The sequence below is a fragment of the Ambystoma mexicanum genome, chromosome 2q (genome assembly GCF_040938575.1).
Source record: "Ambystoma mexicanum isolate Mex_15411 chromosome 2q, UKY_AmexF1_1, whole genome shotgun sequence".
NCBI classification, from domain to species: domain Eukaryota; kingdom Metazoa; phylum Chordata; class Amphibia; order Caudata; family Ambystomatidae; genus Ambystoma; species Ambystoma mexicanum.
In genome coordinates this window covers 262886960-263175317 of record NC_090924.1, presented here as the reverse complement: position 1 = coordinate 263175317, position 288358 = coordinate 262886960, and the positions used below count along the sequence as shown (strand labels likewise).

Genomic DNA, 288358 nt, shown 5'->3' with positions numbered 1-288358 from the left:
AGAAGGCAATGAATTGCGGAGTATACATTCTGATCTTGTTGAGTTATCGGTGTGTAATAAAACAATTTAAAATAAAATAAATATTAGTGAGAGTGTAATACATATTATATGTATTATTATTCCAACTAGGACTACCGCCCTTCTTGAGAATAGAGTCTGCTAAGTGGTGTATATTTTCCATGACCTTTAGCTGGATAAGACATAAGTGTAAGGGATGGTATACACTCAGTGATGCCTGGTAAGATGATCATATTGATAAGGACCATCAGAGGGGTCCGAAGGGCCACAATCAGGAGTTGGTGGGTTGCCATTGTGGGATAGTCCTATCTAATTTTAGTGCTTGCAGTTTGGAAGTGAGGAGAATCTGGTGGTAATCACTAGGATACAGAGCACTGGAGGTGTGTCCCTCTACTCCTAATCAGTGATTGTGTAAAGCTATCTTATAAGTGCCCTGCCTACCGGAGATGGTTCTGCTCAAGTTTCAGAGAGGCAGGGAGGCTGTTCCAGAGGGAGGCACCAGCCAAAGAGAGAGGTCTGCCCCCAACTCGTTGCTTGGAAAAGCCACTGACCCTGAAGGAGTTGGGGGTGGAGGAGCGAAGAGCTTGAGTAGGAAGATACTTACAAAGGGAAAGCTGGAGATATGTTGTTCACAGGCCCCAGAAGGCCTTGTGGACAGACAATGCAAAGGGCCTTGTACTTGATCATTGCTGTCACTGGGAGCCAATGGGGAGATGGGAGATGTCAGTGCTGGAGAGATAGAATCCCTGAGCTTGAGGAAAAGGAAACATCTTGCAGTCCTGTTCTGGATGAGTTGCAGAGGACAGAGAGTAGAGGTGGGCAGATCTAAAAAGAGGCTGTTACATTAGTCAAGCCTAGAGAGAATCAGAGCTCTAGAGACAGTGAGCTTCTGGGGGAAGGAGAGGAAAGGAAGAATACCTCTGATGAGGTGCAGTTGGTAGTTCGAATTCTTAGAGAAGTTGGAATTATGTGTGGAGTCAGAGATAATCCAAAGTTTCTTAGCTTCACAGGTGGGAGCAGGAAGAGAGTGAAGGGAGGCCGGCCAGAGAGTGGCAGGTGTGCCCATGAGGAGGATCTCCATGAGGAGGATCTCCATCTTACTGACATTCAGGCAGAGATCATTGGTTGCACACCACTCCAGGATTGCATATAGGCAATCTGGAATGAGAGGCAGAAGTGGAGGACGAGGGGAGCCTGAAAGCGAGCTGGGTGACCACCGCATAGCACTGGAAGTTGGAGCAGAAACTAGAAATGTGGTGGGTGAGATGTGCCAGTTATTGGTTGAACAACCAGGGAGAAAGGTTAGACCCTTGGGGAACACCGCAGGTGGAGAGATAGAAGAGAGGAAGGACCCGAGTTGGGCCTGGGTTACTAGCTAAACCACTCGCGCTGACACCTCTGCCTGGCGCTGCCCCTCCCCACCGTCCCATTCTTCCAATTCTCCCTTGTAACCTCAGAGGTTATTACCACTACCGTCCTTCACCTCAAACCATCCAATTGAAAAGTCAATGAATGTGCTGCTCATATAGTTAAACTCTGTACAGTTACCCTAGGACCTGCAGTAGCCAACTTTGTCAAGGCCTCCTTTACCTCTAACAATTCCCCTACCTGCCTCAAAAGAGCTTAGATCTCACCCCTCACCCAAAATCCATCTCTTGAGCCCACCTTCACCACTCACTAAAGTACTTTTCCTCCTTAAAACTCTTGACCGCATCGCCTACTCCCATATACAAACCTACCTAGAACTGCACCACCTTCTTGTCTCGAATACAAACAGTGTTTAGACACAAACATAGTGCTGAAACAACACTCTTGAACATCAAAATCTAACTAGACAGTGTCCACAGCCCTGGAAATAAAGCCATTTTACTCCTGAATGATCTATCAGCAGCGTACAACCTCGTTGAGCATGGCATCCTCAGCCAAAACCTCCACACAAACTTCCACATCTCCAACCATGCCACCCAATAGACTAGGTAATTCCTGAGTGATCGCACTTTCAGGGTCATCATAGTCAATATCACTGCTGATCCTATTACAGTTCCTTCCAGCATCCCCCAAGGCTCCTGCATCTCCCCTGCTCTTTACAACTCCTACACCAAGTCTTTGTTTGATCAACTTGATGCACTGGGAATTCCATAAACCAACTTTGCTGATGATACGCAATTCCTACTCCCCTTACCGTGCTGGTAAAACCGGCAGGCTACCGCCAAACTTGTGAAAAAATCCGGCACCCGGCAATAAAGAATTACCGGGTAATTCCGACATTGCCAGATCCAGTAATTCCGACATTGCCGTGTTTGCCGGTGCCTTTCAGTTCCCATTCCCATTTCAGCCCCATAGAGCTCAATGGGAATGGGGATGTTGGATGCACTGGCACCGTTTGTAATGGTGCCGGTGCATCCAACATGCTGCACTCGTGGGTGCCGATCTGCATGTCAGGTCAGACCTGTCAAGCTGACAGGCATCCGCGAGCACAGCTCAGTGTATGGCAGACCGGGAACTACGGTACCGGCATGCTTACCCGTACCATAGTTCCCAGACCGCCATACTTATTATGAGGCCCACTGTCTATTTTTTAGGTGAACCATTTCTGGATTAGGTCTGCTTTTTCATCTAGGTCGGTTCCGTTCGGATTTATGGTTGATGGTTTTGAGGATTCCAGTTGTTCTTTTAAGTTACTTCTTTGGATAGTATTCCAATTTCTTTTCCAGATCGCAGGAGCTTCTGGGGCTGTTTGGGTGCTTTAGCTGGTAGTTGGATAAAGAACGGTATGATGAGGTACTCCTTCCATAGTGTTTGTATTAGTGGTGCAGTTGAGATCAGTTTTCTGTTGTTGAAGATTGTGTCAAGAGTTTGTCCTGCTGTGCTTGTCACTCCTTTAACCATCTGGCCTAGTTTCATTGTCTTGAACTGCTTGATTAGTGATTTTTGTGAGTTTGCATTCTCTTCTTCAAACCATATGTTGAAGTCCCTGAAATGTATCAAGTAATCGTGTGCAATGGCTTCTATGAAGGTGTCTATGAAGGTTACATTGTAGGTCAATGATCTATAGATGAGTATGAATGTGAGGTTTGTTTTTTAGTTTTCTGTCAGGTGAAGGCTGAGGAATGCGCAGTTTCTGATATTCAGCGGGTCATCTGTTTTTCTGTTCAAGTGTTCTTTGTAGGCTATTGCAAGTCTTCGACCTCTTTTTCCTTTTTAGTATACCTGTGTGCATTTGTAGTTGTCTGGTAGACAGCTATGTAGCGCAACTTTGTAGTTGTCATAAAACCAGGTTTCTATGATGAATAATATGTCTATTCCACCTTCGTAGAGTAGATCATAGATCTCTGTAGCCTGTTTGTACATTGATCTTGGGTTGATTAGATTGCAGTATATTTTTTAACCGTGCTTTGTTTTTTGTTCTTGGTTTCGTCTTATGGTCGTCTTAATGTCGAGTTTCCTTGTTACTCTTAGGATGTGAGATGTGTTCAGTAGGGTCTGTTCCACCATTGAGTAGATCGGCAAGGTTTCGTATTGGGTCCCTCATCTTCTGTATCTAGTTGCTGCTGCTGTTGGTGCCCTAGGGTTTTGGTGATATTTGGAGTGAGGGTGTTGTTTTCTCTCTTGTTCCTTCTGGATGTTTCTGGTCTTTTCCTGTGCAGCACTGGTGTCTTGCTGGAGTGTCTAGCATCATTGGTCATTGTGAATTGTTCTGGTGGGTGGTCCGTCGCAAGGTATGGTGTTAGGTATAAAGATGTTTCCCTTTTTTTGAGTTTGTTCAATTTTCTGTCCTGCTTATGGTTATGTGTTCCGTTGTCGTGGTTGTTGTTGTTGGCTTGGTGACATGTGTGGTTCCATTTGATTTATTATTTCTCCTAGTTTTCTCTTGCATCGTCCCGTTCTGTGTCATGGCATAAAATGGTCCTTTTGTGTCTTCTAGTTTAATGAGTTTGCGTTATTGTGTTTGGGTCACAGGGTCTCATAGCTAGCAGATTGGGATGAAAGGGGATGTTAAGGCAGAGGTCGATGGTGCATCCCGGGTGCACGCCTTAGGTGTCCTTATCCTTTAGGCTGTCTATGTAAAGTCTACACTCTTTGGGATATTGGTATGCTGTCAATTTGTGGTGGCCTTTCTGCTTACCGCTATTCCTATATACCCCCAGATTCTGGGTATTGTGTGGGTGGTGGAGCCACTAAGGTTGAAGTCCCTTACTATGCAGAGTCTTAGTTCTGCTGTTGTTTCACTGGGAGCACGGCTGCAATGCTAAAGAGCAGCTCGGGCTGGATTCAGCAGAGGCGGTGGAGCAACCAGAGCTGGGAGCACAGTGCTGGATGGAGGTGAGGATGTCTAGATTCCTGGATAGAGGGAAGAACACCTAAATTTCAAATACAACACCAAATGCAAAACACTTAGATTCAAGATTACTGAATAGAGGGAAACATGCCTAAATTTCAAAAACAACAGTAAATGCAAAACACCTAGATTTGAGGGAAAATGCCTGGATTGAGGGAAAATGCCTACATTTCAAACACAACAGCAAATGCAAAACACTTAGATTCGACATTCCAGGTTCGAGGCAAAAATGCCTAAATTTCAAACATAACAGCAAATGCAAAACATCTAGATTCAAGATCCCTGGATAGAGTGAAAAAAACTAAATTTCAAACACAACAGCAAATGCAAAACACTTATATTTGAGGTTCCTGGATAGGGGAAAAATCTACATTTCATACAACCGCAAAAGCAAAACACCTAGATTTGAGATCCCTGGATAGAGGGAAAAATGCTTACATTTAAAACACAACAGCAAATGCAAAACACCTAGATTTGAGATTCCTGCTGGATAGAGGGAAACAAGCCTACATTACAAACACAAATGCAGATGCAAAACACCTAGATTCAAAATTCCTGGATAAGGGGAAAACCCCCTAAATTTCAAACACAACAGAAAATGCAAAACACCTAGATTTGCGATTCCTGCATAGAGGCCTAAATGCCATATATGGCTAACCAAGACAATTGGCCCAGATGCCAGATATGGCTAGCTAACACAAATAGCCTAAATGCCAGATATGGCTATCTAACACAATTGGCCTAAATGCCAGATATGGCTACTAACAAAATGTGTATTAAATGCCAGAAATGGCTAACTAACACATTTGGGCCTAAATGCCAGATATGGCTAAATAACATACTTGGCGTAAATGTCAGATATGCCTAACACAATTGGCCTAGATGCCAGGTCGGGCTAACTAACACTATTGGCTGAGATGCCAGGTATGGCTAACTAACACAATTGGCCTAAATGCCATTGGACCGTTGGAAACCTCTAGACTGGATAACAAATATGTTCTAATAATCCATGTTTACGCTACCAGATACCCCTTAGCAATCCCTATGCAGAACAATACCACCCAGCAGATTTTAAAACACCTATTACCATATTTTTCCAGGGTTGGTTTACCTAAGGAAATTCTCACCGATCAATGATCCAATATTGTGAGCAAACTCATGGATGAAGTCAAGGAATTGCTCCATGTCGCCACCTTAAGAACCTCTTTTTACCATCCCCAAACAGATGGATTGGTAGAAAGATTCAATAAAACACTCAAAATTATCCTAAGAAAGTTGGTAAATAAGGATGGGATGGAACCACATGATCTCCTGGGCCCTATTTGCAGTAAGAAAAATCCCTCAGGCATCCACTGGATTCTTTCCTTTTGAACTACTTTATGGTAGAGAACCTATAGATGTCCTAGATATGCTCTGGGAGACGTGGGAAGAAACAGAAGAGGCACCCATTCCCCTTTCACAAACAGCCACCACATTTGCGAGAGCATATGGAACTTGTTCGAGATCTAGTCTATACTCATATGAAAAAAGCCCAAGTACAACAGAAGTCCACCTACGACAGAAAGGTAAACTTAAGATCATTTTCAATAGGACAAAAGGTCTTAGTCCTTTTACCCCCACCAGAAAACAAACTCCTCTCAAAGTGGCATGGGCCATATGAAATATTAGAATGAACAGGAACCTGTACCTATAAGGTAGCCCAACCTGATGGAAACCAAAGACCCATTTCTACCAGGTAAATCTCTTAAAAGAGTGGAAGGAAAATCCTTCTGCCGCCAATGCCACAATACTATCTTGAGGGGACACAACGTGGCTGTACTTGAAGACAGCGTATTCTAAATCCCACCCACCCTACCTCCTTTCCCTCTACTGCCACCCACCCAACCTCCACTCTCTCAACACCCTACCCACCCACCCTACCTCCATTCTGCCACCAACCTACTGTACTTCCACTCTCTCTACCCCCACTGTACCTCCACTCTCTACCCCAATTACCAACCTAACCTAACCCACTCTCTCTAAGCCCACCAACCCCACCCCCACTCTCTCTACATACCCCCACTCTTTTTACCCCAACCACCATATGTCCCCTATCTTCCTCCACCCACCCTAGCCCCACTCTCTCTATCCCCTACCCACCCTACCCTCACTCTCTCTACCCCACCTAAACAATCCCCACTCCCGATAACCCCCACCCACCCATGATAACCCCTATTTCTCAACCCCACCCACTCTACCTCCACTCTCTCTCCCCCTACCCACCCTACTGCCAATCTCTCTACCCCCACCCACCCTCCCTCCACTCTCTCTACCCACACCAACCCACCCTACCTCCACTCTTTCTACCTCCCGCCTCTTGCCCCCCTGCACTCTCCATACCCCCACAGTGTCTACCCACCCAACCTCAACTATCTCTACCCTACCCACCCTACCTCCACTTTCTCTACCTCCACCCATTCACGCTACCCCCACTCTACCGATACCCACCCACCCTACCCTTCTCTCTACATTTACCCACCCTACCCCCACTCCCTGTACCACCACCAGCCCACCCTACCCCCACTATCTCTACACCCATCCACCATACCACCAGAGTCTTTACCCACACCCACCCTTCCTCCACTCTCTCTACCCCAATCCACCCACCCTACCTCAACTCTCTCTACCCCTGCCCACCCTACCTCCACTCTCTCTACTGAGACCAACCCTCCCTACAGCCACTCTCTCTACCTCTACCCATCCACCCTACCCCCACACTTCTCTACCCCATCCACCCTCCCTTCACTCTCTACCCCCCACCCAAACTCTACTCCCTCTACCCCCACCCACCATACCTCCATTCTGCCATCCACCCACCCTACTTTCACTGTCTCTACCTCCACTGTACCCCCACTCTCTATCAACACCCACATTATCCCCACTCCCTACCCCCACCAACCCACCCTACTCTCATTCTCTCTTTCACCAAACACCTACTCTACCCTCACCCACCCAACCTACCCCACTCTCCCTACCCCACCCACCCTCCCCCCACTCTCTACATACCCCCACTCTCTCTATCCCAACCACCATACTTCTACTATCTGCCTTCACCCACCCTACCACCAGGAGATCTACCCTGATCCACCCTACCTTCCTTCACTCTCTCTACTCCTACCCACCCTACCTTACCTCCATTCTCTCTTCCTGCAACCCACATACCCTATTTTCACTCTCTCTACCCCTGTCCACCTACCACCACTCACTTTACCATCACCCACCCATGCCTACTCTCTCTAATCCCAATTGCCCACCATAACTCCACACTCTCTACCTCCACACCACCATACCTCCACTCTCTCTACCCCATCCACCCACCCTACGCCCACTCTCTCTACACCCACCAACCCTACTCCCACTCTATATACCTCCACCAACCTTACCCTACCCCCACTATCTCTACTCCCACCCATGCAACTGCCACCCACCTCAACCCCCACTCTCTCTACCATGCCCACACTACCCCCACTGTCTTCACACCAACCCATCCTACCCTCTCTACCCCACCAATCCTACCCGCACTCTCTCTACCCACCCAACCTACCCTCACTCTCTCTACCCCACCTAAACAATCTCCACACCCACTCTCTCTACCATGCCTACCCTATGCCCACTGTCTTCACCCCCACACACCCATCTGACCCTCCCTACCCCCACCCAGCCTACCCCCACTCATTCTACCCACCCACCCTACCCATACCCTCTCTACCCCACATAAACAATCCCCACTCCCTCCACCCCCACCCACACTACCCCAATGCCTCTACACCATCCACTCTCTCTACTCCTACCCACCGTACCGCCACTCTCTCTACCCCCACCCACCCCACCTCCACTCTCTCTACCCATAACCACCCACCCTTCCTCCACTCTTTCTACCTCTACCCACCCAACCTCCACTCTCTCTACCCCTGTCCACCACCACCACTCTCTTTACTCTCACTCACCCACGCCCCACTCTCTCTACCCCAATCACCAACCCTATCTCTACTCTTTCTAGCCCACCCACCCTACCCCCACTTTCTCTACCCCATCCACTCACAATACTTCCACACTCTACCTCACCCACCCTAACCACACTTTCTCTACATCTATCCACCCTACCCCTTCTCCCTCTACCACCACCAAACCACCCTACCCCACTCTCTCTACACCCACCTGCCCTACCACCAGACTCTTTACCCCCACCAACCCTCTCCACATTATATACTCTGACCCACCCACCCTACCTCCACTCTCTCTACTGAACCTCCAATCTATCTACCCCTACCCACTCACACTACCTCCATTCTGCCACCCACCCATCCACCCTACTTAAACTCTCTCTACCTCCACCGTACCTCCACCCTCTACTCCCAGCCACCCTTCCCCCACTCTCTACCCCATCCACCCTACCTCGACTTTCTACCAACACCCACCTTACCCACACTCTCTACCCCCACCAACCCAACCTAACCCGCTCTCTCTACCCCACTGACCATACCCCCACTCTCTCTACATAACCGCACTCTTTCTACCCCAACCACCATACTTCCACTATCTGCCTCCACACACCCTACCTTCACTCTCTCTCTCCCATCCACCCTACCCTCACTCTCTCTCTCCCACCCACCCTACCCTCACTCTCTCTACCCCACCTAAACAATCCCCACGCCCTCCAAACCCACCCACCCACTCTACCCCAAATTGCTATACCCCACCCACTCTACCTCTATTGTTTCTACCACTACCAACCCTACCACCGCTCTCTCTACCCACACCAACCCACCCTACCTCCACTCTTTCTACCTCCGCCCACCCGCCCCACCTTCACTCTCTCTACCCCCACCCACCCACTCTACCCCAACAATGGCTACCTCCAACTAACCTCAGCTCTATCTACCCCTGCCCCATTCTCTTTGCCCTCACCAACCCACACCCCAATCTCTCTACCCCCAATTACCAACCTTACCCCCACTCGTTCTACCACACCCACCCTACCTCCAATCTCTCTACCTCCACTCACTCACCCTACTCCCACTCTTACCCCACACACCCACCCTACCGCCACTCTCTCTACACCTAACCACCCTAACCCCACTTTCTCTAAACCAACCCACTCACCTCCCCTACCACCAGACTCTTTACCCACACAAACCCTCTCTCCACTCTCTCTACCCCAATCCATGCACCCTGCCTCCACTCTCTCTACCCCCACCCTCCCACCCTACCTTCACTCGCTCTACCTCTGCCCATCTACCCTGCCCCACTCTTCTCTACCCCAACTCACCCAGCCAAACTCTACTCTCTCTACTCCCACCCACCCTACCTCAATTCTGACACTCACCCACCCTACTTCGACTCTCTCTACCTCCACCACATCCCCACTCTCTACCAACACCCACTTTATCCCAACTCCCTACCCCCAAAAACTCACCCTACACTCATTCTCTCTTTCACCAAATACCCACACTAACCTCACCCTCCCAATCTACCTCATTCTCTCTACCCCACCCTACCTCGACTCTCTCTACATACCTCACTCCCTCTACCCCAAACACCATAATTCCACTATCTGCCTCCACCTACCCTAACCCCACTATCTCTCACCACCCATCCATACTACTTCACTCTTTCTCTCTCACCCATCCACCCTAACCCCATTCTCTCTTCCTCTGCCCATCTTACCCCCACTGTCTGTACCTCCACCCACTCTACCCTCTCTACCCCACCCTATCTCCCCACCTCTCTCTGCCCCCACCCACCCAACTCTCTCTATTGCCCATTCGCCCACTATACCCTCTCTCTACCCCCTCTCATCCTTCCTCTCACACTCTCGCTTTCTTCTTACCCTCTCACTCTCAACCTTTCACACACATATTTACTCTCTCTCATCATCCATGGCACCCACTCTCTATCCTTTCCTCCCTTTCTGTATTCTCCCTCCTTCTCATTCTCTTGCACACCCGCACCCCTTATTGCATCCGCCTGTGAAACATTGTACTCTCCTCCCTGCAACCTGATGCCTGTGGATAAAAAAATGCAAAGAGCCGTAGTGAACACCAAGATTATCGGCTTTGCCGGTGTTTGTTTTCATGTTGTGTCTTTTCCTAGCATGTGAGGCTGTAACAAATATAAAATGGCAGTGACTGGTATATGAATGCAATGCTTCTGGCATATGATGGTTCTGCTTGGTGTGCCTCCAGTATATCATGACTACACCCATTGCATATTGGTACAGTATAGTAGTTGAAATCTAAAAAACATTGTGTCTGTTTTACTATTTAATCATACAATTATTGTCTTTTTTATTGTACATGTGCAATGTAACTTCCTGTGATGCCACCATTGCAAAATGACATATGGCATCACTTCCTGCAATGTTGTCAAGGTCAAAGGCCATGCATTGTCGCTTCCTGTGATGTCTTTGGTTACATGATATCACTTTCGATACCCCTAGAATTTTGGTAAATTGACATCCCTGAAGAGGTGAACCGAAATCCGGGCCATGGCACTGGGGGAGGGGGAGCGTCATGGGTGGGCTGTTAGTGGGGCCATGGTGCGAGCTGTCTTCATGCGCATATTTTGATTTCCGCCCAGGTCCTGTAGTTTTCTGCACTTCTGAGGAATACACTGGCCCTCATTCCAAGCTGGGTGGTAAGGGATACCAGGCACCGGTAAGGAGACCGGTGCTGGTAATCCCTTACGGCCCTAGTACAAGGTCCCTTAGCCTGTCCCTCCTTTAACGCCAGGTCTGACCTGGCGTTATGGCCAGGACCCGTTAAGGGACCAGGGCGCAAATAACGGGCTTGACATACGCGAGCCCGTTATTTGCACCCTCCCCATTCCCATTGAGCCCTATGGAGGCTCAAATGGGAATGGGGAATTGCATTTTCAATGTTAACTTCCCAGACCCGCAAAGGTCGGACTACACCGGTAAGTCCCCATTGAACTAGACCGGTGCCGGACCCGTTATTGGTGGCAGTCATGGCGCAAATAGCACCATGACTACCACCAACCTCGGAATGAGGCCCACTGTATGGTAGGGGTTATGGTTTCTCCACAATTTTCCCACACCAACGCGACTTCCTTACGGAACTGATATAAGGTCGCAGACATAAGAAGTTGTACCCCGAACTAACCCCACATAATGGACTTTATATACACTGTATGAGCTTGCACTCCTCAAATTAGGCACAGGCACCCGTACTGTGGGAATCGGTCACGTGCAAGTTGCATCCTTTTTCCTAATGCACGAGGACACTGAACATGCCCACGTTAATGCACGTGTGCCAGTCCCACTCGTTTTCCAATTTAGAGAACGAGGTTAAACAGGTTGCCAGCCTATCCAAGATGTAAGATGAGCTCTGCCCATTCCTGCTTCTAGGAGGTTAGATGTCTTTATATATGGCATCACTTTCCCTCAGCATCTGACGAACACGTCATGGAAACTTTTCACCGGCTCAGAGCAATCGTGGACATTTCGCCAGTTGCAAAAAAAGGCATTAAAATGAAACCCATCTATCCCACTGCATGCATAGCACATCATCGCACGCGCGGCTTCCTTTATTCTTAAAATCTCTGCGAGGCCCTCGGTTTTTGCGTCACGTGCTGCAGAAGCGTGCCGAGCACACACATGGAAAAGCACACCGTACAGTGCTTACAGTGCTGAATTCCAAGGCGGAGGGCCATTAGTCTAGACTCTAATTCCTCTTTCAGATCAAAGCCCACCCAAGAAGTTGCGGAGCCTCGGGCTATTTTCCTCCGACTTCCCTACTTGTCAGTGGTCCTCCACAGCCTCTGCCTTGTCCCCTTTGAACGCAGCTCTCTCCCTGCAGCCACGGAAATACAATTTATGTCTGCTATTACCCTGCACTGTAGATCACATCAATGCAATGTGTGTGTGATTTGCAGGAATGTTTGCCCCATCTTTCCCTGTGGGGTCGAAAATGCTCAGTTTAGCACACGATGAGACCTCGCCATCCAAAACTTTGTTTCGAGAACTATAAGCTTTGCAGTCAGATTTCCTATTGCCCTTTGTCGTCGTCGGTGTACCACTGTACGTGTGCAAAGGCGAATGAATTATTATTCAAGCGCCCCCCCCCCGCCCCGCCCGCCTTGCCCGCAGCGGGCCACCCACTGAGTCTCCGAAACGCTACTGGCTGCGCGCGCCCCAGAGTTCGAAGGTTCATAGAGAGAACTAAGCAATGTAATCAGTTATTAGCTACGCAGTTCATAACTGGATTGGAGGGGGTGGAGGGGGGGGGCAAAATACCCCAACAGAGCGGCTGCCTGACAGTCAGAAATCGGAAAGGCGGCAAGAGAGAGGGGGAGCACTTGCAGAGGGGGAGAGAGTACTGGGAGATTGGGTTTTGAACTCCACACCCCTTCACTCCTCTCAGAAAGCGCGCCACGCAGAGGAGGACAGCAGGCGGCCAGGCGCAGCAGGGCGGCGGGGGAGCCCCAGAGATGTTTGACAACACGCAGTATCCGTACAACTGCTTTAATTATGATGGAGAGGATTATCCGACCTGCAGCTCTGACGAGGAGAAGAAATTCACGCGGCCAGCCTACAGGTGAGGGGTACCGACCTTGCCATCAAGCTGGGATGGCTGTATCATATGGCACATGGGTCGTTTAGACTTTTGCAGTAACACAAGACCTCCACTGTCAGAGCAGGGCAGGAAAGAAGCAAACAGTTTCACTGTCACCAGCAGCAATGGGCTAAACTCGGGGATGGTGTTTTTGATGACGTTTTGTAAATGGTATTAATGCAAGGATGTGAACGATTCTGGAGATATTCACACAGTACATGCGAAACCACTTGGTACAGCGACAAAGGAAGTTGCATGTTTGACTATGTACTGCATGTGTATGTTATTGTTTAAATAACACTACACATTGAATGTTGTAATTAATGATTGTGTTTTATCAAAGCCCCGAGCATGCTGAATATTCTTGAAACCACATAGTGGCATTTAAGAGATAGCATGCCTTTCCTCTATTTACTCAGTCAATATATAAGAATTGAGACAGTGGGTGAGTATTTGCTTCTGGCGCGCTAGACGAAGTGATGATCATGTCAAAGTTCTACGTGACCTACATTGCTGTGGTGTGATGCGTGCGAATGCAAATGCGTAGATTACAGAGGAAAGTGACAGTGAAATTGTCATAAAGAGTTCGAATTTTCGGCTGTTTAGTTTTGACGATGACTGAAGACTTGCGGCAAGGTCTATTGACTTATCTTCGTCGACACGGCTTTTTGTAGAGGAAACCCCAGAAGCGAGGTCCGGGTCCGAAGTGCTGTGACGCATTCGTCATTTGGTCGTAGGTTCCCGACCCTGCAACCCTCTAATTTCGCTTGCATGTTATTTGCAGTTACATCGCCCTGATTGCAATGGCCATCCAACAAAGTCCCGCGAACAAAGTGACTCTGTCAGCCATTTATGACTTCATCATGAAAACGTTTCCGTACTACAGATCCAACCAACGGGCCTGGCAGAACTCCATCAGGCACAACCTGTCGCTGAATAGCTGCTTTATAAAGGTGAGTTTGCGATGCGCCGGCATGGCCGGAAGTGCGCGTGGCGTGTCCTGCCGACTGTTATCAGGGCTTCTCATTTCCTCGACTATGTTTTTTCTGTATAATACATGTGTACCGTTGGGCGCTATGTGGCGCGCACCTTTAGAAATCCATCCTCACAATGCACATGGTTACAGTACGACTTCTCTTGCATTACATTGCTTTCGAATTGCCCATTCTCGCACTGTCCATAGATCATTCACACGCTCAGGTTGTCAGTCTAGATCACACGACCAATACAGGTGCAGCAGGGGTGGAAGTGGAAAAAAAAGGAACTAGTGGTACTCTGGCTGCATCCATCAAGGAGGGAGTGGGATGGTCCAACCAACAGATGCCCTGGGGCGGGGTTTGGCAGGATCACAAACTTTGGCTCAAATAGTTGGATTTGAAGGCCTACTGTAATAATGTCTTATAGAGTTACTTACAAAAACACAAATTGCTTAATGAAGGCACATGACAGCATGAAAATCCTTATAGCAACACGTTGAGCCAAAAGAATATACTTGTGGCTTTAATTTTCACATCCTGAATGGTAAACATTAAGTCCCAGAATGCAAGATAATTCCAACCTGAAAAATCGAGTTAACCCCACAGTACTTTCAGTGATTTAAGACATGAAATAAAAGAAGTTGCGTAATAAATGATAGATATGCAGATCCGTTGTCACAAACGTCCAGCACGTTCTCATTCATGATGTTGAAAACATTTGATTAGTGACGTAAAGCGACTTTAGTGTTTTGCATATTGAGACAGTAGACATCATGGATATAAACAAATCATTAAATGGGCGCTATGTGTTGCTTACTTTAACTATCACAGATTTGCAAGGTAATGATAATGACAATGGTATTTTATTTATATCGCACTCGTACACAAGTGTTTCAGAGGCCAGATTACAGAAACACAGAGTATTACAAGTAGGCAAAAGTTGCCCTATTTTTGAAAGCACTGGGACACACTAGAAAACTATTACACCACGACAAGTGCAGCTTGGAATGGTTTAAGCACGAGGGCAAGAATTGCCATAGTGCAATAACGATACATTTTCAATTCGTTTTTTTCACCAGGGCAATGTTGACCCTAGTGATAGTCCCATTCCCTATTAGCGTTTGGGCACACTTTGTCCTGTTGCAATAATGCATGAAAATGTGTCTTTTTTGCCCAAAGGCAATTTCTGCATGGGTGCATATACCATCCCATGAAGCAGCTGTCATGGTTTAATAGTTTTCTAACATGTCCCATTGTTTTTAAAAATAGGCCAAACTTTGCCCTAGTGCTAATACCGTGCAACTTTGCAATTGCACCAGTGCAACGTTTCTGTAATCTGGCCCCAGGTGTTCGGTGAGCTCTTTGAGTTGGACATGTTCCATCATGCATATGAAAGGCTCTGCCACTGACACAAAGAAATGCTTATGCAACCTGCGCACCTTAGTGGACTTGAGAGCCACCGGGCCTGTGTGTGGGTCTGCCTGGTTGTGACTTGGGAAACGGGCAGTGCTTGAATGTCCGGCCTGAGCCGATTCTATATTTGTCTCAGGAGAAAGAAAAAGCGTCAAGGACATGTTCTTGAGCCTTTAAACTAAAGGTGCTGCTCTGCAAAAATTAAAATAACTAGTGGTACAGCGTACTAATGATTTATACTACATTTCCATCTCTGATGGACGGTACAGTAAGGGGGCTTGAGGACGGGTTAGAAATGTGGAAACAAGTTAACGCTTTCTGGTTAATTAGTCTAGGCACAAGGCCCATGCCACGTGTTAGGGTGCTTTACACATGTAGACAAGGGGCCCAGGGTCCTGGAAAGATGGCAAATGAATCGGAAAGAAAGCTGCTGAAATGTAAACATGTTTTCAAGGCTTTGAAAACGGGTCGCGGAAGGAGACCTGTGCAATCACTTTCACGAATATCTGCTGACATCAGGTGTTTCTATGAGTGTTAGGACGCTTTTGTTGATTAGGTGTAATGCGGGCGATGACATTATGCCCTGAGGGTTTGAAGCACAATGTACTGCCCGTATTCACAGGGCGTTTTCCAATGGGGTTTTGCCATTATAAAACGCTTCTGTGAATTAGGCCCATAGTTGGAGCAGTGTGTGGCAACTGCAAAGTCTGACTATCCCCTAGAAAAGTGGCAGTATAAGTGAATGTATGTGTCTGTGGTTTTGACTTTTGGGAGTCACCTGTGCACTTGTATAATTTTGTCAGGAATTTCTCGCATCCTCAGCCATTCTATATCCGGAAACTGAAGTGAGGGGTTGAGCCAGTGAGTCAGCCATGGAGCCACTCCTCCTGTCTATCAGTCTGTAGCATCAGTAATGTAGCTGTCACTTCGAAGCCTACTGCTTCTTGGCACTGAGTGCTTTCAAACTATACAAATGTTCAAGCTGCCGGTTTGACATTTCACATGCTGCCCATGATGCCACTCACAGGGAAAGCCATTCTCTAATATTGATATCCTAAGGCCCTGTCTGATTGTTTCAAATATTTTCTGCAGTTTCTACTGCCTTTTTACATGTGGGGCTTTAGCTCTTGCATGCTGCTGCTTAACAATGGCTAATTATATTGGTAGTGATATGTATGTCTAGAGGCGGGTCTGTGGCTCAGTGGACTAATGCATCTGCTACAGGAACCTGTGTTTGACCTCATGGTCACAGGTTCAAATCCCGGCAGGTCCACTCAGCCCTTCATACTTATGATGTCCCACTCAGCCTTTCATCCTTCCGAGGTGGATAAAATGAGTAACATTAAGTTGGGCAACAATAAACATCTGTTATTAGTGCCAAGATGCCCCTTAGGGGGTGAACGTGCACTTTACAAATACACCTGTTATGTTATATCCTAAGTAGAAAGCCACTTGTTTTCCCTGCAGGCACATTTGATCCAATTTCTGAATCAGGGTGGGCCCAAGAAGCCACTGACTAGTTGGTCCCCCATAGGATATATATGTCTGGGAAAAAAAGGGCTATCATTTATTTTAATTAGAATTTATTTGATAATTTCCATATAAAAAAAAAACAACTGGGTTTTACTCTTCACCACGTTCACAAGCACAGTCTATCACAAAAACAGAACTGGGTCCAGTAGGAACCACCTTTAACTGGTATACTAGCGTGTGACCCCGGATTCTCCCTCTTGATGACATCACTCACTGGATGTGGCATTCGAGCAATGAGCCAGGTAAACAAACCGACTGAAAGCCTCCACGCAAGCAATATTTCAATAGTTTGGAAGCACTAAACGCCTACCCTCTCACGTGCACACGCTTTGAGATAATTTAGCGTGCAGCTGAAGCGCACAGTGGGGCTGATTCGTGGAATTTTTTGCACGGTTCAAAGTGACGTTGCACTGCTGAAAAGTGTCTTTGCACTGCCGACACAAACCCTGATTCATGAAACTGCGCAAAGTGTATTTTGGCACTGCAAAGTCATTTTGTAATGCCAAAATACCTATGGACTGCCTTTGCACAGATCGTGCACTGCAAAAATTCACTTTGCACAGTTCCATTGATCAGGGTTTGTGTCAGCAGTGCTAATCCACTTGGAACTGTGCACACAATCCATGAATCGGGCCCTGTGTGTTTATGAGTGCAATTTCTGCCGCTGTGTCAGCATTTTATGTCTACAGGTAAGTTAGAGCTATAGAATGGGGTTGATAAGCGTTTCCACATTAAGCAGCACATTAAGGACCCAACTTTCACTAATGTGTGCCGAGTTTGCATATTTTCTCGCAAAGTAGGGCCCAGAGCACTTTACCTACAAGATGTATAATGAAATAAAAGCCGATCTGAGTTTCGCATTTTGTGTGTTTACAACATTGTTGCCCTTAAATGAAGACAGATGTTGGGTTGTAGCAGCTGTATTACATACACACACTGAACTGCTTTTAAATGAATGCAGGTTCCCAGAACAGAAGGAAATGAGAAGGGCAAAGGAAACTTCTGGACCTTCGCGTCGGGCTGCGAGTCCATGCTGGACCTCTTTGAGAACGGGAATTACCGGAGACGGCGCAGGAGGAGGAATGTTAAGAGAAGCCAGAAAGTCCCTACGCCCAGTAGAAGGGATGGGCCACTGTCTCCTGCCTTCTCATCCGTGGACGCTTGCTTACACGGCGCCTCTTCTGAGGAAAACCAATCAGTGGCAGTACCGAGGCAGCTGGGCACCAGGGACTACTTTCCAAGACAAATCACCAACGGACAGATGCAAAAACAGCCCGGCCTTGGAAAAACAGACTCCGAAATTAAATTTAGCATTGATTACATCCTCTCCGCTCCAGACCCTTCACCTGTACTGAGGGCCCATTATACCATTCCAGATAACAGATACGATCTACTTGAGCAACAGCAGGGGAATCTCCACTTTTGGACAATGTGATTTCACTTCCGGGTTACACCTGAGCTCTTACTCCATTCTGTGGGAGGGAAAATCATTCACTCTGCCTGCAGTCATGGCACCCGATGTAGCTGTGATTTATGCTAACATTAATATATATCCATATCAAAGTGTATGAGTGTCTCACAATGCAGGGTTTTTAATTCTGTCTTTTTTCTTCTTCTTCATCTTGTTTCTGTCAGACATACAATGGAATGCGCTCTGAAGGGATTCCCAGTAGCATAGCATCCACTCCTGCGGTGTAGAGGGACCTTCACTATGCAGCCCCTTCCCTCCTTGGTTCAAGGCCTTTGTTTGCCACTGTTTTGCAGGAATTTACCACGTTTTGCCAGGGAACAGTCAGAGAGGTGGGACACCATTTTGTTTTATGCCACTTGTGAGCCCTGTATGCAGTCTCTTCACAGTACTTGTAAGCACATATCCCTATTTGAGAAGTTATGAATTTATAAAGCAGCAGAAAAAACTAAAATGGTGAATGATGCATCAGGACCATGCTTATGTTTGAGATAATTCATGGAATTTAGAAATAAAGATCAAATATAACCGAGACACAACAGAGGTCTTTATATAGGGGGTGAATCCAGAGAGTTCAGGTAGCGGCCGCTCCATCTAAGTCCCTTTCTCTATAGTTGCCAAACCAAAATTCGTAACGGAAAGGCACCTTCACTCCAAGCTTAGCCAATAGTCATGAAAATGAAAGTTTGACACTGTGTTAGACTGGTTTAAAAAACGCACAAAATCTAAGTCCACAAATCAATAGTTGTGCGCAGTTATTTTCTGAGTTCCTTACCGATTGGTTAAGTAGAATATACAGCTAAATGCTTCTGGCCCTTTAATTGCTCCAAGCGATGTTCATTGTAAAGATGGTCTCATGGTCACTTGAAAACAATGCCCAGTGCATTCCTTTAAAATCTCCCCAAGACCAGGGTCTATCGCGTGGGCAGCGAAGGAAGACCAACTTTCATAAACTGAGCTCAGGCTGGATTTTGCATTACGGCCCTTATTTGCAATGTTCTGCCATCAAACACTCAATGGGCCAGATCACATTAACACCACATGTTACAATCGTACATAGAATACATGTTTCCTATGGCTGAGCACCATTCCAGATCACACAAATGTTTGCCTGTTCGGAATGTTAGGAAGCGCTAATGTTGACTATGAAAAACGAAGATTTCCAGTCTTAAAACAGCTTAGGCGCTCTCCAATGTATGCTGTGTTTTGTAAAATGTAAGCTGCCAACTGAGAGAGTGCCCTGAGACTGGTCAGGACTTGGAACAGTTTAGAAAAAATGAAAGTCTCAAGTTGCGCTAGAACCTGAATAATTCAGTAGTAGTCTAAATGATAAGCACACAAATAGTTGAATGCATCAGTTAAGTTCACTGATAATTCAAATGTATCCAAGGGTGATGGTCTGCTTACTTAGAATAACATACGTATATTCAAATGCATGACACACGTGTTTCCCCGCCTGCAGTGTCAAGCGGTTCTTCAGGAGGTACAGTTCTTGATGTCACATGATAAGTTCTTTGCTTATTCAACTCAATTGGTGAAATTCAAATAAACAAAGTGTATTGAGAACAAAATGTCATATGGATGAAAAAAACGGATGTTATAATGTTGCATTCATAGAAATTGCCCCAATTATAAGGATTTGGTGCTTACCGAATTCGAGATGGTGCGATTGCATCCTCTTATTTAGTGGACGTTATTGCAGCACCGTTATTGTAAAGTAGTGGATATGGTTAGTACGGTCCAAACAAGATAAGTTTTAGTCTTAGCTATTAGATGGCACAACATTGCCACCTATCAGCTGAGAGTATTTCATTAACGTACACTAAGAGAGAAATGGCATGTGAGCAGGGTCACAAAGCTTGTAGGTGTTATTTGGTTATTTACCTACCCATTGACTTCCCATGGCTATGCTAAACCCTATCACCTGACCAATCTTCTTCCTGCCCCACCACCCAAAACATATCCTCATTGGATCTCTTGAAGCTAACTTTTTGAAGCCTGAGCATCAAACTTTTTTCTGTAAGGGCCAGATTAATAGAAAATGTGCAAAGACCTTGCAAAGTATTGTGCGTGTAAAACAGCTTTGCGTGTACAAGCGTGCAAAAGTTGTATTGCGCACTCTGCATATTAATGGGATTATAACCTCAAAGTAACCTGAGGCTCAAGTTGCACCTGGAAGGCCCAAGACACGCCCCCTGCAAACCAAAACAAGCTACATATACCACCCTTTGCGCATACATAATCCCCACCATCAGGCATCCCGTTGATACTGCAGGCTGTCATCCCGCAACCAAGGCAGCACCCCGGGGAGACTGCATACAAACCCCTGTAATCCAAAACTGCACCCCAATGATCTGCATTCCATTTCACTTAACTCATGGAGGGGCTGTAAAATCCGCGTACGCACCCCCATAATTCAAGGCTTCACCCCGCTTATTTGCATACAATCACCCCTATCTCCAAGGGGTACCTCAAATATGTGCCATCACCTTCAAAATGCTATGTAAACCGTACCTTTGTATATAGGATCCTATGCACAAAATGCTCTGCACCTCCTATCATGTGGTGGTGAGTCCACAAGGTTTGTGTGTATCTTTTCCCGACGTAAAGTTGCGCATTGGATTACATGAATTTGGTTAAGTCTGTGCTTGACTGAGTGTGCGATATCACTGCGTGGCCCGCACCTCAACACACCATCATTATTCCTTGTTCTTCCTCATTCTGTGGGGATAATGAGGAATATGCATGTTCCACCCCCTATTTATTTCTTTGCGTATGCCCATCCAACACTTTGTGTGGACTGTCGCGCACAGTGCGCAACAGCATGTAAAGTCATGATGGATCCACACAAAGTCCCAGAAATACATGCAATGTCTGATCTATGAATCGCTGAAAGGCGTTTTGCGTGCTTAATGGTGCGCAACGTCTCTTTTCAGTGCACAAAGAATTCTATGAATCAGGCCCTAATTGTCTGCTAGTATTTCTTAAGAGCAGTCTTCTGAGAGTTGGTGACTTAATTGAAGCTATAAATGCACTACTGGTGTAATAATAATGTCTTAACCAGGTCTGCCTTCAACCACCTGATTTATAAGTGTTTATAGATGGAAAATTCAGAGTGGTACATTTAATCATGACCAAGATACCGAAAAACACTGAATTATTGTTTTTTTAATTTGGGGGGTTCTCCATCAAAGCCCCCAATTGTTTATCCTTTTAGCACCAGCCCAACCCCACCATACCCATTTTAACCCTTTACCCCACTACTCTATACATATGTATTTAATATTTATGGTATTATGGTTTTTCGTGAAATGTACCACTCTGAAATGTTTTCGGTAAATTGACTGGGTACCTTTATAAGCACTAAGCTTGTACTTCGTTAATGTTCTGCTAAAAATAATCATTGGCTAATCCTCCCTCCCTCCCTCTCTCCCTCCCTCCCTCCCTCCCTCCCTCCCTCCCTCCCTCCCTCCCTCCCTCCTTCCTTCCTTCCTTCCTTCCTTCCTTCCTTCCTTCCTTCCTTCCTTCCTTCCTTCCTTCCTTCCTTCCTTCCTTCCTTCCTTCCTTCCTTCCTTCCTTCCTTCCTTCCTTCCTTCCTTCCTTCCTTCCTTCCTTCCTTCCTTCCTTCCTTCCTTCCTTCCTTCCTTCCTTCCTTCCTTCCTTCCTTCCTTCCTTCCTTCCTTCCTTCCTTCCTTCCTTCCTTCCTTCCTTCCTTCCTTCCTTCCTTCCTTCCTTCCTTCCTTCCTTCCTTCCCTCCTTCCTTTCCTCTGCCACCTGTGACTCAAATGCAGGTTGGCTGGAGGCGTGTATGCGTAACATGCATTACCAACAACTCTGGCATTGGAATCTGGTGATAGCAGGAATATTTAAAAACATGAAAAGTAAATCTGTGCAAAAGAAGAGCAGTGAAACATGGTATGTGCTATGATGTAAATGTTTCATCACCTCCAGTTCATAGGGCCATGCTAGAAACAAAATGTATGATGCGACGCAATATGTATATGCATTGATAGTACTGGCGTATGGCCAATTCAACAAGATTTAAAGATGCAAAATCACATACACTTTGAAATCAGACAGATGTGGGCCTCTGAGGAAAGAGAACACTTGTATGTGTCACTGAAAAGTTTAAGTCAAGCCTCTGTTCCCAGTCAACACAATGATCACTGCATTGAATTGTAAAACCTTGCAGTAAAAGGTTCTTCTGACTATTGCATTTTAGGAAAGCAGTGAAGGCCTGTATGGATCACGCTTATTATCAGCACCTTTCAGGCTTCACCTGCCCTGCAGTCTGCAGGAGTCCTGGTGGCACTAGCTGCAATACAATAGCCAACAACCCTTAACTAGTGCTCGGCATAATGAGATTAAGGTTAATCTGAAAAATTAAGCATAATTTTATTTGCTGCACTTGAAAGCTAGAATTGGGAAGTTTAAAACATGTTTCCGGATCAACGTTTTAAAAAGCTATATAATGTATCTTAAAGTCCTTAATTTAAAATAACTGTAAACCTGTACATGGTTTCTCCCAAAACACGCACCCTCATGAATAGTTATCAAGTTAACTACATGAATGCCTAGATTATGTATGGTGATGTTATGCTATGTTAAAGGTTCTTATACCGCGCACTGTCACCACCAGCGTGGTCCCTTGGTCCTCTGGCAGATCTGTAAGGCAAGAGAGTAGGACTGAGCGGGAGAGAGAGCAACGGAGCTTTGATGTACTGTTGGCAGCTTCAGTTCGGTTTACACCATCCCCATTGCCCTGGTCGTATTCCTCATCCCAGTACTCACAACTGCAAGCAGTGGCTAAACCTCAATTGTGTGGAAGGGGCGGAGAGGGTGACCAGGGGGAATGAAACATTTAAGTTAAGTGACGTAAGTGACGGAACTATTTGTTAAATTCTCGTGCAGAAGGCTCTTAATGTGTTCAGAATTCCACCTGGTTGATGCCGTCCAAGTAAAATAAATTGATCACTATGATGAAAATGAATTACAATTCAAGCGTGGCTACATACAATGTTTATACAATATGTTTCTCCTCGTATCTTTTTAAGTTATTTTACTGTTTTATTTAAGGCTATATTATATATTTTTGTATTTTATGTTTGGTAAGGAGACAATGTCGCTAGCACTTTTAAATATTGCTAAAGTGCATGTTGTAAATTCTTTCTGTCGCACAGTCATGCCATGCCATCTTTGTACAATAACAATTGAAAGAGATTAAAAGGACTACCTTTTGCTACAAAGTACAATCTGTTTTTTTATGTCATTTTCGACCCTGCTGTTCATTGGATTATTTATTTATTTGTAATTTTTCTTTGCTTATCCAAAATGGAACCTGAGGGTTTCTTCATTTTACTATGGATGCACTTCAGCCTTGCCTCTGTGTTTCAAAGGAACATGAACAAGATGTTACGGGGCGGGGGAGTCGAGAATTCCATGTGCTTTCAGACTGACATCCTAGTTTGCGGTATCTCAAGGGAAGAACTTGGGAAGGTGATTGAGAATGTCCTCAAAATTCTGCAGGAGAACGGCATGACCTTGAAGAAGGAAAAGTGCAGACTGTTCCAGAAGGAAGTGAAGGCTCTCAGTCGTGTCATCTCATGTCAAATCCTTTTCCAAGCTAGCTATCATGGAAAGGGAAGGCTCCAGCATGACCCCAGCCAAGCAAAAACCACCCCTCTTATTCACTGCACCTACCCTGCATCCTAGCTCAGTGGCCACAAAACCCTAATAATATAAACAATGGACAGTGCCCATGGCTCTGATCAATGGCCAGTCTCCAAATCCATTGGGCATAGGCTTGGCCATGGCACATTCCCCAATAAGCAAATCAGAGTACACATTTACCTTTGCTGCGGGCCAGGCCCACTACCCAGACACCAAATGTATAACACTAGTTTTTCTACTTACATTCTTACACTTTCGAAAAATAAAACACAAGACATATTTCCCAAGACATGCTTTCAAGTCCTTGCTAATGCTCATCGCGCAAGTTTGTTGTAATCTAGTCCACCACTTCAGGCTGTAACCGCAAGCAGAATATGTTTTCCCATTCAAACCTACTGCTTTGGCCATGCCATATACCCCAATAAGCAAATTACAGTACGCATTTCGCCTTGCTGACGGCCAGGCCCATTGCAAAGACACCAATGTTATATCACTGTGTTGTGTACTTACATTTTACACTATTGAAAAAAATTAAACACAGGGCATATTTGCAAAACCATGCTTTGAAGTTTTTGCTGACCGTCCTTGTGCATATTTGCTGCAATCCCATCCAGCACTTTAACCTGTACCCATGAACAGAATTTTCCCCCCATTCAAACTTATACCAATTTCAAACTTTACCAGATAGCCGGTCCCTGGTGACCATGCCCACTTTAACCCATTGCTGGTTCCCTGTGGTCATGGCCAGTAGCCAGATTATCCGGGTCATGACCTGGACAATCTGGCCACTGCCCATGGCCACAGGCTATACCTCAGTCACCAAGGGATATCACTATGTTTTGTACCTACATCATGACACTACAAAAAATAATAAAACACAGACACATTTGCAAAGCCATGCTTTCAGGTCCTTGCCATTGCTCCTTACATGAGTGTGCTACAAATCCAGCCATTTTTTATTTTTTCAAAAGTGACAAAATCTACATACATACGCTAGTCATGTACCTTAGCCCCTACTTGCCAAAATCCATTCAGACTTAGCACAAACATTCAAGGTTGGGTCTATATTCTTTCTGAAAACGTTTTTCTACATCTGTCAAATGGCAACAAAGTTATAAGCCATCTAAAAATGTTGATGCCCCACCTCTAATTTTTTCCCCTCTTGACAAAATCCCACCAAACATTGCAAAAGTACTCATTTCTAGGTCTACAATCATTTTGCGCAAACCTTTGTGCAGTTTCACCAAATGGCGCCATATTTAAAAGCCTTTAAAATATTTTGGGACCCCCCTCTAATTTTGTTCACTCTTCACAAAACTGCACCACATTTTGCTGAACCATTCAAAGTCAGGTCTATAATTTGATGCAGTTTCATTGAGTGACACCGAAGTTATAAACCATCCAAAAAGTTCTTTTCACTAACCCTGTAATGCACAAATAAGCATTCATGTCCCTAAACATCTCAGATGTTCGTGAACAGCACGGGACTGTCCTGGATATCTGGACTGTTCACGGACATCAGAGATGGAAAGCCACCCATTTCTGGGGCTTTTTAAGGCCATATCCCAACCCATCCTCATCTCCCCTCACCTCTCCAGAAAATGTTCTATCACTTGACAAGTGCAATGTTGTGTCTTTTAATGTTTTTACCACAATGTTCCGGACTACGGGTGCATTCTGCGAATCCAACATGGCGGTCGTTTCCAACAATCTGCGAATCCAACATGGCGGTCGTCTCGTGCTTTTCACCATCCAATCTGCAGGCGTGTCCAATGTCCGCGGACCTCACGTTGTCCTCTAGACCAATCAAATGCCCGTCCGCGGGTGAAACAGTGAAGTGAGCCCACGGACCGAACTCAGATATCACTCATTTTTTTAAACCTACTTTTTGGCCATTTTAATAAAAACGACTGGACGGATTTATGCTAAGTTTACAAAAACACACTTTCAGGACCAAACAAGCTCTCCTGACGCAAATTTGGTGAAAATCCATCCAGCGGTTTGGTCTGTAGGCATGAGCAGCATTTTTATTTCATTGCATCTATGGGAAAAAACACACATTTTGGGAACCCCCTATAACTTTGCCATACAGGTGGTGCAAAGTTATGAGCTGCCCAAAAAGTTCCCTTCCTATGGGTTGAGCAACTTAACCATAACTACAGGGCCGCTACCGCAGACCCTTTAATATGTCAATCAGCATAGCTATATAGCTACATCATCGAAAACCTAATTTTTCTGCAGTCCTGCCAGACTAAATTTGGACCAAGGAATGTCTGACCTGACCTGTGTACCAAGTTGCAATCTCGGCAAAGTAGTTTAAGAATAGTACAAACCAGAAACGTGCTGCACTATATTTGGAGCGCATCAGCTGAAAGCATCAAGGTGCTGACTTGTGCGCAACTCTCCAAAACATACAATAATAAAAAGCTACTGCTAAATTACCAAACTGTTCCATTTTATATGTAACGGTTTGTATTAAATTACCTGATCATTGTACACCTGTGGTGTCAAGAATGGCACTGGGAACGACCAGTAATGATATTAATTTGCGCAGCTAGAATGCAACCAGAATGCAACAGCTGCTGAACATGAGCAGAACACCATTGCAGCGCTCCTTGGAAGAACGGCCCATTGCAAGCTCACACCTGATGCTGATGAACATGAGTGTAGGCCTCGCGTTTATTTCATTCACCAAAATCATAGTGATAGCAGAATTGACAGGGCATCACTTTTGATCTCACAGTAACATTACTGGAAGTGATATCACGGAAGCTGGACACCCAATGAAGTCTAGTTGTACAACTCAAAGATAGCAATGAATCCAAATGGCTGCCAGCAATATAACAATGGGCAGCCCTATACACGCGCACGCGCATTCTTCAGATGCAAACACATTATTATCTGTCCCCGGTTGGTAAAATGGAAAGTCTAACCACAGTCTCATTTTCTTGAGAATTCACCTCCTTTAAAGTTCAACCGTCTTGGCTTATGACATAGTTCTGAGGTTTTGCTTGAAACAATGAACAACAGAGTGTTGTTATTATTTGCTGAATTTCAGCATAGCGTCTACTTCCTAATGTAGTTTAACTATCTGGGGCAGATTTTTAGCCTCCAGACAACCTCTTGTTTAAGAAAAACATGTCAGGAATAGTCTTCTTAGGATTTAACATAGCTACAAGGGAACATGTATTGCGTGTGCAAAGTAGATGCACTGTTATTGTATGGCTTCCCTCCCTGGGGACCCCGGCAAAGGATGTGGGGGTCCTGCTGGAGATCACCATTTGAAGCATTGAGACTTCTACTGTTGAAACACTTGGCTGCACATAGATAGGCATAGGGGTTACCCGCTATAACGCCCACAGAGTTACAGTGAGGTTTGACCAAAGTCCTGCTATTTCACTCCAGCCCAAGCTATTGCACTGTTGCCAATTATTTTACCAATCAGCAGCTTGAGCACTTCTTTCTGCTTTTCTTATGTTAATGTATGTTTCTGCACTACGCTGCCATTGTCTATACTCACTCAGGGGGATCTGAAGGAGAGGAAGAGTTGCCGGGTTAGTTTAGTGGGAAGAGGGGGAACATGAGATTTATGTTGCATTGATGGAGGCAGAAGACGAATACCTGGGCTGTGTATGTTGGCCTGTTTCTATGTTTTATGGTTCAAGAGCAGAGAGGCATGTGTACCTGTAGGGGAGCCTTGTGTGCCCCTTTGTGCTATAGTACATTAGCAGAGCTGTGGTATGGAAGTTGATTGTAACTGTGTAGTGTTCTGTTGTTTTAGGTATTTTGGAAGGACTGTTGATTTCCATGTGCCGGCAGCCCAGTGGGGGATTACCAAATAGGCAAAGTAGGCACCGGCGTATGCGCCCCACTCCTTTTAGGGGACCGCAACAACAGATCAAAATAATATTGATTTGAACTTAAAAGAAAATTACAATCAAGCTTTCTTAATTTGTTTCCAACAGATAGAAAAAAACTAATCAATTCAAAGAAGCAAACGATAAAGTTTACATTAAAGACTCTGTAGACTATAGAGAAAATACTGTATTATTGTAATGTACACATTAACAACTTAAAGTACATGAACCAGAGACATCAGATTCACATAGCAGTTTGTCTCTAAAAAGCTCATGTTCTGGCATCTGTGTGTTTGTAAAAAAATCTATGCAAACTACTTCTGTGTAATGTACAGTAATGATGGTCATCTCAAACTTGCGGCCAATGTGCACACTACTTAGTTCGATGCTATCCCATTAGAGTGTGCAGTGCGCAGTCACGCACAAGAAACCTCCAGAAACAAAGCTTTCTGTCAGTGAGTGTGTCACGAGTTCCTGCTGACTCAAACACTAGTAGAAACTTCACTGTCTAATTTCTGCCGTAACAGAACACATCTATCTTGTTATGACACTTTTACCCATTTTTGGCTGAGACTTAAGAATTCTTTCATTTTCTTCAACAAAGCGTATATATTGTTTGTCGTCACTCTTTTGAAGACCCAGAATGTCGGCCCCCGAAAAGAAGAGGTACCAAAGCGGTGCAGAACATTAAAAACGTATTAGGAGATCATTTGTGAGGAGAGCCCCGAAATTTTGATTGCCTAGGGGCCTCTACAAGGTTTAATACAGCACTGGGTCAGCCTAGTTAGTATTCATAGTTTGTTGAAGCTTGGAATTTGAGTATTTTATTGCAGGGGGCAGTCAGTGGATACCTCGATTCCCAAGTTGTTTAAGGGCCCAGAAAATCTTAAAGACGTGTATATCAATATATAAGATGGCATGTTTAATTGGACAAAGGGGCTATATCAGTATCTGAAGATTACCGTGATAACTCCAGTTAATTGGGGAAACTCAGCTTCCTATCAAGATCCCCGCAAGGAAGCTATTGGCATATTAATATCATGATGGGACTAGAGAAAATGATGAAACCACCAATCCTATAGATGTATATGACATGTAAAGGCCAGTGGGGTTGTGAGCAGTATTGACTTTAGATGCCTAACCCGCCCTCCTGTGTTCCTGAAATTCAGAATTGTTTTGACTCCTAAGGAGGTCAGCATTGGAGAGAATTACACAATCCCTACCTAGAACTTGTGCGGTAGGTGATCAGGTACAGTGATTGACGTTCTACTCCAGGTGCTATACCTCTGCCCCTTCATGAGCAGCTCTGAAACCAGTGCCTGCTTCCAGTATCGAAAAAGCCTGGACCTTATCCCGACATGAAGCTGAGGATGTGCTTATGGCTTCTGCAGCCAGCATAGACTGGTTATCGAAGGTAAAGGCCCTGTTGCCTTAGCACTGATTTCTGCCATGTGTCTTGTCTGTTTAATCTCTGTTGTAAAGGCGCAGTTTATTTTGGTATGGAAGCACTGCACACATTTGAGATTCTGTGTGACCCAATTGCAAATGCTTGTGAAGTATTTTTAAAATATGCAATGCACATGCGCCTGTCTTCATATTACATACATTGTAATGTTTTAGTCACAAAACAACATTGTCATTGCTGATGAACTTAAGACAACGATAATGTCGTTGATGAGTAACAGTACATGAACGGAGCTTCCCCTTCTGTAGTTCCTCCTACATGTAACAAGTAGCATAACATACACGTGAGAGGATTTATGCATGTATATGAACATATACCTCTTCTTTCTAATTTCTTCAGACTGAATGAGCCTGCCACTGATATGCATCTCAGTTCTGCAACATAATTGAGGCGTTCAGGGCACGCTAACAATCTGCTGTGGGTTGCAGAGATGAGAGGGGTTTGCATGCTAGTGTGAGTGAGGTAGGCAGGGTCCGTCACCAACTTCTCGATCAACATAAAGGACGATTTCTTTCAAATAAAATACTTCTCCCAGCAATGAGATAAGCATCAGAGTTTCCCTACTCTCTGGAGCAGCCAGTAGGGATAACTGAGCCAGAGTTTTCCCTAATTAGGGGTAATTTTACCCCTTTTATCTTCTGCCCCTGTTGATCTTTCCATCTTTAAGATATATTTTTAGGCTGGGGTTACTTAGTCTTTTCACCTCAGCAACGCTTGGCTCCTCCCATAAACAAGTACCGTTGATTGCTCACCAAAAGCGCGCCCTGTATGTTCCTTAATATAGAAAGTACAGAAGTGTATCAAGTACATGCAAGTGTTTTATGGGTTACAATGCATACTGTAAGTGGTGCATTCTGTCACTGTAGTGTGTTCCACTTTTGCTCCGTAAAGGGATTATGCTTTACATAAAACCGCCCTGAATGTTCCTAATTCCTCTTGCATATATTTTGCAATTTTCCTGACTGTAGAGATTTGAATGGTGTCTGTTAATGATGTTACTCATGTTACTCATAGGAGTGGGACACAATGGGCCTCATAACGACCCTGGCGGTAGAGTGATAACAACGCCGGTAGTGCTACCGGTGCCGTTATCACTCTACCGCCACATTACGAGTTCTGCTCGCGGGGCTGCTCTTCAAGCCTGGTCAGACCAGAAGTGCAGAGCGGCACCCGCTAGCAGAACATGTCCCGTTACGAACGGGACCATTGTTACCATCCTCCCCATTCCCGGCTCAAATGGGAATGGGGACGTACCGTGTCCGTGTCCCGCGAATGGGAATTATCGGGCGCGCAAAGGTCGGAATGGCCTGGTTATTCCCATTTTGCTGGACCCAAACCCGAATTTGCGGGTATCCATGCTGGTAAAAACGGCATGGCTACCTCGAAACTCGTAATGTGGCCCAATGTATTTCCTCTCCCCGCAACGTGATTCTCAATAGGCCTCCCCCACTGCCCAACAGGCTTGACCTGTCCCACGTCTTTGATACAATAGTTTGGGGGTTACGGTGTCTGGTTTCCTAAGAACCATAGCCGCATGTGGGCCAATGCTTCGAGGCTCATTCATGAAATTGATTCAAGAGTGTGTGAGGTGGTGGCTCCTCCCTTCACCCAGCAATGGAAGGTGGATGGGCCTGATGAAGCGAAGTAGTGGTGTGGAGGATGGAAGCAGAGTGGCGGATGGGGGGCAGAGAAGCATTAGCCTGAATACGTGAGGCTCTCTTTTCATGAAACGAGTGTCCGATCCTTTTACTGAACCAAAAGCCACTTTGAATATTATCAGTGAACTGACAGACCATAAGGTGTAACTTTCTCACTGCTTTGATTTTTGCATTACTTTATTTGTATGTTCACATAAATTCGTAAGATGGACATTTTTGCATGTACATTTGGGGCCCCATTCATGGAATTATTTTTGCAGGAAATAGGGAACTTGCATGCCAAACTGCGTGTAAAATCCTATTGATCGATTCATGGAATCGAATACGTTGGATTTTCCTGGGACATGCATGGATTTCGCGTTGGCCCGGGACGCACCTGCGAGCGACCAAGTGCCTTGAGTGAGACAACATGCAGACCATGGGCATGGCTTGCGCAGAGGGATGGGAAGGGGACGGAACACAGAAAATGGGGGAGAACGTGCAAAAAATTGGGCATTATGAGGGATGGGCTACAGGCACTCCATCACACACCCACTATTGCGCAGAAGGATATGTATTCATGGATCCAACCATGCAACCTCTCTACAGGTTAATGGCCACGAAAAGCCCTCCGGAAGGCAGGCGTACAGACACGTGGGCATAGGATTTACAGCAAAGAGGTAAGATCGGGTGTCAGATTTAGTGGTGTGCATATGCAGCTGGGGTTCCGATCTAATTTAGGGGTGCACGTATACAGTGTAGCGGGGTGCAGGAATGGTTTTGGGGTTTCACACACAGATTTTCAAAGTTTTACTCAAGTTACGATAAATGGTATGCATGTTGTCGGGGTGCCGCTAACAGTTACAGGGACCCCATGCAGGTTCCGCGAGATGCAGGTCTGCTTGCAGGGGACCCCACGCACTGTTTTGAGGGTGCATGTATTTGGGCCTGGGGAGCCCGCAAACGTAACTAGCTATATGTTGCTGTTTTTGCTTTGCGTGTGGGCATGCCAGGAGCATTCCGGCCACGACTTGCGTATATGGATGCTTTGCGCAAACAATTCCATGAATATGCTGAGTGCGCAGAAAACCTTCTGCACTCAGGCTTGTGCATTGTTGTTCTCAGCATGCATCCTTTGTGGGATTAATGCACACCTTTCCTTGTGCAGAGCCCCATTTAATTTCATGGTATATGTTCCACTTTTGCACACCCTCATAAACTGGCTCGCCACCTGTTCTCATCTTTGTTCTATTACATTTGCAACCACCATGCAAATGCCTCCGCCATATGTAAACGTGTTATTCTAAGTCATTTCTGGTCGAAAATGACATCTCTACTGTTCAAGTCAATACAAAATACAAATACATTTCGAGCCCAATGCACAGGCAAACATTACGGGCCTGGTTTTCAAAAGTGTTTTACAATGGTGCAATCCCATTGAAAAACACTTTGTAAATCAGCCCGATGTCTTATTAACTACCACCTGCTCTTTGGAACTGCCACACAAAGACCGTCAGTTGTATTCCAAACCTGTAAGAATACACCTTCCTTTCTGCAAGCATGATCTTTGGGCCCTCTTAATGTAGCCACATGCTCCCAAGCTATCAGAAAACCCTCCTTTCCGATTATAAATCATCATTTCATATGGCTGTGGCAGTTACACCTTCATTTCCGTCCTCATAACTTCTGCCTACTCCATTTTCTTCCACAGACGAAGGTCTGGGTACCCTGTGAGGGAGAACAATTTGCCAACCTCCATACAAGCATAGAGGATCTGATACTATTAAGATGGTGATGTGGCATGGTATAAGGTCCTTGTAACATAACCTACCATAACCCCCATTGGATGTGAAAATATTGTTAGCGCACTGATCTTCTGTTGAGGTGGTTTTTGTAGAACCCTCTGAAAAGGGCTGGACAAACAACAAATCTAAGGGTAGGGCAAAGATTACCTCAATAAATGAAGCCGACCTGCTCTTAAGGTAGGTAGGGAGGCAGAGAAGTGACACTTAATTCAAAAGAATTAAAGTATTGTGGCTCAATTAGTCCACACACCTATTTATAGAAAGTACACCACACTGGGATAATGAAAATAATGCACCTTTATTCATTTACACATACCTCTATCAGTTGAATAAGTACTGCAAGTAAACAAACCACACAGTAAAAATACCTAGTGTAGTTATGTAAATAGTAAATTGTCATTAGTGACACAACCCAATCCTACACTATACAGTAGGCCCACAATTTAATGATGGGCACAGTATTTCTGCAGACAAGGGGTAGGAAAAGAAGGGAATCAGGCACTAGATCACACAATTATAATAGTCAATCAGGATCCCAATTGCCAGCGCTAAGAAAGTCACAATATTTCTCGACCTCTTAGACATATTATTTGAAAAATACTAATGTAAACCTTGCAGTCAAGGTAGAGCCTCGAGGGAGGAACACATTTCTAAAACACAGCCACAGGCCACCAAAAGGCAGGATAAAGTTAGTCTACTTTGGGGGACATTTCACTTTGGGGGGAAGAATATAAACATCGTGCCTCATCACGAGGTTGCCCGTATCCTGCTGGTATTACTGCCAGGATACTGGCAACTTGTAACACTGTTACCGGCACCCGGTCTGGTGGAATTACCGCTGGATTATGAGTGCTCGTAAGTGATGTTAAATGCCATTCCCTGGAGTCTGATAGGACTGCATGGGGGATTTACTGGTTTTACCAACACTGGTATTAACGGTTCCAGTAATACTTACTATGTTTGCTGGTAGAGTGGCAGAATTACCTCCAGCTTGAAGCTGGAGTCAAATCCGGTAACCCCAATGGCAACCCTGTAGTTTGCCAGAGTGGTAACGTGCTGTAAATGAAATTACTGGCACGTTATTACCACATCGGCACAGTTGTAATTAGGCCCATGTCTCTAGTCCTAGCATAGAGTAATCAGACCCAATCTTAGAAGTGGACCACATGAATTTAAAAACGGTTGTAAAATCGTAGGTGAAAGCTAAAATTCTAGTTTTTGGTATAAAACTCACTGGACCCAAACTGGATTAATGAAAAATGGGCAGGGGCAGGAAAGTACCCCAAAATCCATGTAATAAGAGTTCCCAGTTAGTAAATGTTACAATGGAAATAAATAGAACGAAATCAGTAGGCAGCCCATGTATATGGTGACCATGGCAGTAAGTCTCAATTTTGCCAGACAGGTGCAGATTTGACAGCAGACCACCTGAGGGGATGATGCTGGAGACCCATAGAGCTCAGATATGAGTTTGGGAACTAGAAACCCTGAGAGGAGATGCAGCACAGCAAGAATCTGCCTCAATGGTGTCAAGGGTTTTGACCCATGTTGAATCAATAGACTGGGTAGATGTGGGGATGAGCTGTCGCCGCCCATTATTCTATCCCAGAACAAACTAAATCAATAGACTGGGTGGATGTGGGGATGAGCTATCGCCGCCCACATTCACGCCAGAATAGGAGAATTGCGCAGTTGGCACAAGACCACTCTCAATATACAACCTTCTTGTGGGGGGTTCCACATCACCACTCTACTTTAAGGATGCCATCAAAACAATGTTAAGCAAGGGTCCTATACTATCAAGCAAAAGACCCCTCTATTGAAATGCAGTAATTCAAAACAACTCAAAAATGGATGCAGTACTGACAAATTCCCCAAGGTGGCGCTAGCGGTCTAAACTCTGACAGGGAAACTGTATTTAGGAGTTGCAAGAGGGGCAGGGACTTCAAAGCTTGTGGGTTAATTGAAAATCTAGCCACCTGCTGTTCCCAGAGGCCAAGAGGCTGGGAAACCTTAACACCTCAGAGATTCCCACACTAGGAGGCAGGGTATCACATGAACCTGTTGATTGATTGAGGAGAGACTTCCAGGCAGCCTGCTGGAGCCCACACAAAAGGCTCTTTCTGTTGAATGGGGTATGTTAATTTTGAGTGTTTCCTGTCAACAGCCCTCTGCCAGCAAGGAGAGACATGTGATCACTGACCCACCCAGACTCCTGGAGGCGGACCCAAACACTTTGGGGAGTTGAATTGCAACAAATATATATTTTATAGAAACAGTGATAATTTATTGTAACCAAATGACAGGAATGTACAACTTTGAGAGTCTTAGTTTGAAAAATGCCCTCACGATTTGAGTCCAAACTCCAATTTGTACCATGCTCTGGGGCAAAACCCCGCTAATTATGATTATTGTAGATAATGTGTTTAAGCTAGAGACATGGAAAGTTACTGGGATATATGTGGAAGCGAAATGTACCTTTGTATAATTTTTGATGAAAAACCAATGTTGCAAAACCCACTAAAATCAAAAATAAGTTGCCATTTTTGAATGCAAGCTCCTAGAAACGCCAGAGTCGGGACAGGGGCTATCTTTAGTAATATATGATGTGTGTATGTGATGTAAAACAACTGTGTACCTGGGAAATATGTATTTGGATCAGGAATAGATTTGTGTGCACATTGACCAGGGGAGTGTCATTTCTGCAGGTCATAAAAATGACATCACTCTGACACACTATCCCTTCCCAAATCAGGGACCAAAGAATCTATTGACCTATCAAATCAAGAGTGGGGCAGACGTAGGGATGCTAGCTTCTCCACCCACTTTTTTAAACACATAAAAAGAGACTGCTGGGACAGGTAGGGACATTCTATTCCATTTGCTGCGGAGCATGCTGACCGACGACTTCACATCCAGAGATCCAGACTTCAAATCCATCAATCTCCAGAACCTGTAGCAGAAATTAACTCCAGAATTTGTAGCAGAGAGGCCTGAATCCACCAGCTGAATCCTCTTCAGCAGGCCTCAAAACCAACCAAACTATTCAACAGCCGGGCAAGCTGTTTGAATTTTTGCCAAGAATTTTTGCAAGAACCTGTAGCAGTATCCAGAAAGCAGTGCTGTATCCGGAACCCGAGAGAACCACAAACCAGACCGCTGTGAGCAGATCCGGTGCTTGACAGACCCAGAGAGCAGAGCTGACCCAGATAGCCGGGACTTCAGAACCACCCGCCGGAAGTCCCGTCCAACCTGACCAGACCGTGACGAGGCCTATTTTCAAATTGATATTGTGAGTACCTAGCAGAACTGTGCAGAACCAATCTCTTAGTTAAAATAATCTAATCCAAACTATTTTAACCTAAGTAGAACAGCCTCCTAGAAATCGTGTCATCTGTCATTTGTAAAGCTGCACAACTGTCATCTGTCATTTTTAAAGCTGCAAGCTGTCACCTGTCATTTTGAGTTTTTACTTTAAATCCGAAAATCTACCTTTATTAAATCGTCTGTATCTCTTGAACCGTTTGGGCTAGGAACGAATCTAGGCTTTCCAACGAACCTAGAACCGACTTCCTACTCCCTATACTTTTTCTGTGATCGCGAGACACGCACCCGCGAAATTTACCGCGATTTGCGATTTGGCCCGATTTCTTCATCTGTAGAAATCAGCAGCTTTTTGCTTATCTTTGCTAAAATTCGTTTGCAATCTACTAATCATTCATAGAGTATTGTTAAAGTGAGCCTGAACTAATATAAAGTAGCCATCACCTACCATGAACCTCTAGAGGGAATTAAAAGCAATTTTAGCACCTTTTCACTTCATTGCCATCACATTTAAAAGCATTTTGGGCATGTGTTTCAAACCTGTTTTCCTCTAAGCTTGCTGTGGAGGAACTGCATTTTGTATTGCATTTTGTTGGGATTCTTGAAGACTGTGTGCTCTCCTTCCATTTCTTACATTGCATAGGGGGGGAGTGAATTGTCAAGGAAAAGTGATTACATTGCCTTTTGTTGAAGCCATATCAAGTTATTTTCTGTACTGCATTTCATTCATCATTGCGTTGTCCTTGAAGCCATAAAAGCACCCTCAGCTACCTCATCCTCTATACTACTCCTAAGTAATCAAGTGTACCACTGTAACATTACCCATTGTGGATCCACATCATATGTCTCAGTATACTATCAGATATTAATTTATTATAAAAGTGTGATATATATATATATATATATATATATATATATATATATATATATATATATATTGTTTAATTTTTCAAATAAACCTTTTAATTTGCAAAACAAACCTACTTCTTGGCTCAGTGGGGTCAGGGGGGTGTTATACAAGGGTTGTCATCCAGAGTACTGAACTGAATATAAAAATACATCAATAAGGTTTTTCCTCAGCATCCCAGACTAGGCATTGACTTAGCTGTAGTGTTGATTGAATATCGCTTACAATGGAAACAATGGGCAAAGGGGATAATGCCTGCCATAAAAAAGCTTCGACCAGAGGCCACAGGGACCCCTGTGTGTAAGTATGAAGAGAAACCGACCAACCAAAAGATCAGACGCATATGCACATGATTATGGTTCCTAGAAAATCAGTTTAGTAAGTTCTGAACAACCGGGTGACTACACATTCTCTTTTCAGGTGTAAGTTGCAGGTTGCAAGAACCCAACGGCCAGGGACTTGCAACCCCGGACCAAAAAATACCTGGATGACAGAAAAGAAGAACAGGTTCCCTTCCTATGGGATGAAGTAGAGTTTCAATCCTGAACCAAAAGCAGTAGGAGAAAAGCAATACAAGGGCGGCAGAACCCAGCAAAGCTGTTTCTAATGGCTCAGCGTGCAAAGAATGGCAGGAGGATGTAGGAGACCCAGGGAGGATGACCAGCAGCAACACATCCCAACCACACATAAGCTCCCAGTACGGGTCCAGCCAGTCAATGGGTCCAGCCAGTATGGTCTGTTCTGGCCCTAAAACTGCAGCAATGGCAGCGCGATGGCAGGAATCATCCAACATGTAAATAAGTAACTTGTATTTCAAGAAAATGTGATAAGAACTGAGTCTACTAATTGCACCCACATGCATACAGGGGAAGGATTAAGCCATGCCACTGATCACACTTGGGGGCTAAAAACAAAGGTTTAAGTGGATAGCAAATCTGGTTGTCCCCCAAAATTTCCCATTCACCCTAAGCCATATCCATAGGATGTAATATGACTTGTCCACAGTCAAGAACTGGTCTATACCAGTCCAAACCATTATAGAGGGTGCATGGCTGGAAACACAAAGAACCGATGTGTGCACAATGGCCATTCTTAGGCCAGGCCTATGATTTCCCTAAACAAAGGAAGCCACTAGAACAAAATGGTTGAGAGTAGGACTTCAAACATACATTGTTACCCCACTGACTACCAAAATGGTAAATTGGGCACCAATGTGGTAAATCGGATTCTACCCCTGGTGAAGCCAGACCTACATTACAGCTGCTATCACCCTACACCCTAAAACCAACGTAAAGTGATATAATAATCCAACGGTTAAAAAGGGGTACTTAAGAAGCCACTTCATTGACACTTGTAAGCAGAAACTATTGCATTAGAGTATGGCAAGAAGGGAGATGGCATTGAGGAGTGGCATACAGCCTGTGGTTATTGTTTAGACTTTCATCAACCCATTGATAAATATCCCTGGCCATGCTAATCTGTTTGGCCATTCCAACCCACTGCCTGCCTCTTCCTGCTCAACACATATCCTACTGGGGTCTCTTTGAGCTTGTTCTATCAGGTAGTAACATCACATTTTCAAATGTTGGCATGCCAGTGCTATTCCTGAGCAGTATGCTGAGAGTTAATGGCTGAGTAACAGCTGTAAATGTGCCACGGGTGTAATAGAACTATGTTATCCAGATGTGCCTTCAACTGGTTGTTTTATATCTGTTCCATGCACCATCGTCCTGTTAAAAACAAGCATTGGCAAAGCCAGCAGTTTTGGTTAGTGAAAAGGTTTTAGACATTGTCCATGCACTGCTGTCATATGCTCAGGTAAACACATAATTTCCAGGTGTTGCTATCTTATGACCAGGTTGTACCATTAACGCAGTGCCTGTAACATGTCCTTCCCATGCCTACAAAAAAAAGCCAACACTGTTGGCTTTGCAATGCTTGATTGCAGATCATTTTAATCCAAAATACATGTTTCTCCTTAGTGCTTGGTTGGGCTAAAAAAAGGATCAGTGCATCACATACATCACACTAAGAAGTGCCCACTCTCTGTGCCAATTCTGAATCTTGGCATCAGACGTTTTCCATCTGGATCTGAGAGGTTACTGGCTGAATACATGTGTGAACTCAATTACACAACACGCTTCATTGTCAGAGAATTCATTTGGATTGTCCCTGTCGTGGCAGGAACATTTCTGTTAACAAATAGTGAGCTTCACTTTCTGGAATGCTCAGTCCAGCCTTGATGGGGAGAATTGACTGTACAGCATTCCTATACTCCTCATTTAATCAACCTTCTCCGACTTCACAGTTGATGTCAGTGTCGCATGTGAGCAGTAAACAGGCATTTATATGCGCAGTACATTTAGCCTTTGTGTAGCCATTGCATAGCCGTGTTTAATTGCAGTCTTACGCCCACACATGGCACACACCGGCATCAGTGCACTGTCAGTTTAAAAACTCTTCGGAGTTTGCCTGGTAAAGCACGCATAAATCATTTATGCCTTGCCCATCTCCTGCTGTTTAACAGTGGAAGATGACAGACGTATGCATGCTCTCACTCTGCATGACATGCACCCATGCTCTCCCACACCTTAAGGCGCACACAATCACAGCATTACCAGCTGCGTATACACTCTTTCGCGGTGCTTCCTTTCATTGAGGACGTTGAATACCACAAGCAATATTTGGAGTGTAGTACTTAGTCCAGTCGATCCCCGCAGGTTTCCCCATACACATTATGACAGAGGAAGACGGACAACTTGCAAGTGGCAAAGTGAGACATTGAAAATGGGAGCCGTTGGAAGGGCCAGTGGTAGCCGGCGTGGGGCAGAGGCCATGGCGTGCCTTGGTATGCCCTGTCATGACTTCCCCTGCCCTATTGGGCTAAACTGATGAATGTCAGACTATACCACACCCTGTCACGTCAAGCTATGTCAAAGCAAAAACTCAGGCCATGAATTTTTCATCAATGGGACAGGGCCTCTCCTCCACCATCAAACTATCATCTCGCAGTTATTCCAACCAAAGCACATCTCAACCTTACCCGGGTGACAATAAAATATGATCAGACATGCACCTTGCAAAAGAAGCGAATATGAACAACTCGTTCACCACACTGTAACCGCAGAATTCACATGCTGACATCCGGTACGCGATATCATACCATATTCTTCTAATCTGTTGTGCTATTCTGGTCCAGTTGCAAATAACATATGTGGCACACTGCTGCGATTCTGCAATGTCCTGATGCAAGCTACAATGCAACAATCGAGTGTGTCAACGCCACAATTCAGGTTAAAACACCACCCGCGCCACCACAAGTTTACTGTGAGCCCACTGAAACCCGCCTTCACACGTATTTGTGACAATGGAAGTCCTTGTGGATCCTGGCGACTATATTTGACTCCACAGGAATTCAGACAGTCCCAAGCACATCACCTCATCAAATCCCCACTGGAAAATGAATGGAACTGGGGGGCGTTCCCTCACCAACTCTCAGACACAGACCTTAATTGGTCACCACAGCTCAAGAAATCATCACCACACAAAAACATAGTCAGCAGCGTGCACCTGTGAACATGCCAGAGTTGCCCCCATGCAATCCCATGTAATATAGCGAATTACTGTGCAGAATCTAAAAACGGTGTCCAGTATGTGCATGGGGGGGGGTCTCATTCCATTGGAAAAAGAGGCTCTTAATCCCAAAGGGTCCCTGCTACTAAACCACGTGCTCCATTCAATTGAAGGGAAAAGAAAATAGCAAAGTACAAAACCCAGGCAAATGACGTGTTATCCCATTCGACAAGCACCATCGAATTGTGTGTGCGTTTATGAGAAATTATTTTGCGTTCATAAAATCAAGCATTCAAGCTGAAGGGTTAACATATTTTAATATGGTTTTTTTTATAGTAATGGTAATGTTTTTGTGAAAAATTATTCTGGAAAAATAAGTCGACCTGAGTGAAATTTGGCGTGACATTGGCGTGCAAATGCAATACCTTTATATGTGAGACGGGGAAGCCGTGGGGCTGCAGTTGGACACTTTAAGGTCACCCACGGCCTTTCCTTCTTTTGAGGTTGATCAAACCAAAGGGTGGTCATGTAAAGTTGATCTTAACATAGTTTCCTATAATGTGGCACTCCGCTCCACACAAAAGGTTGCACACCTGCTCCGCAAAATGATCACTAAATTAGTATGATATTGCATTACATTGCTTAAAAAGCACTTAGGCGTCGTCCCGCCCCCCTCACCCTCCCAAAAGTGGCCTGCTACCTTTAAATCAAGGGTGTGAGTGTTAACATTTGTTTTGCAAAGGACATCAATCACGCCGCGGACCCGTAAGAGGACATGTTTCAATTTACCCGCGGTATTAAATTCCGTCGGCGCCAAAAAAAAAGGTTTCCAGCACTTACAGTGAATGGCATTTAATATAGAACAACATAACAGGGGTGAGGGCTATGCGTGACCTTATTCAAATGCCGCCGCCATTGCATAGTCGTTGTGAATGCAATTATAATTAAATGCTCTCTGCCTCTCTTGCAAATCCTCTGATCGATCATTGATATGAACATTAATATCATATTACCCCTGAGCAAATGTCTACCTTGCAAGTGTTATGGATCACGAGGTTTCCATTAAGAAAGTTGCCAGGCACCGCTCTGCCCTAGACGTGGATGCATTTACCTAAATTGCCTTTTCCCCACCACAAAACAAAAAGTACTGTAGGTTGGGTCATTGAATGTGCGTTTTTATTTTATCATTAGTATTATTATTATTATTAATATTATTATTATTATTATTATTATTATTGTTAACTGAAGCCCGTTAATCATGTGCAGGCGATGGTGTATTCTGTTTCACTAATGACAGCATGGAGTGTAAGTTATGCATGCATGCAATGTGCCATTATTTGTGCTGTGTGATCTTTTAAGTCATGATATTCACCATTTATATAGCGCACACTGCAAACTGAATTGATTCGTGACACTGATAATCAGTGCTGTAACCCAACTCCATGGCACTTAAACTACCGGCCCCAGATTTTAACTAGGTGCAAGTTGCATTTGGGGTGCAGATTGGTGGCTGTACAGGGAGTAGGAATAGTGGGGTTAGGTGCAATTTGGATGTGGCGGGCACGGATTTGTCACACTACTGGGATGGTGAATGATTGGAATAAGTGCAAGTGATGGTGATTACTTGTGAGTAATCATCCTGCAGTATTGGATTATTTTTGTTGCATCTGTTGACACGGTTCACATTGGTCGCCTAACAGTCTATTACAGTGGGTCCTTGGTTTGCACTGGGGGCGTGTTGTGGGCGTGTCTGATGCAAACCTGTTTTCTTTGCACTATAGGTCCCTGCTTGCACTTTTTTTTCTGTAAATCACCTCCTTGTGCATTGCATATGTGCCACGAAATCTGAATTGATTCTTGAGACTGATAATCAGTGCTGTAACCCAACTCCACGGCACCTAAACTACTGGTCCCAGATTTTAACCTATGACTGTAGTCTGCACCCAGTAAATGCTTATCACACAAAGGCCCTGATTTACAGAAGGTTTTGCGCAGTGAAAATGCACTTTTTGCGCCACGCAAAAATATATTCCTCCGATTTACAGATCTGACTTTGCGCTGGTCCCTGGGACATTGCGCAAAGTTGGCTCACATTGCACGAGGTGTGAGGGAATGACCAGTGCAAAGTAGAAGAAGGGGGCAGAATATGCACACGTCCTCATTAAAGTAGGGAAATGAGGGATAACATAGGCGTGGGATGGAGACAATTTGCAAATATACAAACATGCCCCATGAAGTGCAAACAGACTCGTATTTACAGATTCAATTGTGCATTTGTGCAGACTGTAAAGGACTCAGATTTTACAGCCACCCGTGACCAGCTGAAAAGTAGGACTGCGCCATGCAATCCTAAATTAATAAAATGCCAAGCAATCCTAAATTAAAAAAAACTACGATGCAATTGTAGAGAAAAGTTGCGAGGGTACCCATGCCTGCATTGCTCACATATATACTTCTTCATGGAAGGAGGAGGAGGAGGAGAAGGAGAAGGAGGGTCAGAATCGACCATACACGCACAACAATATTGGGCATGTTTGATGAGGAAGGATAGGGCACATACCGCTTCCCCAAGCCATCCTTGAATTGGTCAGTAAGTGGGAGAATTACCTGCTGTCCCCAACCATGTGCTCACAGCCACTACCTCCCGTGGTGAAAGCCTTAACTGCCCTTCACTTCCCGGGACTAGCACATTCCAACTGACCACAGCCATTGTTGGGAGTATTTCACAGCCGAAACAATCATGCTGCCTCAAACACGTCCTAAGCTGCATCATAGCATGTGTGCACTGCCACATAGATATGACATGCAATGTGCAGCCAAGGCAAAGAGAAGCAAAACAAATCTATGCAGTTACCCAGCTCCCACGGGTACTTGGGGAAATTGATTGCACACATGGTACACTACAGCCCCCACAAACCACAGAACATATATATCGGAACTGAAATAAATTGGCATTCTCTGAACATGCAGGCCATATGTGATGCTTAGCGTCACATCATGCATGTGAGCACACATGGTGTCCAGCCAAAGGATCTAAAACAAAAGGATCGAATGCCTTTTTTTCGACACCAAAAGGACAGGGAAAAAAAACGGTTGAATGCTGTTTTAATTATTTATTTATATATATTTTTAGTTTGGTATGCATAAAAACATTTTTTTAAAAAGAAAACAGGGGGTTGGGGGAACCCCCCCCCAAAAAAAAAAAATCAACCCTTTTTTCGGTCATTTTGGCTTCACAAAAAAAGGGCATTCGATCCTTTTTTTAAAAAATCCTTTCACCTGTAACCAACACAAACTACCCTGGATGCACCAATGATAGCTACATAATACTCCATTCCCCCATCCACCAGGCACTGGCATTTGGACCATTCAGCAACACATGGCTCATTAAGCTTCTAATACACAGTTTTGCTAGTGTGTTGAGCAGCCAGGCTTATCTTAAGAGGGGAAATGTGTGCTGCAGTGGAGTTACGCAAAGATTCACAGTTAAAGGTATTCCAATAAACTCTTACACTCAAGGTTTTTTGCATAAAAAATTAATAATGTATTTATCAGTCAGTTATAAAGCCTTCTTCAGAAGGGAGAAATAGAACAGTAACACACAAATATACTTCAATCCTGTACACTCTGAGTTTCTGAATCAGACAATGACCTTTTGGGATGGCCCACAGACAGAACCTACACCCACAGGTGACTTCAGTAACAAGGGTGCTGGGGACATTAATACCTTACTGTTGGCATTCAGAACACTCTTTAAAAAGTAAGTAAAAGGCAAAGGTTATTAGAACACAAGAATTGACAAATATTCATAAGCAGGGCAAACACTTTCAGATTGCACTTAGAAGAGTCATTCAATTCAATAGGCTAAGCCAAAGTCAATAGGCCAAAGTCTTTGTATAGGATGCAGCACAAGTTCTTAAGAGTCTTTGATGAAAATAGGGACCACATGTAGGGCCACATGTAGGGCCACATGCTGATTAGGCTTGTGAGTTGCAGAAGTTACAAGCACTTCCACAATAAGAGGTACATTCTCTTAGGCTAGTTTTACAGTACCTTAGTAAAGAAGAAAAAGATGCAGCTGAAGACTTCTGTTCCTGTACAGCTCTGCAGATCTCACTGTTCCTGGGCCTCAGTCATGGGGACAAGAGGGAGGACGTCGGGGGACTCCTGCACTGTACTGGCACTGTCAAAGCTGGCAACCGGCAAACTTTACTTTCAGTGGCTGTTTCGCATTTCAGCTCCTTGCAGTACAGCCAATAGCATAAGCGCGTTTCCTGGCTGTCTAATTGGACCTTTCTCACATCTGAGGTCCCACACGCAACTCAGGGTGGTCAGGCTTGGTCAGTCTTGCTTCGTGGGAGTCTGGAGGATCTTCCAAAAACTTTAGGCCAGCTTACAAGCAACGCACACAATCTGGTGTCCCTCTCCCTGGCTCTACGGTTTCCTGCAGCAACTCTGAGGAAATTCAACCCGCTCCGAGATGGGTGTCCAGGTGGCTTACTTGGGAGTTGATTGGTCCCACCAACTCAAAGGAAGAAGTCGTCCTTGGAGAGCTTCTCTGTCGATGCAAACTTAGCAATTCGGACCTGCAGCAGGGCTTCACCGGGCAAACCAACGGTCCAGGAGTTGCAGCAGCTGTCCTCTTCTTCGGTTCCTTCGCCCAGTGGTCGACTCTGCCTTCCAAGCCAAGAGACCTGCCTTTTATTCAGTTCTCTCCCATTCATTCCAACCTAGCTGCCACTCACCCAGCAGGGTGGCTGTCCTTGCCGGACAGTCAGCCAACCAATCATCACAGAATGCATTTGGGTCTCCCAGGAGACTAAGCACAGGGAGTTTCGGCACCTCCCTCTCTTCCTGCCTACCCCAGACACGCTTCAGCCAGAGGCATGTTTCACTCCTGAAGCCCGGCAAAGGCGAATGAACAAAGAGACCAAACCTGGTTTGGCACACAGAGAAACACTCGCGAACGACCTTTCAACAAAAAAATGGCAAAAAAAGAAGACCAGGGACCATTTTAACAAAGGAGGCTGAGCGCCATTTTGAAAAACATGTCTCTCGCAATTTATCGTTACCAGAGCTGTGAACAGTTAGCGGTCGGGGTGAATCATGGTCGTTCAAAACCACTGCCACCAGCCATTCTGAGAGGAAAGGGTAACATATAAGATATTACATGAACATTTAGGCACAGGGGAAACTAAGTAACCCCTCCAGCACTCCATTGTAAGATAGGGTGTGCTGGGTCTAGCAAGTACAATGCTAAGTAGAGTCAATTTCACGTTACTGCTCTGGGAAACAGTAGTTTAACCCAGAGAAGGTATTTAAACCTTGGGAAACCTGAATGTCTTCCCTGTGTCCCTGCACTAAAGGTGCTTTGTGACACAATTGTAAAAGATGATACCTATGGAGCTTGTTAGACTCCATAACCAAAAAGAAACATACACAGAAAACCCAATGAATTGAAAAGTTCAAAGTCCCAAAAGTTTAGCAAAAGAGCTGGAGGGCTCTAAGGTGGGAGGAATTGGCACATTTTTGAGAATTCTCCCTAACACAAACCACTATAGAATCACATACCATAACAATATTTGATGATCGTCATTTACAGGGGATAGTGCTTACCCGCTATCACCATTCCTCATGACTCTTATACAAAATCCTACCACACAAGCGGAGGCCCACTGCAATGCAGCCCACATTTCCACCAGAGGCATATTTGAGCGCACATTTGGATTCCTGACATCATGGTTCCGCTGCCTGGACCATTCAGGCGGAATACTCTTGTATGCACCAGCTGTGTCATGAAAAATCATATTGGCATGTTGCATCTTGCATAATATAGCCATATATCATGGCATACCAATAGGGGTTCATGAGGGGTTGTGATCGCATCCCCCCCTGATTGGCTCCTTCAGGTGCCCTTCTGGACTACCTGAGGGCTGCTCTCCCCGCTCGCCTCTTTGTGCTGAGCTTTGGGGCTGAGAGCAGCTGGCCGTGCAGCCCAGTGCAGGAGTGACTCTCTGCCAGCCCATCCAGGGCCCCGAGTGAGTAAAATTGTTTAATTTGTTAAATTTCTTTTTTCCAGCGCTCCGAGCACGTGGTGTTTTTTTCCTCCTCCCCCTCCCCTTGCATCCTCTTCCTGGTGCCCTACCCATCCCGCCTCCCTGACCGCCGACCCCCCTCTCTGATTGGCTCCTTCAGGTGTCCCTTCTGGACTGCCCGATGGCTGCTCTCCCGCTCGCCTCTTTGTGCTGAGCTTTGGGGCTGAGAGCAGCTCGCCGGGCAGCCCAGTGCAGGAGTGACTCCCTGCCAGCCCATCCAGGGCCCTGAGTGAGTAAAATTGTTTAATTTGTTAAATCTCTTTTTTCCATACTCCGAGCACGTGGTGTGTTTTCCTCCTCCCCATCCCCTTGCATCCTCTTCCTGGTGTCCTCCCCATCCCGCCTCCCTGCCCGCCCACCTCCCCCCATATACTGTTCCACCTGGGCAGCCTCCTGCCCGGCAGCCCCCCACGGCTAAGGGCCCCTTAGGCAAAGGGCGACTCCCCCGGCTGCGGCTCCTGTTGGTGTCTGCAGGTGTCCCCAGGGGACGCCAGGCACCGTTCTGACGCACCTTCTTGTCAGCTCCACCAGCTCCCCGGCCCACCCCACCCACACTTGTTCACTTTTATTCTTGGTTGGTGTCCACAATCCACTGTGTTCTGATATGTTGTAAACTAGGGCTTTTTTTCCCCCCTCGCAGGATTCTCAAACTGAGGTGGCTTCCCTAGTGGGTACCAAATACGCATTACTTTGTTACTGTGCTCTGATATGTGGTAAACTAGGGCTTTTTCCCCCCTCGCAGGATTCTCAAACTTAGGTGGCCTCTCCCCTGGGTACCAATTACGCATTACTGTGCTACTGTGTTCTGATATGTGGTAAACTAGGGCTTTTTTCCCCCCTCGCAGGATTCTCAAACTTAGGCGGCCTCTCCACTGGATACCAAATACGCATTACTGTGTTACTGTGTTCTGATATGTGGTAAACTCGGGCTTGCCGCTCACTCCCTTTCCGCTTGCTCTCGTCTCCCCCCCCTCCTATTCCATGGTGCTCTCTATCTCGCCTATCTTCTCAACCTGCTTCTCCATTGACTATCCTGCTCTCCTCACTAAATCTGGCAGGAAAAAGTTAAAAAAGGACAGCCTGGTCTCCAACCCAGGCCTCCCTATCGCTGACACCTACACCAGTGCATCCTCTGAGGAAACTCTCACTGACATCCTCTTTTTCGTGCCTTCGCCGGACCTATGGACCCTTCATATGGTCTCTGTGCTCTCTCCTTTCTCCTCTTCTCCCATTAATGGTGGCACCTGTTGGGATGTCCTCTTGGCCTCCTTCCACTCCTCTAAGGCCATTATTAATGTCTACGCTAATGGGACCGTCTTGGTCCAAGGCCTTCAGGCCAACCTTCACCTCTTTGATAGACGCGCCTCATCAACTTCCTTTCCTCTCCTGCTGTCCACCTTCCTCTGTCCTCGGCTACCCTGCCTCCACCCTCCCTCCCTGCCCCCTTTTGTGCTCCTTCACCTCCCCAGGGTGTACCTCTGATCTGTACCCCTCCCCGGAAATCCTTCAAGGCTGGCAATCTTCTCCACATTGCCACTCTTAACTCTCGCTCTGCCGTCAAACATTCCTCTGACATTTGTCGCCTTCTTGAGGAACTGGACCTTGACGTCCTCGGTCTCACCGAGACATGGTTCACAGCCAGGTCTGTCACCAGCTTTGACACTCTCCTACCTGATGGCTAAAACATCCTCTCCGTGCCCAGGCCCAACCGTGCTGGGGGGGGGATGTGGCCCTTATCTTCACTGAGTGAATTCCTGCCACTGTCACTCCTACGCAGACCTACTCCTCTTTTGAATGCCTTGTCTGCCGACTCTCTCTCTCTCCTAGCCAGTCCCTTACCGTGGCTACTATCTATCGACCACCTGATCAAATTTCCTCCTTCCTCTCTGAGTGGGCGGACCTCTCCTCCTCACTCCTGCCCTCAACCACTCAACTCCTCTTTCTTGGTGAATTCAACATCCACCTGGATGCAACCGGTCCCCCCTCTGTACTCTTTTGCGACCTCTGCGACGCTCTCTCACTCTCTATTCTCCCGTCTGGCCTGACTCATTCTGCAGGGCACACTCTTGATGCTCTGATCTCTTCTGACCTTCCCCTCTCTGTCCCTCTCTCCACTCCTCTCTCCTGGAGTGATCACTTTCTCCTATCCTCCCACCTCACCTTCCCTACCCCACAGGCAAAGCCACCCTCATCACTGCCACCCTCCTTCTTGGTCATCCGACCCATGAAGCGTGTGTCAGTTGAGGCTTTCGCTGCCACCTCCTCACCCCCCACCCCCTTCGGCTGACTCCCACCCTGACACAGCCCTCTTCACGCTTCACTCCGCTATATCTGATACTCTTCATATCCTTGTCCCTGTCATGAGAATCCACCTGAAGCCCAATGCCAAATGTAACTCCTGGTATGACTCGGATCTCGTCACCCTTAAACGCAAGTGCAGGGTGGCAGAGAGGAAATGGGGTGCTTCATGTGCATCCTCTGACAAACTAGCCTGCCGCCTACTCCAAAGGCAATACCAGCTCTCCGTTCTCACCAAGAAGAGAGCCCTTATCCAAGCCCGCATCTCTGCGGCATCTAATAATTCGGCCGAACTCTTTAAAATCTGCAAGGAGCTGGCCAACCCTGCTGCAGTCTCTACCGCTCCTGTCGCCTCCCAGGCCCTCTGCACGGCACTGGCCTCTCACTTCATTTCAAAAACTCAGGACATCCTGTCCTCACTCTCCTCCTATCACCTCCCCCCTCTATTCCCTGCTCTTCCTCTGGCCCTTCTGCAGCCACCCCTCCTCCCTCCTTCTCTACCTTTCCCCTTTTTTCTGCTGACGAGGTTTCGAGACAAGTCCAATCTATGAAAGTCTCGTCAAACAGGTCCACCCATGCTCCTCCAAAACCCTCAAGGACCACATCGACTCCTTGGCTCCTGCCCTGGCTGACTTCTGCAATCACTCCTTTGCCTCTGGAGTCTTCCCATCCCCCCTCAAGCACTCTCTTGTGCACCCCCTTCTTAAGAAACCCTCCTCCGACTCCTCCTGCCCGGCTAACTATTGCCCAATCTCTATCACTCCCTTCCTGGGCAAGCACCGGCAGAAACTGGCCATCTCCCAGCTTAATCTCCATGCTGAATCTGTTGGTAGTCTTCACGACCATCAGTCTGGCTTCAGAGCCACCAGAAGCATGGAAACTGCGCTCCTGAACAACCGTGAGGACCTGCTCTCGAACCTTGACTCAAACACTCCTTGTGTTCTCATTTTGCTTGATCTCTCCTCTACCTTTGATACTGTCAACCATACCATCCTGCTCAACCGTCTCCGTGATAACATCACTGGTCAGGCTCTGGCGTGGCTGTCCTCTTTCCTCTCCAATATACGCTCCCAGGTCCAAATGGGGTCCTTCCTCTATGACATCTGTTTCTCTACCTTTGGTGTCCCCCAGGGATCTAACCTCTCTCCCTCGCTGTTCAACCAGTACTTGGCACTTCTTGCCCACCGCATCGCCGCTCTCCGCCCCAATTTTCAGTGCTATGCGGATGATACCCAGCTCATTTTCAGGCTACCCTCGGCCTCCTCCTCTCCTTCCCTCATCTCTGACTGTCTTTCTGCTATCCAGGAATGGTGTGCCGCCAATGACCTCTGCCTTAATGCCAGTAAGACTGAGATTCTACTCATTGGCACACCCACTCTCTCCTTCCCTGTAGCTCTCTGGCCGGCCTCTCTTGGCCCTCTTCCTGCTCCTACCTGCAAGGCTAAAAATCTTCGGGTCATCTTCGACTCCACACTCTCTTTCTCTCATCACATATCTGACGCCTCTAAGAAGTCACACTACCAACTTCACCTCCTCAGAGGTATCCTTCATTTCCTCTCCTTCCCCCAGAAGCTCACAGTCTCTAGAGCCCTGGTTCTCTCGAAGCTGGACTACTGTAACAGCCTCTATCTGAATCTGCCTGCCTCTACTCTCTGCCCTTTGCAACTCATCCAGAACAGGACTGCAGGACTTGTCCTTGGCCTCAAGCCCAGGGACCGTCTCTCTCCAGGACTGAAATCGCTACACTGGCTCCCAGTGGCTGTGAGGATTAAGTTCAAAACCCTCTGCACTGTTCACAAGGCCTTCTGGGGCCTCGGGCCAAAATACCTTCAACTCTCTCTTCCCAAATATCTTCCTTCTCGAGCTCTTCGCTCATCCACCTCCAACTCCCTCAGGGTCAGCCGCTTCTCCAAGCAAAGAGTTGGGGGTAGATCTCTCTCCGCAGCAGGGGCCTCCCTCTGGAACAGCCTTCCTGCCTCCCTGAAACTTGAGGAGAACCATCTCCGGTTCCGGAAGCACCTCAAAACCTTCCTCTTTGCCTCCGCTTTCTCTCCCCCTCCCCCCTGTTAATATTACTGAAACTGCACTGAATCTGCAACGGGGCCACTTACCTATCCCGGTCTGCGGCCCTGCCACTCTCCCCTGCACTGCCTCCCTGGCAACCCCTGCACTGTGGGACTGTCTCTGTGTGCCCACAGCCCCTCCTCCCAGCACTTGTCTGCGCTTATCCTGCACTTGCCACCAGCTGGCCCTTATTATTTATCTTGTTCTACTAAACCTGTACTGCACTTCTCCTCTGCCTTTCCCCCTTGCACTTTTCCCTTCTCCTCCACCCTGCACTTGCGCGATCTGAATGACACCTGGACTAGTAGGATCGTTCTCTGTCTCCCCTTGTCCCCCCCCGCCTCGTCGCGCCTTGAAACACTTGTGTATATGCGCGTTATAAATGCCTTATCATATCATCATATCATATCATATCCACAGGCAGTACCCATACCATTAGCAGGCAAAGGGTGAGGGGCCAGCACATACGCAATCAGCTTGTCCAGACATACGTCACATGAATAACATCCAGTGTGAAAGTTACATCGTAGCCACATCCATGATGGCCTTCGATGATGAAACATGGCAAGTACAGTTGTGCCATAAACAACAACCTGAGAATGGCAGTCCAGGTTGAACATGTGATCAGTGCCTCATTCTCAAAAAACACACATATCCTCCATCTACATCCTTCATATGAAAACCTGAAAACATGGGTAGAGTCCTTAATATTACATATTGCATTCCCCAAGTCACTTACCCAAGCATGCAAATACAGATAAAAGGGTCACGTGGCTACACAGATAAACCAATAAAGTAAAATGGACAAACAAACATGGACAAAATAAGAGCATGGCACACCATTCTGTATTGAGCCACATCCATTACCTGTTACTGACGCATCCCAATATGTACTTTGTAATTGACTGTCTCCCTGATAATAAGCACGTACCATTTATATGCCACTTAAAGCGGACCCCTTACCGTGGTGGAGGGGCCACAGGGTTGGGTGGGGCGAGAGGTGCCAGGTCAGAGGGAGAACTGGCGTCTGCAGGCAGTAGCCGACCAAGACTGGCTGGGGGCTGCATGAAGGCCGCTCCAGCACAACAATGCATGCACAGCGGGTGGCCTGGTGGGGGTGGCCCAGCTCCCCATCATACTGGATAGCCTGAGGGTTCATCAGCAGGGTAACATGAGTCTGCTGCCCAAGGACCATGGCTCTGGGCTCGCGCCATGGTACTTTTCCCTCCAGTGAGGGCTGTGGCACCTGAGAACGAGAGCTGGAGTAGGGGTGAGCTGCCGCCCACAAGGCTGGGTTCTTTTGGGTTCTTGTGGGGGGCAGATGCAGGACATCAACGCCTGCCTTGTGGAGCCCTTTCCAGGACCCAGGTCCCTCCATGACTGCCTTCACCATGCCTGTGCATCCAGCTGCCGGACGTCATTGGGATTCACATTCTACTGTGGTCCTTTGGTACCATTTGGTGGATTCCAGAACCCAGGTCCCGCATGACCCACAGATTCCAGCCTCAATTCAGCCTCGCTCTTGACTCAGGGCCATTGGGCAACGCATGCACTAAGGGCACCCAGGCCACCTCAGGGGTGGTTGGCTTGCTGCCTTCCTGGTGCACATCTACAGGCGCAGGGGTGATGTCCAACAGCTGCATCACACATGCGCTATCTTAGGTGGACACTTCCCATCAATTGTAAAGGTGACAGGTCAGAGACAAATGTATGTGCCAGCCATATGTCCTATGTTTCAATTTGAGGGGGATGCTTGGGTCCGTAGTCAAGAGGTTTTGGGGTGCTCCTTGTGGGTGCTTGCACTTTGTGGGGAATGTGTTGGTGTGTGTTGTAAATTGGTGCCTGTACAGGTAGTAGGAATAGTGGACATGGGCGCAATTTGCATTTGGGGGTGCAGATTGGTGACTGTACAGGAAGTAGGAATAGTGGGTGTAGGTGCAATTTGCATTTGGGGGGCAGATTGGTGGCTGTGCAGGGAGTAGGCATAGTGGGCATAGGTGCAATTTGCATTTGGGGTGCAGATGGGTGGCTTTACAGGGAGTAGGAATAGTGGGTGTAGGTGCAATTTGCATTTGGGGTGCAGATTGGTGGCTGTACAGGGAGTAGGAATAGTAGACGTAGGTGCAATTTGCATTTGGCAGGTGTGGATTTGTAACACTACTGGGGTGTTGAATAGTTGGAATAAGTCCAACTGATGGTGATTACTTGTGAGTAATTATCCTGCAGTATTGGATTATTTTTGCTGCATCTATTGACAGAGTTCACATTGAGGGCAAAAGTCTATTTCAGTGGGCCCTTGGGTTGCACTGGGATGTGTTGTGGGCGTGTGTGGTGTAAACCTGTTTTCTTTGCACTGTAGGTCCCTGCTTGCACTTATTTCCATAAATTGTCTCCTCGCGCATTTCATTTGCACCATGCAATCTTAGCGCACGCGCAAACACTTTTGTACACACTTAGCACTTTTTTCTGTAAATCAGGCCCAAAGAGCCATCTTTACAAACATTTTGAGCTAGGCAATCCAGCTTTATGTCAGAAAGTGCATATTGCGAGTTGCAAGAAGTCTAATTGCAATTTACAAATTGCACTTTGCGCTGGTCCTTCCCATTTTGCGGCCTGTCAGAGAACATTGCACTCCTGAGTGTTATTGCCATATTACCGCAGATGTAGGACCAGCACAAAATCAGAGAAGGGGTAAAAATATGCAAGAAGCCTCATCATTCTGGGAAAATGGGGAATAACGGGTTTGGACAGGGAGGCATTGGGCAAACTCAGAAACACACCCATCAAAGTGTGAAACAATCCAAATTCACAAAACATATAGTACACTCATGCAAAAATCCAAGGCCCTGAAATGTACCGCCAACCTGAGCAGGTGCACGCCATTAGAAATTGAGGAAGGGGAGGCCCAGGATATTCCAAATACGCACCTCATTTTTGGGATGATAGATTCAGAGGTTTATGCACATACCAATTTCCCCCACATGTCATTCTTGTCAGGGAGTGCGAGGATGGCGTAGCATCACACACCACCTGTTCACATGGACTACCTCTGTATGTAAAAGTACTATCTGACCTTCACTTCCTGGCCACAGGGTAATTACAATGGGCAATTGTAGGAGCCATATCGCAGCCCACACAATCCAGGTCAGCAACAGGTTTTGTGTTCTATCATAGCATGGCTGCACAGCCACATAGACATGTCCCACACTGTGAAGGCAAGGCAAAGAATGGACTAGGAGTTCTATGCTGTCCCAGAGTTCCCACAGATACTGACTGCATGCATGTCACCATGCAACCCCAGGATAGACAGAGCACATATACACAAATAGGAGAATTGGCATTCCATCCTATGTAGGTCATCTGTGACACAAATGAGCACATAATGCCTGTGAATGCCAATTTCCATGGATGCATGCATGACAGCTACATCATATACCATTCCTGTATATGCCAGGCCCTGGATACTGGAACCTTCAGCAATATGTGGCTCCTTGGTGAATATCACCCATCACACACATTCAACCACACACACAACCACATGCAAAACATGCACATACCACAGGAGCCAACTGGAACTATGGGCCCGATTCATGTAATTTCTTGCACGGTTCAAAGTGACTTTGCTCTGTGAACAGAAACCCTGATTCATGGAACAATGCAAAGGGTATTTGCGCAGTGAAAAATCAGTGCAAAGTCATTGTGTAGTGCAAAAATGACTATGTATTGACTTTGTTCTGCAAAAAAACACGTTGCACATTTCCATGAATCAGGGTTTGTGTCAGCAGTGCAAAATCACTTTTTTGCAGTGCAAAGTCACTTTGAATTGTGCAGAACATTCTATGAATCCGGCCCTATATGTACCATTTACCTACTTGCAGTGGACAGTGCCGACCCACTATCACCATTCCTCCTGACACCCATCAGGGATCCAGCTAACTGAGTCTGGGCCTGCTACAATGCAGCACACATTGCCACTAGCTGCTTAGTGGAGCACAAATTCAGAGTGCTTAAGTCACGATCCACTGCCTTGACCACTTAGGTAGGGTATGGCGATGTACACCACCAGTGGTATGTAAAATCATACTGACATGTTGCGGTCTGCATACAATTGCTACACACCGTGGTATACCTGTGTAGGACCAGGAGGGGCTGCGCCGCAATTCACTGGCCCCATCCATACCCCTAGTAGCAGGGAAAACAGTACAGGGAGAGGCTATCAGCAACAATATGGCACACGCCTTTTTTGCAAAAGCCACACCGTTTGTTGTGTACACCTTACAAACCCCCATCCTTGACAAGCTTCAATGATGAATGAGGGCAAGTCCTGTCTGCCCAAACATAACACCCTAAAAATGCCTGTCTCTGAGCAGCAAGGAGCTTGTGCACTATAAAAGAAAGAAGACACCGTAAGACCATCTCCCTCAATGTGCTTCAAACATACATAAACACACACAGGGTACCCATAACACATTCCTCACATCATAACTAGCCACAACTACATCTGTACTACATGAAGTGCCATCATCACTTGCACATGTGCCATACTGTAAAGCCTGACTTGCCAATCCTACATATACACTATTGCCAGATGCTCATCCTCAGACATCATTCCAACTCCTGTAAAGTAAGCATCCCTGCTCCTTACTCTCTTTTCTCAGGTGGATAGCAGTCAATTGGTGAGGTGTTACTTTTAATATGGATTTCTAAACTCTGACCCAGTGGGAGGCCACCCTAGTTTAATGGAACAGGGGAAACTTCTGGACAAGCCAGACCTATCACAGTAGCTTGGTGGTGATCACGACTGAAGGGGTCATTCCGAGTTTGGAGGCAGCCATGGTGCTATCAGCACCATGGCTGCCTCCAAACCCGGGTCCGGGTCCGGTGTCTCTGAATGGGGATTTACCGGGTCATTCCAACCTTGGAGGACCCGGTAAGTCCCCATTCAGAAACCCATTCCCCATTCCCATTTGAGCCCCCATAGGTCCCTTAACGGATCCCGCTAAGAAAGGCTGGCCAGAACAGCTGTTCCTGGTGGGACCCGCTAAGGGACCTCGGAATAGGGCGGTAAGGGGTTACCGGCACCAGCATCCTTACCGGTGCTGGTAACCCCTTACCTCCCAACTCGGAATGACCCCCTCAGTCTCAGGAGGGGTGAGAGTGATCAGAAGCCCACAATGAGCACACATAACGAGCCACAGATTACTCTTAGACAGGTGTATATCAAAAATACATGTACATTTGTTATAGGCCTTGTAATCAAAGACAAATAACCACAGTACATATCCACAAAATGTAACATAAGGGGTTTTAACACAATTATTGCATTTGGCAATCTTCAGAATCCAAACCTTAACTTAAGCAGTCCAACTCTACGAAGTGGGGAGCCTTGTGCTCAAAAGTATTGCAGTGCGTTGAACCTGTAGGTCCTTTTAAGTGAGATAGCGCTTTAATGGATGGATGGGGATGCAGAATTTACTTTTACACCAATAATAAGACTGACTCAGGAAGTTGGCAAAACAAAAGACATCAACAAATGTCTCACTGCATAATCTCTCTTGAGAGATCTCAAAGCATTTCATAAAAAATACATTTATATAGTAAAAACTCATCATCATTGACGTCATACTATGTGGCAAACTAAGAACACCTAAGTGAGATTGTGGTAGGTCCATGGGGAACATCTAGTTATATTTTCTATGGGGGGATAGGATTGTGATTGGGTCTCTATAGTTAGGTTAATCACCGTGCCCAACCCTAGTGCAAGTCATCTTCATTGTCATAAAATACATGACGTTTCTTTGGCTCTGAAACTATAGGGCTCTTTGCTACGTGGCCCTCTACAATTGGTTGGCACGCTTGTACCCTTCTGGAATATTCCACTCACTAGCAGCATGCAAGCTGGTACCCCAGGTGCTTGGTGGGTGGACTTGACAATGCCTCCCAACCCAATTAGCCCATCATCCATCATCACTTATGCTGTCTGCCATTCGAATTGTCTTTGAACTCAGCCTTGCAAAGTATTACTGCTCCTGTGAATATGTGAAAAGAGAAAAATAATATGAGACCGGGAAACCCAAAGGAAACACACCAAATACTGGTTACAAAGGAACATACAAAGTACTTTATTTTAAGGTCAAGCAATGGCAAAGTCAATGACGAAACGGTTAGCTATCGGCCCTCAGTACAACACAACGAACTTCAACAGAGTTCAATGTATTCAGTGAGAGACTGTACATTGGGACATTCAGGCTTTTATACATTTCTCCAGCCTGTTGTCCAACCCCTTCGCGGTTTAACCATTCCATGAATGTATTACTGGTCTAGGGTCTCTGCCAGGTCAACTCTAATTTATTCATCAGTATGTGCATAGATCAGTTCCGTTGATACAGGTAATCCATTTACATGCAGGTCAACAGAAGGACAAGGTCTCAGTTCATGACCCTAACAAGTGGCCTGTAGGCAAGTTATACATTAGCTGTACGGAGGTCATGTTGACCAGATTCTGTTCGGAATGGCATCGTCCACCATTTTGATGTACAGGGTGACTTTTACACAGCAAGAGAACCTAAAATGGCGGTTTGATTCAAGATGGCGGCCTACATCAATTTCTAAGGTCAAGACCTTGCCGTAGAGAGTTATTCGCGTACAGTTTTAAGCAACTTGGCGTAGGTCAATATACATACAATCGTTACAATAGGAGGCATAATTTAATATCCAGTTTGACAAATAGAAGGGAGTGTGAGCATGCTCTTATCTTCAAGTCTTACTGTAGCTTGCCCAAAGTCTATTTCCATTCAGACCATGTGACAGGGTACCGTGTTTGAGCTCCTTTCTTCGCATTTAATACTATTAAATGAATAAACTTTCCACTCATGGAATCTTCACCTTCGCACCTTAACAGGTGCTCATCATACTTATTGCATCCTTTGTATATTTCCACGATAGATAACCTCTTCTCGGCTGCTCTAACCCTTGACACTGGGCCAGACAGTCTTCTCTATTCTTCCATGACCGTCTGCTGTTTTTTGTGCCACACTTTCAGCCCTTCCATTCATGGGGTCCTAGTTTGCCAAAACACATCAGGTCATTCTCACAATGTGGAACATCTAGATTCTATATAATGGCGGCATCGCCTGCAGTCTATCCACTACGTATAGCCAGCCTTCATGACTACTTAATCTACTTGTGTTGCAGCATCTGTGCAATTATAAAACAGCATGCATTTTCTTCAGTGCTCTTCGCACATGTGATCTTCATTCAGCACATAAAAGGTCACTCGATCTTTTACTTTGTCATCAGATTCTATACAATACATTCATCTTCTCTCTTGGCATCTCTTCTTGGAGCATCATCTTTGCATCATGTGACGTCACCAATCTTCACTTTCATTCATCTTGACACGACTTCAGGGATCTCTCTTAAGGGACTGTCAGCTCTCCGAGGACACATGAAGAAAGGTTTTCTCAATGGATACCTTGACTCAAAGGCATTTTGTGTTATGGGCATCATTACTGGTATTGTGCTTGTCACAATTTCCGGTTCGCAACATATAGGCAAAATAAGGGCGGGACTTCTGGTAGAGGCATTTGGCTTCTCCTCTTCACTCCCCCCTCTGGTTGATTAATCGATCATTGTCCCATCAGTTCCCACATCTAGAAATCCTCTTCTGCAAAAATGCTTCTTTGGAGTCCATATCTTCATTAAACCTTTCAGAGATCCTGGTGATTTGACATGGTCATCAACATTCCAGGTCATGTGGCTACATTGTCCATTCGGGCTGCAGTAGATCCATCTTCCCACATACTTCTTGTGGCTTCTCGGATACAGGAACTGTGTTCCATCAGGTGCTAGACTGCTTGTTTCTATATATTTTCTGATTTCTTCATCTGTCAACTCCTTGGGTCCAAACCCAGACTCAACATCGATCATGATCTCCATTCCTGCTGCTTTCTTTGCGGTCGTCTTACACTGTGTGATTATTATTCTGATCACACAGAATCCAAACATGATCATTATCCATAGTGCTCCAAGGAACTTGAAGATATTCACCATCCATTGTGGAACCCATGAGAAGATCGATGCAAACCAGCTGTCATCTGAAATATCTTTCACTTCATCTTGATGTGCAAGTTCGTTAGCAATGCTATGGCCTCTGTCAAGGTCCCATTCTCGTCATTGTGAGAAGGTATGAATGTGTAACATGATTCCCTGACTTTGGCACAAACACCTCCATCCATCGCTGTAATCATGTCCAGGACATATCTATTCTGGAGAGTCATCAGTCTTATGGCTCTCAACTCTTCCTTGATAGTGTTGAATCCCTTTATAGTAGTATTGATCGTCTGCAGGAGCCCCCAGTGAGTAATATGCAGCCACTTAGCATTCGCCATCGTCTGGATCCCTGGCATGAAACTAGTGACGAATACTGCTGACGTTTGACTGAACAACCTGTGTTCATATGGAATAGCATCAAATGCTTCTATCGATTTAGCTGAAAAGCAATTCTCCCTCTTTGTCCGATTGAGAAACTCAAGTGATCTCCTCTTCCTCAGATGGGCATCTGCTTTTGGAAACTCTCCAATGTTCAGGTCACTCTTTGGAATCACTAATGCTGGAAAATGAATGAGTACTATGGAACACAGCCCTCACCAATCCTTGGGCAACTTTGTATAAGCTCTGGATTCACAGGCCCAGTAGTGTTCCATTATCACTACTGTGCCATACTTCTTGTCTGGTAAATCAAAAATTCAGCCATACTGCTGATTCCTCCCAACCTTTCTTGTGCCATTGTTTCGGTAACACAGCCCTGCACTAGCTAGAGACACTATCTGCAACGGTCCTCCTTTATCATCAAACCATGTCAGCAACTTTGCAATCTTCGGCCAATGATGTTTGCACTCATTCTCTGCAGTATCTACGACTGGCTCGTAATATCCTGTTAGTTATAAATCTTTATATATGGTCAGGCCTTCAGCCCATCATTCTGGAGTCAAAACTCTTCCCTTGATTTGCATCTGACCTCTTTCCTTGCATCTTCGTATTTCTTCATGGTTCTTTCGTTGAAAATTTAGCATTTTGTTTTCTTCTCTTCTGATTCCTGCTCCATTCAATCCATGTTGTTCATATCGTGTCACATGATTCCCTGCCTCTGATTTCTCTCTTGTCTTTAAGTATTGCACATAGTTCTCTTCTCTTGGAGATGTTTTCTCAGTCACTCATACCAAGGATATTGTTCAACCCTGTAACTGTCCTCTTGCCTGGCAGAGTGCAAGGTGTCTTAGGCAATGAACTTTCTGGACTGCTACTTCTATAGCTATGAATATCTTTGAAGTCCCCATGGCATAAGATATGAGAGCACAGACATAGCAACTCCCTTTAGACGTTCTCTCTCCCACCTTGTTCATGTGTTGAAACCACATTTTATTCCCCAAATATGCTGTAATGTCTAAATAATTATTTAATTCATAATCATCTTGCCTTGTGCTTCTCTTGTGTATCCTTTTCATAAAGTGAATGCTTGCATAATACTCAAGAAGTATATCAGTAATGGTCCTTCCTGCAGGGGGAATCATAGGAACACTTGTCAAAGAAATAGGTAACCTCACATAAGCTACTGGTGTGGGGAAAATCATAAATGGTAACAGAGAATTCTGCATGAGTAACTGAAGAGGGGAGAATCAAGGGGACTTTTACTTGGAGCAAAAGAATCAAGAAAACAACGATAAATGATGAGCATGCATATATTATACACCAATACATTAGCCTCCACCATTTACGACACTCTGAACGTTGTTGGGCTTGCTCACTTTCAAACACTGTACCATTCTCAACTTTACTCATTGTGCCTGTATACCGCTTTAAGGAAGGAAACAACCTTTTTAACAGGCAACTCTGTTAGATGGTCAGGTAACTGCAGGATCTGTTCAACTACCACCGCAAGCAGCCTTCTGAATCCAGGGCCATTTGCTAGGATCGTGCAGAAAAATGTGTATAAGAACATTGCGCCCAACAAGAGCAGGATAAGCTTGGAGAAAAAAAACGAAAAGAGCGAGTACGAGCTTATGGATGTCGACATCAGATAAGACCATTGATTCATCCAAACAGAAACTCAGTGATAAATGAGTCTGGAAACTGTTCTCGTTTACAGTCGTCAAATTCAAACTCTACGTTTGGCATATTTATACTATGTCAACACTTTCTAAAGTCCAATTCAAAAGATTCCTGTGACTCAAGAATTGAGTTTGCACTCCTGCTATAATATCTATAAAGAGTGTCCCATGTGAGCCACAGTCCAAATGCACATTTGCATTTATTTAATCAGCAACCATTGTGTCCTTTTTCCTCATCATCGATCGAGTCTGCACGTGATGAACTTCTTCTTGTCTTGCTTCTGAATCGATAGACGGGGGTGCTGCGGCCTTGCCAGTATAGGGTTTGAGGTCGTTGAGATGTATCCATGTGCGTCTCCCCTGGACATTTACTGCTGATGGAGTAACATTCTCCACGATGTACGGTCCAGAAAATCGAGGTTCATGCCACTTTCTGGTAAAATTCCGAATTAAGACTGTCACCAGAAAAAGTCGAGGTACAGGTAGTAGTTGCGTAGTTCCAGTTGCTGAATGGTCTTCATCTGTGTTCTGAGACTGATCCCCCTGGTGCTTGAGTTGGTCTGAAATGACAGAGATACTAGCGGTCATACATGTCAAATAAGCATGTAATTCATTTCCTAACATTTCAACACTCTTCTGGGCATCACTCCTGCTCCTCCATGGAAAAGACAAGGGCATTCTCATTCAAAGGTGAAATTGTCCTTACACTTGTAGTCCTAATTGCATGTAGTGTTCCCAAAGGGTACTGCATGTGATTCTGCCTAACAATGCCAGGCAGCATTTACTCACTTTCTAGACCCATTAGTTGGCCACAACCATCCTATACATGTCTTTCAGACCCACTAGCCAGGGCCTTCAGCCCTGGCCAGAGAGCATGGCCTTCGGCCGTGTCTACTGTATATTTTAAAACACTACTGGGCCATGTCCACCATACCTGTTTCCCCAATATATTTCTTTTGGACCTACTAGATGGCCACAACCTTATGTCAAAATATACGTCCCTGGGACGTGGCGTACCTGAATTTGCAGGAGATGTTTGTTGAGGAGATGCCAGGCTGTCGGTTGGTTGGTAGTCCGAAGAAAGATGACGTCAAAAGTCAGCCTCACTCCTGCCCTAATGGCACAGGGCTGAAGGGGAACCAACTCCTGACGCCACAAATGAGGCACTTCCCTGGATCTTAATGTGGCGCCAGAACAGTGCAAGCACTGACAGGGAAGGCCATTCCAACGGTGGTACTGGGCTGGTAGATGTCAGGTCCAGCAGTAGGAACCAGGAAGAAGGATGAGGATGCAGGCAACTTGCTAGACAGGGCCCCAAGCCAAGGGCAAACAGCAGGCAGGATCAGGCAGAGGAACTGGAGGGGGACCCCAAGGCAGGGCCGCTAGGAGGTAGGAGCCGACAGGGAGCAGGACCCAAGGCAAGGAGGGGGCACAAGGAGCAGAACAGGACCTGGGAAGGAAGGAATCGGGAGCGGGACAGAACCAGGGCAGGTGCAACAGGAGCAGGGAACAACCCCTAACAAGACACGAGGGGAAGGCAGGACAGGGGCCCTACCCAACAGGGCAGGGGAAAAGCAGAGTACTGAGCTGGTCAGGACTCACACAGAGCGATGCGGCGGGTCAGGAACCAAACCACGTTGAGACACGACCGCATAATAAGGAAGTCCCCGCCAGAACGAGGCCAGACACGCAACGCCTCCTCGCGCGTGCCCACAGTGCCCTCATGCGCAGAGTTCCGGAGTCGGCGAGATACGCACGCACGAGGCGGTGCCCTGTGCAGCTGTGAACCCCCCCAGCGGTAATGGGGGAATAATCTCCAGGGTCGTCCAAGACCAAGGGGACCACTCAAGGACTGCCTGCAGGTAGGTGGCGGTGTCCTAACACTATGCCCCCTTCCAGAAAGACCAGGAGCCCCAGGCTTCCAGGGATGGTGAAGAAAGAATTTGCGACCAGACGGGGGGCATGCACATTACTCCGGGGTTCCCAAGTCCGATCAGAGGCAGGATAGCCCTTCCAATCCACCAAAAACTGGAGCACTCCCCGTCGGACACACGAATCACAAATCTCCTGAACCTCAAACTCCAGTGTGCCCTCCACATCAATAGTGGAGGGACAAGAGCCAGAACAACCATAGGGATCAGGTAGGTAAAGCTTCAGCAAAGAAACATGGAAAACGGGATGGACCCGCCAGGAGGATGGCAACTGTAACTGAAATGCCACATACGAGATCCGCTTCAAAATCCTGAAAGGCCCAAAGTAGCAAAGAGCAGGTTTAGTGGGCAAGTTACGGACCGGTAAGTTTTTGGAGGAAAGCCATACCTGATCCCCCACCTGGAAAGCAGGTTAAAGGCTCCGCCGCCTGTCTGCCTGATCCTTCATGCGTTTGCGAGCCTCAGCAAGGACATTCGTAGCCAAGGCATGGAATTCCTGGATCTTGGTCACAAGCAAATCAGCCGAAGGCACGGCACTGGGCTGGACCGGACAAAGTGGCAAAAGCTTGGGATGTAATCCGAAAGTACATTGATAGGGACTCATTCCGGTAGCTGAATGTACCGCGTTGTTGTAAGCCACCTCGGCTAGATCTAGATGAGCAGACCAATTGGTTTGGGTGGCGTTGGCGTAACAGCGCAGGTACTGCTCCAACATTTGGTTTGTACACTCAGTCTGGCCATTAGTCTGTGGGTGGTATCCAGAACAAAGGGCCCGCCGTACATCAAGGTGGCTGCATAGTTGACTCCAGAAAGATGAAATATACTGTGATCCATGATCGGTAAGTATTTTCTCAGGTGTCGTAAATCTCCCCCCGTCTCACCTGTGATCAGGATCTCCCTTGTTCGGCCGCAGGACTCTTCCTGTGGATGGTTCAGGTCTTGAATAGGTCAACATGTCTTGGGATCCTTGTTGGAAGTCAAGTAACTTCTCTTGAGCACCGTGGACCAGCTCTGGACGTTCGAACATGGTCTTGAGTTCCGCGATGAAGCCTTCATAATCATCCAGGAGAGCATCCCCTGAATTGAGTAAAGGAGTGGCCCATGTAAGGGCATTACCGGAAAGATGCGATATTATGAAGCCCACCTTAGCCCTAGGAGTTGAGAAATAGTAGGGCTTGAAGGTAAAATGTACCAAACAAGAATCTAAGAATCCACGTAAGGTCTTTGTTGAACCGTCATATTTAATCAACCACTCCTCCCAATAATACGATGTCCTTGTTCGCGGAGTCACGTGACAAGACAAGCTGTCTTAGCGCCGCATTCTCGGCTTTTAAATTCTGCATCTCTGTGGAAAGTTCTTGCATTCCACGCATCAGGTCCTGAATAGCATTCTCCATGGTAGAATCCGTATTGATCGTTTGGCGTCTCAAATTGTTGTAAATCTCCCCCGTCTCACCTGTGATCTGGATCTCCCTTGTTCGGCCGCAGGACTCTTCCTGTGGATGGTTCGGGTCTTGAATAGGCTCGCCCGAGCCTCGTCAGGTTGCAGGACGCGTTCAGAGTTCCGGGAAGTTCGTGGTTCCAGGGTATCCAGGATTAGCGATGAACGAGTAAGTAGGGGGGGAAAACCAGCAACAGGATAAAAGGCAAGGAAGGAAGTAAGAGGATCAAAGGAAATCAATGTAGAGAGTAAGCACACGTCGGGTCACTACCGAAGATAGCGTTGAGACACGCGGACCCGCAGGGGCGTGACCAATTTATAGTACGTGCCACGACGTGAAAGCTAGTGCGTAGCGCGGAGCTTGGTACGGCCATGTTGGGAGGAACAAGGAGTACAAGCCCTTCGTGACAATGACCATGACGTCCAGAAGGAAAATTTCGCCGGGTCATGACATCAGGAAGCCCATGCAAACGATAGATTTCGTGAAAAAATGCTTGTGCCATCTGAACCGCAGTAGGGATCCTGGAAAAGGTGATGAAATGGGCCATCTTGGTGAAACAGTCAATGACAACCATGATACAAGTGTTGTTTTCAGACAGAGGGAGATCTACAATGAAGTCAGTAGCAATGGTATGCCAAGGATAGGGTGGCGTTTCTATGGGTTTCAGAAGTCCCAAAGGTCTCTTTCGTGGTGTCTTCGCCTGAGCACAAACAGGACAGCTCTCCACATAATGCTTGGTCTGGCTAGCCCACCCTGGCCACCAGAATTGTCTTGCTATCAGTTCTTGGGTGGATCGAATGCCTCGATGTCCTCCAATCTTGGAATCATGGAATCCCTGTAAGATAGCAGACCGTAGTGGAGCAGTGGGAATATACAATCTGTTATCGTAGTAAAGCATCCCATCCTTTTCTCTGATAACAAGTAGTTCCATCAATGTTATCCGTTCAGGGCTGGCCAAGGTGTCTTGAGCAACAGAATGCAGAAAAGGTGAGACGTACAGCAGAAAATGCTTTGAGGCGAGAAGAGACTGGTCTAGATGGCCTTGTTCAATGTTGTCTTCGAGAGAGCGGGAAAGTGCATCCGCTTTCAGATTCTGAGAGCTGGGAATGTAAGTAATGGTTAAATCGTAATGTGAAAAGAAGAAGGCCCATCTTGCCTGGCGGGAGGTCCGACACTGCAAGGAACGGAGATACTGCAGGTTGCGGTGATCAGTACAAACCTCTACTGGATACTTTTCACCCAATAAATGGTGTCGCCATTCTTCAAATGCTGTCTTTATGGCCAGGAGCTCCTTCTCGATGACTGCATAGTTGCGCTCGCTGGAATTCAACTTGCAGGAGTAGTACGCCACGGGGAATTCCATCCCTGACCCTTGGTCCCTTTGTAGTAGCACATATCCTACGGCAAGGTTGGACGCGTCAGCCTCCACAATGAATGGTTTTTGTTAATCTGGGTGATTCAAGATAGAAGAAGTGCTGAAAGCTTCCTTAAGTCTCCTGAATGCCGCCGTGGCCTCAGACTCCGATACAAATGGCACCTTGCTGCTTGTTAAACGTGTCAAAAGGGGTGGATAACTGGGAAAATCGAGGAATGAATAGTCGATAAAAATTAATGAATCACAAGAAATGTTGCAAGGACTTCACGTCGTGAGGCAGACTCCACTGAAGAATAGCTCATACTTTAGCAGGATCCATCTGAATGCCGGAACAGCTAATTACGTAACCGAGAAACTCAATACTGTCCTGATGAAAAAGGCATTTCTCGGCCTTGGCATAAAGATGGTGTCAAGAATGGCACTCTGTCAAGAGTGGCACAGGGTACCCAGGTAGGTTTTGGGTGGCTGTGCTGAAGTAAGGTATCAGATAAGCACACACAGCAGGAAGTTCTACAAGAAAGAACAGTAGGAAACTGTAGCTGTGAGCCAAAAGGGGGAAAAGATACAAAGGTACAAACAAACTGGATTCCCTCTTGGGGTGTATGCTGAAATGGGAAAGACTGTTCCACAAACCTTAGGAAACTCCAGCCTTCTGCACAGATTGCTATAACAGAAGCCCACGCTATATGTTCATGGCTGGGAACAACAGCAGTGGGTGTCTGTAACACTGAAAACGGGAAAAGGGAAGGGGCAGAGGTTTCCTGCCGGAAACCAACAGGCAAGCTCTGTACAAAGGGATTACATAAGACACATGAGAAGACAAGAACAGATATATCCAGCGAAAAGGAAGTCAATGAGCAATATAGCAAAAGGAAATGAAGGAAAGGCAGTTAGACTGAAGTAGATAACCTAAGGTGGAGTACAGAGGACTCAAGGAAGAGAACAAGAGAGCAGCAGTCAGGAAAACAGAAGGGCTGCAAAGTAGGAAGCAGGTCTGCAGTCAAGAGTGGCACTAGGTGCAGGCAAACTGTAGTGGACTGCGAAGGACAGTAGTAGGTTGCAAGGCAGGGAGTCCAGAAGAACGGGACAGAAAGAGATTAGTAGTAGGCGACAGACAGAGAGCCCAAAAGAATAGGGCCGTGAGGTAGGGAGCCCAGAGGAGCAGGGCCGTAGGTAGCTAAATGTAAAACAGGCTGTAAGGCAGAGGAGTGTAGCAAGCCGCAAGGCAGGGAACCCAGAGGACAAGGGCTGTAGGCAGCGGAGGGAGACAGGCTGCAAGGAAGGAGCCCAGAGGACAAGGGCTGTAGGCAGCGGAGGGACCAGGCTGCAAGGTAGGGAGCCCAGAGGAGAAGGACTTGGAGACAGCAGAGGGTAGCAAGCTGCAAGGTAGGGAGCCCAGAGGACAAGGGCTGTAGGCAGCCGGAGTAAGGCAGGCTGTAGGCAGGGAGCCCAGAGGACAAGAACTGTAGGCAGCCGGAGTGAGGCAGGCTGCAGGGCAGGGAGCCCAGAGGACAAGGACCGTAGGCAGCTGGAGTGAGGCAGGCTGCAGGGCAGGGAGCCCAGAGGACAAGGACTGTAGGCAGCCGGAGTGAGGCAGGCTGCAGGGCAGGTAGCCCAGAGGACAAGGACCGTAGGCAGCCGGAGTGAGGCAGGCTGCAGGGCAGGGAGCCCAGAGGACAAGGACCGTAGGCAGCCGGAGTGAGGCAGGCTGCAGGGCAGGGAGCCCAGAGGACAAGGGCTGTAGGTAGAAGGCAGCGGAGCGAGATCGGCTGCAACACAGGGAGCCCGGAAAGGGCACTGGATCAAAACAGGATAATGCAGCAACAGGAACAGCATACAAAGTAGCTGGTCAAGGCAAACAGGAGTGGGGAGATCTCAAGATGCAAGACACTGTGCTCCTGCAGGCAGCTGCTTATATACAGCCCTGCCGTGTTCTGAGGCAGGCTAATTGACAACAGCACCTGGAGCAGCACACCTGAAGACAATCTGCCTCCTCCCTCTCTGGTCCTGAGCAAGTGGAAGCAGCACTGGCCGCTAGGGCTTCTGGGGATTGTGGTCCCAATAACGATGAATGAGAATAGCCAGGAATTGAGGACTGCAGCCAGGTGCATTATGGTAAATGTAGTTAATTGAATAAAATAAGAAAGAACCAAAGTTGAGCAAATGGAAATAAAAGACCAAGGCGTGAAAAGGAGTTGTTCAAGGAGTATTAGGAGGATAAATGAGTACCAAGTAGTCCATGATGGTTGCCAATGCGTGCGCCAGCGGCGCGGGCATGACAGATGGTTTGAGGACAGTCGACTGAGAACTTCTTTCACATGGGAGACATGGTCCTTCAGACAGGAAGAAAACACCAAAATGTCATTGAGGTAAACCCAGACGGAGATTCCGATCAAGTCTGAGAATATCCCATCCATGAACCGCTGGAAGATGGCTGGGGCATTACACAGGCCAAATGGCATTACCCGATATTCGTAATGCCCTGATGGTGTTTTAAAAGCCGTTTTCCATTCGTCTCCAGGTTTAATCTGTACCAAATGATAGGCCCCACGGAGATCCAACTTGGAGAAGTTACGTGCTGTACACAGAGATTCTATTATGTCTCGGATCAAGGGAAGGGGTACCTGTCCTTCCGTGTGATGTCGTTCAGCTGTCTGTAGTCCACACAGGGACTCAAAGAACCTTCTTTTTTTTTAACAAAAAACAGCGGGAATCCTGCTGGGGACTTGGAAGGAGTATGTATCCCTTGCGCAGACATTCCTCCAGGTATTCATGAAGTGTCACTCTCTCGTTGGGAGTCAAAGAATACACCTTTCCGTGCGGGATGACCATGTCAGGTAACAACTCGATGGAACAATCACAAGACCTATGGGGAGGTAATGGTATGGTATGTCCCCGGTATGGTATGTCCCCGGGTTCTGAAAACACGTCTTGAAACGCAGCATATTCCGACGGAACTGATTCCAGCAAGCAGACCCTGGGTGTTCTATCTCTTTCAATGCTCATTGTAGCTGTCAAGGGCTTTGGAACAGCCCTGGCTATATAGCAATTTCGAACACAATGAGGGGAATTGAAAGTCAGGGTTCGTGTTCCCCAATCAATCTTGGGATTATGCTGCAATAACCAGGGTAGCCCAAGGACGATGGGATACGCAGGGGATTTGATCACATCCAGAGATACGATTTCCTGATGTCCATCGATTTGGAGCTGCAAAGGCCCAGAGTGTTGGGTCCAGAAGCCAACGGAGTTCCATCGATTACTTCCACCAATGACAGCAAAATCAAGATCCAAATAATTTCCAGAGGCTCCACAATCCAAGAGACCGAACGTATCCACTGACTTGTTCTGCCAAGATACTTCAAGTTTCAATACCATCAAGACCACGGGCTGCATGGGTTGTAGGATTGCCTCAGAACCAGGAAGGACAGTTGCAGATGAAAGGCCCGTCGTAACCTTCGCAATACATGACAGGCCCTTCAGTTTTCCGACTTTCTCAAGGGTCGCAGGGGACAGGTCCCTAAAAAGTGACCTGCAGCTCCACAATACAAACACAATCGTAGATCCCTCTGGCGCTTCTTCTCAGCTTCAGTCAATGGCCCTCTTACTGCACCCAAAGGCATAGGTTCTGGACCGGTTTCAGTGGTACCTGGTACTCCTACGGGTATCGGCGGAGGTCTTGGGAAGGTTCTTTCAGACCATCGTCTTTCACCCTTACGTTCTGCCAATCGATGGTCAATCCGAAGCACCTGGTCTTGGAGGGCCTGTAAGGTGTCAGGTTCCGGTATATGTAGTAGCTCATCCTTATACTCTTCTCTCAATCCTCGCCAGAATAGAGTCTTCTGGGTTATTTCTGGCCATAATGAATCAGTGGCTATCTGGCGAAAACGGCTAATATAGGAAATTATGTCGCTTGAGCCTTGTCTTAAATCCACCAACTGGTTCTGTGCTGTGGCCGCTAGGTTAGGAGACTGGAAAACCTCCAAGAAGGCCTTTTCAAATGCACCGAAATCACAAAGAATGGGACTGTTAGCCGCAACCAAATGTGTTACCCATGCCAGGGCGTTTCCGGTCAGGTTTCCCAGGATGTAACCAATCTTAGCCTTGTCTTGACTAAATTGTGAGGATCGGTACATGAAATGGATCTTACAGTGATTGCAGAATTCAGCCACGCGTCTGGGATCACCATCAAACTTCAGTGGTACAGTATGGGCCATGGCAACCTCTGCCTGAGGAGTAGTACTGGCTCTGTGAATGACCATCTGTCACAAGTTCACATTCTCTTGGCGTAGAGAAGTTATCTCCAATCTCAAGGCCCTCATTTCTTCTTGGAGTTCCTTTGTGTCGTCCATCTCGGATTCGGAAAAAGTGGTAAGGCATCTCAATCTGTCAAAATGTAGGTCTCTGGGACGTGGCATACCTGAATTTCCAGGAGATGTTCGTTGAGGAGATGCCAGGTTGTCGGTTGGTTGGTAGTCTGAAGAAAGATGACGCCAAAAGTCAGCCCCACTCCCACCCTAATGGCACAGGGCTGAAGGGGAACCAACTCCTGACACCACAAATGAGGCACTTCCCTGGATCTTAATGTGGCGCCAGAACAGTGCAAGCACTGACAGGGAAGGCCGTTCCAACAGTGGTACTGGGCTGGTAGATGTCAGGTCCAGCAGTAGGTACCAGGAAGAAGGACGAGGATGCAGGCCACTTGCTAGACAGGGCCCCAAGCCAAGGGCAAACACCAGACAGGATCAGGCAGAGGAACTGGAGGGGGGCCCCAAGGCAGGGCCATTAGGAGGTAGGAGCAGACAGGGAGCAGGTCCCAAGGCAAGGAGGGGGCACAAAGAGCAGAACAGGACCTGGGAAGGAAGGAATTGGGAGCGGGGCAGAACCAGGACAGGAGCAACAGGAGCAGGGAACAACCCCTAACAAGACAGGAGGGGAAGGCAGGACAGGGACCCGAACCAACAGGGCAGGGGAAAAGCAGAGTACTGAGCTGGTCAGGACTCACACGGAGCGATGTGGCGGGTCGGGAACCAAACCTGCGTTGAGACACGACTAGTTCCCGACCCAACCGAATAATAAGGAAGTCCCCGCCAGAACGAGGCCAGACACGCAACGCCTCCTCGCGCGCGCCCACGGTGCGAAAGCGAGGCTTGCAACGCAAGCTCTGCGCCGCCGCCTGACTGCGCATGCGCAGAGTTCCGGAGTCGGCGAGATGCACCCATGCGAGGCGGTGCCACATGCAGCCGTGAACCCCCCCAGCGGTAACGGCGGTATAATCTCCAGGGTCGTCCAAGACCAGAGGGACCCCTCAAGGACTGCCTGCAGGTAGGTGGCGGTGTCCTAACACCTTACATGTCTGAAGAACCCACTAGCCAGGGCCAAAACACAAAGCGTTCGGCAGTGCCCACTGTATATTTTAAAACAATACCGGACCACTTGCCATGGCCTTCAAACCTCATTGCCAGTAAAACATGAAATGTTGCAGTAAGGAACCATTCTCTTGTTTCAAAGAACAAATGCCAACAACCACCTTGTAATATATGCAAATGCTACAATAAAAAAACATTTACGTACTGACTGCATAAGTGCTCCCTGGTTGCCCAAATGAAAACGCACATCATAATGGCCTTGCCACTCGGTCGAGTCCTGGCTACCTAAAGCCCTCCAAAGGGAATCTAAGAGATAGCAACCCAACGATCAAAATCTAAAGAGCGGCGTCAACGACAAAGAAGCAACACACAGGCACATTTTCCGTATAGGCTCATGGAACACCAGAGGCCATACTCATTTGACAGCACAAGGACCTATAAAATTAGCAGACTACGATCTACTGTGCCTCCAAGAAACGTGGTTAACACAAGCACCAATATTGGATGGCTACGAAATAGCGTTCTCACCAGCAAAAAAAGGACCGAGGGGACGGCCATCTTCGGGGCTTCTGATAGCCTGCAGACAGGGAAGTGGCTGCACTTTGGAAAAAACTTTGATCAGTAACCCTTCTTTGCTATTGGTCAAGGCCATATGGCTAGAGGGTATCAAGAAAGGAGACAAAGGTGAGCCACCAGTAATTATAATTGCAAACACCTATTGGAACCCGGCGACCCTCACTGATTTAGAGTACCTGGAAATGCTGGAAAGTGCAATTGACGAAGCCATATGTGTCCATTTGGCACCATACCTTTTGATTTGTGGTGACCTCAACGCCACGTGCATACAAGCTTCAAACAAGCTAGCACCCCACGATTCCAAGAGCGCAACAGCTAAAAGAGGTACGGCTTGGCTCAAATTGATGAAATCTAGAGAAATGCACAATATAGACAGTGTGTTCCCAAATCCCTCTCGCTTACCAACCTGGAAAAGAGAGTCTACAAGGGACACAATAGATTACATTTTCATATCCACAACCTTGCTATCAGTTGTGACGGCATTTGAAGTAATCGAAACAGCAGCTAGTGACCACAATCTCCTCTGTGCAACGTGGCCCAGAAAAAGGACGGTAAAATCTACGGGGGAATTACCATTATGTATCAACAATCAGCACACAAGACTGAAGCTATCAGCAGCAGCGATCTGTGACCTTAGGTCAAAGTACAACACCCAGTCAGAACTTACCTCTGAAAAACAGATCGACTATTTTCCATTGCTACTCATATACAGCCACAAAACCGGAAATAAGGATCCCAAAAGATCACATGTTCATAGGTATGACCTAAAATTGGCAACTAAAAAGAGGGAAATGCAAAAATTGAAACGACATGCCAGTAAACTAGGTACACAACTCGCAATTAAGGTAGCGAATGAAGGTCAACGGGAATATAAAACCTGGGTTCATAACCATCGTTTGACCATATACCAACAAGACGCTGAGAACATCATAACTGCAATAACAGGTAACAATACCCGATTGTTTTGGTCTCTCTTAAAAACGGCGTCTTCTCCATCTGAGCCAGCGTTTATTTCAAACATCGGAGAAGGGACATGGGTGAACTTCTTCCAAACGCTTTTTGAGAAACACGGCCAAGACCAGCTAAAGAGACCATTTCAATAGCGTGGAGACCTCTAAATGACAAAAAAGAAATAACAAGACAAATAAAGAAATTGAAAAATTCTAGAGCTCCGGGTCCAGACGGCGTAACCAACATAGACCTTAAAGCCTTTCCTTTAAAGCCTTTCCTGCGGAGTGGGCAAGTCTCTTGAGTGATATTTTTAAGAGATGTGCAACACTACATTCTATCCCACCCTCATGGAAATCCTCAATTGTGGTACCTGTCTACAAAAAAGGGAACAAAGCCGACCCGGCAAATTACAGGCCAATAGCTTTATTGGACTGTATTGGAAAAGTCTTTGGCTCCTTGCTCTTGGAGGAATTTAACTTATGGGCAAAATCAGCTCCGTGCAGCGATTACCTTCAAACGGGCTTTAAAAAAAACCTGGGGACTTCGGCAAACATTCTGTTACTGAGTGCCCTAAAGAGCAAAGTCTTAGAAGGGGGCCCAAGGCTGTTTGTCATTTTCATTGATCTTACACAGGCTTTTGATCGTGTTGACCGAATTCTTCTGTGGGAAAAACTGGAAGCCTGGGCATGTCCACAAGATATTCTGGACCCAATTAAGGCGCTATACACAGATACCACCATGAAAGTGAAGCTAACTCCACAAGGTCTCCTTTCTAAAGCTATTCCAATGGCCAGAGGAGTTAAGCAGGGGTGTTCATTGGCGCCTGCGCTCTTCCTGGCTTTCTTGGGTGATTTACAAGAAGTAAACTTGTCGACTCGATGCTTTCCGCCCAAAATAGGAAGCGCCCATATAAATAGACTGCTATACACTGATGATCTAATCTTAATGGATCACACTCCAATTGGATTGCAGCGGCAGCTGAACAGCCTGGAGGAATACATGAGGATAAACAATTTGGAGATAAACGAAAAGAAAACTAAATTCATGATTATCTCAATTAGCTCCAAAGAATCGGAAAAGATATCACTGCACCTGACGAAAGAACCAATTGAAAAGGTGCCAGAATTTAGATATCTGGGAGTGATCTTGGACAGCTCGAAAAAAGAAAATGCAATGCAGATGCACTTAAAACTGAAGGTAAAGAAACTGATTGGGCAAGGCAAAGCCATTAACAGGAAATATGGGTGCTTTTCGTTGCTGCCTGTGCTGCAGTTTTACAAAAAAAGGTTGTTCCATTATTAACTTACCGGGCAGTTGCAATGCCAACTCTTCCAACTACATTTTGGCTGAAACTTGAAGCACAATTCTGGAGATCAATACTAGCCCTGCCGGACTCCAACTCTATGGCAGTGATAAGACAGGAACTAAGTTTACTATCTCTGGAAGGCACAGTAAAAATCAATTCCTTGATGCTATTTCGCAAATGCAGAATGGCAGAAGATCAGTCAATTTACAACTTGATACTAAGAGAAATTAAAAGTGGAACCAACAAAATGTTAAAGGTCTGGTGTACCCGGAATTGCGAATATCTAGCATCAGTGGAATGCGACGAAGAAACTCTGTTCGTAAATCCAACAAAAATCCAGAAGAAATTGAAAGAACTGGACTGGATTAAAACCAAAGAATTAGCATCGCAAAATAAACTAATCCAGCACTTGCCACTAAATACAAGGAGGTTAAACGAAGTGCAGCCTTACATTAAGAAATTTCCATCAAAACCAGCGAGAGACCTGATTATGAGAGCGAGATTGAACCTCTTACAAACTAATGAAATTCTATTCATTAGAGGCTTATCATTGAAAAAAGAATGTCGCTTTTGTACTGATCAATCAGCAACAGAATCAATTTGTCACCTGATCCTTGAATGTCCCACTACCAGAGGTTTAAGATCATCATATCTTCCGGACATCCTAAGCGAGTTTGCTTTAAGCGACCAAGAAAATTGTTGGGCTAAGTTAATAGAGGGGGAGGGAACACGATGGCAACTGGCAACCTTTGACATCGTAAAATATGTTATCTCTGCTCTACTACCACAAAACCCCCCTTGTCAGACACCTAGCAACTGAAAGAACTTTTTTGTTTAAAGAATCCGTGAGAAAGAGAATCTGTTTCTCAACATGATCCCTTTGTAAAAAATCTTAATGATTAAACACATAAAAAATAAAATAAAAAAAAGATTAATTCCACAGAAGCAAATGTCCAGTCTGCCTACTCCATTGTGCTACAAGCCCCCAAATCCTGCTCAAGTAATAACATTCAGCATGTTGGCTTTGCCCAAAAATAGTAGTATGACGTGTAAGAAAACATTCATGTCCCAATGACCCTTGCATGGGCCCCAGTTATGCATGCACACATACATACCCATTCTCCCACAAGCCACTCATCCAGTAGTGGTTGGTGAAATTTTAATTAGAGGGGCAGAAACATTTCCTGCAAATATGCCAAAACAATAGCGAGGGAGCCCGAACAAATCCAAGGGGGTTTTGGGTGGTTTACTCACTCCTACATGCTCCCACCTCCCCCCAAGAAAACATTTTGAATAATGGTTTTAAAAGGGGCATTAAACCTTCTTAGAAAAATTGACGAAAAAGCCAGACACTTTTCAATTCTTTTTTCAGGGTAACTCTAATCCATAAATCCAATAGATGCAACTCACCAACAGTGCACAGTGCTCAGGAGCATTTCTCAATGCATTTTCATGATGCATTTAGCCACAATGCATTGTATGACAGTATAGAAACATTTTCACGCTAGCTGTGTCCATGCATGTGCAAAATTGCTGCACCAATATAGGTCTGTATTCCCACATAAGAACATACTCATATTTGCTTTGCCCATAATGCCAGCAATGATAATACAATAAATCATGTCCAAGCTGGCTCTGCAAATATATGGCAGTATCCCCATGTAAGGACATACTCCTGTTGGCTTTGCAATTACAAATGCCATACCACAATGAGAAAACATGCCCAAAATGTTGCACCTAAATGCCAGTCTAGCAACATAATAACACTTATCATGTTTACTTTATAATAGATGTTCATAAAGAAATGCCATGCCACAGTAAAAAATAGATAAAATGGCTGCACCAAGATACCAGTCTAGCCAAGTAATAATACGCCATGCTTGCTTAAGTATATATTTGCAAAACAAAATACTATGTCAAGTAAGAATTGGCTAGATTGACTGAACCCACATGCCAGTCTACACAGATAATAATAACACTTATCAGGCTTGCTTTATTATAAATGCTCATAAGAATTGTCATGCCACAGTACGAAATGGCTATACTGGAAACACCAGAATGCCATAACATGCTTGCTTTATCATGGATGGATGCCCATTAAAAAAATGTTCTAATAGCGCCTCCCTGCATCTCTCCCCACAGCAGGTAAAATCAGCTCCTTGTCTCTGGCCTTGCAAAAACATATGTGTACACTCATTCACACTCCATTCACTCATACACGTGCATCCAGCCACCCAACCATCATACACTCACTCACACATTACATAATACATAACACACCTTTGAATGCACACATACACACACACATACATCAAACATGCAGCATGCATGTGCACCACACACTTACAACATTTCTTTTTCTTACCTGCTGTGGACCCAAATTTGTCTTCCCCAAGGAAGTCCTCTGCTCTGCTGCGGCACCTAATTCCAGCCTCCACCACTCAGACAGGAGCCAGGAAGCAGGGAGAGCTTTCTGAATCCTGTCATGCACTGTGGGGCAGGAGCGCAGGATGCTGCAACTGACACTTACTTTTTGAAGTCAGAGTGCATTGTGCTCCGACTTCACAAGGAAATAATTCCATTTCTTTCTGAAGTCAAAGCGCATGCACTCCGACTTGACAAAGAAATAAAATTATGTATTTCTGAAGTCGGAACACATGCACTCTTACTTCACAAAGAAATTAAATAATTTGCTTCTGAAGTCGAAGCACTTGCACTCCAACTTCACAAATAAATGAAATAATTTCTTTGTGAAGTCTGAGTGCATGCGCTCCGACTTCAGAAATGCATTACATTATTCCTTTGCGAAGACAGAGCACTTGAACTCGGACTTCACAAAGAAATAAAATCATGTATTTCTGAAGTCAGAGTGCATGCACTTTGACTTCACTAAGAAATCAAACGATTTCATTGTGAACTTGGAGTGTGTTCACTTCGACTTCACAAAGAAATCACTTGACTTCAGAAAGAAATCCTTTACAAACTGAATCTAAATAGGTTACAGGTCCTACAAAATAACTCATTGAGAGCAGCACTGAACCTTCCTAGATCCAGCCACATTTCAACTATCAGAAGGGATGCGAACTGGCTGTCAGTTCGCAAGAGATTTACTCTTCGCGCCCTCGCAATCACACACAAATGCCTTTCAAACATAGCTCCCAAATATTTGGCAGATAAATTCAGCAAGCACCAACCATCTCGCCCCACCAGATCTGCCCTTTCCCATTGCCGCTCAGTGCCTAGATTCAATCTAAAAACTGCGGAAGGAGCCAGCTTCCCAGTCCAAGCAGCCAAGTGCTGGAACTCCTTACCTCTCTCCTACAGACTAGAACCATCCTTCCCGACTTTCAAATCTGGAATAAAAAGCTGGCTTAGCAACAAGCCTATCTGATGAGGTTTTTGCCTTCTGTCTCTATTCTGCTGTCCCTTAGACGTCCATCCTATGTTTTCCTAACTCGCCTGCGCTTATTTGCAAATGTTTGTCATCAGACCTAACTGTAACCATTGGTCTTCCTGTCATTTTTTTCTATATATGTAACACCCAAGTTTTCCAGCGCCCAGTTACCTCAGGGTTGGGAGCGTGATACAAATAATAAACAAATCCAATACTTCAGAAGTCAGACTGCATACACACTGACTTCAGAAAGAAACTATTTCTTTCTGAACCTTGTCAGGGGTCCTTCACACAGTGGGGGCATTGGGGGGTATCGTTATGCCAGTTTAAGAATGCCTTTATGGCCTTCCCTTTGTTGGCCCTGCCCATCTGTCAGGATGTTAGCGATTGAGCATTCCTGTGACTGCCTACTGCCTTAGGTCAGGCAACCAGTGAGGATGATCTGGGGATCCCCTATACGCTTTCTCCAGGCAAGCATCCCACTATTTTGTGGTAAGACCTGCCCCCTTTGACTACCTCAGTGTGTTCCCAGAGCAAGACTGGGGACTCTGTCACAGTATGAAGAACGCTTAGGGATAATTAGAATTTGGGCATATTTTTAGGTGGATTACCACCACTGGTAATTACCATTACTGGTGATGGTATTCCTAAAATTAACCTCAGTTATAGAATTACCAGTGGTAATAATGGCGCATTTCCTGGAATACCAATTTTGCTATTGCGAAAAACCCATTTGAACATCTTTTTTTAAAGTTTTTTTAAATTTCTTTATATCTATTTCCTCACTCGATGTGTACATACTGGCTGTGTGCAGTATACATTCATGTACACTGCATGGGATAAATGGAAACAAAGCAGGTACCAGAGATGCTCATTTTGACACCACCTACCCAATACGCATGGCAAAATGTGTTTCTTGTATTGAAGATTTCTTGAGCTTCTCTTCTGTACAGGGAAAAACCTTTTTAAAGCGTCCGCAAATTATGAACAATTGTTATCTCCACACGTGGGTAGAAGGTGAAAATTGGCCAATTTTGGAATTGCCATTTCACCCTGGAAAACGATGTCAATCGCTGCTGGCAGTATTCTGTTGAAACATCACCAGAAGTACATAATAACCAAGCACGCAGACTGGCGTATGTTGAGAATGACAGTATTTTGTAAATTGTAACTATTTTAGTCGTTTCTCAAAGTTTGTGATGAGGCCCTCTGTGGCAGGAGAGGAATACAGCCCTTTCTGTGGTTATCTTCTCCTTTCCTTTTCTAAAATGTACTTGCACTGATACGATCCGCAATTGCCTTAAATATGGCGTTGACTGTTTAAGGGGAATCCAGTTTAACAAGATGACAAAATGCGGTTGCAATTTCTTATACATGTATATTTCTGACACCATGCATGCAGTGTTCCAGTCTGATTGTTTTTACTGAATGTGTTGATGGAAAAAAGATTTGCTGCATTATTTCATTATACATGTGGCGTGCTTTTGTATTTGTTATTCTAAATGTTTTCACCAGATCCTGCATGACATTGTGTATGATTTTCATTGTTTGTGTTTCAGTCTGTTTGCAAAAGTGTTTGTAATATGCTATGTCACATAATGTATAGTAATTTACTAGAATACCACTGCATCTGACGGGCAGATACATGCATTCTTGAATTTGCAGTTCCATTTTACTCACAAAATACAAAGGCATATGTACAGTGTGGCATATTACTGCATATTATGTAAGTATTTGCACAAACTATTTACTAGTCATGCATTTATATAAAATATCGGCACTATGTTTTGTGATATTGTCATCCTCTCCTCTAGGAGGTATATGCTATTCCAGTCTCTTTGATTTATTTAGGACTCTGAGTCTGAAAGTTGAGTGTAGGACTCCAGCAGTCTTAATGCCTTCTTCGGCCCTCTTATGACGTAGGGCATGTGTACGACTCCAATGTCGGTAATTGCTACCTCGGCCCTCACAGAAATCAGCTAGGTGTAATATTCGAGCAGACAGACACGCTTTATCCGCCCTTTTAGGATACAGGATAGGTTTGTCTGTAGTATATCTGTATCTGGTTAATCATTCATTGATGATTTGTGTGGTTCAGTCTGTGAATACACTCAGGCTCCTTTCAGTTATTGTGGAAAATCAAGCCATGCTTCAGCACACATTCAATCAACTCGGCCAGTGCAAATTCCTCCTCCGACAAGGCAAATGGTGTCCTGTATCACACCTGATAGCCGTATAACTAATGCACGATTACAAACACACTCCAAACAATGTTTCCCAGCAACTCTCCTTTCTAGAGTGGTAAAGTTCAGCATCTTTTGAAAAAAACCTGGATCTAGAAATGTTAGATCGTTTTTAACCCTTTCAATTTTATGAAAATGCTTTCTGCACTATGTAGCTTTTCACTTGGGTACTTATTTGTCTTCTAATCCTTTGCTTAGAAACTATCAACCTGGCTTCTGTTCAGGCTGTGGCATCAGGTCAACAACCCTTACATTGGATACCATGTTCTCCCATTGCTGGGTTAGGGGTGTTTGTCTGCTTATCGGCCTTGATCTCTCTGCAGCTTTTGCCACAATTGACCCTATGACACTCGTAAACATCTTGAGTATGCGCATGGGGTGGTGGAACGTGCTCTGCAATGTCTATCGTTCTACCCGTCAGGGTGATCGCAGTTCCTTCAGGTGTGCGATTCCAGACCAACCTCGGTTTCGGTTAAATGTGGAACACCCTAGTGGTCAATATGATCACCCATGTTATTCTTCATTTACATGGAACTACAGCGAGATATGCTTGAATACTCAGGCATCGCTACCACCAGTAGGCTGATGACACTCAATTATATTGAAGCGTGTCCCTGTGTTAGACATTCACTGCCTGGGAGATTACCAGGGTGTCAAAGTAGAAAAATGTCCATGCAGTCCTTAAAACTAAATTCTCACAAAACTGAGTTCATGTTATTGTCTTCAGCATCTGATTCCCCTTCCTTGGTGCACTTTTGGTTGGCATACTAATCTTTTACTTGGATGTCCCCTGCTCTTTTGATTATTCTCATGAGTTCACTTTAGATTCCTCTCTAAATGTGTACCTCCACATATCCAAATTGCTGCAGGATTGTTTCTTTCTCAAATTGTTACTACAATGAATCACAACATTGCTGCCTAATGGGGACTCGGTGGGTAGCATTGCCTTTGGGTTTTACTTACTTTCCTTTTAAAAATGACTTTGGACTTGAGTGGTCTGGTTAACATTAAACATGATTATGCCAGATCTCTAAATAGAAAAAGGAGAAGTGCTGTATTATCCCTTGCTCATACAGCAAAATGGTGCAAACATCAGCGCTCTGGCTCCGGTCCTCTCTGTGGTACAAAGAGGGAAATTGTCAAAAATGTTTATCTCCTGTTGTAAAAGAAATTAAGACATTTGGATACTTTCTAGTTCGAAGGTGACAAATGGCTTCATGCTAGTTGTGCTTTTCTTCAAAAACCAGGAAAGGTTGAACCAGTAAAATCCAGGCACCTACCTTCTGACCTGAGAGGCAGAACCAGATAAATGACACAGATGTTGCCACAAACTGAGCATTCCTTTGAACAACATGGAGGAAAAATGTACCCAAAGCCCAAGGATTCAGTGTGACCAACTTTAAATTGACAGCAAAGATACTGAAAGCCCCTTTCCTAAAAATAAACTTTCATCTGAAAAATTGTACATTACCCTTCACTCTGGGTTTCCGCTTTCTGGCCTTCTGGGGATTATCCTCTCTGCCTCCCTGTCTGTGGCAAACCAAGTCGCAGTGGTCCGCCAGGCAGGCCACTATCAACTTAAGGTCCTGAAGAAGGTTCTCCTATGATCCTTGAACCTCTCCGCCCTCCGCTGGTTGCGGCTTTGGTCTTGTCTCGCCTAGACTACTGCAACTCACTGTATTTAGCCCAACCGAACGGCCTTATATGGCAGTTGCAGCGTCTACAAAACTTGGCAGCTCGGATGGCAACTGGCACCCCTTATCGAGACCATATTACCCTGGTGCTACGCTCGCTCCATTGGCTACCAGTTAGCCAGTGCACCAGATTTAAAGCCTTGTGCATAGTTCACCATGCTCTCCACTTTCAAGGCGCCAAATTCTTTCAATCTAAATTCTCTTGATATCAACCTGGGCCCCCTCTGCGCTCTTCTACTGCAGACCTTCTTACTGTACCCATGTTCCGACGCACAAGGATAGGGGGCCGTGCCTTTTCCATAGTTGCGCCAACCAATGGAACGGGTTACCACTTCCGATTAGGAAACTATCAAATCATCTGGCTTTTAGAAAGCGCTCAAAACTGCGCTCTTCTAGGCATGTGTTTTTTCTGACCTTGACACCTGGTTTGAACATGGTCTCCCTCTTCAGCGCCATGATACCTTCGGGTGACCGCGCACTTACGAAATTAACTTAACTTAACATAACATTACTACACTGTAACACTACACTTTAATGAACTCAACAAATAGGAAATGTCGAGTCTGTGCAAAGCAGCATTGTTTCTAATTTGTAAAACACAATTCCCTGCAAATAGTACAGAGCAGAGTGTGAAAAGGCAAAGTAACTGGTGCCAGTTCTCACATTATTACCAGGAAGAAATTGCCAAGCTTTTAAAGAGAGTGTAATACATTAACCTGTAATTTCATAAACCAAAACAAATGAACCATCATATTGTATAAGGCAAGCCAATTTGCAATTCATGTTATTTAGAAAATGTAAATAATGTTACATTTACACGTGATGCATTCATAAATGCAAATAGAAGCCTGTAGTAAATACAATAAATTGTATAGTAGTATGTGAGACTTTAAAATAGAGAATGCATTACTGTTTAAATATACATGGCCAAATTGGTGTAGATTTCGCAATGATAATTTTGCTTATACTTCCCGGGAACCTAACAACAAGCTTATTTCTGTTTAGCCCTTTATACATTGTTGATTGGACTAGGGTGGAACTCCGAGGAGATTAGCTTGTTCATCAGGAGAAAACAGTACATTTGTTTGGAAAATATGCAATCTGCTTCTACAGAATGAAACCAAAAACAACATTGTGATCATTTATATTGATAAATGTGAAAATGTGTGAGTTGCTGGGTTTGTGGCAAAGCATTGTTCCTTATACTGTTCCACACCGTGTCTCCAATCTACACCAAATTTTGCACAGTTACTTGTTAGGACCCTTTGGACATTACTGGTTAGATGACATTTAGACACCCCACCTCTTTCCCCGGATTTCAGAAAAAAGTCAAAATTTGTTTGTGGGTTTGTGGCTTGGCGAAGCGTTGTTCCTAGTACAATTCCAGATCATATCACCAGCCTGCACCAAATTGTGCATTGTTACCTGTCAGGACCCTGCGGACATTATTGGCTACATGACATGTGGACACCCCAAATTTTCCCTGGATTTCAGCACAAGTCAAAATGTGTTTGTGGCTGTGTAGCGAATCGTTGTTCCTTATACAATTCCACACGGTTTCATCAATCTGCACCAAAACTTACATAGTGACTTGTTATGACCCTCCAGACATTACTGAACACATGACATTTGGACACCCTACCCCTTTCTATGGATCACAGCAACACTCTTCTTTTTTTGTGGATTTGTGGCTTGTGAAGCATGGATCCTCATATAGCTCTACACCGGTTCACAAATCTGCACCACATTTTGCATAGTTAACTGTTAGGACCCTCTGGACATTACTGGCTGCATGACATGTGGACACCCAACCCCTTTCCCTGGATGTCAGCACAAGTCAAAATGTGTTTGTGGGTTTGTGGCTTGGTGAAGCATTCTTCCTTATACAATTCCACATTGTTTCCCAAATTTCCGCTTAATGTTGCATAGTTACCTGTTAGAAGCCTATGGACATGACTGGCTATATAACATTTGTGCACCCCACACCTTTCCCCAGATTTCAGCACCTTCACACATGAGACGGTTGCCTGAAATCGGCAAAAACACCAATATGGTCGAAGAAGGACCGGCCCTCAACTCTAGAATGCATGATTTCTGGGACATTTGCACTGCAATGAACTCCGATGAACTGCACCACGCCAAGGTGAGGCAACAGGTGGGGAGAGTGCACAGTAGGTCCCAGTATGCAGCAACACATCAACTTTGGCCTCCCCCCAATGTCTGCTCCGGGTTAAGTCAGCCGGACACACACGCCCATTCTCAGTGCAGTTTACTTCAGAGTGCAAGGGATGTCAAGTGACAAGCGAATCGGAACAGCGACTTACAGGATCACTGATTTCCAACAATTGATGAGAGTGTTGTCATGCCTGTCCAAAGAACCTGTTCAGAGAACGGGTACGCTTTGCTAGTTATTAATAGAATCACTAATATTAATAATGTTATCATATTTCATTGCACATACATGTATTTGTGAGGATTGTGGGAATCCAGAATTCCATAGTTCATTGCTTTGTCATGTGACTACAATGATATATGAGATGAAGTATGATTATGATTCTGTGCCCAGAGTGTACAGTTCCATCTAGTCATACGTGTAGGAATATAATACAATTATATAAATTAAGTGGTGTATTTTCTGAGAGCGTGAGCCTATTAAGCAATTCAATGGGATGACTCCACCAATCATAAAGTGCTTTGTCACAATGACATAAACCCTCATTATGAGTTTGCCGGTCACCCTTCTGTACTACCAACGGGTTACTGGTAAACATGCCTTACCGCTACCAGTGCCCAGATATTATGGGTGCCGGCCACGGTGGAAAGCTCCCATTCCAGGGAGTCCCATAGGGCTCCATGAGAGGCGAACTACTGAATCACTGGCACCCTTGTTAGCAGTGCAGGTGATTCAGTCATTCCTCTGCCGGTAGGGCCCTGAAATCACAGCAGGTCAGGCCTGCCGGTAGTTCACTATCCATTTGCAGAATCAGACTGAGCCGGTGCGGTAAAAATGCCAGAGAGGTAGTACCAGTATTTATTCTAGCATTTCTACTGGACCGGCTTATCCGTAATGAGGCCCATAGTGTTGAAAAATTACACCTTCTATGAGCAGAAATACTACAGAGCATTTTTTCTCCAGTGAGTAAATTGCCCAGAAAAGATTGCTTACATTTCCACTTACGTACAAACAGATCCACTCTGTGCAATTTTCATCATTTTCACTCCACTGTGCCAACAAGAAGTGTAAAGTGATGCTGAGTAAACGATTTAAGCATTGCAGGCATAATTTACCATGATTTCCTATGGAACCTGCATGCTTTGTGCTGGTGCAAAATACAGTCACATTCCATAGGAAATCATTGGTTTCAGGCCAGCAATAAAATCCCATGCTGGTGTAAAACCAAGTTGTTTTTGAAGGGAGAGGGTAAAAGGGTGGCGGAAACGTAACTCCCATTCTGCCCCCACCTTCCAATTACAAAAACGGTGAAAATTCCCAGAGCATGAATGGAAGTGTTAAGAGCGGCATAACACCATTAAACCTGCTTTAGCTCCTCCATATGTGCTCCAAGGGACTCGAAAATGAGCCCCACAGGGAATTGGAAAGAAATTCAAGGAATGTGTAAGCTACAGAAATGGGAATCCCTGTTCCAAACAGATGAGAGCTGAACTTGGGTAATACCTGGAGGTGAAGGAGCCTCATCAATGAGGAATCGAGAAGGAAAATTTATCCGATGCAGACCTGGTTTCCTGGAGGGAGAAATATACCAGAAGGTGCCTCGCTGGCTGTGGTAATCACATGGAAACTCTTCTCGGTCTTTGCTGGCTCTGTACCTTAAAATGTATTTCAAAATGAAATATGAAAATTCCCCAATGTATTTAAAAAATATGCGATGTCCATATAGTTCTCAGCTAATTCCCAGTAATGGGTGAACAAATAGGCATTGCCACTAGCGGAAGGAGGGGGTGCTCATTCGAAATAGAATGCTTTAATATTTTAGTTTGAAATGCAGAATTGCTTTCTCAGTGTAGTCAAAGCCAAGTGAAATCTGATTAATTGTACAACATATATCATTTTCATTTGCAAAAAACAAAGACAATGCGTAAAAGGCTTGTGTGAGATCTCATTTGAATAATAACACATTGCATTTGTTTGCCTGTGTATGTTCTGTGTGTACAGTGTGGTATAAACCTTATTTCCCAGCATGGAAAGCACCCATTGTGCAAATTATAGCCACATAAACTGAACCCCGACTGTTTTTCACATGTGTAGTCAATCCTGGAACATGAACTGATGTGCATGCTTCATAGCCTGACAGAGCATTTATAAGTCAATGCCTGTGGAAGCCATTGATATTTCAAAAACAGATTGTGATGACTGGGAGTTTAGCACTTCCATTTTCACAGAAAAGATGCACTTTCAAGTGAACAGTAAAATTTCACCAATGAGCTTATGCTGAAGTATAATGCACCCAAATCATTCAGGGGTATGTAAGGGCATAGTTTATCTTCTTTCAGAAAGTCAGATTCTTGGGTAGATCAAAGAAGAGATAAACCAACTTTGTGTGCATGCTAAATGGATTGCACAGGTCACCTGCACCAGTATTTTATTTCATCATCATATTGGCTGGAAACCAACCACACTACCCTGCACATGGAACGTATTGCTTTTGGGAAATATATAGAAAATCCATCTTTCTGAATGCTATTTCTCTGATATCAGTAATAGTTTATGACATTGGAAAAAATAAGTACTTTGTGATATAATTTGAACATGTGCAGTGGAAGTATAACCTATACTGGTAGATAAGTGGTGTGCAAGGAAAGGTGAATTGTATTGGATTATTTAAAAACAGATATTTAGAAATATTTAGAAATATAATTAATGTATTCATTGGATGAAAGGAGAGTGTGTTGTGTTTTTTATGGTTAAACGTAGAATTTGAGTAGCAGCAACAGAGGCATCCCACAATGTGGAGGCTGGCCTAATATTTAGAGCCATACATTGTCATCATGCGTGCCCTGCAGGACTGTTGCCATCATACTGATTGTGCACTGTCTGTATAGGGAGTTAAGGGAAATGTAGATAGGATCGGTGGGGATGCTAGTCTTCTGACTAATCTTGTAAGTGGTGTGAGAATCCTGATGATATTCTCCCACCTACTCCCCCAGGTTCTTCCATTCAGGTGGCCAGGGTAGTGCCATCCCCTTTGGATCCTGACACTATGGGTGGACAAGTGAGGGAGGATCACCTGTGTGGAGGGTCACAAGGTATTGGGAAGAGAATACCCGAGGGCAGACATGGTATTCCACCTCTCCCCATTTGCCATCAGAAACCCCATCCTCAGCTTTCATGGGATATTTGCAATCCCATTCCATCTCCTACTCCCCATTTCCGACAAATACTGGGAAGAAGAAGAGGCAACCAAGAGTAGCGAGGATTATCTGCACAAATCACCATGAGAAGCAAATGGATGACTGCCACCTACTACCATTATGTTGTCCCATTAATAGGGTCAGGCAGGGTCAGGCACTGACTACTCACACCTGACTCCACTTGACTCTTGTTTTAAGTATAAAAGGTGTGGTTTTGCACAATCAAGAGAGCAAGCTCTGCATCCGGAATGAGGCCGAGAGGCTAAGGAGCTGGGAGGTGAAGGGAGAGCAGCCTGAATGATCCAGAGGAGAGCTGTGTGTTGAGAGGCTGGCTGGGTGCTTGTGAGGTGCTGCAGCGTGGCTAAGGAGCTGTGTCTCCAGGGAGCTGGATTGAGTCAGCGCATGCCCTGCTGGCAGCTTGTGGAGAAGTGTTCATTCCCTTGGGATATGTGCCAATACTAAGAGGATCTGAGGGGCAGGTGGTGAGACCCTGAGCTCGATCAGATATGCCGGAGAGGACCGATAACCAGTGCACTGCTTCCCGGTGAGTTTGAAGCCTGAAAGAGAGAGAAGCGGGAAGGGAGAAGAAAGAGTTTGCAAGCGGCAAGAAGCGGAAAGCAAGAAAGATAACGGAAAGTGAATGGAAAGTGAGAGAAAGGCAACGAGAGAGTGGAAAGGAAGACAAGGATTTGAAAGTAGATAAGTAGGGTGCGTGTGACCCATAAGTAAAGGAAAGGTGCCAGTGGACCAGCGAGTGAAAAAAGTGTGTAAAAGAAACATAATTGAAAATGACAAGTGCAAGGTACACAAAAGCAAAAAGTGAATGTGCAAGAGGCACAGTGAAGAGAACGTGAACCCAAAGGAAGGTGCCAGGGGCACGGCAAGGCGAGAGAAGAGAAAGGCAAAGAAAGTGCAAGTGTGCACAGCAAAGTGGAAGATAACAAAGGGGTGCAGGAAGCACCAGTAAGCAGAAAGGATAGAAGAAAAGCAAGTACAGGAAATACAGAGAGGAGACAAGGATCAGAGTGGCCACACTTAGGAGGAGCAAAGAACCTAGCATTATCGAAGTCTCTGATATTACCCAATGAGAAGGTTGTGTGTGAAAGGAACTGTAAATAAGAGTAAGGCACATTTTGACAAGTTCAATTTTGTGATTGGAACTGAACTTGTGTTTGGAACTGAAGGGGCCTGAGCTTGCGGAAGGGACCCCTAAGAGGCCTAACAAAGGTTAACCCTTATTTGGTGAAACAAGGAGATATAAGCTTGGGGAAGGGAACCCTGAGAAGCCTGTAAGAAACTGTGCTATATTCTTGTTTTGTCTGAAATGCAGAAGGATTGAATCTTGGGGAAAGGAATCCCCAGGAACTAAAGACTTTGGGAGTTGTTGGAACAGAGTGTAAGATCTTTGTGGAGAAGAGCTAATGACCAAGCCACATCTGTCGAGAAGACCACCTGAAACCATCCTTGGTATATATTTATTTTTTTAATCACTATTTTTTCTTTAAAGAGACTTCCTTTGACATTTTCTCAAAGAGTGAAGGCAAGCATAGGTTAAGACACAGACGTATTTTGGTTTTGGACTTTTAGACATTGATGGCCCTTAGAAACATCAGTTGAGGGAACCATCCCTTTAGAGTTGGGGCCAGTTTGGTATTACACCAACCCCAGCATTATAATAAAGAAAGGATTTGAAATGATAACACTTGAGTCTGTGTCTCTCTTGATACCATGCCTGTCTCACAATCGCCAAATGAGCAGGATCCAGAGCCTACAATGATGTTTGTTATTTGCTTTCCTTTATTAATTATTAATAGCAGTGTACTGAATACTACATTAACTATTTTCCGAATATATCTAAACATTGTTAAATTATCCATTCAAAGTTGAATATGAAGTAGAATAGTTGCTTTTTATTACAGAACCTTATATAAACAAATAAATGCACTTGCATTTCTTAAATGACTATTTTCTTTAGCACATTACATTTATTTAAAAACCTGTAAGCAAGAAATGCATGCATCATCAGGAAAAACAAGAACATGGTACAATCTTTCCTACACAGAGAGACCAATCTCATGCCTCGCATCTTCTCCCTCCCTCCTCACTTGCCTCATAATATTAGCAACCTTGACCTCAGTATATCTCACAAGGGTCCTCAATATGAGTTTGGCAGTAATTCTACAGTAAATCTACCAAAATACCACCAAACCCGGTTACCATATCAACACTCCTTCCCATGGGATTGTCACAGGATTAGAAGTTGTGGTGGGGTGAAATTAATCCCCATTTCGGAGTCCATAGGACTCCATGAGGATGTCGACAGAATTACTATGAGTGACATTTTCACCAATTTTCTACCTTAAAATGGCCGATTTACCTCTAGCATGATGTTGCAGAGAAATCTGTCACTTTGCGGTAAGGATGCAAATTAAGTGTTGCAAGAGGATTGCACCTACCAGTTACAGGGGTGATGGGGCAGGGGCTTCCTAGAGGGGGGGCACCATTGACAGATGCAACATGTAAAATGTGCACCATATGCGCAGGTGCAGCCTGAGAAGTCTGTGGGGAAGAGTGTGGGATAGTGATCTGGGGCAGGGGCAAAGGGTAGAATTGGTAGTAAAGTATAATATGAACCACACAACAGCCATCTTGGGACAAATGCCACAGGTGAGTAAACCACTTAGGTTTTTTCACACTGACAGGCCCTGTGTTTTGGGCAGACATGAATTTCTTGAGAGCTCAGCTACAGCAGTGTGCTGGAGAAATATATCAAGCTGACCTTTACCAGGAGACCATAGTCACAGGGAAATGAGTTGAGCCGATACTTTCGAGGTAGGCATGCCAGGCACCTGTGCACTTGAAGGAAAAGAAAGAGGTCCAACTAATAAATACAGGCAAATAAGAGTAAATTCACAGTAGGGTAAGCAGTTTCAAAGAGTCCCTTGGCAGATGGGTCTGGGAAAGGGACTGGAGGTGAGGGGGAGAGCCGGGAAGAGACCAATAAGTGAGTAAGGTTTGGTGTCCCTAGGGTGCAACAGTGTTTTGTGTCCTTGACAATGACAGCAGGGCACCTCACTGAGCAGATCCCGTGTGAATATCTTTCCATTGCTAAGCTTAGGGTGTCTTGTATGTCTCATGAAAACTGGCCACTATTAGGATAATAAAATTGCAGTGCTAAGCACAACTTCATAATGTGATGAACGCCATTTTGGATGGTATAGAAAGGTTCATGATGTCAGGATGATTGGTGTTGGACAGAGAGGGTCAAGATGGACTTCTCCAATCATGAGGGATAACGTATAGTTAGTAAACTGGGACTGACGTAGTCCCGCCAATAAGCTTCGTAGGACGGTCTAACATTTTTTGCAAAGTTTGTCTATGCTAATATAGAGAGAACATATCAAATGTTTAGGCACAGTAGGTAGCGCTGAAGGCTCCCTTCATTCAGGTCTGATCCAATGTTCTGGTTGAATTGTTCTCTTCCAGCTGCATCTGCGCCTGTAATAAAACCATGTTACTTCTTGCCTGGCATGTGCTCCTTTTTGCATTACTTTGGTGTTCCCGCTTTACCTGCTATTGGAGGACTCTTGATACATTTTGGTGGCCAGCGAGATTCTCAGTTCCTTCAGTCAGCTGAGGGTATTCCGACCACCTTCCAAGGGTTAGTGGGGGGGGGGATTGTTGACATGCAGACGCAACCGAGCGAAGAGTTCCCTCAGACACCGAGATCATGAAGGTCTGCCTGGTCCCGAGCGCAGCCCATGCTCAGGTGGAGGGGTGAGCCACATGGAAAGTTCAGTGCCGGGAGTTCTTGAGGATCTCTAGGACACAGGAGTGTACCCTCGCATGAACACGCAGCACTGTGTTTGCATGCCCATGAAGGTGGCAGATTCTCTTTTAAGGTGTTTGGGGCGCATCCTACATGGGGGAGGACAATCGGCCGTAGTATTCGTAGAGTTTATTTCCACCCCTCCTATGGGGAATTGGTGTGTGGCAGGCATGTCTGCGTTAGAGCAGAAGGGTACGTAGAAGGGGGAAGACCATATTAGATGTGAGTTGCGCGTAGTGCAGGTGACTGTATAGTTGCGTCATCTTTGGTGATGGGGTGTTTATGATTTATTGAGGTGTTGAAGTAGGACATGAGATAGGGTAGTAAATGTCAAGTATGTCCATTAGTTTGACATTTGATGTTTTGTTTCTTTTGTCAGGGTCGGAGTATTTGGTGGTTTATGTGGAGTACGCTGAGGTGGAAGGATCAACGACAGAGATAATATGTATATAGTTATGCTTGGCTTGGTAGTGGCAGATGGGGGGCTGAAGGAGGAGGCATGGCCAGGCATTTGCATATTAACAGAGGGAAGCTAATAAGCAGGTGGGCCTGTGGAGAGGGCCAGTATTATACTAACACAGAATGAGTTGGCGGACCTGAGGAGAAGGCCGGTGAGTGTGACTGGTTTGAGTGGCCGGGCCTGTGGAGAGGTCCAGTGGATGTGAATAGGGAGTGAGCTGAAGGAGGGGTACTTATGGATGTGTGAGGTGAAGTGCGGAGTATGTGAAAATAGGAGAGTGAGAAGTGGGGATTTGGGGGGACGTGTGTAGGGTATAAGGGTACATTTTAAATTTGGGAAAGGGTTAAATTAAAGAAGGGGGTTGAGCTCCAGACGTAAGTATAGTAGGGTTGTAGGAAGGAAATGGTTCTTAGGATGGACGCACCCTTAGATCATCTATGTAATAAATTGCCTCAATATCATGATAAAATATTAAAATACCACATTCAGTAGGTTTGGAACAGTGCAGGACAGTTTTTTCATCATTGGGTCAGAGAGGGCAGGACAGTGACATAACAGGACCGCCTAGTGTTCTGCCCCCACCCCACATGCTGTATCCAACATCAAAGCCTGCCACAGGGTACACCAACCCACGACACATGTACCCAAATAGGGGGGACTCAGATAATGGGAAAAAGAATAGCAAGGAGGGCGGGGCTGGGGAACCAAAGGAAAAGGGTGACAGAAAGTACCTGATACACATAGAAACAAAAGATGCAGCAACAGTTGTTCGCCATGTTGAAAGAGGCAGAGAGGGGTATAGAAAAGGTGGTATCGAAGAAGGAGAAGGAACAGTGGCTGCTGGGGTGGAGATCAGGGAAGATAAAGTTAACATTGGATAATGAGGAGTCTGACAAGGGGGGGAAGTGGGTATGGCTGATGAAGACTTTGAAGTCTCAGAAGAGGAGGTAGAGGAGGAGGTAGAAATAAGCACAGCATTGAGATTCCCTGGGCAGCTGAAAAGGAGAAAGAGAGGGGACAAAAGCAAAGGAAAAACAGGGATGGGGAAACAGGCAGAAACTAGCGGACAAGCCACTGCCATAGTAAAGCAAAGATAGGTATGGCAAAGGTCACGGGAAGGGGGCTTGACCCCAGGCCCCAATCAACAAAAATGCCCCTGCTACAGAAGGGAATGAGGAATGTGCACTATCTGCTGTGGCAGATGATGGACAGAGGTCATTTGATGTACAGCTTTCCCTCCCTTATTGCAGGGGCGAGCAAATGGATATACACTCTCAAAAAAGAAACATCAGAGGTCAGCCTGTTTATGGCAATAATAGGGGAGCAAGGGGACAAAATATGGGAACAAGAGAGAAACAACAGGGTTATGCTGTGTACCAATATACACAATGTAGCACTCTTTAATAACTGCCACACCCATGTGTGGAAGGTGCTATGAAGCATGTACTCCGATACCTCCAAACTGGGGGCCATGATGGCCTGAAAGATGAAGCCAGATGAGGATCCTGCAGAATATATACAACAAATACAGGAGCTTTGGATGCTAGAGACACTGAAATCATGAGATGAGCACATACCCATTTTTTATCCAATGCTGGTCCAAAGACTTCCCCCAGACATGCAGACCTTGCTAGATAAGGCAGTGTGGGTAGAAGCAAAGGGGTTGCCATAGATACAATCAACTATAGTACATTATTGCAAAAGAAAGCAAGAAAGGGAGAGGGAATCTGCAGATAATGCAATGAAGGCAGAGAATAGGCTAACACAAAAGAAGCTAGCAAAGCTCTCCATGGAAGGGGTGGTGGCCTGGGGGTTTCCAGTAGGGAGTTGGCCACAGCAAGGAGGGTATGTACTGCCACAGTATACCCTATACCCCACAGTGGGGGGTCCGGCAGCCCAGGCTTTAATCACTAGGGGTGTCTTATCAGCCAATGGGATACTAACCACAAGGGAGAGGATAAGCACAGAGGGACTGGGGGGCAGATATAGAGGAACAGGGTCTAACTTCTTTGGGCCATGTTTTCTATGTGGCCAACAAGGCTATTTCGGGTGGAAAGTACACTACATTCCCAAGGGACTACAGCTAGGGAGCCAACAGACACAGCGCAGGCCCCACCACTGCAGCAGATGTTACCTACCAATCCGCAGCCCCAGCAAACACCTACATAAACACATCCACAAGGGGACAGGACCCTGCTGGACCAGAACGTGGTACCCCACTATACAGGGGTAACAGTTGTGTGGGTGAATCATTTCCCATTCCTGCAGAATATTACATCCCAACAGGAGTGCCCACAGAAGATGTGGGTGTGTGTCCAGTCCTTGCAGTAACTGAAAACTCTGAAGAGGGACCCGAGGTATCAGTGAAGAAAGGACAGAAAGTTTTCTCCTTCTTAATATGGGGGGCCAGCAAATCTTGCAAAAAGGAGGGTGGGTTCCCACTGTCAAACAAAGTCATGGACACACAGGGCTTCTATGGGGCTATTGTCATGGTTCCAGTTACACAGAATGTACCCCTAATGATAGGCACACATCACCTTGTAGCTCCCCTACTGTACTGTATTCAAAAGATACTCCTATAAATGTATTGGGGAGGGAGTTTTTGGGCAAGCTATATACAAACTAAATGTAACCATTTCGTGCACAGATAAGTGTATCTTGTGCTCAACTCATGGCTGATATCCAGTGAGGGTGGCAGCCATCATACAGGCCTACTATCCCTACAGCACCTTACGAGGGCAACCCATGCACCCCAATGTGTTCCTATATATGGCACCTTGAAACAACTTTTGTTTCAAATATCCAATAAAATGAAATAAATAAATATATGTCTTCCAAATAGTATTGGGCTGGGTGCGAGGGATAAAACGAAAGACATTCCGACTATCCACAGAATTTCTGTTCAGGCCCTCGTGGAACAAGGACATTGCCCCAGGTACATGAAAACTGACATATCTAGAAGGGGTGAGTACACAAAAAGTCATGGTGCTATTATGTGTAACAGATGAGGATGACCTAGAATGGCGTACAGTACTTAGTATTGACCCCCACATAGACATTGACCGACTTGACTGATGTACAGCTTTTTGCAGATGGGGAAGAGGAAAAGGAGGGAGGAGTTCTATTCCAATTGTATATCCCATACAAGTGATAAAAAGGCTGGTTCTGAACTGCCACAGATAGTGAAAAAGCAGGCTAGCTACAATCACCAGGATTTGAAGAGGGTTCCAGAAAATGTATGGACAAAGGGGTCCCACGATGTAGGAGTGCTCAAAGGAGCCGGGGCTGTCAGCATAAAACTTAAAGAAGGGGCACTGCTGCAGTGGGTAAAACAGTATCCCCCTTTCTGTAAAGCACATGAGGGCATTTATGACACACTCCTCACATTATGGCAACAGGTTATAATGCAAATATGAACATCCCCATGTAACCCAGGCATATATTCAATATAGAAGGCAAAGAAAAAGGGCCTGGAGATTCATACAATGGGCTTCATTACGACCCAGGCGGAGGACCATGGTGCTATTAGCACCATGGTCCATGCCGGTGTCCGCCATAGCGGAATGGGGAATTACCCATTCCGAGGTTGGTGGGGCGGTAATTCCCCATGCTGCCATGGCCCTTCTCCATTCACATTTTTGCCCCATAGGGCTCAATGGGAATGAGGAAGGCGCTAATAACGTACCGCAAATTGCGGTACCGTTATTAGCACCAAAGTCCCTTTGCGGGTGCCTACTTTAACAGCTGTAAAAACCAGCCGTTAAGGTCGGGTCCCGCAAAGGGACCTCGTAATTAGGTGTTAAGTGTTTAATGGTGCCGCACCCTTTTATGGCGCCGTTAAACACTTAGCGCCTGGGACGTAATGAGGCCCAATATCTCCACCCCCTAAAGAATGTGGTAGAGGTTGAGTTTCCAGTTGTGCCTAGCCCATCGACAACATTGTGCAACATTCCAGCACACGTGAAATATTTCACAGTGATTGATCTCAAGAACGATTTCTTTTCCATCTCATTACATCCTGACTACTGGTATCTCACTGCATTCACATATTGAGGAGCCCGATTTGAACACACAAGGTTACCACAGGGGTACTGCGCACAGCGTGTTCAACAGAGTGATCGAGATGGACCTGACCAATTTACAGGTACCTAGTACAGTGACACAGAACCTCAATGACCTCCTGGTGTGCAGTGTTACAGAAGAACAGTGCAGGACAGATTCCGTCTTCTTTTGACCCTGCTAGCAGATAAGGGGGTACAAGGTAGACAAGAAGAAGTTACAGTATTTCCAGGAAGAGTTGGTGTACCTAGGATAGATCATATCTACTGAAGGGCGAAGGATAATGCCAGAGAGAGTGCAAGCAATGCACAGGACCCCACACAGTAAAATAAATGCAACAGTTCCTAGGACTCTGCAACTACCGTAGGGCATGGGTGTTTGATTATTCAACCTTCACAAAGCCCTTCCTTCAAGCACTCAAATAAACCCAAAAGGTTAAGGGTCATATTAAATGGACTTCAGAGATGAGTGAAAATGTTGCTGAACTCAAAGAGGCCCAGGCACACGCCCAAGTGTTCACAACCCCCAACTATAAAGAGAAGTTCTATTTGTTCTCACATTCTGGCAAAACAGTGATGATGGCTGTCCTCACCCAGAAAAAGCCACAGCGGCACAAGCCCCTGGCGTATTACAGCAGTCTGTTTGACCCAGTGATGCCGGGTCACTTTCCCTACAAAGAAGCCCTTGCGGCAGCAGTGTTTGCCATAGGCAAGACAGCAATGATAATAATAGGGTGCCCCATTGTTTTATACATGGAGGACACTCTTTACAATGCTCAATAATTCAAAATCCATACTAACTACTTAAAGGGGCTCAGGATACAAGGTGATACTGACAAATCCATCAATTGAGGTTGTTAGGTGTCATGTTGTGACTCCAGCAGAATTCATAGAACAGCCTGCTGTGCCGGGAGAATGTGTTCACGTCTACGCATCATAAATGGACTGAATGGAAGGGATCCCCCCAGGTGAAAATGGAAGTGCTTGAAGGGGGAAACATGGTCTTTGTTGACAGTTCATCAATGATAGATTCCAGCACGGGATGGAGGCCAATGGGTGCCACAGTGGTGGGCCACAAAGGGGGGAACATTGTTCATTTTCTCGCAGGTGTGATTGCTGGCTTATTATTCAGCACAGGTGGCAGAATTAGTGGCCCTAATACGGGCATTAGACATTTCAGAGGGGCACGTGGTCATCATCTTTTCAGACTCTGCTTGTGTTACCTCCACAGTGCATTCAGGGTTGCCCTCATGGTGAAGGAGTTCAGAAGGAGTGATGGGTCCCTGGTCCGGCATGCAGAGCTGCTGGCACAGCTAATTGAGATGCTGACGATCCCAGTGAAGGTGGCAAATAATAAAGTGTGCCACCCACACAGGTGGCCAGGACTTTATTTCCCAGGGAAACAATATGGCTGACAGAGCAGCCAAAGAAGCTGCCTACCTGCCCAAATGCACTAGCAAGTCATATCCAGGTACAACATAGAAAGTATCTATGATAGCGCAGGGGGAGCAGAGGTCCAGGTGACCCAAGAGCGCTGACATTACAGAGCCCTTCAATGCAGTACACATAGTTCAGATGATTGAACTGCAGGGAGAAGCACCACAGGGAAAAAAAGGAGCTATGGCTACAGAGGGGGTGTTCTCTCCCTCCCACTGACCTGGTGTGGAGACAGAATAGCACAGGGAACCCAGTAATGCCCAAAAATTCATTATTGTGGCATTATAGCAGCTTCTTCACCCAGCCCACATGTCAAAAGAACATATGGCTGCAGAAATAAGTGACAGGTGGTTTGTGCCCCAACTTTATAAATTAGTGGTTGAATTCACAGGGAATTGCATAACATGTCAAAGATTTTTACTGGGCACATATTGAAGACTATCAGCGTAACACTGCCACGACTGCAAGGCCCCTTCTGGCATTTGCATATTCACTATGTGGAAATTCAAGATATGTGTGACTCTTATAGGTACATGCGTGCTGTTGCTTGTCCTTTTTCATGTTGGCTTGAGGCAGGACCCTGTACCCAAAACGATGCAAAAATCAGTTCCAGAGTTCTGGTATGGCAAGTATTTCCAAAGTGGGGCATATGTGATGAATTGAGATCAGACAATGGGCAACACTTTGCCAATGATATCTTCAAGGAGGTTACAGCCCTGCTGGGCATAAGGCACCATCTATGCTCAGTGCACCGCCTACAAACCAAAAGACTAGAAGAGAGAGTAAATGGCTTGCTTGTGCTAGCAAAATTGATAGCGCACTTGGCAAAAATTGTCTCATTGCTTACCACTTGCTCTTTTCACATTACGCAACTCACTTGCAGTGAACTCCACACAAAATTGTTACTGGCAGGAGAATGCATGCACCTCTCACTCCTGCAGGTACAATTTCAGATGCGAACAGCTTGGCCTAGATCCTCAGTGAACAATTCCACACATGCTTGATAGAATTTACCAATGCGGTTATGTATATATCTCACCAGGTATGCTCACGTCCAAACTGGTCGGCCACGAAGATAGCCCACAGATAAGCAAAGAGAAGAGGGTCTCTCACCAGCTGGACCGCTCTACCCAGGTGACAGAATCTACATCAGGAATTTTGTACACAAGTGGAAAGAACCACGTTTTATTGGGCCTCACACAGTCATCTATGCAACAGCAACTGCAGCAAAGGTGACTAGCAGAAATCCATGGATCCACATCACTGACATCTGTCAGGACAACAGCACCAACTCCCTCATAAAAGAAGAGAGGAGCACAATTTTATGGAAATTATCTGTCAACTTGTATTTACTATTTTCTCTGCAACTAGGTTTTACAGGCGGTCCATGGAAGAGGGGGGGCGATTTGCCTCGCAGTAGTGTTAGTAACAGTAGACAGCAGAGGAATAATGTACTATGGTTTGTTCTGGCCTTTATCTGTGTTCTTCTATCCCTCTCTTTCCTCTGGTTTTTGCTATATGAAGGGGCAGGCAGTACGACCAAAGACAATGATAAATACATGAGAGAAAAAAAGACGTGTATTCAATGCAGATGTATTTGATGATGCAATTGGGGGCAGGCAGGACACAGCATCTGGCAATGTATGGTATGATGATATGTGACGTGTGGGGCGAGAGAGGGCTAATGAAACTTGTTATGTGCGCTCTCTCATCCCACACAAAACAGGGGCACCCAAGCTTTTTATACCTCAGGAACTGACAGCAGAGGAGGAGGGGCACATAATGCAATTGTTGTTATGTAAAAATGTGAGACCTCTTGCATGGCACGCAGTGTCCTTTCACTGGATAAATGAAGGTGAAAATGTATATGCAGACAACTATATACAGCTAGGGAGAATTGCCACAAAAAAGGAAACAAAGCACATAATACTAGAATATACAACAGACGGTGCAAGCAGAGGAGAGCAACTGTTCACAGCACACGTAAGAGTGCAATGCAAGTATTCATCAGGGCATGATATCCCATGGTGGCACACAAATCCATTAATGAGGATACAGGGGTCGGTTTTCCACGTAGGGAAATGAAATGGGAGGGGGGAATGTGCATGCCTTGACATGGTAAGATTAGAGACATCAACTGGTCCTCATAAATCCTCTTACATGATTTTCCTTATGTTTCAGGTCCATGGGGTCAACATATCTCAGGGGCCAATGCTGGCTGCACAAGGGTGATGAGTATCCAGGCACTGCAGTGTGGAAGAGCGGCTGTGATGGATTGCTGGTGGGCGTGCAGGGCTCACGCATATGCCCAGCTGCCTTCAGCAGTGTAGGAAATACAGCAATAATTCTGCTACCACACAAAAAAGAGTTGGCAATGGAAATACAACCAGTTTTTCTGCACCACTGAACTTGTAATGAGGCCCAAAGGCTCCTCTGCTCACTTACTGCTTAAAACCAGATGAATGCTAACTAAACCTGTTTCTAGAGGAGTACCAAAGGGCTTAGGCATTGACAGGAGCATGATGCTCTGCCTGAAATGTGATTGAATGTGGGGTTAATTCTGGACAATGGGTGTGCTCATGTCAGCCCAATTTCATAAACAGATTCAGTTAATGGATAGCTGCAGTATCTGGTTAATTCAGGATAAAACCCTGCCTAATAGAAATGTACAGTTTGAAAAAGTGTTATGAGCCAGAAAGATTGCACTTATCCAAATACATTAGAAATTATTTAATTCATCAGTTAGTACATCAAGTCCACAGGTTATTGTGCATGTACAATTGCTCACATTACTATTGGATAGTGAGATATAATACAGTTGAAAATGATTTGATCTTTCGCTTATGCAGATCACTTAATTAAGATTAATGAAGACCTGATAACTGACACATTGATTACTCCATTGAAGAGTAGCATTGGCTTCTTATGATTTGATATGAAATTTGAGATAATTGAAAAAGAAAAGGAAATTTGAAGCCCATTGTTTGCCTTGACAAAACCTGGTCAGGTCGAAACATGTGTCGGCAAGGGCAATTTTGTATTTGCTTTGGAGAATTTATGCAGAATTTATGAAAATTCCGCTTTTTGTATATTGTTTAGATTCAGCCCCTGGGCTATCCTCCCTAAACTGATGAATTAAATAATTTCTAAATTATTTGGATGTGTGAAATCTTTCTAGCTTATAATCATTTTTCAAACCACACAATCTGTAAGGACCCCCAACCTCTGGCATGAATAGATCACCACCTCATCCTTCTTGAGGTTAACATTAATCATGTAGTACCCAAAAAGTACCCCATGTCACCAGCCTTTCCTACCAGAAACAAACGCAACATTACTGCTGAAGCCCTATTAGCCCTGGCCCTACACACCCTCAACGCCCTCCCAGCCAATACTGATTTAAACCTACTGATTGACACCTTCAATGACTACATGGCCAAGGTGATGGATACCATTGCCCCTCTGAAATTACGCAAAGATAAACCAAGAGCTCATCTGAACTCGTGGTACACCCCCGAACTCAAGTTACTCAGAAAAAAGAAAGCTAAGGCACAACTCACATGGAAAACCAACCCCTCTGTGGAAAATAAATAAAATCTTAAGAATATATCTTCTCTATATAAAAGTGAGATAATTCGCACCAAAAAAGATGCATACAACGTCAGGATTGATCAGGCAGGGTCCTCCACTAAAGAATTATTTAAAATTCTAAAAGAACTAGAAAATCCCAATCCACCTACAGACTCCTGCTTGAAAGACAAACCTTGGTGCACCAGCATCCAAAATGCCCTTAACAACAAAATCACAGGACTCCAAACTAAAATTGAGGACAAACGCCAACATCTCTACAACAACAAGTCGACCACCAACCCTGGCTCACCAACGCCAATCGATACCAAATCGGGCTTCACATTTTCACATTCAAGAAAGTAACTACGGTAGAAGTTCAAAAAATCATCACCACCTTAAAACTCTCAAACTGCAAAGGGGACAGCTGTCCCACCCAGATCATAAAAGACGCAGCTAGAGATCTATCCCCTTTCATCACTAAACTTATTAACCTATCATTCATCAATAACTCAGTCCCCAGCAACCTAAAACAATCATGGGTACTCCCACTCCTGAAAAAACTATCTCTAGACCCAGCCATACCCACCAACTACAGACCCATCACCACAGTCCCATTCCTATTAAAAATCCGGGACAGTGTCGCCTACATCAAAATTCAGGAATATCTGGAATCCAACCAACTACTAGGAATACGTCAATCTGGCTTCAGACCTCAACATGGAACAAAAACTGCCCTTGTTGATCTCAAAAGTCAGATTGATTAAATCAAAGACAAAGGCAATGTCGCGATCCTACTTCTCTTAGACTTCTCAGCGGCCTTCAACCTGGTCGACCACAAAATCCTCTGTAGCCATCTAGCAACCGCAGCTCACTTCTCCTCCTCTGCCATCACATGGATACAATCCTTTCTGGCAAACAGAACCATGCAGGTTTTTTCAACAACAGCCGCAGCAGACCCCATTCCCATCTCATGTGGGGTCCCACAAGGCTCCTGTGTCTCCCCCACTTTGTATAACATATTTACAAAGCACTATTTGACCAACTGGACCATCTGGGTGTCACCTACACAAATTACGCAGATGGCACCCAGATACTCCTCACATCATAGGCAACTACCATGCAGACGTCACCCGGATCAATGAAATATTCTCTATCATTCAGGCATGGATGTCCTCTCATGGCCTCTGCCTGAATGATGAGAAGACGGAGCTCCTCCTTGTCGGCTCTCCCAGTAACCAGCCTAAACTTAATCCTAACTACAACAACATCATTATTGATGGTCACACCATCCCTATTGCCAAAAGCGTGTAAACTCTCGGCTTTTACCTTGATGCCAACTCCAACCTCACCAAACAAACCAACATGATCGCCTCAGCCTCCGCCTACACAGGCAAGCTTATCAGGGCCAGTAGACCCTTCCCATCATCCAACAGCTGACTCACTCTTGCTAGAGCCCTCATACAGTCCAAACTGGACTATTGCAATAGCCTGTACCTAGGTGCTAACCAACCTATAATTAACAAATTACAGGTACTTCAAAATAATGCACTACATGTAGCACTTAACATCCGCAGGCGAGAGCACATCTCCACTGCTAGGAAATCGTGCAAATGACTCTCCATACGACAAAAAATTGATTTGAAAACCATTTGCCTCACATACAAGGCTTTAAACCACCTAGCCCCACCATATCTAACTAATAAATTTACCATGAAACCCACCACCAGATCCTCCAACACTTTATGCTTGACAGTGCCCCCAGATTCTCCTTAAAAAGGGGTGGAGGGGCTAGCTTCACAGTAATTGCCTCCCAACTCTGGAACACCTTACCACTCAACATTAAAACTATTGAGTACTTCCAGATCTTCAGGAAACATGTTATCGGTTGGCTCCTGAACAAAGAGTAGCACCACAGATATGAGGCAACACCTCCTCTGCTCAAATATGTCTGTATACTCTGCAAACTGCTGTATTTGAAACTGTAGCACCACCCAGATATGTGCGTACACCTCCACTGCTTAACTATGTCTGTATATTCTGTAAATGGCTGTATATTGAAATTGTATATATCACAATATGTAACCGTCGTCTTTAAGCGCCCTTCTACCTCTGGGTTTGGAGCGCTAAACAATAAATAAAACAAACAAACAAACAAACAAACAATAACATGTGATGGACACTGCCACTGCAGTACCAGCCTTCTTGCTAAGAAGTATTTGCTTTTCCCATTGTCTCTTACGCCTCTTCCCATGTGTTCTACCCCACTCTGAACTCTGTCTCACAAAATCAGCCATCTGAAGTACTCTTGCACATGGCACATTATAAAGCCCCAGAAAATAAATAACCAGTTCATGCTGCCCAGTAAACAATGCATGATAATGCATGAGTGATGCATTGTAATCAAGGAATGGAACAAGGGGGCTGACCCACCAATCAGTGAAGGAAGATAAATGGTCAACTGGGCGGTTTGACAAGTGAGTGAGCCAAAATGAAATTTGAATCTGGTGAGGTGGCCACTAATCAGGAAAGGGTGACTTGCGAATATTGTAGGATGGGTCAGTGAATGAGTCAAGGTGATAAGAGAATGATCCAGTGTGATACCTGAATGGGTACTGCTTAGTAGGTGAGTTGTCCAGTGAATGAGGCAGCAGGATGAACATCAACTGTGGTAGTGAGCAGGGAATGATGTGGTGGTTTTCTTGAGTCCTTACTTTCAAAGTTATGTTTTTTACAGCTTAGCTATGTTGCTAAAATGTGCTACTATTACTTTTCTATTGATTTTTGCTTTATTTAGGACACACAGCCCATTGAAAATTCACAAAAATATACAAAGTGAGCTGAACACATTAAATACATCAACCAATATGAATCACATACCCTTACACAGTATTCTAGTTTTGGGCGAGGGTTTTCATGGGTATTTCCATGAAGTAGCAAAATGCATAAAAGTGATCTTACGACAGATCGCGCCCAGAAGAGGAGAGGTAGCAGCAACATTGGCGATCATTAAACAGAATTTCCCTCCACTCCAATTCTTTCTGGGTGATATAATCCACATACGCACTTTGTCCATCGCTGGGACCAGCAAAGGTTCAAGGGACCCTTCATTGTGGTCTTTGCCACATATTTCACAGTTAAGGTAAAGGAGTTGCAGTACTGGGTACACCTATCTGACGTTCAAAAGGCACCCAGTACAGCTCCACCTTCTCATGAAGCATAGTTCCTTTTTGATTTACTATTGAGCATCAGATTCCCCTTCCACATGGTAACACATGGTTACCCATTAAAATAAAAGTGCATCAGTGACCACACACCCTTTTTTATATTAAAGTTTATTGCAGTACCTTCTTTTTATAATAATGGATTTGTGATTGTTTGCATGGATGTCTGCCTTTTCTCTCCCTCTACAGGTGCAACACCGCAGACGTTGTTTGGATGCATGTGTAGCTTCCAAACACGGCCAAACAATTCAGACTAAGGAAAATCAATTAGCACATGAGAAAGTAAAGGTGTGCGGCAGCAGAAGCGGGGGAGCGCAGTTTGGAGCTGGTCATATGGTATGTTTTCATTTGAAAATATGGAGTAAGCGACAAAAGTATCTTTAAGGTAGTTGTAGATACTTAGGTATGCCCAGTGATAGGCACATGTGACATTGTGTACTATTAGTGAAATAAAATATGACGATGTTGGAGACACAGGGCTGGGGTGCAGGAAATACTGAAGCACCACCATATTAGAAGTGCAGTGTAGCATTTTGTATTCCCTGGTGGAAGTGTAGAAGGACACATCCATGGGAGACAGGTTAGAGGTCTGGATCTGCCAACATGCTCAGTTTAGATTTAGGGCACTAGCTCCCCCCTGGGCAATGGCCATCCTATTTGAACTACCAGGCGGATGGAAAATAGAGTACATAAATTCATCAGAATTGGGCTGATTAATGTGGTCCTCGAGAAAGCAAGGCGATGCACTGCAGGCGGGAAACTGACAAGGGAGTAGTGAGGAGCAGAACATCCCTTGATTGGTGATACAAAGAGCAAGAGGGGATACCAACAAATCTAGTCCAGAGCTGGGGAGGCTTTGCAGGGCACATGCTTGTCCGGTATCAAGAGGAGCGCACTGTTATTTCCAAGGGCCAATTTGACCCCAGAGTTGTCCACTGAGATCATGCAAATAGCCAGGTGCACACCACGTGACTAGGCCGACATGGGTGGGTAAGATCCAAGGTAACTCACCAATCTAGTACCTAGGCACCAAAGTGACGGAATTGGGGGACCATGTGTTAGAGAGTAGGTGTATATTAGAATTTAGCCAATTGGTCAAGAAACTATAGGGTCTGGTAGTATGTATATAGGTGGTAGACAATGAGGGTGGGGATAACACTGCATATTGTTCACATCATGAGTGACAAGTCCTTTCCTTAAAAGCCATGCACCAGCTTTGAACTAACAGAGAGCTCCATGTCTGTATGGTGCTACAGGACCTCTTGATACTTTTTTCCTTTTTGTATGCAAAATAAATCTTGTTTTCCTTGCAGAGTGTTTTTATTGTCTGGTTGTCTGGATGTCTTGCCTTACAACAATTGTGTGATATATATGTTATGTTGGATATGCTGTTTTTTATTTGCTGGTTGTATACTGTTATTATGTGATTATTTTATATGGTGGAAACATAAAAAAGGGTGACAAAGGGGATTATTAAATGTTTTTGAGAATGAAACACACTTGATGATAACGCAAATTAGGAGTGAAAGTGAGGAGGAGATAAAATTCAATCAGTATAAGGGTGTTATATTTGACACCATGGCCAATGTGCAACATCCTGAATCGGATAACATGTGGTATAATCACATGCGCGATGTGGGGTGGGAGAGGTCAAATGAGAGCTTTTATGTATTCTCTTTGAAAACTCAAGCAACAGGTGCACCCAAGTTGTTTGTACCACAAGAAATGCTGCATCTTATAGCCTTTTCCAAGGGCGCACTGTCCATGAGGTCATCATAGACAGACGTTGAAGAATGTGCCAAGAAAAAAAGAAAAGAGCAGGCGCGGTGCCAGTCTTTTTCCAACAATAGGTGGGTGGCAGGAGCAGTGAGATGTGCAGTGGTAGGCTTACTGGGGTTTACTAAAGACGTGATGGCATGTGCTAATAATAACTGTGGCAAAATATGGGTTGACTGGGTGCTGAATCTGACATGTATTGAACTAAATGAAACACCAATCAAAGTACAAAGGCCAGCAGAGTACTCATAGGAATGAAGAACAGCCATTGCAATACAATTCTATTCATCCCTAACTGAGGGCACAGCAGTGTTGATGAACGTGTACTGGGTGTGTGGACAATTTGCATATTTTCACCTCCCACCATCATGGAGGGGCATATGCTTGCTGACCACCTTACACTCTGTGGTTCTAGTAGTTGCTAACTCTCATCTATCAGTTATAAATGTGCGGGCTACAGAACCAACTAAGCTGCCAATCGTTAAGTGTGTTTGTCGCTTACTAAAAGGTCATCGTCAGAAGAGATCTCATTATCTGTCCAAAGGCTCCTCTGAGAAGATAAAAGAAATTCTGGATCAATAAACGTTGTTCACCTATACAGATGGCAGCCGTCACAAAATGGCTGCAACTGAACAGATGGGAGATGCTCCAGATGGTGAAACAGACTGAGCAGGGCCTCTACTCAATAAAGAGTGAGGTGAGAGCCATTAGACTTATGACCATCCAGAACAGATATGTGCTGTACCTGCTCACAGCTATAGAGGGATGGGGAGGGGGGGCATGTACAAGAAAATTAGACTGCCCTGCTGCACATACATAACCCCAAACAATGCTGACAAATGGTTGCTGCCCCATGCGAAAGGGGCCCTTCACAATTTGAGGATTGCTATGGAGAAAGAAGCTGGAGTGAATGCAGATGACTGGTTTGATACTATGTTTCTTTATGGGCCCATCTTGGTTGGAAAGAGTAATACAAATGCTGGTTCATAGAGTAATATTTTTGTTAGTAATTTCTTGTTTCTGTGAAATGATCCTGAGATGCTGCACGAAGACACTGCGGAAGAGTGACACGATGATGATTTCAATAAGATAAATTAAAACTCCTCCTATCACAAAACACAAGTATACCCAGACTAATAGGTGGGATGAGGATTTAAGGCCAAGAATGGTAAAAATAGAGTGTCCTTTGGAACCCCCAGGGACATTGATCACACCTCCACCAGATCCAGAGATATATATTGAATGCTGGGTCGATTTAGCAGGAGATGGAGGGTGCAGTTTCATGACTGGCATCCCAGAAGAATTCACCAAAGGGGGAGAGGTTTTCTTCATGTGTTTAAAGCATAGGTAACCAAGGATCATGAATATAGACGGAAGGAAGAAGGGTTCATTAATGGAGTAAAGGGGGTGGATTGTTGGGATGCACATACAGCTTCCCAGCCATGCAAAGAGATTCAGGTTGAGGAAAACATATTAGAGAAAAACATTTCGGAAGCAGAGTGAAGGTTATGCCGTGGATATCACATACATTGTATTAGTTAGGTCTGACACATATTAGATACCAACTTATAGCAACACTGAAAGAGCAATAGATGTATTAATGTTTCAATTGCAGAGGATATAGATAGGGCATTATAATAGGCCCAGTGTTTATTTCATGTATTATATTGACATAGGATAGCGTGAGGTGCGGGAAGGATGGAAATAAGTGGAACATGGAGTAAGCAAGAAAGTATGGTAACAGCAAGGTCAGTCAGTTAATTAGACCAAAGTCATGCCATTTTACATGTTAAGGCATAGTACACGATGAACAGAAAATAACCCAAGCCTTCCCCTTTCCTGTTCCCCAGGAGGGAAGCCAAGGTCAGAGGTACCCATGATACCCAATTGTATCCAGCTGTGGGGCCTGAATGTGTTGGGAACAGAATGCTAGTTGACAGAAGAGCAAAAGGGGAAGCACCCTTTGAAGTACATATTTATGAGAATATGGGATGAGGCTATGCGATGCCAATGAGCCAGGCAAAGATACAAAACACTATTGCCCTCACCCCGTGATAGACACCCATATGAATTGCACCAGGACACACACCTTAAGCAAACAAATTCTCAAAATTCAGATTCAAAAGTGGTGCCTGGGCACCTGGTGTAGGGAGGAGATAAGGGGGAGCCGTGCCTGGAACGTCTTGTGCTTCGGACAGGAGGGGCTGAGGTAATGACAATACATTTAGTACAAGATCAGGGGTGCAGCTCATATGCGTCATGGCATCTGAGTAAATGAGGAAGCCTATTGTCTAATCAAAAGCAGGGCTGGCCTCGCCAAGGTTCTTTCATCGTGTCTAGAACAGGAGGGTGGACATCACATGATGGTACCAGATTCACGAGCTTGTGGATAAGAACTCCCCAATCACCATTTTGGGTTTGCAATGGTGATGTATGGGTCTACGTGTCTAGGGGAATGGGAGTAGTGGAGATTTGGCCAATCGGTCAAGGGACTATACAGGGGATTGGTATGTTCTATAGGTGTTAGCCATTGAGGGTGATGGGAGTATGTTGTACTCATTAATATGGGTAGTATTGTTCCATTTACGGTTTACCGCCATAAAATGTGTAACGTCCTGAGATAAGATGAGCTCTGTGTCAGTTTAGTTCTACAGAACCATCCAAGATCATTTTTGCATGTAATAAACTTTGTTTTCCTTGCAAAGGGGTGCAATGAACATTTTGACTACAATACTTTCATAATGTATCCTTTTTACCCGCATGTATTGTCTGCTCTGAGGAAGAAAACCTGAGGAGAGCAGAGAATAAGATCAAAGGTTTCATCAAGTAATGAAAAACAGCATTGTCTGAGACCCGCATTTCCATGTAAGCAATTGTGGTCATATCAATGCATTAGTGTAAACAATGGTGTCCTAAAATAATCTATGTATTTGAAAGAGAAGAGAGACAAGTATTGACAACACGCTTTCACTAATACAGTAAGCACATTTATAAGAGCCCTGTGCTTGTGGTTTCTAAATTTCACAGGAAAGTAATGCAGTTTAACCATTTACTGGAATAGGCAAGCCTGAAAGTTACATTTTAAAGCAATATCAGCAACGAAGATTTAGGATTACATAAAAAATATTCTGCAGAAACACAATTTGACTGCTACCAAACAAAGAACCATGTTCTCGCCATTTAAGTTTGTCAAGTTAACTGCGTGTCTGTACTAGTTCTTAACTGGTGGTGTGCTTGATTGAAGCTGCTTTCAAAATGCATGTTCTTCCACATAAAAGAAATGCTATTCATACGCTTCCAGATATTTTTTTACTGTAAATGCCATGTGTGACTGGTTTTATACCCCAATATTATTTCTAATAATTTGACAGGGAAAATGTAAATAATTTCGGATTACTTTGTGAACAGTTTTTGTCAACATGTTATTATTTTCTCTAATAAAAAAGGTTGCATTTTTAAAATAGGCCTGTTCTTTTGGAGCTCTGATCATCATAGTTCATATCCCTACTATTAACTAATCTTTTATTTAATTAGTACATTTTCAAGTGTTTTACTAGAATGCAAATTGAGTGTTCTACTTGTCCTCAGTGTTTTGTGCCTTGTGTTCATAGTGGTGGAGGAAGTAGAAACAGAAGGTGGGTAGGCACACAGTTTGATCAGCAGCAAGTAACTGGCAGAACTTTTGGCAATAAGGATTTCCGCTCCGGATTAGAGACCAGCATCCTGCTCAGCAGGCTACTCAATGCAATAGAACCAGGACCTATTAAAAGTCAACCGGCTTCCCACTCCAATAGCAGACTTGCGGGCATTGGCAAGAGCAAAGTGGCTTGCTAAGTGACTGCTGTTACTGCTGTGCTACTCTGTCCAGGACTACAAAGGAACACATGTGAATTATCATGGAACATACACTATTGGGCTCCTCCCCCTTCCCAGAAGGCTGATAAATAGTGACAGGTGCACGCATTAGCACGCACACATTGGCAAGAGTGAAGTGGCTTGCTAAGTGGCTGCTGTTACTGCTAAGCTATGCTGTCCAGGACTACAAAGGAACACGTGTGCATTATCTTGGAACATATACTATTGGGCTCTTCCCCCTTCCCAGAAGGCTGATAAATAGTAACAGGTGTGCGCATTAGTGCGCGCGCATTGGCAAGCGCAAAGTGGCTTGCTAAGTGGCTGTTGTTCGCTGTTCATCGTGCGTGGGGCGTGACAGCGTGCAGCGCCGCTTCTAAGGTATAAGATTCAATATACTGTGCTTAGACTCTTAAACTGAATAATTAAGCCTTTTATCCCCCTTTGGCCTGTCCCTTAGTGTTACTTTTAATTTATAACTATTGCCCCTGGTTTTTGCACTACATTTTAATTTCTGAAATTGTTCACGTGCCCACTCATTGATTCACAAGCTAATCACTTGATTCCCTCTCCATATGGCCATTCAGGGTGCTTCAGAACGCTGTAGCATAAAACTCCCTGCCTCACTCGAGATTGTTGCTGTGGTTGGGTTTTCTCCCGTTATACAAACTAAATAGTCTGCAGTCTGCCATCTAACTTATGTGAGATGTGCCTGTACTGGCTATAGAGGATTGTAGAAGGTCAAAAACAAAACCTTTTTCTCTACGCTCGATTGCCAGCTTTTTTCTATCCTTCCCGGTAATTATAAACCGATTAGTGTGACCTTTTTCTTTAAGTTTGTTTGATAATTTGGTTCTGTTCTCTTTCTTTCTCGTTACACAAATTTAAATAGCCTGCCATTTAATTCCGTCTGTGATTGGCACGTACTGGTGACTGACGAGCGCTGTTGGCCTAAAACAATCTTTTTCTTTTACGCTTGACTGCCAATTTAGCTCTGACTTTCAGGGTATTTATAGATTGACCAGTGTCAATATGTATTGATTGATTGACACTGGTGCCCATGGGTACTGTTTAACAATGTGTATTCTGTGTGCCGGTCTGATACCTTTTCTTCCTTATTCTCTCTACTTTATTTGACTGTATGTAAGGAACCCCCTAATATGTGCCCAAAGCTACGTTTGCAAAATGTTAAAAGAAAGAAAAAGATAAGAGGTACACCACCACATAATATCTATGGCCCCATTAATATCTGTCATAGGGAAAAGTGGGGAATTGGGGCAGAGATTTATCTAATAACCAAAAAAATATGCTGGAACAGCCTAAAATCTACAGCTGTCTGACTATGCCTCAAAAGAAAGAGATGGTCAAATGTGTAATAATGGAGGAACTTGGTAATGATAGCCAAATGTTGGCTGAAAGGAGAGATGGAGGCACTGATTGAAGAAAATACTGTTATGCCAAATAGCAGCTCCATGGTGGATGAAAACTCCCTTCCAAACTTATGTCATGACTTTAGGAGGCATTCTTTGGGCATTACAGATGCCCAAAGGACAATACTGATTGAAAGAACTAATGAGCAAATGCTAAATATGGAATATATTCTAGCCTCTAATTTATCCATAACCCCAGACTTGGAAAAATGGGTACAGGAGGATTCCTCCATTGAAAGCGAGAACTACTCATGGAATTACCTTAAAGGACCAAATGAAGACATGATGAACACTGTAAATAAACTGCAAGCAATTACAACAACTTTGGACATTATTGTGGGCATTTGCGACAGTCTTATGCAAGAACAACAGAATTTAAAAGATCTAGTGATACTTCTCACAGAGAAATCATTAGAAAAAAAGGGAAAACCTGAAGTAGGAATGTTAGAAGAAGTGCCCCTAATGGAGGAACATGTGGGTGATTTGATTGAACTATGTATGGCCCTGGTAGAAGATGATTGTGAAACTGGAAAGGAAATAGATATGAATGAAACGGAAATGAATGTGGTACAATCCATAAATGAAGTTGCTGCTGATCTAAATAAACACCCAGAGGGTGAAATAGGCAGTAAATATGGGAACAGAAGACACACTCAACGTTAATGTAACAACAAGCAAAGGGGCTAAGAAAATTGTAAAAAAGGTAAGAACAATTCAACTAAGAAAAATAGTGAGTGATTGGCTGAGACAAATAACACGGATGTTGTATGTGTTACGGAATGAAACAAATTTGAATTGAAGGTAGATAGGAAGGAATGAGAATAGAGTATTGAGGTAAGAGAAGAGGCAGGTAAAGGCTCAAAGAAAAATGATAAGTTGTTTGATAAATGACTAACTGGAAAAGAGGTTGTTGTAAACGTGGGCACCCTGGCAGAGCCATTGTTGGAAAATTTGAAAAAAGAGAGCCTAACGGGTAGCAATGTGAGATTCTTAAATCTTCCTATAAATAATGCTGTAGGTTTGTTGACAAAAAAAGAACAGGACAAATACATAGGTGAAATTGTCCATGTGTAATATGAAGAAAAAGTATTTAGAGCTGGGACCTAGTGAAGTGGATACGTGTGAATGTAAGATCTTGAACCCTGGAAAGTATATTAAGATCATTGAAACAAATACATCTAATGATAGTCCTTCCCTAAATCGATCCCAGATTTTGGATCGCTTACATTTCACATCACAACTGCACAGCATAACAGCTTCTGAGATTGAAATGGTGATATTGCCAGAATATGGTAGTTGGGAAAATTGGGCAATCATTACATGTGTAACACCTGTTATAGTAGAACTAATTGGGAGGACATTCAGAGAGTATATGGGACAAAGGCTTCCAAATTGTAATATGCACAAACATGGTGGAAAGTGTAGTCATAAATGAAAAGGTGAGAGGGCATAGATTCGACTTAGACAGGAGCAAATATGTAAAGGGGAGTAGTGAGATCTGGACACCTGAGAGGGAATAATTTGCATGAAATTGAAAAACGGTGACCTGTAGTGAACCAGTAATTATTGTCTGGAACACTAGAGGGTCCAGGTCCTTTTGAATAAAGATGCGATGAGCATTATAGAGAATTGTGACATATTTGCCTTCCCAGAAACCTGTGTTAGTGGAAATATTTTCATTGATGGATTTAACATAATGGTAAAACCTGCTTTGAGCAATCGAGTTGGATGTCCAGCAGGAGGACTTTGTAGTGTAGCAAAAGACCTGGTAACAATTAAAATGTATGCTCAATTTGACTGCTCACCCCATATACAATGTGCAACCGTTAGAAACCTTGGTGTTTTGGAGGAATTATTATTGATAAATGTTTACTCACACCCTGGGGAGCACATATGGAAGCTGTGTTAAAAGATATAGGAGATATTAATGAAATTGGGAAGGAATGGTTAAAAACTCTAATGGTTTGCCACAAATAACCAAAGGTTTAAAGTGGGTCAATACGTTCTGGAATTGGGGTCTATCTTACCTAAATTCAAATAATGTAGGAGGCAGATATGTTACATGGTCTAATTGAAATGTGGGGTATTGACTTGATTACCTATTTGTTAGCTATGGTATACATGAACAGGTGGAACACTTTACTCACATTAATACACCTTTAAATGACCATGTAGTACCAAATGACCATGCAGTACCAACATTTAAGCCATATCCATCTTTGGAAAAAAGGGAAACTATGAAGATACATAGCTCGAATAGTGGTAATAGGATATTTTTGAAAGAAAAGAACTGGATGGTGAGGAAATTGTATCTACAGGGTTAGGAGTTGTGAGTGATATGCTTGGAATGATACAAACAACTAAAAGCAGAGTGTGCGGTACTCAACACATTGGGAAAAAACATTTAAATGCATATGATTCCATGAGACAATCCAGGAAAAAAACACTACTGATGAAATAAAGAAAATTAAGCAGGAGGTTGAGACAGATTTGAATGTAAAAATTAAAAAAAAATAGCCTTTATACGCATGAGATACAAGAATTGGCTTAGGGGACATAAACATGACATCAAAAATGCAAACTGGAGGAAAATGTTTGTACTTTGTAAAACAAATGACTCAAAGTATTCTGGTATCTGTTCAGTCAATATATTATAGAAAATGATAATAAAAAAAAAAGGGAAACTATGAATATCCATAGCTCGACTAGTGGTAATAGGATATTTTTGAATGAAAAGAACTGGATGGTGAGGAAATTAGATCTACAGGGTTATGAGTTGTGAGTGATATGCATGGAATGATACAAACAACTAAAAGCAGAGTGTGCGGTACTCAACACATTGGGAAAAAACATTTAAATGCATATGATTCCATGAGACAATCCAGGAAAAAAACACTACTGATGAAATAAAGAAAATTAAGCAGGAGGTTGAGACAGATTTGAATGTAAAAATTAAAGAAAAATAGCCTTTATACGCGTGAGATACAAGAATTGGCTTAGGGGACATAAACATGACATCAAAAATGCAAACTGGAGGAAAATGTTTGTACTTTGTAAAACAAATGACTCAAAGAATTCTGGTATCTGTTCAGTCAATTTATTATAGAAAATGATAATAAAGATGTGAATGTGATCCCAGAGATTGAATGGTGAGAACATGTGGGACATTGTCACGACACGTCCGTCCTGGAAACTGTGGAATCGATGGAGGAAACACTAACGGAACTATACACTACGGTCTAGTGTCCGGACTGCCGTGCCACGCCCCCTGAGGTTCAACGTTATCTACGCACCGAACAGCTACGCCGATGCGTTGCAACCCTCAGTCTCCGCTTCGGGGTAACACGCTGAAGTTCCTTCCTTCGCGCTCCGTGTGAGTATTTCTCTGCCCTCCAGCTGTTTCCCCCGCTGGGGCTCTGTCTCCCGCATTTCTCCGCCTTACCTTGCTTGCTTACCTTGTTTGCCTTCCGTTCCCGCTCTATGCTTCTCTTCTCTGGTCCAGCTCTCGTTTCTCGCTTTCCTTCGTGTACGAATCCTGCTTCCACTCAGCTGCATTCACTCACCTTCCGCCTTGTTGTGCCTGGATTTTGCTTCGCTTCGCTTTGTTTGGTTCTTGAACGAGTCTATTGGGAATCACGTTCTACGCTCTCCTGCATTCCATCCCGCAGCAGTTTACCATCACGCCAGGGTTTTTTCCGGCATACGCCTTTTTCCCTGGGATTGGGGGCGGACTCCCTGAGGGTCCCACTGCCGAGCAAATCTGCGAACTGGCAAGGTGGCCTCCAGACGAGTTCGTCCCAAAACCTACAAAGAGAGAGAAGAGGGAGCTTGGAGAAACAGAAGGACGATACCTACTGAGAGCTCATCTGAGGAACAAGAATCAGGTGAGAAGGAAGAGAGGGAGGATCCTGGTATTAACCTTAACAAAGAACCCCCTAAATCTGAGAGATTGCAACGCCCAAGGATGGCCAGTTTGGAGCAATATCAGGAACTAGTCAATGCTATTCAGGGGATTACAGCCGAACTGCAGGCAGTAAGGGTCGATAATAATGCATTAAAAGCGGATAATGCTGCTCTACGCCTACAAGTTACACAAAGGGAGGAGGTACGAGATGACCTTCCTCCTATGCCCTTGCCCTGTGGCAAGTACGAAGGAAATCCCAATGGAATGAAAGAATTTCTTGATGCCTGTCGAGTTTACTTTACCTTTCGCCCTTGGATGTTTGTATCTGACAGAGCCAAGGTCGGTTTTCTTATCTCCAATCTAGGAGGCAATGCCCTTGCTTGGGCAACTCCGTTGGTGACTAACGTCGACCCAATTCTAGCTGATTATGGAGCCTTTGTTCAACAGTTCCACACAAGATTCGAAAGACCTGAAGTACTATTCTCCTCATATGAGAACCTAGTGGATATAAAACAGGGGTCTCAAGACGTACAGACGTACTTGTCAACCTTTCAAAGAATCGCAGCAGAAACGGGATGGCCAGATTCTGCCAAACAGACCCTCTTCAGACGGGGTTTACTAGATGAACTTAAAGATGAACTCTCGAGGGTCGCTAGACCAGAGACCTTCCAGGAACTGGTTACTCTGGCTCTTCAGATAGAGTACCGCATGGCCGAGAGACGCACGGAGAGACGAAGATACAAGTCTGGAATAACACCCTCCTCTTCCTTCTCCTTTGTTCCTACAATACCTGAAAGGACCGCGCGACAAACAGAAGAACCCATGCAGGTCGGAACTGCACGAGGGCCTCTAACTGTAATAGAAAAAAAAAGACGTAAAGACTTGAACTTATGTATGTATTGTGGTTCTGAGAAACACCTACTGCGAGATTGTCCGCATGTACCTCCCAGGAGATCGGGAAACGAAAGACCCCGACCCTGAACAGGGACAAGGAAGGGGTTCAAACAGCAGATCCCTGTATTACTAATACACCCCAAGTACCAAATGCCTTACATCAGTTGATGGTTTTACCTGTGGTTCTAGATTGGAAAGGAGGACACTCTGTAGAATGTCTGGCCATGTTGGATTGTGGAGCGTCCGAGAACTTCATGGACGATCAATGGGCTCTAGATCATGCTATCCCCAGAAGAACGAAACCTATCCCAATCCCTGTAGAAGGGGTGGATGGTACCCCTTTGTCCTCGGGCCTTATCAGGCAGGAGACTCAAGAACTGGGAGTAAAGATGAAATTTCATCAGGAAAGGATGATGTTCGATCTCATAAGAGCAGCGCACTTTCCTATAATCCTAGGCATCCCATGGTTAAGAAGGCATAATCCTGGCATTGACTGGACAGCCAATGTAGTGGAATTCCGCTCTGAACAATGTCTTCGATCCTGCCTATCCAATAAGGAACAATTATGTCCTCAAGTGTCTACTCTCTCTGTAAGAAGTATCAACACCATTCCAAGACACTATCTAGAGTATGCTGATGTGTTTGCAGACGTTCAACCCAGACCTTTACCACCAAGTCGCAATGAGGATTGTAAGATCAATCTGGTACCGGATGCTGTAGTTCCTTTCGGACGTATGTTTCCATTGTCTCTGCCTGAAAGGGAAGCTCTAAGAGATTATTTGGACACCAATATTCAAAATGGTCTTATACAAGAATCCACCTCGTCAGCCGGAGCATCTTTATTTTTTATCCCCAAGAAAGGCACCAAGGAGCTCCGACCTTGTATTGACTATAGGGGTCTTAATAGCTTGACCATTCGGGATCGGTACCCCATGCCCTTGATCAAAGATATAATGGAAGCAGTGCAAGGAGCCAAGTGGTTCACCAAGTTAGACCTAAGAGGAGCATATCATCTCTTGAGGGTACAAAAGGAGACGAATGGAAGACCGCTTTCCGGACTCTCTTGGGTCATTACGAGTACAAAGTAATGCCTTTTGGGTTGGTGAATGCTCCAGCTCAATTCCAGAGATTTATGGATAAGGTTTTCTGTGATCTATTGTTCAATACAGTAGTGGTCTATCTGGATGACATATTGGTATTTTCATCAACCCTTACACAACATCGTCAGCAGGTATCAGAGGTATTTCGAAGGCTCAGTATTCATCATCTGCTAGTCAAACCAGAAAAATGTTTGTTTGAGGCTGTTACAGTCCCTTATCTGGGATTTATCCTGTCAGAAGGAAGGGTAGAAATGGATCCCAACAAGACCTCAGCCATCCAATACTGGCCCACTCCAAACTCTGTAAAGTGAAAAGAATTACTCTGTAGTAGAAAAGGAACTGTTGGCCATCAGACAGGCATGTGAAGAATGGAGACACCTTTTACAAGGAGCGAACTTCCCGTTCCAAGTACGAACTGATCACCGAAATCTTAGTGTACTCAAGAGTATGGAATGTCGAAATTCCCGCCATGCCAGGTGGGCATACTTCTTCGCTCAATATGATTTCGAACTAACCTACTTACCAGGAAAGGAGAATCACCTAGCGGATGCCCTCTCCCGAGGTTTTGGGGAAGAATCGGGTTCATACTCCGATCACGAACAGTTACTTCAAGGGAAGAAATTCATAGGAACAGTCAACACCTTTTTACAACAAGTGTTTGAGGCACAAACAAGATCCATAGTCACACGTTTTTCATCCTTAACCAAGAAGGGTGAATACTTGTTTAAAGACGACCAGCTGTTCTTACCAAATACCGGTCTACAGTCTCAAGCACTAGCCTGGTGTCACGATCTACCCACGGCAGGACATAAGGGCCGAGCAGCCACATTACACCTACTAAAGAGAAACTTCTGGTGGCCGACAATGGTCAAGGATGTCTATGCCTATGTATCTTCTTGTCCCACGTGTGCTCAAGGTAAATACAGCACGGCCAAACCACTGGGCCTTCTCCAACAGGATACATTACCTGCGGGTCCCTGGCAGCATATATCCATGGATTTTATCGTGGACTTACCTCCTTCAGAAGGATTCACAGCCATCATGGTTGTAGTAGACTCATTTAGTAAACTAGCTCATTTTTCCTCCCTCCAGGGTACTCCATCTGCTACTTAGACTGCAGAAGTATTTCTGAAAGACGTAGTCAAACTACATGGTCTACCACATACAATAGTCTTGGATCAAGGGACTCAGTTTACCTCGAAATTTTGGTCCTCATTGTGTAAACAATTACAGATCCAAAGGGCATTGTCTTCCGGATTCCATCCCGAGAGCAATGGACAAACCGAACGACTAAACGCTACCCTGGAACAATACCTCAGATGTTACTGCAACCAGACACAGGATAACTGGAGCCAACTTCTATCCATAGCCGAGTTCTCCTATAATTATACAGCACATTCAGCGATTGGTATGAGCCCTTTCAAATGTACTTATGGATACGAACCTCGACATATCCCACAGTCAGTGATTCCAACCACTAACATACCTACTGTAGACCAATTGTTAAATACTCTCAAACAAACCCCCTCGAGAGCTCAGGAAACATTAACAGCTAGCCGTCAATCCTATAAGAAATGGGCCGACAGAAAGCGACGAGCAAATCCGATCTGGAAGCCTGGAGATAAGGTTTGGTTATCCACAAAATACTTACCAAGGCGTATACGTCCAGGAAAATTCACTCCAAGGTCTATTGGCCCATACATCATTGAACAGCAGATCAATCCAGTAGCTTTTCGACTTAAGCTACCCCCTTTCTTACGAAGGATCCATCCAGTATTTCACGTGTCCCTTCTCAAGGCTTACAAAAAAGATCCATATCTAAGACCGATCAAGAAATGCATCCCAAACTTAGAAGAAAACCCCGAATATGAAGTTTCCCAAATCTTGGACTCTCGTTACAGACACGGGGTTCTCCAGTATCTCATACTTTGGAAGGGATACCCTTGGACCGAAAGGTCCTGGGAACCTGCAAGAAACCTCAGTGCACCCCGACTACTACGTCTCTTCCATAGAAACCATCCGGGGAAACCCGGAGGAGTCCAGAGGAGAAGAGGTTATACTGTCACGACGCGTCCGTCCTGGAAACTGTGGAATCGATGGAGGAAACACTAACGGAACTATACACTACGGTCTAGTGTCCGGACTGCCGTGCCACCCCCCCTGAGGTTCAACGTTATCTACGCACCGAACAGCTACGCCGATGCGTTGCAACCCTCAGTCTCCGCTTCGGGTTAACACGCTGAAGTTCCTTCCTTCGCGCTCCGTGTGAGTATTTCTCTGCCCTCCAGCTGTTTCCCCGGCTGGGGCTCTGTCTCCCGCATTTCTCCGCCTTACCTTGCTTGCTTACCTTGTTTGCCTTCCGTCCCCGCTCTATGCTTCTCTTCTCTGGTCCAGCTCTCGTTTCTCGCTTTCCTTCGTGTACGAATCCTGCTTCCACTCAGCTGCATTCACTCACCTTCCGCCTTGTTGTGCCTGGATTTTGCTTCGCTTCGCTTTGTTTGGTTCTTGAACGAGTCTATTGGGAATCACGTTCTACGCTCTCCTGCATTCCATCCCGCAGCAGTTTACCATCACGCCAGGGTTTTTTCCGGCATACGCCTTTTTCCCTGGGATTGGGGGCGGACTCCTTGAGGGTCCCACTGCCGAGCAAATCTGCGAACTGGCAAGGTGGCCTCCAGACGAGTTCGTCCCAAAACCTACAAAGAGAGAGAAGAGGGAGCTTGGAGAAACAGAAGGACGATACCTACTGAGAGCTCATCTGAGGAACAAGAATCAGGTGAGAAGGAAGAGAGGGAGGATCCTGGTATTAACCTTAACAAAGAACCCCCTAAATCTGAGAGACATCTATACTACATTGAATATAGACAATGCAGGATAAACATTACATTGTGGTAATGTAACAAAGTAGAATTTCCCTTTGACATTAGGAATATCCTGAGAATTATTAAAAAAATGAACAACTCTAGAGTCCCGGGGCCAGATCGGCCCGCTAATGTTGTAATTAAAAGGAACCCGATGAAATGGGCTATTTTGCTAATTAAGTTCTTTCCAACATTTGGCATACAGGGACTATTCCGGTGAGCTGGCATAAGACGATTCTAGTCCCTATAATTAGAAAAGGAAAAAGAAAATGCTGTAAAAATTACAGATGCTGGCAATTGGAATTACCAGCTGCAAAATCTCTTGTACTTTGCTGCTGGAAATTTTAAATAAATGGATTAATGAAAAAGATTTACTCTCGCCTTAACAAACTGGTTTCAGGCAAGGACATAGTACTTTAGATAATAGATAACCATATTATTATTGAAGTAAATTGAAAGAATGGGACCAGTTTGTATGTTTGCTTTATCAATTATTCTAGAGCATTGGACTGTGTACATAGGGACAGACTGTGGGCGAAAATGTCTAAGTGGAGAGTCTGCCCTATAGTATTGCATTTCCTTAGGGCAATGTATACAGATACAATGGTAACCATATGCCTTGATAAGGGAGCAGTAATGTCCTCCCCCCGGAAAGACTAATATAGGACTAAAACAAGGATGTGTTACACCTCTGGTACTTTACAATCGTTATGTAGCAGATATGGGTGATGCCCTGAAAGTGGTCAATAACTATAAACACTGGTTGGATTGCAGAGATTGTTGAATGTTTTGTATATATTTGCAAATGATAATGAACTCTGCATTACTGCTAACAAGACACAAATCATGGTGTTTGGTGGCAAGGGGGCTAGGAACAAGTGGACTCGTTTTAAATGGAAGATTGACACTACTATATTAGAAGTGGCTCATTATTATCCATATTTTGGAGTTCCTATTATGAATAATCCCCCAAAACATTTTATACTAATACAATTGAAACAAAGGTAATTAGAAAATGGAATGTTATCAGGAGATATATGGCACACAAAGGGGGCCATTTAGTGGAAGGCTTTATTGAAATGTATAAGAGTAGCATTGTACCTGTAGCATTGTACGCCCTAGAAATTCTAGATCTCAAATATGTCACTTGCATTGATATGTTGGAAGGCAAACTCTGGAAACCTGTGCTCAGACTACCAAATGAGCACCCATAGAAGCTATGAGGTGTGAATTAGGACTCACCTCTCTTGTGACACTATGGAAGATACGTTTTAGAAAACTTTACCTAAGGAGTATGCAATCTGAAAACAACCAACATAGGGCCTCATTACACGGTAGGCGCTAAGGGATTACCTGCACCGGTAAGGGCACCGGTGCCGGCAATCCCTTAGCGCCCTACTACGAGGTCCCTCAGAGGGTCCCATCATTAACGCCTGGTCTGACCAGATGTTCAGGACGGGACGCGCTAAGGGACTTTAGAGCTAATAACGGTACCGCAAATTGTGGTACCATTATTAGCTCCTTCCCCATTCCCATTGAGCCCTATGGGGGCTCGAATGTGAATGGGGAATGGTATTTGGCATGTGGACTTACCGGGTCCTCCAGGGTCGGAATGACCTGGTAAGTCCCCATACCGCCTACCGGGACCCGGTATGTGGTAAGGGAGTAGCCATGCCGCTAATAGCGGCATGGTTACCTCCTACTGTGTAATGAGGCCCATAGTCTCTTCAGTATGATGGCTATAAACATGGAGAGGGGTAGGGAATACCATAGCCCAATGGAAAGCCTAAGGAAAATTGCTAGTTGTTTCCTGAATGAAATTGGATTTGCATATAAGACCATGAAGTCCGTGATATAGTCAAACATATAAAAATCAAAGCGGCAGAATGGGATGCCGCTAAGAACTTGGCTACCCTGGGTACCAAGAAACGTTATGTCCAATATATCATGCAGGGACTCCTGATATCTAAACCTAGAAATTATTTACTAATAATTAACAATCCAGACTTTTCTAGTTTTGTAATTCTACGCTTTAATATCCTGCTATGCTATGAATATGTGGGGGCTTGGATATCAGTTCCATATGAGGAAAGATTGTGTAGAATTTGCAAACAAAATGTTGTAACCGTAAGGCACCTTTTAACTGAGTGTAACCAACTACAGGAAAATTACTGTAAAATATATAAGGAATTGGTATGTGATATTAGGATGGTAGCCACATACCAGTTTTGGTCAGCAATATATATGGCAGAAGCATTGCTTTATCTGGGAGCCGCTTATTATGTATGGAAACAAGCAATTCTATGCTTGAAATAATGAGGTGAACATTGATTGCAGTGTAACACTTCATTTTAGTAAACTTGTATATATTGTTTTACTGTAGATCATTTTGAATTGATTACCTGTGTGTACGTGTCAGATAATGATATTAGTGGTTATATGAATAGATCGATGTTAATTGCTATGCAAGGTAGTGTATTGCGATTGTATGCATGTAAGGTGAAAGTAAGGTGAGGAATAAAAGAAATAGGGTGGGAATGTAGATGAGTTTGTTTGGATGTATGGAAGTATGGAAAGTAAGGAAGTAAGGTATATATCAATGTTTTAAATGTAATAATATGCACTGACATGTAATGTAACTATATGTGATCAACTAATCTGTATACAAATCTCATTTTATAAAGCGTTTAAAGTTTTAATTAACCAATTGCACTATAAACTAATTTAAAAAAAGAAACAGAATAAAAAATAAAATAAAACAAAGAGCAGGAAAGGGGGTTACAATTATAATAAAGGAAAGAAAAAGAACGACAAATCCTCTTGGTAACACATTTACAAAACCATTAATTAAACGTATGACAGGGAAACCAAAGCAACGGTATTGATCATATAGATAGTCTTATAATTGACGAAAGAAACATCATTGTAAATGCTAGATCATCTTTGGCTAAGGGTTAAGTTGAAACCGAAATGGGTGGCATTTCTGATCCGGACTTGAGTGTAAAAGAAGTTGTTATTCTGGTGAGCATTAAAGGCAATGCTGCATTCAACGAATTAGTGAGTGATAAAGTGGTCAGTCGGGTAACTACCTGGTTACAGATTGCTAATGCAGCCTTTCAAAATCGTCTAATTTCAAAATGGTGGTGGATCCTCCAACGGATACATCAATAAGATATGCAATCCTGGGACAACTGAAACCTAGGAAAAGCATACACAATATGATTAAAAAAAAACAGATAACTGTTTGGAGACTTGCTTACTTGAGAAGTTGTAATATTTGTATTCCGATCAAAAGTGCTAACATGACAGGAAATTATTATTTTCTTTCCATTTGATCTGAATATGTGTGTGTATGTATATACACCGAAGGAACTTTAGTTAAAAGAGTTGAGTTAAAACAGTTCACTGCACCAGATCCTGTTGAAATTCAGTGAAAAGACATCTGCTGTATTTAAGGGCATGGCCAAACGGCACAAAGCTCTTGAAATGTGTTAAAATTTGGCAAGTGTTGGGAGATAAGGCACCTTAACTCGGAGCTCCAATTGCACATCCCTCAATGTCCCTGGTGCCATCACAGATTAATATATATTTATGTGAAAACTAAAACAATAAAGGATCAGTCACAAGACAGTAATTACAAAGGCAATGACACACACACAGTTAAATGAGTAAGGACTTTGGAGTAATTGAGTAAGGAGTAAGAGACGAAAACATACATTCAACCAATGATACAAAGGCCATGGTTCAATAAACGGAAGAGTTACTTCATATGATTTAAATCACAGTCTTTCGTATTGTAGCAGAGTCTTTGTGGATGATCCAATCGTCTCAACTTGTATAGTATAGAATAGCTGACACAATAGCCAGAAAAAATACCAATTGGATTTGATGCAAAAAGCCCAGTGTGCTGCGTCTTCCTCAGGGTATCATATCACTACAGGAAAAATAAACATGACCATATATAACACCTGGCTTGTAATAGGTAATTGATTACAAAATAATCCATTATAAACGTGTAAATTCATCCTCACTTAAGTAGCGGAAGGAAATGATGCCACACCTGGAACATATGCCAGCATACGTCATCGGAATCAATGCTCCAGGGCACTATGGTGGGGTCCGCACGGGGTTCACTGCGTTTATGTAGAAGGCAATTAAATAGTAGAAACCGTATGAGCACAGACTACGCTCTGAATTTCACGTGGGGACGGCACCACCACTGCTCTATGAGCCAAACAGAGCTTAATGCGTTTATTGCGCAACATACACGTCAACAATGGTTATGCCTCTAACTCAAGTTCATGAACATGGGAAAGGGACGTTATTTCTGTCTGAAAAAAATATGTATAGTGTATCACACAGCAGCCCTCTTAGATTGGAGGACAGTGCAAATGAAGAATATACATTGTATTCTCATGAAAAAGATTGCCATTCCTCTAATTGTATGTCTAAAAAATCCAAACACTTGTCAGGCGCTCCAAAAAAGAAATTTCTTTTGCAGTTTCTGTTATATTCACAGTTTAGAGGCATCCATTCCCCAGCTTATTAAACATTCATAGCTGCCCTCAACACGTGTTTCCCCACTTGTCATCAGTGGTTCATCAGGAGGGGAAGTGGAGTTAATCTTTACAATTGTTATTTGAGAATGATCCTCATTGTTAGATTTGGTCACATTGACATATGGTTGTTTAAAGTAGATTTCTTCTTTCAACATACATTTCAATTGTTGATTTCCTCAAAGAGTTTATTTGTATATATAGAATCGTGTGAGATGCTGATCTTGTAGACAGTTCCTGGATTTCTCCTTATTCTTCCTGCATCTGCTGGGATTCCGGTGGATGCTGCTTCCGCTGGTTGCTTGATTGAGGAACCATTCCTCTAATTGGTTTAAGCCATGACAGATTAAATCACTTATGACATTGTTGATTATATCATTGATGACAAGACGAGAACCAAGAGAACATAGAACACCGTCGTGGGCTGTTACCACATTGCCTGTGAAATGTCTATGCCTCAGGCCATGTCTGTTTATAAATATTGGTAGACAAACTGCATCATCTGCCTAGAAAGGACCATAGACATTATTCTCATAATGAATCTGACATCTAGCGCACTTGCTAAAGGAATTCCGACAGGCAACAATGAAAATATATAGGCTAACCAGGGACGTCATTTCGCCAAAATGCCAGGGGCAGTGGAAGTGACATCACACAATCTTTGACTTCTGATGACATCACAGTAAGTGATGTAATTTGACTCTGCCCCCAAGTGACATCACTGGAAGTGATGGCTCACCACCCCTCACCCCTTTACAAAAAATGAAGTGGCATTACATAGCATTGTTCCAGTACACTAAGAAAAATAAGTTTACAATATCACTTTAACATGATATACATTTCATACAAGAATGGATCACCATATGTAGCCTTAATATCAGCGTGTACAGCGGCAACAACCATAAGGCAATAAAGCACTGTCAACCGGCCTGTGACAAACTGTTTCTGCTGGAACAGAAAATAGTGTATGAACAACGAATATAGTGAGAAACACTGAGATCAATGAATACCCAGAACAAAAAAGTTTTAAAAAGCTTTTACAACCTGTAAACTCAGATTCGGCCCAAAGAGAATACAGAAGTTAATGCCAGAGTAGGATGCCCGGTTTCACCAGGCTTTATCATCTGCTGACAGCAAACCGCCAACCAAGTCTCCCGCAACTCGCGGAAGTCTGTAACAAAAAGAGGCTGTGTCTCCAACAAAAAAAGTCTGGGGGGTATCTTCCTGGTGTCCAAGCAAATCGCAGTTTTTCTTGGGATAAGTTGAACGACTTCCCCAATGAAACACTAATATCTTCTAGAAAAAAGTTTCTTAATGATTTTGCCATATAAAATGGTGGGGGTGACTGCTACTTTAATCTCGGAAACGGGCAAGGAGAAATTCTAATGTGGTTAGATGGCGTAGAATATAGAAATTGCAAGGGCCACGTCTCACTGCGTGTGCCAATGTGTGTTTCTGCCCAGTGGTATTGCGCACCTTAGTGCATCCATGAAAATATGCTCCATTACATTTAGAAAATAGTTACATAGCCCTGTTTTTTTTTCTTTTCAATACATTCTGGGAATGAAACTGTGTTTAGACTGGTGAAATCCCAAACTATCAGTCAAAACATGTGACTGGACTAACATCTTCTGACTGGAATGTAGCAAGTATGTCGACCATTCAGTGAGGTGGCGTTAGCAACAAGGTGACGGCATGCTCTAATACATAGTGCACATAGTGTACTGTGGAGCACATGTTGTACAATGTCTGTGAGCTTGAAACAGCAGAAAACAGACAATTTTTTTTACAACAAGGCTATAATACGTGCCATATGCAGCAATCAAGGCTGGACTTACTATGCCAGAGGGAAGCTGTTTAAAGAAGAGTGCCTTTCATAAATACATGGGTGGACAACATTCCATGCTAGTAGTCATGGTGCAATTTTAGTTGCAACAGGCCTTTTGGCTACACAATGGCTGTTCTTTCATACAAATCACTTGGACTCCCGATTTCTATTTTGCTATACTTGGCGCAGTGAAACTGGGACTTGTTTGTGTTGCATTTGTACTTATCATCATTGACAGACTCAGATGTAGTATGGAGATGGTTTATGCTGCATTATGCTGTCACAGTTTATTACACGACACACGCAAACCAGTTAACTCCTTCCCCTGCAAAGAAAGTAGTGCACAATAAAATGCTTTTTATTTTTTTAGTATACTACAGATTTTTTTTGAGTAGGCCTCCAACCCATCTTGCACCCAACCTCCACAAACACCCTGTGTCACAATGGACTAGGAACCAGGCCGGTGTGTATCAATAATATATTTATTAATGTATTATTTGATGTCAAAGGAAAATCAACCAATTTCAACAGCCACCAGTGTCTTTTTCTGCTTGCTTGAACATTGCCCTGTTCGAAATATCAGCCAGGAGAGAGAGCGGAAAGCAGAATTCCAAAGGAGCCTTCCAGTCGGAGCACGCTGCGTACGAAGCAAGCAGCCGAGAAAACAAACAGAGCAGCCTGGTGCAGGCGGCGTTCCATTCACCCCTTTCAAGTAAGTGAGCCCCTATGCTGGGTTGTGCGGCAATAGGCAGCAAGCCGATCGCTCCACAGAATAAGTAAACATTACCTTTGGAAGCAAGCCAACACGGAGCAACGTGCCAGACACAGTGCGCGTGTTTTACAAAATGCATTTTAAAAGAGACAATGTTTGAAACACGTACTTTAACAGATGGTACGAACGTGGGGGTTTGTCTGTATAAAGCAAAACCGAGTGGCATTTTTCAAACCACAGTACAAACCTGTTTTTATAAAGTATAGAAATAAAGTCAATTCAAGTAGTGCAGTGCCAGGCATTTCTTTAGATATAAACAGAGAACGGGGGAAAAGAGGTACAAATCCTCCCAGCAGGGAACCAGTTGGACACGCTCTGCCAGAGCAAAGGAAAGTTTTTAAACAGATTTAAAACTAAGAACCACGCACAGATATTTTTGCTTTAAATATGGCGGCCAGTCAGCAAGCATTGTGTATTATACCAAAAGGTTGGGTCGCCAAGCCTTTTAATCAAAATACAGGTCTCCCCTTAAAGTTTGTTCTATAGCTTGCAAAATAAAATATTACAGGTCACTTCCAGCAGACAGTTACCCAGATATGGGCAACACTCAAATCTCAGCAAAAACACCTGCACATACATGAAAAACAGCCACCAGATTTCATTTTATAAAGACAATAACTAAAAAGTCTGTTTCTTTCCACAAACAGGCAGATGGCTCCCAAACGAAAAACGCAGGGACCTGCAAGCTCACGACCAAAGCCCAAATCACCTCATCTACTCACAGCAATCGAGCTAGCTGAACACTACGGTTGGGGCTGGGTCAGGGAAAACCTATATGGCCTACCAAAGGAAGGGATGCACATGCCGTCAGGGGTGAGGGACAGCCCACCACCTACAAAGAAGAGGAAGTCAGCGAAGGAGCAGGCAAAGGAAATAAAAGTAGTATTTTGTCAAAACTATGCGATTACATGAGGGACACGCAGCAAATGATGCTAGAAATTAGAGACAAACAACAACTCTCCACAGGTGCAAAAGACACAAGACACAACATTCCCCTGGAACCCACAATTATTACAACCCCCCCGCCCACAACAACACCAATAACAGTAGACCCTGTAACACCGGCAACAATTCCGCCCCCCACAACTACTACTACCCCGGCAGCAGCAGCCACAAGCCCAAGCAGGCCTACAACAGCAACAACTACACCTGACCTGGTTGGTGCACTGAAAGCATGGGAAACCCCCAATGTTAGCACACCAGAACAAACAGAGGCAAACAAAAACGGCAGTGCCGAAATAGTGATGATTAGCAGTGCTCAACTGGACCAAAAGTTGAAATAATTCCACACAGAAATTCTGAATAGATACAAAAGATGTTTAGCATGGAACATAGACACTACAATTAAAGAGGCCATATGGGAAAAATAATTCATCAAAATCTTTTCACTGATAGAAGCCCAACGAAAGGAGAGAGATGCCTTTAGGTACCCCAAGAAGATAGAGGAAAAGGCGATAGCTAGGAATACCCAGGTAGGACAGAACTGGCACAACTGGCTGAAATCATTTGCCATTTAGCAACCATATACTTAGAAAAAACTCCCGATGAAGTGCCAGGTTATGAGCCTACATGGATAAAGTCAGAGAAGTAAACATTGCCCAAAAAGGCAGAATCTGGTTAGCATACAACATCAGATTCAGACAGAGTATGTCAGAGAGGCCAGCCATAGAATGGGATGAGGTGCAGAATAACCTTTACATACCTTGCTGAAGATTGGGAGACAAATTTAAACTCATATTACACATGGATGTTGGAAATGCTAGTGGAACAAGCTACCCGAGAAAAGAAAAGAGCGGCAGAGCAAATAGAGTTAATCAAAAAAGAAATCACGGAAGCCAAAGCACTTGAAGTAACAAAGGAAAAAAACTACATCAAGATGTATGAAATACTCAAAGAATACCAAGATGACATCAAGCTGCGCAAACTGTGGACATTTTTCAGAGATGAGAGAGATTACAATGAGGACAGAGTTTATATGTTCCAGGAAAAATACAACAAATTTACCCAACCAGTATCTAGAAAAAGTACACCTAATATATCAACTGCTAGCTCGGATGCAGAAGAAGAAGCAGAAGGGGACACAGTAGCAACAGAAGAGGGTAATAGAACAGGTCATAGTTTACTCAACCAGATAAGAAGATACAGGAAGGGCAATAGAACCCAAATGCAAAAAAAAGTCAGTTTTCAGTTGACAAATCCACCAGACAAGAAACAACCTTTACTCGGAGAAGAGGAAGGAGGGGGTCAGGTCGACTCAGGCAACCCAGACGCCTTAGAGGATTACCGCAGATTGACAAGAGCGGCAGTATAAACTAGGAGGATGACAACAAGCTACCTTTAGATGTCCACACCGGAGGAGACAAAGATGAATCTCACCCATATGTGTGTGCAGGCACACCATCAATCTTTTAACAAATATAAAGAGATGGGAGGCACAATTTTAACAAAAATATCTCATATATTTATTTTGTTCAACTCGGTCATAAAACAGACCATTTGGTCACATTTGCAAATCTCAACAACATATAAAAAGATCAAAATAAAAAGAGACAATTAGTCAACAATTTTAGTCTTGGCATTCATTCACATGATACTTTGTATTATAGGTGATGTTAGTAGCACATGAGTGACTTTAGATTAGCTCATTTATGTTTGCTTTGATTCAAAGCCCCCAGTTCAGTTGTGTCGACATGAGTAAATCCGTTTCCAGCCTCAGCGATTATTTGACAAACCGACTTTTCCTTGTTCTTAAACTGGTTAGTCGTGTATGTGAGGATTTCCTCAGGACACATTAACCCTCTGAGAAGAGGATCAAGAATAGCACAAGTTGTGTTGTGGATTGTCTCACAGTATCTATAAAAACAGAGATATATGTGTCAATGTACACCCAAACAAAAGGACCTGATCTTTTCATTTTTGTTGAAATTATTTCACTGCATACAAACGTGGTTAAGATCATTTGTTACTCCATTCAGTCTAATTAGGTGGGCATCATGCTATTTATTTGATGTGATTTCGCTATCTCGATAGTACAGCACTAGTTAATTTCTACAAAAACAGAACGTCTCATTTTTTTAATTCTGCATAAAGAGACTACCACTTGACCCATTGTTGTGGGCACCTTTTGTTTTGTTGCTAGATTGAATTTTTCTATATATATATAAACCATAATTTTATATATAGGCTGCATGCAATTTAACAGATATACAGGCAAGTGCCACATACCTATTATGGCTCTTTATTGGTCATAGGAATAGTCGCTACTTAGCGCGGCATCTCTTGAATGAGCCATTATTTTCAGACCATGTCACTTCTTGAGTGTGACTGCAATAGGAAGACATATCACTTATTCCGGTATAATTAAAGAATGGACATTTATTACGAACCAGAATTACATTGGAAATATATTATGGAACCAACCTGGTGCAGCGGCTGATCTCCAGGCAGGACGCAGACTACGACTTTTGTGTGGTCTCCAAAAACCAATTGTAGAGTGACACCAGAGCCTAATGGGCGACACAAGAAAAAACACATGTGGGGCCGTGTTTAGTATCGGAGCTTTTTAGCCAAACAAAGGGGTGGACGCTCTTACGCGTGGCGATACACTTACTTGGTGGTGCAGCAACACTTCAGAGTGATTCGTGTCCGTACATTCACGCCGTGCACAATGGAACTCCAATTACGTGTGCGGTCAGTGTTGTTAGACTGTCCGGTCTTCGTTACACGAACGCTTACGTTTGTAAATGCGGTCATGTGACCCAGCCGAGGACGGACTCTATTCGTCAGTAAGGCACCAGCTGTGTAGCTACATGGCTGCCATCTTGGAATGGACAGGGTGCTGCAATTAGGCATGCGGTCGGCAGTGTTAGACTACTCGGTCTTAGTTACACAAACGCACTCGTTTGTAAATGTGGTCATGTGACCCAACCTATGATGGGATATATTCGTCAGTGAGGCGCCGGCTGTGTATCTACACAGCTGCCATCATGAAATGGACACAGTGCTTACAAAAAAGCCTGTATATTATGCTTAAAGAACCTGGGCTCTATTATTGAAAATCGATTATGGTGGAAATAGACGGCTGGGATAATTAAAAAATGAAAAACAATAATAAATACAATGAACCAACCGTCGGGGTCATTTTGGGGAGAAACAGAAGATGGAAGTCTCCTAATATGGGCAGCATAGAATCTGTTCTGCTCGCCCCAGTATAATTGTGGTGGTCAATTATTTGCGGAAGAATAGACCCCATTCGATATATAAATTGAGACCATGTTTAACTGAGTCCAAATCATATATCCACCATTGTTCAAGTCTTCGCAATTTTAAATCACGGTCACCGCCGCGAGGATGGTTATCAATCTTTTGTAATATACACCAAAAGATATCATCATGTGAATGTTTTGCCTTTTTGTAATGGTCAACCAATGGTTTATCAGGCGTATTGTTTTTAATACAACAGCGGTGTTCACCAATACGGGTCCGTACTGGTTGTTTCGTCTTCCCAATGTATACTAGCCCACATGGGCATATGATACAGTACACCACCTATTTGGTGGCATAGTAAATGTATCAAGCCTCCATGTTTTGCCTTTCAGATCAATAGTGTTATGACCTGGTTCCCACAGGGGCATCGATCGGACCCGGACAGCTGCGGTCTCCACCAACGTGATGCATAGTGCCGAGATGACTGTCTGGACTGGCCCGCCTAATCTCGCCTGCTTGACCCGTAGAAGTATTCTCCTGCAAGTGGAGAAAGGGATTTAGCCACCCGTGGATTTTAGTGATGGCCCCCTCCCACTGTTCTCGTTCCACCCACTTGTCAGCTCCGATATCCCCTTTTAGTAACCTCACCGTATGTTTTTAAATGATGAGCTCTCCATCCTGCGTGGCATGCAGGGGCACGTAGATACCAGTTACTTCACTGGTTTGAAGGTACTCAAGGAGTTCCGGAGGAATATTGACTCCGGGGTTTATAAAGTTCAAAGAGTTCAATATGTCTGATGTTCACTCTTGTTCCAATCCCTTGTTGAATTGCAGCTGGTCCAAAAGAATATTGCCTGGAGGCAGCTGATGGCGTTCAGGAAAGAGTCTGTATTACCCAACACTGTCCGGTAAAAGTTGCATGAGTTTAACTTGTTGTTTTCTCTCCCTTTATAGGTGCGGCATATGAAGATGAGGCGTATTAAAGGGTAATGCCTCCGGTGGTAATCAGGTAAGCCTATGGTGGTAAGAGATTGTATTTGTCGGCTCTCTTGGCTCACCTTGTTATTTCTTTTGTTTTCCCCCAGGTGCTGGAGTTCGACGAAGAAAATGATGGAGGCAGCGCCGAGTCCAAAGATGCTGTGGACTGGGGAGTATGACGTGGCGCTGCTGCTGGCGATGCGACACATGCTGGAATAATGTCCTTTCCAGGCTCGGAGACGTGCTGGATCCGGAATCAGGTAAGGAATTAAAATAATGTCCGTGATCTAACCTTTTCTCCTTCTTTCCCCTTTTTCTAGGAGCTCCGGATTCGAGGCGGGCGTGGCAGAAGACTGTATGCTGACTTGCAGGCATGGTGAGCGTTACGCTGCAGGATGCAGAATAACGCGAATCGTGTGCTGCTGTTCGGGTGTGGTTTAAATAGCCTCCAAAGTAGTTCCAGGTAAGAAGTTCCCCAGAACCACACCCGAGTAAAAAATAGTCCCTGTAATAAAATAGTCCCATCCAGGCCTCACGCTGGCTTGGATTCATTTGCAGCATGGTCTGCATGAGGTAAGTAATGTCTATGAGTCTGGTGCCTATGGCGCCAGGACTGGTTTCTAAGATGAGCCTGGCACCTAAGGTGCCAGGACTGAACCCAAACAGCCCCCAGCCAGGGCTGCTGGGGCTTTAACAAGTATCTTGATGCCTGCTCCCGGGGCTGAATGACTCGATCCGGATGCCCGGGGGGAGGCATCATGACAAATAGTTTTCAAATTACTCGTGTATTTACACATACTGCATTTCTCACATTTAAAATGTCCTGTTACTGGTGATAAATTCCACAATGTGGATTGGGCATTATCAGTTGATTTTGGCAATGGATAGGTGTGGACAAGTTTGTCTCCGATGTTAGTGAGGCGCTTAAATGCAAAACGGGGAGGAGGGATGTTGAAATCTTCAGTAGTAATCATTTTCCAATTAGCCAAAATTGTTTTTCTGAGACCGTTGCTAATCGGTGTAAAGGAAGACACACAGGTCATTTTGTCTAATGTAGTTTTGCTTTGTTTAGATAGTCAGCCCTAGAGATATTGGCGGCCTTTTTGTATGCTCTTCTAATGATATATGGTGGATATCCTCTTTCTTTTAGATTTGCTTTAAGGGTCTGACTATGATTTTTAAAGTCAGCTTTGTCAGAACAATTGCGCCTAATGTAGAGGAATTGGCCAAAGGGTAAGTTTTCCCTTAATGACTGCGGATGGTAACTGTGGAATTGTAGTAGCGTATTTTTTTGAGTAGGCTTCTTATAGAGGCTGGTTCCAATCTTATTGTCAGGCATACAGTGAATCAGTAGGTCTAGGAAAGCGATACTACTGGGATCAGAATCACGTGTAAATTTGATTGACTCTTCTCTTGTATTAAGCCACAAGGTGAACGCCTCAAGCTCTTCCTTTGAGCCACGCCAGACCATGAAGATGTCATCTATGTACCGATACCAGGCCTTGATGTTTTCCTGCTATGGGTTGTTATCGGCATAGATGTTGGTAATTTCAAAATCATCCATGTACAGGTTCGCCAGGTCGGGGGCAAAAGTCGCCCCCACACTGGTGCCATGTAGCTGTTGGAAAAAGACACCATTCCATATGAAAAAATTCCTATTTAGTGCTAGGTGGATGCACTCAGCGAGAAATGCTGACGGAGGGTTTTTGTCCTCACGTGTTTCCAAAAGATTGACCATCACCTTTACGCATTTAGTTTGCGGTATGTTGGTATAGAGGGATGTCACATCTAATGTAACCAACACGTCCTGTTGTTCCACTGTCATTTCATTTAGAATTTTTATCATGGAGGTAGAGTCCTGTACAAATGATTTCATTTTGTTGACAAAAGGCCTAAGAAATACATCTACATACACCAGGCTTATTATCTCCTCCAGGATCTCGGTGGTTGGATCAGATGGTATTCGTTTATACACTGATTTGTCCAAGAGCTGTTTTTCCACTTCTAATTTACATAAATTAGAGTCCCACAACACAATCCCTCCCCCTTTATCGGCTGGTTTTATGACAAAAAGGGGATTGTTTTCGAGGTTTTTCAGAGCTGTTCGTTCTGATTTCGACAGATTGTCTTTGTACCGATGTTTGTGTTCACACAGGTGTCTCATCTCTCGAAGAATTTTATTCTCGAAAGCGAGAATTTCGGGTGATACCATTGATTGTAGTGGTATAATGTATACAAATATGTTATATATATATATATATATAGAAAAATTCAAGGAGGAAAAGTCGGTTTGTCAAATAATCGCTGAGGCTGGAAACGGATTTACTCATGTCGACACAACTGGACTGGGGTCTTTGAATCAAAGCAAACATAAATGAGCTAATCTAAAGTCACTCATGTGCTACTAACATCACCTATAATACAAAATATCATATGAATGAATGCCAAAACTAAAATTGTTGACTAATTGTCTCTTTTTATTTTGATCATTTTATATGTTGTTGAGATTTGCAAATGTGACCAAATGGTCTGTTTTATGACTGAGTTGAACAAAATAAATATATGAGATATTTTTGTAAAAAGATTGATGGTGTGCCTGCACACACATATGGTTTCAGATTCATCTTTGTCTCCTCCGGTGTGGAGATCTAAAGGTAGCTTGTTGTCATCCTCCTAGTTTATACTCTCTGTATTCAGTCCTCTGCCAACAAGCCCCAATTTACAAAAAAAAGAGGACACATGTTGAAGCAGTTTGCTCACTGTTTCTCTGTCAAGAGCGGGAGCCAGTGACGCAGCCAAGAAGACCAAATGAATAACCTAGTGATGAACTTGTCTGACATTAAATTTACGGAAGATCAAATCAGTCTCCTTAACAAAGGCATATCATTAACACCAACATCATATCTGGAACCTACACAAGTGCATATAGATCTCTTTAAATTTGTCAGGAAACTGAAACTTAAAATATTCTTCGCAACACAAGTTGGCAAACATAAAAAATACCCAGATCCAGTCACCACAAGTGAAGTCACTATTGAAGAACTAGGGAATATACACCTTCTCAGATCATTATAAGAACCAAATAATTTTCCCATTCATCAAACACTGCAAGAACTGGAAATCTTACCTACACGCATAACACAAAAGCAACTCAAACCCAAATCTAAGTTTTTACCAAAATTACCACAGGAAAATATGCTTGATGCAATTTACAAATCAGTCACGCGGGACCTATATAAGATTCATGACAAACAAGGGAAAATGCCCAAACAAGGTGCACGTAACAACCTCACACCACAAAAAAATATGCCCTAGAAATGTTGGAGACAAATAAAGATCTGGTCATAAAAGAAGCTGATAAGGGCAGGAACATAATAGTGATGAACAGGCAAGATTACATCAGAATGGCACAACAACATTTGAACACACCTAAATGCTATGAGGTGTTAACAACCAATCCAAAGACGGAAATTGTAAAGCACCGGCAGGGCCTCATCACAGATGATGAACAAAGTTTTCTATTTGTTTCCAAACCAACATTACCAACTATCTACTTTCTTCTGAAAGTACATAAACTATTCATCGAAATCCCAGAAGGGAGACCCATTCTCAGTGGCATTGGCTGGGCCACTGAGCCCCTATCAGAATACATTGACAACATATTGAGACCAAAGGTGCATAAAGTACAAGCATACCTCAAGGACACGACCACAGCCACACACATTGTAGACAGTATTCAGTGTCTACCAACATACTACCTTGCAACATGGGATGTTAAGGCTTTATACACATCCATCGGACATGATCTTGCACTGGAAGCAATAGACTATACATTCAAGGATGAATCAGTATCCCATTTTCCCTTTGTCTGCATGCTTAAGGAAATGCTTATGGCAACATTGGAAAACAGCATCTTCATATTTGAAAATCAATTCTTTAAGCAAAAAAGAGGCGTCACAATGGGTGTTAAATACGCTCCAGCATTGGACAATTTGGTCATGGGCATGTATGAAGATCTTTTAGTCTACACCACAGACGCATATACACAAAGCGTCATAAAATGGACACAGTAAATTGACGAGATCTTTTTCATATGGAATGGCACATTAAGGGAATTGGAAACCTTCAGGCATAAAATCAATGACAACAAATTGGGCATTGAATTTACGGGAAACAGCAGTAACACTGTGATTAACTTTCTTGATCTGACAATTTATGTATCAGGAGACCAACTTAAAACCAAAACCTATCGCAAAGAGACTGAAGTCAATTCCACACTGTTCGCCACCAGTTGCCACTATGAACCGGTAATTAGAAGTATTCCAAAAGGGGAGTTTATAAGAGCCAGGAGAAATTGTGAAGAACAAACACACTTTAATGAAGAATGTGAAATTCTATCCACCAGATTTAAAGCCAGAGGGTACTCCAACAAAAAGCATCCAAACAGCTCGGAACAAAGCGCAACAGACACCAAGAATACAAACTCTAACACAACAGGACAAACCAAAATATGACAACAAGGTTCAATTCATTACTACGTACTGTGCTGATAATCGTCTAATCAAGAAAAGTCTTAAAAGAAATTGCTACTTACTCAAGCTAGATCCCCATATAGGAGACTTCATTAATGACCATCCGTCCATAATATACAGACAAGCCAGAACACTTAGAACAAGTGTAAGCCCATCTCTATTACCAGAAGGCAAAAAAGAAACATCCAAGACTTGGCTTCAAGAATCCAAGCCAGGTTTCAGGAAGTGTGGCACCTCTTCTCTGTGCAAACATGCGACAACCAGCACAGACATCTTCAAAGATTCGAATGGGATTCAAATCAGGATACGAGAACAAATCAATTGTCGGACAAAATTTGTGATATATATACCCAATCATATGCTCCTGCAACAAGATTTATATCGGCAGCACGATCCGAGAGCTATGCTTCAGGATTAGAGAGCACTTATCAGCAATCGGTAGCCAAGACAGGAACTTGCCATTAGCGGACCATTGGCAGCACCTACATCAGATGAACGATAAACAAAAAATTACATTTATTGGCCTTAAAAGAGTCACCCTCGGGCAGAGAGGAGGAAATCAAGAACTGCTACTATGCCAAGAAGAGGCAAAACTTATCAGTCGCTTCAGATGCGTGGAAGCTTACTTAAACACGGACAACGAAATGGCATACTTTTTTTGACACCTACAAAACCACAAAGATCCCCAACAGGAAGTACAGTTTATCAGTGAACAGATGTCAGTAGAAACAACATTTAAGATTCATGCAAAAGGTTGATCTCTTACAATAAATCTCCAACCACCACTATGCACAACTGCGTCTTGTGAAACATGTGTGCACTAACAATGACTTCTGCAAAAACTGCATGCAATGGATAAGAGATTCGGACCATTTTACCTACTGAGAATTGTGATGTATGCTAATAAAACTAATTATTCTAATCAGTTCACAGCACCACCACATGCCAATACTAACCGTTTCAGATTGGGATAACACAACCCCATGTGATCCATACAACCATGCTCACAGGAGAGAGGGATCTCCTTGGGAACTTTAAGACTACATTCCCCATAAGACATCGGGATTAGTGGTTGGGCACAAACACGAACCAGCCTCCAACCGCACTTTGAGGGGCATTCACAATCTCCTAGAACCAATCAATATGACATGGACACATGCAAGGGTACACCATATGGGTGTCACGTAATCAAGGCACATCGTAAAAACAAAAAGATTGTTTCTAGAATACGACATTGGACAAGCTTGCACATATACTTTCTTTTTTCGTTTGCAGCCTTTAACATATTACTGCATCAACCTTAGCTCCCCATCCTTTTTTCATTATATACCCAGTCATTTTGCTTTAATTTAAGAATGAATAAACAATAAGAACTATTTTGTCTAGAATTGCAAACCACGTTGGTATTACACAGGACTGCACATAGCACAAAATTGGATTGCTCAAAACATGGCCGACAGGTTTTTCCGGAGCATGGAAACCAAGGTAGGACTACCGGGTTCCCATGGTAATGCTGGAACACAACAAAACACAGGGGACCAACGTCCATCTCTGTGAACGACACGGGATCCGAGAAAGATACTACATTCAGGTGAGCCCTAGTGGGCAATGTAAGCCCACCTATGACTTCTACCAATAGATGAGGGTCCGTCCTGCACACGGGAACATACGTAAATCCACTACTCAGCAGTGGTAATGACATGAATTTTTAGAGCGGCATGCCTAAGATTCCACATGAAGCTGGATTTTAAGATTATTCTAAATGCGCGTTATCTGTCACCGCACATCCGTTATCCTCACTTGAGAATGTGCAAGATAAGCTTAACACCGGCCAGAAGTCAGCCCCACAATTTGAAATAATGATACCAATTTAGCACCAGTATATTCATACCAGCACTCATTCAACAACCAGATAAGGGAATAGACCCACCGGCTTTTACCAAATCATTCTGAATGTCACAAACCTAGTGGAAGGGCAATGTTTCTAACCGACTGAATTCAGCAAAATATTTCACTCAGTCCTTTTTCCAATTTGTTTTGTTTTAGACGGGATTTAGCCCGGTACTACTTCAAACCCTCAGCTATCACGAATATATGAACTACAGCAAAGGGTAAGGACACACACGCTTATACCCATCTACCACAAGTATAGCAGCATTTTAACAACACTAATGATTCCATGTTCATTTTCTATTTTGCTCTCTTTTCTCAATACCTAACTCACCTCCCTGACTCCCCATCCTCAATCTCGGTCTGTTTTCACTTCCTGGACATTGTTTTTGACTTTACTGTGATACCATATTTTTGCATGCTTTTGAATTTTCCCCATATGTGTTGGTCATATGTATCAATATTATGCCACCTCTGTTTTCAGCATGGATTTCTGTTATTATTATTGATTTACCTTCAAACCACATGTTCTCATTTTTTCTCTTTTGTTGCCATTTTGAACATATGATGTTAATATAACGGTCTGTTTTATATTTGCTTTCAACTTTTACATTTATTTTTATCTGGGTATCAACCATTTATGTACATTTATGATTTGGTTATTTTTCTTGATCACTTCAGATACAAAAATATGTCCTGATTTGAAAAAGGCATTTATAATGTCGAAACACGTGTTATCACAAGGGGCCATAAATAAAAATTCACTAACAAAAACACAAATCAGTACTCTGGAACCTTTCTTCTACTATCGCACAGTAACAAGGTGTGTGCAAAACATACTTTTACCTATACAAACGGAGTAGGGGAACTCTTTGGGGGTCCTTACAACTTTGGAGGTAGCTATGGTGCTATTAGCGCCATGGCTGCCTCCAAAGTCGTGTCCGGGTCCGAGTAGTCGAAATGGGGACTTACCGGGTCATTCCAACCTTGGAGGACCCAGTAAGTCCCTATTCTGAAAACCATGTCCCATTCCCATTCGAGCCCCCATAGGGCTCAATGGGAACGGGGAAGGAGCTAATAACAGGCCCGCAAATAGCAAATTAGCTCCCTGGTCCCTTAGCAGCTCCCGCTAAGGGCGGCTGGTAAAACCAGCCGGCCTTAGTGGGACCCGCTAAAGGACATCGGAATGCGGTGGTAGGGGGTTAACGGCACCGGCATCCTTACCGTTGCCGTTAACCCTTTACCGCCAGCCTCATAATGATGCCCTTTGTCTCCGTGTTCTTGACGCACCAATGCAACATCCTTAGAATTGCAAATTAAAATACCGGTCGCGGAGGTCAGACAGTGATATTTCTGAAAAGTTCCCCATGTTCTAGACCTTTACATATTAAACGCTGAGCTTCCATCTGAGGAAGAAGTTACGCAAACAACAGCCAAACCCAATAAAAATTCTCAAGGCACCAGAGGTGCTGACAATGAGAAAAATAAGAAAGGGGAGTAGCCCTTTTGGAAAAACCAGCCCTGGGCAGCTAAGTCCTCTGCATACGGACAGAACAAAAATCACCACGCTCCCAAAGCCAATATTCCATGCAGGAACTTTGCAAAAAACCTATGCACCTGGGGCAAAGACTGTTGGTATAAACACATCTGTACAAACTGCAATGGCGACCACCCGGCAAGCAATTGCACCAGATTACCAGCCAAAAATACGAAAGATTAGCAACAATTTTGTCCAGCCAACACCAGAATACCGCCCTAAACCACACCCAAGTAGAAACAGCATGGACCAACCGCTGTTGGTACCAGGCAGAACCCCCGACAACTTCAGCAATGCACTGTTGAGCTACCCAGACAGCAAAACCAGCACAGCAATCCAACAAGGTTTTAAAACAGGTTTCATCATACCTTTCAAAGGAACAGGGTCCCGCAATATCCCAAAAAACTTGAAATCCACCAGGGACAACCCAGAAGTGGTAAAAAACAAACTAGAGAAAGAACTAAGCCTGGGCAGGATCGCAGGTCCCTGGGATTCCATGCCATTTTTAGACTACCTAGTATCACCACTAGGCTTGGTTCCCAAAAAGGAACTAGGGAAAATTAGGTTAATTCATCATCTATCCTTCCCGAAAGGCCAATCACTTAATGGCAGCATCCCACACACTGAATCTGCTGTTTCCTACACCCATTTCCAAAAAGCAGTAAGACTTATACAGGAATGTGGCACGAATGCACTGATGGCCAAACTAGACATTGAATCTGCTTTCAGACTCTTACCAGTCCACCCAGAATCACAGCAATGGCTAGGGTTTACCTTTGAAAACAAATTTTACGTTGACAGATGCCTTCCAATGGGATGTGCAGTTTCCTGTGCATTATTCGAACAGTTCAGCACATTTTTTAAATGGGCATTTCAAAAACAACAACCAGGAGTCAAAGTAGTACACTTCTCGATGATTTCATGGTGATGGGACCTGTGGAGTCAGGAGAGTGCAAAAGGGCCCTGGCAGAACTAGAATGGATGACCGCACAATGGGGCATCCCCCTGGCCACAGAGAAGACAACCAAACCATCTACCAACTTAGTCTTTTTGGGGATTGAAATAGATTCAGTTAAGGGCCTTTGCAGAATCCCAGAAGCAAAGATAACAGAACTCCTGAAGAAAATACAAAACTTAAGCACCAAAAACAAGGGCACAGTAAAAGAATTGCAGTCACTGGTAGGTAGCCTGAACTTTGCGGCCAGAGTCATCCTGCAAGGGAAGGTATTCTCCAGGAACTTAGAGTTTAAAAGCAAAGTATGCACCAAACCCCACCTCCACATCCGGCTGGGTAAAGAAGTAAAAGAGGATCTGAAAGTTTGGGGGAATTTCCTCAGAAATTTCAACGGGATAACACTTTGGGGCACGCCATTGAATACACAGGCCAAAAGGGTCCTCTTCACAGATGTGGCTGGGAGCAAAGGTTATGGAGCCATTCTAGACACAGAGTGGGTGGCTGGGCAGTGGCCCAAGTCATGGCAAACAGCGGGTTGGTTAAAAAACATAACACTTTTTGAAATGTTCCCCATCTGGCTAACATTACGCATCTGGCGCAGGCAGCTCGCTAACACAGAACTCTTGATTTGGTGTGACAATATGGCTGTGGTGGGCATCATAAACAGAAGAACAACCAAATGCCATTTAGTGCTAAATGTCCTAAGAGCCATTACTGCAGTCACACTGCAAGAAAACATTGTAGTAAAAGCCAAACACATCACTGGAATGGATAATAACATTGCAGATGCCTTATCTCGCTTTCAGTGGACAAGATTCCGGGAGATAGCACCTCATTCCCAAGAAAGTATGACGTTAATACCAGCAGACTGCTGGGAAATTATGGGGATCTACAAGAAAATACATCAACGCCAACGCCAGAGAGCCAAGGCCGGGATGTACAACAAGAACCAGGCACCTCAAAAATGGGTGCCAACACCATGTGGCCCACAGAGATCATGAACCCTGGCATGGTGTTCCTTGCAGAGATGGCAGAGAAAGTACTGGCAAACACCACCACAGCTCAGTACAGTAAGTGCCTACAAAAAGTCTTTAGAGCAACAGAGTTAAACCACGTTGAATTAATAACAATAAAAGATATAGAGATATTTTTAAAATGGGCCCACAAGATTGGTTTAAAGAGGGACTGAGCAAGAAGACACCTAGTAGCAATATCCTATTACTCCAAACTGTGGGGGGAGGGGGACACAGATCCCACCCAAAGTGCTATGATCTCCTACGCCATGAAGTGCTGGGGCAAACTAAAGGGACCTCAAGTAGACTCCCGCCGCCCACTTGATTTTTACAAATTAATAAGGATAACAAGCCAGCTGGACTGCATATGCTGCTGCCCATATGCTGCCGCCCATATGAAACCTGTTTATTTAAAAACACATTTTTTTCTGGCTTACTTCGGAGCTTTCCGAATAGGAGAGCTCATCGCATCAAGCACCAAAGCCAACAATGGTCTAGGTATCATGGAAACCAGGGTCAGACTGGACAGTGTCAGTATAGACATACAAAAGTCCAAAACAGGGTCCAAGAGAACCATCAACATTTTCTGCATCGACGATGCAACAAACTGCCCGGTGTGCATTGTCAATCTTTATTACGCACAAAGACCCAACGTAGGGGGGAGGTTCCTAATCCACAGGGATGCCTCGGCAAAGCAGGGTGGTATCCCAAGGAATTCGGCACCCACTCTTTCAGAATTGGGGCTGCAACTTCAGCCTGGCAGGGGGGGCTCGGCCCCCAGCAAGCAAAAAACATAGGGGGCTGGAAGTCAGACTGTTACAGAAGATATATCAGACCAGAACTAATATAGATCCCCCCCTTTTCTTTTTCCACCCACCAGAAACAACAGACGGGTGGAGGGCCCCACTCCAATCAGCATGGATAATCAGACACTCTTTTGTTTTCAGGACAGAGCGATGGGCAGATGAAACCAACGAGGGCCTGCCATTTAGGAACACTATTGCATCCTGGTGGGGATACAGAGTCCTCCTCTGGGCAGACATACACGACAAGCTAGCAGAACTGGTCTCATACAGGGATCCGCCGGAATTCCTGATCATACACCTAGGGGGCAACAACCTGGTGTCCACAGGAAGACGAAGCCTACTCGAAGAAATGTGCACCTCACTAGCAGGTATCTCACACAATTGGAGGGATACGGAGATCTATTATTCAGCCATTCTGCATAGAAGAAAATGGCAGTGGACCAGCTGTTATAAATCAGTGGATATTACCAGAAGGAAACTGAACAGAGGGATAGAATATTTCTGCACAGTCAGAGGACTGGGGTTCATAAAACACCTGGCCATCACACTAGGAGACCCCGACCTTTTCCTCAAGGACGGCACACATCTATCAGGACATGGCATGGAGCATTTCATCCGGGAAATTTCCACCACCCTAGCCAGCAGGGGCTGCAAATAACCTACTTTTGGGGGGAACACAGACAGCCGATCACCTGCCCGTGTGTGGCGGCACGGGCCAGAGGGGGTTACCTCCGGACCCGGTGCCCAAAATTATGATACCATAAGGATATGCGATTATTGTTATTGTTTCCATAACCATATCTATAACAATAAAATCCTACAGCCTTTTCTTGCCACCTGTGTGGTCCACCTTACTGCACGGGGAGGGTAGGGTTGGTTTATTGTTACTGCATGCATATGGGTCCAGCAGTTATGGGCAAGGCTGCAGGACCTCCCAAAGCGAGGCAGGGTAACTACAGGTACCATCCAGCAAGCCTAGAGAGGGACAGCTTCCTCCCCCATGCCTGACCCTCTCCTCATCTCAGTCAGAGTCTCCCCCACTACAAAGACAGGGAAGGGTGAGGTGTGAGCAATCACCTCACCCTTCCACAAAACAACAGGGTGCTAAACACCCAGAGGAAACCACTAGTCAGGCAGGAAGAATACAATGCCTGCCCCCCCAGTGGCCAGAAAGTCAGCTACAACTGGCCAGGGGGTTGGGCTTCAGCCCCCACAGCCACACTTCAAAGACCCAGGGCTACCCCCTGGGTCTTATAAAAAAAGAGCTGCACAGCTCTCACAAAATACAAACTGTTTGTCGACCCTGAACGGGGACCCAAACAGTCAGGAAGTTCACTGTTAACTCGGTTTCTTCCATCTCTTTCTTCTTTTCCCAAAGCCCTCCTACCCTAGAAAAGACAGGAGAAGAACAAAAGAAGAGAAAAACAGGACACTGTACGGTGACCACAACAAGTCATAGGACAAGAACGTGGCACAGGCCTGGGGGGGTTACTACAGGACCCGGTGCACAAAAGTATGATACCATAAGGATATGCGATTATTGTTATTGTTTCCATAATCATATCTGTAACAATAAAATCCTACAGCCTTTTATTACCAACACTTGTAAACCTGTGTGGTCCACCTTACTGTATGGGGAGGATAGGGTCAGTTTATTGTTACTGCATGCATACGGGTCCAGCAGTTACTGCCTTGCAATGGGGCCGGGAGACAGTCCACCCACTTGGAAAACAAGCATGTCACAGTTAACATGTACTTGTTTCCTCTAGAGGAGCAAATCATGGGCCCGATGAAATCTACTTGCAAATCTGACCAAAGCAGTATCATTCCCCTTTTCTGTAGGGGAGCTCTGTGTGTGATGGAACTTGGCTGAAATTGCGCGCACACAAGACACCACATCAATAATTGATTTAGGTCCTGACCCATGTGTGGCCAGTATGCAACCTCCCTCAAGATTTCCTAAGTTGTATGAAACCCCCGATGACCGGCTCTGGCCGCGTCATGGACATTACTTAGGAACGAGGTCGCTACCACCCACTGATCACATACAGAGATGGATCTCCGTACCAACAAACCGTCTTGGATTCGGAACATTTTGGAAGACTTCATCAACACCTGGAGATTCTCTTTCCCGATGTAATCAGATTTTGTCAGAGGAAAATTCACAGGGTCTTCAATGTGTTGATAAAATTTCCCAATAATCAGATCCCCTTTTTGTGCCGTAATCAAATCAGCATCTGGGGTTTCCTTACTACAGTGGGCAGCGGAGAGTTCATTTTGGGCAAGTGTTTGGGACCTGGTGGCGGCAGCAACCTGGATTTCCCACAACAGGGACTCGATCTCTAGGAGATCCCCCGGGATGGCTCCGGTTTTGGCCCAACTGGTCAGCCAAGAAATTTCCAGTTTTGTCTAGTCCCTATATTATGGTGTGACCCTTGATCTTTTTCAAGTAAATGGTCATCTCCTTAGAGGTGACCAGGTCATCAATGGCTTGATTTCCCATTCTTGAGTGGTTTGTTGTTTGCACACAGCATGTCCCAGTTTTTCCAATTAATCAGGTGCTCCACGAACCCATTCCGGACATAATCTGAATCAGTGATTATGACCAGTTCGTGGAGCTGGTGTTGCATGGCAGTGAGGATGGTTTGATGTACCACCATCGACTCGGCCATCTGACTACTTCGGGGACCGATCTTTTACCCAGCAGAGAGCTCAGGGACAACATTCACCCAGGCATTCCCAATGCCAGCCACCAGTTCCTTTTCCAATTAATCAGGTGCTCCACGAACCCATTGCGGACATAATCTGAATCAGTGATTATGACCAGTTCGTGGAGCTGGTGTTGCATGGCAATGAGGATGGCTTGATGTACCGCCATCAACACGGCCACCTGACTACTTCGGGGACCGATCTTGTACCCAGCAGAGGGCTCCGGGACATCATTCACCGAGGCATTCCCAATGCCAGCCACCAGTCATTTTCCCGGTTGTTGTCAATATGGTAGGAACACCTGTTCACGTAAATGGTGGTTATGCCTTGGTGTGTGTCTTCCTCATAGACTTTGTGCGGGGAAGTAAAGTACACTTCTATTTTTTCTTTGGTTGGTAGACTTTCGTCCTCAATACAGTTTTCTTGAGCACAATCATTTAAGTCAGCCAAACCTTGCACGAGGGGACTCTTCTTGTTTTGGCAATATCTGACCTCCACAGGAAAATCATGCATAGACAGAATCCAGGAAGTCATTATAGAATTATTTATGTTTCCTGTCCGGATTCGGTCACTTTGAAGGCATTGCAAGTGCTGGTGAGGAGTCTCTACAATGATGCCCCCGCCTGAATGAACGGGCGGTAATTCTTCAATGCCCACACTGTTACCAGGAGTGCCTTTTCACAATCATTGAACTTTTCCAGCACAGAGGACAAAGTCTTACTCGCATACGAGATGACTTTGTTGACCTTGTTGTGCTTCTGGTATAATACTGGTGTTAAGCATGTATTCGAGAACCCCGTCTCCAAGAAGAACTCCTTGTTTTTGATGGTGTAAGCAAAACAATGCGCTCGTGAAAGGCTTCTCTTGAGTTGGTTCACTGCCTCGGATTGTTCTGGACCCCATTCCCACTTGACACTGGCATTCAGTAAATGAACCAAGGGACTTGTTACCTCTGTGTTTTCCTCTATGAACTTCCTACTATAATTAGTAAGTACAAGAATGCTTCGTAGTTCACGCAGAGTCGTAGGGTCCTTTAATTTAAGTAAGGCTTCCACCTTTTTTGTCTGTGGATCGAGAACCTCAGGGGTGATTTCACGCCCTAGAAAGCTCACGCGGGTCTTACACCACTGCACTTTCTGGAAGGATAGTTTCGCTCCGGCTTCCTTCAACTGAGTCAGAACATAGCGTATTTCAGCTATGTGTTCCTCCACAGTTGAACTTTTTATTAGAACATCATCTACATAGCCAACATTTGACGTAAGTCGGGCATGGCCTTGTGCAGAAAGATGTTACATTAGTTGCATCGTTTATATATCCAAAGGGGGTTCAGGTCCACGTGTATTGCTGCCCCCAGAAGGTAAAGGCTAGCTTGTATTGGTCTTCCCTACTCACAGGGACTGTCCAGTAACCATTGGTCAGGTCAATGGCGGTATACACCTTTGACCCTTAGATCTGGGCCTGTCCCTGATCGATGTAGGGAAGAGGCCATTGGGACATGAAGACCTGTTTGTTTAGCTCCCTAAGGTCTGCACAACAGTCTCCATTGGCCATTGGGTTTTAGTATCCTCAGTACCGGGTTATTAAAGTTACTGAGGACTGGACGAATTATCCCACAGGTTTCTAAGTTCTTTATTATCTCAGTGAGTGACTCCATAGACGCAAGGGGCAACAGGTATTGCTTCATGAATATGGGAGCCATCCCAGGGTCCGTTGGCATGGAGGTTGAATGTATCTCGGTGTGACCACAGTCGTACAAGTCCATGGCAATAATCTCTTGAAAATCCCAAAAAATATGTTTTAGGTTCTGCTTTTGCTCCTCGATCTCACAGGCATCAGCGAGGCTGATTGATTCTTCAACCGTCTGCCTGAAGCCTGGAAAGACCTCAGGTTTTGCAATTTCTGCTGTATCCACCAGTTGCATGGAGAGATCCCTTGTTATGGTGTTGGCCTGGACAGGAGGTTTCAAGGAGAGGAGGCAGTCACTGTTGACTTGAAATACCACCTAATTCTTCCTGATTTCGTAGGTTTCCTCTGCCCTCCCATAAGGCAAGGAAGAGAATGTCACTGCCTAAGTAAAATGCAGAGGGGACATCTCTCACAACCCAACAATTATGATCTATGCTTTTGTCACCAATGGACATTTTTAGCATGCACCTGCGAGGCAGGAAATGTTTGGATTTGGGAGTTTCCAGGCCCATTTCCCACTTATCAATCAACTGAAATGTGGAAATGGCCTAATCTTTTGGGAGTTTCCTGAATAATGCTCCGCTGATTAAGCTTTTTTGATTATTTAGGCATACTCTGGTGAGAACTTGCCCCCCCATTATTTACCTGAATGGAGAGAAACAGCTGTTCTCACTTTTTCTGGTTATCAGCCAAGCAGCTCTGAGCTGGTTTTTCATCATCTTTTGTCAGGGGATTTGGTTTATTGATTGCTATAGAATTTCAGGGTGTTTCCTTCCACTGTGGAATGCCACGTGAAACTGGGAGGAAGGTTGATTTTCAAAAATGGAGAAGGGTTCCCATTACCTGTTTGTTCTCCTACAGAGATTAATTACAGTGATGTCAAAACTTGATTGTTCCTAAAGTGTAATTCGATTTTTTTGTCAGACCGCTGTACAATCATGTGGCGTGTGCTATTTAGACTTTGCTAGTTTGTGCTTTGTTTTAGGGTAATTGAATGGTAAGTCTGTGTCCAGAGGACCTTGTTCACACAGTCGATCAGGGGTAACAACCTCCAGAGGAGGTTATTCCCCAGGAGAATTTGGTGACTTTCCCCCTTCCTAAATTAATTTGGTCAAATGGCTTTTTGGACAGAAGGGTGGCTTGGGAACCAGTATCCACCAGCGTTGAAATTGCACCATGGCCCTGTACCTTGATGGAGGCATAAAATGTGCCTTCTCTTTCCTCAAGGGGGCAAAGGGAATGTGCATTTTGGGCAAATCTCTGTCTTTGGCTGGGGCCTCCCTCTGCAACAACCTCCCTGCCACTCTAAAACTTGAGGTGAACCATCTCCGGTTCCGGAAGCACCTCAAAACCTTCCTCTTTGCTTCTGCCTTCCCCTCCCCTCTCCCCTGTTGATTCTACTCTCCCTCAGCACCATGCACCTGGCCACCCTCTGTCCTCTGGGCCCAGGTACCTGCTCATCTTGCCACCCTCACGCACTGCCTCTGGGCCTCCCCCCCTGCACTGGGGTCTGTATCTGTACCCATACAGCCCTCCCCTTTTCTTCCTGCACTTTCAGACCTACACGGCCTGCTGCCACAAACCCAGCACTTGCCACTTGCTGGCTGCACTCCCATTGTTTGTTGCCTTTTTATTTATTATTTTATTATTATTTTAGTTATTTTTTCCTTCTTGCTCTGCACTCTCCTTTTGTTCCCCCTTCCATGCACTCCCCCTTCTCCCTCTACCCTGCACTTGCACATTCTCAAAGTCACTGGGCTTAGTAAGATTGTTGTTTTTGTTCTCCCCTGTTCCCTTTCCCTGCCTCGTTGCGCTCTGAAACACTTGTGTATGAGCGCGATAGAATTAAATATCAATCAATCAATCAAAATCTGGCAGTTAATTTCTTTATTTTGAACTCGGACACAGTGTTATCTCAGTCAGTTTTCTGTGTTGGAGTCTGTGAAACTGTAAAAAAATATTGGCACCCAGATATTTATGGGATTTGGGAATCCCTGTTTTCCACTGATTCGTTGATGTTCCACTTTTCCTGGTGACAGTCACTTGAACTGGTTTGGAAGGAAAATCCCTCATTGATCGCAGAGTCATCTGGGTGACATGTTTGTTGAGGTTCAGGAGTGGTGGTTCTTGGTCGGTCGCAACACTTACCCAGTGTGAGTTAGGGTCTTTTGGGTCGCATTTCTCCTTGGGAGGAATCCCCCATCCCTGAATGATTTTCTTCACTGAATCCTCCAAGGATTCATTCCCTTCAAATTAGAGGATGCAGACTTCCTCCACGAAATTGATTTTTTTGGTCCCTTGATTTCTTCTACTTACCCTCTGTTCCCTAGGTTGCGGCCTTTCGGGGGTAGGAGATTTGTGTTCAGGTTCAGAGGTTTCTAGGGGGGTTTTACGGGTGACAAAGGGAGTTTCCTCTAGGGCTTTACATCTCCCCCCACCCCCCGGGCTGCCTCCTCTGAAACCTGTTGGTTGTCCGGGTTTTCACCCCGTCATTGCTCCGGGCTACCAGACCCTGTGTTTGAGCTGTTTTGGCCAGCCATGTTCATTTGAGAGCCCTGCTGAGCCCTCAACATGCGACCCAGGTCTTGGGTCAGACTTTGGAGCTGGCGCTCCAGTTGAGACATCCTTTCGGGTTGGTATGGGGGTCTAGAGTCATGCCTTTGCTACGCTCGGGAACCGTAACTGCCCCATCTCCCGGAGTAACTCGGATACTGAGGGTTTCCCTGGTAGCCCTCCATCCTTGTTCTCCCTTCTCTCTGATTTGGGGGTCTACAGTTCTGAAAGTAGGGAGAGAGAGGAGGATTGTTCTGAAGGTTGGGGTTTGGAGGGTACCTGAGGAAGAAACCTAAATTGGAAGGTGGAAAATGACTTCCCTCCTGAGGGAAGTGTTTTGGTAAATTTGGAGGGATGTTAGGGGGGAAGTTTTCCAGGGCCATACTTACCTGATTGGACCCCCACCCTTGTGTCAGGTGAGTCCATACATACCCCAAGATGGGTCTGTTACCCGTGTACCTCGCCTAATGTAGGTGGTAGAGTCAGGTGATGTATTTGTTGGATACCCTGCCTGGCTACCACCCACTTGGGATTGATCATAGGGTCTCCTCTGCCTCTCATTTGGCTTATTAGAGGAGGAGTGTTTTAGGCCCCCCATTTCTCTGTCCAAAATGGGGGTTTTCTTCACCTCTGTGACCTTGGCAGCAGTGGGGGTGTTGGATGGTTTGCGATTTTTGGGGTTGTTTTTGTTTTCAACAAGCTTTTGGACCTCATAGATCTGGGCAGTCTGTTCTGTTATCCAATCCAGTGTCATTTGCTCCTGGAAATCCCTAACCAGTTGGGTCATGATATACTTAGGGAGGGCATGGAAATATTTATTAATAAACTCCCTACTATTTGTGTGCACCCATCTAGAGCTCTGGGCAAATCCCGCTTCAGTTACTGCACAAACTCCGTAGGTGCCTGATCCTCTATGCACTGCAGGTTGCAGGCTGCCTTGCGAGTCTCCTGAGGGTTCCTGTGCACAGAGAAGTGTTTCAAAATGGCTACCTTGTAAGTAAACCATCTTGAATAATTTTGATCCTCCAGCCCAGCAAAGAAGCTGGAGTATTTAGGGGAGAATGTCCACTTGACAAACTCGATGAAATTATGGTCATTCTTTATGCCAAATGACATAATCACCCGGTCATACAGCTTCAGATGCTCCCAGGCTGATTATTTGCCATTTTTGTGGTAGGGAGTCATGAAGCTTCTGATGGCTTTTATTTTCCGGATTGGGCTTTTATAAGAGTTCTCTTTTGTTTGGCAGCCTTAATTTTTTGCTGTTCCTGAGTCCATTCACCCTTAGACTCATAGCTGCTACTATTTGTGGTCCACTCCCTGTCCTCTAAACACTCCCTATTTCTTTGAGACTGGGAGTCCCTTCAAGAATGACAGGGTCTAGTGTTTTCTCCCCTGCTGTATTGTGGGCTCTCTGGGTCACTTCCCTTGGGTTCCCCTTTCGCATTGGGAGTACTCATCTTGCTCCTCCCTTCTTCGGGTTGTGGTGGAGAACTCCCCCCACCTCCCTGAATGGGTGGAGGTTTTCAAGATGCTCTTTGACGGCCTGAACTGTGATTCTTCTTTATCTGCAAAGTGGACCAGATGCATCCTTTGTAACCTCTGTTTCTGCCATCTAACTCCCTGATCTTCTCATCACAGGAGTCCTCCTGGTCAGATGTATTTGCCAAGATATGTTTAAACATAATTAACGATGCACATCCATCAATATATGCCTGCGACAGGCCTTCCGGCCCAGTTATACTAGGCCTAATTGAGTCCAGCTACCTCATGTGTCCCGCTTCTTGTGAACTGGTAGACATGAAATGTGCAGCGCTTTGCACAAATAATGTGGTGAGTTGGCTTGAGGCCCCTGGTAAAGAGGGCATCGTACCGTGGTCCGGGGTTGTCCTTTCATACCCCTAACTGTTCGGGGGTTTCTCAAGGCCTGATTGAGTTTCGACATCTCCTTCTTCAATCTCTCTGCTTCATCATTCTCAGGCCCTATCTCTTAATGGTAGATAGAAGCCTGTGCTTTGAGCTCTGCTACATTTAGTAGCTTCTATAATCTTTGTTTGTGCCACTACTTGGCCATGGAGTCCCTTGTTTTCCTCACAAAAGGACTAATTTTGTTTCAGTGAATCTTGTATTATCTGGAAATACTCAGACCTCTTCTTTTGCAGGAGACTAATCTCCTTACTCTGTGTTGTTTGCTCTTAATCCCATTCTACTTGCCTTATGTGTCCTATTAATTGTTCATTTTCTACCCTCATGTGAGTCAGTTCCTGAAAACATGACTCACTTTTCTCCAGGTTTGACTTTAACTGACACACTTCCTGGCACAGGGCATCTTTTTCCTGACACAGTATGCTTTTTCGTAGGGCTCCTGGTCAAATTACACTTGGGGATGGACCTCCTTTATGATCCATTGGTCATTCTCCTCTTTCAATTGCTTAATCTGATTTTGAAATGTACATATGTCCTCTAAGCAGGCTCTATTGTATCCCACTTGTTGGTTCAATTTCAGTTGACTCTCAGGTTCTCAACTCCTTCTTGACACTCCTCTCTCAGTGCAGAAAAAAAAATGAGACTCTCGCTCTAAATTCATTTGTTGCTGTGCCGCTAACTCATCATTCAGTTGCTGAATAATGTCTCCAAATTTTAACTCAGAATTCTGTCTCTGTAGCACTTTCTTCTCTACCTGCCTTATCTCTGTGCTTGTTCCAATAACTCAGATTTATTTTTCACAGAGGCTACACTCACCTGGTATCTTTCTTCCATGATCATCATATGGAAGTACATATATGCAGTGAGCTGGACCATTTTAATTTGCTCATCGGTGTTGGTAGGCGTTATATAAAAATCTGTCAAGGGTGGATGTAACAGGCAACTATCCTGCCACACATCCATATTTATAAAGGTCACCTGTTGCATCATTCTAGATTGCCATGCTTCATGTTCCTGTTCGGCCCATTCACCTTTAATGAACAATTTCGATAATGTTATTTTCTACGATGCGCATTGTAAAATGTGTTCTGCACCTGACAGATCCTCTATGCCAGGGCAAAATCTCAACCCTGCTCCTGCCTAGTTTGTATTCACCATCTTTTATTTAGACACATAGCCATGACACCCAGTGTACAGGTTTGGCTGGCGCCTTCACAATGTAACCAGCTTTCTATCCACTAAATGTAACGTTCCTTCAATGGGCTAGTCTGCTATGCTACAATGTCACAGTAAAAACACTTCCTCAATCCCGGACGAGCCCCCATTGTATCATGGTTTATTACATAGAACATGCAAGCCAGGGAAATCCATCCTCTGTAATGAATCTGGAGCACAATAAAACATTTTTTAATTTTTTAGGATTCTTTTTGAGTAGGCCGCCAACCCATTTCGCACCCAACCTCCACAAACACCCCATGTCACAATGGACTAGGAATCAGGCTGGTGTGTATCAATAAGATATTTATTAATTTATTAATTGATGTCAAAGGAACATCAACCAATTAGAACAGCCACCAATGTTGTGGCAACCCAAGATGCAATAATCTCTACAAAGCAACCAGGTTAAGATATACAGTCACAGTTGCTTGCTTTCTTTTTAATGGCAGAACAGAAAAATAACAAATTACCACACAATGATAGCACTAGAGTTAATCACTCCCCCTGCAACACTCAACCCCCCAAACATCAATTGGACTAGATTCCTTTGAATAGAAAGCAGTGGCAGGGAGTAAGAATACAGGGAGGAAATCGGTTTTGGTGTGGTACCCACAGAAACAAGATGGGGAGCCAGCAAATCAAGGGGAAATCCGTTTTTGTGTGCTTATGTTTATAAAGACAGGCCGGGCTTTTAGGGAATAGTAATCAGCACAGAAGGAGAACATTGATTTTTAGAATATACAACACATGGGCAATGGAAAGGGAATGCAAATGAAAAATCGTTCTGACCACACAATAGGGAAAGAAGAAAAGAAACAGAAAATCGTTTTTTTGGGATGTTAAGCTTAATTTCAATGGAAAAAAAATGCAAATGGAATTTGTCTTTTTACTCAGGCTACAAACGACATGTAGGCTCCTGGAAAGGGGTTAGCTCACAACAGGGAAATCGGTTTTGGGTTAGGATAGCAAATGCAAATGCAAAAAGGAATTACAGTGGCAAAGGGAAATTTGTTTATCTGGGTGCAATTTAAACACAGGGACAAATTAGTTTCCCAGATCACAATGGGATTAATTCTTTTGGGCAACACTTTATATATAACTATGACAATTAACAAAAACACTGGGAAAACGATGGCTGGTTTTGAATTCCACCAATCCCAATCCCGTGAAATTCAATGGGAGAATTAATTGATTAATTTTCAAAAATACTAAGGATTTACACACACAAATAAGGGGTTTTTCAATGAGGATATGCTAACATACACAGGCAAACAAGATATTTTTCTATGGTGAGATGACTGAACTACACGGGAAAACAAAGGATTCTTAAATGGGGAGATGACTAAAACGCACTGGCAATTGGGGTTTTCAATGGGGAATTTTCAATGGCGAAAAATTTGATGCAATGCTACAAGAATGAAGCGCTTATGCAATTTAGGGCTGGGATTTTTGCTACTTACATAGCAAGCCTTTGTTTACGGTTCAGGAAAGCCAGCTGCATCTCAGGATATTCTGGAAAGATAGGGCAGGGGTCTGGTCACTCCACTCTCAAAGATGGGAATTTTCAGCAGCCTTCTCTCCGTCCTCCTGTCTTTCTCCTTTTTTGGTCTCCCCGGTTTTTGTGTGTGAGTCCCCTGTCCTAGTGCAGTCCCCCTTATATAGCAGAAATGACATCACCAATTTTACAATCTACGGGAAGTACTCTGCAATAATCCCTGCCAATACGATTAGACTGTTACCCTCTCTCTCTCCGCCCCAGTCAGGATTGGTTTAGGGGTTTGTCATCACCCTTGTTCTCCTTTCAACTTTTTGGCAAAAACTAGTTATATGTCACAACTTCATACTAAAGCACAGTAGCAACTGCCATAATAAATATATTTTCTGTTTTAGCTGATCATTGGGAATTAGATAAGCCGACCGCCAAATGTGTACGATGTAGCATGGCCATGTGTCACATTTTTGTTGTTTCCTTAAAATGCACAACACTTCAGCTATTAAGCATATTCATTATTGCATTTTACACCTTTTCACCAACTCTCATATTTGTAACATTTTAAGATCAGCTAGAAACCTCATATAACTGGCTATTACAGTTCCCAGAGTCACGGGTAGATGCATTTTTTATCCCCAAAACCGCCTGGAAATAACATGAAAAATGGTATAAATATTAAATCAATCCACAGTATGGTTGCTGCGCAAAATGCCTAAATGAACATAGTCTTTTTTCATCCTGCACAGCCATCTGTCCCCCTGGGCCAGCCTGTGACCAGAAGTTTTTATGAGTCTCTTTGTAGTTATTGTGTGCTCTTTGAAGTGGGTGCAACAAGGACTTACACCTTTTAGTCATGCTTGAACCAAGGATGGCTTTCTCTTGAAGTCCCTGCTTTCCTAGTCAGCAGATCTGGAGCATCCTGAATTTTGACGCCTTTAGCAGCACCAAATTGTATTGCGGGGTAATTAGATGGGAGATGTGACATTCGGCTGGAAGTGGAGTTTTCCCTTGTGAAGTTTTGCCCTCAGCCAGAAACAGGTTGTTCCTAAAGACTAAGTGTCTCTTCAAATGTCACTGGAGCTTTGTGGGTGAAACATAATATACATAGCTTTTGTCAAACCACACATCATGTTTTGCTTTCCATACATTTTTCTGTGAGCTTTCATTGTTTAAAAATCCTGTTTTCCATGTCACGGGATTATTTGATCCCTCCTTCTTTTGTGGATTAGATTAAACTGCTGCTTGTCCATTGATAATGACAGGTAGGCCCCTTAGTGCATGGCTCTTTAACTTTACATGAAAAGCGAAAGCAAAAGCCAGGCTGTTTTTGTTGCAGTGTTTAAATGCCTGTAATTCATGTGAAAAGCAAAGCAAAAGCAAGGCTGTTTTTGTTGCAGTGTTTAAATGTCTGCATATTCATGTAAAAGGAACTTCTGGTTGGGGCCTTTAAATGCACCCCACAATGCAGGCCATGCATTCGGGGGTTGGGGGGGCTTTGTCTAGGAAGTTGATGGCTGAAAAAGGCTCAATACAATTTATTGGAAAATGTAGTACAATTCATCTGCAATACAAAAAACATTAAAAGGGAGTAAATAAACAAAGAGGGAAAGTAAGCAGTCTTTCCAATATTATATAAGCATTCTTTGATACTGTATTTAGTGGTCGAAGTGAGCGGGAACGGTCAGGAGTGGTGTTTCAATACTTTTATGTTTTACTTTTAACATCTTGACTATATTTTGCAACCATTATCACGATTTGGGAACTGTTCTTTATGAAGTTAAAACACAATTCTCCACTTTACCACCGGATGTCAGTTACAGCTAAACTGAAATCTATTTCAACTCAATTGGCTATCAAACAGCATGACTGCGAACCTTGAAAAATGTGTTGCACATTGCTCCTTTCCATCCTACTATGCCCCCTCCTCCCTCTGAGTCACAGTTCCCCTACTCTTTTTGCAGACTTCTATCACTGGCTGTATTACATACATATTAATTTGTCCATAGTTTGGAAATAACATATAACTTTATAAGTCGATAATGCTAGTAAGTAGATGATGCTGCAGTAATATAAAGTAACATTGCCAGTAAGTTAAGACCAACAAACTGAATTTGTAGACTCACCCTTTAATCAAATCTCATGGATGAAAACACAAGCTAATTGATGTTGTATTTGGTTTACACTTTGTGGGATTGTCTGAAAGATTTAATAACCGTTGAGTGTTCCCGAACAGTAGACTAGAAATGTTTCCAAATCATAATGGAGAAAAAGCTTCTTGCTAACCAACTAATGTCATTTTAAATGTTTAGTTGAAAACTAAGGTGCTCATATTGGTAAATCATTTCATGATGTTCATGTTATTCAGATGAACTAGTAAAGTACTATATTTTAGTAAACACAATCAAAGTTATGATGGGTTTGGAAAATGCATGAAAAACCCTTCTACTTGAAATGTGAGTAGGCCACTTGAGCTGTCACAATGCACCCCGGGGGCCATACCTGGAAGGTAACTGCCAGTTCAGCACCTCTCAGCAGTCCATTGTGGGTATGCAAATTATCTCAGAAGCTCCATTTCTGCTGCCATTTGAGAAATGTGTATGTCTTATAGACCAGAGCTATTGTATGCATAGGCTTATTAACCTAAGACAGACAGGTCTCGAAGATACAGAAAACTACCTACGTGTTTCACCATTAGGGTGGTGCAGTCCCAACATCCTTTTGATTTGAGCATTTTTATCAAATACCATCAACGTTATGGTCAGTTTTAAATATGTATGAAAGAAAATCTAACAGAAATATTAGAGTAGAATAGACCTTATCAATTAACACACACACATGCCACAGTTTCACTCAGTATGACATTAGCTACAGCTTTAACAAATGTCCAGGCAATATTATTAAAGGGCATGTAACCAATAATCACTGATGAGACCATCCTAGGTCCTTGCAAAGAAGAGATTAACTTGACTTCGCTCTCACTTTCATTGTAATTTGTTCAATGATGAGCATTTGCAGTACCTGGTAATTCAGAGGATTTTTCTGCTGGTGTGATAGCGAAATGTTGTCATTCTGGCTCCTTATGCATCTTAAAAGTTCCCTGAGCTCTCTCTTCGTAAATGTGTTTGGTTACAAGTACATAGTATGATGTAGATGACATATTGTACTACAGCAACTGATGTCTTGTTTGGGTTCTGTCCGTCTGTTTGGAATTACTTTGAATGTTTTTACTTTGTTCATTGCACAGGTGCGCATTGAACACATACCACAAATCTTAAACCCAGTGTGATCCTGTGTTAACCAATGGTGGACGTGTTCTTTGAAGGAAGCCATGACACTAATCATTTGTTTGCTTTAGTGAAAAGGGCCTATGCAATTTTTCAAATCAAGGTCCACATTTAAAATGTGTAAGGTTTTTTGTAAAGTTTTTTGAAATCTTAGACCCTTTAGGTGCCTCACCGATCAGTTTCCTTTTGGGTGTAGGAAGTTCTGTACAATTTATTTTGTTACTCATTGCACTGGCATTTCTGATACATTGGTTGTATGTCCTCTAGTCATGAATCTGTGGTTGATATTAGAAATGTCCTTACAATAATTATCGGTTTCGCTATAATTTCTTTTGTCCCTGATACCTTCTCCCATGGGAAATATTTTGACTGTGCTCTTTCATGGACTGCTGTTAGCATATAAAATGGAGTTAACCTCTGTAGGTTTACGATGAGTGCTACTTTGTATGTTCACATCTTTAACTGTTTAGTTCTGGGAACCACCAGGATGATTACTCAAGGCAACCTGTGTTACCCCGGGGTAGTGGGCAATGGGCCTGGGGTGGTATTAGGGGATCCCCTTGTCCCTCTTTCTGGGGCCCCATTGCATGGCAGGTGACATCCACAATAGCGTCACCAATTAATTTAGACCATCAACCCTAGATACCACCCCCCCCCCACTTCACTTGAAGTGTTTGCGCTGGTTCACATGGAGCCCTATGGCTTCAGCCATAAAAAGCCATGGCTTTTTTGTGTTTTAGCTTTGAGAAGCATTTCACTGAAATGTTTCTCAAAGCTATAGCTACAGTAGCTTCTGTTTGAAAATGTCAATAATCACACATGAGAGAAGAAAACATGTATCCTGAGAGTACACCTTTCAACACCGTTGGTACCTGAATCGCACAGACACTTTGTACCTCGTTCGTGAGCTCCCAGTCCCATATGAGAAACCACACACATTGTGAAGCTTGATTGTTTCTCAGACCGTGAAACCCCCATTTTGGATACAAACTATTAATTCCACTGTGCAGTGTTAAAGGGTACAGAAATACCATGCTCACCTTTGCAATGGACTTCAACAAATACCCCCAGGCTACTGGCTGCAGCCAGTTTAAAAAAAATGTTTTTAAAAAAAATGTTTTGGCCAGGGCTAGCAAGGGAGACAGCAGGGGTTACATCTGAGACAGCAGGGGCTGCAGCTGTAACCCCTCACAAACCACAAATGACGTCCCTGAAGCTAACATGATCCATCATGTAACAGTGAAGTAACAAAACAGCAACAGGAAAGTCTGGCCTATTTCACAGTTTAGGTGTTCTTTATTCATTTTCTTTCTTTTGCTGATGGTTACATACATATTTGGCTAGACTTTAATATATACTGTGATTTGCAATATGTACATTTTTAGAATTTCCTATACGCTGCTTGGAAAATTAGGGGTCGCTGCAGTTTATACTTATTTTCTTTGTTAAATTGTTTACTTTCTTAAAGGTTTACATATTTCCTATAAATTATCTTTTTCTCTTTATTGTAATCTGCTTTCATGTGCTCCACTGATGCTCGCTAACGTGCAGTCTTTCCCATCTTTGGCAAACTGCCAAAATGTAGCAAAGGCCCAGCACACTAGAGACAGCATCTACATGTACAGATGGCTGCCTTGAATGCAGGCTTGTATAAAACTAGAGCGGGGTGATTGGGGTTGTCAACCTCACACCACAAATAATGATTTGGGAACTATTCACTTTTTGTTGGGAACTACCGTTGGATGCATTTCGTAAGTATACCCGTATTTCATATGAAAAGCATCCACATTGAACTTCATTATATACTTTAGATGTATGCTGAGCTGCGCTGCTGACTGTGCGCTTGATGAGGATTTATGTGCGTGTTGATGCTAATATGTGATTCATAACACAAGATTACCTGTCACAGAAATTCAAATACTACAACTGATGACTCCTGCAGGGAACCCCCCCCTTTTAGAAATTCCCCCCCAAAATAATGCACTGATTGTTGTTATCTCACAGATAGCCAGAGCCTGCATTGCCGGAGGTCCCTGTGTACCATCTGAGGGGTCTGCCTACCAAAGGGTGTTCCTTGGGCCTACAACCCACAGGACTCTGTCTGCAAACGTGGAAGTATTTTGGAGGACTATGATTGGCTCCCAAAGGGACATTTGAAACACTGCTCCCTTATTCCGTTTTTTTTAGGGACTGCAGGCTGAGTGTCTGCAGGTAAGGGCCAGAAGCAGAAAAGGACAGCTCCCTTTTTGGGCCTGTTGGGGCCAGAAAGGGCCTAAGGCCAGAACCACGTCTCAAGCCAGGATTATACAAAGCTCACCCTTTATCACACTCCTTCTTTCACGCATAAGATATCTTCCACCTGTTGAATATCTTTTAACCACAGTGCTTCTGTTACCTTACTCAACTAAGGAACATTGCTGTTTTGGGCCTGTTAACGTTCTACACATAGCCCCTTTCCATCTCAATTCAGACGTATACCTGCTCCTTCTCATCCATCTGCCCTTTTCGCTATGATCAAACACATACTTTCTCTCTCTCTCGGATTGCACACTTTCTTCATTGTTTTCACTTTCCCATTTCTTCTACCCTGCATCATGCATCTTGACTTTGCTCTATTCCCCATTCTACTCACACTTCTCCTTTCCTCATAACTTTCAACCTCAACTTGGTGTACCTTCATCCTTTCCCCCTGCACCCCTCAACCTATCCGCTCACACATTCACACCTTCCCATCCCTGTACCTGGTCTTGGATTGCATCAGAAATTCAGACTCTCCAGGACCTTGGGTTTTGCAAACTTGTTTTTTCCTGGATCACCTCCTACCTGAAGGGTTGGCCCTTTATAATCTCCAGGATCACACAAAACTCTAACCCTACTCCTCTCCCTATCAACATACCCCAGGTATCAGTCCTTAGATCTCTGCTCTTCACCATCTCTGCACATGCCCTAGGACCACGTATGTTATCCTTTGGCTTTCACTAGCACCATTTATTCTGAAAACACTCAAATGTTTTTTTTTTTCATTCACCTCCTTCACCCCATCCCTCTCAGAATTGATTAGAAACTGTCTCACTGCAACTCTCATGCTGAACTCTTCAAAAATGGAAGTCATCTTTCTCCTGGCTGGCTTCCAATGCCATCCCTTCTCTCCCATCTTCTATCTTGTCCGTGCCTGAACTCCTTGCACCTTCACCTAAATCTCGAAATCTTGGGGTTCTCTTTAAAGCAACATACAACTGTAACAATTCATCACTAGCACTGCCCCTGCCGACTGGATTATCCTCATCAAAATCCAGAAAATATGTCTTTTTCTTACTAACTGCTCTACGAAACTCTAATCGCCACTCTCATGCTCTGCAAACTTGACTCGCGCTCAAGCCTACTCCTTGACCTTCCCGTCCATTCCTTTATCCCACTAGACATTGCTCAACTTTGCTAGCTGCACTCTTTACAATCTATCCCGATCCTCCCCTATTTCTACCTACTGTCAACATGCTGGTTTGCTCTCCATGCACAACAACTCTCTTTTCACTCTCCTTCTCATAAACTGCACATCTATTAATATTTTTCTCCTTAGTACTTTTGTGATTGTATGTTAGCTTACTCACCATCGTGTTCCCTCTAATTCTCCTCTGCACTAAAAATCGACAACCCCCCCACAACGCACCCCCTCACTCTATTTCTCCTATTGCTTTGCTATTTCTCCATAATTGCTTCGCTCGACTGGTTCCCACAGCCCATAACAATCAAAGCCAGCCCAAATGTGGATCCCTTAAAAAAAACTCAACTTAAACTTAATTTACTTGGTTAAGAGTGTGCTCCCTTTGCTTTCTCCCCATCGTCCCTACCTGACCCCACCACTGCCTCCGGGGATGCTTAATTGTGTAATTTTGGATGTTGAAATAGTACTCCTCTTCCGTTTAAAGCACTTGCCCCCTTAGGTTAATGTTGCCTTTTGTACGTCTTCTCATATCATGTTTTGCAGTTTGTTTTGTGTTGCCCCTTTCATATTTCCCACTTTTTTTAGACCCTCATAAACTGGCTCATCACTTGTTCAAATCGTTGTGCCACTTTACAGGCACCGTTTAATGGAATACCTCCACCATCTGTAAACATCTTATTGTATGTCATTTCTGTTCAAATTTGACATCCTTGGTCTTCAAATAAATACATAAGTAGATACTTCTAAAGCAGCTACGTTTATCTACCAGCAAAATGCATGCATCTATTACAACAGATCCAAAAGAATGCATAACTTTTTATTGTTGGCATTAAATGCTTAGACTAAAGTACTGCAACTGTTCTAACTTTTCGTTAACTGTCAATAAAGCAAGTTGTTCAATGGCAGAATTCCTCTATAAAAAAAAAAAAAACAAGCCGCAAGCCGACCAGTTGCCTAGTGTCAGCCTCGCAACACTGGCTGGACACCAGCCAGCCATTGGAAATTCCCTTGCTTCCCTGCTCAGATGGATTCTCAATATTGTGGAGTTCCAATAACTGCTAAACACGTACACACTCCAATCCATTTATGAAGAGGGCATGGTGGCCATCAACATCCGCTTGACTATGCAAAGCATTGCAAAGTACCCATCGAGAAATATTCCTGTTATGTTGATTTCTGAACTTTCACCTTCCTTATCATCTTTCATCTGTGTTAAATACACGGTCATCCATTCAAAAAAGTCCCAAAACAATTCATTTCAATCTAGCTCTGGCTCTGGTCCCTCTATTCAAAGAAATGATTGTGTATATACCTTTGCATATTCCTTGTACATCTTGGGCAGGACATCCAAGATGACTTCAGTTGTGAGGCCAATCTGTGCCATTGCAGTCTCTCTGGTCACCCGCCAACTGAAAAAAAGACTGGCTTGAGCAAAAAAGGAAAAATAATATGAATCTTCCTGTTTTCTCCCCTTCTTGTCTGCAGGCATGATTTCTTGATAAAATCATGAAGTCGTTGTTCTGAAGAATCTGATAAATATCAGTATAGAAGGCACTATCTACCTGGACCCTCTCAATACTTACCACGGCTTCTGTCTTGTTGCCCCTTTCGGAGAGCAGGTACACTCCTGACTCAACAATGTCTCCAGACAAAATGTCTCTGCAGTCTGTGGGTGCACTGCTCATTCATCACCAGAAGGACATGATATGATATGATATGGCATTTATAATGCGCCTGTACACAAGTGTTTCAAGACGCGACGAGGCAAGCGAGGGGGAACAGAGGGAAGACAGACAACGATCTTACTAGGCCAGGTGTCATTCGGTTTGCAGAAGTGCAAGGGAAGGGGGGGGGGAGTGCAGTACATGGGAATAATAAATAACAAGATAAATAAAAGAGCGGCCAGCTGGTGGCAGTGCAGGGTGAGTGCAGACATAAGTGCTGGTGGGGGGACTGTATGGATACAGAAAACAGTCCCCAGGTGCAGGGGTTGCCAGGAAGGACGTGCAGGCGTACAAGTGGCAGGGCTAGGGCTCGAGAGCAGATGGGTGACCAGGTAACCTGTGCAGTCTCAGTATCAGCCAAGAATTCAGCAGGGGAGAGGGGGAGAGAAAGCAGAAGCAAAGAGGAAGGTTTTTAGGTGCTTCCAGAACTGGAGATGGTTCTCTTCGAGTTTCGGGGAGGCAAGGAGGCTGTTCCAGAGAGAGGTCCCAGCCGAAGAAAGAGATCTGCCACCAACTCGTTGCTTGGAGAAGTAACTGACCATGAGGGAGTTGGAGGCGGATGAGCGAAGAGCTCGAGAAGAAAGATATTTAGGAAGAGAGAGTTGAAGGTACTGAGGTCCCAGGCCCCACAAGGCCTTGTGGACGATGGAAAGGGTTTTGAACTTAATCCTTGCAGTCACTGGGAGCCAGTGCAGAGATTTCAGTTCTGGAGAGATACGATCCCTGGGCCCAGTTCTGTTCTGGATGAGTTGCAGAGGGCGTAGAGGAAATGAAAAAGTAATCAATAAAGGATTTGTAGTTTGCTCTAGTCCATGTATATGTAAGGTCGTCCAAAGCAAAGTAAGGGGTTTGTATATCCCATTCGAGGAAGAAGGAATTCCATATAGTCCCAAACTTTTTGGAAGTTATTGAGTGCTTATCCCTAATTGCTTTATTGTGAACACCTGTTTCATAGCAATAACAATTAAAGTCACCACCTACGATAATTCTTGCCGAAGGGTGTAAGATCATGCCCTTTTCTAGTACATTGTTCATTTCCTCAATGATGGTCCCAATAGGAATGGACAATTTGTTCCAATAAATACAAACCAACAGGAGTATCATAGAAGGATCCAAATCATCTTTTATAATAATAGCAAGTATGGAGTCAGAGCTACTAATCCTCTCAATAGAACACTGAAAGGCAGAGTTGACAAGTATGGCCAAGCCGCCTGAAGGGCGACCCTCGGTACCTCGCCTTGCAACCTGAATATATGCTGAGTATCCGTCTATCGAAAAAGAGGATTGATTCATGGTTTCTTGAATAAAGATCAAGTCAGGTCGATTAAACTGATTTAGGCAATACCATTTTTTAAAGTTGTTTATACCACAAGAGTTCCACGAGATAATGTGGAGTCGGAATAGGCTAAGAGTCTTTCATCACCTTTTGTTGGTTTGGTTGCAAAGCGTTAATTGGATCCCTACATGACATCTCCTTTAAAGCAGACATGAATGACATAAACTGTTTCATTGTGTTGGCATCAATACTTGCAGAGGTACTCTGGTTCGCACTATCTGTAATGCTTTCAGCTATCAGAGGAATAGTTTCTAGGTAGCTTTTTGCCTCCTCAAATGATGAAAAGAATGATACAGTTAAGCTAATAGATGCTAAGTCATCAGAGTGATCCCATAGCATCTTCATAATGAATGGAGACATAAATTTACAAATCATTCTGTTGTTATTATTACCAGCCAATTTCACCCAGTCTATGTCGTCAGATCTAACAATTCGCAAGGCAGGAATGTCCTGAAAAACAGTCATCATGAAGGTGCGATTCAAGCGAGCCTTACCGAAGCGAGCTTCATCGCTTTCCCAACCCATAATTATAGCAGATTTTAGATCATTGTAATTATGATTGGTTAGTGATTCATGATTATCCATTGTGGATTTAAGATTAGTCAAATTAGGACACTCGTTGGCTTGTGAGCGTTGAGGACTCAGAGTTGGTAGCTTGGGGCTAGTTTTTTTTCGCTCTGAGTTCGTTGTTTCACAAATAGTTAATTGATTGCTGATTTCATCAACTTTATCTGAGGTTTTTTCTTCAGACTCGCTTGAGCACACTCCCTCCAGGTTTTTAGGTTGAGTTTCAATTGGATAATTAGGACAAATGGTTGTTTTGTTTTCCCTTTGTCCATTGGCTTTACCCAAAATCACTTTCGCAGTTTTTTTGATTTTCAACATTGGATAGTAATTGGAGAGGGCAGATTGAACTCGGTGTGGAGCCTCTACAATTGAGTTGGGTACCATATCAAGATCAATTGTACCCCCTTCCTTCTTTGTCCATTACCTTTTTTACCCTAGATCGTGATTTTTTAGATCCTTGACAGGATGGTTCTGTTAGCAAATCCTCTTTTTCATTAGTTTTATTGTTTTTTGGTAAAGGGTTATGAGGTACTTTGAGGGTTGAGGCAGTCGAATAAGACTCCGAAAGATTCAACAAGGCCTTAGATTACTCACTCAACTGATTCAGATCAATGATGTTATCTCCCCCTGAGAGGTTACAAATGTCTTTAATATGTGAATTGTGATTATCGTTTTTATCGCGTAGTTGATTCTTAGTTTTTTTTTCCTGTTTCCCTTTTTGAAGTTTAATTAATAGATTTCTCTTTTGCGCACGAGCCAAGGCCCTTCTTTGTTTTTTAGTAAGGGCAATAGAAGGAGCTTTATTAGACAACTCTTCAGTATCAAATATTTCTTTTATTTCCTGAGGAATAAGGTCCACTCCACTTAAGTCAATAAGATCAGTTAGGACTGAAGGACTATCTGGAGGAGCCCTTTCCTCTACACAAGGAGTCGACAGAGATTCTTTGTTGACTGAATTGGAGAGTGTGGCAAGATTATCTGCCATTTCCCTTACAAGATTTGTCAGAACAGCGAGGTTGGACTCATTGGAGTTTTCCAAGTTCACTGCTTCTGGGTTCACAGCCTTTCTGATTTCTGGTTTGGGAAATGGTCCTTCTGACACTACCTCGGAGAACAATTTAGTTTGAGTACCTATGTTTTGAGCATGAGGCGTCAAATCTTTTTTGTTTAAGATGGAAGAAAACATGTGACAGGCAAATAACATGCCCTCCGTTTTGCTAAGAGTACTCATGAGGTCAGACATTTGCATCTGTAGAATTTTTATTTCCTCATGAGTCTGCTCATGACCTTTGTCAAGTAAATTAAGAATTCGGGTCATGACCGGAAAAGATTCGAAAGAGTGTTGCATTTCGACATTCCATTTTTCTTGTTCAGTGGTAGGGCAGTTTGTCTGTGGATGAGTTTCACAATGGATAGACTCATTAGGATCATAGCTAGGTGCTTTGTTTCCTTCACGACTAGAAGGAAGTTGGCTAGTATAGATCAGTGGTTTTTCCAATATGGGGGAACTGCTTGTCATCAAAGAGGGCCCTACTGTATTATTAGTTCTCTGAGTGTTGGCCCCCCCTAAAGTACGGGCTTCTTCTGTGCACTAAAATATGAAGGTACAGAATATGTATATGGTTGGGGATTATTAAATAAAAACACATTTTCAATCCCGTACTTGCTTTTATTCACTGGGGTTGAGGGTTCATTAGATAGACAAATCTGTTTACCCAGTTCTGTCTCAATTGCCGGAGCAAGTATGGAGAAATCAGCAGTACGGGGATCAAATTGCTCAATTCCCATTATTTTTTTATTTCTTCTCTGTCTAGACTCTGATCTGAGTCAGCGTCGACATTTTCCCAATCCTTTGAGGAGATTTTATTGACTTCTTTTACTGACAAAAATACTGAAGCAGTTTTAGAAGCTATAATTTTTCCTACCAGGTTGGTTAGAGGGGGCTCGCAATCAATGTGCACCGACCCTTTTTTATACAAGATTTGTTCTTCAGAGTCCTCGAGGGTTGTAACGGCAGGGACATCTTAATTAGATTTCTGCAAATCATCACAATGAGCGTCCTCTGTCGTCGATTTTGTGGACAGAGAGGCTGATTTCTTGGGTCCCTGTAAATTTTTTGATTCCTGTTTTTTGTTATACTCAAAAGAAGCGGGTGCGAGAATAACTTTATTTTCAACGTTGCTCTCTAAACTTAGAGCCACTTTTATATTTTCAGAGAGCGAAGAGCTGCTATGAATGGAGTCAAGAGGGAGTTTAGATTCTATGTTCTTCTCTTGATCAGACCAATTTAAGGGCTTTTCAGAAGATGGTTTAGCCTCAATAGAATCCACCTCTATTTTTTTAGAATTTATTAGGCTTTCTTTCTTTTTTACACTACGGAGTCCCTCTGCCATGATCGAGGCAAATGTGGATGTAATAGGCAACTTATGGGGCAAAAGGCAGTGCAAACAAACTAGAGTAGCTCCTAAATCACTCTTCAAACAAGATTTAACGCACTGTAATGCAAAGGCATAATAAGTCTCCCTGCCACCAAGCCACCTTACCGCCTAACAGCCCAACAGCCACACTTCGCAGGCACTTACGGATGCGCACGCCGGATGCGCGGGTCCGAGTGCTAATAAGGAAGTGGCTTGTGGGCGGACAGAGAGGCGGGTTCGGGGGGCGTGGCTAGAAGGGAGAAGAGAAGAAAGCAACGTCAGTAAGTGGCACGAAGCACAGAAACCCACGGGGAAACCCGCGGTCACTTCGATAATAAGGCAGAGAGTTCAACAGTAAATACCCTCTGGGCAAGTCCAATAAAGTCCAATGGCAAGCGCGTTGCGTGCAAAACTTGAAGCAAATGCTTCCTCTTGCCAACGGCGACAGCACTGAAGGCAACAATTCCAGCAGGGTAGCGGAGAGCAGAACAGCGTAGACAGCCCAACAGCCACACTTAGCAGGTACTTCCGGATGCGCGCGCCGGATGCCCGGGTCCGAGTGCTAATAAGGAAGTGGCTTGTGGGCTTGTGGGCGGACAGAGAGGCGGGTTCGGGGGGCGTGGCCTCTGGGCAAGTCCAATAAAGTCCAATGGCAAGCGCGTTGCGCGCGAAACTTGAAGCGAATGCCTCCTCTTGCCGACGGCGACAGCACTGAAGGCAACAATTCCAGCAGGGCAGCGGAGAGCAGAACAGCGCAGACAGCCCAACAGCCACACTTCGCAGGCACTTCCGGATGCGCACAGAGGGCGTACAGTAGAAGCAGGCAGATTTAGAAAGAGGCTGTTGCAATAGTCCAGCCTAGAGAGAACCAGAGCTCTGGAGACAGTGAGCTTATGGGGGAAGGAGAGGAAAGGAAGAATACCTCTGAGGAGGTGCAGCTGGTAGTGTGGCTTCTTAGAGACATCAGAGATGTGAGGAGAGAAAGAAAGTGTGGAGTCGAAGATGACCACAATGTTTTAGCCTTGCAGGTGGGAGCAGAAAGAGGGCCAAGAGAGGCCGGCTAGAGAGCTACAGGAAAGGAGGGAGTGGGTGTGCCGACAAGGAGAATCTCAGTCTTACTGGCATTAAGGCAGAGGTGACACATCATCCTGGTTGGGTGAGTGGTCCATCACAAGACTAAAGGGTACCCAGACACTCTAGCCACGAGGCATCTTTTTACAAATATGTTCTTTTATCAGGTCCATCAGTTCAATTCAAATGAATCAACACTTCATATACTAGAATGTGCCATGATGTTAAATGAAAAACTGGACTGTAAAGAATTCTCCATGTATTATGCGCTGTCTACCTGAACATCCTAAACATCGAAGGGGAAAGTAAATGAAAAATCACACATCCAACCAAAAAAGTCCATCACCCAGGTTTCACTGATTCTCTGCAAAGTCTCCCACCTATCCAAGGTTAAAGATGGTCCACCAGCCTCCTCTACGAATAGTTAGGGATTTCATCATGCTTCAAAACATGTTTCAAACTGATGCTCACTCAGTCAACCGGTTGAGATCCTCTCTGGACTGCCTAGCAGGACACCCTCATAAAGTAAGGAAAGCACCTGTTCAAAAGAGGTAAGCAGAAGAAATTGGGAGTTGTTTTGGGTGACTCAGCAGTTTTATGGATGCCCTGGATGAGTAGGCTGGGATGACTTTGAACATGTTTTCAATTTATGTAGAGAATTTGGGGTTGAGGAATGTGACTCGAGACCAATTGAATATCCAAAATTACTTAACTGCCCTATTCCCTTTTAAGAGTAATCCTGTACCAGAAAAAATGTTCAGTTTATTGAAGTAGCCTGCAAATGAGCTGTGTTGCGTTAGAAGACAGGCACATTCTGTGTTATATCATGCAGTGCAGAGCATGGAGTGTTTTAAGTCAGCTGAGGCTCATTGCTGTGTCCCGCTACTAGATAGCAGGCTCACCCCTCAATAATCATGCAGACCTCACTACCTCACTGTGGTTTATGATGTACAAACGTGCAACTACCAGGTAGAATCATTGGTGTCTGACAGGTGTCAGTTCCTTGCTGAAAGGCGAAAGGAGAAGAGATGCATGCCAACCCTTGCAGAGCTGCCACACACTAGCGTAACCAGTGCATCACTTGAATGAACACTGCACTGACAGAAATCTGGAGAAAACACTCTACATGGATCCGTGGCAGAAGGTAATGGTGCGACGGTGATAGCCGACTCAAGTGTGCTGGAGAAGAGGACCCCATTCCCAAGTGCATTAAACAAAGAAATCAACCCCACCCCATAAACTCCAGAGGCCTTCACTACCTATCTATACTCCCAGCACAATCAACACTTTTACGGCAGGCATGATGGCTGCCATTTTAGCCTAGTGTAGATATTTTGCAGTTCACATGGATCAAATGCATGTCATTCATGAATTTGATCCATTCATGCATGCATGGACTTCAGATGCATGTCAAGTTACTTCATTGGTAGGTGAACCGAAGGGGCACATTGTGTTTCCCAGGGAAGGACAAAGACTGATATGTTTGGGATATTTCTTCTCTGTGAAAGATAGTGAGCTAAAGACTCTGGGTAAGTCTCTCGTAACCAGGACTAATGTCTGGCAGAGAGACTCCCAGGACACCCCTTGTCAATTTGCATATTTAAGTAACTTTGAGTCTCACCCTAAATTACTAGGGGAATCCAGGCGTGGACCCCTTGCTCACTATTCTTAGAGAGGCACAGCTCCTCCCTACTGATGAGGTCCAACCAGACCGAAACACGTGTCTGGGGATGCTGTTGGTACTCTTGTTCAGAGGAGAATTGCCTAGCATTTCGGCGCTGGACTGCCCCAGGGCAGGACAAAGACTGATATGTTTGGGATATTTCTTCTCTGCGAAAGATAGTGAGCTAAAAGACTCTGGGTAAGTCTCTCGTAACCAGGACTAATGTCTGGCAGAGAGACTTCCAGGACACCCCTTGTCAATTTGCATATTTAAGTAACTTTGAGTCTCACCCTAAGTTACTAGGGGAATCCAGATGTGGACCCCTTGCTCACTATTCTTAGCGAGGCACAGCTCCTCCCTACTGATGAGGTCCAACCAGACCGGAAAACGTGTCTGGGTATGCTGTTGGTACTCTTGTTCAGAGGAGAATTGCCTAGCATTTTGGTGCTGGACTGCCCCAGGGCAGGACAAAGACTGATATGTTTGGGATATTTCTTCTCTGTGAAAGATAGTGAGCTAAAGACTCTGGGTATGTCTCTCATAACCAGGACTAATGTCTGGCAGAGAGACTCCCAGGACACCCCTTGTCAATTTGCTTATTTAGGTAAATTTGAGTCTCACCCTAAGTTACTAGGGGAATCCAGATGTGGACCCCTTGCTCACTTTTCTTAGAGAGGCACAGCTCCACCCTACTGATGAGGTCCAACCAGACCGAAACATGTGTCTAGGGATGCTGTTGGTACTCTTGTTCAGATGAGAATTGCCTAGCATTTCAGTGCTGGACTGCCCCAGGGCAGGACAAAGACTGATATGTTTGGGATATTTCTTCTCTGTGAAAGATAGTGAGCTCAAGACTCTGGGTAAGTCTCTCGTAAACCAGGACTAATGTCTGGCAGAGAGACTCCCAGGACACCCCTTGTCAATTTGCATATTTAAGTAACTTTGAGTCTCACCCTAAGTTACTAGGGGAATCCAGACATGGACCCCTTGTTCACTATTCTTAGAGAGGCACAGCTCCTCCCTACTGATGAGGTCCAACCAGACCAAAACACGTGTCTGGGGATGCTGTTGGTACTCTTGTTCAGAGGAGAATTGCCTAGCATTTCGGTGCTGGACTGCCCCAGGGCAGGACAAAGACTGATATGTTTGGGATATTTCTTCTCTGTGAAAGATAGTGAGCTATAGACTCTGGTTAAGTCTGTCGCAGAGAGACTCCCAGGACACCCCTTGTCAATTTGCATATTTAAGTAACTTTGAGTCTCACCCTAAGTTACTAGGGGAATCCAGACGTGGACCCCTTCCTCACTATTCCTAGAGAGGCACAGCTCCTCGTTACTGATGAGGGCCAACCAGACCGTGTCTGGGGATGCTGTTGGTACTCTTGTTCAGAGGAGAATTGTCTAGCATTTCGGTGCTGGACTGCCCCAGGGCAGGACAAAGACTGATATGTTTGGGATATTTCTTCTCTGTGAAAAATAGTGAGCTAAAGACTCTGGGTAAGTCTCTCGTAACCAGGACTAATGTCTGGCAGATAGACTCCCAGGACACTCCTTGTCAATTTGCATATTTAAGTAACTTTGAGTCTCACCCTAAGTTACTAGGAGAATCCAGACGTGGACCCCTTGCTCACTATTCTTAGAGAGGCACAGCTCCTCCCTACTGATGAGGTCCAACCAGACCGAAACACGTGTCTGGGGATGCTGTTGGTACTCTTGTTCAGATGAGAATTGCCCAGCATTTCGGTGCTGGACTGCCCCAGGGCAGGACAAAGACTGATATGTTTGGGATATTTCTTCTCTGTGAAAGATAGTGAGCTCAAGACTCTGGGTAAGTCTCTCGTAACCAGGACTAATGTCTGGCAGAGAGACTCCCAGGACACCCCTTGTCAATTTGCATTTTTAAGTAACTTTGAGTCTCACCCTAAGTTACTAGGAGAATCCAGACGTGGACCCCTTGCTCACTATTCTTAGAGAGGCACAGCTCCTCCCTACTGATGAGGTCCAACCAGACCGAAACACGTGTCTGGGGATGCTGTTGGTACTCTTGTTCAGATGAGAATTGCCCAGCATTTCGGTGCTGGACTGCCCCAGGGCAGGACAAAGACTGATATGTTTGGGATATTTCTTCTCTGTGAAAGATAGTGAGCTCAAGACTCTGGGTAAGTCTCTCTTAACCAGGACTAATGCCTGGCAGAGAGACTCCCAGGACACCCCTTGTCAATTTGCATATTTAAGTAACTTTGAGTCTCACCCTAAGTTACTAGGGGAATCCACAAATGGACCCCTTGCTCACTATTGTTAGAGAGGCACAGCTCCTCACTACTGATGAGGTCCAACCAGACCAAAACACGTGTCTGGGGATGCTGTTGGTACTCTTGTTCAGATGAGAATTGCCCAGCATTTCGGTGCTGGACTGCCCCAGGGCAGGACAAAGACTGATATGTTTGGGATATTTCTTCTCTGTGAAAGATAGTGAGCTAAAGACTCTGGGTAGACTCCCAGGACACCCCTTGTCAATTTGCATATTTAAGTAACTTTGAGTCTCACCCTAAGTTACTAGGGGAATCCAGATGTGGACCCCTTGCTCACTATTCCTAGAGAGGCACAGCTCCTCCCTACTGATATGGTCCAACCAGACCGAAACACGTGTCTGGGGATGCTGTTGGTACTCTTGTTCAGATGAGAATTGCCCTGCATTTCGGTGCTGGACTGCCCCAGGGCAGGACAAAGACTGATATGTTTGGGATATTTCTTCTCTGTGAAAAATAGTGAGCTAAAGACTCTGGGTAAGTCTCTCGTAACCAGGACTAATGTCTGGCAGATAGACTCCCAGGACACTCCTTGTAAATTTGCATATTTAAGTAACTTTGAGTCTCACCCTAAGTTACTAGGGGAATCCATACGTGGACCCCTTGCTCACTATTCTTAGAGAGGCACAGCTCCTCCCTACTGATGAGGTCCAACCAGAACGAAACACGTGTCTGGGGATGCTGTTGGTACTCTTGTTCAGATGAGAATTGCCTAGCATTACGGTGCTGGACTGCCCCAGGGTAGGACAAAGACTGATATGTTTGGGATATTTCTTCTCTGTGAAAGATAGTGAGCTCAAGACTCTGGGTAAGTCTCTCGTAACCAGGACTAATGTCTGGCAGAGAGACTCCCAGGACACCCCTTGTCAATTTGCATATTTAAGTAACTTTGAGTCTCACCCTAAGTTACTAGGGGAATCCAGACGTGGACCCCTTGCTCACTATTCCTACAGAGGCACAGCTCCTCCCTACTGATATGGTCCAACCAGACCGACACACGTGTCTGTGGTTGCTGTTGGTACTCTTGTTCAGAGGAGAATTGCCTAGCATTTCCGTGCTGGACTGCCCCAGGGCAGGACAAAGACTTATATGTTTGGGATATTTCTTCTCTGTGAAAGATAGTGAGCTCAAGACTCTGGGTAAGTCTCTCTTAACCAGGACTAATGTCTGGCAGAGAGACTCCCAGGACACCCCTTGTCAATTTGCATATTTAAGTAACTTTGAGTCTCACCCTAAGTTACTAGGAGAATCCAGACGTGGACCCCTTGCTCACTATTCTTAGAGAGGCACAGCTCCTCCCTACTGATGAGGTCCAACCAGACCGAAACACGTGTCTGGGGATGCTGTTGGTACTCTTGTTCAGAGGAGCATTGCCTAGCATTTTGGTGCTGGACTGCCCCAGGGCAGGACAAAGATTGATATGTTTTGGATATTTCTTCTCTGTGAAAGATCGTGAGCTAAAGACTCAGGGTAAGTCTCTCTTAACCAGGACTAATGTCTGGCAGAGAGACTCCCAGGACACCCCTTGTCAATTTGCATACTTAAGTAACTTTGAGTCTCACCCTAAGTTATTGGGGGAATCCAGATGTGGACCCCTTGCTCACTATTCTTAGAGAGGCACAGCATATTTAAGTAACTTTGAGTCTCACCCTAAGTTACTAGGGGAATCCAGACATGGACCCCTTGCTCACTATTCTTAGAGAGGCACAGCTCCTCACTACTGATGAGGTCCAACCAGACCAAAACACGTGTTTGGGGATGCTGTTGGTACTCTTGTTCAGATGAGAATTGCCCAGCATTTCGGTGCTGGACTGCCCCAGGGCAGGACAAAGACTGATATGTTTGGGATATTTCTTCTCTGTGAGAGATAGTGAGCTAAAGACTCTGGGTAAGTGTGTAACCAGGACTAATGTGTGGCAGAGAGACTCCCAGGACACCCCTTGTCAATTTGCATATTTAAGTAACTTTGAGTCTCACCCTAAGTTACTAGGGGAATCCAGACATGGACCCCTTGCTCACTATTCTTAGAGAGGCACAGCTCCTCCCTACTGATATGGTCCAACCAGACCGACACACGTGTCTGTGGTTGCTGTTGGTACTCTTGTTCAGAGGAGAATTGCCTAGCATTTCCGTGCTGGACTGCCCCAGGGCAGGACAAAGACTTATATGTTTGGGATATTTCTTCTCTGTGAAAGATAGTGAGCTCAAGACTCTGGGTAAGTCTCTCGTAACCAGGACTAATGTCTGGCAGAGAGACTCCCAGGACACCCCTTGTCAATTTGCATATTTAAGTAACTTTGAGTCTCACCCTAAGTTACTAGGAGAATCCAGACGTGGACCCCTTGCTCACTATTCTTAGAGAGGCACAGCTCCTCCCTACTGATGAGGTCCAACCAGACCGAAACACGTGTCTGGGGATGCTGTTGGTACTCTTGTTCAGAGGAGAATTGCCTAGCATTTTGGTGCTGGACTGCCCCAGGGCAGGACAAAGACTGATATGTTTGGGATATTTCTTCTCTGTGAAAGATAGTGAGCTAAAGACTCTGGGTAAGTCTGTCGTAACCAGGACTAATGTGTGGCAGAGAGACTCCCAGGACACCCCTTGTCAGTTTGCATATTTAAGTAACTTTGAGTCTCACCCTAAGTTACTAGGAGAATCCAGACGTGGACCCCTTGCTCACTATTCCTAGAGAGGCACAGCTCCTCCCTACTGATATGGTCCAACCAGACCGACGCACGTGTCTGGGGTTGCTGTTGGTACTCTTGTTCAGTGGAGAATTGCCTAGCATTTCCGTGCTGGACTGCCCCAGGGCATGACAAAGACTGATATGTTTGGGATATTTCTTCTCTGTGAAAAATAGTGAGCTAAAGACTCTGGGTAAGTCTCTCGTAACCAGGACTAATGTCTGTCAGAGAGACTCCCAGGACACTCCTTGTCAATTTGCATATTTAAGTAACTTTGAGTCTCACCCTAAGTTACTAGGAGAATCCAGACGTGGACCCCTTGCTCACTATTCTTAGAGAGGCACAGCTCCTCCCTACTGATGAGGTCCAACCAGACTGAAACACGTGTCTGGGGATGCTGTTGGTACTCTTGTTCAGATGAGAATTGCCCGGCATTTCGGTGCTGGACTGCCCCAGGGCAGGACAAAGACTGATATGTTTGGGAAATTTCTTCTCTGTGAAAGATAGTGAGCTCAAGACTCTGGGTAAGTCTCTCGTAACCAGGACTAATGCCTTGCAGAGAGACTCCCAGGACACCCCTTGTCAATTTGCATATTTAAGTAACTTTGAGTCTCACCCTAAGTTACTAGGGGAATCCAGACATGGACCCCTTGCTCACTATTCTTAGAGAGGCACAGCTCCTCACTACTGATGAGGTCCAACCAGACCAAAACACGTGTCTGGGGATGCTGTTGGTACTCTTGTTCAGATGAGAATTGCGCAGCATTTCGGTGCTGGACTGCCCCAGGGCAGGACAAAGACTGATATGTTTGAGATATTTCTTCTCTGTGAAAGATAGTGAGCTAAAGACACTTTGTATGTCTCTTGTAACCAGGACTAATGTCTGGCAGAGAGACTCCCAGGACACCCCTTGTCAATTTGCATATTTAAGGAACTTTGAGTCTCACCCTAAGTTACTAGGGGAATCCAGACGTGGACCCCTTGCTCACTATTCCTACAGAGGCACAGCTCCTCCCTACTGATATGGTCCAACCAGACCGACACACGTGTCTGTGGTTGCTGTTGGTACTCTTGTTCAGAGGAGAATTGCCTAGCATTTCCGTGCTGGACTGCCCCAGGGCAGGACAAAGACTTATATGTTTGGGATATTTCTTCTCTGTGAAAGATAGTGAGCTCAAGACTCTGGGTAAGTCTCTCTTAACCAGGACTAATGTCTGGCAGAGAGACTCCCAGGACACCCCTTGTCAATTTGCATATTTAAGTAACTTTGAGTCTCACCCTAAGTTACTAGGAGAATCCAGACGTGGACCCCTTGCTCACTATTCTTAGAGAGGCACAGCTCCTCCCTACTGATGAGGTCCAACCAGACCGAAACACGTGTCTGGGGATGCTGTTGGTACTCTTGTTCAGAGGAGCATTGCCTAGCATTTTGGTGCTGGACTGCCCCAGGGCAGGACAAAGATTGATATGTTTTGGATATTTCTTCTCTGTGAAAGATCGTGAGCTAAAGACTCAGGGTAAGTCTCTCTTAACCAGGACTAATGTCTGGCAGAGAGACTCCCAGGACACCCCTTGTCAATTTGCATACTTAAGTAACTTTGAGTCTCACCCTAAGTTATTGGGGGAATCCAGATGTGGACCCCTTGCTCACTATTCTTAGAGAGGCACAGCATATTTAAGTAACTTTGAGTCTCACCCTAAGTTACTAGGAGAATCCAGACGTGGACCCCTTGCTCACTATTCTTAGAGAGGCACAGCTCCTCCCTACTGATGAGGTCCAACCAGACCGAAACACGTGTCTGGGGATGCTGTTGGTACTCTTGTTCAGATGAGAATTGCCCAGCATTTCGGTGCTGGACTGCCCCAGGGCAGGACAAAGACTGATATGTTTGGGATATTTCTTCTCTGTGAAAGATAGTGAGCTCAAGACTCTGGGTAAGTCTCTCTTAACCAGGACTAATGCCTGGCAGAGAGACTCCCAGGACACCCCTTGTCAATTTGCATATTTAAGTAACTTTGAGTCTCACCCTAAGTTACTAGGGGAATTCACAAATGGACCCCTTGCTCACTATTGTTAGAGAGGCACAGCTCCTCACTACTGATGAGGTCCAACCAGACCAAAACACGTGTCTGGGGATGCTGTTGGTACTCTTGTTCAGATGAGAATTGCCCAGCATTTCGGTGCTGGACTGCCCCAGGGCAGGACAAAGACTGATATGTTTGGGATATTTCTTCTCTGTGAAAGATAGTGAGCTAAAGACTCTGGGTAGACTCCCAGGACACCCCTTGTCAATTTGCATATTTAAGTAACTTTGAGTCTCACCCTAAGTTACTAGGGGAATCCAGATGTGGACCCCTTGCTCACTATTCCTAGAGAGGCACAGCTCCTCCCTACTGATATGGTCCAACCAGACCGAAACACGTGTCTGGGGATGCTGTTGGTACTCTTGTTCAGATGAGAATTGCCCTGCATTTCGGTGCTGGACTGCCCCAGGGCAGGACAAAGACTGATATGTTTGGGATATTTCTTCTCTGTGAAAAATAGTGAGCTAAAGACTCTGGGTAAGTCTCTCGTAACCAGGACTAATGTCTGGCAGATAGACTCCCAGGACACTCCTTGTCAATTTGCATATTTAAGTAACTTTGAGTCTCACCCTAAGTTACTAGGGGAATCCATACGTGGACCCCTTGCTCACTATTCTTAGAGAGGCACAGCTCCTCCCTACTGATGAGGTCCAACCAGAACGAAACACGTGTCTGGGGATGCTGTTGGTACTCTTGTTCAGATGAGAATTGCCTAGCATTACGGTGCTGGACTGCCCCAGGGTAGGACAAAGACTGATATGTTTGGGATATTTCTTCTCTGTGAAAGATAGTGAGCTCAAGACTCTGGGTAAGTCTCTCGTAACCAGGACTAATGTCTGGCAGAGAGACTCCCAGGACACCCCTTGTCAATTTGCATATTTAAGTAACTTTGAGTCTCACCCTAAGTTACTAGGGGAATCCAGACGTGGACCCCTTGCTCACTATTCCTACAGAGGCACAGCTCCTCCCTACTGATATGGTCCAACCAGACCGACACACGTGTCTGTGGTTGCTGTTGGTACTCTTGTTCAGAGGAGAATTGCCTAGCATTTCCGTGCTGGACTGCCCCAGGGCAGGACAAAGACTTATATGTTTGGGATATTTCTTCTCTGTGAAAGATAGTGAGCTCAAGACTCTGGGTAAGTCTCTCTTAACCAGGACTAATGTCTGGCAGAGAGACTCCCAGGACACCCCTTGTCAATTTGCATACTTAAGTAACTTTGAGTCTCACCCTAAGTTATTGGGGGAATCCAGATGTGGACCCCTTGCTCACTATTCTTAGAGAGGCACAGCATATTTAAGTAACTTTGAGTCTCACCCTAAGTTACTAGGGGAATCCAGACATGGACCCCTTGCTCACTATTCTTAGAGAGGCACAGCTCCTCACTACTGATGAGGTCCAACCAGACCAAAACACGTGTTTGGGGATGCTGTTGGTACTCTTGTTCAGATGAGAATTGCCCAGCATTTCGGTGCTGGACTGCCCCAGGGCAGGACAAAGACTGATATGTTTGGGATATTTCTTCTCTGTGAGAGATAGTGAGCTAAAGACTCTGGGTAAGTCTGTAACCAGGACTAATGTGTGGCAGAGAGACTCCCAGGACACCCCTTGTCAATTTGCATATTTAAGTAACTTTGAGTCTCACCCTAAGTTACTAGGGGAATCCAGACATGGACCCCTTGCTCACTATTCTTAGAGAGGCACAGCTCCTCCCTACTGATATGGTCCAACCAGACCGACACACGTGTCTGTGGTTGCTGTTGGTACTCTTGTTCAGAGGAGAATTGCCTAGCATTTCCGTGCTGGACTGCCCCAGGGCAGGACAAAGACTTATATGTTTGGGATATTTCTTCTCTGTGAAAGATAGTGAGCTCAAGACTCTGGGTAAGTCTCTCGTAACCAGGACTAATGTCTGGCAGAGAGACTCCCAGGACACCCCTTGTCAATTTGCATATTTAAGTAACTTTGAGTCTCACCCTAAGTTACTAGGAGAATCCAGACGTGGACCCCTTGCTCACTATTCTTAGAGAGGCACAGCTCCTCCCTACTGATGAGGTCCAACCAGACCGAAACACGTGTCTGGGGATGCTGTTGGTACTCTTGTTCAGAGGAGAATTGCCTAGCATTTTGGTGCTGGACTGCCCCAGGGCAGGACAAAGACTGATATGTTTGGGATATTTCTTCTCTGTGAAAGATAGTGAGCTAAAGACTCTGGGTAAGTCTGTCGTAACCAGGACTAATGTGTGGCAGAGAGACTCCCAGGACACCCCTTGTCAGTTTGCATATTTAAGTAACTTTGAGTCTCACCCTAAGTTACTAGGAGAATCCAGACGTGGACCCCTTGCTCACTATTCCTAGAGAGGCACAGCTCCTCCCTACTGATATGGTCCAACCAGACCGACGCACGTGTCTGGGGTTGCTGTTGGTACTCTTGTTCAGTGGAGAATTGCCTAGCATTTCCGTGCTGGACTGCCCCAGGGCATGACAAAGACTGATATGTTTGGGATATTTCTTCTCTGTGAAAAATAGTGAGCTAAAGACTCTGGGTAAGTCTCTCGTAACCAGGACTAATGTCTGTCAGAGAGACTCCCAGGACACTCCTTGTCAATTTGCATATTTAAGTAACTTTGAGTCTCACCCTAAGTTACTAGGAGAATCCAGACGTGGACCCCTTGCTCACTATTCTTAGAGAGGCACAGCTCCTCCCTACTGATGAGGTCCAACCAGACTGAAACACGTGTCTGGGGATGCTGTTGGTACTCTTGTTCAGATGAGAATTGCCCGGCATTTCGGTGCTGGACTGCCCCAGTGCAGGACAAAGACTGATATGTTTGGGAAATTTCTTCTCTGTGAAAGATAGTGAGCTCAAGACTCTGGGTAAGTCTCTCGTAACCAGGACTAATGCCTTGCAGAGAGACTCCCAGGACACCCCTTGTCAATTTGCATATTTAAGTAACTTTGAGTCTCACCCTAAGTTACTAGGGGAATCCAGACATGGACCCCTTGCTCACTATTCTTAGAGAGGCACAGCTCCTCACTACTGATGAGGTCCAACCAGACCAAAACACGTGTCTGGGGATGCTGTTGGTACTCTTGTTCAGATGAGAATTGCGCAGCATTTCGGTGCTGGACTGCCCCAGGGCAGGACAAAGACTGATATGTTTGAGATATTTCTTCTCTGGGAAAGATAGTGAGCTAAAGACACTTTGTATGTCTCTTGTAACCAGGACTAATGTCTGGCAGAGAGACTCCCAGGACACCCCTTGTCAATTTGCATATTTAAGGAACTTTGAGTCTCACCCTAAGTTACTAGGGGAATCCAGACGTGGACCCCTTGCTCACTATTCCTACAGAGGCACAGCTCCTCCCTACTGATATGGTCCAACCAGACCGACACACGTGTCTGTGGTTGCTGTTGGTACTCTTGTTCAGAGGAGAATTGCCTAGCATTTCCGTGCTGGACTGCCCCAGGGCAGGACAAAGACTTATATGTTTGGGATATTTCTTCTCTGTGAAAGATAGTGAGCTCAAGACTCTGGGTAAGTCTCTCTTAACCAGGACTAATGTCTGGCAGAGAGACTCCCAGGACACCCCTTGTCAATTTGCATATTTAAGTAACTTTGAGTCTCACCCTAAGTTACTAGGAGAATCCAGACGTGGACCCCTTGCTCACTATTCTTAGAGAGGCACAGCTCCTCCCTACTGATGAGGTCCAACCAGACCGAAACACGTGTCTGGGGATGCTGTTGGTACTCTTGTTCAGAGGAGCATTGCCTAGCATTTTGGTGCTGGACTGCCCCAGGGCAGGACAAAGATTGATATGTTTTGGATATTTCTTCTCTGTGAAAGATCGTGAGCTAAAGACTCAGGGTAAGTCTCTCTTAACCAGGACTAATGTCTGGCAGAGAGACTCCCAGGACACCCCTTGTCAATTTGCATACTTAAGTAACTTTGAGTCTCACCCTAAGTTATTGGGGGAATCCAGATGTGGACCCCTTGCTCACTATTCTTAGAGAGGCACAGCATATTTAAGTAACTTTGAGTCTCACCCTAAGTTACTAGGGGAATCCAGACGTGGACCCCTTGCTCACTATTCTTAGAGAGGCACAGCTCCTCACTACTGATGAGGTCCAACCAGACCAAAACACGTGTTTGGGGATGCTGTTGGTACTCTTGTTCAGATGAGAATTGCCCAGCATTTCGGTGCTGGACTGCCCCAGGGCAGGACAAAGACTGATATGTTTGTGATATTTCTTCTCTGTGAGAGATAGTGAGCTAAAGACTCTGGGTAAGTCTGTAACCAGGACTAATGTGTGGCAGAGAGACTCCCAGGACACCCCTTGTCAATTTGCATATTTAGGTAACTTTGAGTCTCACCCTAAGTTACTAGGGGAATCCAGACATGGACCCCTTGCTCACTATTCTTAGAGAGGCACAGCTCCTCCCTACTGATATAGTCCAACCAGACTGACACACGTGTCTGTGGTTGCTGTTGGTACTCTTGTTCAGAGGAGAATTGCCTAGCATTTCCGTGCTGGACTGCCCTAGGGCAGGACAAAGACTTATATGTTTGGGATATTTCTTCTCTGTGAAAGATAGTGAGCTCAAGACTCTGGGTAAGTCTCTCGTAACCAGGACTAATGTCTGGCAGAGAGACTCCCAGGACACCCCTTGTCAATTTGCATATTTAAGTAACTTTGAGTCTCACCCTAAGTTACTAGGAGAATCCAGACGTGGACCCCTTGCTCACTATTCTTAGAGAGGCACAGCTCCTCCCTACTGATGAGGTCCAACCAGACCGAAACACGTGTCTGGGGATGCTGTTGGTACTCTTGTTCAGAGGAGAATTGCCTAGCATTTTGGTGCTGGACTGCCCCAGGGCAGGACAAAGACTGATATGTTTGGGATATTTCTTCTCTGTGAAAGATAGTGAGCTAAAGACTCTGGGTAAGTCTGTCGTAACCAGGACTAATGTGTGGCAGAGAGACTCCCAGGACACCCCTTGTCAGTTTGCATATTTAAGTAACTTTGAGTCTCACCCTAAGTTACTAGGAGAATCCAGACGTGGACCCCTTGCTCACTATTCCTAGAGAGGCACAGCTCCTCCCTACTGATATGGTCCAACCAGACCGACGCACGTGTCTGGGGTTGCTGTTGGTACTCTTGTTCAGTGGAGAATTGCCTAGCATTTCCGTGCTGGACTGCCCCAGGGCATGACAAAGACTGATATGTTTTGGATATTTCTTCTCTGTGAAAGATCGTGAGCTAAAGACTCAGGGTAAGACTCTCTTAACCAGGACTAATGTCTGTCAGAGAGACTCCCAGGACACCCCTTGTCAATTTGCATATTTGAGTAACTTTGAGTCTCACCCTAAGTTACTAGGGGAATCCAGACGTGGACCCCTTGCTCACTATTCTTAGAGAGGCACAGCTCCTCCCTACTGATGAGGTCCAACCAGACCGAAACACATGTCTGGGGATGCTGTTGGTACTCTTGTTCAGAGGAGAATTGCCTAGCATTTCGGTGCTGGACTGCCCCAGGGCAGGACAAAGACTGATATGTTTGGGATATTTCTTCTCTGTGAAAGATAGTGAGCTAAAGACACTTTGTACGTCTCTTGTAACCAGGACTAATGTCTGGCAGAGAGACTCCCAGGACACCCCTTGTCAATTTGCATATTTAAGGAACTTTGAGTCTCACCCTAAGTTACTAGGGGAATCCAGACGTGGACCCCTTGCTCACTTTTCTTAGAGAGGCACAGCTCCTCCCTACTGATGAGGTCCAACCAGACCGAAACACGTGTCTGTGGATGCTGTTCGTACTCTTGTTCAGAGAAGAATTGCCTAGCATTTCGGTGCTGGACTGCCCCAGGGCAGGACAAAGACTGGGATATTTCTTCTCTGTGAAAGATAGTGAGCTAAAGACTCTGGGTAAGTCTCTCGTAACCAGGACTAATGTCTGGCAGAGAGACTCCCAGGACACCCCTTGTCAATATTCATGAATCTGATCCATTCATGCATGCATGGACTTCAGATGCATGTCAAGTTACTTCACTGGTAGGTGAACCGAAGGGGCACATTGTGTTTCCCTTTGCATTGTGATACGTGCTAATACTGTGTTCCAAACAGGATTCATTGCTATATTTAACTCTGATATTGAAGTGCATAAGCAATGTATCTGTTATCTGATATCGGGATACTTTAAAAAAAACAAATACTATTAAAATGTAGGCTCCTCTCATTAAAAGTTAACAAGACAACCATTCCACGGATACAACTACTCATGCCTCAATTCCACTAATTCCAACGGATCCATCAGATCCATCAGTGCTGGCTCCATTAGAAAATATGGCTCTAACCATCACAATAGACGTCGTGGATAAAAGGCTTGCTTATACACAAGTAGATATCAAATGCATGAAAGATGCATAGCAGTTGCATTCGGGTATACAGAGGAATGCAGAAGAAAGAATCTGCATATCAGAAGATACAGTAGATGGTCTAGAACACTGACAAGATACCGTAGTGTGTAACACTGATATTGAAGACTGAAACTGCAACAATAATATGAACTTGTTTGTGGTTCCCAAGAATATTAAGAGGACACATGTATTCACCTGTACTGAAATCTGACCCCCAAAACCTTTTTATTTGACTTTTGACTGACAAAGTCAAAATACATTTGAAATACAAAGGGCACTCACGATCAAACTCCTTAATACCGCCAAACAATATGTACTGGGAATTTATGTTGGAACGATTCTACAACATGCCAAAAAGAAATATTTGCTTTTGATTTGAAGGGGAAAACATCTCCATCTTTCTGACTGTGTATTAGGCAATTTCACAATTTTGTTAGATATCATATACCTGACTTTCACTTGCTGGAAAATGAACCAGGGCTGAATAAATGTTCTGTAGATAGTAAACATCTACAGCACATTATTAAAAGGTAGGAATACTCTGTCCCCTCATGAGAATGTCTGTGGGCCTTGACCAAGGCATATGTCCCAGGTGCTCTGATAAAAGAAGCATTTAGGTCGAAAGCGTGATATTGATTAAATACTATGCTTGGAGTAGAAAGGAAGCAATCTCACATCACACTAGCTTGCATTCGCCATACAGTAATAATGTTTACTACAATTAACAAGGGTGAAATAGGAGTTAAAAAACAGTAATCACCCATCGAGTGAATGTCTTCTACTTACAAGCAAGGATAACAAATAAATAAACACAACTCTGAGACTCTTAGGATACTACTGAGGCAGAAAGAAGCATTCAGAGTGAGCCCTTGCTTGTTGCAAGAAGGCAAATCTCCCATCTTCTGCCAGTAGGCAACGCAAATATGTTTCCACCGATGGCTCTTAGCATTTTCAGATCTACCAACGGGTTTTAATTTTCACAAATGCCTTTTTAAATTCTCTTAAATTTCCTAAACTCTCCACAGATGACAATGAATCCCTTTGCAATCTAATTAAAATGCCTGACAGGAGTTTTAACATGCTAGCAAGGATATTGCTAATCAGGACATTGCCAACCAAAGTTAACAGAAATTCGAAATGTAATGTTCCATAGCCAGGTCCAGACTAAACAAGATCATAGAATTTCAGACCAATCTTGCTATTAAATGTGGATATATAGATTTTTGTAAAAGGTCTAGCCACTAGACTACAGTCATTACTCCCAACAATACACCACATCTCACACGGGGATATGTTTCAGGCAGAGCTGCCAATTATAATTTTAGGGAATGGCTCACATTATGTGGATTGAGAAAGAGACAGATCCTTTCTTTCTGGACCTGTCTATAGATGCAGAGTCGAGCAGGGTTATTTGTTTCGAGTCACATCAAGATTTGGCTTTCGTGAAACCTTCATTGATAAGATTGAATACAGCTTTCACAGTGAGGATTGTATGTAATGGACGGAAATCAGATATCTACAGGAATGAGGCAATGCAGTCTGTTGTTTCACTAATTGTATTCTAACCGTATTCTAAAGTAAACAGAAACAGTGCTGCAATAACTATGTGCAAAAGAAAAAATAATTACATAACGCACCAATTATCGCTTACAAATCCTGAGAATCTATTAAAAATTATGATCCAAACCGTTGAAGCGTATTCGTGCTTTTCAGTCATTTAATTTGCTGAAATATGAGACACTCCAAATTTCCCAGAAAGAAAACTAGGGGCGTTCGATGGGTGCAACATGGCATGAAATATTTAGGTGTTAAATCGATATAAGATATCCATAGAATTATATTTGATAATGTGCAACTATAATGGTAGAGTATACAATTAGACATGGTGAGGTGGAATAAATAAATGTGTCACTCTCTGGGATGCACCAAAATAGTAAACAAGATAATTGCCCTCAGAGGAAATTACTTCTTCAATGTCCTCCCTCTTTTTCATTTCTAGTTGAAACACTTGTGTATAGGTGCGTTACAAATGCCATATCATATCATATCATACAGTATATAATATCAAGGAATTTGGAAGGTCAACATGCCCAGAAAAAGCATGCAAAAGCTTTACACCATCACCCAAACAGCTGGTCTTAATTTGCCTAATTTAGAATTTTGGGAATTATTTTTTTCTGAATATTTCACCAATATTCATTTATTTATAATTAGGAGGAACAATGTTCTTTTGATCACAAAAAAACTGACAATAGATAAGAGATCAGATTGGACCGGAAGCTGTGAGCAGTGAGTTTCTTACAATGGGGCGAGTTTAAGGGGCATTCTGACCAGGTTGTGGAGGGGAGTAAATGGAACAGTCACCGGGGACAATACTTAAGTGGACATACATAGAATATGGACAACCGACATCGGACATTTTAAAGTGCAGGTAGGTGGTACGGCCAGCTGTGCTCTGGATGTGACCATGATGGGTAAAGTGCTCAAGTGGAGGCAGAGGAAGTGAGAGACAGAGGCAGGTTAGAGGCCAGTGTCACATGTTAGCTAGCAGAGGTAGGTTAAGAGGGTAACTCAGAGGCGAGGAGGGAGGCTTTTAGTTTGGTTTGGAACAAATCGATTTGGACTGTTTCTCGGATGTCCGGGGTAAGAGAATTCCATGCGAGTTATATTGTCTTTCCTTTCATGTGTCTTCATGTTTAGTAATGACTCCCAAATATGATGTAGAACTTATTTTGGTTGTTAATAAATATGTCCTGCACAGCCCAAGAAGAGAAAGATCACTGATGTGCAACATCTCACCAGGGACTAATGGTATCCCAATTGTAACCAGCAATATTAACATTTGGATAAAAGCACTTACTCATTTATCATTCACCTCCACAAATAAGCACCTTTGGGACAACTGCAAGCTAGAATTGGATGGACAGGCATTCCTTCCTATGGAGTCATTAGGCTACGATGGGTGTTAACTGTATATTGATGTGTGCCAAAAGGACTTTTTATTTTAAGGAGATAAAGGATCACTTCCAATTATCACACAATTACCTTTGGCAATACCTACAATTAAAGTGCTGTTTAGAAAAAGTGTTAAACATGATGCAACCAAAGAGGGTTTTGTTCCGTTTTAGCTAATTTACTTCTTCATGGGGCAGTGCACGATTGGGGGGAGGGGCGGAGGGGTAAGATCAGCATTTAATATTGCTCCTAGAGGTGCCATGTATCAGCATTCTATATCAGCAAAAATTCAGACCCGATGGCAACCACATCCGGACAGTAATTTTATAGTCGATCAAAGCTTCGAAATAGGATGTATTCTTACCAAAGGCATTGGAAAGCATGTTTAAAATTCAATGAACATAAGTCTTTTATTGGGTGCCTATGACGATACAGAAAGCAGGAATGTCAGGTTATAGTGTTAGAGACAACGTACATCAAAGCAGCTGTTTCAAGAGTTTCGTTTTGATTCATAAAATTGTATCTTTATGTATCCAAACTGCATGCCTTATTGTCGGACACAAGGATTCAGACTACACCTCGGGCAGCCCATTTTAAGGGCATAGTATACTTATTAGATATGGTGGCTCTACGCGACACGTGCTATGCCCAAATTATGTATTCTGTGCAATTGTTGAAAATCCACAATACCCAAGTCACAAGACTGGCATACTGAAATGTCCAGGCTAAGTTGAATTCACGACTTGTACTTCCTGCAAGCCGCAGAGATGACATTCATAGACATGTGGACTGACTTTCTTACCCATACTGGTTTACAAGAGTTGTCCTTTTTTGGTTTTGGACAAATACTTAATCGTTTCTGTTTGTACGCATGCTAAATACGCATGGGATGTATACAGCACAAACCTTGCTACAGCAATGCTACAGAGCCCTGTATATAGGTTACACATCCAGGGGGTTATATAATAGGGGTGCAGGGGTAGGAGGATGAAGTGGGACAGATAGAGGTGGGGTGGGGGCTCCGGAGATGAAGTACTAGGCATTAAGGGAGCAATTGCAACTGGCATGATGCTCTTTAAAGAGTAGTCTTCATGTACTTCCTGAAGTGGATGGATGGTGCCAGTATTCCCTGACTTTTTTGTAACTTGTTAAAGGGATATTCTGCTTAGGCCTGTTTCCAGTTTTCTTACCCGCTTCCAGTTGTTTCAAACCTGGCAATGTATGGGTGTCTTGTACTGCACTTGAAGGGGTATCCGGTGCAGCTCCTCGAGCGTGGGGGATATGTGGCTGCGTTTCCAAGGCGCCATCTCTGGCTACTGCAAGTAGGGCATTGCAATCATCCAAATGCGAGACGACAAGTAATTGAACAATGTTGTCTAATTTCAATGAACTGAACCTTTGTTTTCACCTTCCCTTTGATCCTGCATTATTCTGTAACCCTACAATGTGAGCACACGCGATACCTTTATGCCCTGCTCTTGCTTAGTTCCTTTTCAATGCTATAGCCTTATTTCCCTTTTTGCTTCTTTGTTTTTAATAACTCACACGTGACAGATTGTTGCTTTTCATTCCCAATCTCAATGCGCTTCCCTGCACAAGGAACCATCTAATGCTGAACATTTTGGTTTAACTCATTTCATGGATAATTGGAACCGCGTTCTTTAATGATTGAATATAAATTACGGTTGAGGGAACAATTTCCTTATTGATACTTTCTCTATGGAGTCCTTTGAAGACAAGTCGCCTACACATACTGAGAAATAGAAGCAAAGATGGCGATATCCTGCAATATTAGATTCTTAACTTGTTACAAGGAATAGAATTTGTAACAGTTTAGTAAATTGAATGCTTAGAGCAGCGGTCATGTATTGCAGGACTTTAACATGTAATTATTGGTATCTTTATAGTTCAATGAAAAGTTTGCAAACTAAACAATAAAGATATGGGGGTGCTATTGAAGAGGTGGGCGTGCTGTTTGTAAAGCCCTGTTTGGAAAGGGCTGCCTGTGGCCGGCACTTTCTTCGCTTTACAAAACGGTGACTTTTGAAAAATGTTGAAAATGTTTTCTAAGTGCCACGAATCCCTCCGACCTACCCAGAATTCCATATTACCGACAGTGCACGCGCGTTTGCTCGCAAGCTGTGTGTGTAGCCCTGTTTGGAAAGGGTTGTCTGTGACTGGCACTCTCTTCGCTTTACAAAACAGTGACCTTTGGGCACCGAGAAGTGCCCAGGAAGTGCCTGTTTGCCTGGGGAGAGTCTGCCGTGCCTGTGAACTTCGTATTTCTTGGACTTTAATGGACTGATCAAACTTGTTTTCCTTAGTTGCCAAGGAGACAAGCCCCGCCCACCAACCCGGAAACGTCAAATAGGCACTGCCGCACGCACTGAGAAGTGCCCAGAAAGTGCCTGTTTGCCTGGGGAGAGTCTGCCATGCCTGTGATCTACGTATTTCTTGGACTTTAATGGATTGATCAAACTTGTTTTCCTTAGTTGCCAAGGAGACAAGCCCCGCCGACCAACCCGGAAACGTCAAATAGGCACTGTCACACGCACCGAGAAGTGCCCAGGAAGTGCCTGTTTGCCTGGGGAGAGTCTGCCGTGCCTGTGATCTTCGTATTTCTTGGACTTTAATGGACTGATCAAGCTTGTTTTCCTTAGTTGCCAAGGGTGAGGCAATCAGTACTTGAATATATATATATATAAATACATATTACCCCTAAGTGTATACTAGTACCCTAAATATTCACATTTATCTCCTTTAGAGACAAGACCCGCCCACCAACCTGGAAACGTCAAATAGGCACTGCCGCGCGCACCAGCGCGCGCGCACCGAGAAGTGCCCAGTAAGTGCCTGTTTGCCTGGGGAGAGTCTGCCATGCCTGTGATCTTCGTATTTCTTGGACTTTAATGGACTGATCAAACTTGTTTTCCTTATTTGCCAAGGGTGAGGCAATCAGTACTTGAATATATATATATATATATATATATATATATATATATATATATATATATACATATACCCCCTAAGTGTATACTAGTACCCTAAATATTCACATGTATCTCCTTTAGAGACAAGCCCCGCCCACCAACCCGGAAACGTCAAATAGGCACTGCTGCACGCACCAGCGCGCACACGCACCGAGAAGTGCCCAGGAAGTGCCTGATTGCCTGTTAGCCTGGTGCCGGGGGTGCGGGAGGCGTTATTATCATTTATTTATTTAATTATTTTTCTTTTCTCCTTCATCCATTTTCATTACTGTGCACTCTGGCGCGCATGACCATTAGTTAGCGCTCCAAAAGGGTCTGTCTTTACGTCATATTTTTTTTCTATTTTTGTTTCTTTCTTCGTTGTGAACTTTTGCCGTTTGAGCTACCTGTTGAGCCACTTGTTGTCTTGTGACACCTAATGGGAGTCGGGAGTGAGGAATAAATTCTGACTTGCTACTAGACAATCGTTTGCACTTGTGGCATGGTGTTTATATTTTGTGTGTGTGGAAAGATTTGTACTCATTGGACCTTTTTGGCTCGCTCTGAAATTATCTTACTTTTCCCCTTACGCAATTTAGGATTTGTTTGAGCCACTATTGCCCTTTATTGTTCCCGAGTGGGAGTAGGGAGTGGGGTAACTATCCCCTGAATCCCAGACTGTGTATGCTGTGCATTTGTAGCACAATTGTGTCTATTCCCGCGCGCGTGGATGGAATTTAATTATTTGAACTATGTTCACTGTTATTGCAAATCTGCATGAAAAGAACTGTTGATATTTGTGGCACTTACTTGACACGAGAAATTTTGGGTTGATTGTTCCATTATGGGGGGTGGACTGCTAACTTGTCTTCCCCAAGCTCTTGTTGGGATAACCCATCAATTGGAGACTATATTCACCCATTGTGCACAACACCACTACGGGTGTTGGAGTGGTTAATTTGTAACACCCTCTATCTCGCAAGAAATATAAATATTGAACTATTCGGTAAAAGTATCGCGGCCGATACAGGGTTGAATCCCCTCTATTTAAGACATAACATTTGTAAGAATAAGTTAACAACTAAACAGACAAGGGACTAACTATCCTGTATCTAAAGTTTGATTGTGCTGCCACACCCGTAGTATGGTAGGAACCCTACGAAGTGGGACAATACCTACGCCGTGTGGGGGACATATAAAAAAATTGGGAAAAAGAAAAACTCCAATTGCGAGTGGAACCTTCGTATATCCAAACTACAAAAATCCCCACGTTGCTAATTTGTCACCAGGGAAAATGAATATAGAAGACCTAAAGGAACAAGCGGGGGAAGGGGAAGTTAGTAAATGGGATTTAAGTGGTATTGAATTCCCCCCACTCTCGAATCTTGTAGGACTCCACACAGTGGACCCCAGCGAACATGCTAAGGCTCCAGACTGCCCAGAGGAACCCAAGCAAAAAAGCTTTTTAAGCGTACAGGATATACCAATAAGGCCTTCAACCTTAAATTTGGACGATACTCTGCCCCCTACTCCCCAACTAGACATGACCCTTCTGGCCCCTGTGGTGTCTGCGAAGTTGGATAGAAGGGTCAGGCTTTCCATCAGACCCTCAACTTCGGCAAGGGCAAGGGGGGGAGGCCTTGACAATGTGCACCTCCATACACCTATGGTAGGAAGAATGGGGGAGAACTTGTCAGTACCAATATTGCGACCCGACACTTACTCTACGGGGGAAGTGAGGGGCATGTTCGGTAGTTTGACCAGGGGGGACCAAAAGCCAAGCACCCACGAATGTTCAAGTCCTACTACACCTGCATCTAGTGAGAATCACAAGTGTGAGGAACAGTCCTCCAATCACCTAGAAAATGATTTAAACATGGATGAGATTGCACCCTTTCTTGTACTTACCAGGATTTTAAATCTTCTGGACAAGGGACATGAAAGAACTCACGGGGAGTTACAGGAATTGAGATTCATGGTGGAGGAATTTTCAGAAAAATTAAGAATTAAGTATGTTGGAAGGCTTTGTGCACGCCCTGAATCTCTTCGCCTTAGCACATTCTGGAAAGGAACCCACACCGAGATCTAATGTGGGCTCCCAAACCATAGATGTGGATAAAGAGTGTAAGAGTTTAGAAATAGTCAGGAGCTCCGTCCCCTGGGAAAAAAAAGAATCGTCTCTTACCGCTTCTGCACCCAATAAAATCAACATTGAGCAGGTGAACAAGTCTGAAGAGGTGAAGGAATTAATGAGATTGATACTAATTAATTCTAAAAAGATAAAATCTGTGGAAAATCTGCAGGCTAGGGGGCAAGATGTCAGTGATCTTAAAGAAACAAACGTCTTAGAACAGAGCATTAGAAATAAACCTGACAGCCCCTGCGGCATTACTATAGGTAATCGAGGAGGAGACCGCTCTGAAACAGCGAGCGAAGTCCCCGCTGAATTCAGAGTCAATTCAGGTAGAGGAACGCCCCTTTGTCTATGTAATCTCTCGTAGAGAAAAGAAAATGAGAGCAAGGTTCCTCAAAAAAAGAGCAAAGAGTGAGGGGGGGGGGTCAACCACTACAAATAAAAAAATCACAAACCAACCAGCTACTAAAATAAAGAACTCAAATACAAACATCAAAGATATTTGTAGCTTATCGGGGGAAGAAGGAATTCTTGATTTTACACAACTGGAGGAAGAAAGTAAGCTAGCCCTAGAGGTTACAGCAACTTCTGGCCTCCAGGATGAAGGGAGGGAGGGAGACCATCTCAACACTTCAGAAACTGAAATGTATGCGCAGAGGAATGAATATGATGAAGCCTCAAATATCCTTTCAAACGCCATGAGACACAAGGGGAAAACGTCAACGGGCAAACAAAAAAATCAGAAAATAAAAACTAATAAAAAGAAAAAATCAGATCAAAGAAAACAGAATGACAGTAGATCCGGAGTAAACAAAGATGCGCGGAGCATCCAACAGTTCTTTACCACTAAAATTAAGGAAAAGTTCCTCACTGAGAGTGAGGAAAAGGAAAAAGAAAAAGAGGTCCCCCACACTGCTCTAAAGGAGACTGATACAATCCTTTCCTCTGACCGGAATGAGGGGATGGGAACGCTGGGAGAAAATGGCAATCTGGAAGCACATTCTGATGAACCTATTATGGTCCCTAGTGAAGACATAAAAAAATTGGTTCAGGAAGCACTACTTAAATTGCTTCAACACCCGAATAAGTTTGGTACACCTCTCCCTCAACTCATGCCACAAATGGAGGGTAATCCTGGGGAGGTAGAACAGAGGAGGGATATCCCGAATCAAAAGATCAGGGAGGTAGAACTGAGGAGGGATTCCCCGAACAAGTTGCCTGAGGTTAGTGATGATACGTCACAGCCACGACTAAAGGGTTCAGCTTCGAAAGTTGGGCTGATTAACCCGGCCTCCACCATAATACAGGGGGGTGACTCCACAAAAAACGTGGCTAACAACACCAAAGCTTGTGAGGACACTCATGGGGGGGGACCTCTCCGCTCTTAGTTAAGGAATTTGAAGAGAGGATAAGAGAAAAATTTGAGTTGTGGAACCAAGAGAAGGTCAGAGAACATGCTAGAGAGGTTCAACAAGGGCAGGAGGCCTTGCTTGAAACCCGAGGAGGAGATGGGAGGGACAGGGACTGGGAATCTCAGAAGCAATGTAATTGGGAAGAACAGAACACTAGACACCAAAATGTTTGGGCGGAGGTTAGGAGAGATTTGAGGGAACCGAAATATACAGAAGATCCTAGTGTCATGTTGAACTTTGTACTAACTATGGGAGACCCCCCGTCATTACATTGAGGGAGGATTCTCTCTTTGTTTAACGAAATTCCCCGCCTGCCCTTAATCTCCTCGGGAGATATAAAGCTCATTGATTACATTCATCCCACCAGATACGACTGCGTAAGGTTCGTATTTGACTCGAGAGCAACATATGAACTTGTGTTAACTGAAGGTGTGGCTCTGCAAAGATTTGGCTATGACATCGTGAATTTCAGTCAGGGCACGGGACCACATCAAGGAGGGGAACGTACAGTGCAATACTCAGAGATACATGGTAACACTTCTACACAGGGAGGACGTAATACCACCCCTGAGAAAATATTAAATGAAGTTGCTGAACTTAGATCACTGGCAGAATCTTTGAAGGAATCTTTAGTCAAGATCCAAGGTCTGAAAAGTTCTACTTAGACTACTACTAAGTATCAATTTTTATCATGGAATTCGAGGGGGTCGCGGGCACTACTGCACTCGGCCAAGACGTGTGTAGAACTCTTTAAATACTGCTTTTTATGCATCCAAGGAACATTGGCTATTAATGCAATATCTCTAGATGGATTCACTATCTTTCAGGAACCAGCCATAAAACAAGCCATGGGGAGACCAGCGGGGGGTGTGCTTATCGCCGTTAAGAATAATATTGACTTTAGCATCATAAAGAACTTTCATTTAAATAACGGCTGTATTGCAGTCCTTATAAAGGTGGCTTGGAAATGTACCTGGAGTCACCTTCTAATCATAAATATATATTGGCAACCAGACCGAGATTTAAAGACCTACACTGATTCTATTGACCTAATTATTCAGGAATGCCTGGAGTTGGATAACGATATGTATGTTATCATGTGTGGAGATTTTAATTCAGACATTTGCATTGAAGAAGAGTGGTACAAAGGAAAGGTGGGCTGGTCGAGAAATTTACGGGGGGATACCCGAAAACTTTCCCAGGAAGTCCAATGGGCGCAATTTATTGGGAGTTGAGGACTCCAATGCGTAAATAACATAATGGAGGAGACAGCAGACCCCGTTACTTGATGAAATGGAAAGTGGAGTTCCACCATAGATTATATTTGTGTTTGTACTAAGACCTTCTCTCTCATTTATGAGTTCAATCTGATTGATTCTCTGGAAAGTGACCACAAAATGTTGAGCATGAGTATAGAGATACCGACAAATGTGGTTGAGAAATATACTTACGTTATTCCAGTATCACTAAACACCCAAAAGAATAGAATTGCGTGGCATAAATCTAATGTTGATAAAGTGAACATGATGTTTCAGTAAGATTTCGATTGTAGTGTCTTCATCTATAAAAAAATGCTATACACCCACAATTCTTTTACGGACTATATTGAATCTGTGGTCACATCTAAATTGGGGAAAAAAAACAAAAAATCTCATCTGAGTAGACGAGATCCCCATAAGCATGTCTTTTCGGATGAGGTGAAGACACTTAAGAAGGAGCGTAACCGTGAAATACGTGGCTTTCTAAGCCGTCACAAACACTCCAAAACAGTGATAGATCAGGGTGATTACAATCAATTGAAAAATAAGTGGAAGACGAAAGCCAGATGTTTGCGAGCTTAATTATATCAGGCTGACGCAGCAGACATGTTGGTATCCCTCGGTGATGTAAACACCCGTAGATTTTGGACTTTGATCAACAAATGTGGGTCTGCGCAAACTAAAATACAAACAGTATGTTTAAATTCTGATAAATGGGAAGGACATTTTGGTAATATGTATTCATCCACTGTCAGAGCATGTTGTCTTCCGTCCTATATTGCAAATACTGCTTGGAACATCTCAATTGTGGTTAAGGTTATTGAAGATAAAATTATTAAGTGCTCCTCCTCTAGGGCTCCTGGCCCGAATCTGCTCTGTAACAGCGTCTTGAAAGGTAATGCGAACTTATGGGCAAAAATGCTATTCCTTTTATTTAAAGACATGCTTCACACGCAAATCATTCCGACTAGTTGGAGAATGTCGTACATTGTACCAATACATAAAAAAGGGGATAGGGCATCCCCAGTAAGCTATAGACCTATCGCCCTCTTGGATGTTGACTCTTAGATTTTCGCTAGTATGGTTTTGGAGCACATTTGGACCTGGATCACTAAATTTAATATTCTGTCACCTTACCAGTTTGGCTTCAGAAAAAATGTAGGCACTGACGCAGGAGGTCTTGTAATTAACATTCTACAAAATTCTGCATGGTCCACAGGAAATTTACCAATTTATATTGCATCCATTGATTTAACTGCTGCATTTGATCTTGTGGACAGGTCAATCCTATGGGCAAAATTGGACCTTCTGGGGATGCCTCCTCCATTACTATCAATCCTGTATCATATGCATCAAGACTCCAAACTGAGGGTGTGACCTAATGTTGAGGGCAACTTATCCCAGGAAATTAAGATCTCGAATGGCCTATGGCAAGGTTGTATTTATGCCCCAACCTTATTTAATCTGTATTTTTCCGATATGGGAGAAAGCTTTAAAAATCTTAACATTTATTCTCCAAAGATTGAAGGCAGCAAATTAGTATGGATTGCCCACGCAGACGATGTGGCCTTCAATAATTACATCCTGGTGAATGCCCTCAAAATTAACTACTCCAAGACGATGATAGTATGTCTAGCCGGTAAGAAACAACACAAAAGCTTTACTTGGTTCCTAAACCACGAAAAACTTCCTATAAGTAAGGCCTTACGGTACTTAGGATACCCGGTCTTTGGAGATAAAAAAAGCCAACTTTAGATCTTACCTGGATGCAAAGACTGTAACCTTGATTGCCCAAGTTTGTAAAATAGACCTGAAATATGGTAAATTCTCCTTTTTACCCTGTCTTCGCCTCTACAAAAGCAGAATTGTAGCCCAGCTCTGTTATGGATTGGAACTTGCCCTTCTTGGTGTAGAGGAGAGGTGGCAATATACGAATCCAGGATACTCAGAGCAATGGTTAAATGCCTGCCCAAATGTGTACCATTAATGGCAATCCGTTATGAGCTGGGTCTGCACTCGTTGAGGAGTAGCCTCGAATGGCGCAGACTAAAGGTCTCATTACACGGTAGGCGGTAACGATGGCGCTATTAGCACCATGGTTGCCGACGGTATTTTACTGTGTCCGCCTTGGTGGATGGCGGAATTACCGCCCTACTCCAAGGTGAGTGGGGGCGGTAATTCCCCATTTACCAAAGCACTTCCCCATTCTCATTTTTGCCCCCATAGGACATAATGGGAATGGGGAAGGTGCTAATTAGGGTACCGCAAATTGCGGTACCGTAATTAGCTCCAAGGTCCCTTTGCGGCACCCTACTTTAACGGCTGGTAAAACCAGCCGTTAAAGTCGGGTCCCGCAAAGGGAACTCGTAGTAAGGTGGTAAGGGTTTACTGGTACCGGTGCCCTTACCGGTACCGGTAAACCCTTACCGCCTAACGTGTAATGAGGCCCTAAGTCTCTATCGGAAGCTGTTAACTAGCCACGAATCAACACTATATGACATCATGGGGAAGGGTATTAGGAGCGGTGCTCCCGCATCAAAATATCTGAACGTTATGATACAGGAAGCTAATGATGTATTGGACCAATTGGGGATATAAGAAACCCAATGAAAGGAAAATTAATACTGCTACATGTGGATTGGATAAAACAAAAAGTGTCTAAACTTAAAGACACTTCCGGCCCCCGCACACCTTACAAGCTGAAATAAATCAGTCAAATTTCATAACATTTGCACTTTTATATATAGAAAGAATTGTCAATTTAGAACATAGGTAACGAAATATCTTCATAAAAGTACAGAAAAAAGGTATCAATCATGTGGATTGGAACCTCACGGTGGCGGAGGTACAGAAGACCTTCCTATACCATCAACTCATAAACGTTTACAAAAAGATGGGGGAGCGGCATCATACCTAATTAAATTCACAAATAGGGAATGGAGACATGAATTTATGAGATTCCGCTTTAATGTGTTGGCAACTGGCGAAATATTGGATATCCGAAATGGTATGACTAGGGGCCATTCGCATTGTAGGTTTTGCAAACAAAAGGAATACTGTGAGGCATTGCAGCACTTGTTGACCATATGTGACGGCGTAAGGAAAGAACGCATTAGTTATTTCAGTAACTATGTACCAAATACTGACTGCGTGGACCTTGACCTTTTGTGGCGGGATATGCTTGATGGTAAAAGAGTCAATCTCCAGATTGCAGTAGTGAGATTCCTTAAAGTATGCTGCGGCCTATGAAATTAATCTGTTGGGGGAATTGGCTGATAGTAAGCTGGGCCAGCGCCCCCAAATTCTAAATAACACAACCTAAAAAAATAATGAAAATGTAAAAAATAATGGGGGCATATACTATAACAGGAAGTATAATGACTCGAGATCTATTTGTTACGGTGACAGCAACCCTTTGGCGACCTGAGTAAATCTGTGCTACTCACTTTTCAGTCTGCCTTTTAGTTTATGCAATGTGAAAATGAAGGGGACACCCATAATTGACTAACTAATTGTTTCTAATAATTAACTGGTCCTAAAAATTGGCTATATGCAATGAGTTTTGAAGTCTGGAGGTTGATGTTTTCTCATGTAAATTTGTGTATTACTAGGAAAATTAGACTGTTTTATTCTTTTAGGATGTAATATTGTAGGATTTTAACTTGTTAAGGCAGAACATTCCTTGGTCATATTTTAAGTGTGGGTTTATTGTGACTTTTCTCTAAAATGATTGTTTCCTATTTATGAAAACTGAAAATTGTATTTTTGCTAAAAGTTATTTTGTAACTATAAATAAAAATAAATAAAAAAAAAAAAAACACATTTTGAAAAAAATGTCTAAATCCAAGTAATCCCTCCCACCTACCCAGAATTCTATATTACCCACAGTGCGTGCGCTGTTTGTGAAGCCCTGTTTGGAAAAGGCTGTCTGTGGCTGGCACTCTCTTTGCTTTACAAAACGTATGCCCAGGAGAAACAGCAAGATTTGAACTTTAAAATTGGCTCAAGGAACGTTGCACTGATACTGTGTTTGTTTGTTTTCCCTGTTTTCAGGTGACTTTTGAAACATTTTGAATTTTTTTTCTAAGTGCCACTAATCCCTCCAACCTACTCAGAATTCCATATTACCCACAGTGCACGTGCTTTTGCGCATGCACTGTTTGTGCATCCCTCTTTGGAAAGAGCTGTCTGTGGCTGTCATGGGCGGTATAGGCAGTGAGTAAACACAAAAAGTTATCTTGGTATTTTGCCATAATAGAGTTTTTTGTGCTTTCATCCATAGATCAATTCACCCATCATTTGTATACTAGTGCACATTGATAATTAACTTTACTACTTGTGACTCGGCAACTCACGTTGCTTTCTACATTGGGATCTAAAGAGAGCGGTGCAAGTCCAACGTTAACGTGTACGCATTGTTATCCAATCTACCACCTTTTTTTCTCTTCCCATTGACTTTGTGTTATAATCAAGATAGTTAGACCCGTAAAACAAGCGAGGGCGAGTTCAAATGTGTGCTTGAGCACTCATGTATAACACGCGGTCAAAGTTTATGTATTGAAACATCATTTTAAATTAGAACAGATGTAAAATAAGCTGGAGTTAGTAGACACTATGGGCCTCTTTAAGACTTTGGAGGTAGCCATGGTGCTATTTGCACCATCGCTGCCTCCAAAATCGTGCCTGTGTTTCCTGAATGGGCAAATACTGGGCCATTCTGACATCGGAGGGCACGGTATTTCCTCCTTCAGGGAACCTGGGCCCAGTCCTTCCCCATTCCCATTCGAGGCCCATTAGGGCTCAATGGGAATGGGGAGGGAGCTAACAACGGGCCCGTTAATTATGGGCCCGTTGTAAGCTCCCTGGTCCCCTCGTGAGACCCGCTATGGACGTCTGGAAAAACCAGACGTCCAGAGCGGGTCCCGCGAGGGGACCTTGTAATAGTGCGGAGTGGATTTAATGGCGCTGGCACCATTACCGGCGCCGTTAAATCCATTCCGCACTAGTCGTAATGAGGCCCATGTCTTCAAACCAGTTCTCATTGAAATCTGGCATGCCGGTATACAATCATGTCAATGATTTCACACACTCAAACACGCCCATTCAAAAGAAATTTCCTAATTCAATGACCGACAAAAAAACCTCTTTAAAAACATGCAACCACACTATATCGATAGGGAATGACATACGTACATACTGCAATCAAGGCGGAACTTGCGTCCGGCTAATAAATGATAAGAATTCTGAGCACACTACTGCAAGCAGTCTCAATGCAAGAATTAACGATTAAATTGTCGCTCTGAAAGATACTGCCCTTGAAGCTACCAGTTCAGTAGGCGTAGGGACTGGCCTCTCGGACGTAATGGAAGCAGAATCCATGTGTTGAGACTCTGAACCTCTTATGGTGGGGGTGACTGGGGTGGGTCTCAATGTGAGAAATGCTGAACCATACACTACTGCTGCTCAGCAGGAGCTAAGAAAAGCTTATCATGCCTTAAAAATAACACACCAAGTTGATGATGAAGCACTAGATTTCATGAATCAACTCATGTACTGATCCGGAAGAAAAAATACAGGTGACCTATTGCAACTGAATGAATTATCACCAATCAAGGAATTAATACACACAGTATCATCCATGTTACCGGAATTTGATAATGGTATGCAAATTATACCACGTAAAAATACAATCTTGCAATCGCCTGACTCATTTGAGTGCTCAATTCATCATGTGTCCTCCCACTCGTTATCATTTATTCCTCCAACTCCGCGGGCGGTAAATCATAATGTAGAGTTAACCGAGACAAATCCACCATACAAAAATCTAAATGATTCTTTGTGCCTGTCTACAGACCCAATCGCTGTGAATAACACTCTCACAGCAATGAATACAGCCTTGTGGACCCTAGCAAAACTATATGAGGCAATGGACCAGAAGTTAAATTATCAGACAAATCTTCTTACACAATTAGTGAATTGCAAAGATAATATTGGTCATGGTGACAACAACAACACAGCAATTTAGTCATATGAAATCTTTAGACATTGTGTACCAGCAAATGTAAGCACTCAAACTGATTTAGAAGTTGAGGAGGCTAGGGTACAACGTACTTGTTTGTCTGTAGGGAAATCTGGGATTCCACCTATCAACCAGGGTTAAAAGGCTCTAAATTCAATACAATCTCTACTGAGTAAAGAACAAGAGAATCCAACTCTAAATGTGTCCAAGGCTTCAAATGATGTTGGTCGTCTGGGATCTGGAAAAACATCTTATCCTTTTATAAGAAAAACAAATGAGCCGAATCACATGCCATTGTCACATACATTTAACATATTTCCGAATTTAAAATCTGGAACAGAAGACAAGAAAAAAATATTTGATTCAAAAAGTTTTAAAAGAAGAAAACTGACAGCAGCCCAAAGAATGGCGAAAGTGAAATCAAGAACTAGGTGGTTTATAAAAATTGTAAACTCCCTGCGTAAAAAATTAAATGCTAAAAAATCACAGAATCTTGTGGAACATAATGACCCAAAAGTGCAGCAGGCCAATTCCTCTCCTATAGTGCTGCCTGTTATCATGAATTACAAACCGTTAGATGATTTAGTTGCCGCATCACTGCAGCTTAATACATTTAACATAACTCTCAGCAAACGTTGATCACGTCTCAGGAAAAAACAAGAGAGCTTGAGAAAACACCATCCCTGATACCAACAGTAGCTATGGGCCTAACAACTGTTCAAATAAGAGAGGAAATAAATAAGTCAGTTGATTGGTTATATCAAATAATCAAGAAGAATCGCAAAACTGAATGAATCCAATCAGAAGTGACCTGGTAGTCCCCTCTTATCAACCCACATTACTTGGTCCTAGATCGCTAACTGCTGTAAACAAAGACCCAGCGTAATTAAACTCACGCATTAATCAGAGTCTACCATCAAAAAAAGTTCCTCCTGCGTGGAATATAGTAAGCAAGGACAAGTTGGCATCTGGTAAATAGCCAAACCAATGTACTTTCACTGTTTTATCATTGAATGTCGTGACCATCCATTTGCCAAATTCGATCTGAATCGCTTGAGAATATTGAATATATGCAGGGGAATTCGCAATTTAAAAAATCTCAATTCAGCTGATATTGAAGAGTTGGAATTCCTAGATGACTTTGATCTCACAAGGGCACACATTTTTATTCTATCCGGTGTGATATCTAATATCATCTGGGGAGAAAGGTCATCCCTATATGAAATTGGCTTTAACATAGTTCAAGATCACTGCCAATTGAACATGGGTGAGGAGCCAGGAGCCCCAAAAAAATAATTTGCGAATTTATGGAGTGGACTGACACAAAAACTCACAGGCTAAGTCCATCCATTATTGCCTGTCTAATGTTCAGCAACAAGCATAACAATCCTTAACACCTGCGACCATAAAACTAATCTCCTAGAACACGCGAGGGTTTAGTCATTTTATCAATTCATATGAAAGTGACTTAGATAAATATGACTTCATTATATTACAGGAGATATGGTTGATAGATATACCTATATGGGATGGATTTCACGTATTAACAACCCCAGTCCTAACACAAAATAGAGGACGTCCTAGGGTTGGCTTAATCATAGACACTAAAAATTCCAGGAATTTTCAATGTTTATCCATGCAAATCACCCATCCCTTACATACAAGTGTTAAGACTGGAAAAGGACATTTACACAATGATTACAGTAAATGTCCACTGGGGCAGAGTCCAATTGTCAACCGATGTCTTCTTCAGTCATATCAAAATGATAATATAGGGCTGGAACGAAACATAAACTTTGTAATGATTGTAGGAAACTTAAATTTACATCTAACAACTAAGATGGGTGGGCAGAGAAAAAGAGAAGAAGATGGAGCATATTGATGGAAAAGAGACAATACGTGATGCTCAATGGTGCCATTGAGTGTGACATCCCGGCCCAACATACATGGTGAAGAGGACCCTTAAAGGCCACGATTGATTATATCTATGCCAATTGTGACTTTATAGTGATAGTAAACACTCTACTTGTAAATACAAGTGAAATGAGTGACCATAGTCAAATGTGTCTAACTTGGACATGGAATTTATTAAATGGCACTAAAATTAAAAGCTTCACTCAGAGGGCTTTTTGTCGCTTATGGTTGTAGAGGAGGTCCCGAAATGGCCTGCACCCCTTCCCCTCGTTTCGAGGTACCAGGAGCATACTCGCCAAGGTATGTGATGTATGAGGAGCAAATGAACAAACAAAGACTCTGCCCAGTATACATCAGAAGATCCTTACTTGTTGAAGTGCCCATAACCAGACAACCCTGGGCAGCACGGTACCCTATCAGACAGCCGTACCAGCCGCTGATACGAAACAAAGAGTACCTACAGACGGTCCATGAAGAGACCCAAAGAGCCTTAATGCAAGGCCAGTGGAAATGACTCAAGGGCCTGAACAGACTCATGAATGAACAAAAGCAGCTATCGAAGATAGCACGCCATTGCGAGTAGCTACGAAAATAAATGTAATGGACACAGAGAAGAGACGATGTTAAAACGCGAGGAAACGTTGCTACGAGACAAGATGGGAGCAACCGACCTATGAGATGTGTATAAATAGGCTTGGAATGCAAGAGGAAAAAGAAACGATACTGCTTGCAATGCTTAGTAGAAGATTCGAGCGGCAAGCGCCAACCATATATCTACCTTAATAAGGCACATTATACAAGTGCGACTTCATTTTGTAAAAGCAGAAATGTACCCAGGCTGCCAGAGGCCTGACAGGCCAGGTTTCGTAACCCAGCCAAAGGCAAGAGAAGGAGCGGATTCGAAACTCAACAAAGAGCGGCTCATGCCTAGGAAATCGAGGTCAACCAGAGAAAGGTAGGAGAGCGTCAGCTAACAAGACTCAAACTTCAGAGCATACCAGCCTGCCCCCCCGAAGGTAAAGGTAAGGGGGGGCCCATGCAGGTGGTGAGGCTGAAACAGAATTAAATGCACTAAAAGCTAGAAACTGAAGCAGATTCATGGTGAACTAACAGGTGACCAGCCAGGCGCGAAGAAGTACCACCGCCTGATGTCATCCAGGACCCGAGGATAACTTATCCTGATAAGAGGCTACAGTTTCGAGGCCATACCCAGCCAACTAATTGACACATAGCCCTTGCCATAACATACTGATTGATGGAAGGGAGGCAGGGTGAAACTCGGGACACCAGGCACACGGGTGTCCATTCTGCATGCCGCTAATTAAAATGGGGATTTATGTCTAGGGGTGTAACCTGCCCAGTCACAATGGACCAAGTTATCTGGAGTCCTATAGATAGTACAACCAATAAGACGTCGTACTTGTAGTGACGTCAACCACGTGTGGTGTAGTGGGATGGGCGTAGATGCCCACCCGATAAGAGTTATCCAATCCGCATGCCCTATTATCATATACAGATATAGAACCTACACTTAAGTTACCTTTCCTAACCAATTATATTGCATGTCGAGTTTTTGTAGAGTTAGACGTCAATGATGATGAATATTACCTATAAGAATTACTGTTCAACTGAAGTTCAAGGAAGTCGGAGCGAGAGAGGTGATCGCAATGCTGCTGATTTCCAGTTGTTTCTCTGTTTGATGTACTTGTCATTAAACGGACTTCCCTTTGCCAACTTCCTTGAGTCACGTTGGAGTAAATGAATCCTGCACCCCCTGTCCTCACATGATGCAGCTATCTTGTCTTACAAGTTCTAGAGGGTGACCGCTGACCTATGGGCCCGTCAGTGAATTCCTTTCCTCTTGAACACTTAGTAGCTTGAGGATGGTTTCAGCCATTAATTATTGATTATATAATACTAAGACACCTTAGACCGACGGCACGAAGTAACTCCAGGCCTTCAGCAATATCACGAGTCCTTTTGCCATTCAGGCTGAGTAGACTGAGAAGCTCCCCATGGACGATGATAGAGTAAGTCCATAAAAATCTGCAGTGGGTCTGAAGGAACCCGCCTTTCCAAGCATAACCCTTCTCATTCCCACGGGCAGCCAATCAGACAAAAAACCTTAAAAGGCTGGAAGCGGTAGGGGCGGTGATCCGAAGTTCCAGAGAGGAAAAGATGCGATCGGTGAGTGAAACAACAAACTCGTTACTTTGGCAAATGTCGTGTAGGCATTAGAGCCAGTAAGGGAAAGGTAACAGTGGGTGGCCGAGAAAAAATTAAATAGTCAGAAGTAGAGACTCTATATATATATATATAGGGGTTAATGACTCGAGCATAAGAGATAAAGAGTGGATACCGGGGGGACACCTGAGAGAAAAACAAGGGGTACCGGGGGGACACCCTAGAGAAAAACAAGGGGTCACCTGAGATAAAAACAAAGGATTACCAGGGAGCACCTGAGATAAAAACATAAGGATTCGCCTAATTCATGCGCTTTAATACAGCAGTCAGAAGAAACATGAACTCAAAGCCCATATAATAAGGGACACATAGACTACAGTGACGTTTAAAGACGCATCAAAGGAGTTTGTTTAAACTCCATGATGGGGTATTAATTAGAAGGCAGGTATATGTATGACCAGCTGGTGTCTGTCTAGTCTGTCAAGTGTCTGTCACATGTGTTTTGTTGTACGTCGAATGTAAAATAATTGTATTATTGATTGTGTGAAATGAAATTTGGTTTTACGCGATTCTGTAACTGAGAGGGAATCGTCAATGAATTGATGGTTTTGAGTTAATTGATAGTAACATTTTGGTGGGAAAAGCTTGGATCAGAGCTGGCATATTTGGTGCTTGCTCATACTATTGGAAGGATAAAATACTGTATAAACATTGTTGGTGGCGGAATCAAAAATGGAGGAGGTCACCCCACTTGCGCATCTGTGCAGGAAACTATCTAGGCATGCACCAAAACTCAAGAAGTATAGCACAGATTGGGTTAAGGGTACCGCCCACAAAATGTTCATGCATTGGCCACAGAATGGGTCCCTTTCTAAGGCTGTTTTACAGCATATGACAACCTTCCTACATGCCACATATACAGGCAAGAAGCTAGAGAAACGTCTTGCTTTTCTAGAATTGTGGAAGATGTTTGAAGAAATGAAGGTGGAAGAACCACCCACAGACTGGATACTAAATGTATGTACGGAGGGGGGTGAGACGCCTACTGCGCCACCAGCCCTGCCTGAGCTAGTCATTGAAGGGAGCAAAACAGAGGGGCTTTACCCACTAAGAGAACTTACGGCAGCCACGGGGTATAGCAACCCCGCATATGAGTCACCTATTTACAGTAGTGACGATAATAAGGGAAAGGAACAGGAAACAAAATCGACTCTGTGGGCTGAAGGGACAAAGAGAGATGCGAAGATGAAGGAAAAGATTGGGTGCAGAGTTGTGCACCTCCAGATAAGGAGAAAGAGGGATATAAACGTAAAGGAAATGAAGGTAGAGTTGATGAGATAGCATTTGCGAAAGACGAATGGATGGGAGGTCAGATATTACTGAAGTTGGATGGAAAAGGAAGTGATGATTTGAGGCCAAGGGAGAGGTCTGAAGAGATGCAAAGGAGATAGAGAGAGAAAGAGATGGAAGTAAGGGGTGAAAGGACAAGAAAGAAAGATAGGCTAAGGCGAGAACAACTATATCGCGAAGAGCAAGAGAAACAGCTCGATCGCAGACAAGAGGTAGCCTACGACCGGTACAGACAGACTAAGCAAAGGATGGAAGAAGAACAATGGGTACGTGAGAAGAGAGCGAAAGGACGAGAAGAGGAGGAAATTAGAAGGGCAAAGGAACGTAGAAACGAAAGAATGCGGAAGTAGATAAGGCTAGAGAAGAAGAAAGGAAGCGCAAGGAAGTAAATGAGGAAATGGAACGTAAGCGCAGACAGAGGGCACGGGATCTTGAATATCTGGAGCGGGAAGTTAAAAAACCCAATCCTGTTGTAGAATGGGAAGACATAGAAGAATTCTTTCTTGCACACGACTCGGTGCAAGGTATAAGTGGGACAAATATTGAAGATGACTTCGACACCAGAAGCATCGGGGAAACGATTGATAAAATATACGATGAGATGAGGCTAGAGCAGATATCCGATGGGGGAAGGGAAGATCAGCGCCTAGAGAGCACTCAGCTATATGACACTGAGGATGTCACCCAAGGTAGTGGGAGCAGGGGACTGTCAATAGACAGACTGGATATCAGGCAGAATAAAGAGGATGCAAGGAGATGCGTAGACTGGGATCATTCAGAAACTGACTCCAATGGGGAAACGGAGGACGAGGCACATGAAGAAGGGAGACGGTGCAAAAACAGTGCCCAGGGGACCGAGGGGTACGATGGTCAGACACTAGCGGGTCCACAAGTAGGGCACTGAAGTCTGCCGCGCAGTCCGGCCGACAAGAAGGAACACCCCACGGTCAGAGGGGGGAGGCAGCACCTACCTATACAGACTAAGGGCATTGCCAGGAAGACGGCGAGGTGGGAATGCCACCCCAGCGGTAGACAGAGGAGCTATGAGGAAGGAAAGGGAAGACTGTGCATTCCAATTCCCGTTGCTAGAAAAGGGGGGAGCAAGACCACAATATATTCCATGGCCACACATGGACCGAGAGAACCTTAAAAATAAGCTTCCAATGCTGACATCGGGAGCCGTAAAGTGGATACATGAGTTAGATAAAATGATTGGGGGTGTCACCTTAGCTGTGGGGGACATTAAGGGCCTCCTAATTGCCATACTTGGTGAAAGAGCACATGATGTATGGAAACGGTCAGGCTATCCTAGGGTAACCCTAACTAACACCTCCCATGATGGAGTGATATTTAATAACTGTAGGGCAGCAGTGTGGAAAGCGCTTTGAACGCTATATCCAGACACTTCTGATTGTTACTACGTCACTTATCTGGGACAGGGGGCGCGCCTGTCGGACCCGGCGCCCCCCATCCTGGTGGTTCTATCCCCGATTCCGGCTGGGAGGACCGCGGTCTTTTGCGGCACTCGCCGCTTCCGGGTTTTCCGTGCAGCGGGACTCGCGCATATGCGGAGGGCCTTGTTTCTCCCTCCGCGCATGCGCTGTCCACAGAGTGCTTGGGAAGCCGTAGCTTGCTTCCCAAGCCTCGTTTTGGGCACGGCGGCACCCGGGGACAGCACGGCTTCCGTTCCAAGCCTCCCGGGTGCTGCCGGCCCTATTTAAGGGCCAGTATCCTGAGTTTTCACCGCGTCTCAATGCGGTTGTTTTTTGGATCGCGTCCTCGCCCCTCGTTGCTTCTGCAGCCGCACCTTGCCTGCCTTCCTGACTTATGGCTCCTCCCTGGTCCTCTGTGCTGGTTCCTGTGGGGGGTTTCCCTTCTCCTCTTTTCCTAGTTGGTTCTCTCTGGGTTCCCCTAGTTTCTTCTTGGGTTCCCCTTCAGGCAGGCTGGGTGCCCTACCTGCCCAGTCCTCTCAGCCTTTGCTTCTGTCCCTGTGCTGCCCTCTGCCTTCTGCCATTCCTGGAGTCTACTCTGCATCCTGCTCAGAACCTTCTACCAGGAATTTGCATTCTGCCAGCTGCCATTCCTGGAACTGTCACTGCATTCTGCTCAGGACATTCAGCCCAAGCCTCAGCCTTTTGTCTGCTACCATTTCCAAGAGTCATAGCTGCACTTAATTGTGGACAACCTTCTCAAGCTTCAGCCTTTCTGCAGTTGCCATTTCTGGGAGTCATTGCTGTTATATCCTGTTTTGGACAGTCATCTTTGTATCCAGACCTGCCTTCCCTGACAGTGCTTGCACTGTCCCGACGCCACGAAAATCAGGGAAGTGCGCTTCCGTGAGGCTTGTGCCAGATTCTCGAGTCACACTTTCAGCATTTTTCATTCGGACAGCCTGGCGACCTCACCACGATCAACATCGGGAAGTTCAGGTATTCAGCGCCCTCGAGACGCTTTCCTTAACACTGATATGGCGGCTATAATGACTCGGAAAATGAAAGAGTCAGAGGATCCGTTGATCTATATCCAGAATTTTCAAGAAGCGTGGCTGCTCGAAACACATGAGTCTTGGACGAAATCTATCCCTGTATTCTACCACATATTATGCCTGGGGTTGCCTGAACCGGTGCAGAAGCAGCTGAAAAAATTGGAAGGAGTAGAAGCAAAACCATGGGCCGAAAAACAGTTGACAATTGCACATTACTGTAGACTGCTGCAAGAAAAGAATTGGAAAAAGGAAGCAACCCGTAAGGGTGAGGAGGCAAAGCTGGTGCAAAAGAAACTCTAAAAGTATGCTCTCGAGGGAGCTATGCTGATGAGCTCAGCTGAGCGAAGCGCACAGCAAGCGACTAACCCATCGCAGAACAATCAGGGTAACACAGGATTTTACCAGAGGGGAATGAGTTTTGGAGGAAGAGGATGGTAGAGTAATCAGGGAGGGTTTCGAGGTAACCAGGGAGGCTTTCAGAATAATCAAAATGGCTTTCAGAACGCGCAGATTGGCGGTCTAGCTATGCCGGATTGACAGATGGCCCGACCACCGCCAGTGTGTTGGCTGTGTGGAATGACAGGACATGTGGCGCGTGTGTGCAGAAGCCAAGGCATGTGGCAAAATAGCCAAGGGATGGGGGCAGACATGGTGAATCAGCCTGCCGTCCCGCAGCAGGGCACTGCACAAAATTACACAGTGCAGCAGCATGTGCCAGGCCTGCAGCAAGGTGCACAGCATTTGGTTCAACCCCCGCACATGGGGAACGTACCGCAAGGACAATCCCAGCAGGCACCACAGCAAATGTCACTGGGCACTAGCTCTGGAGGGGGAGTCAACCCTGGGGCTTGGAGAAATCAACAAGTGTACAGTGGGGCGAATGTATATATGAAATAGGACAGCTCACGGGGGACTCTGTCTATCTTATCAGTGACACCAGACCCTAATAGGGAACCTAGGGTGAATGTCGTCATAGGGGTAAAAAATATTCCTTCTTAGTTGACATGGTGCGACGCGCTTGTGCATACGAGAAGGCAAGTTTTCCTTGTCCGGCGAGGCCATAGATACTCAGAGTTTCACGGGAGCTCACAATAGAGTTCCCTTTACAGATGCACTCCCAGTCTCTGTGGGAGAGTGCAAAATGAATGTACCATTATTATACTCACGTCAGACACCAGTAAACATCCTGGGTTGGGACTTAATGACTAATTTGAATATGACAATCTCGTTTACCGAGAACGGTATAGTGTGCTCCACTCCAGGAATGCATTATTCAAATGTGTGCAAAATGATCAGAGCATACTCCGGACGTATAGCCATGAGAGCTATACCATTAGAGCCAGAAGTCTTTGCATATGGGGTGCGAGTGCTCATGGCAGGATTGCCAGGCCTCACAGATAGAACTATGAGGACACCTGATAAGTTTTTATTCAGACCTAGAATACCTATGAACGAAGAGGAGGGACAAGTATTTCCCTTAATGATACAATCTGCCGCAGTGTGAGGGAAAGTGGTATTGGTAGAAGGATATGATGATGAAGGCAGTCACTGGTGTACTATTATCACCATCGAAGAAGGGTATCGAGTGACTGACGTCACTGACGATGATCTGTTCGAAGAACACCCTGATCTGGAAGAGACGAGGGTGGAAGTAAGTCTGACATTTTGGGTCAAAATGATCAAACGCGAGGTGCCACAGAGAATGATGTTGGCGCTGATACGTCCAGAATACTTTGATGAAAACATGGCCCAAGTGCCTGCCGCGGCAGGGACTACAGGGCCCTATGACATAGGCCTCCTGAAGGGAGCAGGTGAAGTAGAAAATTAAACTGAAACCAGGAGCAATTTTACCACGAGCGCAACAATATCTCATGTCCAGAGAGGCAGATGAGGGGATTGCGAAGACAATTTCCACTATGATGGAGCAGGGCATCCTAGTGATGTCAGAATCACCTTACAACACGGTTATTTACCCTGTCAAGAAATCAAAGCGAGGGTCTTGGCATTTAATCCAAGATTTATGAGCATTAAACGATATAGTTGAAGCCAAATTCCTTCTAGTCCCTAATCCATCCACAATTTTGAGCAACATACCAAATGAAGCAAAATATTTCACGGTGATTGACCGGAAAAATGCGTTTTTCTCAATCCTGTTGCACCATGACTCTCAAGATCTGCCGTCATTTACTTTCAGACAAATGCGCCTGAAAAGCACGAGGTTGCCACAGGGGTACTGTGAGTCTCCATCAATTTTCAACAGAGTCCTGCAGATGGACCTAAACAATATTGCAGTAGACAGTGTTGTTTTGTAGTATGTGGATGACATTCTGATCTGCAGCACCACTGAGGAACAATGCAGGCGCGACTCTGTGCAGCTACTGACAATCCTGTCTGAGAAAGGATACAAAGATGATAAGGAAAAGTTACAATACTGTCACCGACAGGTGCTGTACATAGGCCAGCTAATCTCACACGAAGGGAAAAAGGTAACCCCAGAAAGGGCTGAAGCTATCATGAACACGGCTAAACCACTCACGGTAAAACAAATGCAAAGCTTCTTAGGCCTGTGCAATTATGTAAGAGCATGGGTTTCCGACTACAGCTAGTATACCAAGCCCCTGCTTCAGGCTTTAAAGAAAGCCCAGGCAACAAAAGGAGAAATTGAATGGAAGGGGATTGTAGAACTTAAGGGGGCAATTTGTAAGGCCCCAGTTCTCGGGATTCCTAATTATGCAGAAGAATTCTACCTATTCTCACACGCTGATGGTAATTTTATGACGGCAGTGCTTGCACAGCGAACCTCGCTGGGGTACAAGCCCCTAGCATATTACAGCGGGAGTCTGGACCCGGTCATGAGGGGTCACTTCCCATGCGAACAAAATCTAGCTGCTGCCACGTTCGCCATTGAGAAAGCGTCATCTATTGTGATGGGGTGCTCCATGACATTGTATGTTGAGCACTCTTTATTCGCCATACTGGAGAAGCCAAAGGGCACACTGACATCACAGAGAGCATCTGCCTATGAGGTGATTATCTCCAACTCACCGATCAAAATAGTTTGATGTAAAACTGTGAACCCTGCTACATTAATAGCTGAGCCAGTCGCAGAAGGAGAACCTATACATGACTGTGCGAATTATGAGGAATTCTGTGATGAAATCCCAAGGGTAAAGGAAAATGCCCTGGCAGGTGGCAAAATTGCGTTCATTGACGGTTCTTCAAGAATCGATCAAGAAGATGGACAAAGATATACAGGCGTGTCTGTGGTAAGCTAATGGAGAGTTCCAAGTACTCGTCAGTGCGCAAATACCCTCTCACTATTCTGCGCAAGCTGCAAAACTATTGGCGCTGATACTCGCCATTGAGAATCATGCAGACCAGGAAGTAACTGTGTACAGTGGCTCCGCCTATGTGACGTACACAGTACATGCAGGTCTAGCACGCTAGAAAAGGCGGGGCTACCTCCGAGCAGACGGCGCACCAGTGCAACACGCAGCCTTATTGGACAGGTTCATAAAAGCACTAAAGCTCACAGATTTCGTGTCACGTGGAAACCATGAAGCGGATGGCATCCAAAACTGAAACAATCATGGACGTGGAGGTGGCACGTACCCATGAGAGGATGATGGTAGAGCGAGCCACACCTGAGGCCTATAGTAACCTGGGGCAGACTCAGCTAATGGAACTCCAAGGGGAGTTCCTTTAACCCCTCTGACGATTTGTGGAGGCAGGACAGCACTGGTAAATCGGTAATGATTGTCGCCCTACTGAAGGTAGCATTGGAGCAGTTACACTACCCTATACATATGACAAAAGAAAATCTTGCTACAACGCTTGCAGAAGACTGGTTCACACCAAATTTAGCAGAGCATGTTGCATTTTTCATGTTGAACTGCAGTATCTGCCAACAGTTCACCGCTGGGCACACATTAAAAGTAGTGAGAGGAGTTATCCCCCGGCCGAATGGACCATTCCAGCACTTGCATATCGACTACATCGACATGATTCAAGTGTGCAACGGGTACAGGTATTTAATTGTGGTGGTGTGTCCATTCTCTAGATGGATAGAAGCAGGTCCCTGTACACACCCAGACGCTACCTGTGCTGCCAAAATTTCTAGTGAGGGAAGTGTTCCCTAGATGGGGGGTGTGCGAAGTAATGAGATCAGATAATGGGGCTCACTTTGATAATGCAGTGTTCAAACAGATCAGCTTGTTGCTTGGTATAAAGCACAAGTTCTCGTCGGTGTATCACCCGGAGGGGAATGGGATATGTGAGCGGCTCAATGGCCTGTTAAAGGAGAGGATAGCCAAGTTGAAGCTCACATTAAGAAAGGGATGGCTGCACTGCCTACCACTGGCATTGTATGCACTTTGGAACCAACCCGGCTCCGACCATCATCTTACGCCGCACGAGAGAGTTACAGGCAGAAGGATGAGGACCCCTGTTACCCCCCTAGATAGAGCTAGATGTGATGCCCAGCCAACTAGAGAGGTTCTGGGAACAGAGGTGCAGGAGTACCTTAACTGTATGACATCCAGCGCCTCTGTCATTTCAGGCCAGCTGCAGCGACGGCAAAAAGGGGACAGTGCAGCACAAAACACATCAGGAAGTGCTGAAGCTGACCCTGCACAAAGTCTAAATGCGCCCCTTGTCTTCCCTGGTGACAGCGTGCTTGTGAAGAACTTTACCAGGAAGAGGTGGGATGAGCCACGATTCAATGGCCCTTTCATCGTAGAAGACTGCCCCCCTTCCGCCGTCCAGCTCCAGGGCAGAAGGGCATGGATCTTCATAAATGACATTAAACCGTATATGGGGGAGAGCCCTCCTGCTGCATCCAACTGCAAAAAACCACAGACAACGGGGAAGAACCTCAGCACGTGCAGACAAGATCCATGGCAAGGAAGAAGGATGCATGAGCAGACTCTGATAGACTGTAAACAAAATATTCTCTGAGAGTGTAACACGGTATCCTGAAGCATTATTAGTAAAGGAGACTTTGACGAACTAAGAGCAAAAGTTAAGAACATCACACAGTCACCTGAATCACAGAAGCCTTCATTCTACTGCCCGAGTACGGTGATAAGGACACAGATGCTTCCACCACAAGTGATCATTAAAGAGCTGACATACATGCTCTTTTTTTGCATCATAGAGGAACGCCCAGGACTCGTAGGGAGAACCACGGATACCCTAACATTCATCAGAGATCCAAGAAACAATGAATACCTGAACCAATTGTGGATCAAGCTAAATTACGTGGTAGCAATCCACGCAGCAGGAAAGTGTACAGACTGTGTGAATCAAAAGAAAAGCCCTTGACCAGGACCTAGCCAAACAGGACAAATGTCCCTATCTCCCAAGGACACCCGGCTGGCACACAACGTCCTGCTTAGACTAGTCACAGGCTAGCCGTAAATGGTGGGGAGGCCTGCAGTTGTTGATGTCATCACCTTCCTTAGAGATCCGGCCAACGCCCCACACATGGGCACACTTCTCCACAGCATAATGCTCCAGGTGCAGTTATCCAATTTCCAGCGAGAATACCTTAGGAAATTCCAGTAAAACTTCTGCCGTGGAACAAACAGAGGACAGAGACACAGTTCTTCAATTTTCAGCCGCAGGACAGATCGAGGAGCACAAAGACAAGAACTACACTGTCCTATTTTTCCTTTGTACTTTTCCTCTACTGTTCCTCATTTTTATTTTTTATTTTTATTTTGTTTTTTCATGTTCGCTTTTATTTTTTATTTTTATTTTCATTTTTATTTTTACACCATTTTATTTTTGTGTGATTTTTAGCAGTTCCATCTCTTCATTCCTTCGCATTGAGCAAGTTTGAGCATGTCCTCAGGACCAAAGCAAATTTGAGGAGTGCACTGGGACCTTACCTATTATAGATATGCATAATGGATGTGATGTACCATAGTCTAGCACAGGAACTGTACTGAATACCCAGAGACTACCATCGTCACTCACATGAGGGGGCCATTTGGAAAGCACTCATCACTTAATAGTAATGAACTCTCGAACTACGAGACCAGAGCAAGAGAAGAAATAAATAACTGACTATGAACTCATTTGAAATGGGGGCCCAGAACAGTAACTTGGTTTTACCCCCAACAGAAGGGCACCCCACTTCCCTGGAAGAAAATGCTGCAAATTGTCGTTCCGAATGATTATGTGTATATGTATAGTTATTATTATTGTTTTTCTGTCATTAACAATCAGAACTGCTTTCTTTATTGGTGCACAAAGTGTCCCAATCTCAGTGCACCCACCAGATAATGAACATCTGGGGCCTGCAAAAGTACCCAGACCCTATATAGTCATTGCATTCCCAATAAAACCTGAAGATAAAAGTAACAAACTAAAATTAAATGTAATTAGCAGTAATCTAGACACATTTGAGGTAACAAATGAAGAGAAAACCTGGAGACAGGGTCAGCACCGAATGAATGAAAACGCTGCACTGACTACTGCACGCACCCACACACAGGATGCACACAGACAAGGGCAAGTGTGAATGGCTACAGAGCCCCGAAGTCAAGTGAGAAACCCAAGAGAGAGGGCATATCAAAATCCCTCGAAAGAACAGAAGTAGCCACAAAGGAACTCACAGAGAAAACACAAATGTTGATAGATTATTTATTCCCACTCATAATCAGAGCAAAGCAACTGCACGAAGAGCTGGAACATAGAACTGCAGAGACTATAACGAGAAGCACGCCAGCTCGAGCACTGCAAACAAGCACCAGATCTATGACTCAGCCAGACGTTGAGGAGATGGTGAGTCAATGGCGGCCAGAGAACTTCAATGAAAAACTACAAGAGGAGAGGAAGAGAAACGAAAAACCTTTTCCTACCACAGCAGTGCAGCAAAAGGACCCTGCTCCACCAAGACGTACAGAGTGGAAAAGCAGCACAGATGCATTGAGAGACATAGTCATAGCAAACTATAGAAAAACACTGAGAATCAAGAGAAGCCCGTACAAAGATGAGAATGAGCTCAACGATTACCTTGACACCGCAGCCCATCTCAGAAATAACATATGGTACTAGCACATGAAGGAAGTAGGATGAAGACAGTCAGAAGGAGAATGCATCGTCTGTGCTCTCCTGCCGTACGCATGGGCAAATCTAAAATCTTCGTGGCTGTAGAAATTGATGTCCCCATAGCACACTGTATGTCACACTTAGCAATGTGCAACACCAGAGGACAATTTATGGGAAGAGACGCTTCACTGATATGGGCCACTGAAAAGGACTACCCAGATGAAGATGGCTACGTCCAGGACATTAAAACAAGAAACAGGGCGCACACCAGGAATCACGTGATCCGATACGAGAATCCTGACGTCAAAGGATCAGGAACACGATGGGTGACAAACCGGAGACTGAACATTCACGGAAAAACTGCAAAAGAGGCACAAATCTGGAAGAACAGAGGCCAAATGCAGATGGGAAGAAGAAGGAGTATTGATCTGCTGAGCTTGGATGGTCCTTGGAGTCTGCAAAGAAGCAATAGAAAAGTCTCAAAGACTGTGCAAACCGCTATGGCCAAAGCTAGTAAAGTTACTAACATGGGTCGAAGATAGAAGAGTTATCCAATCCGCATGCCCTATTATCATATACAGATATTGCACCTATACTTAAGTTACCTTTCCTAACCAATTATATTGCATGTCGAGTTTTTGTAGAGTAAGACGTCAATGAAGGTGAATATTGCCTATAATAATTTCTGTTCACTGAAGTTCGAGGAAGTCGGAGCGAGACAGGTGATCGCAATGCTGCTAATTTCCAGTTGTTTCTCTGTTTGATGTACTTGTCATTAAACAGACTTCCCTTTGCCAACTTACTGAGTCCTCATTATTGAGTCGTTTTGGAGTAAATGAATCCTGCACCCCCTGTCCTCACATGGTGCAGCTATCTTGTCTTACAAGTTCTAGAGGGTGAGCGCTGACCTATGTGCCCGTCAGTGAATTCCTCTCCTCTTGAACAAGTTAGTCCGAAGTGTCGTTAATTAATTTTGAAAATTCTCTAAGAGTCGATCAAGCGAGATGTTATACTTCCTCTATGCAGAGATATGGCCAAGTTAAATCTAATATTCAACATTATAGTCGCAAACATCTTCATGTATTTGACCGTTCATTAAAGGTCAAGAAATCTGCCTTGAGATGTAACATTCGAGACATAAAACATCTCCCACTATTGGAAAGATTGTCCCAAACAAAACATCTAAAATCAATTTATAAAAACTGGATACATGGAAGAAAAGCCCATGACTATCAACAGGATGGTGAGGAAATGTTAAATCGTATGGCAACTAAATCCTCGGCCGATATATGGGTGTTGCTAAATGAAGCAACCTTTAAATCGCAAGCCTGGGTCCAAACAAATCTGATTACAGAAAGATCCTGGAGTAATTATTATCACAGGGTTTATCACACTCCTTTGCCTGAACTTCGATCAACTCCAGGTGGAGGAAATTGGTGTCACACAATAGTCTTTGACCAAGCTGATATATTGCATTACATTTCCAAATAAAGTCTCTCGCGAGCACCTGTAAACAGATGGTTTTGATAATAGCATGTTAAAAAAGCACCCAGATATATGGGCCTCAATCCTAGACAAAATCCTTACTCACTTTAAGCACGAAGGAGCAATTCTGCCATCAGGGAAAAAATCAATAATAATTCCTCTCCTTAAAAAAGGAACTAGACTAGATCGAATCTCATACAGACCCATAGCTTTACTTGATTGCCAAGGGAAAATCTTTGCATGTATGGTCTTAAGAGACTTTAACCAATGGCTGACGAGAGAAAATCTACGCCACCCATATGAAACAGGTTTCATTGCTGGCCTTGGCACTAGCATCAATTTATTGACTTTAAATGCCATCATAGCTCGAAATTATTTTAAAAAAGCATCCAATATACATAGCCTTTGTAGACTTTCAGACTGTATTTGACTCTGTGCTAAGGGAATTACTTTTCAAGAAACTAATGAATCATAACTGTGCCTGGAATATGTTGAAATGGATAATCGAGTTTCATGAAGACACAGTAATACAAATAAGATTGAGTCAGGATGGAGTATTGTCAGTTCTGATACCCATATTAAGACGGCTGAAGCAAGGATGTATACTTGCTTCAGCCCTCTTTAATTTTTTTTATCTCTGATATGGGCTCTGCCTTTACTAATGTCATGACAGATTCACCTAAACTGGGAGCACAGATGGTGAAATGTCTACTTTATGCAGATGATCTTATCCTCATTTCGAAAACACCCATATGTTAAACAAACATGCTAAAAGATTTGGAAAAATATGCTCATGATAACATGATTAAAATAAACATTAAAAAAACCTCAGCTAATTCAGTTTGGTATCAAGAACAATCACCCTATGGATCTGCCTTATGATACAAGTGTAACAATAAAATTGAATACAACTTTGTCACAAACACGTATCATTAATGGCAGATATTGTAAGTTCTCTATTTGCCCTATTCTAATATATTATAAACAGAAGACGATGCCCATACGATTATATCGTTCTGAAACGAAGTAATGCAAAGCTGACAGCTACTGGGATAAAATCGAGGGAAAATTCTGGAAGACGATATTAAAATTGCCATCTTCTGTACCAATTGCCTTGATAAGGCATGAGTTGGGATTGATATCATTACATGTGAATTGTAAATGGAAAATGTGTACATTATATTGGAAATGTATAGCCGAAGATAATAAGAACGGGCTACTAGAAATGTTATCTGGTTATGTTAACAACACTAATGATATATTCATCAAATGTTGGAAATCAAAGGTACAGAAATCTATGCATGATGCGGTCATCACACATGAGTTGCTCTTACACAACCCTGAGAGAGCTAAAAGAAAATTGTGGGAGAATTACTGGATTAAGACTAGAGAATAATGTCTTAAATATAAGGATTAAAAAAAAATTCTGTTTCAGTTAAAATGTTATGGAATAATGGAACCTTATTTTTTGAAATCACACAGTCCTCAGCATTGTGCAGGACTGATGTGCCTTGGATTTTACTTGTGGAAAACCAGAGAGATTATGGTAAAATGGTATCCCTTGAAACAAACCAATCAGCTATGTTGATATTGTCAGAGAATGAATGAAACCCTGAGACACATTGTAGTAGAATGTAACTGTTTAACATTACCAAGAATCATGTTTTTTAAAACGTGTTTTGAGGCTTATACTCATGTGGATGCGCAGATGTTATGGGAAATTATCTTCCATATAAAAGCCAAAACTTTGGGTTACGAAATTGTCAACTTTTTGCAAGAACTAAAATTGGGAGATGAAGAAGTGGTAGAAACATAATAAGCACAAAAGTGTGATGTATAAAACAAGTGAATTGATTAGGGAGAATTTTTATTAAGTGTTTTCAAGAATTTTATGAAGTTTTTGTTGTATTAATTTTCCTTCTTACTTTTATGCTAAATTTTAATTACTGTAGAGATGAATTATATTTTAAATGTTAATATTTTGTACAATAATGTTGAAAGGTTGGATGTTTAGCCAAATCAACAATAATAATAAATAAGAAGAGGTAGGATCTGCCTCACTTTCTGATGCCTTCAGTGAGCAGGGTTTTACGTGGGTTGGGACTAGCCTGGGCGAAGCCCTGTCAGTCTCCAAAATGTGCTCTTCAGCCGGTGCTCTGCCCTCCCACCAACCCCCAATTATCCCTAGAAAGGCCACTAGCTCAGGCAGCCCTTTCATTCTAAAGCTGCATGGTTGAAGGGCTGCCTGCAGGGGTTGAAGCTTCTGATAAGAAAAAAGGAAAGACAGGAGCACCAAAAGTATTATAACAGAGCCCCATCTCCTTTACTTTCTTAATCAGATGCGCCAAACCCACAGACAGCCCTTTAACCACACAGCTAAGTGGTGTTCAAGGACTGCCTAAGGGGGCTAGCTCCGCTCCCGAACAATACAAAGGGGAGAAAGAGTGCACTGTTATCATTGCACTTAGTACATGCCCCTCTCCTTTAGTTTCTTAATCACAGGCTTTGATCCCTGCAGGAACCCTGCTAGCACGGGTTGGAGCCTATGGTTAAGAAACAAAATGTGAAAGGCAGTCAAAAGGAATAATAGTAGTCAGTCCAATCTCTTCTGCTTGGATCCAATTGGCAAGCAATTTCACCCCTCCACCCCAACACAGCTAGGCACTTAGGCCACACCCCTTAATTGAGCACCCTCGAATCCTCCTCCCACTTAAAGCACTGAGGCAGAAGGTTATGAGTGTAAAGAGAAGGGTTGCACTTCCACAGCTGTGTAACGACTTAAGTAGTCTCTATTTCGGTGTCCATAACTGTGCAGATTGAGTCTAATATCGTTTACTTTAACACCTCTGTAAACACATTGCTGATGCTGTGTTCTTTCCGAGTAACCCTGCAACCAGGAGACCATTTCAAACAATGTGAGCGATGAAAATGCTGCACAAGCTTGGAAAATGCAGATCCTCTATGTTATCTTGCAGCTCTGAGAGGGAACTAGCTGGTACGTTCTGGGTGCCAGCCACACCTTCCTCCTCCATATCTTATAGTGTAGAATGAACATTTGATATGTAAGTTAAGGGACGCATCACATTTGAACATACTACATGTGTGCAAGAGCCACACACATGTTTACTTCATCTGCAGAAGGGTTCAAAGCATGCTGGATAAAGACTTAACATTATGAACTTGGTCTTCCAGCATAAACCATTGCAGCTTTCTTTCAGGCATGTGCCTAATCGAATGGGAACAACAAATGAGATGCTGTGCTACCGTGTGCACTGCGCATAGCTTTCTTCAAGCAGAACCTTCCAGAGTAATGAATAGAGAAAGGTCAAATATTGTCACATGGTAAAACAAGATAGGGAAATAAATTACATGATGGTTACTGAATGGAGGAGAACGAGGGTTTAAAACATCCCCAGGCCCTGATTACAAGGAAAGAAAACAAACATTAATTTATCTCTGAGCTAACACGCTTGGAAGACTCAGGGAAAACATACATTACATATCAAGGAATTGCCTTTTTTTTCGTTGTAGCTGCGCATGAAAATAGCCTCCTGTACAACATTGTCAGTGAGTCATTTGAAGAGCTTGCATGCCACAATGTCATATAATTTGATTGTGTTTCATTTGCATGGAACATAATGTAAAATGACATTATGTGAGAAATAATTCTTCCCTTTGATTTTTCTTTCCTACTGTTGCTTCGTTTAGGTTTATTTTATTCTGGTTATTCTCGTAATTGTTCCTTTCACCTTGGACATTCTATAATAGAGACTATAATTATAATAATTCATTGTTATTAACAGACCACATCTGAGAGAGTTGCAGTACAGCTTATTAGACTACATCGTTAGAGCTGATGGTACATTAACACATATGCCAGTGCAGTGGTTGTTGGCTGGCACTAGCATTGATGACGCTGTTTTCTGAGGCATTGGCACTGGGAAGTGTTGCATGGTCTGGACAATTGGACAATAGGGACTTGTGTACTTGTATGTTGTAGGGAAAGTTATTAGCATGTGAGAATAGAGGTGTGCAACCCCAGATTACCGCCATGGAGGATCTGACTCAGGAGATCGCCATGGTGCGGATGTCTGCATCGACAATGGACTAATACAAAGATGGACAAAGGACTCAGGCAAGACTGTACCTTCAAAGTGGAGCAGACGCTTTTCCAGTGGCCAACAAAGCCATCCTTTGTTTATGTTATCTTGAGTTTCGATTTTCTTCTCTTCATGGTATTCAAGACTATATACACATGAGTTTTAGGGCATAGGTTTGGTTGCTGCTGGAAGGTTAAAGGAGTACACTCACACATTTTTGCCACACATCCCTGCTTTCAACGTGCAAATCACCAAACTCACCTGCATCATGCACCATACTTAAACCATCAACTTCATGGTTTAACTTACTACACTGGACACACTTCAGCCCAGATGCAACTTTTTTTTGTAAATACCTTCAACCCTATGCCCTGTGCGCGTCACACTCACCAATAGCCTCAACGCCACTGAAACATTAGCACACCCACTAACATCTCCCAAAAAGAATGGACAACCCTACCAACATACACACCAAAAATAGGCACACACTCACCCAGGGTTCCAGATAACATTTTGAAGTGGCCTATTTTTTTTTAAGTTGGGAGTAAAAAGATTTTTGGGGGAGCAAAAATGTACGTACAAAGCGAGTAACATATTTTTAACTGGAAAACAGAAATGTTTTTGTAATAATTATTCCTTTGCACATAGTTAGACATACACATTTTTCCAATCAAACATTTTTACAATTCATCCAATCAGACATTAATAGTAGTTTCTGCCTGTGGTACCATGTGCACTACTGGTCCATGGAGTTGTGCGGGTGAAAACAGGAGCACAAGGTCCTATGTGTCTGTTTCATATTTTTTGTTGGTAGTATTTTTGCTCTCTATTTTTTATTTTTTGTGAGTATTTGCCTGTTTTACAGAGTACAAGTGGCCGATACCCCCCTTATCTGTAGGGCTGCACCCACCTACACGCCCATAATTCACTGGACAGACCTGCAGAAACACCCATGTCACATGTCCCAGAGATGTAGGAACAAGAAAGAAAGCATGCCACTGACACATGCACTTTAATTGACAGATATCCCGACTGGAACATAACGTCACGGAATGGCAGAATATTTGCCAGGTGTCACATTTATGCCAGAACCACTCAGACCATGAAAAGATGGGAAACACTATGCAAGACAATCACAGCACCCACAAGACATACATATCACACAGTGACACAGACACATTCCAAAACATACCATACAGAAACATACTAAATGCACACAACCAGAGGCGTTTCTAGGGGGTGGGGGGCTAAGAGGGCTATAGCCCCTGGTATTTTGGTTCTAGCCCAGGATATGATCTCAGGAGCTACAGCCAAAAGGCTAGCTAGCCCCCAGTCCCGACAGTTCCGACATTAGCTTAGCCCCGGGTCTTTTCCAGACTTAGCAACACCCCTGCACACAACATGTCTACACATGTGACGCCATCAAAACCTTGAGTCTCCCCAGTCAGCAAAGTGCACAATACGAAATAGATGTAGTCCTGGTCACATGAATGATCACAATACCTGCACACACACTCAACCAACAGAGTACACATGGCCAACACTACCAGAATGAATGACTCACACATCATAGTCAGCGTCAAATACTTCCACCTCCACCATTGCAAATCAATAAATACCATCACACCAGTGGCCCCAATCGCTCCAGGGGTCGTAGGGTCCTGCAAGATGGAAGCTGCAAAGGAGATCCAGTACAAAATAAAATGTACTGAAGGAAAGCTGGCCGTAATGGCGTTGTTCATCGACAGACGCTGGACCTGCAAGCACTGGATGCTTGGATATCACACCACGTAGAGCCAGCAGTACACACACTGGATCAGACTCACTGTGAAAAATCAATGCCCTGAGCTTCGAGCAACGAACCTGGGGGAAATCCATTAGGCCCCGGGTTGCGGTTAACACTCAAGGAAGAGAAGACCCTGAGACTGATCACAGAGAAGGTGTGCACTGGCTCATGAGACACTGTGACAGCCCCCACTTACGTGATAAGAACATCACCCTTGTGCACCCACTGAAATCCATGTCTCTGACACGCGTGCAGCACTTTAACAATTGATACAACATAACATATATGCAGAAAGGACATGACCCATACCCATTGCAAGTTCACCACATTGTCCTACAACACAAAAATATATTGTACACCTCACATACAGAATGGGACACAGATGTCCACAAAAACACACATTCAAATCACACACACGTCATCATAGCACACTGTTAAGAATTTCAATTGGGTGTCACACACCGGACGAGGACCATCGCCCTTAGCCTTGTATGTAGTGCTCAATTGAGATGCCTTTTCTCATTATTTTCTGCAAATTCAAATTGAGCCGATACCCAACCGATCTCACACCCCCTTTTACAAATACTCTGGGTCACAATGGACCATGAACTAGGCCGGTTGGTGGGAATACAATATTTATTTATTTTAATTTCAAAGAAAATGACACCATTTTTATATTGGGCAGCAATCACCAATGGGGTGATAATTACAATGAAAACCACTGAAATAGACTTGGGAAACTTCAACAAGAACATATCCAAAGCACAAATGAATAGGAGCACTTTTTCAATTAGGATAGATAGCACCCGAGTTAAGGTTTCCTCCAACAATGTTCCGTCAACCCACAATTAATCTAATTCTGAGTGGATAGAAAGAGGCAGCAGGGAATCAGGAATATTAGGCAGCAAACAGAATCAAAATCTGACCTTCCCTTACAAAATAAGAGGCCGATTTTAAATCCCTTGCAATGGACTAAAATGACACTCGTATTTTAACAAATAATGAACTATATGTGTAATTAAATAATGATGTACACATGTTTTATCACAGTCTCAAGGCTGTCATATCACTAGCAACTGTAATTAAGGTATCACAAAAGGCATACAGTTCACAAAGCAGGTTGTGATTGAAAACACAGTGCAGTCGAATCACACATGGAAAAGTTGAATTTTTTCTATTTTGTCGTTTTAAATGTCAAATCGTTTTATTTTTTAAACGGGTCAAAAACACAGATCGGAATGTGTTTTTTTGGCTGAAAGATAGATGATTCATTTTAGGAAAATAAAGCAGTCAAAATGAAAATCTGTTTGGAAAGAAAGAAAAAGTTTTACTTACACTAGATTATTCAGACTAGATAGTTAAAGAAAAACATGGTACAATCAAGGGTTAATTTGCAACTTAAACCTTTCACCAAACATTCAGACCTATGTGGGAATTAATTTAAGTTATTCCAAATATTGTGCTAACACTAGAAAAACAAGGACAGGGTGCACAGAGAATTAGAACAGTTAGACAAGTTGTCAGGGTTTGGATAGGATTGCTTTGAAAGTAGGGCAAAGAGAAATAGTCCAGATGGGGTAGGCTATGTGTTATGGGATGGGGGATACTCACAGTCCGCTCTTGAATTTGGTATTAGTAACAGTCAACCGGGTTCTGGACTCCGCATGGTGGACTCTCCTGGCAAAAGACAGCTTTGCAAGTACAGCTGGATGGCAGGGGTACACCGGGCATGCAGTTAGTAGGCCAAAAGCCGGTCTTGTCACAGGATGCCTCCCCAAAGTACCACAGCTTTTCCCCTTTGTTAGTGGGATTTTAATGGAATTTCTGGACCAATGGCATTGCTGGGATAGGATCAGCTATCCTTTGGCCTTGCTAGAATAGGATCAGCTATGCCTTGGCCTTATGGAATAGGATAAGCTATGCTTTGGCCTTGCAGTAGAGTCTGGAATCTTGCAAAGGTGGATCTGGAATGTCAGGATACACAGGAACTGGAAATTCAGGAGAGAGAGTCTGTCTAGAGTTCTGTCAGCCACCCTTATTTATAAATCATGGTGACATCATTGAATTATATGGTAGGGCAGGCTTAGGCTGGGTACACCCCTAACAACTGGATTAGTGAGTAGTGATTGCTATTGCCTTCCTGTCAGCTGATTGGACTTTTAGAGACATGACATCAGCTTTATGATGTGGGCTTACTATGTCCAGAACCTCCCACAGTTAATTTTGCCACAACCCAGTTTTGACATAATGGCACATTTTTACAATTGTGGCATTTGAACAAATTACATACGCAGATTACATATTTTATGCAGAACATGGCAGTCCAATTCTCATGGTTGTAGGACTTTGTTTTGCCAACTAATCGTTTTTCGTGATTTTCAGTGATAAATATTCGACCTAACATCCTATAACTTTATACATGTGTAGAGATTTTCATAAGGCATATAAGTATTGAATTTCACAGTGGCATCATGTACACTTTTCTCAACATGTCCAATTATCTGCCATTTCTGTTCCCGGTATGGCAGTGAAGGCTACCATGTCTTGTTTGAAAACCACAAAAATTACATTTAACCTGTTAACTTTTTTACATTCTTGCAAAGTCCTGTTGCAAAGATAAAAGTCTTAAAAGTTTATTAACAAACTAGTCTTTTGAAACATATGGTCTGCCTTTGTCCTCCAAATATGGTCATGTACTTCCAGGCCACTCTTGAGTTGGCTTTGAAGCTCTCAGTAAAGGTTGCGACGATGTGTGACTTTCAAATTTGCACATATATGTCCCAGAATCTCTATTGTAAGAGGCCTCTTCCCAGACAAATGTCTGGCGAGTGTGTGACATTTCTTTGTCTTGGTCTTTTCAAAGTTTTCACTGGTAGCAGTTAACTTGTAGGTGCCCCAGCTCTCTCTTTTGGCTTCTCTTGGGGGTAGGGCAATGCTGGCATCAGCACCCACATGTCATTTGAGCCATGGCAGAAACCTGTTTGGGCTGATTTCCCAGTACAGCAAAAACATTTATTCTTTATGTTAGTTTATTTTGTTTGGAATCAGAAGCAAGCCTGTTGAATAAAACATCCCATATATGTTTCCCAGCAAAACCCCTTTGCATTGCTTTGCCAGGACATTCAACATTGTACTTTTAAAACAGGCATTTTCTTTTGGTTTGCAAAAGCCCATTTTGACACATGGTGAATGCTGCCGGGATTTTTCTTTTAAAAGGTTTGCTCTTCCATCTGACTTCCCAATATTGTTCTACAGCCCCAGCCAGTTTCTTTTATACAGCAGTTTGTCCAAGACAGAGGTTCACTGAAATTGGCATATGCCCATAGAGCTAGGGTTTCTTTGAAGCATTGATTTTTGACATTTTGTTACTCAAAAGTCAAGGGTTTTCCTGTGCGACTGAAAAATAAAGCTTCTTTTGATTTCTCAGATTTGGCTGACACAGCCTGTCATACAGGGATCATGTTCTATTTTGCTGGAGCACAATATGAATATGGAGGGGCATGGCAGGGCCTCATTGATAAAAGCAATGTGATGTTTGAATAGATGAAAATAGTGTCAGGGCAGCATCCTTTTCAATGTAAAATATTCCCTTTTCAATGGGAACTTTTTGTAAGCCGCAGAGCAGCGCCACTTTTGAATTCCCTTCTTTTGGTGCACACAAGAACACACACTGGTACCTTTCTCGGTGTTCTCCCTGTTCCAACTCGCCCATTAGGTGTTTGGCAAGATGGTGCAGCCATTATTTTGCTGCTGCAAAGCACAGTTTTGGTGCGGGGCAATGGTGCTGAAAGGATCCAGCACAGCCATTTTGCTGGTTCTTCTGAAGTGCAGCTTGGTGATGTGGGGAAGTACTGCTGAGTGGGTAAATATATCCCACAACCCCGCCCTGCGGATTCTTCTGAGATTCCTTATTGATGGAGAGTAGGGCAAAGTGAGATTCATCAGTAGGGCAAAGTGGGGTTCATGAGTAGGGCAAAATGGGGTTCATCAGGTGAAGTCCTTCTTCCACCAGGGAGCGGTACGCCACAATTCTCCCATTGTCTCTCGTTGGAGTGTGGCATGACACCCACAGCTTTCCCTTAGGTCTTTCTTTGTGGTGTAGAGCGACACCCCCAGATTTTTCTTCAATCTCTCCTTTCCAGGCCACCGGGGAGATCCTCCTTGGTCTATGAAGGGCACAACCAGTACGAATCTATTGAATAAATCAGAACCGGTTACTAGATTTTCCCACTGACTGCCTACCAGGAAGGTTGACAGCAGTGGGGCACACATGCATTCATTTATTACAGTGCTTAGAGGATAAAGACAATTGATCACTCACAAGACACTGAGAACCATTGAATTGACTAGAATTTTTGGGAACCCCTTTCATCCTGACAATGAAGAAAAATACTCCCTGTTAAATAATTATACCTATAAACCTACCTGTTGCTTCTGGTTCTTCTTTTTATGGTTCTCATTCTCCAGATAACTCCTTTATTTGATTTTCTCTGGGCTCCTCAATTTGCTGCAAAGTATGCCCAGGGTGACAACTTTTTTTACTGATTAATATGGACCCATTCTCTTCTGCCAGCTCTCCTTTGGGGATGTGGATTCTATACGCTGGGCTTGGGATGGTGACCTTCTTTCCATTTTCAAACTTCAACTGCCTACGGTAGCAACGTGGCTGACCGGAAGCCTTTCTTTGGGACTGCCAGGGCCCTGGGATTTACCCTCCAGTTGGGACCGGGTTTGCCAATAACTGGGATCCAAATTTATTTTGAGTCGGTTGAGGATATGACTGCCCATGTTAAAGGCGGAAGGAACACCTCGCACAACCCAACAATTATGTTCTATTCTTTTGTCACCCATAGACATTTTTAGCATACAACTGCTAAGATGTTTGGAACGGGGAATTTCCAGGCCCCATACCCACTTATGAACTGACTCAACAGCGGGCATGGGCTGGTCTTTTGGCAGTTTCATGAATAATACTTTGCTTATGAATCTTTCCTCGCTATTCAAGTCAACTCAGGCGAGAACAGACTCCTTCCCCTCATTTAACTGAATCAGGAAGAAGAGCTGTTCGCCCTTCTTCTGAATGCCAGCTATGCTTTTTGCCGGTTTTTCCTCAATTTTGACTATAAAACTGGGATTTTCAGATTGTGCATCGGTATGAAATTTCAAAGTATTTCCTTCCAGTGTGGAATGCCACTTAAAATTGGAAGGAAGGTTGATTTTCAGGAATAGAGAGGAGTTCCCATCACCAGTTTGTTGTCATACAGCAATTACAGTAACGTTGGGTATGTTATTATTTTGAAGATGAAACTTAATTTGATCTAATTTCTGTTCAACCATGTGGCATGTGGCATTTAAACTAACATGGTTGACACTCTGTTTTAATTTTATTGGCCTGTGAGTCTGAGCCCAGAGTACTGTGTTCACACAGTCTATTAGGGGAGACAACCTGCTGGAGATGTCATTCCCTAGTACACAGGGTGTTCCCTCTGGAGTCACGACTATGACCGGGTGTTTCATCTTGTGTCACCAATTATTATTTCCAAATCCGCAGTCCCCTCGACAGGAATTTCATTCCTGTCGAAGTTCTGGAGCTGTCCAGAAAGAGGGGTGGGAGGGATCTGGTATCTCTCCCCCCTTCCTGAATTTAGCTGATCAAAGAAGGACTTTTTAGAAAGAAGAATGGCTTTTGATCCAGTGTCCACTAGTGCTAAAATTGCACATTGCCCCTGCACTAGGACGGAGGCATAGAATCTGCATGCTTTCTCCTCCAATGGGCAAAGGTAATAGGCATTCAGAGCCAGCAGGGCGGTTAATTTCTTGATTTTGGACTCTGACACGAATGTATTTTGAGCATAATTCTGTGTTGGAGTTTGGGAATCTGAAAGCAAAATTTGGTATTCTGATATTTGGGTTGAGTTGTAGGCTCTCTCTGGGTTCTGTGCTGTCCCCCATTTCTCAGAGACAGTCACCAGAATTGGTTTGTGGGGTTTGGGAATCCCCTTTTTTGTCTGATCCTGGGCTTCCACACATTCTGGGAGGCAGTCACCTAAATTGGTTTGGGAAGTATGGCAGTCCTCTTTTTCTATTTTATTCTCTGGATGATCAATTTGGGGTTCAGGGCTGGGTGATTCTGGATCAGTCCCCACACTCACCCAGTCTTCATTCGGATCTCTCGGGACCCATTTTTCTTTGGGAAGAATTTCACCATCCATGAAGGAGAAGATTGTTTTCCCAGAATACTCTAAGGATTCTTCCCCTTCAAATTGGAGGACACTAACTTCCTCCCCAAAATGGGCATTTTTGAGGTCTTCATTTCTCCTACCCACCCTCTGTTCCCTGGCTTGCAGATTTTCAGGGGCAGGAGATTTGTCTTCTGGTTCCTGGGTGTCCAGGGGCTTTAGGGGCTTTTCACAGGTGAGGAAGGAAGCTCCCTCTAGGGCTTTAGACCTCTCTTACCCCGTGCCTCCTCCTCTGGAACCAGTGAATTGTAGGGGTTCTCTCCCGTCATTGTTCTTGGGTGCCAGACCCTTGGTTTGTGGGGTTCTGAGATGCCATGTTCATCTGAGGGTTCTACTGAGCCCTCAACATGCGACCCAGATCCTATATGAGGTTCTGGACCTGGCGCTCCAGTTGGGACACCTGTTCAGGCTGGTACGTGGGTCTCTGTTCATATCTAGGTGGTTCATGGGAAGGGTAATATCCCTACTCCCGGAGTACACTAGGAATTGTGGATTTTGGTAACCCTCCACCTTTGGCCTCCCTCTCCGGGATTGGGCAGTCTGGGCTCCTGAAATCAGGGAAAGAAAGGAGGGTTGTCCTGCAGGTTGGGGATACTGGGGAAAGAAACTTAACCCATGATTTGAGGAATTAGTGCCCTCGGGAGGGAAGTTAGAAGGGAAGTTTCCTGAGGGAGTACTTACCTGGCGGGATCCCCCCTTGGGTTGGGGGAGTCCATACGTACCTCATGATAGGCCGTTTGCCCTTGTATCTGGGACTTATATAAACAGGAGCGTTAGGGGACCCATTGGTGGAATTACCTCCCTGGCCACCTGTTTGTGATTGGCCTGAAGGCCTTCTTGGCCTCTGGTTTTGCTGGTTTGGGTTTGGGATTGGTGCATTTTTAGGCTCCCCCACTTTTAGATCCAAAATGGGGGCAACCTTCACCTTCGCCACCCTAGAAGCAGCAGGGGTGTTGGCCGGTTGGTGTTTTTGGTCAGATTTTTATTTTCTGCAGGATTTTGGACTTCATATATCCGGGTAGCCTGCTCTATTACCCAGTCCAGAGAACTTTTGTCATGGAAATCCCTCACCAGCTGGGTCATAATGTATTTTGGGAGCACATGAAAGTAGGTAGTGATAAACTCTCTGCTATCCGTGCACACCCTCCTGGTAGTTTGGGAAAAGGCGCGTTTTAATTCCTGAACAAACTCTCGTGGGACCTGATCTTCCCACATTTTAGATTATAAGCTGCTTTGCGAGCCTCTTGGGGGTTTCTATGGGTGGAAAAGTGCTTGTAGATGGTCGCCTTGTAGGGGGACCATCTTGAATGTTTTCGGTGTTACGGTCGGGCAAAGAGGCTGGAGTACTCTGGAGAGAATGTCCATTTGGCATAATCTATGCAGTTCTGGCTATCTTTTATGTGAAATATGTCCATCATTTGCTCATAGAGTTCCAAATGCTCCCAGAGAGAATATTTTGAGTTTTTATTGTACAGTGTTATGAAATTCCTGATAGCCTTGATCTGCCTAATGAGGTCTTTCACCAGAACACTTTTTGGTTTATCTGCCTTCTTTCACTGCGTCACCCAAGTCCATTCGCCCTCAGGCTCAGAGGCGCTGCTGTTTAAGGTCCCCTTATGATCATCTAGGCGCTCCCTGATTCTGTGAGCTTGGGAGAGGTTTGCAGAATTGTGGGGCCTAGTTTCTTCTCCCCTGTGGCGCACAGGAGAGTAATCTTCTGACTCCTCCCTGTTTCCAGGGTTGGCAAGGTATCCCCCCACAGCCCTGATTGGGTGGAGGTCTTCAGGATGTTCTTTTGGGGCTTCTTTTCCTGTTGTTCTTGTGCAAATCGAACCAACTGGTCCCTTTGAAGATAGTGATTCTACAGATCGACTTCCCTGATTTTCTCCTCACAGGAAGTTTCCGGATCAAATACATCAGCGATTAAATTTTTGTATCTATACAGGGATGCCCTTCTATCAATTTCTGGGGGGGGCGCTGCCCTGCCAGTTCCATCATGCTAGGCCTATTTAATTCTGATAGCCTCATGCTTTCTGGCTCATGTGAACCGATAGCCATGAAGTCAGCAGTGCGCAAAGTATTAAATGGGTTTTAGTCCCTCAGTACCAAGGTCATCATACTATGATCAGGGGTTGGCCTGTCCCTCTTTACCTATTTAGGGTCCCTCCAGTTTGAATTAGATCTAGGATACCCTTTCTGATCCTTTTGCTCGGCTATCAGGGCTTTACTGCCCTCTATGACACATTCTTGAGCTACCACTTGCTTGTGGGGCCCATCTTTCTCCTCACAGAGGGCCTCATTATCTCGTTGTTCTGCCTGTATAGTTTTGGAACACTTAGCCAATTTTTGTTGCAGGATACTCACCTCCTGAGTCTGTGCATTTTTTGTTTGTGTGTTCTCTTCCAGAGCACCTTCTACCCATCTGGTGTGCTCCAATAACTTTCCATATTCTGTTTTGAGTTAATTTAGTTTCTGGAGGCCGAACTCACTTTCCTGTAATTCTGTTTTCAATTTGCTTACTTCCTGACATAGGGCATCTTTCTCCTGATTAAGGGTGCCCTCTGTTCAGCCAGGTCATTCCTTTATTGCTTGAGGGTATTTAATTTCTGGTGCTCTCGATCAAATTCTGCTTGGGAGTGGAGTTCTTTAATGATGAGTTTATTATTCTCCTCTTCCAACCTTTTGACCTGATCTTGAAGCATGGTTATTTGTCCTGAGCAGCCCCTGTTGTTGAGTCCGTTTTTGTTGACTCTCTTCCAGAGAGTAGGCCTTTTCCTGACACTCTATTTTTAATGCATCTAATCGGGACTCTTGGTCTACATTATTTTGCTGTTGGAGAGCCAAGTCCTCTTTTATTTTTTTAATGTAATTTCCAGATTCTGCCTCAGAATCTTGTATCTTTTGCATTTTTTGTTCTGCTAATTTTAGTTCAGTCTGTATTTTAGTTAAGAGTTCAGATTGATTTTGCGCAAGAGTTGTATTTTCCTCATGCTTTTCCCACATCTATCCCAAATGGCTATACATGTAGGCCGCGATTCTGACAATTTTAATCTGCTCCTCTTTAATTTTCGGAGTCATGTATAACTCACTCAAAGCTTGGTTTAATAGGTCACCTGTTGCACCATTTCTTCTAGCCAAACTTTTTCATCTTGCTCTGGCAAATCCCCCCTGACAAATAATTTGTGCAGAAGGTGCTCCCTAACTTTATATAGATCTCTACTGTCGCCATTCTGGAAAGTGTTCTTTCTTTATTAATTTATTTCTATAGGGGTACTCTGTATTCTGTTGCTTTTTGTCTATTTTTTAGGGTTGATTTAGCTTTAATATTATACACAGGCCTGGTACTTTGGATTTTTGTTTTGGGGAAGCACTTCTACAGTGTAACACAGTGCTCCAGCCACACAATGTATTACTATCTTAAGGTTAGCCGGCTGTATTAAGCTGTCACAGGTGAATAAACAAACCCAATCACGGAACAACGAGCCCTCAATTTTGTTAAGGATGTCAATCGGGCATCACACGCCGGACTAGGACCTTCGCCCTTAGACTTGTATGTAGCACTCAATTGAGATGCCATTTCTCTTTATTTTCTGCAAATTCAAATTGAGCCGATATCCAACCATTCTCCCAACCTCTTTTACAAATACTGCAGGTCACAATGGACCATGAACAAGGATGGTTGGTGGCAATACAATAATAATTTATTTTAATTTCATAGAAAATCACTCAATTTTTATATTGGGGAGCAATCACCAATGGGGTGATAATTACAATGAAAACCACTGAAATACACTTGGGTAACCTTCTACAGGAACATATCCAAAGCACAAATTAATAGGAGCACTTTTTCAATTAGGATAGAGAGCCCCCGAGTTAAGGTTTCCCCTAGCAATGTTCCCTCAACCCACAATTAATCTAATTCTGAGTGGATAGAAATAAGCAGCAGGGAATCAGGAATATTAGGCAGCAATCAGAATCAAAATCTTACCTTCCTTTACAAAATAAGGTATTTTAACAAATAATGAATTATATGTGTAATTAAATAATTATGTACGTATGTTTTATCACAGTCTCAAAGCTGTCATATAACTAGCAAATATAATTAAGGTATCCCAAAAGGCATACAGTTCACAAAGCAGGTTGAATCTGAAAACACAGTGCAGTCGATTCACGCATGGAAAAGTTGCTTTTTTTCTAGATTGCCGTTTTCAATGTCAAAGCGTTTCTTTTTTTTTAACGGGTGAAAAACACAGAATCGGAATGCGGTTTGTTGGCTGGGAGATAGATGCACATCACAGGGACAATATAAATGTGAAAAAGTGACGATAGCTGAAGAACTCAATGAGGTTTTCAAGGTAGAATGAGGTTCGAGTTTAGGAAAATAAAGCAGTTAAAAATGAAAATGGCACCCAAATCTGCATTTTATGTGCAAATTATTCCATGAATCAGGGGCTAGATTGTTGAAGAAAGACACAGTATGATCAAGGGTTAATTTACAACCTAACCCTTTCTCCCCGTGTTCAGATCTATGGGGGAATTAATTTAAATTATTCAAAATATTGGAGTTGCAAGAGGAGGTGAATGAAAGAATTGCGTTAACGCTAGAAAAACAAGGACAGGTTGGACAGAGAATTAGAACAGTCAGACAAGTTATCAGGGTATGGATAGGATTGCTTAGAAAGTAAGGCAAAGACAAAGGGTCAAGATGGGGTAGGCTATGTGTTATGTGATGGGGGATACTCACAGTCCGCTCTTGAATTTGGGATTAGGAACACTCAACCAGGTTCTGGACTCCGCACGACGGACAGCTGGGTGGCAGGGGTACAGCGGGCATGCAGTTATTGGGCCAAAAGCCGGTCTGGTCACAAAATGTCTCCCCAAAGTACCACAGCTTTTCCCCTTTGTTAGTGGGATTTTAGTGGAATTTCTGGATCACTGATCTTGCTGGGATAGGATCAGCTATGCTTTGGCCTTGGTGGAATAGGATCAACAATCCCTTGGCCTTGCTGGAATAGGATCAGCCATGCTTTGGCCTTGTGCTAGGGTCTGGAATCTTGTAAATGTGGATCTGGAATGTCAGGATACGCAGGAGCTGGAATATCAGGAGAGAGAGTTTGTCTAGAGTTCTGTCAGCCACACTTATTTATAAAGCGTGGTGACATCATAGAATTATATGGTAGGGCAGGCTTAGGCTGGGTACACCCCTAACAAATGGATTGGTCAGGGGTGTTTGCTACCGCCTTTCTGTCAGCTGATAGGACTTTTAGAGACATGACATCAGCTTTATGATGTGGGTTTACTATGTCCAGAACCTCCCACAGTTAATTTTGCCACAACCCAGTTTATACATAAATGGCACATTTGTACATTTGTGGCATTTGAACAAATTACATAGGCAGATTACATGTTTTACGCAGAGCATGGCAGTCCCATTCTCATGGTTGTAGGACTTTGTTTCACCCGTTTTATCATTTTTTGTGATTTTCAGCAATAAATATTCGACCTCGCATCCTATAACTTTGTACATGTGCACAGATTATCATAAGGCGTGGAAGCATTGAATTTCACAGTGGCATCATGTATACATTTCTCAACATGTCCAAATCTCTGCCATTTCTGTTCTCGATATGGCAGTGAAGGCTACCACGTCTTGTTTGAAAACTACAAAAATTACATTTAAACTGTTAACTTTTTACATTCCTGCAAAGTCCTTTTGCAAAGATAAAAGTCTTAAACGTTTATAAATAAAATAGTCTTTTGAAACAAATGGTCTGTCTTTGTCCTCCAAATATGGTCATGTACTTCCAGACTACTCTTGAGGTTGCTTTGAAGCCCTCATTAAAAGTTGAGAGGACGTGTGACTTTCAATTTCGCACCTATGTGTCCCAGAATCTCTATCGTAAGAGGCAGCTCCCCAGACAAATGTCTGAAGAGCGTGTGACATTTCTTTGTCTTGGTCCATTCAAAGTTTTAAAAGGTAGTGGTTAACAGGTAGGTGGCCCAGCTTCTCTTGTGGGTAGGGCAATGCTGTCATCAGCACCCAAATGTCCTTTGAGCCATGGCAGAAACCTTTTTGGGCTGATTTCCCAGTACAGCCAAAAACATGTATTTCTTTATTTTTTGTTTTGAATCAGAAGCAAGCCTGTTGAATAAAACATGCCATATATGTTTCCCAGCTAAACCCCTTTACATTGCTAGGCCAGGACAGGTGTTTATTCAACATTGTACTTTTAAAACAAACATTTTGTTTTGGTTTGCAAAAGCCCATTTTGACTCATGGTGAATGCTACTGGGATTTCTCTTTTAAAAGGTTTGCTCTTCTTTCTGACTTCCAATATTGTTCTGCAGCCACAGAGTTTTTTACAGCAGTTTGTTCAGGACACAGGTTACCTGAAATTGACATATGCCCATAGAGCTAGGGTTTCTTTGAAGCATTGATTTCTGACATCATGTAACTCAAAAGTCAAGCCTTTTCCAGTGCGACTGAAAAATAAAGCTTCTTTTGATGTCTCAAATTTGGCTGACACAGCCTGTCATACAGGGATCATGTTCTATTTTGCTGGAGCACAATATGAATATGGATGGGCGTGGCAGGGCCTCATTGATAAAAGCAATGTGATGTTTGAATAGATGAAAATAGCGTCAGGGCAGCATCCTTTTCAATGTAAAATAGTCCCTTTTCAATGGGAACTTTTTGCAAGCCGCAGAGCAGCACCACTTTTGAATTCACTTCTTTTGGTGCCCACATAAACACACAATGGCACCTTTCTCTGTGTGCTCCTTGCTCCAACTCACCCAATAGGTGTTTGGCAAGATAGTGCAGCATTTGTGAAGCAAAGGTGCTCAAAGGAGCCAGTGCAGCCATTTTGCTGGTTCTGCTGAAGTGCAACTTGGTGATGTGGGGAAATACTGCTGAGTGGGTAAATATATCCCACAACACAATATACAACACCACCATTGGGATACTCATCCACGACTCCACATAAAACACACTCAACCCAGTCACTTGGACATTTCAATCACAACCAAAGGGAGTATACCACCATGCCACATGTGCCATGTCTGCACTGCCAACAATCAACGTATTCCGTATTTCAACTATGTGAGCACCGGTAGCAGATTTAAGGTAAAGGGCCTCGGAGGCCAGACTGACAGAGTGCCCTGAGCCTAGGGTGAGAGAATTTATTGGCTATTCCAAGCAGGACATCAATTAACTTTAGGGAGAAATGTTCCATGTACTCTAACCGATTAACAACACACATCAACTCCTTTTGTGAATGTTGTGCTTGCCGAGCCTGTTAAAAAGATAACGTCTCAGTTGGAGGCCCTGTACCACCAGCACTGTTTGAATTTGAGGAGAGAAAGTCAAAGTCCGTGGCTCCAGGGGATTTTGTCAATTGTTTGAACGTTGCATCTTTCTCTGATGAGCACCGTCAACCATTAGACGTCAAGCCACATGGACAAAGGGGACATACCAGCCACATGATGAATGCCTTCACCCACTCAAATTGCCATGCAAAGAATCATGGGCTCCCACCATACCAGCACATACAAAAACATGGCACATTGCCACACTGCCTACACATGCACCACTCATCGCCAATGGCAGCACCAATACGTCTACGTGTGTCATTCATACATGGTCGACATCAGTGGCTTGAAGGATATATTTGGAAGCTGTATCTGGGCCGCATGAATGCCAAAAATTAGCAACATGTCTCCACAGTAGCGGCACTTAGTTACACACATCCATACTATTTCATGGAATTACATATCTCCTTTCCTTTTCACTTCACAGCCATGAAAACAGAGGAAGCAGCCTCAGCGTTATATTCCGACAGCAGTGAGGAGGGAGAACAACATCTGGCTGTCTGGAGCATACCCAACCAGGAGGCCCAGAAGAAGTATAACAGGGGAACCACATCTCCCTCAAACAGGAGGAGTGCCATGCCGTATAACCATCTGCATACAGGTTAATGGGTCTCCAAATTGCCCCGCCTGCAAGGGATGCAATGTCAGAGGTGTTGGCTAAGGAAAGCATGCCCCTTGCGCAGGCTAAGGAATACAATGAAGACACCTGCAGCAGAGACTTTACCACATCAGCTCCACACCACCACCACTCCCAACATGGTGCCTCACCCCTCCTGCACCCAAGTACCTTGGTCGGAGTCACTGCTGATGCCTGAACCCACCCTCATGCAGCACAATCCCCATCACAACCTGAAGGACGATCAGGGGTGTTGCAGATCGGGTAGCTCTGCGAGTTCCTGCAGCAGCAGTGGCTAATAGCCAATATTATGGCCAAGGTTGGGCGCAACATCACACAGTGTCACAACCCAATGGAGGAAAGGGTATCGACACCCCCTCCCAAACCAGAAAAGCTGAAATGTATACAACCCTTCCCACCAAGGTTGGCACAGGTCCGTGGTTCCAAGTAACAGGTGACCACGAGGCAGCCACTGGGGGGAAGAGGGTTTAGGGATAGTTTGTGGATGGATAAGAAGATTGTAGGAAAACTCGAATAAATGTTACGGTAACCAGTTGGATAGGACGGGCCATAGGAAAAGAATATCTTTAGACATACAATCACTCTTAACTGTTACGCTGTAAAAACCTGCATTCACCCTTATCTCATGAACCTTGAACACCTAACATCCCTTCACAGACTTGACCTCAATTATAACCTCTGTAAGAGGATTCAATTCAACACTACAGCTAAGTCAATGCCTAGTCTGGGATGTTGAATGGAAACCCTTATTGATATATCTTTACGTCCAGTTCATGCGTTCTGGATGACTACCCCTATATAACAGCCCTCTCTTGGAATCCCCCTGACCCCACTGAGCCACGAAGTAGTTCAGTTTTGCAAGTTTAAACGGTTTATTTGATAATTTAAACAATATATATATATATCACACTTTATAATAAATTAATAATTGAATATCACACTTAATCTGAGCAGTAATCAATAATGGATAGTCCGGCACTAGCACACTTCTTTATGATCAATGATGAGTGGTTATAGGATGGATACGATAGCAACAATACTTTTATGGTTTCAAATGGATGCAATGTGGAATGAAATGCAGTACAGAAAATAACTTGATAGGATTTCAGCAAAAGACAATGGCCCTCATTATGACCCTGGCGGATTTCGCGGTGCTAAATGCACCGCGAAGCACGGCGGAAAGCCGTCGATAGCGCCATGGGGGTTGGCGGATTTACCACCCCATGCCGACCTTGGCGGAGCGGTAAATCCCCAATCCCCATTTTACCCTTCCCCATTCCCATTCTTGCCCCATAGGGTATAATGGGAGTGGGGAAGGAGTTAATTACGCCGCCGTAAAGTACGGCGGCGTAATTAACGACGAGGTCCCTTAGCACCATGGTTTTCTCCGCCCGGCAAAACCAGGCGGAGAAAACCTCCATGGCGCTAAGGGAACTCGTAGTATGGCGGACGGGTCCGCCGCGATTAGCGCTGGCGGAAACCCACTCCGCCAGGGTCCTAATGAGGGCCAATGTAATCACTTTCTTGGACAATTCACCCCCCCCTTTTATGCACTGTAAGGAGATGAAGATGACACAGTTCTTAGGAATGCAATCAAATAGAATTCAGTTCAATTCCCCCCCAGCAGCTTATACAACAGATAGGAGTTTTGAAACACAGGCAAAATGCTTTGAATATGGTGACAATGCAGTGAGAAATATGCTGAAAATGGTTTTAATTCCCTTTAGGAGGTTCAGGGTGAGTGAAATATACTTGGGATGAGTTCAGGCTCACTTTAGCAAGGATCTAGGAGTAACTAGCAGGTTAAACAAATTTTTGGCAAAGGAAAGCAATGAAGCTGCTGTTTTCACACGTGGCTGGATTTTTAACCAAATTGCAAATTGCGGTAAAATTCGCGAGTGCGAGAATCGTGATTACGGCAAAAGTATGAGTCGATTTTAGGCTTGTTGAAAAGCTGAGATTCTAAGCTTCCAGAGGAAAGTTAAACCAAGTTCCTAGCCCAAACGGTTCCAGAGAAACGGACGATTAAATAAAGGTAGTTTTTCGGATTTGAAATTTTAAAAGTTCAAAGCGACAGGTTACAGCTTGCAGCTAGAAAATGACAGGTGACAGCTTTGCAAATGACAGGTGACAGTTAGGAGGCAGTTCTGGTTAGATTAAAATAGATTGAATTATATTATTTTAACTAAGAGATTGGTTCTGCACAGTTCTGCTAGGTACTCACAATATATTTAGAAATAGGCCTCGCCACGGATCTGGTCAACAGGTTTTCTTCACTCGCCACGGACGGTTTCTGCGCACAGCGTCTGGGTCAGGTCTACTCTGCTGGTCTGGTCTGGGTCTCTGGTTATGATCAGGTCTGTGGGTCCGGATACAGCGGTCTCCGGTTCAGCTGGTGTCTCTCTGGATACAACACTGCTCCCTGGCAAATGGCCAGAGTTCTTGCAAAGAATTCAAACAGCTCGCCTGGCTGTGAATAGTGGCAATGATTTGAGGCCTGCTAAAGAGGGATTTAGCTTGTAGTTGACCTCTCTGCTACAAATTCTGAAGTAAAGTCTTGGTCTCTGAAGGTGGATAGATTGAAGTCTCTGTGTTGGCTCTCTGGAGGTTGATGGAGGTAAAGTATGGATTTTCCCGGCAGAGCGTCCCGCAGCAGATGGAATAGCATGTCCCTATCTGTCCTGACTGTCTGCTTTTATGTGTTTTGAAAGTGGGTGGAGAGGCTAGCTTTCTAGGCCCTACCCCTCTCCACTTGTCATTGGCCACTTCCTCCTCTTCCCCTTGAATGGGGGAATGAAATGAAGTGTCATCATGATGAGGTCTGTTTATGATACAGAGAACCCACCCCTTTCAACTTTACACACAATCTATATTTGATCCAAATACATACTTCCCCGATAGACAGTTGTTTGGCATTGCATACACACATCATGCATTTACTGATGGTAGCCCCTGTTCAAATTCTGTCGTTTCTAGGAGCTTGGGTTCAAAAATGGCAACATATTTCACTTTTTGGTCGGGTTACCAATATTGGATTTGTCCCCGCACTTACACAAATGTTCGCAAAGCATGTGGGCATTAGGTGGTAGAGTGTCAGATTTTTAACATACATACATTTAGAGTAATATCCTCTTTTCCGCTAAAAACCCCCCTGAACATACCACCGGGTCCTAACACGTCTTCAAATGTGCACAGAAAAATCACAAGAATAATGATATCACTTATAAAATTTTCACAAGTCCGCTCTATGAATGATCCATCTTTTTAGATTTATATTCTGGCCCCAAATGGGTGTGGTTTCCCCCCAGCACAAGGTTGAATTTCTGGTTTTTCCAGTTCTGCCAAGCCAGCTTGCTCTCACAGGCAGTGCTCCTCCCCTTTCCTTCCAGGAGGAATCCACTTTTACAACCCCCCCAATAAAACATTTGCCTGAGTCAGGACAGGGCTTTGTTCAATTTCCTGCAGAGCCCAGGTAATTCAATCAGAGAAGTGTCATATCCCTTTTGGTGGGAACAGCAAAAGGCAGCTAGGCCTGGGAACACAGCTGATGTGCAAGTCTCAACTCCTGTCGGGGGTAGCTGGTGGGCAAAATTCCCTCTCTTTTTAAGCCAGGCCTCAGCTAAATGTCTCTTTGGCTGCCAGTTTTCCTGTCCAAATCAAACTTCCAATTTTTACGCATGCAGCTAGAATGCTGATTCTAAGTTTAAAACTATGACATTTAAACAATTGCAACCTATGTGACACTCAAAAGTAGGTCACTCATTTCTTTTAAACATTTAGATTTTTAGTGTCTTTCAGTCCAAATTTACTTAAACTGCTGAAATCCACAGCTCAGCCAGTTTTGTTATAAACCTTCAAGTCACTTCAGAATATAACTTTACATTGTATCCACCTCTCAGTAAGTCTTTCTTTGGCCTGCTTTGGGTTCATTTATTCAGTTTTACACAAAAGTCTGGTGGTTTTAAAACGCCGGTTTTCTGATAGTGGTGAGTACTGGTAATGCAACCACTTTTGGGATTTAAGAAAATGAATTCCCCACAGTTCTAGGTTGCTTTTGGCAATCAGCATTGCCATTCCCAATGGTTTCAGGCTACTGTGTGGGTAGTCCAATGGTGTTTTCTAGGCAGTGCCCTTCTGTGCCCATAACATCGGCAAAAATGGGTGGCAGCCTATTCTTCATGCATTTCCCTAGGCATTTTCTGGGAAGCTCTGGCCATCATGATGTTTTCAATGCCAGTACTGCACAGTTTTTGTGGTAGGGCTCGGATACATGGGTAAAAACATCCCACAAGCCCCCCTCTTGCGATGGCCATTCTGTTTCACTGATGGAACTCGCAAGATCTGGGATGTTTCCTCATCTTCTTCCAATAGATGGCACAGTTCAGCATCTTTTTCTCCATCCGGTCGGATCGATCGGTTCTCCTCGCCGGTCCTGATGGGAAGATTGAGCGGTACCCCGGGCCCCTTGCGTCTCTGCTCCCGGTCTCCGGATCGTCCTCCTTGGCCAGTCTCCAGGTTTTCTTTCTCCTAGGACGAAAAAGGAAGAGCGGCAATACCTATTCATGGACATTTCTCCCCCACCATTGATATAGTGGGGTGGCCTATATATTTTAGAACTCAACAGATATGAACATGCACATTTTTTTTAAATTAAGAGACAGGAACACATAAACTTGAGAAACACAGAATTTGATAGGCTATAGGTAGGATCTTTTAGGGTTGGAATTGAATTACTCTGGAGCGGTACCCTTGGGATTACCGAGGACTCCTCCAGTTGCTGCAAAGTGTGCCTGGGATGGCAACACTTCAACTGGTTTATGTGGACCCACTTGTCTTCCCCATCTGCCAAACCGCCTTTGGGGATGCAGATCTTGTAGGCCACAGGGGAGATCTTGTCTATAATCTCAAAGGGTCCTTTCCATGTAGGCAAAAATGTCCTCTGTTTGGCCTGGTTCCTTTGGAAATTGTATAAATAGACCCGGTCACCCACCTGATATTCCTTCCTGGAAGTTTTCAGGTCATAGTGGGTCGTCATACTCTCGGCTGATCTTTCTAGATTCCGCTGAGCATAAGCAAAAGCTTGTTGAAGGTGTTTCCTTAAATTCTCCACATACTCATGAGTTGGGGAGGCATTTATCAACGTTTGCTCTTGGGTTCTGTAGAGCAAATGCTGAGGAAGCACCATCTTGCGTCCAGTCATCAAACCAAAAGGTGACATTTTGTTTGCAGATGAAGGGGTAGATCTGATGGCCATTAGGACCAGAGGTAATCGGATATCCCAACTTGGCCCAGAATCTGCCACAAACTTCTTTAATATGCTCACAATTGTCCGGTTGTAGCGTTCCACTGCTCCAGAAGAAGCTGGCCTGTAAGCAATGTGTAGCTTTCTCTTGACCCCCAGTATCTCCCACATCTTTGTCATTACTTCACTGGTGAAGTGGCTTCCTCTGTCTGACTCAATCCTTTGAGGTAGACCAAAACGGGAAAAGATGTGGTTAATCATCAGGGCAGCTGCTGTTTCTGCCTTGCAATTTGGGACTGGGAGACATTCCACCCACTTGGTAAACAAGCATGTCACAGTCAACATGTACTTATTTCCTCTAGACGAGCGAATCACAGGGCCTACGAAGTCGATTTGTAAATCTGACCATGGCAGTATCATTCCCCTCTTTTGGAGAGGCGCCCGGTTTGTGAGGGATGTTGGCTGAAATTGTGCACACACAAGACAACCCTACAAGTATTGGTTGAGATCCTGGCCCATGTGTGGCCAGTATGCAACCTCTCTTAAAGGATAGTTCCAGGACTTTTTTTTTATTGTCCCTACGGTTCGGCCATGTGTTTTTAAGCATAACTCGGTAGATCGTAGAAAACTTTCCTATGGACCTTACCCGACTTTTCGTCCATTAACGCACTCGAAATCAGCCGCCATTTTCTGATAATCCTATCATTTCCCCCCATCGCCCTGGCTCATCTGCTTTTGCGGCACTAAATCAAATCCCCCGCCCCTGAGCCTGACATCAGCAGACGCGTACCGCCCATTTCCCAACGCCAAAGCACGTTTCGTGTCAACAATCGCTGCGCCTCAGCTAATGAAGTGTCGCCATGGAAATGGCAGGACGCCTCTTTCCTCAATAAGTATAAACACACCGTTTCACAACACACAGCAGCAGATTTTCGAATCGATTCCTCTCTCTGTGTTACTTTGAGTAGTCTGTGACTCGTTTCTGTGCTCTGGTCAGCTACCTTCGTTGATTGTAGCCCGTGTGAACAGATACCAGTACCACCGCTATAAATTATTTTACTTTCTTTACCACACAATGGCTACAATAATGCCGTATATGTACGAGCCCGAGTACACCGAGGAAGAACTACTGGAAAGGCAAGCACGCGAAAACGATGGGGATTCGGACGGCAGTTGGGAGGACCAGTCAACGGATGAAGAGCCTGGACCATGTCGCATGGACGGCGTCTCCACCTGGTGCACGTGCTATCGGTGCGAGCTAATGCCAACTGAGGAGGAGAACTGCTGCTGCCGTGAAAATTCCGGGTGCTTGGCCTACATTTCGGAAGGTGAGCCAAGTCCGCAATGCATCACCGAGCTGCCAGAGTTCAGGGAAGCCCGCCTCTCACGGACCGTGTTGAGGATGATGATGGTGCTTATGCACGAACTTCGCGGCACTGTTCGTCCGCGTAATCCGAGTAACGAGTAAGTATACTCTGGTTGTGATGTCAGTGATGCCACTACTATGTCATGGTCGTCTCCCACATATAAAATTACATCTACATATCATTCGAATGCATGTAAATTGGTTCCATATTGTGCATTTTCTAGATGGAATTTTTTTCAAAGCAGAATGACATTTTTTACCTGAATCGACAGTGATAAAGTTTTGTCATTTTAATACAGTTTGCATCTTTCTTTTTCACAGGTGGTACAGGCTGGTGGCCTATCGTTGCTTCACTTGGTGGCTTCACGGGAGGCTCGGACACCGCGTTCGGAGAGTAATACCTGCCTGTGCGGTACTTGCCATTAGACAACATTTCCCCAGCGACAGTGGACAATACCGCGAATTTTCCCTGGATGTGCTGCAACCGCAACTTTACAATGTGTAATGTTTATTATTTATGTTCAATTGAAATTAAGATCTAAAATAAAACCCAACATATATTTTAACAATGGTTGTTTTGATTTTTTAAATGAATCTAGTGTGTCTCCATTGAATAGTCTTCCTGTGCCTTGTCTTGTCACATCATATGTCTCTGGCCAGCATCCTCCCTCACGCTGGCCGCCCACCTTCAATCCACATAACCGTTGAACCCATATGCAGCAGACATACATATGTTATTTTGCGGGTTGGCATCAAGCCTCCCGGCCTTGCCTCCTCCCCCAAAAATACTTACCACACCACTTTGTTCAAGCGTTGGCAATAAAAGGAAGGCCTTTGGATTTTATTGATACAAAACATGGTTATAGGTAAATAATCAATATGGTTGATCATAATAAATCATCCTTTTGGGCACCGGGTACAGAGATGACCACCTCTGGCCCGTGCCGCCTTGCCACCACAGGCCAGCCTGCTGCTGACTAACTGCCTAGGCATCCAGGGTCTCCAGGGTGAACTGCACCCATATATTCTCCTGGGAGGGTGAGGTATTTATAAACTCACCCCCCTGCCTTCCATGTACTAGATCCTGCAGCCTGCCTCTTACATGCAGTTAGATGGCCTCTCCTTGGTGAGGCCCTGCGGCAAACGAGTCTTGTCTGCACGACCAGCGCCCTAATCCACACCCCCCCCGCCCTATCAAAGGCAGTTCGCACCGGGGTACTTGCGCTGCCAAGTGGAGCAGTCAGGGAGCGATAAAGGCCAAGAGGTGCCAAAGACCATGTACACTTCAAAGTGGTCTATAGAGCATGGGTTGTTGTTCCCATGTCTACCTCCAGACCCCGTGTCTCCTGCCAAGCATCCCCCCTCACGCTGGACGCCCCCCTGCAATCCACATAAGTGTGTCTCCATTCACGAGTGTTCCTGTGTCTTGTCTGCACGACCACCGCCCCAATCCACCCCCCGCCCTATCAAAGGCAGTTCGCACCGGGGTACTTGTGCTGGCAAGTGGAGCTGTCAGGGAGCGATAAAGGCCAAGAGGTGCCAAAGACCATGTACACTTCAAAGTGGTCTATAGAGCATGGGTTGTTGTTCCCATGTCTACCTCCAGACCCCGTGTCTCCTGCCAAGCATCCCCCCTCACGCTGGACGCCCCCCTGCAATCCACATAAGTGTGTCTCCATTCACGAGTGTTCCTGTGTCTTGTCTGCACGACCACCGCCCCAATCCACCCCCCGCCCTATCAAAGGCAGTTCGCACCGGGGTACTTGTGCTGGCAAGTGGAGCTGTCAGGGAGCGATAAAGGCCAAGAGGTGCCAAAGACCATGTACACTTCAAAGTGGTCTATAGAGCATGGGTTGTTGTTCCCATGTCTACCTCCAGACCCCGTGTCTCCTGCCAAGCATCCCCCTTCACGCTGGACGGCCCCCTGCAAACCGCATAATGCCACGACATATACACGTCATTCATTCACAAACACACCCCTGTTTCGAATTCTTTATAACCCACTTCATATTTCTAATGAGAACTTCTTTGCACTTTGCTAGTCAACCCTTGAAGGTGCTGGTTATCTGCTCTTCGTCTCTGTGAACTTCCGTGACCACTTCGAGGAAACTCGTCAGTTTGCAACCTGTGAACTGCTCCCTGTTCTACGACAAGAAACTACTCTGATCCCTGCATCTAACTGTTTGTTCGTCAAGGTAAGGCCATGTACCGTAATCATTTTGCGTCCAATTTCTTTTCGTTCAAGACAGTACATGCAAGGAACTAGTCACATGTTCTGAGTTTACATTGGTATTCATAGAGAATTGTTGATCTTTACTTTTCAGAACTTTCCACAATGCCTGCCTGTTCCATTGGCGGTTGCCCTTCGAAGACCCATAATAAATCTGAAGGTACTATAATGCATGTTTTCCCTAAGACAATAGATCAGATAAGAGAATGGGTCCGATATTGCGGATATCCACCGTCTGAGCTTGAAATTAGAGTCCTAGAAGTCTTTGCGGACAAGAGGGGTGATCGATACCGCATCTGCAGCAGGCACTTTAGCTCAGACATGTACTCCACATCATTGCTAATAAAGAAGAACACACCGCGAGCGAGGCGAAAATTGCTCTCAAACGCTATTCCCACTCTATTCGTCCACATCCCTCCACTGGTGAGTCAAGTTTACGTATTTATCTCTCGGCCTTGCGGTAGTGTGTAGCATTAGCTAACAATAATTTCCCCATTTATGTATCCACTCAATATGAAGGCGGAAGATTCTCCATCCGTGTCGTTATTGCAGTCATCAGCCACTTCAAGCGCCTATCGGGTAATCTTACTTGGCTATTCTGCCACTGACTTGTTTTAGGCATGTAAATCAATAGTTTTAATTTATCGTGTAATTATTTTATCTAATGGTACACCCTTGTACTCGTCCTCTAGTCTTTGTTTTCAGTTATAATTATTGTTATCCAAAATAATGCAAGTACTGTCTTTCAGGGAGATGCTGAGGAGTCCAACGTATTGACGACAACCGTTGATGTCACTCAGATGCTCGAGGTACGTTTCCGGACAGTTCCATCGATGGAGATCATCAGATCTTGCATTCTTGTAGCGTGATTGTTACACACAATGTTTCTTTCGTTTTTAGCCATTGATATGTCCTTCTGTCGTCGCCCTCCTATGTGTCTTCTTTTTTCAATATTGTGTTCATTACTAATGAAAGTCCTATGTTTCAGGGAGTCGATGGAGCATTAATCCAAGAAGAAGGGGGAGCATGCAGTTACGGGTCGGCGCAACAGCTAGCAGAAGTGTGCACCGCAGTTACATCGTCCCTTGATGTTCTTATGCATTTCGAGGTATGGATACTGACAGTTCGATCAAGCGAAATCATATGACGTGATTACATCCGCTATACTTCCTTCTTTATTAACGCAAGTACTATGTTTCAGGGAGATGACGGAGCTTCTTCTACAAGAACATCACCCCTAGTAGTTGATGCAGATCTCTGGGTGGTGACACTTCCAACGATCGAGCAAATGGAATCATATTTACATATCCATTATTTATTTTAGACAACTGATCATTTGTGCAGGTCTATTTAGATGAGCCGTTGACGCCTGCACAAAGTTTATGTTCTTTTTAACAAAATAGAAAACCATACTAATGCAATTACTGTGTTTCAGGGAGTTACTGAAGCATCATCTTCAATAATATCATCAATGGAAGTCTATGAGGAGCCCGAGGTATGGATCTTGACAGTTCCATCTAACTAGATCAACAATGCGTGAATAATTGTCGTTTGAATGTTCTACAATCCACACAATCCAGCGTTCATTCGTGTTTTGCTATTGAGTTGTACGTGGGTATTGGTCCCCAAGTACATTTTGTGTTTTCGATATTATTATACATACTAATGAAAGTTCTATGTTTCAGGGAGTCGATGGAGCGTCAGTGCGTGATGGATGTGCTTATCATGAAAATATAGTCGTTGCAGCGCAAGAGGAAGTGGAGACATGCACACACGAGTCGGAGCAACAGCGTCCTGATGTTGAAGTTCGAGGCAAGAAAGTTTCAAAGAAAAGAAAGCAAAAGAAGGTTAGTGTCCTGGTCACTATATTATGTTGTTTTTCACTGTTAATAGTTCAATACTGTAAGTTGTGTTTAAACTGAACATCCCTTTTCCAATCTGTCCTCTAGTTGCGAGTGGGTGTGCGAACTAGATCTACACAGACAGTGAAGCGAACGAGAGATGTTGCTTGTCAAACCTTTTAGCAGGGACTTGAGACTGGAGATGCATTGTGCCAATGGGAAGAATATGAAGTGATTGACAACGGAGCTATACCACCACCAGCCATTGATAGTGAATGTCCTCCTGGTAGTTCGGATGCAGTCGGAGATCAATTCACAGAATCCACACCCGCAAAAACTAAGACCGCGAGAAAGTTGAAGAAATTGTTTTATTCACCCATCGCCGGAGAAGGAACAGATGTTGCAATGGAAGAGAATGAAGTGGACGACAATGAAACACCATCAATATCACTGAACATAGCGGAAGACGATATCAGAGATTCTACCTTTCATGTGAGTGACATGTCCTCAACGTTACAGGCCGAACCAGCTGGGATGCAGAGTGACAGTATAAGGAAAGAGGCCAAATTCATTGTATTCGATAGTTGTTTGATTGATATTATTATTCGGATGAAATGTGGGCATTCGGTTGGTGGGGAAGTATGTGGGGAGCCATTGATTAATGTGACTCGTGCAATTCGAGGCACTAACCTTAAAATACATGCCACCTGTACAAAATATCATCCTTTCTCATGGTCTGCACAACCTATGCTGGGACAACTGCCAGCAGGCAATCTACTTTGTGCAGCGGCTGCACTTTTTAGTGGTTCAAGTTTTAAAAAATTAGAGTCTTTCTTTCAGTTTGTGGGAATCCATTTCATTGCGAAAACTCAGTTCTACAAATACCAAACCGATTATCTATTTCCAGCCATTAGCGAAGCTTGGAGAATGGAAAAAATGTCTATTGATAGTACATTCGCGGGCAAACGGTTCAGGCTAGCCGGTGATGGACAGTGCGACAGCCCAGGATTTTCAGCCAAGTACTGCACCTACCACTTTCAGGACATGGAAAGTAAGAAAATTGTGAGTTCGGTGGTCGTGCAGGTGTCACAAAGTACATCCTCAGTGGCCATGGAGAAAGTTGGCTTTGTAGCATCATTGCAAGAACTACAATCGCGGGGAATGGTGATCGACCTGATAGCCACGGACAGACACGTTTCAATTGCCAAGACAATGAGAGAACAGTACAAAAATATAAATCACCAATTTGACGTTTGGCATCTTGCAAAAACAATCAATAAAAAATTGTCGGCTGCAGGTAAAAAAAAAGATATGCAAGGTATTTCACAGTGGTCCAAGTCAATCAGCAACCATCTTTGGTGGAGCTCAAAAACATGTGGAGGGTCGTTGGAAATTCTACTGGAAAAATGGCGGTCAGTAATGCCACACTGTACAAACGTTCACCGATGGAACACGAACCAACATTTCCACAATTGTGAACATGGCCATTTGTCCACAGAGGAGGCACGGAAGAAGAAGTGGTTGATTCCTTCATCACCCACTCACAAAGCCATTGAAAAGATTGTATTTGATAAAACTATAACAAAAGCTTTGAGGGGACTCACGGAATTCTGCCACACAGGAGATTTGGAGGTGTTCCACAATATGTGCCTAAAGTACAGGCCAAAACGATTGCATTTTGGCATGGAGGGCATGATAAATCGGACTCTTTTAGCGGTCTTGGCACATAACCATAATGTTGGCCGTCAACAAAGTAGGACGACTGGAACTTTAGGGACGCTTCGCTACAATAAGGCCTTCACTAAAAGAAGTAAACAATGGGTGATCAAACCAGTGTTTGAGGATATGCAATATGAGTTTATTGAGAGACTTATTGTTGACGTCCTAGATAGGCACATAAATGGAGTTGTGAACGAACCTGTGCAGGGGACAACTGCATTGCCACCCAACATTGCCTCTGTTCCATGTCCACCTAAAGAAGAGCTCATTGAGAAATACACATCACGGTTTAAATGATTGTAATTTGATTGTCTGTTCTCTCGAGTCTCCTCATGTCGCAGGCCCATTGAATATGTGTATCTATGTAATGTGTAAATTAAAGTGATTGCTCAGTGTACATGCAATGTGTCTATCCAACCTTGTTCATCTGCGCATTAAATTAAACCAAACAGTATTATAAATCATTTTTCAAAAAATATAGAATGTCTCCGTATTTATGGTTCTCTGGGGCTGCAAAGCACGCAGACAAAATGCAAAAATGGAGTGTAAATTTCAAGTCCTGTGAGATGGCCTTACACTGAATGTTGCTAAATAGGAATGTGCGCTCGTTCAAAGTGAAGGTCAGCTGCTTTGATTTTTTGCTCGGGTGCCGGAATGGCCCACGACTCAGTATAAGGTTCTATTGTTATTTGACCTTGACAGGCCGGGACCAAGTAAGAAACGATAATGAATATAATTTCAGAAACGAAAGCCATTTCATGTTCGTTCATTAGAAGAAATAACGTCGGCATAGAAGGAGTGGTATTTCGGGGCTGCCCTACGCACAGACACAATCGAAAATACAAATATAGTGTAAGTAACTCTTTAGATGAGTTTATACCGCAATTTAATTACTATACAGTAGCTTTAAAGATGGGTTAAGTTGTACTTGTTCGTTCTATGTGGCATATTGTTTTGTACCGCGCACTATCTTGGGGAGAACCGTCTCCTTTTACGGAAGCACCTCAAAACCTTCCTCTTTGCTTCTGCTTTCTCTCTCCCTCTCCCCTGCTACAACTGGTCCACTGTCTGCGATCTCGGTCCTGGGCCCTTCCACTCTCCACCTGCACTCCCTGTCAACCCCTGCACTGGGGGACTGTCTCAGTATCCTACAGCCCCCCCTTGACGTATAAAACCCAGTTGCACTGTCCTAGCTATGAAATAATTTCCCGACCTAATATATAAAATGAATAATTTTAATAAAGATCTGTTGGTGAGACTAATTTCATTTTTTATGTTTTTCAAACAGGTACTTCATCCATTATTGTCTGTGTCACGAGTACCAGACACCGGCGGATGGCTTCTATAATCGCCAATTGCTTCTCCGCGTGAACAACGTTAGCACCCTGACCATTTTGTGGGACGATCGCCAAGTACAAGTATGCCCTTACGCGGTACTAACGGCTAGATGCAACATACAGACCGTTGTGGTGGCCTAGTGCCTCGTTGTTGGAACAGCCATGCGATTATCAGTGCGACCGAAGAGCTTATTTTATCGTAAACCAACACCCTGTGTACTGCACACGAACATCGCTTGCCTCAAGACGAACTATTTTGGATCGAGAGCAAAGAAAAATGCAAATCGCTGAATATTCTCTAAAAATGTGATGTCCAATAAATGTACTTTGCCCAATAATCGCCAATTGCTTCTCCGCGTGAACAACGTTAGCACCCTGACCATTTTGTGGGACGATCGCCAAGTACAAGTATGCCCTTACGCGGTACTAACGGCTAGATGCAACATACAGACCGTTGTGGTGGCCTAGTGCCTCGTTGTTGGAACAGCCATGCGATTATCAGTGCGACCGAAGAGCTTATTTTATCGTAAACCAACACCCTGTGTACTGCACACGAACATCGCTTGCCTCAAGACGAACTATTTTGGATCGAGAGCAAAGAAAAATGCAAATCGCTGAATATTCTCTAAAAATTTGATGTCCAATAAATGTACTTTGCCCAATGTACAATCTTGCAGTTTGCTTTTAAACCACAGTTTCATATTCCGAATTGTGGCACTGTATTGTGAGATGATCTAAGACCCTGTGTACAGCAAAGGAACATCGCGTGCCTCAAAACGAACTTTTTGGAACGTGAGCAAATAAAAATGAAAATCGCTGAATATTCTCTAAACATTTGATGTCAAATAAATGTACTTTACCAAATTTACAATCTTGCGGTTTGATTTAAAAGTACAGTTTCATATTCCGAATTGTGGCGCGCTGTGTTGTGAGCTGATCTGTGTTGATTTCCGGGTTCTGTGTGGAGTCGCGTAGAAGACGCCTGGACGTGTTTGCCTACGCAGCACAGTCACGTCACGGATAGAGGCGGGGAATATGAATGTTTTGATAAAGTCTGTTTCAGGGGCGGGGGATTTGATTTAGTGCCGCAAAAGCAGGTGAGCCAGGGCGATGGGGGGAAATGATAGGATTATCAGAAAATGGCGGCTGATTTCGAGTGCGTTAATGGACGAAAAGTCGGGTAAGGTCCATAGGAAAGTTTTATACCATCTACCGAGTTATGCTTAAAAACACATGGCCGAATCGTAGGGACAATAAAAAAAAAGTCCCGGAACTATCCTTTAAGATTTCCAGTGTTGTGTGAAACCACCTATGACCGGCGGTGGCCGCATCATGGGCGTGACTTAACATCAGGCTTCGGAATGAGGTAGGAACCACCCACTGATCGTGGCCAGCTTTGGATTTCCTTACCAACAAACTGTCTTGGATCCGGAACATTTTTGGACATTCATCAACACTCTAAGGTCCTCTTTCCCGTTGTAATCGGTATCCGTCAGGGGAAAGTTCTCAGGGTCCTCAATGTGTTGGTAAAATTTACCAATTATTGGATCCCCCTTCTGAGCGGTAATCAAATCAGCATCAGGGGTCTCCTTGCTCCATTGTGCAATTGAAAGATCATTGTGAGCATTTGTCTGGGACCTAGTGATAGCAGTGACCTGGATTTCCCCCAACAGGCTCTCAATCTCGATTAGATCCCCTTGGATGGCCCCGGTTTTGGCCAGCTGATCAGCTAAGTCATTTGCAGTTTTGTCTGGTCCCTCTATTTTGGAATGGCCCTTGATCTTTTTCCAATAGATGGTCATCTCATTCGAGGTGACCAGATCATCAATGTTTTGGATCAACTTCCCATGTTTTAGGGGGTTGTTATTAGCACATAACATGCCTCTGGTTTTCCAATTAACCAGCTTCTCCACGAACCCGTTCCGTACATAATCCGAATCTGTGATTATGACCAGTTCGTGGAGTTGATGCTGGACAGCAGTGAGGATGGCCTGATGCACAGCCATCAATTCTGCCACCTGACTACTTCGGGGACCAATTTTGTATCCAGCGGCGGGTTGTAGGGACTCATTCACCCATGCATTCCCTACGCCTGCCACCAGTTCTTTCTCCCCGTTGTTGTCAACATGGTACGAGCATCCATCCACATAGACAGTGGGCATTCCCTCACACTTGTCCTCTTCAAAGACTTTGTGTGGGGAATTAAGGTATGCCTCCTTGTTGTCCTTGATTTTTAGACTTTCGTCCTCGAGACAGTTTTCTCTGGCACAATCATGTAAGTCAGCCAGACCTTGCGCGAGGGGACTCTTCTTGTTTTGGCCATATCTGACCTCCACAGGAAAGCCTTGCATTGACAGAATCCAGGAAGTAATTCAGGAATTACTCACATTTCCGGCCCGGATTCTGTCACTTTGGAGATATTGCAGAGGCTGGTGTGGAGTCTCCACTATGATGTGTTCCCCATGGATAAACGGGCGGTAATTCTTCAATGCCCACACCGTTGCCAGGAGTGCCTTCTCACAATCGTTGAATTTTTCCTCCACAGAGGATAAAGTTTTGCTCGCATAGGAGATTACTTTATTGACCTTGTCATGCTTTTGGAATAATACCGCCGTCAAGCACGTATTAGAGAACCCCGTCTCCAGGAAGAACTCCTTGTTTCTGACAGGGTAAGCTAGGCAAGGCGCTTGTGAGAGGCTTTTCTTGAGTTGTTTTACCGCCTCGGCTTGTTCTGGACCCCATTCCCACTTGACCCCCCCCCTTCAGGAGATGAATCAGGGGTCTGGTGATCTCTGCGTAGCCCTCAATGAACTTTCTGCTGTAATTAGTCAGTCCAAGGAGGCTCCTTAGTTCCCGCAGAGTTGCGGGGTCTTTCAGTTTCTGAAGTGCTTCCACTTTTTTTTCCTGGGGACAGAGACCCTGAGGAGTAATCTCATGCCCCAAGAAATTAACACGGGTTCTACACCACTGTGCTTTCAGAAAGGAAAGTTTTGGTCCGGCGGCCCTCAACTGGGTCAGAACATAACAGATCTCCGCTATGTTTTCCTCCACAGATGAACTTTTGATGAGGACATCATCTACATAAGCCAGGTTACCCCTCGCACCCAAGTCGGGCATGGCCTTATGTAGGAAAATGTTGAATTCATTGCCGGAGTTGAGGTATCCGAAGGGAGTCCGGGTCCATGAATACTGCTGGCCCTCAAAGGTAAAAGCCAGCTTGTATTGGTCCTCCCTACTGACCGGTACGGTCCAGTATCCATTGGTCAGGTCTATTGCAGTGAATACCTGTGACCCCTGAATCTGGGCCACCCCTTGGTCAATGTAGGGAAGAGGCCATCGGGAAGTATGGACCCGTTTGTTGAGCTCCCTAAGGTCAGTGCAGAGTCTCCACTGGCTGTTTGGCTTTAATATTCCCAGCACCGGATTATTGAAGGTGCTGTGGACGGGACAGATTATTCCCCTGGACTCAAGGTTCTTAATTATTTCAGTAAGGGACTCCATTGATGCGAGAGGCAAGCGATATTGCTTCACAAACACTGGAGTCATGCCAGGGTCCGTGGGGATTGTTGTTGTGTGGATGTCGGTGCAACCACAGTCATATGAGTCTACCGCAAAGAGATCTTGGAAATCCAAGGAGACTTGTTTCAACTTTTGCTTCTGTTCCAGAGTCACACAGGCATCAGCTAGGTTGACTCTCTCTTCCACCATCTGCGTGAAGCCTGGAAAGACTTCTGGTTTGGCTATCTCAGCGGCCTCCTCCAGCTGGGTGGAGAAGTCCCTGGTCAGAGTGCTGATTTGGACTGGAGGCCTCAGGTGGGAAAGGCAACCCTCATGGACCTGGAAAATCACCTCATCCCTCCTGAAGTCACAAGTCACATCTTCCTTACCATAGGGGCAGGAAGTGTACACCAGGAAGTTCCCCCCATGCCGGGTAAAAATCCTGTCTGGTGTTGCATTGTCATCACTGTCACTGTCAAAACAGTCCTTGGGGATTGGTCCTAACAGTTAATTTCCTAAATCGATGGAAAAATGTCGGTCATCAACCGCCATTCCAATAATGGTGCCTGCGGTTAGAGTAATACTCTTTAAGTCGCTGTTATCCACCTCTATTAGAATGGTGTCATGTTCTATGTTGACTAATGGAGTTGGGTTTACCCCCAACCCTTGCTGTTGGAGAGAAGCATTTAGATGTATATAAGCATCAGGGTTTTTCAAATGTTGTCCTCTTTTAACTTTCACTTCCAGGGAGAATTGTCAGGTCCTTTCTGGGATGGTGACTTCCTCTTTGATCTGAATCTCAACTGCATAAGGTAGCAATTGAGCTGACCTAAATGCTTTTTCTAGATCATCAAAGCCCATGGGATTATCCGCTATTCGGGACCAAGCTTTGAAGTTTATTAGGTCCAAACTAATGGCAAAGCGATTGAGAATGTCACTGCCTAAGTAAAAAGCGGCAGTGACGTCTCGCACGACCCAACAATTGTGGACTATGCTCTTGTTGCCAATGGAGATTTTGAGCATACACCTGCTTGGCAGGAGATGTTTGGAATTGGGTGCTTCCAGGTCCATTTCCCATTTGTCTATCAGTTTGAATGTGGGAATGGCTGGATCTTTTGGGAGTGTCCGGAACATGGCTTCGCTGATGAAGCTCTTACCGTGGTTCACACACACTCGAGCGAGAACAGAGTCCTTCCCATCGTTTAACTGAACAGGGATGAACAACCGCTCTCCAATTTGCTGAATATCAGCCAGGCTCTGAGCTGATTTCACATCTTTCTGGACTATAGGAGTGGGAGTTTCTGATTGTGGATTAGTATAGAATTTCAGAGTGTTTCCTTCCAGCGTGGAATACCACTTTAGACTGGAAGGAAGGTTGATTTTCAGAAATAGAGAGGACCCCCCATCACCAGTCTGTTGTCCTACTGCTATTACTGTCACGTCTGGAATTTGGTTATTCTGGAAGTGGAATTCTACTTGGTCAGAATTTTGTTCAACCATGTGGCATGTGCCATTTAAACTAACATGGTTGACACTCTGTTTTAATTTTATGGGTCGGCTAGTCTGGGTCCAGAGGACCTTGTTTATGCAATCTATTAGGTGTGACAACCTTCTCAGGAGGTCATTCCCTAGTAAACAAGGGGTGCCCTCTGGAGTCACAACTATGACCGGGTGTTTCAACTTGTGTCGCCCAATTTTAATGTCCAAATCTGCCGTCCCCTCGACGGGAATTTCCTTCCCGTCAAAGTTCTGGAGTTGTCCAGGAAGTGAGGTGAGAGGAATTTGGTAATTCCCTCCCCTTCCTGCATTCAGTTCATCAAAGGCCCTTCTGGACAGAAGGGTAGCTTGAGATCCCGTGTCCACCAGCGCTGAAATCGTACCCTGCCCCTGTACTTGTACCGGGGCATAATATCTTCCCTCCTTCTCCTCAAGTGGGCAAGATAATGCACATTTTTGGACAACTGGTGGGCTAACTTTCTGGTTTTGGACATTGCAAGAGAAGAAATTTGGGCAGAATTCTGTGGAGAGCCTTGGGAATCTGAAAGAAAAAGTTGGCAACTGGAGATCAGAGCCATTGTGGGTTCCCCTGGTTCCGGTTCTGGGCCGCCCCCCCCTTCTTGGAGGCAGTCACCAGGATGGGTTTGAACCAGGGGATTTTGGTATTGTGGGTTCTGGGATGAGATGATGGGCGGCGGTAGCTCAGTCTCCATATCTCCCCAGTCTGGATTGGAATACCTTGGGACCAATTTTTCCTTGGGAGGAGTTCCCCATCTCTGAAGGAAAAGATCCTTTTCCCAGGATCTTTTGAGGATCCCTCTCCCTCAAATTGGAAGACCTGAACCTCCTCCACAAAGTGGGTCTGTTTGGGTCCTTTGTTTCTCCTACCTCCTCTCTGCTCCTTGGGTGGCAGACTTTCAGGGGAAGGAGATTTTGTTTCCGGTTCCTGGTTTTCCAGGGGCTGTTTACAAGTTGGGAAGGAAGCTTCCTCCAAGGTTTTACACCCCCCTTCCCCTTGTGCCTTCTCCCTGGGAGCCGGTGTGTTATCGGGGTGCTGCCCCCATCATTGCTCTGGAGCACCAGGCCCAGAGTTTGGTGCATTCTGTGCCGGCACACCCATCTGAGGGTTCTGCTGAGCCCTTAGCACGCGACCCAGCTCCTGTGCCATGTTCTGAACCTGGCGCTCTAACTCGGAAACCCGCTCAGGCTGATACGGGGCCCTGTTTTCTCCCCTGGGCTGATCCCGGGAAGGGTAACTATCCCTTCTCTGGTAATATCCCGGATTGGGAAGATTTGGGTACCCCTCCACCCTTGGCCTCCCCTCTCCCGGATTAGGTTGTCTGGGCTCAGGGAATTGGGGAAAGAAGGATGGATGATTTTGGGGTTGGAAGTTGGGTGGATACCTGGGGAAAAAGTTCTGCCCAGGATTTGGAGAATTTCTGCCCTCCAGTGGGAAGTTAGGAGGGAAGTTCCCTGGGTTAGGTGCTTGGCTGGATCCCCCCCTTGGGCTGGAGGAGTCCACACATAACCCAGGATGGGTCGATTTCCCTTGTAACGGGGATTTACATAATCAGGAGAGCGAGGGACCCCATTTGTGGGGCTGCCTCCTTGGCTCCCAGTCTGTGACTGGCCCGAGGACCTTCTGGGCCTAGCATTATTAGGTGCAGGTAGGCGTTTAGGCCCCCCCATCTCCAAATCCAAAACGGGGGCAACCTTTACCTCTGCCACCTTGGCAGCAGCAGGGGTGCTGTTGGTTTTGGGGTTTTTGGGCTGGTTTTTGTTTTCCACCGGTTTCTGCACCTCGTAGATGCGGGTGGCTTGTTCAATGACCCATTCTAAAGATCTTTTCTCATGAAAATCTCTCACAAGCTGGGTCATTATGTATTTGGGCAAGGCATGGAAAAAAGTTTTAACAAATTCTCTGCTGTTTGTGCGCACCCTTCTGGTGGTCTGCACAAAGGCACGTTTCAGTTCTTGCACAAATTCTTGTGGGGCCTGATCCTCCCCACATTGCAAATTGTAGGCTACCTTGCGAGCCTCTTGAGGATTTCTGTGAACAGAAAAATGTTTCAAGATGGCCGCCTTATAGGTGGACCATCTTAAATGATTTTGGTCCTCCAGCCCCGCAAAGAAACTGGAGTATTCTGGTGAGAAGGTCCACTTTACATATTGGATACAGCTTTGGCTGTCCTGCAAATGAAAAGTCTCCATCATTTGCTCATAGAGCTCCAAGTGTTCCCAAACAGAGTACTTGGCGTTCTTATGAGAAGGCGTGATGACACTCCTGATTGCCTTAGTCTGTTTCAATGGGTCCTTAAGCAAGGCCCTTTTTGCCTTATTGGCCTTTTTGGTTCGGGTAACCCTGGTCCATTCATCCTCTGACTCAGAGGCACTGCTCCCAGAGGTTCCTGTCTGCTCTTCCAGGTTTTCCCGGATTCTGCGAGCCTGGGAGTGGCTGGCAGAATGTGGGGACCTGGTCTCCTGTGTCCTGCGCCGTTCAGAGGAGTCTTCAGATTCCTCCTTGCTGCCAGGATTTGATGGGTACCCCCCCCCACTGACCTAACTGGGCAGAAGTTTTCAGGATGCCCTTAATGGGCCTATTCTCCTGGGGTTCCCCACTAAATTGCACTGTGCTTGGGTGCCCATACCTGGATGCCCGCCCATCCATTCCTGGGAGGTACAGGCCTATGAGCCCCATGCTTCTGGCTGGATAGTAATCTGCCATCTCTGTGGCCCGGTGCTCATGTGCGCCAGGGGACCGGGGGGTGGCAGAGTCCAGGGACTGAGAGAGATAAATGCCTCTGGTACTAGGGCTCCTGAGGTTATGCTCAGGAGTTTCCCTTTCCCAGCGAACCTGGTCTCTATCCGCCCCTGCTCCTTGTTGCAATGCAAGAGCCTGCGCCTTCAGTTCCTCAGTTAAGGCCTTACTAGACTCTATCAGTCTCTCCTGCATCGCTACCTGTTGTTGGAGCCTATCATTGTGCTGGCAGAGTTCCTCATTCTCTCTCTGCGTTTCCTGATTGGTCCTGGAGCACTGGGCCAGTCTTTGCTGCAGGAGGGTTACCTCCTGAGCTGTGTCCCTATTGGCCTGCTCCTTTCTTGCCAGAGCATCCTCCACCCTCCTGGTGTGCTCTAACAAGTTCTGGTGTTCTTTTTGGAGGTCACCCAGTCCCTGGAGGGCCAGGTGATTTTCTTCCATTTTCCTTTTTAAGTGGCAGACTTCCTGGCCTAAGGTATCCCTTTCCTGACTAAGAGCCTGCCTCTGTGCCGCCAGGTCGTCCCTTTGCCTTTGGAAGGCACCAGTTTTCTGGCGCTCCTGGTCAAACTCTGCCTGGGTATCCAGGTCTTTCAAAATCAGTTTATTGCTCTCTGACTTCTCCCTATCTAGGTGGCTTTGCAGGGTGACTACCTGCTCAGCACATGCCCTATTGAAGTCTAACTATTGCTCCAGCTTTTCCTGGTTCTGCAGTAGGGAGTCCAAACCTTCTTGGTACTCCTTCTGCAAGGCCAGAAATCTGGTATCCTGGTCCGCCTTTTCCTGTTGCAGCACATCCATATCCTCCTTTATTTTAGTGATGTACCGTCTGCTGTCATTTTCTGACTCCTGGCTCCTGAGCACCTCTGCTCAGAAGAGTCCAGATCAGATCGGGCCTTCTGTAATGCCAGCAGTTGCTTATTCGCCAGATCTTGGCTTTCAGTACATTTATCCTGCATGTCTCCCATATATAGGTACAGGTATGTCGCTATCCTAACCATCTTGTCTTGTTCATCCTTAGCTTTAGGAGCCATGTATAGTTCACTCAGGGCCACATGTAAGGGACCCTGATCTCTCCATGTATCTGACCCTGTTTCAGTGACCTGTTGCGTGATGGCCTGCAACCAGACCATGCGGTCCTGGTGAGTCCACTCACCTCTCACAAATAACTTATGTAAGAAGTGCTCTCTGGCTATTTTCATGTCTACTAAGGTCGTCATTCTAGAGATTGGTCTCTATCCTGACTTACAGAGGTTTGTATTTTATTTTTGCAAAACAGACCTTTTCCTTAGAGTGTTCCTTTGAGGAGTGCTTTACAGCGTAACACAGCGTGGTGATCCGACCGGATATGTGTATCTGGTCAGCTGGCACGCTGTATTAATCTGCACAAGTGATAGATCTAACCCAAACATCCGGCTCGAGCCCCCAATTTGTAAGAGGATTCAATTCAACACTACAGCTAAGTCAATGCCTAGTCTGGGATGCTGAATGGAAACCCTTATTGACATATCTTTACGTCCAGTTCATACGTTCTGGATGACTACCCCTATATAACACCCCTCTCTTGGAATCCCCCTGACCCCACTGAGCCACGAAGTAGTTCTGTTTTGCAAGTTTAAACGGTTTATTTGATAATTTAAAAAATATATATATATCACACTTTATAATAAATTAATAATTGAATATCACACTTAATCTGAGCAGTAATCAATAATGGATAGTCCGGCACTAGCACACTTCTTTATAATCAATGATGAGTGGTTATAGGATGGATACGATAGCAACAATACTTTTATGGTTTCAAATGGATGCAATGTGGAATGAAATGCAGTACAGAAAATAACTTGATAGGATTTCAGCAAAAGACAATGTAATCCCTTTCTTGGACAATTCACCCCCCTCCCCTTTTATGCACTGTAAGGAGATGAAGATGACACAGTTCTTAGGAATGCAATTAAATAGAATTCAGTTCAATTCCCCCCCAGCAGCTTATACAACAGATAGGAGTCTTGAAACACAGGCAAAATGCTTTGAATATGGTGACAATGCAGTGAGAAATATGCTGAAAATGGTTTTAATTCCCTTTAGGAGGTTCAGGGTGAGTGAAATATACTTTGGATGAGTTCAGGCCCACTTTAGCAAGGATCTAGGATTAACTAGCAGGTAAAACTAATTTTTGGCAAAGGAAAGGAAAGCAATGAAGCTGCTGTTTTCACACGTGATTACGGCAAAAGTATGAGGGGTAGCTTCCAGAGAAAAGTTAAACCAAGTTCCTAGCCCAAACGGTTCCAGAGATACGGACGATTAAATAAAGGTAGTTTTTCGGATTTGAAATTTTAAAAGTTCAAAGCGACAGGTTACAGCTTGCAGCTAGAAAATGACAGGTGACAGCTTTGCAAATGACAGGTGACAGTTAGGAGGCAGTTCTGGTTAGATTAAAATAGATTGAATTATATTATTTTAACTAAGAGATTGGTTCTGCACAGTTCTGCTAGGTACTCACAATATATTTAGAAATAGGCCTCGCCACGGATCTGGTCAACAGGTTTTCTTCACTCGCCACGGACGGTTTCTGCACACAGCGTCTGGGTCAGCTCTACTCTGCTGGTCTCGTCTGGGCCTCTGGTTCTGATCAGGTCTGTGGGTCCGTATACAGCGGTCTCCGGTTCAGCTGGTCTCTCTCTGGATACAACACTGCTCCCTGGCAAATGGCCAGAGTTCTTGCAAAGAATTCAAACAGCTCACCTGGCTGTAAATAGTGGCAATGATTTGAGGCCTGCTAAAGAGGGATTTAGCTTGTAGTTGACCTCTCTGCTACAAATTCTGAAGTAAAGTCTTGGACTCTGAAGGTGGATAGATTGAAGTCTCTGTGTTGGCTTTCTGGAGGTTGATGGAGGTAAAGTATGGATTTTCCCGGCAGAGCGTCCCAAAGCAAATGGAACAGCATGTCCCTTTCTGTCTTGACTGTCTGCTTTTATGTGTTTTGAAAGTGGGTGGAGAGGCTAGCGTTCTAGGCCCTACCCCTCTCCACTTGTCATTGGCCACTTCCTCCTCTTCTCCCTTGATTGGGGGAATGAAATGAAGTGTCATCATGATGAGGTCTGTTTATGATACAGAGAACCCACCCCTGTCAACTTTACACACAATCTATATTTGATCCAAATACATACTTCCTCGATAGACAGTTGTTTGGCATTGCATACACACATCATGCATTTACTGATGGTAGCCCCTGTTCCAATTCTTTCGTTTCTAGGAGCTTGGGTTCAAAAATGGCAACATATTTCACTTTTTGGTCAGGTTACCAATATTGGATTTGTCCCCGCATTTACACAAATTTTCGCAAAGCATGTGGGCATTAGGTGGTGGAGTGTCAGATTTTTAACATACATACATTTAGAGTAATATCCTCTTTTCCGCTAAAAACCCCCCTGAACATACCACCGGGTCCTAACACGTCTTCAAATGTGCACAGAACAATCACAAGAATAATGATATCACTTATAAAATTCTCACAAGTCCGCTCTATGAATGATCCATCTTTTTAGATTTATGTTCTGGCCCCAAAGGGGTGTGGTTTCCCCCCAGCACAAGGTTGAATTTCTGGTTTTTCCAGTTCTGCCAAGCCAGCTTGCTCTCACAGGCAGTGCTCCTCCCCTTTCCTTCCAGGAGGAAGCCACTTTTACGACCCCCCCAATAAAACATTTGCCTGAGTCAGGACAGGGCTTTGTTCAATTTCCTGCAGAGCCCAGGTAATTCAATCAGAGAAGTGTCATATCCCTTTTGGTGGGAACAGCAAAAGGCAGCTAGGCCTGGGAACACAGCTGTTGTGCAAGTCTCAACTCCTGTCGGGGGTAGCTGGTGGGCAAAATTCCCTCTCTTTTTAAGCCAGGCCTCAGCTAAATGTCTCTTTGGCTGCCAGTTTTCCTGTCCAAATCAAACTTCCAATTTTTACGCATGCAGCTAGAATGCTGATTCTAAGTTTAAATGACATTTAAACAATTTCAACCTATACCGTGAGTGTGGCATGGGTGGGGAATAGAGCAATCACTCTACTCCAGAAAACCCCTGCCACTCTATCTTACCTATCAATAACATAAAGTGCAATAATACTTGCATGTCCACTCTTTTCGAACTGTGAATGTTAGCATGTCCACTCTTAGATAGAAGCGCCAAATCTAGACAGAAATGTGATTGTTAGCATGTGCCACACTTGCATGGAATTCTCAAGCTTAGCCCGCGTCGCATCTAGATGGAAATATGACGGTTTGCATGTGCCACACCTAAATGAAATTTCTCAAGTTTAGTCTGCGCCAGATCTAGACAGAAATATGACTGTTAGCATGTGCCACGCTTAGATGGAATTGCAGAAATGTGACTGCTAGCATATACCACACTTAGAGGTAACTACAGAAACGTGATTGTTAGCATGTGCCACACTTAATGGAATTTCTCAAGTTTAGTCTGCGCCTAATCTAGACAGAAATATGACTGTTAGCATGTGCCACGCTTAGATGGAATTGCAGAAATGTGACTGCTAGCCTATACCACACTTAGAGGTAACTACAGAAACGTGATTGTTAGCATGTGCCACACTTAATGGAAGTTCTCAAGTTTAGTCTGCGCCTAATCTAGACAGAAATATGACTGTTAGCATGTGCCACGCTTAGATGGAATTGCAGAAGTGTGACTGCTAGCATATACCACACTTAGAGGTAACTACAGAAACGTGATTGTTAGCATGTGCCACACTTAATGGAATTTCTCAAGTTTAGTCTGCGCCAAATCTAGACAGAAATATGAATGTTAGCAGATATCACACTTAGATGGAATTTCAGAAATATGATGGTCAGCATGTGCCACACTCAGATGGAATTACCAAGCTTAGTCCGCGTCGCATCTAGATAGAAATATGATGGTCAGCATGTTCCACACTCAGATGGAATTCCCAAGCTTAGTCCGCGTCGCATCTAGATAGAAATATGATGGTTAACATATGCCACACTCAGATGGAATTTCAGGAAGGGGAACCGTTAGCATATGTGACTCTTAGCATGCACCACACTTAGAATTGTGAACCCTAGCTTGCGTCGCATCTAGATAGAAATGTGACTGTTAGCATGGAATCCCACGGTTGCAGGGACAGCAATGCCAACTAACCAACCAACTAACAATTCCATCCCTCTGCAGACACCTCTCAAACTATAACCAAACACAACCACAAGCCTTAAACGCAGCAATCCGCACAAACTTCACAACAATGCAACAACAAAACAAACCACACATAGCCTTGCACAACAGCACACGACGACTACGGACCATAAAACACCCCAAGCCCGGCCGACGGAACCACCGGGCTGAGGCTGCCAACAGCACATCACTGCTCTCTTGCACTTTTCCAGCTTATTCCTACTAACCCACCCCCTCTCCTCCCCTTTTCAGAGCCGCCAGAGCGCCAGGGGACCACTTCGGTGGTGATAGTGCGCGGTACAAATGACCTTTAACATTAACATTAACATTAACCTATGTGACACTCAAAAGTAGGTCACTCATTTCTTTTAACCATTTAGATTTTTAGTGTCTTTCAGTCCAAATTTACTTAAACTGCTGAAATCCACAGCTCAGCCAGTTTTGTTATAAACCTTCAAGTCACTTCAGAATATAACTTTACATTGTATCCACCTCTCAGTAAGTCGTTCTTTGGCCTGCTTTGGGTTCATTTATTCAGTTTTACACAAAAGTCTGGTGGTTTTAAAATGCCGTCTTTCTGATAGTGGTGAGTACTGGTAATGCAACCATTTTTGGAATTTAAGAAAATGAATTCCCCACAGTTCTAGGTTGCTTTTGGCAATCAGCATTGCCATTCCCAATGGTTTCAGGCTACTGTGTGGGTAGTCCAATGGTGTTTTTTAGGCAGTGCCCTTCTGTGCCCATAACATCGGCAAAAATGGGTGGCAGCCTATTCTTCATGCATTTCCCTGGGCATTTTCTGGGAAGCTCTGGCCATCATGATGTTTTCAATGCCAGTACTGCACAGTTTTTGTGGTAGGGCTCGGATGCATGGGTAAAAACATCCCACACCTCTCCTGTCCAATCCTGGTGAGATTTACCCTCATACCCATGCAAGCAACATGAAACCTAACAGTGGCATGGACGATGAAATAAAAAAACACCTAGTGCTCACTAGTAAAAGGACTTGCATTCCAAAAGGCTTTCCAACCATTACAGCTATACCTGGTATCACAAATGAACGGTGATGGAGTAATGTTTTAGCTAGATATCACATTAATTGTGCTTCTAACAGAACACACACACACATACATACTCTCCCTAATAAGAAGAACACCCTTTCCCTGTCTCATGGTAACTTCTCACCCTAGGCTGCGAGTGATGTACCGCCTATCTAACAGGGATAGGGAAGAGACTTGCCCTATCACACCTTCTTTCATGCAGACGACTTTCAGATAAAAAAAATATATTATATAGGTTATGAATAACAATTCTAATGCGATAGAGTATCAACCACTTCTGTCTCTATCTTAGTGGCTATGGGCTGTCCTCTCATCTGGATTTCCATATATACTTTAATCACCATTACATGGAGGCAGTCCAGCCACTATAGACCTATATATTGTTAGAAGCACTAAAAATGTGCTCTTGATGGAGAGCAAAATGGACTAGGGGCTAATGTAGCTCTCTAGTTGAACAACACCATTTCTAGACATGTCCAAGTCTTGTTATAATGAACATTGTATTCAGTGTGAGGTTGCTCATGCCATTAGTGGTTGACCGGTTTCGATGATACATGTGGTTGTGATCAACCTCTTCAGGACCTATGGATTACCAAGGGTAGCTTCCTTATAGAGATCGACATGGCGATCTGTGGAGCACTTCTGCTTCCTAGGAGGAAACAAGAGGCAGAGAAGCAGGGGATGAATGTTGCCCCTGAGAGAACCTGTGAGCTACCCTGCTCAGGGTTACCGATTGTGCAAAATAACTTATTAGTGCTTCTCTCACTTGAGATAGCTAAGTGCTACAGAATATATGGACGCCACACAGTGGCTCTGTATTCGTGCAGTGTTACCGTGCGGGAAAGGGTAAGGGGTTGAGGGGGTATCCAGTATAAGTAGTGAGACCACTAGACCTGGTAGTAGTGGGGCATGCAGGGGAGTCCTTATGGAGATACCTGGCCACTGTGAGGTTATAGTGTTAGTGGCTCAACATGCAATATTTTGTGTGTATCCTGCCCCAGTGAAAGTGCTCAAGAATCGGACAGCAAAAAGTAATATCCTTATCCGACGGCCAATTTATGAAGGCTGCGCGGTCAGGGGAAGGCTAGCATATTCATGGTAGCTTACAAACATCTCTTTGTAGAAACAGCCTGCCATCCTCCTTCCTATGGTATTCAAAACACATGCTAAGTATACATAATGCAGTGTGTGCATGTTCTAAGGTGTAGTCAGCCTGTGTGCTTACCTCTGTGTGGACTGGGGGGGCTATGAGGTGGAAGATGCCCTATTCTGGTGCCTGCTCCATGCTGCCTGTATCTGGAAAGTATGACTTCACGGCTCTGCGCTCGAGGGAAGATGGAAATATAAATGAAAGGAAATGGTGAGCGTGCACCTCCAGGGTACTCTGTGGTGAAAACTAAGACGCCTTGCAGCAGCCCCTTAGGCAGCTGTGCGATGTGCAACCCGCTTACCTGCAGTTGCAGAAACAGCCGGATATTGCAACGTCTGTCTCGGCTCCCTCAGCTACCATCTGTGCTACAGCCGGCGGCTCGTATGCTGATGCAAACTCCAGCGTGTGTTGTCTAGAATGCATGTGGCACATCAGGGCGCCATCTTGGATGAGGATGCGCATTGAATTGCATGTGGAGAGAGTATGTTGTGAAAAAAGGGGGAATCATCATGTTCATTTATTCCACCGGTTAAGCTTCATCACCAAATGGTGAAAGCTGGTCCGCACCAACTGCAAGAAATTTGCAAAGGCCAACAGATGTCATGTTGGGCTGTGTGTAATCGGGGAGGATGTATAGGAGTGTTGCCAACCGTGCATAGATGTTAGGGCACAGTGGAATTTTTCAGCGACAATGTTGTCAATTGTTAGTCTGTCTAGAGAATGGATGCAAAGTTGTTTGCAGGCATCTAGTTATGCCGGATGTTCAACAAGGTCTGGGCTTTGCCCTATGTCGTGCATTGTGCCAGGTAGACTCTGTGAAGTGGTATAGGGCCTGCCTCCATGGTGTAGATTGTTGTGGGAACTGGGTCTAGCAAGCTAATAGCTCCTACTGGCCTGCAGTGTCTACTTCATCTATCTATGACTGCTAGCTCGTTCCATTGAATCTGTTAGTTTAGGCCATTACGATTGGTCCCAAGTCGAAAAATCCAACTTTGTTCTCTCTTGAGTAACATATTGTGCAGATCACCACCACGTCTGGGTAAGTGTATTTTCTCAATCACTGTCCACATGAAGTCGTCTGTGTCGTGTCCTGCTTGGTCGAAATGTGCAAAAAGGGGGGCAGTGATTTTTTTAGTGTGCAGACATGATTTATGTTCAATCATCCTGGTCTCTACTTTCAATTTCATGCCTACATATCTATGGTTGTATGGGCATGTGATGAGATAAATAACTGTGGTTGTGTTGCAATTGGTGAGGGTGCGTTGTTTCCAGGGGGTTGTAAGCCCTATATCCATCTGTGTGCTCCATCGTGTTTGTGGCACATGGTACAGTTACCACATGGGGTATGACCCATGGATAGATTAGTGTTCCACAGGGTCGTTTGTGCAAGGTCATCGCTCTTATTATCTTGTAATGTTTTGACCTTGCTTGTCACGGATATTAGCTCTGCGCATCAAAGCAAATGAAGGTTCCTGTAGAGGATATTCTCCTGTGTTCAGGATAGGCCAAAGTGTCTTTACTTCATGTTTAATCTGATTAAGAAGAGGTGGGTAACTAAGTACTGCCGTGATTGTCATCAGACCTAGTAAGGTAGCTGCTTGTCTGTATCATCCTCCTTCCCACCCGTCTCCCACCCTTATCATTGTCAATAGCTCTTACTCTACCAATAGGGTCGCCTGACATGTATAATAGCAGCTTGTTTGTCTCCTCCCCACCCTCCCTCATTTTGTACTTCCTCTCACTCCCCCTCCAGCACTATCTGAAATGTCGTCAGGCCTAGTACGATATTTGCTTGTTTTGTTCTTTCTCCTTATCCCTGCTCCTCCCCCACCCCCCACCTTTTGTTAAAATCCAGCACTACCTCAATTGTCGTCATGCCTAGTAAGGTCGCCACTTGTCTGTCTCCTTCTCCTTTCCACCCTCCTCCCCTCATTATTGTCAAATGATCTTGCACTATCAGAAAAGTCGCTAGGCTGAGTATGATAGTAATTTTCTTTTTCCCTCCCTGCCTTGAAACGCTTTGAAACACATTGTGTATAGACACTATATAAATAAACAATCAAAATAAAATAGTGTGCCAGTTCGCAATCGGGTGCAGATCTATAAAAGTGCAGTGCCCTTGTATCTGGAATACCCCTGACTTTTTACTACATGGCCAGCAGAATTATTTGTTCATCTATTAAGTCCTGAAAACAGTACCTTTCAGACAGGGAGTGCAGACCTAGCTTGCAAAAAACAGGGCCACCAAATAATCTTTAAGCAGCAGTGGATTACCTGATGATGATAAACTTCAGATTTCAACTTCTTTCCTTAAGAAGTATACCATGACATGACACTAAAATATCCAAATATCCTACCCAGAGTTATCCGGACAAGATTTATTCTAAAATGTTAAGATTGTTCCCAAATAATGTGGATGTATGAACTGCTCATATTCGGCATCTAGACCCAACAATAGATGAAGAGGTATCATCCTATAGTCTTGCATCTTTTTATCTGCTTGCTTTCACCAGGTTTTTGCAATTTCCAATTACATTTTTTATATTTAATTATTTTTACAGAGAACGTATTTTGACTGTGAACCCCAAGATTGCTTACCCACGATAAAAAAAAAAAAATACTAGGATTTTCCTGGTTCGTTAGAAAGGATGTCATCTCCACCATCTGACCAGTTCCTCCAGCTTTTGCTGCCACTCCCTGGATTGCAATCTTAGCTCTTCTCGTTTTAGAACATCTCCACTTCAAATGTATTACCATGATTACAGCAAACTGATGGAATCCCGCCAATCTTTCTGGTGCAGGACAAATTATCTGCCCACAGATTGCTCTGTTTCTTTAACATGTTCCTCCATTTACCGTAACTTTGACTCAATGGTAGTGCTTCTCATTTCTGGAGATTCCAATTTAGCCTATAATGTCACTAGAGTCCCTTGCTGTTTATTTTGTGCGATACATCTGCAGAGAGACCATGAGTATCCTCTTACCTTTGTAAAGGTTGCACATATCTCCCTCATTAGAATTCGTGAGTTGTTCTGCACCAGGTGCAGTGTTACCTTCTCTCGGAAGAATGGAGTGCAAGTTTAAGTTCTACTGATGCCCCATTTTTTTCAAGATTTAAGTTCACTGGATTTGAATGATTCACCACTTCTTCCTATGATCCTCTATGGTACTGTATGCAGACGCTAATGTTTGCATACCCTCCTGCTGGAAGCATCTACTTGAGTTGCACTTCTTTGTTATGCCTCTTATGAGTTCCCAGAAGCTCATTGCACAGGTCAAATTCTCTCATTTTGCTAGGTGCCCTTTGGACTCAAGGCAAGCACCCACATGGTCCATCAGGTTTCCCTGGTGCTCCCAGGCAGTTGTCTCAGGCCCAGTATCACACACTAAACCCCTCCCGAATATATTGGAGAGAGGGGCAGTCTCCAGTCCTTACATGCCCCCTTCACCTGAATGTGTGTGCAGAGCCACCAGGCAGATGCAACAGCGCTTCTGTTAAGGCCCGGCATCAGAGGCGTTGCTAAGGAGTGGGGGGACTGTAGGGTCTCTAGACCCGGGTGTTTTGGTTGTAGCCCCGGATAGAAGCTCAGTGGTTACAACCAAAAAGGCTAGCTAGCCCTCAGTCCCAACAGTCCCAAAATTAGTGTAGCCCCAGATCTTTTCCAGACCTAGCAACACCCCTGCCAGGCATCAGCATTCTAGACTGCGACACATCGTGGGTGTACTTTTTATTAACCTCTGGAGTCTGAGAGGGAGCTTGCTTTGCCTCGTAGCGAACCCACCACAGCCCCCATCACGCTTCCCCTTACAGTAGCAGGTGCCAATGTCTCCTTCTTTCCTGGGGTCTTCTCTGGACTCTGATCCTACATCAGGAGTGCTACAGATAAATGCTTTTTCAAAAGCTGTGCAGATTTCACTGACAAATGGCTGTCTCAGGTGCTACACTCCCATGGCCCTGTTACCTCTGCTTTATTATGAAATGTTTGCAGCTGAGTTTTTATTCTGCGAGGTTCGTTTTTGAATGGCATCTAATATTTGTAAATTACTGTTTGAGACAAAAAAAGACAGTACGTTTAACGTTTGAGTACCTGGATCTTAAGTCCAGGTACTTAGGCTATCGTTAGCTATTTTGTTCACTGTAGATATTTAATTTCATGTTTTAACTGTGTGTTCCACTCTGCATTTCCATGCTATAGATGTTGGGTTTAGATATTGCATAATGTTAGCCTCTGTTTACTAATGGTATCCTCTTTCGGTTTACTAACTCTAGTCGCCTGTTGAGAAGGATGCTGACCTTTCTTTGCAGTTTGAGATGTTGATAGATGCCAGCCACAATATTGAGATACTATATTCGCTGTGACACGTGACTTACAGTGCACTAGCACAGATGTGGGAAGGTTTCAACCACTGCACGCGCAGAACTGCAGACCTCTGTCTGTAGAATACATTTGAAATGGCAGAGGCCCGATTACTGTGCCCCTTCTCATACAAACTTGACCGCACAGTTTGGGGCAGGCAGGTGTGCTTCTTTCATGTTGTGGTGTGTGACAGTTTGCTCGATTTAGTCAGAGAAACAAAATGTCCCATACAACAATGCTTTGGGTGTCCCAAAAAATGTCAGAGATAGGTGAAAGAGCACACATAATTATAACACCTATTTTAAGTAAAGAAACATGGCACCCCTTGTCATTCTTATTCCAGGTGCTTCACCTGCCACATGCAAAGGAGAGAGGGAACCTGTTGGGCACCACCACTTTGCGTTGGTTCACTCACTGCATTCATAAAAACCTGAAACATGTAATCCTTTCCCAGAAATCACAATGTGTAGACCAGATTTAGGGTGCTCTCAAAAAGGTGTTATGAAGATTAGGTTGTTGGCCATCAAATTAAATGCTGAAGTGGTGGGACCATTATATTTTTACATGGTGCCTTACATCATGTGGCTAGACAAATGTTCTCAGCACCAGTTTGCCAGTAAACCATGTCCCCTATATAAACTACATGGAGCATGGGATTGGTGGAACGGGGCCTGCACTAATTAAATTTAGTATAAGAGAAGGAACATTCTGGCTGCTTCTGTAAAACTGGTATTGCCTGTAGAGATCATTTGCTAGAGTAATAAAGTAGAAAGGCAGTCTTTAATTTGTATGCATCAAATAATTTCTTTAATGGCAGGCATTTTGCAGATTGTTCAGGAAATGATTCTCAATTTTCCCTTACCAAGGATCATTTGAAAAAGGAACTTGAAGTTCACAGAGACCCTCTTAAACCACTTATCTCAAAAACCAGTGTAATCACTGACAGTATCCTTATGACTGTGTCCTGCATAGTCCTGGCTCTATTCCGAAAAATGCCAGGGGGTTCCCTATTGCACTTTGAGGAATGTATTTATTTATTTACTATGCTGCCTGTTGTGCAACTGTTAGGGAGAATTCTCTGTTTAGGCTGAATTTCCTAACCTAGTGAGTCCCCCAGCAGCTTTGCTGGATTTCTGGAGTTTGTTTTTTTCATCCTGCCAAGAGTGAGACTCTTTTTCTCCCACTCTTGGACATGATTTGTGGTATTTCTTTGAAAGTTAATGTGTTCTATGGGCTATGGGGTCTTTTAATCCATAGGGTCTCATGTGTTTTGCTATGTGTGTTACACCGCACCCTCCGTGCCGTAACACTGGGGTGTCCTAGGTGACGCCCACCATAGGCTCCAGACCCTGGGACTGACTACTGTCTCCCATGGCATGTAACGTCACCATTGGCTTCACTAGACCTAAATTTACTAACAGAACCAGTACAAACCATCCTATTGTGGACGTACTGGTAGGGGTAATTTGATTACCCCTGGGTCTGTTGTTTGAGCGGGCACTGTCCCGTCCCCCCTCGTCGAGTTTTGGCTGGTGGCAGTGAATACTACTTTTTATATTCGACCACGAATATGTTCCTATGGGATTTTCCCATTGTTCGAGGCTAATACTTTTTCTATATAGCCTCGGTCATACTGCCGGTTTATTAAATTAAAATCAATTCACCGGTTGGTATTTTCTGCCAGAACTCAGTTTTTAAATGGTGTATGTGTTCGCCTCTGTAACTTCAAACCAAAGGTTGAGCCTTTGTTCCACTTTTGGCGGGCTTCTGCACTGAAGCCCTCCAGAGTGGTGCCATTCTGTCTGGGTACCACACAGGTTGTGGGAGGGGATTTAGGCACCCTGGACTGAGTTGCCTTGCCAACTCAAGTCGCATTCTGGTGTGATTGGCCCAAGTGGTGAACCGCCCCGCTCACCACTTAGCATGTTTGATTGACAGCTAGGCTGAATGAATGGGGGTTTTCTGCATAAAAGCCTGGCTTTGTGGACTGGAACTTCAGAAGTCGCCACAGGACCTAAGAATCCGACGAGGGAGAAGCTGAGCCGACCTGCAACGACGACACCACCAGTGGAGCCCTGCTGAACCGACTCACCACTTCCCAACGACAGAGGAGATCTCCCGACTGGAGAGTCTTCTTCCCTTTGACTGGTGGGAACAACCAGTCCCTTGCTTTTTCTTCATTTCCAGGACGTCTAGTGGTCGAATTTCCCGTTCTGAGCACCCCGGCAACCGGATAGCCACTAACCACTGTACCATGACCAAAAGGTGGTGCCTTGTGACTGAGCACTCCGTGGCTGGTCTCTTCCCTGGTGGTGCAACAATCTTCAACTTTCCTCTACGACGAGATCATCTCTTCTTCTGGCAAAGCCCCGACTTGCATCCACCACCAGGAACAACTGCCCCCGCCGGAGCTGTCTCGCCACTTTCAAGGTACTGTGTCTGCCTGGCTTCCCTTGTCACGGTTAGCGTGAGGTGTCTTAAATCCTTACCTTTCCACTGGGTCGCCTCCAGACCTTCTTAACTTTTGTTCTAAAACTGGTCCAACCTTTCTGTGAAATTTTGCTACAAAGACTTGAAGTGCATTTCCGCTGTGGTATTTTTGGGACATACCGCCTTGCCTCTCCCCGAGTGGGCCTGGCCTCTGAACTTTGTGATCTACAGTAGACCCTGCCTTGCTTGCCTTGATTTGCTTCGTAAAAGAGTTGGTACTGAGTTGGTGTCATACCCTGCCTTTTTCTCTCCCTTTCTAACGAATACTAGAGTGCCATCTAGGTTAAGAACTCACCTCTGTCTGCAAATAAGTGGTGCCTTTGAACCTAGACTTGTTGAAATATTGTTATGGGATTGATATATACTTATAGTAACTGTGATTGAAGTTGTTTGCCATATTAGTGCGAGTGTGTTTTTCATAGATGTGTTTTTTAAATAGATCATTATATATCTTTACACCCAAGCTCTGATCAGTGTCTGCTTGTTCTACTGTGTAAATTGCCCTAACTTGTATACTCTATCTACTGCCTAACTCATCTTGAGAGCAGTCGGACTGCTCAGCCACAGCTACCAGGTAAATCTGGGTGGTGCAGACTGCTTCCAATTGGGTTTACCTCTAACTCCTGTAGTCTTAAACTTTTTGCAGTGGTCCCAGAGGGAACTGCACAGGTTTCCGCCTAACACTGGTGTACAGTGGTGGGATTTGTATCGAGTATACAGTTTAGAGTGCTTTTCAACACTTTAGGATAACTAACCACAAAGCTTAGCACTAAAAAGCAACTTAAAAAAAAAAACATATCTACTATGGAAGTTTACAGTCAAGAGTCCTTGTCAGGTGAAAATACTGAGAGTTTGAGAGCTCTCTGTAGACAAGAGAATCTTTCTGTAAGAGGCTAGAAAATAGAACTGAAAGCAAGATTGCTGGAAAACCAAAGTCTGGGTACTGGTTCAGGGGAACCAACTTCACCAGCAAATGTGGATGACAGTAAGGGTGTTGATCTAAATCAAAGTTCTGATGATAGTGATGAAGAAGCTGAAAAGGAAGGAGAGGCTAATGAAACTGTCTCCCCTACCGCTCTGTCTGCCTTACCAGCTGTACCTACTGGGCCTATAGCAGGTCTCACACGAAGTCCTCAAGTCCTTGAACTAGAAAAAATGAAAATAGACTTGGAGTTCAGAAGGATTACTGCTCAAACTGAACAGAAACACCAAGAAATGCAACACATTTTTAGGCTCAGAGAAATGGAGCTCAAGCATGAGTTAGAAATGAAAAAGTTGTCTGTTGAAACTGCTTCTGTCTCTGGCTCCTCTAGAAGTTCCAGTTCCAAAAGACCCCGGATGCCTAAGGAATTAATTGGTATGTATGAACCTAAATTGGATGTATTGGATTGGCTGAGTTTGTTTGAGTATAATCATGGGCTCCAGAACATCACAGGTAATGAGCTACTTACCTGGTTGTTCTCTAGGCTCCCCCCTGTTGAAACTGATGCGTTAATGGAGTTGGGGGAGGAGGATAGTAAAGAGTATGAAAGTGTGAAAGTAGCTCTGATAGTTAGATTTGGGAAGACCCCTTCCCAGTATCTTAAGAGGTTTAGATCCCTCATAAAGCATGATGGTACCCCTTGGGCTACCTGGGTGAGTGAAAGGTTGAAAAACTTAGAGGGATGGATTAAGGGTTACAAGGTGAACACTTATGAGGGTATGAAGAATCTTTTTATGTTGGAGTCAATTTATGATGTCTGTTCTCCTGAGCTCAGACAGCACTTGGCTGATTCAAGGGAATTAGATTCCAGGAAGCTAGCTAAGGCTGCTGACTTGTGGGTTGCCAACAGGGCTACTCATAAGGATTTTGGGGCAACTCTGAAAAAGGATGAGGGAAAACAGCCTAAAAAAGACTCAAAAGAGAATTCTAATAACTCAAATTCCAAAGAGGGCCCCAAACAAAACCATAAAGGTAAGCCACAAGGAAAACCGCAGCAGAATAGTGTATCTTCTGGTGCCAAACCAGAGGGAGGCCAGAACAAGCCACCATTCCAGAAAGCTTTTAGTAAATGCTTTGTTTGTGGCCCTACTGACCATGTGAAAGGAGATCCCAGATGCAAGGGTAAACCTTCAGGGGTCCAGCTTGTCTCCTTAGCCTTCGCTCCAGAGGAGGAATTCCAAATGGCAAGTGGAAACCTCCTACTGCTGGCTGGTGAACCCATTGGAGTCTCAGCCAGTGTTTCTTTAGTGTCTCTGGGTTTGTGGGAACAACAGAATTTAGATGTCTATAATTCGATCTCAGATAATAATAAAGAGTATTTTAAGGAGAGTGTCCAGGTGAATGGTCAGGAGACTCCTGCCATTAGGGACACTGGGGCCAGCATATCTGTGGTGGATACATCTTTTTTCAGGCTGAGGATGTTGCTAAGGCACCCAAACGCCTCACCAAGTTAGCTGGAGGGCCTGTGCAGATGCTTCCCCAATTACCAGTTCTCATTCAGTGTAATGACATGACTGTGAAGATACCTGTCAGCATACAAAGTGAGGTACCAGGACGAGTTCTGTTGGGTAACGATTTAAAAACTCTTGGAGTTGTGTCTCAAACGGTTGCAGGAGCTAACCAGACCTGCAAGGGAGGTACTCCGAAGGAGATGATGAAGACGGATATCACTCCTGCTCCACTGGATTTGTCAGCTGCCGTCTCAAGGAAATCAGAAGCGAAAGGGAAACCTAAAACTTCTAAACAGAAACCAGCAGCTAGCACTTCAGTGCAGCCAACAAGGACTTCCCCTCGGTTGTCCAAAGTTACACCAGTAACCCCCCCTCCAGCTGAGGCTGAGAAGGTGGTACAACCCTGTGTGGTAGAATTAGACTCTGAGGAAGAGCTAATGGAAGGCCAGGAACTCATTGGAGATCTGGATCCGGTTGACCATCCTGAGCTGCAGTCTTTACTGGCAGAAGGTGGACCCAACAGGGCAGACTTCAGTAAGGGACAGAGAGAATGTCCAACTCTGGAAGGTCTTCGCCACCAGGCAGAAGCTCAAGCTGAAGGGCAAGAGCCTGGGAAATACAGGTTGCACTGGGAAGATGGCCTCTTCTACAGTGAACCGACAGAGTCTGAACCTGGAGACTACAAACAACTTGTAGTACCCCAAGAGAACAGACAACAGTTCTTGCAGTTAGCCCACGAGATTCCTTTGGCTGGTCACTTGAGTTTCAAGAAGACTAAGGAAAGGCTCTCTCTCTACTTTTATTGGCCAAAGATTGGGGCCGAAGTAGAAAAACACTGCAGGAGCTGCCACACCTGCCAGACCTCTGGTAAGGTTGGTTCCAAGAATGTGGCACCTTTAGTGCCTCTCCCAGTTGTGGGAGCCCCATTTGAGAGAGTAGGGATTGACATTGTTGGTCCCCTTGATCCTCCAACCTCCTCAGGCAACAGGTTTATACTTGTTGTAGTAGACCATGCTACTAGGTATTCTGAGGCCATTCCTATGAGGACTGTTACAGCTCCGGCTGTGGCTAAGGCCCTCCTTGGTATTTTTACTAGGGTGGGGTTTCCTAAGGAAGTAATCTCTGACAGGGGGTCAAACTTTATGTCCCACTACATGAAAGCCATGTGGAAAACCTGTGGAGTTACTTACAAGTTCTCAACAGTTTACCACCCACAAACCAATCGGTTGGTTGAAAGGTTCAACCGAACCATGAAGAGCATGATAGGTGCTTTAGAGGACCCCCTTAAACGAAAGTGGGATCTTCTACTGCCATGCCTTCTCTTTGCTTATAGAGAAGTCCCTCAGGAGGGAGTAGGTTATTCTCCCTTTGAGCTTCTCTATGGTCATCCCGTCAGAGGTCCATTGGCCCTGATTAAGGAGGGGTTGGAGAGTGCTCTTTCCCCCAAGCCAGTCAGAGTGACTGACTACATGATAGGTCTCCGGAGGAGAATGTCACACATGATGGCAGAAGCAAGTGATAACTTGAAAGCTGGACAAGCATTGGTCAAGCACTGGCATGATCAAAAGGCTAACATGGTTGATTTCACTCAAGACCAGCTAGTTCTCGTTCTGATCCCAACAAGGCAGAGGGCTTTGCAAGACAAATGGATGGGACCCCTCAGAGTTGTGGGTAAACTTGGAGAGGTCAACTATCTGGTGGACTTGGGCAATCCCAAGGAGGCTCCAACAGTCTTCCACACCAACCGACTCAAAGCGTATGTCTCAAGACCTGATGTAGGAACGTTGCTTCACGCATCATCAGAGGAAGAAGAAGAGAGTGAAGCTCTTCCTGATCTCCTCAGAGGCTTACCTTTAGACGAAAAGATTGAAGGAGTAAATCTTGCTTCAAATCTGACACCTGAGCAACAAGAAGAGTTCAAATCTATGTTGAATCAGTTTGCCTCTCTGTTCTCACTTTCCCCAGGCTTGACCCCTTGGGGCCAGAATGACATACTCACTGGTGACTGTCTGCCAGTCAAAAGCAGAGGATACAGAATGTCAGAAAATGTAAGAACCCACATCAAAGGTGAGGTCAGCAAGATGCTTGATCTCAGGGTAATAGAGCCCTCTACTAGTCCATGGTCTAGCCCAGTTGTGTTAGTACCAGAGGCAGGATCTAAAGAACTTAGATTCTGTGTGGACTATAGAGCTCTTAATGCAGTCACCAAGACTGATGCCCACCCTTTGCCAAGAACAGATGAGGTGGTGGAGAAACTTGGTTCAGCCAAGTTCCTCAGCACATTTGACTTGATGTCAGGCTATTGGCAAATAGCCCTGACAGACCATGCCAAGGAGAAAACTGCATTTTCCACCCCAGTTGGCTTATAACAGTTTAAGGTAATGCCTTTTGGATTGAAGAATGCACCTGCTACATTTCAAAAGATTGTAAACCATGTTCTGAATGGGATGGAGGACTTCTGCATGGCATACTTGGATGACATTGCAGTGTTCAGCAATTCCTGGGAAGAACATGTAGACTCCCTAAAATATGTTTTGCAGGCTCTTGGCCCTATCTTGTATACTCTATATACTGCCTAACTCGTCTTGAGAGAAGTCTGACTGCTCAGCCACAGCTACCTGGTAAATCTGGGTGGTGCAGACTGGTACCAATTGGGTTTATCGCTAACTCCTGTAGTCTTAAACATTTTGCAGTGGTCCCAGAGGGAACTGCACAGGTTTCTGCCTAACAGCTACAAAAGACACCTGCATCCATGTGCATGTGCAATCCCCAACTGCAACTAAAATCCTTGAGGCTTACATCCATAAGAAAGGCGACCTGAGGCTGTCCCTGCTCTTGGGGGTGCATGGTGTTTTCTGATATCATGTTCACCTATTATCCTGTGAGTGATGATGTAATGCAATAGAGCAGCATTGCAGAGTTCTGCATCAGGAACAGACGCATTTCATCTTCATCTTGCAAGGATTCATATAATAGGAGAAGCTGGCAAACAAGTCTGTCATATTTTTCCTTCAAGATGGTACGTCTTGTCTATTCTTAAATATGAATGTGCTCCTTGTGCGTGAAACAGGGAGAGCAGTGGTTAAAACGTAAGATCTGCTGCTGTTCTGTCTGTATTCATGTCTGTCAAACAGGATTGGGAATTAATTTGTCTTATTATAAACATTTCAAAATAACAAGTCCATGTGATCACCCTTAGCCCACTGTGCAGTGTCAAGAGAGAAGAGAGAATGCAATTTACATTGGTATCATTTTCTATAGAATTGGCTGGGCCAAAATTCCTTAATCTCACAAAGTCTCGTTCTAAGTATCTATTGCTTTCAAAGGTTGCACATTATCAAAAATTATTCACTTGGCTGTGGAACGTGGCCATTCAAATCACAGCCTAAGTGGTTAACTATACATATGAGAACACTCTGGGAAAAAAATTGATTCAATTTAATTTATGAAGAACTGTGATTTATCTGCACAATTATCCTGTCCAGTCGACAATACGCAAATAGCAAAGAAAAATGTTATTGGTTCATATTGCAATGACCGCTCGCTTGTTATTGAATACAGTGTTGCAGCATAGCGAATTTCCCACTAAAATATCAAGAGATTCTATTTGGAATGAAACCCTTCTAGTGGAAACCACCTCCCAGTCCTGTGATTTATCAGAGAAATTATGAGCATTAATAATTCTTTAAGGCCGAGAGTGTACAGAGACCCTAAAGTGTTCCCAGGGAATTCGCAGTCAGCTCGCCTCATCTGGTCCTCTTTCTCTTTTATTCAGAAAAGCAGGTCTGCCTCAGGTTAATGTGGTTCAAGCTCGCTATCAGACACCGCCTTTTCATCTCCAGATATTATCCAAGTTCCACACTCATCCATCCAGTAGACGTCTTCTTCTTCTTGCAGCTTTCAAAATCCTAACTCTCTTTATTCCCTGTGTGTTTCTACTTTCATAATGGTATTTTCTTCCCTCACTTTCTTATGATGATACAGTCACTACAGTCCCTTCTCTCTCTGCACTTATGAGCCACCCGCTGGTTGCACATGTGAGTTAACTGCACTTCTTCTTCCCCTCCCCCTGGCACATCTCCCCTTCCCTCTTCCCTGCACTTGCATTATCTGAATGACACAAAGCCTAGTAAGATTGTTATTTTGTCCTCCCTTGGTTCTCTCCTCCTTGTATTGTTGTGCCTAGAAACACTTGTGTACAGGCGTGTTATAACTGCTATATCATATCATGATATGATATCAAATGTTTTGATTGGTCAAATACTTCCATTGGTTTGCTTAATAGTCAGACACTCACAAAAAATATACCCTGCCTCTCATAGGTTTATCATAGTTTGTTACATGTGGAAAGTTAGGTGGTGCTGCTCTTAAAACGTATGTATTCAAAATCATTGTTTCCATATTTCATTGTGACTTGACAGATCAATAAAATATTAATGTCTAGGTTCCCCTGGTCCTAATGAAAAAACAAATGTGACTTAATAATTGCACCAATTAACAAAACACAAAGGCAATTTAGATCTCATTTGAATGAGGAGAATCCCATGGCCGTAACACACTTTTGCATTTGATTCTAGTTCATATCATATCAGAGCAATGTTAAAAATAATGTTTCTATTGCATCGAATAATGTGTTTTAAATAACACCCTATATTGTGAACGATTGACATGAACCACATGTTCAGCAAAAATAATCATCTGAGCAGCTCTTTGTAATGCCTTCAGTTAATGATTGATTTGAATAAATAACAGTTTTCTTTGTTCATTCTTCCATTAGGTTGATCATCATTTGGACTTTATTAATGAACATGATGTGAAGAGGTGACACATCTAAGTGCCCCCTGGCATTTTGAAGTCATTGACCTAAACACAAAGCCTCAAGGGATGTGTTTCGCCCAGATTATCTTTTCTTCAGAGGTTTGTAGATTTGGCTTAGCTGGTTTGTATGCCATGTATTTATAAGGGTATTCTTTTTAAATGAGCTCATAATGTTGGGGCCTCTCAATCACTCAGTGGCATAGTACGGATAGTCCTTTGTTCTGTGAACATAATGTTATTTATTTTCTTGACAAGCCCACTCACTCCAAATGGCCAAGACAAAACATCTGGGAACATGTATGCCTTCCCTTTATTTGATCCTTTATGCAGGGCTTAAACAGAAGATATGAGCATGTCATAGGTCTTTCTAGAGAGCTAACAAAAACAAGCATTGCCAAAGGACACGTTAGCATACCAATTTTGCCATATAGATTTAAACAGTGATATTAGGTGAATGAAGTCTAACACATACCTAGATCACGTATTATATTCATAATGAACCTCTATTTGCATCCATTAGTGTATCACAGTATTTCATATATATTCCTAAAAGAATAATCCAATATTTCAATTGCTGTTGGAAAATGAAATACACTGTTTACATTGGAACATTTCTGATACACTTAGACCTTTTCACATTGTTGGATACACAGTTCCATGATTTGTAGGGCATGATGCTATAATTGATCAAATGAAGTGCTAGCCTGCCCTTATTTGTGAATTAAGTTGTTTGAATGAATTTAAGTAAAGCTATATTAGTTATTTATTTCATTCAATTTGATGCTGTTTGTCCAGTCATCGCATGCACATTGCAATTGCTTCAAGATGCTAAGAGGAAAGAAGAAGAGAGAAGGAAAGAGGAAAGATACAGAGCTAACAGAGGAAAGAGTGAGGTAGCATATTCCCAAATCACAATGCAGTGGGTGTCTTCCGTAATAAAAGAAAGGATTAAAGAATCAAGTCAGCTGTTCTCTCCAAAGAATAGGAGGACGTTTTGAGCTGTCAAAACAATTCTACAATGCTGTGATTTTAAGATCTTCGGAAAAGTAGTGTGGCAAACCAACATTCTTCCTTTCAGTTTCCAATACCAACATTCCTAAATTGGTGGTTGTATTGGAGATAAGATATCATGCTTTCCAGCTTCAACCGCTAAAAAAATCTAACATAATACAGGTCGTCTGTGCACCGGGGTCACTGGGAGCATTTTCGAAAAAGTGTGCCACTTTTCTAATTTGTGAACGTCTTCTTGAGACTTCAGTAAATCAGAAAAGTATTGCTGTCATCCAGGAAAGGGTAGTAGCGATGTAGGACACCTCTGAGGTGCCGTATTCAACTCCTTTTTTAAATGCAAAAGTAGGGCTTGCAAGGAGAATGTCCTGTGAGGTTTTGCCCTGCATTACTGACCTTACAACATAGAAAGTTCGATATTATACTAAAACCTCATACCATTTTATCCCACGCAATTAATAGTTTCTCCATAACCTTTTGTACTTCTTTAAAAATGTCTTCTGCTTTGGCCTGTTTTCTAGCACTGCACATTTTACAAGCCTATGGAATTTCACTTTTTGATATTATGGAATTTTAAACAACATGTTATTTCTCTCTCACTGTTTCGCTAGCTATGCATTCTATCAATCAGCAAAGGGTGCAAAGGTTCAGCGAAAAATAAAATGCCCTGCACATAAGAATGCAGCTTATGGAATCCATATCTGAGTGTTATCTCTTTGCCTGGTCCACTTCATTTCCTTCTGCTATTAAAAACGATGTGCTCCTTTTATGATAATACTTAGCTCCAGTATATACACTGCTTTATAAAGCTAACATTAAATAACATACATATGTGTGAACTATAACGAAGTGTGGTAAATGTAATACTTTTCCTGCTCTTTTGCCAATTACTTCCTGCCACCTTAAGGCTACTCCAAACACAAATGTAAAATAAAGCATGGAGTCACTGAACTGAAACTTGAAGTATTAGATTTTGTAATAAATAGGCAGCCCATGAATCATGTTTTAGCAAAATAATGCCTGACGTTCAGGTGATATTATATTCTAGAACAATTGGCTGCACAATAATATAATAATATAATGTATACAGACAATTGCTGTGTTCTTTGTAATCAGAAGGCAGGATGAAAGATAAACACTTGCCAGCAACATAGTCTGTGCTATAAGTGGTCAAGATATCCACGGTACATAAAACAGGAAACATTATCTTCCACGCTCTGAATCCGAACAGGACATGACAGAGCGCTACACAATGATCACCTTTGTCAGGTAGCATGTACTTTTAACTGTGAGTCCGAGCATGTCAGACAGAGCTTTATGGGATTTGTGAACACTGCTTACCATGTGAGAATGTCGCAATCTTTAATTCTAATTGTACACACTGAGTGTCATGCGACCCTGGCATGCAGCATGTACAATGGTTCCCTATGTGGTCCGCCTGTTTTATGCTGCTGCAAAAAACTGTTGGACCCGAAAAGGATCTCCATCATTTGCGCGTATGAAAATCCTTGCATGGGCAAATGATGACCTTTTGAATGGCATAGAGGAATGGAGGCAGCAGAAAAACAAGTTGCGTTCTGCTCCTCCTCTCCACCATACAAATGCATTAAACATGGGTGTGATGTGTTTGAAAGGCATAAAAGCCTTACTCATGGCTTTTACGCCTTTCAATCACATTACGCCACTGATGAACATGAGCTGCTGTGTCATTAACATGAGATGGCTGCAGAAACAGCTGTGAGTGGGCCACTGGGAGCCTTCTGCACCTTAAGGGTTGTCAATGTCTGGTGATTACAATTGGGACTGGTGACTACACCGGCATGCTGTGTGAAATAATGACTGCAGAAGGCGATAGGTATATGCATTATCTTTCAGTGTGTTTATTTCATGCTTGACATAACAGTTTAAAACCTAGGGTCAGATTTATTTTATCTCAGGTTGCTTTTCATGTTGGAAAATAAAGCTGCAATCATCCTTTTTTTAGCTCACCGTGCTCTTGTAAGGATTTGTATTTTGACACGTTTATTTTATTGTGTGATTTGTGCATGTTTTACTTCATCTCTATGCAATAGAGAGCGTTATTTTATTTAGCCCTCTGTTCTGCACAATTGTTACAAGCCAATCACTTGCCTGTGTGACTCCACTCATAGCCCCTCCCCCATCGCCTTCCTTCGAGTGTGCATGCTCTGCCTCGGCACAGCATCTCACAACCGTCTGCATGGGAAGCATGGAGGCATGATACCACAGAATGCGCCCGCACATTCCTCACATCAGATCAGATAGTGATTTGGCCAAGATCAGAGTTTTGTCAAGTGGTGGACTTAAAGTCTGCTGAATCTCCATTTTATTGAGGCATGTCACTTACTCCTTCAGAACCAGGTGTCCACAACGTGTTCCCCATACCCACTTTGTAAAGTTTGATTCCTCATTGTGAAGGTTTTACTTCTCTGTGCCCTCATCATGGAACTATGGTTCCCTTAGCCACTTGGTGAAGCCATGTATCCCCCTTGTGAACATGGGTATGAAATTAGCATGGTGTGAATGACCACATACACATGCATAACTCAAATCCTAAAAAAAGCAAAATGAGGACCATTAGCTAAGTGTGCTTATAAGTAAAAGGAAGGAAAAAAGAAATAGCTAGAGGGAGAAAGAGAAACAGGGAGAAAGAAGAAGGCAGAAAGAGAGACTGACAACCATTAGCACAGAGTGGCAGACCGCTTATAGCGAGCGCCTCCTCCATGGCAGATTGTAAGAAAGTAGGCTAACCATCAGCAATGAGTGGCAGACCGCTTGGAGCGAGCGCCTCCACAGTGCCTCTGATTTAAGAATGGAAGACGATGACAATTAGAATAGTGTGAGACTGCTTAGAGACAGATATTTTCGTGGGATCCAAAGGAGTGGAGGGAGGACAGAGAATCCAAAGTTGGAGGTGAGAGAGAATTGCAAAAGGAGGGCACAAACAAGACCAAGCTTTAAATGCTGGTCTAAAAATGTTCACAATTTGGGACAGTGGTGCAGTTTACATCACTAAGCCTAAATGCCTATGCATTGTCAGACATTGAGCAGCCTTGCATTACAATAGCCGTTTATTACTGCTTTGCATGGGAAGTCTAAACATTTCTAACCCTTCAAATTCCCCTTAGCCCCTTCATTTCAAGAAGTTAAGCATTCTTCAGTGAAAGATGTGTATATTGTGCTTTTAATCAACTAGCAATAAACTCATAGCCAAATTCGAACAGCCATCCCAAAATATTTATTACCAATCCTGGTTAGCATTAAAATCCATCACCAACATTAGTCTGTGTGGAGCTGCTGATCCCTCAAGCCTAATCAGATTTCCAGAAACCAAACTCGTGCTTAAAAACGCAGCAGGCGAAACCCCTGGCGTGCAACTATATTTAATCCATTTCCAAGTACCCCTCGTTACACTAGCAGTTATCCAGCTCTTACCGGGAAGCTGGAATGGCATAGAAGTAACTCTTGGGACACAGACTGGGTTAAAGGCAATCTGGCTTGTAACTCAAGTCATCTGACTATCTAGATGTCATCCTTAACGTTAGCCTCATTGCATCTAGATATAAATATGAATGTTAGCATGCCACACTTAGATGTCATCCTCAACCTTTAACCTGTGTCACATCTGGATATAAATGTGTATGCAAGCATGTGCCACACTTAGATGTCATCCTAACTTTAGCTTCCATCACTTCTAGATAGAAATGTGAATGTTAGCATGTGCCACACTTAGATTTCATCCTTAACTTAACTCTCATCACATCTAGATGGAATGTGAATGTTAGCATGTGCCACACTTAGATGTCATCTTTAACTTTGGTCCTCATCACATCTGGATAGAAATATGAATGTTAGCATGTGCCACACTTAGATGTCATCCTTAACTTTAGCTTCCTTCGCATCTAGATAGAAATGTGAATGTTAGCATGTGCCACACTTAGATGTCATCCTAACTTTAGCTTCCGTCACTTCTAGATAGAAATGTGAATGTTAGCATGTGCCACACTTAGATTTCATCCTTAACTTTAGCCCTCATCGCATCTAGATAGAAATATGAATGTTAGCATGTGCCACACTTAGATTTCATCCTTAACTTAACCCTCATTGCATCTAGATGGAATGTGAATGTTAGCATGTGCCACACTTAGATGTCATCCTTAACTTTAGCCTCTGTCGCATCAAGACAGGATTGTGAATGTTAGCATGTGATACACTAGAATGAAACTGTGAGGGATGACAAGTTCCACACCTGGATGGAATAGTGAATGATAGCGGGCATCACACCTTGACACAATTGCAAGGACAGCAATGCCAACTAAATAATGCACTAACAACTTCAGCCATCCGCATACACCACTCAAACTCTAACAAACACAACCACAAGCCTAAATACAGCAATCTGCACAAACTTCACTGCATTGCAACAACAAAACAAAACCACACATAGACTTGCACAACAGCACACAACGACTACAGACCATAAAACACCCCAAGCCCAGCCAACAGACCCACCGGGCTGAGGCTGCCAACAGCACATCACTGCTCTCTTGCACTTTTCCAGCTTATAACCACTAACTAACCCACCCTCCCCCCTTTTCTCCCTTTTCAGAGCCACCAGAGCACCAGGGGACCACTCCGGTGGTGATAGTGCACGGTACAAATATCCTTTAACATTAGCATTAACATTACCAGAAATGGGGTTATGAGAATGGGAGTGGGGACATGTTCCTACTAATCAAAATAAAGATTTGATGGGCAGAAGCACCTAGGAGCAGCTCCAAGTATCTGGCATCACCTATTATACAAGAAACATTTCCGGAGAACTAGCAGCTAGTACATGGCATTCCACAATGTAACTTTCATTTGAGATCCAAACTATTGTCCATTATATATTCCTCATTGTAATGTGAATGATAATATTTTTCTTTTTGTTATGGTTTGATGGTTTTGTGGAAAGTTTATGTTAAGCTATACGCTTGGTTTTATTATCAATATGCTACAATTTACTTTTAAATGTCTTATATGTTTCATAATGCTCCTTTATACACATTCCCAAAATGGGTTAATTTCATATAGGTATATTTGAATGGCACCGGTTTGACTAGGGAGTCAACTGTAGCTCCTGATATTGCTTGGTGTCAAGCTTACTGGGCTCTTTGAATCTACAAGCACGAGATAAACCACTCTTAGCAATTTCACTTGCAGAATTCCATTCGAGGACGACAAAAGAGAACAACACTGTCAGTCTTGCAAATGGTGCCAACATTCTTCATATGGCTCAAAGCTTTGCACTTTCCACAATGCAAAATACATATAAGATTTATGTATTGCTTATTTATATATTGCCTATACATCAAATGGTGTTTCAAGGCGCCATAAGACAAAGAATTGTGTGGGGGGATGCAAACAACAATAACGGTCCGACTAGGCCTTGCCTTACGTCATTCGGATCGTGCAAGCGCAGTAACAAGGCGTGCATGGGGAAGGAGAGTGGGGAGGGAAGTACGGGGTAGAGTGGCATCATACAAGTACAGGGGGGAGGATGGGAATAGGAGGGCTGATTGGGCTAGGCAAGTGCCAAGGGGAGGCAGGTGGGAAAGTGCCAAGGGATGCAGGGAGTGAGGACCACCTGCTAAGTGCGAAGACTGGGGTGGACCAGGCTTTGTAGGGATGCACAACTCGTCAGGCTAGTGAAGGGAAGGGGGCCTCTGAATGGCAAGTGCAGGTTAGGGAGAACAGAGTGCTGGGGAAGACTGGGCGAAGAGGACCCGGTGCCCTATAGGACTCAGAAGGGACTAGGCAGCTAGTCCATGAGGCAGAGGGAGGCATTAGCAGGGTAGGCGGAAGAGGTATGGAAGAAGAGAAAATGAGGGTCTTGAGAAGCTTCTGGAACTTAAGGAGATCCAGCTCAAGCCTGAGCAGGCAGAGAGGCCATTCCACAGGGAGGTTCCTGCCGAAGAGAGATTTACCCCCCACTCTCTGCTTAGAAAAGCATCTGATCTGCAGAGAATTGGAGCTAGAAAACCAAAGGGCTCTAGCAGGGAGGTATTTAGGGAGAGAGATTTGGATGTAGTGAGGTCCCATGCCCCAGAAAGCCTTGTGGATGATGCACAGGGTCTTGAACTTGATCCTTGCTGCCACAGGGAGCCAGTGGAGAGATGTTAGGACTGGAGAGTTGTGGTGCATGGGCTTGAGGCAAAGGATAAGTCTCACAGTCCTATTCTGGATAAATTGAAGGTGGTAAGGTAGGATAAAGGTAGACCGAGGAAGAGGCTGTTGCAGTAGTCCAGTTTAGAGAGGTCCAAACCTCTGGAGTCATTGAGTTTCTGGGAAAAGGTGAGGAAAGGGAGAATGCCTCTGAGGAGGTGCAGCTGAAAGTGGGCATTCTTGGCAAGGTCTGCGATGTGACGAGAGAAAGTGAGAGAGGAGTCGAAGATGACGCCAAGGTTTTTAGCCTCACAAGAGGGTGAGTGGAGGGGACTCATGGAGGGTGGCTAGAGAGAAGGAGGGATCAGGGGTCCAAATGAGATGGATCTCAGTCGTACTCCCATTAAGGCAGAGATTGTTAGCAACGCACCATACCTGAATAGAAATCAGTCAGAAATGAGAGAGGAGGAAGTGGAGTGAAGCTTGGAGGAGAGCTGCGTGTCATCCACATAACAATGGAAGTGAGGAGAGAATGTGGAGATCAGGTTGGCCAGAGGAGCAAGATAGATGTTGTAGAGCCAGAACGAGAGATTAGAGCCCCAAGGTGGAGAGTGTGATGGAGGAGGGGAAAAGGTTCCAGTTGAACCTGGGTAGGTCACTCAGATAGGAAGCTGATTTCTAAGGGTGGCATGATTGACCATGTCAAAGGCAGAGGAAAGATCGTGAAAGAGGAGGACAGAGGGAATCGAGATTTGAGAGCAAGTCTTCATGGGTGTTCAGGATAGCAGTTTCCATGCCTCTGGCTGCTCTGGAGTCAGAATGGTGGTTGTGGAGACACCCAACAGGTTTGATGTGCTAGATCAGTTGGGAGATTGCCAACTTCTACAAGAGTTTGCCCAGGAAGGGGGTAATGGAGATAAGGCGGTAATTATTAGGGCAGCAAGGGTCGGCAGAGAGCTTTTCTAAGGAGAGGGTGAACAAGTGAGTACTTTAGGGGTAGTTGGAAAGAGCCAGTGGCAACGGAGTGACTGCAGAAATCAATCAAGGCTGCAGCAATGGAGGCAATGCTGTCCTTGATAGTTTTGGAGGAGCAGGGGAGCACCTGTTTGGAAGAGACTTTCCTAGAGAGGACTTGTTTAAAGACCTCATCTGGTGCTATGGGCGAGAAGAATGAGAGTAGCAGGGAAGATGAAAGGGGGCCAAAGGAGGCCTGGGAGCGGGTGAGGCAAAAGTGAGGGAGTAGAGGAGAGTGAGCACAGGATGTCCTGAGTTTTGGTTGTGAAGTGAAAGGCCTGTGCAATGCAGAGGGCCTAGGATGGCAGAGGAAAAGTGGTGACTACAATTGGTGAGTTCCTTGCAGATTTTGAACAGTTCAGCCAGGTTGTTGGTGGCCCCAGAGATGCAGGCTTGGGTATGGGCCCTCTTCTTTGAATGGATGGAGAGTCTGTATTGCCTTTGGAGCAGGAGACAGGCCAATCTGGCAGTGGATGTGCTTGAAGCCAGCAACTCTGCACTTGCGGAAGAGAGAGGCTAAGTTGGAATCATACCAGGTGCGGATCCTCATCATTCATCCAAGGTGTGTCCGGCTGAGTGGGTCAGACCGGAGGGTTGACTGGTGAGGGAAGGAGTCACAGGGGCTGCGGAAGAGTCCAGTGGCTGCATCAGGAGAGTCAAGGTGAATATTGAAGTCTCTGAGGAGGAGAAGCTTGGAGGTAGAGGCCAGGAGAGAAGGGGTGCGGTCAGACCACTCCGAAAGGAAGTGGTATACCTGGCTAGGGGTCCTGTTGATGATGGCGAGAGTCAGTGAGTGGACAGAAGATACAGCAAGCCTGCAGAGGAGGCATTTGAAGGAAGAATAGGACTGAGTGGTATCATAGTAGCAGAGTAGTAGCAGAGACTCATTCAGGGAAGATCAGGGCCCGGTTAGGCTTGGGTTTAGAGAGGATCTTGGGACCCGCAGGGAGGAGTGTGTCAAAAGC

The 288358-nt window shown here is 44.3% G+C and overlaps 1 protein-coding gene across 1 annotated transcript; it reads left to right on the top strand.

The window, feature by feature from the left end:
- The first annotated feature begins 12739 nt into the window (after positions 1–12739).
- FOXL3 (forkhead box L3) lies at positions 12740–21703 on the top strand. Its single transcript, XM_069647239.1, has 3 exons — positions 12740–12951; positions 13754–13922; positions 17854–21703. The coding sequence occupies exons 1-3, from the start codon at positions 12845–12847 to the stop codon at positions 18325–18327; spliced, it is 750 nt and encodes a 249-aa protein (XP_069503340.1). The 5' UTR covers positions 12740–12844; the 3' UTR covers positions 18328–21703.
- Positions 21704–288358: the final 266655 nt, after the last annotated feature.

What these genes read in the sequence shown, in the direction of transcription:
- FOXL3 (XM_069647239.1), top strand. Translation starts at nt 12,845, where the DNA reads ATGTTTGACAACACGCAGTATCCGTACAACTGCTTTAATTATGATGGA. An exon ending in TTCACGCGGCCAGCCTACAG is followed by an intron (nt 12,952 to 13,753) that starts GTGAGGGGTACC and finishes TGTTATTTGCAG; the next exon opens with TTACATCGCCCTGATTGCAA. An exon ending in TGAATAGCTGCTTTATAAAG is followed by an intron (nt 13,923 to 17,853) that starts GTGAGTTTGCGA and finishes AAATGAATGCAG; the next exon opens with GTTCCCAGAACAGAAGGAAA.